Genomic DNA, 271,242 nt, shown 5'->3' on the forward strand with positions numbered 1-271,242 from the left:
CGACCGAGGCTCGCGCCGCGGCGGGCCAGCCACGACGGCAATGGGAAAACTTTGCGAAACTGTCTCGGCTGATGGCATGCGCCTGAGGCGACCGGGAGGGATCTGTGCATTCCGGAGACGGCCTAATGTCCGCCCCTCCACCCGCGCCCCGCCCCCTGCACTGGAGACATCTGGATCTGCATCTCTGCCCGTTCTCTCTTGCTGTCGTCACCTATACATAACCATCTTTTGACTCACGGGCAACATTACTTGGCATCCTCCCCCATCCCTCTCAGCCCCCTTCCTCAATCCCAATGCATCATCTAAAATCCCTAAGAAAATGAAATGCCTTTACGAAATCCGACAACCTCTGCTTTACTATAAACCTTTCGTTGCCGTCTGGCAGTTGCCTCTCATTTTCCGAACGGCCCTCCTGACCCTGGCTCAGACCCGGCAGACCCTCTCCTTACATCCCATTCAGTCACCCCCTCCCCCCCCCCCATGCCGCCGGCTCTGTCCAAAGACAGCGTCCAGCTCAAACCTAGTACGCTATGTCTGGGATTTACACCATTTCCGCCCAATGTATACTCACATATAGTGCGTCGGGCATGCCCGCATATACTGCACTTTGTATGCAGATCTGAAATAGGCATGAGCAACTGCAAACATCTGTGACGAATGGCCTCACATAGCACATAATGCATATTTTCTGTGTTGGCCGACGTCATTGATTGTAGCATGGCAGTGTTACAAATTATCCTTCAGATTGCAGACAAGTTTGCTGTGTGCTAATAAATGCAGCTCTATATATAACCATAATCGGGATAGAGCAGCATTCATAACGGTAGAGTCTAGGCAAGGAACAATGCTGTTTAAACAGATGTTGCACGGTTCAAAATAGATATTGAGCGCTTTGAAGCAGCGTCAATGACATGCCTATATAGAAGTCCCATGGTCATTCAATACTCACAACAATCCATTAGACACTTGTTCATATCAGCAAACACCCGTATATCCTTTACAAATACTGTAGACGGCTGATCTTATGTAGAACGCGCTTGGTCTAAAAACACATTTAAAACTCGTTATCTCTGACATAATATTCATATTTTTCGAAGCACTATGGGATCACAGTAAGCGTTCAGTGGCAGCATCAAAAGCAGTTGTTCTTTAATGTATCGAGCAAAAACATGATCTACTACTTATTCCATCAATTGATCAGAAATATGCACATATACATGAAAGATCCGTCAGACGTATCTAGATAATTGCACACTATCCGGAGCGACGGGTGTTTTTTTATAACATTCCATCCCAGATATATGAAAAGGGCTTCTGATGTTGTCTTCAATATCGATGCCAAAGGCAGGCATGGGCCGTATCGGCGTAAAAAAAAAAAAAATGAAGAAAAGTGCACTTGCCAGTTGCTTTGCGTAGCAACTACTAATAAAAAACTTGCGGATTTATTTTGATAGGATGCCTGTACATTCCCCATTTGCACTGTGATTACCAAAAGAGAAGCTGCCTAGTAATTTTGACCAGAACAGTAGCTTTAGGGCCTTGATTTAGACAGACTTAATGGAAGTGGATAAACTCAGAGGAATATATTGCTCAGTGAGCTCGTCATGTTTTATACTGGAAATATGTAGGATCGCGGCGCCATATTTCTTGCTCAATATATATATCATCTCATTGTCAGCTCCTTGTTACATCAGTCAACGTACGAGCATCATTACTTTGTTCCAGGTATGAACAGACCACCTCATAAATGCAGGGTATTATCTGTGCCCTGTGTCGCAATAGCCTAAATGACGATGTTTGAATGATGCTCCAGCGAACGGACCTGGGGAAGGTAATTAGTGTGTTTTGCGAATGTGTTAATTTACATTAAACCTCTCTCTCTCTCTCTCTCTCTCTCTCTCTCTCTCTCTCTCTCTCTCTCTCTCTCTCTCTCTCTCTCTCTCTCTCTCTCTCTCTCTCTCTCTCTCTCTCTCTCCATCTCTCTCTCCATCTCTCTCTCTCTCTCTCTCTCTCTCTCTCTCTCTCTCTCTCTCTCTCTCTCTCTCTCTCTCTCTCTCCATCTCTCTCTCCATCTCCCTCTCCATCTCTCTCTCTCTCTCTCTCTCTCTCCCTTTATCGGTCCCCTTCTTTCTCTTTACGGAGCGAGCGAAGCGAGCGGAGTCTTACGTAGAATAACGGAAATTTCTGAGTATAAGCGGCCGGCCGGCCGGCCGGCCGTGGTCACGATTCTGCGACGCTTATATCTCAGCAACCACTTGACCGATTTACACGCGGTAATTTTTGTAGGGTAGCTTCATTCCTTCTCCCAAGTATTGGACTATTCCCGATGCATGTGGGTGACCCCTTATGCACGTGCCACGTGCAAAACGAAGAGGTGTCACTTTTGTAATTGTTGCAATATCTCGGTAACTACTTGGCCGATTGCGCTGAAAGTTGGCATGTAGGTAGGCACCCACTAGGCAATGCACATCCATGTGCCAGAGTTGGGGTGTTGCTGCACGTGCGCACGTGCAGGGGTCGTTTCCAGATCTCGAGAACGGCTCGACCGATTGCGCTCAAATTTTGGTACACAGATAGGGACCGGTTAGTAGGGTGCCGTGCACAAGTCAGTTGGGACCCATTTTGCACGTGCGCACGTGCAGGGTGCCGCTTCCAGATCTCGAGAACGGCTGGGCCGATTGTGCTCAAATTTGGCACATCGCTAGAGACCGGTTAGTAGGGTGCCGTGCACAAGTCAGCTGGAGGTACCCCCTCGAAATGTCGCACGTGCAAGGGTCACCCTCTCGCTCGCTCCGTTAGTCGCCCCAAAAGGCGTTATACTGGTAGTATTGAGCTATCGTTCTACATATCTAGTATCTATCTAACCATTTGTGACTTATCTATGTCTTCCACCTCCTTCTTCCTCTTTTCTTCTGTCCCTCACCTCCCCCGTCCCCATCTCAAAGCAGGTCGCTGTGGGTAAAAGTCAATAGGCGCAGCGACACAAACAAACGCGCACACGATACTCCCGAGGGTCTCATCCAATCAATGCCCGCGCGCGACGCTCGCAACTCGCCAATAGAACACGACCGTCCTGATCCCGAATATCGCCGCCAAGGCGATAACAGGTCACTGTGATCCACACTGGGCGAGGATGCAATAGATAGAAGAAAATGTAAATAAAACGAGGAAAATAATCTTTGTTATTGTGTGACCGTTATCATTTATTACATTATTTTCATCTACCATCCTAACACCAGCAAGGTATTGTGAACACCGCGCTTTATAAGATTGAAGATATCATAAACCCGAGGTAACTATACTCTGATAAAACCCTAATGCCTTCTGCACTGGTTCAAGCAGCAGGGGCAGTGTAGTAACAGCAGTGTTACCTCTTTACCAGCGATGTTCTGCAAACATACGACAATGTTCAAACAGCTGTAACATATGGCCACACATGCACGAGGGTCTTTCATTATCTAAGTGACACTCCTGCCGGGCCGTGCGGGCTCACGTTGTGTGCAGTTTGTTGTGTCAAAGTTACATAGCGTGGAATGCATAGGGGTGGTGGGTTTGGGTGAAGGATGATGACTCTCCTCGGCAAGAGGTTATTTTCTGATCGGGATATTTGCTCCGCGATTATTTAGATTTAAGCATCCGGTGTATTGTGCAGTATGCATTGTAAATATAAAGCTATAAGATTTATCACGTCTGTTTGATCCAAGTCCGTGGTGATTTGTTTACTGTTTTTGCTTCATTTTTTGACCGGACAATTCCAAACTTGGCATTGAGCCTCTCAATTGAATGTCCTGAAAAGTTATTATTCTAGTGATTTTGTAGAAAGAAATGTCCTGCGTATAATTGGATGTGCTTTGTAAAGCCAATTCAACTAAAAAGAATGGAAAGAAGACAATGGACTTTGAAGCAGAGTCTGCAGTGTCGAGGTTCTCGGTCTTGTAAAGGAGTTTGTAGGTTTGTGATGCATTCCAAGAAAAGGTGAAACACGACGCTCGAACAATATCAACGCTGGTTCGTTCATGCAGAAGAAAACTCAGCTGCCTAGCATAACCATAAGCGTACATCATTCTTACGGTGTTCTCAAATGACAGCATTTCTAAGGCACATTTTTCCCTCATACCGGGCGAGCCTCTTTGACACTGTCAACAGCGCCCCATTTAGCACCCTTCATTCTATAAAATGCATGTTGACACGGCGCCTTGGCTTTGAAGAATAGCGTTGCATTTTGCAGCTGACTTATGCCAGGCACTTGGCGCCTCCACTGCACATTGGGTGTATCTATTTGTTTCGATTTGGCACGCGACAGAGATATTTTACGAGGCGCTCCCTCGGACGGATTGGCCCTTGGATCAGGCTCTGGTGCCAAAGCCGGGCTCGGTCGAGCTGCCCTGCTCTCTTGGGTCGGTGCTGAGTGCCCTCCACTCCTTCGGAGCGAGTGGCTTCCCGGCGCGAATATTCTGCCAGAGGATAACAGTCTGCTCACTACAAAGCGGTGACACGGGCGCGACTCTAGAGCCTTCCTCCGGGCTAGCTCAGGGCTCACTTCTCGGCGACACACTAAAAACGGCCGTCAACGTCGGTCGTCCGACTTGCCGTGTGGCCCCGCCTTTATTAGAAAATTTTAGTCGCGTAAAACCGAGAAAATCTACCCTGTTTATGAGCTAGATAAGAAAATTCAATTAAGTCCAAATGTGTTCACGATGGCACTAAAGGCAGCGGAGCCTTCAAACGCGCGTCGGCTCCTGACTCAAATTCAGTGGCAGTCCGACGCAGGACTTATGTCGACCCTGACTGCACACGCGGCGGGCTGCACAGCCATAAAACGAGTCTAATCAAGTCAGAGCGTCTCAATATTTCAGCCGCTAGGGACGGGACAGACCGCATAAATATTGCAGCAATAAGCAGAGTGCTTTTTGTACGATCAAACCACAAATGGAAGTGAGCATTAGCCGGCAGAGATTTCCCGATTTTTATGGCGCTATAAACGGTTGGAGCTGCAATGCTATACAGCAAAACAAAACATTTATGATGCACAAGTTTATATTTATAAGGATAATTATCTATCTGGCTTCACCTATCTAGAAGTTTTACCTACTATCATTATCAGCATGTTTCTTACCTTATACATTTACTTACAACAATGATGATGGGTATGCTGTGTGAGATAACAGCAATACAGTACTTACATATATGTGACGCATACTTAAAATGCATTTACAAGAATACTTGTCGACACCCAATCAAAGCTGCATAGAAACGATATCAACAAGCGAATTTCCCAAGACGATTCGAACGTCGTCAATATGACATCATGTGATGGAAGCGCTACTCTATAAATCTCATCATCGCCTATTGTCGATGGGCTCGCCACACCATTGAGGGGTTTTGCAGAAGGCGTTTGGACGGGATCACTGGACAGATTGGCTGGGGTGGCTGCGTGGACCCGTCTCTGACGCCGCCTGCCCGGCGGCAATTCCGTTCTCTGAGCCGCCGCCGGGCAAACGCTCAGAAAAACAAAGCAATTCGGCCCGTTTGGAATGCTTTATCGGGTTTGCGGGCCGCTGGCAAATCGCCCGATTACGACCCCAGACTGGGTCAGAGGCCGGCAGAAATTGACGAGACAAAAGGAGAGAGAAAGGGGGACAGGCAGACGGAGCCAGAGGTTGATGGAAGTGGGGCATACAGAATCGATGATAGTCGTCTAAAAATATCCTATTACGCAAAGAAGTGTAAGAAGTAAAAGAGTACGAAATGATAAAAGGAGAAAAGAGAGAATAAAAAGAAATGTGCATGTTTTGCTTTGCTAGGCTATCTAATATATTGTGCTTAAAGAGTGTCGCAGTTTCGGGATATTGGTAAGGATGAGCTAAACAAGGCAGAAAAGATATAGACGGTTTTCTGCAGTTAACTTCAAAGCATCGACCAACAGCGACCATGTACTTGCTAGGCAATACGACATATTGCATACGCACGCATCGTATGAACCGTTACAAAAATATTCAGAGCGAATACTAAGCAATGCTAACTATGCGACACACTCGGCTGCCAATTCCTGGCAAACTGTGACTCAAGACCATGGATAACATATGAGCTGAAAGCTAGCCTGATGGCTGATCACACACATGCATATACTGCATAGCATCGCCCACTTTCGATTGCTTCATGTACTTGTAGGCCGTCCTATTACGGCAGACTGGCAGTGTCAGTCTGAGAATCGTCGCCATTGTATAATAGAAAGGAGTTGCACGTAAAGTTTCGAGCTGTGGCTGCTGCGAAGTGCGAAGTTAAAAACACAACTGCTTACATAAGCTGGTGTATTGTACTTCCGGTGTTTTCCACGGGAAACACATAAAGGGTTTGGTCACAAGTTGGTTGATATATTATTTAATGGAAAACTTGCCAATCCCCAAGTATTAGCGAAACTACTACTCATATAATTTCCAATGTTGTTTATCAACACACAAGCATTTCTCACTCACACACATCACCAACGCCCGTTTCCCCGTTGACACTCAGCCCCGGCGCTCCTGACGAATGCCTCCCGCGGTGCGGCCCACCGGTCGTTGGCGCAGCGGAGGCTCAGACCGGCTGACCAATCCAGCTCGGGCTCTCGGTGGCCGCAAAAACCGGCGAGCTCCTTTGTGCTAGTCGTGTTGTCTTTCCGTGGCGACTGGGCTCGGAGCGACATCCAGTGTCCAGCTACTGGTCCGAGCAGAGAGCAGAGCCAGCAATATGTCCGGGCGGGACGAGACGGGCGAGCAAAAACATGACTGAAAGTGTAATTTGGCACAGGCAAAAGGAAGTGGTTTAGGATTACCTGAGGCTTATATAAAAATGGAGGGCTTTGGAAACCCTACCTTGGGCTGGGTCGGATGTCTCATTTAACATGTCCAGGGAGTTTGAGCCTTCTTTTAATAATAAACTTTAATTTTTGGTTTTAACTCCATGGTATTTGCGAGGAGAGAGACTGAACGCACTACGATTGCTGCTCCTTTCATTGGGAGAACCACACAAAGTCGCAGTGTTTGGCTACTCTGGGTGTTTTTTGGATGCCACACAATCACTGCCAGAGTCTGTGTTTGAGTTTGACCGGAGTTCGAAATCAATGGCCATCTGTCAGAGCCAATGAAAGGTTTCCTCAGAGTTTGTCCATTCTTTGTTTTTTATCTATGTGCCTGGTCGGTTGTCGCGTTTCGAAGTACAGTTGAAACGATTCTCGAGTTGCGAGCTGCTGCAGTGTTCACCAGGGCGCTCTTTTTGCTGTGTTTTCTGTCGCCACAGCGTATCGCTGGCTACCGCACAACAGCCATTGCGCGGACGGGCGCGGGCACATTTTCTAATTGGCCGTCGGTCCAGGGGCTGGTATAACCAGCGCGCGCCTCCATTATACGCTCACCGGGCGGCCGGCAATCAGCCCCGAGCCACCACCGGGCCTCCGCACTACACACCGTCGACTAATCTGTCTAATGTTCCGGCGGCCGCGGGCCACGGCCGGCCGCGGCCCACATTACACGCCAGTGGAATTGAAGGCGCGGCACCGGCTGTCGATACATGCCGAGCACGTCAGGCGGGTGCCGGGAGTGGGCCGGCCGGCCCGGCAGCCTGTCCCGACCAGACGGCCTCTCGAATCTAATTAGGCTGTCGTCCGGCTGCCGGTATCTGGCTGCCTGGCGCCGCGGAGCTGGGGAGCTGCAGCCCGCCCAGAGACAAAGGTCAGATAGGCACGGAGGTGGCGACCTTCGACAACAGCACGGCATCTCGCAGCTCTGTCTGACGGTGTTAGTGTGTGCACTCACGCTAACCTGAGGAAACGGACGGCCTTAAGTGATTGGCTCTTCGTGGATGGTGGCCATTTGTGAGGCGCAAGATGACCAATGCAATTGTTCGAGTGGCAGAATCTCATTTTACCCTTGACAGAGCACATGAGTCTCCGCTAGCTGATAGAGGAACTGGAGTGTCTCTGCAGACGACGCGAGTGAGCTAGAGAGTTGGGAACTTCCAGAGTGTCGTAGGTCAAGCGGTCACCAGAATAAGCGTAGGTAGTGCAATGAAAAAGACTATCATTATATTTTGTTAATTGGATTCGTCCTTTTTTATGTCATGGAGTGAGTATAAAAACAACGATTCCCATTTTTGTATTGGTCGAAAAGTAATAAAACAAATTATCACACACGACCACCATACAAAGCTTATTGATCATTCTTTTACCGCACCGTTATCCGTCCGCATGCATGCCAGTGGGCGAATTGGCGGTACGGATATGAGTATAAATGGCACGGAAAAAATACTCGAAGATAAGACAACGTTTAAACTTGCACGAATACTGTGCTTAGCACCTACCTACCTATATTTAAAAAAGAAATGTTATCTGAGTAAGGGCGACGATGCGCGAAACTAACAGGAAGTGATATGTACTAGAGGGCTTTTGATCTACGGATGAATGAGCGACGAGAATCCTTTCACATCAGAGAAGCTTGTGATAAAACGAGGCTCATTTCAAAGCGTCTTTTTGAAGTCGTACGTTGTTTGCGTGGTTGGTGGTTTCAAGCCTTACCTGATATTTGTGAATCGGTCTGTCCTCCAGTTCGTCTCTGTCACTGGGTGTAGAGCATATTTTTGTTGTTATCTGCCTTCCTTTTGATGTTAAGAAAACAGCAAACATTTTGAGGTTGGTATTGAGGCCACCCTAGTAACGCTTTGAAAGGAGCACAAGCCACAAGTCCCCTAAGAAACTCGGTGGTTAGCAGCTGTGAGTTCTTGTTTTTTAGATACCTACATATATTTTTAGATGCTGAACTATCTCCAGAGGAAAAGGAAATTTTATCCACGGGTAGCAAGCTCTAGGTCTATTCTATTACCAAGCTCAAACTCTATCCTATCTATCAAGCTCAAATACGGTTAACTAAAAATGGAAACAGTAGTCAGTGGAGAGCGCTTCGCTGGAAATACCAGCGTGTCAATGGACGGCGCACAGTCCCGTGCCCGCAGCCCCGTGTCAGACCTGTGTCTACCCGTGTCAGACCCGTGTTCCCGACACTCCCAGGGCCTTGTTCGCCGCTGCCCAGCGGCCAGCCCTCTCCAACCAACACGACCGACGGGCTGCCCGCTTAATTGAAGTGGCTCCGACGGCGGTCAATCCTTCCAGTCGTTCTAACCCACACTCGCGCGGTTGTGGATGATCGCTCACAGTAGGTGGTGGCTTCCGCCGCTCCCCCCCCCCCCCCCACCGCCGCCCCCGCTCACCGCTCGTCGCCGCTGGAAGCGACGTTTGTGTTTGTGTCAACTGATGGGATTATCTAGCGTCGCGACCCGGCCGCCGACTGCGAATCGAGAAGCGTCGCCGGCGCGTTGGCATTCCAGTTCCGTGCCACACAAGATGGAGCGGCGGCGAATAAACTGCGAGAGGACGCATCGCCGCCCCATATTGGACGAATGATAATGTCGGCGTCGCTCTTCCCGGCCAGACAGACTGGCGGAACAAAAACAAAGGTGCAGCCGCTCAGGGCACAAATTCCACCAGACCAGTTGTAGACAATTGTGGGTTATATACGGAAACATGACAATTTAGGGGTCATTATTCTTTTACTTATCGGACGCGCCAGCGCATCCGGGTCTGCCTTTGGCAAGGTCGGGGCACTGGTTCACTCTGTGGCCAAGAGTGGATATCTGCTTTCGCCTGAGGGGGTTCAGCGGCTGGCGTGTGAGATTAACGGCCGACGTCGGGCGGTTGAGAGGTCGCTCTGTAGAAATGCTCTCAGCAGGCAGTGAACGCACTCGAATGAACAGCAAACATACCTACACAGACTCGAGCACACTGGCATGCACTCATGCCATCTATTTGCTCTCTTCGTTCTCCTCTCTCTCTCTCTCTCTCTCTCTCTCTCTCTCTCTCTCTCTCTCTCTCTCTCTCTCTCTCTCTCTCTCTCTCTCTCTCTCTCTCTCTCTCTCTCTCTCTCCCTCCCCCGACCTCTGTAGGTATGCATCTCTAATAAGCTTATTTCTGTCTGCTTTTTTCTATCCGTTCGTATTCCCCAAAGTACTTAGCCTGCACGAAGCATTTACGTCGCCTGCAATATAGTCCAATTCTGTTCTAAAATACCGCAATAAAACTAATGTCAGATGCATTCATTACTGCCTTAAAAATTTCAACATACTCTCATTAAGCATTCAACTCATTTTCTCATATGCTTAGTAAATCAGCAGAGTTTCCAAAGAATCTTGCAAGTTTTAAACTTTAAATTTCGCTGATTGACTGAGGCGATCTCCTCTTGAACCGCGGACCGGATATTACCTCTCGGTCGGCACGCTACCGTGTGGTGTCGGTGGCAGCAGAGACCGCTGCTCTCCGCTCAACTGAACCGGTCTCCTCGACTCCGCTAGCCCACCGCCTTTGTGGCCGAACACAGCTCGGCGCATCGCCGTCCGCCAGCCGAGACATAGTTCTGAGGGACGGTGGTGGGCTGGGAAAATTGCCGTGTCGAGAAGACGCCCGGTCGGCTCCAGGCGACCACTCGACTGCAAAAAATAACGCCGCATCGCCACAGTGCTTAATCGTACTGAAAAATACACAGCAGTGGTGGCGTCCCTCACGGCCAGAGCCGGAAACCTGCGCAGTTCCGGGAACGCAAAGCAAAAACAGAAACAACACAAAAAAGGACAAAAGAAGAACAAAAGAGACTGTCGGACAAAGCTCGCTACGAGTGAGGCCGTTACCTGCACAGGAGTCGAGAGGGCGGTTCCTTGTGTCACAGTGTTGACGAGGTGGGTTATTGGTGAGAAGCAAGCTGTGCTGGGCTGTCCTTGGCGTTGAAGACTTGTATTTCCTGGTGTTGAGCTTCATTCTGCAATATCAGAGCCGCAGTGATAGTGGGAATAGCACTGCACAAATAAGATGTTCCAGTTAGTATTGAAAAATGAAGTCGCCCTTGTTCATATTAGTTAAAACGGGAGGCCTTGACCAGTTCTACTTGCCGGCTTGAGCCACCTTCTTTGGGAGTTAAAATTAAAAGCGGACACTCGATAAAGTGGCATCATTAGGCAATTGTTTGTCTAGACTTGTTAGCGATCGCGTGTGTTGTTGGGGATCCACTCAGTTTTCACATCACGCATATGCTATCGACGTATACCTACTTATCGGATCTGTGTCAGCTAATACCATTTGGTCACTTCTTCCAAAACTCAATTATTCCCCACAGTGTCCACAAATTTGATTCCCTAAAATAACGAAAATGGATATAGGTACGCTCTAATAAATGGGGCAATGCTGCTCATACCAACAATCTCCCCGTATTGGTGATACCTAGGGCTGTATTACGAGACTGGGTGACAAGACGCATCTTCTCCTTTGAAGCGTCGTGTCAAGCTATCAAGACGGAGAGCAGACATGCATCCCAAGCGTGTGTTGATGATATATAGATGGAAAGAGTCTGAGGTTGTGGTCGAGGCCAGAGTGAAGACACTGAGATTATAACTGAGTTTTTTTAACTGAGGAGACGAGAGATGAGTTTTTCTTGCTCTCTCTCTCTCTCTCTCTCTCTCTCTCTCTCTCTCTCTCTCTCTCTCTCTCTCTCTCTCTCTCTCTCTCTCTCTCTCTCTCTCTCTCTCTCTCTCTCTCTCTCTCTCTCTCTCTCTCTCTCTCTCTCTCTCTCTCTCTCTCTCTCTCTCTCTCTCTCTCTCTCTCTCTTTCTCTCTTTCCTCTCTCCCTCTCTCTCTCTCTGGCTCTCTCTCTCTCTCTATCTCTCTCTCCCTCTCTCTCTCTCTCCTCTCTCTCTCTCTCTCTCTCTCTCTCTCCTTATCTCTCTCTATCTCTCTTTCTCTCCCTCTCCTATGACTATAGTGGCCACCCCAGTCGCTTTCGCTCCACGTTAAAGGCAGAGGGGCTGCCAGCGGTCTCCTTATCTGAAAAGTCAGCTGTCAGAACCACGGTCAGGTAGCTGTCAGACCACCGGTTTTCTGACAGCAGTGAGCTGGGATGAGCGACGGACTCCATAAACAGACCACCGGGGGTTTTCTTAGCTTGTGTTTCTGTGGCTCATCTCGTTTGTACTAGTGAATTTTGAATGTTTAATTGCATTTGAGCAGTTTTAATTGCATGATTGTTACATGCCGGCCATGCGTAGAATAAGCTCTAAAACAGAAGCATAAGTCAATCACTTTTTAGTACAAAATTGTTCATTGTGCTAAATTGTTCATTCAAATTGTGCCTCGCTCTGCACTGCTTGAATGACACTGAAAGAGATTCATTTAGTTTTGTACGCAAACAAAAATTGAATATACAAATTGCAAAGCAAACGAATTAATTAACTATTATTACCATTGGTAACACTGCAGGCAGTGCAGCACCATGTCGCAGCGTCTACAGGGAGACATATCTACCCCACTCTCTCCGGCTGGCCAGCCCGACGACGACCATTGCCGCGGCGTCTGAGAAAACCACCCCTGACAGTCCTCCCCCCCCCTGAGGGGGGGGGGGGCTGTCCATCGCCAGGAGTGGTGCCCAGGCCACTCGGTTCGTTGCTGCTCCATTGACGCTGCGGGGAGGGGGGTTAGAGGGTGGACAGGGGGATGTGATGGTGGGGTACTCTCAATGACCGAGTAGGGGTCATTGAGTAGCAGCGGGAGGGAGAGAGAGTGAGAGAGAGAGAGGGGGGGAGAGAGGAGGTCTATCACATCTACATGCACATCTATATCAGTATCAACTTGCACAAAGCCCAGCATGCGCATGTGGACATCACCAAGAAGACACTGCCCACTACATACTCCGGTGCCCCCTATATACACACCAAAGATCACTCCTCCTTAACGCGGCGCGAACAATCATACCAAACTTCGAAAACATTTCCTACAAACGCAAGCTTAGTGCAATCCTATTCGGCCATGATCTTACTGAGAACCAGGTAATCAGCATAACACAACATCTCCATGCATACATTGTACATACTCAACGGTTCAACACACACACACAGCAATAACACACACACACACACACACACACTACACAACATCGTACCCGATTGCTGCTGCCCGGGGCCCGGACACCTGGTGACTATGTCCGGAGGGCTGCTCGGCGGGCTGTTGGCGGGGCCGTCGTGACCTGTGGCCAGGTGGTTTTACTTTGCACTTAATTTTCGTGTTAATATTTCCTTTTTTGTGTGTTTTTTTGTGCTTATGTTTTGTGGGAGAGGCGCTTTGATTTAAGCATTTTGCTTTTGCGCCGATCCGCGATTATTTTCGCCGATATTTTTTGTTCGTGGTTACCAAAATACACTGAATGAATGAATGAATGAAAAGGGGGAAGAGCAGCGGGAGGGAGAGAGAGTGAGAGAGAGAGAGAGGGGGGGGAGAGGAGAGAGAAAAGTGCTTATCAGAAGCACCTTGCTGGATGTCTAGAAAATGAAGCATTATCATTCAAATATTTTTTTTGTAAGGAAGACTTGGCGGGAAAGGCTAACAAATACTAAATGTTAACAAATAACGACACATGTCTAACGACACACGTCACATGTACATGTTAACAATAATTTGATTGAAAATGGTAGGACTCAGTAGGAAATGACAATGCGTTCATTATATTTTCTAAGCTTCAAGTGATTCTCATACCAGCAAAGTAACGCACATGCAGACGGATCTCATTTTGCCTCTGGGCAGATGAGTCGCCATCCCCACGGACGTGCCGGTGTACTCTGATATAGGGACGGCGCGGTCAGAGCCACCGCAGTCGGAGGGGTGGACTGCCGCCCCGCGCTATGCATATCACCGGGCACACTGAGTGATGGCTGACACGCCTGCACACGGCCCGCGGTGACGTAGAATAATGACGTCACTAGGGAGCCTGCGACCCGAGAAGATAATTGTCGGTACGGGAACGCAGCGCGGTAGATGGATCATACGGGAATAGGTAACGACCTTGGGTGCGGTCATGGGAATAGGCCAACTGGCCTCATGCAATAATGGGAAAAGAGATTCACTCGCCACTTGTTCCCTAGGGAACAGAGTGGGTTTATAATGCATAATATTCCACCTAGCCTAAATATTGAATCCAGAATGCTTGTCTAACAAGACGTAAGGATATTCCGCTGAATATGGCACATATAATAATGGCAGAACTATTAGCAAGAAGCAGGCACTGAGCTGAGTATAATTTAGCACATCCTGCCTGCCTGCCTGGAATTGTGTGACGCTCAGGTGCAATATGAATCCCGACCACACCCTTTGCCCCAGCCCCAGTCCCCACGACCTCTCAGTCAGGCGATTACCACGTCCAAAGCTGCATTCCCGGTTGGTGTTACGGATAAGTCGAGACGACGCTGCCGCTCTGTGCGCATGGTTGGCTTCAGTTTCTTGATTATGAGTTTTTCATTCTGGTTGTTTACACCACCTCCCCCAACCGAGCAAGAAAAAAAAATGAAACAACCTTCACAACTGAAGAGATAAACGCTCACCTTCGAGTCATCACATTTCTACCGCATCAATTATTTACAGTGCTTCAAAAACCTATCGAAATGGCGGCGAAACACAAGGATATTCAGGAAGCAGCTGCATTCTGTCATATTTGAACAAATATTCGAAGCAGATCTGCGGAGTATTTTAAACCGCCCCAGGGTTTACCTTGCATACTTTCCTAAAACGTTTTCCAGCTAAGCAAACATGGCTCGGAATTCTTCCCCGTCCCGTTGCCGAGATTATTGGTGCCTCCGCCGCTGCTGTGCTCCACCATTCTTTCTCTGTGTTTCTTCTCTGGCTCTCGAGGGCCTTATAAGCATTACTTTTCTCTCTCTCTCGGGCTGTGGCGGAGGCCGGTCGCCCGGCCGGCGCGCCGCCCCCAATGGATTCCTGTCGACTTTAATCATTGATTCGGTGACGGCGTACAAAAGGGGCGGCCAGGCGGTGAGAGCACAGGACGCTGGGCGAGGGAGCGGCCCGAGCTCCTCCAGGAAAACTCAGCGGCGAGAGGCTGAGACACGGTCCACCACCGCAGAATAGAGCAGATACAGACCGAAATAGTGTGATGTCTGGACAAGGAACAAAGAAATGAGCAGACACGGGCTCTTCTGGAGCAGCCTGTAATAAAGTAATGCTGCAAAATATGTGTTTTTATCTAGAATATGATTTATGCAGCGTTTTTCTCATGCTCGTACCAAAATGATGGTCGTTGGTTTTTTTATCTCGGTCATCATAGCTTCTAAGCAATATTTTGTTTTCCTAATTTTACTGTACATTATTGTTAACCTTTGGATGTTCTCTAACTTTCGTATAAATTTGAATGCCTTCCTCTTCAAGCAAAGACGCAAATACTGTTGAAGTATTTTATATCCGGTAGGATTTTTAGATAAAAACATTTGAACATGTTATATCAAAATCGACAGTGTCATGGCGTGCGCATTTTCCGCTAATTCCAACGTCATTAAGACATACTGGAATTGGCAAAGGAAGCACTAACTGCTACTAATTTCGCCCATTTACAGTGGGTCCGAGTGGCTTGACGGCGTAGCCATTTGTTTGCCGTAAGGAGCAATAACTGTCAGTGAGTAGCTCTTAAACAAATCACGCCCATGTTCAGAGTATCGAATTACTGCTAACAACGACTTTAGCGTCATGTAAGGCACTTCATGACGACAATCCATCGTCAGCAGCTATGAATCTAATAGCCGCGTGTGGAGCAACATTTTCGGGGCGATTTCGCTAGCAGTTGTTTGAGAGTTTTATTTATTTAATGTAATATGTTGTACTCACGCTGATCAGCTCCCACTTCTTGACTATTTCAGTCATACTGCGAACTCTCATTCCGTTCTTCCTTGCCGTCCCAAAAATGTCACAGCTCTCTGAAGACGTTCGATTTGCCTCTAGACCTAACAAACGGCCAGACTGCAGCGGGCGGCGGAGACAGTCACAATTCAGTCCCGCAGACTCATGAGTTACAAGGTCTTGTCATTCGCTTTTGATTCGCTTCTACATGATGTGCCTTGTGGGACGCATTGGGTCGTTCCGAGGCTCTCTAGTATTTCGACGCACTAAGAGATGCAGTATTGCTCCTTCTATATTCGTACACAGTAAGATAACAGCGCCAATTTACTCTTTAATCTGATCAGCCCAGCCCACCCAATCAGTCCAGCCAAAACTTCATAGGTTATGTATGCATTAGCTCGAATCCCAGGTGCTATATCTTAGCCAGGTGCTCTGTAAAGAAGCTACGACTATGCGTAACCAATGAAAAGGATATTCTCCGTTTACTTTGTTGAGTAAATTCACTGCCATAATGATTGTATGTGATGTAAATTTAGAAATGTATTGCAAGCATTCAACTGTTGTGTCCAATAACGGTTTGAAGATGGATCAAGTGAATGAAGAATGTATAATTGTAGAGTGCAATTAATTTTCCTGAAATCAATATGGGATAATGTGTTGTAGCGTGAAATATAAAATATTGAAAAGGATTCGAAACTGCCGTCAACAGTCGCCATGTGAAGCATGAATCGGCTCACAGCTGGAGCGAGGCTCCCTCACCTGCGGTGGTATGCTGTGCCGCAGCGTCGGCCTGCCGCGCGGCACAGCCTACCTTCCAGGCAGTCTGGGACCGAGCCATTCCAACACGGCAGTAGCCTGCGGGCTACGGCCGTAGAAATAAAGAAAGCTTCGCCAATCGCCTGTTGATGGAAGAAATTGGTTTATGTGCTGCAGATATGTAACTCGTGTTCACATATTGAAAATAAGCTTGCTAAAAACCCGCAACATGTGAAGATTTATCAGTGCGTTGCATTGTTGTATTTCTTCAAGCTAATAAATTAGACTTTAAATGCGAACATACGCTCTAAGGCGAGGGGTGATTGGTGGTATGCACTATCTGCCTCATATTTCAGAGTTTAGTCTATTTGGCTGTCATTCAGTTTATCAGGCCACACCATTACCGAATTATTAAGCCGCCTTGAAATATTTGTTCTACGTAAGTCCTGCCCTCTTCCCCTGACCAGCGCCCTTTATTTGTTATATTGGATATGTTTGAATTGTGTTGGACTATCTAACCATTTTTACTGAAAGTTATTGCTTGAAGCAAATAAATTTCATGTTGGTAGTGCATCTGGCCATCCATTCAAAACATCAGCACACGAGTTTTAATTTCGTTCGCAGTACCAAGTTCTCTGGCCAGAATTTGTCATTGTGTCAAAAGCTCAGGTGGCGAATCTACGTCTTGGACTCAAATCAACAAGCTGAACAATAGCACAAAGTTCCTCACTCTTTATTAGATCTCATAAACAATACCTAAATGGAATAGACTATGGACGATGACTTTTTGTTATTTAGTTCGTTTGCGTGAACATATTCTCTGGCTCCGTGCTCCGACTCTGTGCTCCAACTCCGTTCACCAGCTCTGTGCTCCAACTCCGTACCCCGGGTCGGCTCGCGGCGGGTGCTGCCGGCTCCGACGGCCGCTCCACCGACCCGGCAGTTACGGCCCCACCGAGTCGTCGTTAGCGACGTTCATGGCCCCGCGACCTGTCGCCAGCGACGATAAAGCCCACATTGACAGGAAGCGGAACGCTGTCCCGCGCAGTGCCGCGAATTCGGTCGCCGACGACAAAATTGACGCGGCACCGCGAAATTGACAGAAACAGACCACGGGGTCGCATTCTCTGGTGTCGGTCTGTAGGTGACATTGAGAGAAGGTCGCATGGGTTGCAGTTGTGACTGCGGAAGACTGCCGTGACTGTTGAGGTCATTTGTTGTGGTTTCAAAGCACCTACTAAACGTATCCGATGGAATACATGATAATTAATCTGACAATAGCTGATCCAACCTACCCCAAACAAACAAATACAACATTATTGAACAAGCGTATGTACTTTGTACAAGTAATCCCAAAGTCATAATCACAACCCTAAAATGCCATCGTAAACAGCACTTCTTTCAGTTCTAGCTAGCCCTAGTTTTATTGACATTTGGTTAATTGACCTGAATTCAACCGATAAACTAGGACCTTAAACTTGGGTGTCATCGGCTTCTCCTTGCTACGAGCAATGCACTGACGTTTTTTCCGCGAAGATCTGGCTCGATCAGGGGCCGAACGGCTAGGGTGGGGGCTCAAACGCCTTCGTTTTATACATTATATAAGCGGCTGTGAAAGCGCCATAGTCGGCGAGGGCTAATGCCGGATCTACGCGCGCCTTTAGTTACTATGGGCGCTTGTACTATAGCTGTTAATTGCTGTGATTGAGTGTTGCCGTCACATCCCTTGTTGCTGAGGCCACTGTGACCCCAGTTTTGTGTGCATTCATTGTGACTATTGACGGTGACTTCGGCCGTAAATCATTGTCGTAGATCTGTGAATGTCCATTCTTGCTGCGATCGCCTGCCTTTGTGACTGTAACGGACGCTCCAGCCGCGATCGGCTGCTGTTGCCGTGGCCACCGACGTCCGTTTTTTTCCGTTCCGGTGTCTGCTTTGTTGCCGCCTCTGTATTCGGTCCGTCGCCGTACCGGTATTCAGTTTGTTGTCCGGTTGTCCGTTCTTTTTTGCCGTCTCTGTATTTGGTCTGCTGCCGTCTCTCTGTATCCGTTTTTATGGCGTCTCTGTATCCGATTTGTCGCGGTATCTGTATCCGTTTTGTCACCATCTTTATATCCGGTTCGTTACCCTCTCGCTGCCCGGCTTATTACTGTCTCTGCATCCGGTTTGACACCGTCTCTGCATCCATTTTTTGTCGTCTCGGTACCCGATTCGTTGCCGTCTCTCTATCCGTTTCTTTGCCGTCTATGTATCCAGTCCGTCACCGTCTCGCTGCCCGTTTCGCCACCGTCTCTGCCCGGTTCGGTGTCTCGCTCTTGGTGACCGGGCGGAAGAGCCGAGTCTGGCTCGGCGACCCCCGATGATGGATTACCGCTAATCTGGCCAGGCGGTCGCCCAGCAAACGGCGGCCACGGCCACCGCCTCCTCGGGTTCCCCACGGTACATACGTCATGGGACGGTGATGGGGGCACTGGGGAGGGGGACGGTGGGCCACGTGAATTATCCATGGAGATGGTTGATCCACATGGAGACAGTGAGGAAGGATATGTGACAAACGCCAATGGTATGGTAACCACTCTATCTGCCAATTCAAAACTCTCAACTCATCGCTCGCTGCTAGTTAGTTACAACTTATAACCCACCGAACCATAAAAGAAGTAACGAAGCCAAGACTGCTCACAGCTCACAGCTTCGCACTGAAAATAAAGTTTCATGAAAAAGAAAACTAATTGCTCTCTCTCTCTCACGATTGACATAATAGAAATCTTCTTTATAGACTTGTCCTTCTCCCCAGTCACCTTTTGCAAAGCTTGCGTTTTCTAAATATCCCATCAAAAATTACCTATATATAACCCTCAGGCACTCCTCTTAATCAATTTAGTGCAGCAAGAAACATTCGTCTCTTAATTCTTATTATCGTTGGTAAATGATAATCGTTGCTTGTGTACCTCATCATGCAATTTACCACTGTTGAAATAACAGAAACTTTAAATTATCATTTGAACCGATCGCTCTTCGAGAATAGCTGACTGATGTTACTGCTGCTACGATAAATATGCAAGAATGCAAATCACGTCTCGCCAGGCCGATGTGCTGCAAACTCGATCGGCATTATTTATGCCTGCGTCATTGATGTACAACTTTTGACGTTTGAGCTGCGCATCTCAACGAAGGCAGAAAGGCTAATCCCGAGATTTCCTTGCAGATACTGCATTGCTGTTTGGTTTTTCTGGGAAGTTCATCTGCTCAGATAACGTCAGGTATCTGCACTGGCCGATCAAAATAAAATAACCTGATGGACATTATTCGAGATGGACGCTTATGTCGGTTAAAGAACAAATAAAAAATAGTCAAGCATGAGACTGTTGATCAAGTAAAGTCAGGTCAGTTCAGGTGAGTGTGGATGGTTGATCAGTCGCTGGTGGTTGTTAGGATGTGAGATGACGTCACCGGTGACGTCATATGATGACCTATGACGTCACCGGTGCGGGACGGACGGGGATTGGTCGCCTGCGGCTGTGCGGTGACCGGCCGAGATGGTCTGGGCCAAATACACTAGTTTGGATCGAGCCAGCGTGTGTGGCGGTTGTCACCTCACGTTATAACAGTGGCGACGAGACTGAACCCGCGCGGCGTGCGCCATGGCCAGTCTGAGTGGTTTGGTGAGGGAGTTTGATCCCAGTCAAGAGTCGTTTGGGACATATGCCAGATGGCTGGAACAGTACCTGGTGGCTACGGGTGTCTCTGGCCAAGCTAAGAGACGTGCGACTCTGCTCAGTGTGGTAGGGCCTAAGACATTTGCACTGCTGGAGGATCTGGTAGCGCCGCAGACGGTCAGCGACCTGGAGTACGAGCAGCTAGTCACTGTGCTGCAAGGTCACTTCGAGCCGAAGTCATCTGAGATCGTCGCTCGGTTCCGGTTCCATTCGTGCTGCAGAGACGAGAACGAATCGGTCACCGAGTACGCAGCCAGGCTACGCAGGTTGGCAAAGCCGTGTCAGTTTCCGTCCGAGACCCTGCCGGAGATGCTCCGAGACCGACTGGTGTGTGGCATTCGGGACACCAGACTGCAAGCCAGGCTCCTCAGCCAGACGAGCCTGACCCTGGAGTCAGCTCTGGCGCTGGCCTGCACCAGCGAGGCAGCAGAGGCTCAGGCGCAGGAGATTGGCCGCGCTGAGTCCGCCGCTGTGCCGGCCGCCCGGCCGCTGGCGGTGGTCGGCCGGCTGGAGCAGCGCAGCACGCAGCGCGCAGCGCCGCCTCGGGCAGGTGGTGGGCGTGGTCCAGCGCCCGGCGGTCAGGGCCGGCGCCCGGCCGCGATGGACTCGCCCAGTCGGAGGGGAGGTACCGTGACACGGGATCGGCGGGGACCGAGGGAGCAGCAGCAAGGCGCTCCTTGTCACCGCTGTCGGAGCCGCCGACATTCGCCGAGCAGGTGCTGGGCGAGAAATCGCCGCTGCTTCCAGTGCGGTGAGATGGGACACGTTCGAGATGCATGCCGCGCAGCGGGTCGCGGCTGGGTGGATCAAGTGGAGGACGATGAGTTCGGCGCTCCGGCATCACCAGCGGAGGGAGCGGACCCCGCAGACGACGCTGCTGAAGAGGTCTACACGCTGTTCTACCAGTCACCGCAGTCACCGCAGTCAAAAAAGAGCCGCCCGCCCCTGTACGTGGATATCAAACTAAACGGCCGTGCAGTGCGGGCGGAGGTGGATACAGGCGCCGCGGTCTCTGTGTGTTCGGAGGAACAGTTTAACAGGCTGTTCCCGAAGGGGAGTCCGGCGATAGCTCCTTCGCGGCGTAAATTGTGCACCTATGGTGGTCAGCGGTTGGCCCTACGGGGCGAGGCGATAGTGTGCGTGCAATATGGTTCTGTTTCGGTGAACCTACCGCTGATCGTGACGGAAGGCACCGGCCCGGTGCTCTTCGGACGTGACTGGTTGGCGTACTTCAAGTTGGACTGGAATGCTATCTGCCGCATGGCAGACGTGTCTCCACCCCAGCCGACGGGTAAGTCCGTGATAGCGGACCCTGCGTTAGCCCCGGTGTTGACCGAGTATGCAGAACTGTTTGATGACGAGTTGGGGTGTTTCAAGGGCGAGAAAGTGACCATCGCTGTTGACCCAGACGCGACACCTCGCTTTTGCAAAGCGCGCCCTGTTCCCCTGGCGTATCGGGCGCGAGTTGACGCTGAGCTGGATAGACAGTTAAAGCTAGGTTTGTGGGAAGAGGTCAAAGACAGTAAATGGGCGGCGCCAATGGTGGTGGTGCCCAAGGGGGACGGTACGTTGCGACTCTGCGGTGACTACAGGCTAACCATAAACCAGGCTGCTAAAGTGCATCAGTATCCACTGCCGCGTGTGGAAGAACTCCTCGTAAAATTAACGGGTTGTCAGATCTTCTCGAAGGTTGACTTAAAGAGTGCCTACAACCAGCTAGTGCTGGACGACAAATCGAGAGAGTATTTAACTCTGAATACTCCTCGCGGCCTGGTCAGACCCACTCGGTTGAGTTTTGGGTACGCGAGTGCCCCGTCTCTCTTTCAACGCACGCTTGACCAGGTGCTGAGCGGCTTACCTGGGGTGGCAGTGTTTCTCGATGATGTGATCATCGCGGCGCCGTCTCGGGAGGAGCATGAGTCTCGGTTACGGGAGGTTCTCGGCCGTCTGGCCGCGGCTGGATTTCGGGTAAATAAGGCAAAGTGTAGTTTCGGGGTAAGCTCCGTTACTTACCTGGGTTACACCGTGAGTGGAGACGGTGTTCACACGACGGAGCAGAAAGTCACCGCGATACGAGCGGCGCCTGAGCCGCGAAATGTACAGGAACTGCAGGCCTGGTTAGGGCTAATAAACTATTACAGTAAATTTCTTCGAAATTTATCGACTGTTCTGGCTCCCCTTTATCGTCTTTTACGTAAGGGCGAGTCGTGGGTGTGGGGAAATGCCGAGTCCGCGGCATTTGGGAGGGCCAAAGCGCTTCTGTTGAAGTCGCCGGTCCTGGCTCACTTTGACTCGCAGTTACCCGTGATACTGGCTTGTGACGCTAGCCCGTCAGGCATCGGTGTCGTGCTGAGTCAGCGCACGCCACAAGGAGAGCGCCCTGTAGCCTTTTATTCAAGGTCTCTGAATCCCACCGAGAGGAGATATAGTCAGACGGACAGGGAGGCATTGGCTGTCGTGAACGGCGTGAAAAAATTTAACTACTATTTGGCAGGGCGAGATTTTGTGATCCGATCTGATCATAAGCCTCTACTGGGTCTTTTGGGTGAGCGAAAACAGATTCCGGTGATGGCCTCGCCGAGAATGGTAAGGTGGGCATTAATGCTCAGTGGGTACTCGTACAGACTAGAATACACGCCTGCTTCGAAGCAGACCCACTGTGACGGATTGAGCCGTTTGCCGCTGCCGTGCAGTGCAGTGACATCACCGACGCCAGCAGAATTCGTTAATCTGTTGGAGTTTCTGGACGGGTGCCCCGTAAAGTCGGAGCAGATACGGGGCTGGACGGCCCGTGACCCGGTGCTGGCCCATGTACTGCAGTACACACAGCAGGGTTGGCCAGCCGGTGGGGAACTGCCGCATGACTTTCGCCCCTTCCAGCAGAGAGTCGGGGAACTTAGCTGTCAGGGCGGTTGTCTGATGTGGGGAAGCCGCATGGTGATTCCTACACAGGGCCGGGAGAAGGTACTGCGCATGCTGCATGCATGCCATCAGGGGGAGTCACGGACAAAAGCATTCGCGCGGTCCTATGTGTGGTGGCCTCACATGGACGAGGATATTTCCCAGATGGTGAGAAAGTGTCAGCATTGCAATGAGACTCGGAACCAGGTATCCAATACTCCGTTGCACCCGTGGGAATGGCCCAGGGGCCCTTACGATCGCGTGCACATCGATTACTGTGGTCCGATAGACGGTCACATGTTTTTTATCATTGTAGATGCATATTCAAAATGGGTGGATGTGTACCCAACCAAAGGGTCCACAACAGCAGTGACAATTGAGAAATTAAGAGCATCGTTCGCCACATGGGGCTTACCGCGGGTGCTGTGCTCGGATAATGCCAGTTCATTTGTCTGCCCAGCATTCCAGAGTTTTTGCGTGTCACTGGGAATTGAGCATGTGACGTCACCTCCGTTCTCCCCAAAGAGCAATGGTTTGGCCGAGCGTTATGTGCAGACTTTTAAAAATAGTTATCGCTCGTTACAGGGCCCGGTTGGATACAGGGTGGCACAGTTCCTGTACCAGTACAGGAACACGCCTCATTCGACCACTGGTCGATCACCGGCGGAGTTATTTATCGGCCGACCAGTGCGGACTCACATGGATCTGCTGAGGCCGGATCTGGCTAGTCAGGTAGAGACCCGTCAGAGAGCTCAGAAACAGTACGCGGACAGAGGTGCCAGGTCCATGTCGGTACAAAAAGGAGACGCCGTGTGGGTCACATCGGTAGACAGACTCCAGGGGGTAAATGGTAGGAACTGGCTTCCTGGTATTGTGCTAGAAGTGTGTAGTGTGAAAGTGACTGTCATGTTATCGGATGGTAGAGTGATTTGTCGGCATGTCGATCACGTCAGAAGGCGTGCAACGGAGACTCCTCCGGAGCGTGCCGCGCCACCTGATGATCGAGAGGGGCTGGTGTGTGAGGGTGCTGTACGTCCGGCGGAGCGGCCGGCGTTAGATAGGGGAGAGCGGTCTGGGAACGAGGGTAGAGGTCAGTTGGAGCGGTCCGCATCGGAGGGTGTGAGGCGTGCTGCGGAGAACGGTGCTGTACGTCCGGCGGAGCGGCCGGCGTTAGATAGGGGAGAGCGGTCTGGGAACGAGGGTAGAGGTCAGTTGGAGCGGTCCGCATCGGAGGGTGTGAGGCGTGCTGCGGAGAACCGTATTCTCAGGCCACGGCCGACGGCGAAGCCGGACCGTTTTGCTGCGGTATGGAGAAATACCGGTACCGTGACTTAAGTGTTACGTGTTGGTGTGTTGTGTTTGGAAGAGCGTTTGTGTTCGGGTGGTTTGTGACTGTGGTGGAGGTGTTAGGATGTGAGATGACGTCACCGGTGACGTCATATGATGACCTATGACGTCACCGGTGCGGGACGGACGGGGATTGGTCGCCTGCGGCTGTGCGGTGACCGGCCGAGATGGTCTGGGCCAAATACACTAGTTTGGATCGAGCCAGCGTGTGTGGCGGTTGTCACCTCACGTTATAACAGTGGTCACACTGGATTGGGTTTATTTGCCATTTAACCGTCGAATGAACGCGTCCTTAACAATTGCCGTCGCCAAGCTGACATGGGCGTGCCATATCGAAGTAGGACAGACTCCTTAGCAGGTGACTTCGGCGAATAGTTGTTAAATTAATCGTACCGCAAACGGGGCCAGTTTAACTGCACTTCTAGCACGGGCGCTGAAAGTTCTGATTGCACTTCTCTGGCAAGTAGCCAAGGAGGCGACATTATCGGCTAGCGCGGAAGTTTCCGATTAGACGGCGCTGAGGCGTTTAATGGCTGCCTCATGGCCTGTAGAGTGTACCTAGACGGGCACGGCAGTGTCCCTGGGGAAAAGGTAGGTAGCTGGCCAGAGGTAGCCACGGCGAGTTCATAGGGGTTGCGGAGGGATGGCGATACTCAGGATCGGCGTAAGTGGTCCACCTAAGATATTGCCATCAGCACAGCAGGCACCTCTGTAGACTGAATTCAGCCCACTTTTAGAATCGTAAAATGGAATAAGGACCAGCGCAGAAGGCGACGACTCAGACGAGCTATGTGTAGAATCGGTGCGACAAAAAATCAGCGTTCAATGGCTTAAGTCTTTTCGGTGGAAATCTTGAAAGCGTCGTAGTTACGAGGCAAGCAGAAAATGACGCCTTAGATGCGTTCAACAGCAAATGGAGTCGGTACGTTTTATCTCTTTACTCTGAAATGCTAAGTTGAGCTGCAAGTTTGGGATGTTATCCGAAGGCACGCCACTAAAGCGGATACTCCAAAGTTCACATCTGAAAGCAGTGGCGGATCCAGGGGGGGGGGGCAAAATGGGCATTTGCCCCCCCCCCCCCCAAACGGCAGAATTTTAACATTACGCCTATGGACGATGCATGGAAAGAATCGATAAATTGTTATGGTTTGCCCCCCCCAAAAAAAAACTCTGAACTGGACCCGCCTCTGTCTGAAAGGCCATTTCCCAAGATAGACATCTAGGTATTTGATATGCGTAGCAATTGTAATGTCTCATATAGTCAGCATGCGCTAACTTATGTAGTGAACCAATTGCGGCATGGAACTGGGGAACGGCTCATCGCTCAACTGTGTGGTACCTATAAAGCCCCCGGCGCAGCCCACTTTATAGTTATATGTATGTGCTTACGTGAGACTAAGATCAGGCATCTGTGATCTTGTCCATCAAGTGCTCGCGTTCATCTTGGCATCACACAAAATGATAAATCCACGAATGCGTCTCAGACTCTCAGGCCACCTTCCAAGAATGCTCGCGTTCTGATTGCATGCATTCTCAGGCTGCGTTTCAGCGCCGCCCACAGACCCAACCGCCCTGGTCGGATTCATGGTGCCTGACTCTGAGATATTTGAAGATATCACCTTCTGGTGCAGCTGTGCGGTCTGCCATTGGCGGTCAGGGCTGGAGGCGCCAACTTTCAACTCCCGCAGGCAGGATATTGGCGCCAAAGTTGGCTCCCGCTAACGATGAGTCGAACCGCGCGTTTTTAGCCGTGTTGCAAATGCGATAATCGGTCTGTTAACGCAGCAGTTCAGAAGAGGCTGCGAGGGATGGTGGGGGACGACATTTGCCGTTGAAGGAATGTAAAGGAGAAGAAGAAGATAGCACGGAAACAGGTTATGGTAGGAGTCTTTAGGCCTCAGGGAGTCATAAGCAGTAAATAATGGCTTCACGTGGGCTCAAGCTTAATCAGTTTTCGTTGATCAGTCGTATATCTGAGTACAGTTTAATTAGCTGAAAGCCCAGCGAGAAACATTGTCTGCAACTGACACCAATGCCCACCTATCTTCTTCTTCTTCTGCCCGGATAGCTCAAATTCAGTCCTTAGCCATCGTAATGACCTAAAAATGGGACTAAATAAAAGGTGAGGAAAGGAAGGCGAGAGAAAAGGAAGAATTGACAAAAGGAGAAAGTAGGATATGCATACAAGCATGGACTGCGGGACACAGACTACCCTGTTCCAGAACGAGTGGCATGGAGCTGGGCCGGGAACAATAAACACGCCCATGGGATCCCGGACCAATGCATGTCAATACATCAACGTCCAGAGTACCGCGCCGCCCCGTCCGCCCACTTACGGTCGTTACCAGCCCGGGACTGTTGGAAAAGGAGGTTGGGACGTAGCTGCTCAGCTGGTGGGACCTTGCATAGTTGCGGGCTGTTGGGCAAAAGCCGCTCAGGTATATGGAGGTGGATAGAAGCTGCCCTGATGCTGGCTGCCGAGTAAACAGCATGTTGCCCAGACGTTACAAACGGCGTCTATGTACTCTTGTAGAATTAGATCCTACTCGGCCGTTCCAACAGCATCTGTCTGTGACAGCAGCTGTCCTGCTGTTGTGCCTGCAGCTGTCCAGCTGCCACAGCTGTCGCCGGCAGTTGGGCACGCGCCGCCGGCGGGGCGAGCATCTGGTGCCGCTGCTCTGATGAGCGAACCGGCCTCATTAACGGCGACAGCCCTGGCACCGGGCCACAGCCATTCCAGACTCATTAGTGAGGCCGGATAGCGCCACCCTTATCACGGTTCCGCCCGGCGCTCGTCCGCCGTGCCGGTCAGGGGTTGACGAACAGGGATTGACAAACGGAGGATTGACAAACAGGGATTGACAAACGGAGGATTGACAAACAGGGAGGGATTGACAAACGGGGAGGGGATTGACGGACAGGGAGGTAAAACGGGGAGGGGTTGACAAACAGGGAGGAATTGACGAGCGGGGAGGGATTGACATACAGAGAGGGATTGACAAACAGGGAGGGACTGACAAACGGGGAAGGAGTGACAAACAGGAATTGAAATGATGGGTAAACAGGGAGGAGCTGACAAGGAGGAGCTGTGATCAGAGATTGACGAATAGGGAAGGGTTGACAAACAGGGAGCTAGGGATTGGTGAACGGGGAGGGAATGACGGACGAGGAGGAAATGACGACTGGGAACGGTGGCAAAGGATTGGGAAACAGGAAGTAAAGGTCAACAAGTCGGGAATCGACAAACAGGGAGGAATACAACGTTGATGCCAGCAGGGATAAAAGCAGTTACAAAAACGATCGGTTCAGAGGAGCACTGTCCATGCCAGGCTGCTGACGGCAGATGTTTGAGTGCCTTTAACCCTCCGTCTGTTGATCTCTAGTACCATTTAACCGCAGGCACACGCAAAAGCAAGCTTCAGTCGCGGCGGGTCCCTGGCTTCAATCTTTTTTATGGATGACTGTGAGTGGATGGCAAGCTGAAGTAGACCATATTTCATTATAGAATGTTGTGATACCTATTTCGAGGCCACAGACGCTAAAGGGTCGCCACTCGCCAGTTTCGCCTATTTTTGGCAAAATCTCCCGCTGTTGTACCGTGACCTGAATCCATCGCTGGCTATTCTTTCTCCTTTTGGATTATGCAGTGCTCTACTTGTTCACGTAGGGGAATTTTACTGATGAAAACGGCGTGGTTTCGTATCGACAAGTCCCAATCCGTCAGTGAAGGCCCACATAAGTTTTCGGCAGCTTTTGTTCGCTCCGAGTTTAGAGCTGGTGGCAATCATGGCTCGGCCTTCAGCGCAATGCGCGCATTGATTTCCAGTCGCCCACCGCAAACTGTTGGAATTAATTGCCACTGTTCGCTCGCCGGGGCCGTCCGCTTGGGAACAGCGTCTCTAAAACCGATAAAGGCACGCATTCGGTGTACCTGAAGTCACGAAGTCCTGATGACGGTGCCTCGCCAGCCTAAGTTCCACCCTCTTCATGCTCGCCTCTGGCCTCTACGCCAACCAAGATTCTAGTCCCGATAATGTCGAACGTCGCAGAACAATGAAGGCGTGTGTCTTGGTCGGTCGGAATTGGCTCGGTCGGAGCAAGTTGTCGACTTGGTAATTCGATTAAAGTTGAAAAGATTCAGTGTATGGGACGGCGGCTGGCGCGTGCCAGTGCGCCCCCACTCGCGATGAACAGCCGCCATGGGGTAAGGGACCATAGAAACTTCGACGAACTGCGTACAGCGTCGATCGACGTTCGACGGTGGTCGATGTCATTCCGCCGAACGATTTTAACCAGCGATTAGTTGGATACGTGCCCGGGGCGTGCGGTGAGCTAAAATAGGACCTTTGGGCTCCGGGCCTGATCATCCGTCTTATGCCGGTGCACTAAACAGATACAATACATTAATTTAAGACCTGACCTCCCAATTCCCATTCGACCTGGACACTCCCTAGGTATACGTAATCCACAAGGAAAGATATTTCACTTCGAATGTTTGTACATTCATTATCATCAAAGGTGGGTCCATAGAAGTGTCTTGAGACGCTGTTGGAGGCTCCCAGAAAAGTCGTTTGCAAATTTTGTTCTTGCCCGTTTTCACTAAGTTAATCACTTAGTCTCACAAGAGTGGAAAATTGGCCACCTAGCCTCTGGTTAAAGTCACCGGATCTTGTTGATAGGGAACATGGCTGATGACAGTGACACCATTCGAACAATTTCGTGACCTGAGTGACTTTGACCTGAGGCCGACATCAGAAGTTGCAGCCACCTGACCCAATGAAAAAGGTTTTACCAGTATAACGCCTTTTGTGGCGACTAACGGAGCGAGCGAGAGGGTGGGCCTTGCACGTGCGAAATTGCGAGGGGGTACCTCCAACTGACTTGTGCACGGCACCTTACTAACCGGTCTCTAGCGATGTGCCAAATTTGAGCACAATCGGCCCAGCCGTTCTCGAGATCTGGAAGCGGCACCCTGCACGTGCGCACGTGCAAAATGGGTCCCAACTGACTTGTGCACGGCACCCTACTAACTGCTCCGTAACCGTGTACCAAATTTGAGCGCAATCGGTCCAGCCGTTCTCGAGATCTGGAAACGACCCCTGCACGTGCGCACGTGCAGCAGCACCCATTTCTGGCACATGGATATGCATTTCCTAGTGGGTGCCTACCTACATGCCAACTCTCAGCGCAATCGGCCCAGTAGTTACCGAGATATTGCAACAATTACAAAAGTGACACCTCTTGGTTTTGCACGTGGCACGTGCATAAGGGGTCACCCACATGCATCGGGAATAGTGCAATACTTGGTAGAAGGAATGAAGCTACCCTACAAAAATTACCGCATGTAAATCGGTCAAGTGGTTGCTGAGATATAAGCCTCGCAAAAGCGTGACCACGGCCGGCCGGCCGGCCGGCCGGCCGGCCGCTCATACTCAGAAATTTCCGTTAATCTAAGGAAAGACTACGCTCGCTTCGCTCGCTCCGTAATCATTCGATTCGACACGCCCAAGGGTAACTAACTCGATGCCAAATTAAAATTCATTTCACAGCTTTCTGCCTACTTGGCGAGCGAGTTAGGTATTCACTGAAAACCAAGCCCGTAGGTACCTTGGGGTAGGTGTAAGGTAGGTACTTGACCTGACCTCAGAGGTCACCGGTTGACCTAAGTGACCCTAAAATCGAGTACCTATCTACATTTATTTATTTATTTATTTATTTATTTATTGCACTTCATCAGATCGTTCCGCTAAAATAGGGCTATTCTCCGATCATCGTCATGACAATATGCATAGGTATGAAAAAACACACATACACACGCCAGATCAATTGAGAGGTACAATGACGGCATAGCAGTGACAAAGTACACTATCACGGCATAGACCTACCCGACTGCGTTACTCTGGCGCAGTAAGTCCTTCATCTTGGCCTTAACCCGCGCCCTGCTGGGGGTCCTGGATTTCCACGCCCTGCTGGGGGGGGGGGTGTTTGAACACCCCCCCCCTTGTAACTCGGCTCCTGGGCCACGTAGCGATACGCGGAAGGCGGCGTTCGAAAGAGCGTCAAAAATAATGACGAAATCACTTCGGTCAATTTTTTGGTCAGGTCAAAGGTCAGGTCACCAGAGGTCATAGAAGGCAAAATTTCGCCAATTTCCAGGTCGAATGTCGAAAATTTCCAAGAAGCCAACGCATAACTCGGGAACCAATAGAGCTACAGCGCCGCGGAAAAGCGCATTCGATAGCCCTATTAACGCCCTTTCTGAGTAATTCTCTCAGATTTGACCTAACGTCAACGGTTTTGCCTGCAGGGGGCAAAAGCTGCAAAAATAGCAGATTTTTTCGAAAACAGTTTTTCTGCAATAACTTTTGACCCAAGCCTTGTACAAGCTTACTTTTACCGGCATCGTGTTCCTCTCGTCAAGACGCATCGAATGAACTATAACTTGACCTTGAAAGGTCAACTTGAAAATTTGACCTCAGGTCAAGGTCATGACCTGACCGGAAAGGGTCATGTTGCATATCAGTCGATCCGTATCGTCGAGCTGAACACATCTAAGGCGTTTTCATCGCTCTAGCATGCCTCTATCAAAAGTTATTTGCGAAAAACTGTTAAATACCATTCGTGACCTAAGATGACCTCAGGGCATAAACAAGGGTCACGGACACCATTTTCAAGTTCAGTGTGTCTAAACCACTTGTAATTCGGTGTTTGGGAGTGTTTATAATGTCTTTCATCCAAAAGAGGCGCATTTCAATTTTCTCCCATTGACTTATAATGGGGAGGTCGCAAAATTGACCTGACCTTAGGTCATCGATATCAAATTCTGAGATATACATTTTGTACATGCTATTGCTCTTAGCAATCGCTGAAAGTTTCAAAGCGATCGGTCACTCGGTGTAGCTATGACAGACATTGAAAGTTTTTATGAGGTGAGGTCACTTCAAGTGACCTGGTGACCTGACCTTGAATGACCTTGGTCTGAAATTTTCACAACATGTGTAGAATTGATGTATGATAAGGTGTACCAAAAACAGCGGCGCTCCGCGCCGCCGTTTTTGAGATATTCGCGAAAAACCACAAGGGGGGGTGTTCAAACACCCCCCCCCAGCAGGGCGCGGGTTAAACGTTGCTACACTCAGACCAGCCAAGCCGTTTTGCAGCGCCATTCGATTGTACAGGGAGGCGGCTCGGTGCACAAATCGACGTTTGCCATGGTTGTTTTTCGCACGACATACGGCTAAAAGGTGCGACTGTCTGGTGTCTCGACACATGTGCTCATGGTTATAGGACATATAAGAACGCAGTACAGTAGGTCTATTAAAAAAGTCCCCAGCACCAGTGGGCGCTGCCTTCGCTGAGCCGAACCCCCGTCTGCCTGTCCCATATCGCGCCGGGCTCAGGTCAGGTAGGGTCAGCGGGACCGCTCGGTCCGGCCCGCGGGCGGTGGACGGGCGGCCGGTAACGCTTTCCACCAGCCAGCTGTAGAATCCAACAAACGGGACGGCCACCGCTCAGCGCAGCGAAACCGGTGTTAAAGAATGGCAGTAGATGTTCATGGCCACAATGATTATGATATAGTCATTGTTAGCCCGTGCCCCATAGGAATGCCTAGACTCTCACGCCCTGTTGGAGGGGAAATGGGGATTGAGCATCATTCTTATAACTCAGCCTGGGGCATTTAAGTGATATTCGAAGTAGCGTCAAAAGTAGCAAAAAGAAGAAAAAAAAAATACTTCAGCCAATTTTGGATCGGGTCATAACCAGAGGTCATTTCAATAGAGGTCATCGATGGTAAAATTTTGCTTAGACAGGGTGCGTTGCGCGCACCGGTGCACTGGGTTTCCAATTTCCATGGAAACATCAACAGACTCGGAAGCTCGCAACAAGGGCGCGGGAACTACTTTCCGACTGGGGGCACACCATGATAGAGATCAACCTAGGGTCCCCCAAATCTAGTTTTCTCACCGGTTTTAGGCCACTTATTTTTCATTCCTCGGCTTTTTCAATAAAAAAGAAAACATTTGCAAAAAAGTGTGGTATTCCGTCTCAAAGCTGTAGGGGCACCGCCCCTACGGCCCCAGAGTTGGGGGGGGGGGGGCAAGCTACCCCCACTGCCCCCCCCCCCCGGCTCCCGCGCCTATGGCTCGCAACGCTAGCGTGGAGCCGAATTCATATCAACCGCCGCAACAATGCAGCAGCGCAGCGCAGCGTGCTGCAGCGCGGGGCCGTGAAACACCGCCCAGGGCTATCCATGTGTCAGGGTAATCCAACCCACGGGATGGGCTCGGCCCCAGCTGAGCATGAGGTCCAGGACTCCCGCCCAGGCCCCCTGTCTCCCCCTAATTCCTATCATCCTTCCCACTCTGAAATCGACCGAAAGAGCCTAACCTAACACAACAATTAGCTTGTTTACCGCTATGTCTGAAATCTGAATAATATTGTCAGATTTAATTAGGGTCAACGGCTTAGCATGTAAATTACAACTGCCACCATCGGTATTATGAGAAAACCAATTGCTTTTCCACAAACATTTAAAAGTTTTTAGCTTAAAACTTGCATGAAATTAATTTTACCAGCCTCGTGTTCCTCTTATCAAAACGCTTCGAATGAATCAAAAGTTGATCTTTAAAGGTCATTTGAAAAATCTGGCCTATGTTCAAAGACATGACCTGACCAGAAATGGTCATAATGCATAGCAGGATATTAGATCCGTATCGTGGAACTTCGCAAACACTTCAGATGATTTCATAACTTAAGCATGTCTATCAAAAATAATTATTACATGGCTCATATGTAAGCTGGATGTGTGAACATGCTTACGAGTATGTCGAACGCAACTGATAATGTTCTGTTGGCCACAATTTCTATATTTTATTTATCCTCCCGAATTTCATATTTTTGTTAATGACACCTTGACGATGTCGAGAAAAAAACGCTAAGGAGATTTAACAGCCTGAGATACATTCAGTATAAGGAAGGTTCAAGGGTGCTAGATTCCTTCCGTCCTAGCCATGGGTGGAGAACCTGCCCCGGCCACCCCGGCCGTGGCCGGGGTAACTTTCAGCCGACCCCGGCGCGGCCGGGGCAGCTTTTTCCACTTTTGTAAATCCTAAAAGCTGTCTCCATACAAAAAAAAAAACTGCCATCTATAAAAGCGTCTCTCATTATTCTTATCTACCTTGAAAAGTTCTTGAAAATTTACTTTATTTTCATTTTGGAGCTTCTATGTTTTTAAGCCTTTTCATCGCGGAGCCAGACATGTTTCATCAAACAGATTACAGAAGTAAATCATATTTAAGGGCCGTTATCGTAAGATGGCACTGTAATAACATCACAAGACAGGACGAGGGTAATATCAGTGAGATAGAAGGACGAGCTGCTGGGGCTCAAGGCTCCCCCAACTTAACCCGCGCCAGGGTGGTGGCCTAATCGTAACACGTTGAGTCGAGAGGTGGGCTTTTCGCACTCCTTCTAACTCGGCTATTGCGGATACGAGGCGAGAAGCGGAACGACGTTTGAAAGAGCGACAAACGTGATCAGAGAAATCTGGCCATGTTTTAGGCAAGCTCAATAATAAAATCACCATAGATCATCAAAAGCCAAATTTCTCTGATTTTAGCGTTCTCCGACAACTTTTCTCACAGTTCATGAACATAACGGAGCTTAAACACTGCAAACAAAACAGTCGACTACTCGTTTAAGGCTCGGTCGCGAATAATGTTTCATGTGCGAGCTCAAACCAATAAGAGGGTCAAAACGGTCAAATTTGACGTTTTGTTTTGTGTGAGAAGGTTGCAACTTCCACGGAATAAGCTTTGCAAAGGGCATGATGGCATTTTTAGCACGATCATCCAGCAAATTTGACCTGATGACCTGACCTAGCACTAGGTGACATGCGTCCGAAACTTTAAGGCGTGTTTCAAAATTGTTGTTACAATTACGAAATCTTCCGCACCTGCGTGCAGCAGTTTTCCCTAAAAACGCACAAACGGCAGACATCCATTATTCTATGCCACAGAATAGGGGTTTGTTGATAACCGTTAACAAATATTTGCCAGCATCATCGTCTTTCTGACTTTCGGTCGCCGGCCGGGGTAACTTTTTCAAACATTCTCCACCCGTGGTCCTAGCTATCCTCAGGAAAAACCAATCCGCATCGCCCCTAGTCTTCATGCTTCCCTCTCTGAACTGGAGGTCACCCCACCAGCCAACCTGTAGTTGATGTCGGATCCATTCCAGGACACATAATCCTCTTCGGGTGACCGTTTGGGAGACGGCTGGACCGTCCCGACAGTGCAATCGTCCCACTGGAACAGTCTCGCTTCCGCAGATCACTGTCGCTGGCTCGCACAACCCAATTACTACACCACAGCATAGTTATGTCATAGCTCCGCAAGGGCCTTTTCAGACCGAAAAAGATGGCCTCCAACAAAACAAACAATTTTCTCATTCAGTATTGTATCTCATTAAGCACCACATGTTTTCAGAGTGTTTATTATGCGTTCCGTCCAAAAAAGTGCAGTTCAATTTTCTCCCATTGACTTGAGTGGTTGAGCGATCTCAAAATTGACCCGGCCTTTCTGTCAACAACGTCAAACTTGCAAAGTAAACGTTTCAAATACATATACTGTTGTCCATTAAAATCGCTGAAAGTTCTGAAGCGATCGATTAGTCGGTATATTTAGATATGATGAGCACATGATCTTTCCTTGAGGTAAGGTCACTTGACATAACCTGATGTTATGAGTTATGACCTTGAATTGAAAGACTTGGGCGGGAAATATGGGCAATTTGAAAATCTTAAAATGCTAGATTTTAACAATAATTGCAAACACTATCCCGGCCGAATAGTGAGTGAGAAGAAAGCGACTCCCCGTTTAGCTCCTATAATTGAGCTAGCTACTAGAGCCTCGCGGAAAAAAAACGAGCGCTTGCGTCGTTACGTGACGCAGCGACTGGCACCCCATTTTAAAATATCAGTGACCTCTTAGGGCAGGTCGAGGGCCCCAAGGCATTTGATCGGTTCTTGGTAAATAACTAAACGCATTATTGTCATTTCGATACAATTGTGTTTTCTGTTCTCAGACGCGTCGATTTATATGCTTTTTTTTGTTTAGGTGAAGCAATTTAGGATGTTTACCTGACCTCAGGTCAATGTCATGTTAGGGCAACGCAGGTCACGAAGCTGTTGAAAGGAGGACATGCTGCATAACATTTGATTCGGCAAGTCTTGCAAAGTCCACTGATGGCTGTCCCGACTGGCTAGCTCATTTTGATCGGGAGTTATTGACGAAACACTCCTATGTCCCTAGTGACGTCATAAATGACGTCACGCAAGGTGAACAATGCAAAAGTGAAGCATTAGACCTTTCCAAGAATGTTTGAAGTCACGATTTCATGTCCTTGAGGTATAGTTTCATATCATTTCCGACGCCAAATTAACAGTTTCCACAATTCCCCATTATGCTTATACGACACTAAGTGCATTGCGGATTGCATCATTTTATAACCGACAACCGTGCAGAGGTTTACCTAGACGTCATAGTTCAGTGACCTGACCTGAAAACGTGGTTGATGTCAAGTGATCCGGCTTGAATGAAATGTAAGGCATGTGAAATGTCAGCCTTCTATCATCAGTGTGCTTTGAGCTACCGCAAAAAAATGCATGGTGGTGGCATCCACCCCTTCTTCTCGGCCGGCGAGGGTTAAACCTCGCTTCGAATTATTGCAGATAATGATGTGACCGAAAACAAAGCATTATTCTGTGTCTAGAACGGCCGCTGACTTGTTAGACAGGATCCCCAATCTTAATTCGCTAGATCTAGCGAATCACATACCGAGTATTTTATTCCCATAGATGGGAATATCCCATCTATGGGAATAAAATACTCGGTATGTGATACATATAGTTATGCCCCTCGATTTGCCCTCGCGCTAAGTCTATTCTAATCATCACTGTCGCTTTTTTATCCGAGACGATGTCGCCGCTAAACGTGTTGTTTTGTTTGCTTGCTTGCGCTGAATGGCCACTACAGATTATTGAAGGATTATGATAAAATAGGAATGGGGCAAGGGAGGATATGCACTGCAGGTGTTTAATTTAGATCACAAAGGCATCATTTCCGGCATCGTGCAGAGTCATTATCTTCCCCTCTGCACTGCGGCATCTCTGCGTCCCACACACGGCGTCCTCACTCCACGGCCGGCCGGCGCCAACTGACCCACTCGCCGTGCGCCGCGACCTGACCCGTGTCGCTGCCGCGGCCTGCGCAATAGAGTCGGGGCTGGAGTCCGGGGGTTCGGCCGGCCGGCCGCCTCTGGAGCGGGGGACTTTTTTAGTAGACCTACTGTACATCAGGCTTCCCCGACTTAACCTTCGCCCCAGTGGGGGGGGGGGGCATATGTTACCACCCTGTCGCGTTTTTCGCGTGTAAATAAAAAAGCGCGGCGCGTAGCGCCGCGCCGCTTGGGGTAGCTTTTTGTACATCAATTTTGGACAATGTGTGAAATTTTTGACCCCAGGTCATGTCAGGTCAGGTCACCAGGTCAAGTTAACTGACCAAGCCTAAAAAAAAGTTTGCAATCATGTCCAGCCTGCAGTGTTTGTCAGAAAGGTTTCAAACTTGGTGGATTGCATGCTGTAATGGGCGCCTACAATTTGTATATCTCGGATTTTTTATATCCGTGACCTAAGGTCAGGTCAGTGGCGTGACCTTACCATTATAAGGCAATGGAGAAAAATGAAAATGCCTCTAGATCCGTGTGTACGCATAGGAACAGTCCAAATATTTCAGAATCACAATGATTTAGTCCACTCGTGATGACCAAGGTGTCATTTTTGCTGATAGCCTCTACACAGGTCATCCGAGGTCACTTGAGGCTACAAACAGTTTTTTGCCAATAACTCGCGATTGGAAAGAGATAGAACGCTGGGGATGGTCTCATTGTGTTTGTCTTGTTGAGACGCATCGACTGATATGCAACATGACCTTTTCCGGTCAGGTCATGACCTTGACCTGAGGTCAAATTTTCAAGTTGACCTTTCAAGGTCAAATTATAGTTCATTCGACGCGTCTCGGCAAGGGGAACACGATTCTGGCAATAGAAATGCCGTGGCTTTTTGTAGTCAAAAGTTATTGTCGAAAAACACTTTTCGTAAAAACAGCTATTTTTGGAGTTTTTGCCATCTGGAGGCTAAACCGTTGACCTGAGGTCAATATTGATAATGACCTTTTCAAAAGAAGAGCTCAAAAGCTATCGTTTGCTGTTCCATGCGTTTTTCTAGCTACCATAGTTCCTGAGATAGCGGCATGTTTTCTGAAAAATATAATGACAATTGGCAAATTTTGACCTTTGATGACCTCTGGTGACCCCAATATTGCTCTAAGGTGAAAAATGACTGAAATACTTTCAAACGTACGCATTGAGAGCTATCGACTGCTTTTTACCGCGTCTTTCTATCCCTCTTAGTTTTTGAGTTAGAGGTGGGTGGTAACATATGCCCCCCCCCCCCCACTAGGGCGAAGTTGGCTGAGACCGCCACTGGGGCGCGGGTTAAGAATGCCATGCATCAGTGACATGTCCACATGCGCTAAAAACTCGGGTACACGCAGCCATGCAAGTTCGTCTAGCACATCAGAAACATGATCAAATTTTCGCCGCCCGGAGATAACTCTGGCTGAGAAGTTAAAAACTTTCTGTAATCTGGCTATGGTCGTGCGATTGGCGCTACCGTATACAGGAGCACAGTAGGGGAGAGCGGGGCCAGTTGAACCACTTTTTATATATTGACATGCACAACGAGATCTAGTTGTCATATCGAAAGATGCACAATGCCATGAAAAAATATGCTCTTTTGGCTTTATTTTAAGATATGTTAAATTATGTTTCAAACATATTTTGCTGCCAAACACATGCTTATAAAACAGCTCTACGCCCGTTTCAAATGACCCCGATGCGAGGGTCAATTGAACCAGCCCATGGGGTCAATTGCACCTATCCTTAACAATGGGATGTTTTCCTCTTTAAGGCCACTTTCTTAAAGAGATATTTTGTCCGGTTTACTTTTTCAAATGCTACATTCAATAGGTCATTGGAGAGCTAAAAGTGCAAAGTTCCTCATAATAGGTGACATAAAGTACATAGACTATGGTAAAATAGGCGGATGAGAAAAATGAGAAATTTATCAGGCTATAGTGTGCTTTCAAGCAAAAGGCTGGAGAAAAACGGTCAAAAATTGAGCTCTATTAAACTACTATTTCAGTTTAAAAGCTCATTTCAAAGGTGGACTATTTCCTTTAATGTTTACAGCCCCTGAACAATAACCATTGCAAAGGTCACCGGGGTCCATTGAAACGGCCTGTGGCCCTGTTTCAACTGACCCTCAGAGAAGTGTTTCAATTGACCCCATCCGCTCCCGCCATCTCGCACGCGCCGTAAAGCACATGTCAAACGAGCTGGAGGGACGGCATCATGCTGAATGAAGGGCCAAATAAGGTGTTATTCCGGAGCCAGGAGCTCTTCTTTGAGCAAACAAAGGTATATGAGATATCACAAAATATTCATAAAAACGATTTCTCTCAAACGCCCCTCAAAAACACAAAAGCAAGTGTCAAATCAAAATTACCGTCCGTTTGCCGCCCAAACGCCGTTGACAAAGGAAGTGGTCGAGCGCGGATGCGCAGTGGTGTCGGCAACGCCATATGTTGCATACTGTTGAAAATAAAGCCATGTTTCATCTGACCCCGTGTTTCAACTGGCCCCGCTCTCCCCTACCGCACATGGGACAAAACGAGAGTCGACAAGCCGAGGTAAAATAGAATGTGGAACAATGTGTCTGATGTGCATGAGACCGATAAGAATGCCGAAGCAGCGGTTGATGATGGTGTTGATGTGCGCTTCCCAGGTGAGCTCGGGGTCCATGACCACACCAAGGTTTTTGACAGTTCGCGATAGCACAAGGACCTGACCCATAAACTCGATCTGAGGAGGCTCGTCGATCCGAGCCAGCTGGCGACGGTCACCGCACATGAGGAGCTCTGTTTTGCTGGCATTGACCATCATACCGTGCTGGAGAAACCATGTGCACAGCGTGTCCAACACGTTCTCCAGAGCAAGCTTCAGTTCTGGAAGCCGGCTACGAGGGCCAGTTATCGCAACCTGGGTGTCGTCTGCATAGCGAACGGCCAAGATGCGGAAGCCGTTGACGCTGGATGGAATGTAACAGCCGATGCTGTTGCTCACGATGTTGAACAACAATGGGCCGAGGCATGAACCCTGGAAGGTGCCGATGTTAATGGGCAGGGGCTCAGAAAGTCTATCACCCACTCGTACCCGCTGTGTGTGTCCGGCCAGGTAGCTGCTGATCCAGCCCGTGGATATCTGGAGCTGTTCCAGGCTGGTCAGCAAGGTGGCGTGATCCACAACGTCAAAGCAACGGCTTAAGTCAATCAGAGTTAAAAGGGTGACTTCGGAATGGTCCATGCCAGAGAGTATGTGATCGGTCATAGCTAAAAGAGCCGTGGTAGTTGAGTGACGTGCCATAAAACCATGTTGATCGGGACTAAAGAGACAATAGTGTTCGAGGTAGTTGGAGATCTGCTGGTGTACTAACTTCTTTACGATTTTACAGATGACGGGTACATTAGTGATAGGTCGGAAGTTTGATGCCTGCGAGGGCTCGCCTCTCTTATGGAGAGGGATGACAACAGCGCACTTCCAGCTGGAAGGGACAGACTCAGTGACTATGCTACAGTTAATAATTTGCAGTAAAAGATGACCGATGTAGTTAAAGCATGATTTTAAAATTTTGACTGGCACGTCACCCGGTACACACGGGTCTTTGTTAGGCAGGCTAAAGAGCACGGTGTGAAGTTGATCAAGCGTCACTGGGATGATGTTCAGCCTTCCCGTGTGGACGCGTGGGAGCCGAACATCAAGAGGGTGTCGATCTGAGCGCTCAAACTCTGCCATCACTGTGTCGCGAGTAGTTCTACCGATAGAACAAAAATAATCATTCAGCTCTGAGGCAGTGAGATCAACAGGGGACACTGACGGGCCGCGCTTAGGAGCGATAACAGACTCCAGCTCCTTGAACAGACGCGACGGAGGAGCAGCACGCACACGCTCAGTAATATCGTCACGCCGGTCCTTCCTAATTGCACGCTTAGCTAACGCGTTCAGACGCTGATAGGTGTCAGCGTCAGCGCACCGCAAGGCCTCCCTGCGCTGCCGCATGACGTCCAGCGTATCCTCTGTGACCGCTGGAGGAGCGGGGTTACGGACCTTAAACCTACGGATGGGCGCATGTCTATCTAATAAGCGTGTCAATGCATGAGCAAAAGCATCCCACTGCTGCTCACAGGAAGCATCACGTCTGACCAGCGCGCGCCAGTCAACTCCTGCGACATCAGCCAAGAACGCACGCTCATCAAACACCCGCCAGTCAAACACAAGCCTATCGCTGCGTGACGCAGCGACTACGCCTAGGTCTCGCAACGGCGCACACCGGCTCATGTTTCGCGAGCTTTTAGCTCAACTAGTGGCGAAAAACGGCGAGAAGGGTGACGTTCCCCCTTGGCCAGGGGCTGATGTCGACAGCCGACAGGACCGGCAAGGGTCACATTTTCTTTCCTTACGAGGAAAACGGCGAATTGGATGCTGTATAGTCACCGTGGCTGAATGATTCAGTTTGAACTTTGAAAGCTTGATCAACCCGCGCCCCGTAGGGGGGGGGGGGCGAAACGGCCCCCCCTGTCCTTTTCGGTCGATATCTCCTAAACGGCTGGAGATATCGCCACCAAACTTTCAGGACCCCTCCGGGCATCAATTTTACACATTGTGACCAAAAATTTTTCCAGAGGCTGTGATAAGTTGGCCACAAATGACGTCAGAGTGACGTCATGTTCTGTCATTTTCGACCGAAAAAAGACCTTCGCGAGAAGACCTGTCAGGCCTACAGCTTTGAAGATACAGAAAAATGATCAAGACATAAAAGGTGTAGAATCGACAGAGCTACAAAACTGCTATCTCGGATTTTTGAAATTTTTGAGTTTTGATCCCCAAAATCAAAAAAGCATTTTTTTGGATATATAAGCCAAAAAATCCAAAAAGTTTTTTGAGTTTCGAAAAAACCGGAATATATGTGACAGTACCTACCATCTTCTATCTACATACCAAATTTCAGATCGATACCTCGTTTTTTGGCCAAGTTATAGCGAAAAAACTGTTCAAAAATGATGACGTCAAATTTTCAAACTCAATTTTTGGCAATTCTAGAACTCGTAGAGCAAAACAAAGACCACCATTAGACTCCCCGTGACGAGCTGCATCGACTGGATACCCATTTTATGCAAAAATATCAACTTTGAAATTTGACCTAATTTGACCTGACCTTGACCTGACCTTCACCAAAACGTGACCTAGGCTGGCCCCAAAGGCTGCCTAACCCACATAATCGCATTTGTCATGTAAAATGGACCATAAAACATGTATCACACGACACATTCATATTGTGACCCCCGGTGACCTGACCTCGCTGTGACCTGACCTGGTATCAGTGACCTCAGATAGCAAAGTATGTGTTTGGCGAACAATATACCATCGATGGTTTTCAATAAATTACCAATTTACTCGATTTCACAGCACATTTCTTGAATTGCCTGTGAACGGTGAAAATCTGACCTTTGACCTGACCTGTGACGTCATCGGTTTGACCTAGGTCAATGAAATTTGGTCACAAGGTAGTTCCCGGGTAGGGCTATCAAACGCCGTTTGAATTTTGAAAATCGGCCGGTAACTTTCCGAGATCTTAGGGGGGGCCGAAACGCCCCCCCCCCCCTACGGGTGGTAGGGTCCGCCGGTAGCCCTACGGGGCGCGGGTTAAGAGATGGCTGTTGACACTACAGCATTTTAGGCGCAATTTCAAAAAGTTAGACCAAATTCAAAACGTTCACGTGCATTCTAAATGTAAACTTTTTGAATTTGGTCTTTAACCCGCGCCGTGCTGGGGGGGGGCGTTTTTACGCCCCCCCCCTCAGGTTTTTCGCAAATATCTCAAAAACGGCGGCGCGCAGCGCCGCCGTTTTTGGTACACGTGTTCCTACATCATTTCCGCACATGTTGTGAAAATTTCAGACCTAGGCCGTTCAAGGTCAGGTCACCAGGTCACGTCAAGTGACCTTACCTCAGAAAAAGTTCAAAGGCTCGCTATAGCTACACCGACTGAACGATCACTTTGAAACTTTCAGCGATTGATATGAGTAACAGTATGTATAAAATGTATATCTCGGATTTTTGATATCTGTGACCTAAGGTCAGGTCAATTTTGCGACCTCTCCATTATAAGTCAATGGGAGAAAATTGAAATGCGCCTCTTTTGGACGAATATCGTTCAAAACGCTCTCAAACATCGGTTCATAGGTAAACATGACACACTGAATAGGAAAAATGCACCTGTGACCCCTCTGTGTGCCCCTGAGGTCATCTCAGGTCATGAACGGTCGCCAGCAGTTTTTTGGCTATAACTTTTGATAGAGACGTGCTAGAGCGGTGAAAACACGTCAGATGTGTTCAGCTCGACGATACGGATCGACTGATATGCAACATGACCCTTTTCGGTCAGGTCATGACCTTGACCTGAGGTCAAATTTTCAAAATGACCTTTCAAGGTCAACGAATAGTTCATTCGACGCGTCTCGACGAGAGAAACACGATGCTGGCAAAAGTAATGTCATGGCGCTTATGAGTCAAAAGTTATTGACGAAAAAACGTTTTTCGTAAAAACGGCTATTTTTGGAGTTTTTGCCCTCTGGAGGCTAAACCGTTGACCTGAGGTCAAATCTGAGGACATTACTCAGAAAGGTCTGTAAAAGGGCTATCGAATGCGCTTTTCCGCGGCGCTGTAGCTCTATCGGTTCCCGAGATAGCCGTTGGCAGTTTCCAAAATGTTGAAATAGTCAACATTTTACCTTTGGTGACCTCTGGTGACCTGACCTTTGACCTGACCCAAAAAATGATCGAAGTGTTTTCGTCCTTATTTTTGACGCTCTTTCGATTGCCGCTTACCGCGTGTCGCTACGTGGCCCAGGAGCCGAGTTAGACGGGGGGGGGCGTGAAAACGCCCCCCCCCCCCCCCCCCAGCACTCGGCGGAAAGTTCAGGCCACCAGCACGGCGCGGGTTAAATTTTTGAAATTGCGCCTAAAAAGGTGTAAAAATGTGACCAACAAGCGTCAGTTCTTATGACGTCATTATACCAACAAATACGCTGAAATTCTTCACAAGCTTTTGATAAACAAGTAATTGACAGACCTTGAAAGATTTTGTGTACATGGGCTGACACGTATGCGCCGGTGACTATCATTATTTATTATTTGTTGATTTCACTTGATTATATAGAATTACCGATTTTTCATCCCATTTAACCAAAATACTGCCTTGTGCCTTTTAAATTGACAATAATGTTGAGCTAGGGCCCCTATCTCTTTGCGCATCAAATGCCGCGGTTGCGTCATAAATGAAAAGTGTATGTATTTAAGGTTTTGTAAAGACATATCGGATGACCTTTAGAGTTATCCAGCTTATTTTTTGGGGTTATTAATGGACGACGGTGAAAGCAGGGCGCCTGGGGCGATTTGATCAAGCTTCGTGAAATCCACACATGACATTTAGTATGTAGAAGGCCCACGGAGGGGAGAAGTTCCAAATGGCAGGTAAATGTCACGTGACTAATATGCCCTCCGGCGCCCTGTTTTCACCGGCGTCCTTATTAATGTACTATTGTAAAAATTGATTTAACCTTACTGTAATTAGGTACCTACCTTGACGACTACCAAACCCAAACCCCTTTTTAGGACATCCGAGCCCCGGAGCATGTTCTTAAATCCTAATTCTACTAGCAAGTGTAAATTGTGATGCATTATTGTGATATGAAGCAAGTTTTAAGGAGATGGGAAAGTGATCCATCTTCAATGCCTCCCAGCCAGTGGCTGTGATAAACAAGTACCTATTTGTGAGAACTGATGAGATGCATATGAAAAAGAGACTTTTGATTAAAGATACGTTTTTGGATGGTCCTCTACATTAGGCTTGGAACTCATGGAAACCCATTTATTAATAATGCAGGAAAAAAATGTTCAAGAACAGAGCCCTGGAGAACACTATTGCTGAAAGGAACCATTCAGATAATGACCCATGCTGTATCAGTAGACGGAACGACCCATTTTTGGGAACACACTTTCATTCCCAAATTTGGAAAACAATTTTTTAAATTCTCAAATTTCCTACATTTGGGTACTCATGACCATAATTCCACCTACTGGTATGATGCACTGTTTTCTATGAGAAGCTAGAGATCCATCTTTGCAGGTTCTTCAGCTTGTCAATGCTGTAAGCTGTGAGTGTGTTGATAAGTGACAGTTTAGACCTGCTGTGCCAAATGCCTTGGAAAGTCAAGATAAGTTGCATTCACTGTTCAACCATACTCAAGTCCTCAAGACTTGCCAACAGCCAAGTTGTTGCATGTGATTTTATTATTTTTTTTATTTTTGGTTACTATTCTGAGTGTTGTAGGGTTGGTCAGTCAAGATAAGGTACCTAGCTCATCATGAGGTCCTATATTATAGTCTCCAGAGTCCAGACCCATGCATGGAGCAGCAGTCAGGGTGACGGGCCTGTACTTTTGTCGGCAGCTGTTTGTTCCTCTTCTTGTTTATCAGGATGACTTCACCCACCTTCCAGTTGATGGAAATCTGAGACACCTGCCTCAGCCTGTGTGTACCATGTTTTACAGTGCTATTGATGAATAGATGCTGCTGGGTGCTGACTGCTGACCCTTGTTATTATTATTATTATTATTGTTTATTCAGCATCGTCATGCGACAAAAAGATACATACCCCCCCCCCCCCCACCCCACCCACCCACACACACAGTTAATCAGCACTCAGGAGGTTAGTAGTCTTAACAGGCGCCGCGAGGCCTGACAGTTGCTTGCCAAAACCATCTTCAAACTGTCTATAAGACCGCTTTCTTGGAGTGGTGCCCGGACTATGTCGTGATCGACGTACCCAGCAGCGATGTGCATGATAGCGCCGAAATTCCCACCACACAGATTATATACGTGGCCAATAAACGACCCATCCAACTGCTCGGGGTACGTAGCAAGTCTGGCCAGTCCAGTGACGTAGGCTTGGCGAAGACGGTGGTCAGCGCGGAAAGCATTACGGAATGCGCGGAGGGCATCACCTCGCAGCACCTCACCGATGCGAGGCACCCCAGCAGCAATCAAAAGAGCCGTATGGTGCGCAGAACGCGGCAGACCCAGCGCTGCCTTGATCAGCGAAGCCTGTCGCGAGTCTAGACGCTCAATGTCGGCGGAGCTGAGGGGAGCCGTCTCACAGCCGAAGATCAGTGCCGGCAGCACTACTGTCTTCCAGAGGAAGATTTTGTCAGCAGCAGTCAGGCGGTTGGTGAAATTGCCCAGGGGTGTGAGGCCATAGAATGATGCACAAGCACGCCTGATGCGCTGAGCCACGTGGCTGTCTGTGCTGAGGTTGTCATCAAGCACCGTACCGAGGTGCTCGGTCGTCTGCCGGATCTGCAGCTGCTGTCCTGACAGTGTCCACCTCGGTGTGCTCGTGAATAGTTCCTGTCCAAATATGATACAATGGCTCTTGGTTTTTCCCGGTTCAGGGTGAACGAAGTCGAGGCGCCAAGTAGCCGCGAATTCTCCCACCATCTGCAGCATTGCACCGAGGTCACGCGCGTTCGCAGATATAAGGAGAATATCGTCAGCGTAGCAGATAGCGGGTACGTGCTGGCTGTGTAGATATGCTCCACGACCGCTGCGATCTAGGACCTCAATAAGAGGTAAGAGGAAGATGTTTGCAAGGGTTGGCGATAAGATGGCCCCTTGTCTGGTGCCCCTGCAGACCAGGAACGCTTCAGATGTGGCGCCACCAAAAGTCACCCTTGCAGAGAGGTGGCGGTACCAGGTGACCATGAGGCACCAGCAGTAGTCGCTAAGATAGTCTTCCAGACGGAAGAACAGACCGTCATGCCATATTCGGTCAAAGCATTTCCTCGCGTCAAGGTTTGCGACAAAAACAGGAAGACCCCTGGCTCGATTCTGCTGTATGGTCTCTCCAGCCAACAGAGACGCTTGCATGGTGCCCCGATTGGAGATAAAACCAAACTGCAGATGATGAGGTTCAAATGAGGCGTTCAGTTCGTCTAGCACTAGCAGCTCGAGCAGCTTAGATGCGCAGGTTGTGATTGAAATCGGTCGATAGTTGTCCAAGCAGTTAGGGTCCGATTGAGATTTCTTCAACACGGGTACAATAACGCTGTCAGCGAAGGTAGCTGGCACGCTACACGTGGACAGGCAGACAGAGAGAAGGTGCGCCAGAGCTGACAGGAGACAAGGCGACTGACCATAGAGAAGGTGCTCCGCCGTGATGCCGTCTATACCAGGTGCCTTCCCACGCTGTAACCGGTGAATGAGGCCTGCTACTTGTCCAGCTGAAACCGTTCTTTCGGATGCATCGTTACGGATTCTCCTTAGTCGAGAATCTACATGTTCAGCAATTTGGAGCTGGTCCAGAGTCAGTTGCCTGTGACTATCTTGGTGCACAGTCTGGAAGTGGGTGCGGAAGTCGGCGGCGGATAGATCAGAGGCCGACTTGAGTCCATTACGCCGTATCTGTTGCACACGTCGCCAGAAGGCTGTCAGATTTTTGTCACGGCGGAGCAGTCGGAGAGTGTGGGCCTCGCTCTCGATCCGCGTCACTGCTGCACGTCTGCGGGCGTGACGGTAAGCAGATCTTGCAGCCTGATAGCACTGTGCCACTGCTGAGAGGGTAGGACGGCCACAGTTTACCCATATCTGATGCCAGAAACGAGTGCGATCCCGCGCCACTGCCACATCAGGCGACCACCAGGGCTTCGGGGGACGTCGCGACTTGGAGCATCCGGCGATTCGCGCAGCGGTATGTATGCATCGTGTAATTGCTTCGTCAATCTCATCCGGGGTGGCACCGTTGGTGAGCTGACAAGCACCAATAAGCTCGTCCAGAGAAGACAAATATATCTGCAGTTTTTCTGGACAACTCCAATCTAGTACTTCTGAATGGATGGAACCCATATTTAGTGGAGGGCTGGAGACATCGAGACTGGTGCCAGCTGAGGCAGACGGCAGCACCACGCTGCAAAGGACCGGAAGATGTGGGCTCAGGTTGTCCACACAGGGGGCTACGATGCGACAATCATGAACTTGAGGCACCAGACATTGCGGTACAGCGATGTGATCGATGTGCGATTGGCCGTCAGCTCGAGCATAGGTGTACGCCACTGGTTGCGAGAACCGGAACTCGGCGACTGTCAGTCCGTGGTCGTCCAATAAGTCTTGCATTAGAAGACTCAGCGGAGAGAAACCCCGAAGACGGTGCCAGCCCGGTGGGCGCAGTTCTGGTGACAGTGGTGGCAGAGCACAGTTAAAATCGCCTACAAGCACCACTGGAGCTGAGGGTCTTAGCGAAGAGAATAATGCATCAAGCTTCCCCGTCAGGATTGTGTACTCTTCAAAATTTACGGCAGATGAATTCCAGTACGGCATGTAGCAGCCAATTATCGTTATAAGAGGACGGCTCAGCTCCACAATCGTAACTCCACAGATACGAGAATCATTACACTCTACAGCGCGAAATGTGCGCCCCGCTTGACGGCGGCAAACAAAAGCCACGCCACCGTGGGGTCTGCCATCTCCAGTCCCTGGTGGTAGTTCCATGGCGAATTCTTGAAATACCTGAAATTCTTCGGAACTTAGAGAGGAGAGTGCATGCTCCAGATAAGCACCCTGGGCACGGGCTAGCCAGGTTTCGCATAAAAATAAGATATCACATTCAGGTATTAGACAGTCGGCGATATACTGCGCTCCTGCGAGAAATCCTTCGCAGTTATAAGTGCCCAGAGTGAGGTTCATGTTCAGAGTTACTTTTGCGTCCACAGAATTACGGCACTCCGCTCTGTCATGCTTCACAGCGGTGGCAGCAGGACAGGGATGGCCCCCAGGAGTAGCCATCTGGGCGCTATTCCCAGGAGGTGGCCTCTCGTGCGCGCTGATAGGGCCACCCACGGTATCCGGATCCGTCACATTGCGAAGCAGTCGCCCTCCAGCCGTTGCCACCGTGTGTGGCGCCTCCTCTGACGTGACGGGAGGCAGCTGGAACCCAGGGAGCGCCGGCGTCCTGTTCGCTGCCTCGACTAGGGGCGCCTGGGCGGTGAGAGGCGGCTGTTGCCCAGTGTCCGTCTCCATCACGGCGCTGATAGGTTGACACCCATTCATTGTCATCTTGGTGTCCATGGTATCTAGCTGGCACGAATGGTCCATAACGGCGCGGCCTTTCCTCTTCCCAGCCACCGTCACCATGTGTGGCGTTACTTCCGTCGCCGCCGACAGCGTCGACCGCGCTAGATGTACCGACGCCGTGAGTGCAGTCTCTGTTCGGGGCTCTGGAGCGCTGTGAGGTGACTGCTTCCCGGCGGGTCTCATCTTCGTCCCGGCGTTGGGCGGCCGCCGTCCAGGCAGTGTCACAGTGTTCAATGCCTCTGACCACATCACTGTAACGGCGCGGGGCCGTCGCCTGCCAGTTAGCATTGCCATGTTCAGTTCTTTTTGCAGCACTCCGGGTCGTCTGTGATCTTCCAGATGATCTTCCAGATGTCTTTTTCAGGTTTTAGTTTTATTTTGGTTCGTCTAATACAACAGTGAAAAAAAATGATGCAGCTTAGGTCAACAACATCCATCTTTAAGCTGGTTTTGGGATTATCTGTTGGAGTAGTTATTTTTATCATTATCCAGATGTCATACCTTCCTGGAGCTGAAAAGGTATGTGATGAATATATATGTTGTGATGGCTTAATGGTTTATCATGTGTGCAGTTAATCTTGTTCACCAACTCTTAAATTGCTGAGACCAAATTGTGTAAATACTGTGGTATAGACTTTGTTTCCATGGTGCAAGTTAATCTTACTTACAAAATAGGTACCTATTCATTACCGTATCATTTAGACATTGTTAAAAACTATAAATATAGGATTAAGTGGTAAGTCTGCTTAAGCCATAAATTTCCTTATTTTTGCATTAGGTGAATAGTGTCTTGGAAAATCACACATGAAACTTTGTTTAATCGATTTCAACGTGCCATGGAAACGTAGTGGTAGTCTCCAAGAGCATCAATAATGGATCAAGAGCTTTTATGGGGACATATGCCCCAGCCCAGCCAACTGTTGTAGGTACTCTGAGCTAACACAGCCTTGTCCTGTCCCTTCCAGGGCTCGCAGGAGATGCTGGAGCAGCGGCTGCTGCACCTGGAGGGAGACCTCTCCCGCAGTCGACAGGTGGCCGGCGAGCTGCACGACGCCATCGAGCGGCTGATGACCCTGCCGGCCGCCCCCGCCCCCGCCGCCGCCCCCGCCCAGGGAGGGGGCGGCGAGCCGCCGCCCACCGCCGTCGCCGAGAGCAGGGAGCCGGCGGACGCTGCGTCTCTGTGCGAGTTTGGCAGCCAGCCGCCGGGCAAGACAGACGTGCAGGTCAGTTGTGAGTTGTGAAGCTGAATCGAGGCCAGCTGGGGTTGCACTCTCCTTGAATGTTCTTTATGTATTACAACATTCCGTTAAGAAGATGTTGAACGTTTACCGTGACATTCCATTCACATGTGCCATTTCATTCATCCTCCACATTCCGTTAACATTCCGTTCACATACTCCGCATTCCGTTCACAGGTGATAGATGGGTACTCCAGCATGCCATTTCTTGGCATGCCGTCATGTGCCATTCCACCCACAGATGCTGGACATTTACCGCGACATTCCATTTACCCATGCCATTCCATTTCCAGATGCTGGACGTCTATCGCGACATTCCATTCGACAACCCCGACGGCGGCGCGTGGAAACAGGGCTGGGATGTGACGTACGACGCCAACGAGTGGTCCCCGCAGCGAAAACTGAAGGTGTTCGTCGTGCCGCACTCTCACAATGATCCTGGTGAGTTGATAGTGGTGGTGAGAGCTCACTGTCGGTGAGTGATGTGGGTTAATTACGGGTGAGTCCGGTGAGCTCGGTTATGGTGAGTCGGCCGGTCATGGTGGTGCTGTGAGTTTAATGAGAGTGTGATTACTCTTTTATTGGTGATCATGTTCGATGGCTGTGGTGAGTCAGGCGTGTCAGTACCTAGCTGGTGAGTTTATTAGAAAGTCTGGAAAAATTGTAATGCCATCGCTGTTTCAGTGTTTTATTTTCTATTTGTGGTCTATGATGCGACCCGCAATGGTGCAACATTCACGGAAACGATAGATGACACGAAATGATTTATAATTTGATTGTATATAACTGGATTAGTCCGAAAGCACGAGCGTCGAAAGCATTCTCAGTCCGTATAGGTGACTTTCCAAGTGGCTTAGCAAAACAAAGGCACTTGCGGCGGCGTATTGTACTCTGATGCCAAAGGCACAAGGACAAACGTTTATCTTAAAATTTTGTCATTCGTGCATGGGCCTGCATTGGCTGGCACACGTCTGCCACGTCAGTTGGCATATGTCTGTCTAGCTGACAGCTGCTGATCTCTCTGTCGCAGGCTGGATCAAGACGTTCGAAAAGTATTACGCGGATCAAACGCGACACATTTTCAACTCCATGGTCAATATGCTGGAGAAATACCCGCGAATGAGGTTTATCTGGGCGGAGATTTCTTACCTCGACCTTTGGTGGCGGGAGATCAGCCCAGAGGTCAAGGACAGGGTCAGAAGGTCAGTAAACTGGGGCTCTATTTGATGGGTGACGTCTGTTCGGCCGATTTATTCTTGCGTTATCCTGTTGTCTTGCACTATATGCAGGATAGTGAACAAGTCATGTTCACTGAGTACAAATTGATTTCAATATGAGCTTCTGAAGTGGGTCCCTTTGTGTCTTTTCATAATTCCCATTTTAAGCATTGAATGCATATGTTTCCTCTCTTAGGTTGGCAACGTTTTGCCAGTTGAACTAGCGACCTTAGGTGGGGTATATATGTAGGTATGTTTTAATCCATCCCTCGGTGTATGTATCTGTATCTCACAGGCTAGTATCCCGTGGCCAGCTGGAACTGGTCACCGCCGGCTGGGTAATGCACGACGAGGCCAACTCTCACTACTTGTCCATACTGGAGCAGCTGACGACGGGACACGAATGGCTGAGGCTCAACCTCAACGCCACAGTCAGGTCAGTACTGGGGTGTTTGCTTGGCGGCTGGGAGGTGAGGATAGGATGTGTGGGAGATTGGGAAGGTCAGGACAGATGTTTGGTGGGTTGGTGGCGTCAGGACAGTCACTGCAGGTGGTAGGTTCCTGTCCATGGTTACCCAATAAGGTTGACTGGAGTTGAGACTGCTGTAATGGTTGCGATGCTCATAGCTGACTTTACATGAGCCACATTGACTGTGGTCTGACATGGAAAAGTCCCCTGTGCCTTTTATTGAAATTACCGCTGATTTCCTGTGACTCGACATGCTATTAGCGATAGAGATAGCCATTGTGGCGGTTCGAAACTTTGACGTGTTCAGCCTTTGTCTCTTCTGCCTTGATCCTCTTTTTGTTTTTACCTCGCCCTCTTCTATCCTGTCCTGCAACAATCTGACTTCACGCGCACTGCCACAGTGGAACTGTCACCGTCTGAGTCTGTCTTGCAATGAGCTTCATTGATGGCATCCTACATTAGACTGTCCTGTCTTGATACCCATCTTCCTCTGTTAGAAGGTTGAACAGTTCCGCCCTATTCTGCCCTCTGCTGACCTGTTTTGTGCCGCGTTTGACTTACTCTGACCCATAATCTCCGCCAGTAACGGCTGGGCGATCGACCCGTTCGGCATGTCTCCGACCACGGCCTACTTCCTGCGCCGATCAGGCCTGGATCACATGGTCATCCAGAGGGTGCACTACGTCATCAAACGCTACCTGTCGCGCCACAAACAGCTCGAGTTCTGGTGGAGACAGACCTGGGGTGAGTGCTGCCGCGGAGAGGAGGGGCTTCTGACGAGGGTCGTGGGGAATACAGCTCAATTTTGGGCGAGGTTCAACGTATAACGATGGTATAACGTGACAGCACGTCTGTCCAGTGACTAACACTATGCGGCCCCTGAGGTGGCGACCTCTTCAGACTGGTCGCCTTTTTGACCGTAATTGGAGGTAATGGTATGGTCATGTCAGTGTATGATCATTGATCACCTATCATGTAACAGAGAATAGCGATTATCGCAGTCTACCTTTCCGACAATGGATGTCGTCATGACAACAGCGTATAACCGATGTTCACGTGCACCACGGAGTGCGGTCTTTCCATTACCCACTCTCTTCTCTTCCGTTAACTAATGTGGCTCTCTCTTCCCGTGCTGCAGACAGCGGCGATTCCACGGATATGTTCTGCCTTCTGATGCCTTTCTACAGCTACGATGCGCCGCACAGCTGCGGCCCCGATCCCAAGGTGAGAGACTAGCGCACTTGGGCTGCGGCCCCGACCCCAATATGAGCACAGACTAGCGCAGGCTGGAGGCAGCCCTTCCGACTCACGATCTTTCTAACGTCTCGCTGTGCTGGAACAATTAAATAGTGACAGCTGGTGGGTAGAACATATTAATTCGATTGTTTCAAGGGCTTTGAATGCTCACCCTAGCCCCATAAAGTCTCAGTTCACTTGCATCGAAATGGTTTGTTGGTGTTAATTTGGGGATGCCTTGCAGCTTGTGAGATCGCACTGAACTCATGCATTTTGTATTCCATGATAAGGATCTTTCTAGAGAAGTTTGCTGAAGTTGTGCCGTGTGATTTCTCCAGGTGTGTTGCCAGTTTGACTTTGCCCGGTTGCCGGGCGGCCGGTATAGCTGTCCTTGGAAGGTGCCGCCCGTACAAATCAAAGAGTCGAACGTGGCCAAAAGGTGAGTCATCTTGTTTTATTTAGTTGGGTCTGTTTAAGCATGCTAAGCTTTGTCGTTTGATCGTTGAAGTCCGTATGTGCAGAGGAATGGAGAGTACTTGGTGCCTAATTTTATGGATTCTTTGTTATCTGCCCACTCCTTGTTATATGAATGGGTGCTCTTAAGGGCTAAAATTCGTCTGGAGCTTCTGTTCACCATGTTCCACAAAAATGATAATATGATGTCAAAGCAAGTTGATTCGTCAAGGTATTTGCAGTCTGATTCATTGAACGCCTTACTGAAAAGTACAGGGTGAGCCATAAAGATTAACCCATCGAAAATTTAACTTTGTTTCAAGGCGCGCTGACATAGCTATGTCATCTTTTACATACATATAACAACGTCATCTCATAACTAATAAATTTAGTCTGTTTTCTGTATGCTTGCATTCTTCTTATGTTACGCGCCCGAGACGCAAGAGCACTATGGCACGCGGCCGCCGCACTGTCTTTTCACTTATTTTCCTCGATCACCCATGCTATAACAATGCTGCGCCGTATGTCATTTGCGGTGTTTCAGGGACTCGGTAGAGTCGGGTTTTCAGGATATTTCAGTTTGCAAAGCCCGTGGGACTGAAGTCGGGGATAAATTGTGCCCAGCATTCTTTAGACCAAGGAGTGTTCAGCAGCCAACACCCAGTGGTGATTCCTGAATTTCAGGAGCGGCGGATGTGCGTTAAGACGACCTCGCATTTCAGGAGCGTAGCAGAGACAGTGGACGAGCATATACAAAATGAGCTACACTGTCAGGATTGGAGACAAATTTGCGACATATATGCAAAATATGGCATACCTACGCCAACCCGTTTGGAAATAAAGTGAATTTATCGATGGGTAAATCTTTATGGCTCACCCTGTACACATTGAAACCTAAATGCATTTAGTACTGGCCAGCTGAAAATAGTTATAATCTTGCTCTTGATTTCACTTTTTGGCTCTCTGTTCCTTCTTCAGTTCATTCCTATTGCTGGTCTTGTGTTGTGACTTGTGTGTGTGTCGTGTTTTTTTTTTGTGCACTTTAAGCGATCCAACGGGCTTGAAAAATCGACTTAAATGACCGTCCTGGCTGCCGCTCCCCACTCGTGGCTAGAGTCCTTCTTACCGGTTTGTTTGTTTGTTTGTTTGTTTGTTTGTTTGTTTGTTTGTTTGTTTGTTTGTTTGTTTGTTTTTTGCTGGGTTAGACCCTTTCGGTCCATTGAGACCATTGCAGAGCCGGGAGGATGATAGGAATTAGGGGGAGACATTGGTCTGGGCAGGCACCCTAGTGAGTCACCGGGGCTGAGCCCGTCCAAAGGATAAGCCACTAGAGGTGTCCTTTTTGGGGATCCAGGTAACCCGCCCCGCCCCACAACCCTTTTCCAGATACCCACAACCCGCATGGGGAACTTCATTGGTAGCAGCCCGCAACAACCCGCATAGCAGCCAAAAAGCTTTTCCACTTTCTAGTCATTTTTTCCCAGGACATCTTACTGCACATGTGAAGTATTCTAGGCCATGCTGCAGCATATTTATTTTCCATTTTCAAGGGGAAATCTTGTTTTGTTTTAGCTAAGAAGATATTTTTATGCCCGCATACAACCCGCACCAGGGTATTTCCTGGTGATGCAACCCATGCGTGTTTTGTCTACCCACTCATTGCGGGCTGGTGGGTCGAAAAAGGGCACTTCTATAGGCCACCCAGCCCCTCAAGCACTCTCTGCACCCGGCTACGGGTGGGCTCCCTTAGGAGCTGCGAAGCGCTCCAATGGGAGCCGCCCGCATTGGATAAATTTGCCTGTGCAGCCCGGACTAGGGGTTGTGGCGTGGAGGAGAAGGATTTGAATGTCCTGAGGATAGAAATGACGGAACGGGTGCTTCTTACCGGGCCAGTAAATACTATCAGAAGGCTGACCACCCTCCTTTATCTCTTCCAGGGCGCTCATGCTACTAGACCAGTACCGCAAGAAGTCTCAGCTTTACGCTTCGAACGTACTAATGGTACCCCTGGGCGATGATTTTCGGTACGACTCTGAGGCAGAATGGGAGGCGCAATACACCAACTACCAGAGGCTGTTCGACTACATGAACAGTCGCACAGATTGGCATGTCGAGGTAGGTCACATGAGGTCAGGAGAGGTCACAAAAGGTCGTGTGAGGCCACTTGAGGTTGTGCTAGGGCTTGTGTGATAAGGGGAGGCTATGGATCATGTAAGGTTACGTAAGATCATGTGCTATTACTTACCGGTCATGTCAAATTGCCTACTTCAGTTCTTCAGTTCTTTAGAGATAACAGAATGCCACGCCAGGTTAAGGTGATATCGACACGTGAAGCTACATGAGATTGATTGTCGTGTCTAGTTACAGTGAAAATATGCTGAAGTTTTCTACCTCCTCTCACAGGCGCAGTTCGGCACCCTGTCCGAGTATTTCGCCGCACTGGAGGCCGAGTCGAAACATACCGGCGCCACCACCAGTCTGTCCACGTTCCCGCGACTCTCGGGCGACTTTTTCACGTACGCCGATAAGAACGATGAGTACTGGAGCGGCTACTATACGTCACGGCCGTTCCACAAGCAGATGGATCGGGTGCTCATGGGGGAGCTCAGGTGAGCGCGGGGCGGGGGATGGTAAAGGCTGTGACTGGCTGCTCGTAATTGCTTGCCGTTGTGGAGGACGACGTGTCTGGATTTGAAGTATTAGTTGAATTCCTTCTAGCCCCGCGCTTCGAAGTCGGCCTTAGAGATGATGATATCTTTCCACGTTGCCATTGTTTGTATACCCTTTATGGTAAGTCTACCAACAAATATGGTAGTCCATGTATTTGATATCCTGTCCATTACTCCTGCGTCTGTGCCTCTCTATAACAACTCATTCCCTTTCTCAGAGCTGCCGAGATCCTGTACTCGCTGTCACTCTCGGTGATCGGCGGGAAGCCGTCAGCGGTCGCCCGGGACCACCTTTCACAGCTAATGGCTGATCTGGTGACGGCCCGGCGAGCGTTCTCGCTGTTCCAACACCACGATGGGATTACCGGTACCGCCAAAGATCGTGTGGTCATCGACTATGGAAACAAGTGAGAGAGAAGGACGGCGTGGGTTGGAGAGTCGGATGGTGGCCTGTAGGTCCGTAACGATCATGAGGAGGAAGCAGAGTTAGGAATATGTAGGCTGTAAGATAAGTAGCTATGTTATGCCATTTTGCTTAGTTATGATTACATAAATGTAATAGCTGCTGTATATGTGGTCATGCTGCTCTAGATACAACTTGCCACGTCAGAAAACGTGCGTCGTCAGATCGCTCTATGTCTTTTGTCAATTTGATAATATGCAGAACTCTCGTAACCGTCGTAACCGTCATATTAGTTTTCACCGTCCATGAGTCGTGTAAGGCTCCGCCTCAGTCTGGACGGGAGCTGCTGATTTATTTCAAGATTGTGCGAATCAATTTATCATTTTATTTGTGTCTCGGCCTTTTGTGATAACGTTTTCCTCATACACAGACTTATGGCCGTAGTCACTCTTCACCCTCTGCGCTCAGGCTCAAAATAGTTGGCTGCCTCCCCTCTTTCAACTTTTGACTGCTGCCCTCCCCTCTCCCCAGGATGATGACTGCCCTCCAGCGGTGCAGTCGCGTGCAGCAGCAGTCCGTTCAGCTCCTCCTTCTCCCCTCGCTGGCCGGCTGGCGGCCGGATGTGAACGCCAACTACTGGGTACCGTCCTCCCGCCGACCCCACGCCGATCGCCTCCCTGAGCCGTCGGTCCTTCAGCTCAGCACCAGCGCCGCGCGACAGGTGGCGCTGTTTAACAGCCTGGCGCACCGCCGCGCCGAGATGGTCTCGCTACACGTGTCGGCGGCCCATGTGGAGGTTACAGACGCTGACGGCCGACCGTTGAGGTCCCAGTGTGCGCCGGTGTTCGCTGGGGGAAGGCGACTGCCCGGCGCACATCGGGTAACGTTCCTGGCAGAGCTGGCGCCGCTCTCCCTGGCTGTTTTCTCCGTACGGGAGACGGGCGTGGGGGAAAACTCACTCCACTCTCTAGCGGAGGTGACGCTCATGTCTCCCCCTGGAGTCGCTGGGGTTCAGGCAGATCCCTCCGACCGCAGTGGACCCTACGCGGTGACGGTGGCTGCAGAACCAACCCCAGTGACCCTGGAGTCCTCCACCGCCCGGCTCCAGTTTGCCCCGGACGGTATGCTGCGACTAGTGAAGCTGACCAACCACGACGCCGCGCCTCTGACCGTTGAGTTTGTAGCGTACGGCGTGGCGCGGGGATCTGATATGTCCGGGGCGTATATATTCCGTCCGGACGGGCCGGCGAGGCCGTACCGCCAGCAGGGAGCGGTCAGGGTCACCCGAGGACCGCTGGTGGATGAGGTGACCGTCCTGCTGCCCGAGGTGGAACATACTGTGCGGCTCAGCCACGGTGAGTGACGGTGGGGAACTCTGCTGGCTATCTGCAGAAGGGCGGTGCTGTGAGAACTATGTTTGGAACTATGCATAGATGTGAATGCTTCTGGGTTTGGATGTGGATGCTGTCAATTACCGTAAGATGCTTTAATTTACCTAGGCACTCAAAGATAATCTTTTTGTACTGGTCTAATCCAACAGAATTGTGTCAAGTAAATTGGAATATTCCATGCATTTAAGTCATTTAGCATGACTTTTTGGATCTAACTTACTATTTGGCATGACCTTTGACCGGACCTTTTTGATCCCGCAGAGGGCGACAACGCCGGCTGGGTGGAGATAGAGAACCGCGCGGATGTGTCTCAGCAGCGTAACTTTGAGCTGGCTATGCGGCTCAGCTCAGCTATTGAGAGCGGCGACCGTCTGGTGACCGACCTCAACGGCTTCCAGGTCGGTGCCGGACGGGATAAGGGGTGGGGTCGGGGGAGATGTGTATGGGGGGGGGGGGGGCTGGAAAGATTGCAGGGTGGACTTTCTGCCCAATCCGTCATCATACTCACGCCTACCGATTACAGCTGCTTTGTAAGTGACAAAAAAAGATTTTTGATGATAAGAGGTTTGCTAAACTGATTATTTCGTTGTGGGCCTTTTTCATGCAGTGTTACGTGACTATGCTTTGAGCCCGTTGTTGAATGTTAGCTGTCTATTCGTATCACCAGCCGTCGCTTTGTTCCTTTCCCAACCGTCCCATGGTGAGCGCCTTCTCTGTGCTCATTAATCCTTCCCTTCCCTCTGCTGACTCTGTCTTATAGCCTCAAACCAGCATACACTGGCGTACAGTTAGCACATCCCCTCTAATGCTGATCTGATGTGTCCCCTGCACAGACATGTGACCCTACCGTCCCGTTCCAGACAATTGAGCGTCGTACCCTGCAGAAGCTACCGATCCAGGGTAACTACTACCCGGTACCCAGTATGATGTACATTGAGGACGCCAACGTGAGACTCACGCTGACCCTCGGACAACCTCTGGGAGGAGCCAGCCAGGCGTCAGGGCAGCTGGAGGTACGGCAGGGAGTGGGAGTGGAGGGACAGCCGGTAGGAGGGGAGGGTGGGGTCAGTCAGGCGTCAGGGCAGCTGGAGGTACGACACGGGATAGCATGGGAGGAACGGGAAGGGAGGGCAGGGACAATCAGGCGTCAGGGCTGCTGGAGGTACGACACGGGGTAGCATAGGAGGGAGAGAGGGGGACAACCCCCAGGCCGCAAGCCAACCATGAGACGTCCATTGTCTGGTATGCAAGGAGATTGAATGGGAACGAATGGTCATGTGTGAATTCGGAGCAAAACGTTACGAGAACGGGCAAACGTGTCATGCCATAGAACGTATGCACGAATTACATGGATGGAAACCGAGATCTAATATTGTTTTTTGTCTAGTGTGGAAACAGAACTGAATGACTGATATTATATGCCAGGTTAAATCGACCCAGTATTTGATGTGTCTTGCGGACCACTTAACTGATGTCCGATCAGATGGCGATGGACCGGTGGTTAATGTGATTGTCACATAAAATAATGATTTACGGACGACTGACCTACTGACGTCTCTCCAGGTGATGTTGGACCGGCGGCTGATGTGACTCTGTGACGTCAGTTAATGTCTTACGGACGGCTGACGTGCTGATATTTCGCCAGGTGATGCTGGACCGTCGTCTGATGCAGGACGATAACCGCGGCGCCGGCCAGGGCGTCACCGACACCCGGCGAACGCTCAGCACGTTCCGGCTGCTGCTCGAGTACCCCGACTCGCAGGTGAGGGAAACAGAGCGCTGAGCGAGCACTAAGGGAAACAGTGCTGAGCGGGCACTGAGGGAAACAGGGCTGAGCAAGCATTAACCCTATTCCTGGCGGGCTCCGCCGGGACAAGAAACTGGCGGGGGGGCCGATTCGGCCCCCCCCCCGATTCGGCCCCCCCCCCCTTCAGATCTCAAAAACTACACATCGCAGCGACAAACGGTAAACGGCATCGGATACGCACGGTCAAGATCTACAATTTTTACTAAGGTCATTTTCAGGTCAGGTCAAAGATGACGTCACAGGGGTCGAAAAAGTCAAAATGGCGGCGCTAGATATGGAGAGTTTTTCTCGAATAACTTTCGAATTAGTCAAGATAGGAACAAACTAAGGGCATCATCGTGATCCTCTCGTCAATCCGCATCGAATGATATATATGTTGACCTCGAAAGGTCAAGGTCAAAGGTTGACCTCAGGTCACGTGACCTCGAGGTCATCATGTATATCATTCGATGTGTCTTGACGAGCTGAACACAATGAGACCATCCACGCGTCTGTATCTTGTTCCTGTACGGAGTTATTGGCCAAAAACCTTTGGTGACCTTTGATGACGTCACATGACCTCACAGCTGCCCAACAGCAAAACAGACCTCAAGGTAGTGAAGGTTGATCGTATATGAAGTCATGTATGGTATATGGGGCCATTCCGACCCGTTTTAGTGGTAAAAACAGGGAGTTGATTTTTCCCCCATTGACTTATAATGGGGAGGTCGCGAAACTGACCTGACCTTAGGTCACCGATATCAAAATTCCGAGATATACAAATTGCACATACTGGTACCCTAACTAAAGCCTGAAGAGAAGAAATTGATCGGTCAAAAACTCTAGCTCTGGCGTGATTGCAAACTTTTCTGAGGTAGGGTCACCAAACCGCCTCTGGTGACCTGACCTGAGGTCAGATCAACTCAAAATTTTCAGACATGTTGCGTAGAAGCCTTTTAGGAAAAGTCAGAAAATTTGAGCTTCCTAGCTCAACGCGTTTGGGAGAAATAACCAAAAAACCTCAGGGGGGGGGCTCCTGAGGCCCCCCCCCCCGCCAGGAATAGGGTTAAGGGAAACAAAGTGCTGAGCGAGCACAAGGAAAACAGAGCGCTGAGCGAGTACCATGTCTCGTAGGTAGGATACACCCCATAGTCAGAACTCACTACTGAGAACTTAGACACGCAGTAGTGAGGATAAGAAAAATATGTTGCGTCAATGACAGTTCAATATGATATCACTGATTAGCGCCGTGTTTTGTTACGTTTCAGCCTGATTGCTTGTCTTTTGCTGGCTACCTTGTTTCTGTGTTTTGTGATTGTGTTATGTCAAACGTTGCGCGAGTCCTTGGAGTATTGACGGCTCCTTGACGTTTAACGCTGGCGCACTGTGATTCAACAGGTCGTGACAAGTGATTACTAGCGTTAAATGTGTTTTATTTGTCATGTTTTATAGGATGTTGCGCGGCAGCAACTGGGTTCTGGCAGCCATACTGATGTTCGTTGTAGCTCTAAGCTCACTGGCGCTGTGTATTTGTGTGGATTGAGACTGGTCGGCTGGTATGCATAAACCGTGCTTATCTGTCGAATTGCTGCAATCTATTATTCTTTACCCCTCACACCGTCTCCCCCGCTCTGCCCACAGACGCCGCCGGTGAAACCCCTCCCCTCCCTCCTGGCCCACTCGGCCCTCCGCTCTCTCCTGCAACCCATCACCGTTCTGGTGGAGGGGCCGGACCTGCCTGTGGCCGCTCAGCCCCGCGGCGCGGCGCCGCCCGCCCGCCGCCAGCGCTGGTCGGCGGCGGTCAGCCCGGCCGCTTGTGACCTGGAGCTGGCTACTCTGAGGGCCAGTGTGGCCGGAGGGGACGGCGGGGACCGGTTCTGGCCGGGAGAGAATGTGACGCTCACTGTGCGTCGGGTGGCGGCCGACTGTCGGTTCCCCGGCCCGCCCGGGGAGGTTTGCACCGCGGCGGGGAAGGTGAGAAAGGGAGGGAGGGCGGGGGATGGAAAGGGATAGTGATAGTTTGAGGGAAATAGAATGATAATGAATGAAATAATGATGATGATGAGGATAATGAATGATTATCAACAGATGTGCTAGGGCGTAAAAGGAGAATAGCAGGGATGGTTGGGGATGAAGATAATGGTCACTGAATAACATAATGGAAATTGGAAAGAGGTGGATGCTGGTTGAATGATAGATAAACACGAGCTCAGTGAAAAGTATGAATTCAGCCGTACCTCAGCTGTAGGTCTACTGAAAAGTAGTCTGAGCAGAAATGTAGCTCTGCCATTGCCGCGACAGTTTTATGTATTACCGCTTATACAACACCGTCTGCCCTTCGTACACGCGAAGCTCAACGCTTGATATCAGGTGGCCGTCTCTGTACCGTTTCTACGCCACCCTATCTAACTGCCCCTCCGTCTGTGTTCCCACAGTTCAGCGTGTCGCAGCTGTTGCCGAAGGGCTTCCAGACCTCAGTACAGCAGGTCTCCCTGACCGGCGTGCACCCGGGCAGCACTCTGACGCTCTCCACACCACTTGGGCTCGACCCCATGGAGCTGTATACGTTCCGCCTCAAACTGCGGTGAGCTGCCGCGGGCAGTGCTGAGACTTATACTGAGAGAAACCTAGAATCTTCAGTCAGGATGAGGCTGGTGTATACTGAGAGAAGCAGTGAATATTTATCAGAGAGACCAAGTTGAGAGGATTGAAGAATTTCCAGCCAGAATGAAGCTGGGCTGTAGTGAAAGAAACTAAAAATATTGAGTCGTAACGTGGCTGGCCTATCCTGAGAGGTAGTACAAACATTCAGCTAGAGTCAGGCTTGGCTACCCTGAGGATATTAGAGCCAGAATGAAGCTGGACTATATGAGAGAAACTGAGAATCTGCAGCCAAACTGAGGCTGGCTCAATGAGGTTTTAGGGTTGTGGGGTCATTTTGTGCTGTTTTGTTTCATCGTGTGACGGGTGCTGCGCTGGGCTGGATACCTCGCGGTTCGGTTCATCATTTTACAGTGTGTGGCTGTGTGTTACGTGCACGCGTCGTCGTTCTGCCATCTTCACTTAAACATAAAATCTGTACTAACTTACGTTACTTATCCACATATGTTATTATTTACTCATTGAAACCAGTATATTAGAAATTACGGGCACCGTATTATTTTATCACTGCTGCGCGGGTTAATCTCAACCATCATATCGACACGGACGGGACGACTTTATTTCTGGTGCTGGGTGTAGCACGATCTCATCTCACTCGTGTCACTGCTCTGCGCGGCGGCGGCGCGGTCGGCGAGGTTTTTCATCTGTGATCACAGCACTCATGGTAGTGTGGCGGGCGGGACTCGGACTGGCGACTCAGCCGGCTAACCGCCACAAGTTTGTGTTGTTGGCGAATTTTATGTCGCGGGTGCGGTCAGTTGAATGAACCGCTCGTTTGGGTTAGTTTTGTGTGGACGGCCAGCACACTGCATCCTCTGGTATTGAGGGAGGACAAAGAGGTGCAGTTTTGGTGGAAGGGGGGGGGGGGCACCTGTACATAAAGTGAGGTGTTTGGTGCACCATGAATAGGTATTCGAGACGATTAGTATTCTTTCAATACAGTGAATACCGATGCTATCTCTGGATAGCGAATGTTAGTTCGCTCTTTGCGAGGGCTGACCGTCATTGGCCCCTGCATTAGCTGTATATATGAAAATACATCGTCACCAAAGCTTCGTGTCTTTAAAATTAAGTTGTTATTCTGTAGCGCAGTTAATTCTGATGCGTATGTTTCTCATTTATGAACATTGGCTCGACGCCAGTCATTTTTTTTTAATTCGCCCATAATGTGCAATTAAGCGGTTTCCGTGTCTATAATTGTCACTGGATGTGGGACCGATTCCCTTCTTCCATATCATGATAAAGAGAGCACACGCAGCTCAAAGCCTCAGAAGATCCTTCTCGCAGTTGCGAACCTGACGGTGGTTCCGTAGGCCAGGCCACTCAGCGCAGTAATACTGATGCACACCCGCTCATTACACTGCCGGTCACGCCAGGGATTTCTGCAGGACCCCGCTCTGCTGAAGAAGCAGATCTTGCGGCACCAGAAGTGCCTGAATACAATTTAGCTTTATTAGAGGAACTATGGCAAGTTCCCGCGGCCCCTGCGGTAGACCCAGGTCCCCGACAGGACGAGCCGGCCTACAATCTGAGGCCGCGCCATCATATACGGCCGCCAGATAGATTCCGCCAGTGAGCGGACATGAAAAGGCATGCTAGATTAAGGAACGCGTTCCCTTGTATATATCCCCGTTAGGATAAGATGATGATTCGTCACTGACGACAATGATTACAATTGCCAATGTTCACGATATATCATATATATCTGTTGAATAATTTTTGAAATGATTTGTACGCCGTACGTTCAACCGATAACATTAAAAGACCCGTTCTTTTTCAGGTGCTTGGAGAAAACCGTGGTACAATCATGCAGCACCCACTTCCAAAATTATTCATTGTACTTCAGTATATCTCGTTCTCTTTAGGCCTATACCATATATGTTACTATCATCGTACCACCGATTGGTGCGCAATCGGAGATTTCGACCCTCCCGTGCTGGAACTGCCCGACAACATTTGTGCCGTGGAACAATGCCCAGAACACCAAACTTGTTTAATGTGCTCCGACTGCCCCGTCGTTAATTGGGTAACTTTCGCTCAACATAAAGGCACGCTGTATGCCCCGACACATTTTCTTTCTCAACCGCATTTCGAAACCAATGGGACCCATGCTGCCTATGATTGTACCAGACGGTTAGACGACGACCGCCGACGCCAGGCAGAGGTCTGCAATTGTCCTGAGACGCAGCCCTGCCACGGCGACGAAGCATTTTGTAATAAGCTTCCCTGTGATAATCAGTCTTCATGCTCTTGTGTTACCCGCTTTGCTAGTTTCCATTCTTATCTGCAAATTTCCCATGATTTTGGATTCGAAGACCCTCTTCTAGTGTCATTCAAAGCCCAATCAACTTGGCACCCGCTAGAAAACTTCTCAGCGTAGACACTGCCAACTTTCAAAACGATTTCGCCGAAATTATTTTTCATGATCCTGTTTTTACTTTCAATACTTCAGGAACTTTCATCGCCAGGAAAGATGGCCTCGAAATTATCCATACTGTTTCAGATACCGATCGCCAATTTGTTCTTCCAACTGAACTACGTTACACAGAAGGCACGTTATCGTTTACGTTTGTTTCCCCCGATGGTAACGTTTTGTCTGGCTCAGTTTTGATCCCCAGTTCTACTCGATGCTCTAGAATCTCCTGTACTTTTTGCAAAGAAATGTTGTTGAATCTTTCATGCCTACCCCACACCATTCAGTACTTAGTTTATGGATTTATCATCATTGTTTCTGGTCTAGTTATTATCTACGTTCGATCTGCCTGTAACGCTATTTTCAGTATACTTCGTACTATTTGCTACATTATCTTTGGCATTTACCGTCTTGTCCGTTCTTGCTTCCGCCTTTCTCTACGAACGGGCGCTGTAGCTGGCCATACATCCCGCCGCCAGATTTCTACAGCCTTCTCTAAAATCTCCCAATTTGCCGATTCACCCAATCAGGTACAGACACCACCCGCTCCTAAATCTATGCAGCTTAAGTATAGTGTGGTTATTCTTATTTGTTTTTTACCGCTCATTCTGGCTTCTTCTATTCACGATGACTGCAATGAACTCAAAATAATATCTTCTCGTATATCGCAGTGTCAAACACTGCCCACAGGTAAGCAATCCTGTGTTATCTCAGGACAGGCACAGCTTAGTCTGAGTAACATAGGTTCTACGACTTGCATGTTCTTTTCGGACGACAGTGGCGCCAATGTTTATTACATTCGGATTAAATTTGAAGACGTCTATTGCCAATGGACCACAATTCACCAATATTATACTTTTCCGGTTTCCGTTGAAATTTCTTCCAAGTTGATATGCCCTAACTTTGAGTATTGCAGCTGGGGAGCCAAATGTGTTCCTCGGCGAGAATACTTTCCGGAAATCACCAAAGAATCACTTTCATGGCCCGGCATCACGTCATGCATTTCTATTCCAGCAAAAACTAGATTTTGTGGCGTCATTCATTATGATCCCTGCCTTCATTTCCGCTGGTACCTACTCCCACAGTACAATGCCACCTATCGTGTTGATAAGATTACAGGGCATACTTGTCAACCGATCATTACAATTTCGGAAGCTATCGACAATCGTTTAGTCAATACCACGACATCCGATCAAGTTATTACAAATTCCGGCATTGAACTGAATGTCTTAGGTACCTATGACCAGCCCCTATCCCTGCCATCCCCATACCTCGTCCAAAACGTCCATGACTTTTCTGACTCACATCTGGAATCCGCTTCTTCTCCATCTCAGCCTACCCCAGGTCAATTGGGTGACATTCAGGCCCCCAAACCGCTGTCTACCGATTTTATTTTTAGCCCCCTCATGGTTGACTGCACTAACTACGAAACAACCCTTCGATGCCATATCCCTCAAAGTTACATTTCGGTTATCCAAAATCAGCGTCCTAATATCCTTCCTCGCGCCGTTCATAACCACCACCTTTACATTAATTCGGACGGTGTTTTGCAAGGTCCCACATGGATCTGTGGTACTCGCTCACCTAATTACCGTAGCGAATGTTTAATGACGTGACCGGCCCATGGGGTGGTCACGTGACATTCACTGATTGGAGCGACTCGGTCACGTACGTATCACGTGGGAAGGGTCTATATATAGTGCATTTCGTTCCGTGATCAGTTACCCTAGGTACGGCCCTCCAGCAAAAGAGTGGTTGGTTAGCCTATGTGCTTTTGGTGTAATAAATTCAAATGACAGAGACACTCCTGTAAAATGTCTCAATAGAAATGAGAAGAGGGTTCGTGCACACACTTCGGCAATGGTTTTCAACAGCCATTAGACGTATTCATCAATGCAGATCGCTTATTGTTATGTTGGCATTGGCAACCAACCACTAAATACCTGGAGGGCCGTACCTGAGGACTATCCTGTACGTATTATAATGCAGAACGCGGACCGCTGTTCATGAAAACATTATTCATCAATAAAAATAGCGTTTATTGTTTTGTGCGTGCTTAGCATTTCGAATGTAGGTTCAATGGCATGCATCACTACGTGGGCTGACATATAACACTTCTAAGCGCGACAAGGCTCAGAACTCTATTGAGAGACCAGTCGGCTGGCTGGTCAGCGGCGAGCGTTTAGATCAACATAACTTCACTGCTACTCTAGGCCACCCTGTAGAGCCTGCACTGCTTGAATCCGGTATAGATATACCCAGTCCTCCACAGACCAACCACGCCGTACACTAGATCCTGTGGCGTGCCGGTGTTCCAGCTGCCGCCCCATGCCGTGGTGCTTCCGCCGATCGTGCTCGGGTCCGTGAACATGCAGTCGTCGTAGTTGACCCTCCAGTTGGCCAGCAGAAGGGCGCACTTCATCCAGTCGACGTTGCCGAAGTAGGAGTTGTCGTCTGAGAGGGCGGTGACGACGTGGTTCGGTGGACACTCCTGTGCCGGCTGGTCGGGCGTGATTTCCACGGGGAGCTTTGTGGCGAGCTGTTCCGAGACGCGGAGTTCAGTTCCGTACCTGCGGGGGAGGGAAAGTCAGCTCCTGCTCTTTTCTGTCAGTAACAGTGGCGCTGGAAGCGGCCAGCTTTTCGAGACGTTCGCAGGTCTGTGCAGTCGAGACTGTATATACCAATAAGCAGGGCTGCGGAGTCGGAGTCGGAGTCGGAGTCGGAGTCGGTCGGAGTCGACAGTTGTGACCGGAGTCGGAGTCGGAGTCGGAGTCGATTTTAGAAACCCGAGCCGGAGTCGGAGTCGGAGTTACCGAAAATCTGTCGACTCCGCAGCCCATACTAGGTCTGCGGAGTCGGAGTCGGGAGTTGGAGTCGGTCGGAGTCGACAATTCTGCCCGGAGTCGGAGTCGGAGTCGGAGCTGGTTTTTGAAAGCCGGAGTCGGAGTCGGAGTCGGAGTCGCCGAAAATCCATCGACTCCGCAGCCCTGCCAATAAGAATATTCGTGGCCTATCCATCACACAAGATAGGTGCTCGGAATCTTTACTTTACCCCGTCCCTGTGGCCCAGCCGCCTGCCTGTCTGGTTAGACTGTACCGCAGTACCACTGTGTCCTGCGGCACAGCATCACAGACTGAGACGGCCGTCGTTCAGTTTCACGGAACTGTTCGCCCGCTGCGGTTTAGTAAGTTTTTTTTTTGGGGGGGGGGGCGGGGGGCACACCGTGATCGAGAAAGCAAGTGTGCTGCTACAGCGACAGTGACTAGCAGGCTGACGGCCGCTTCAAACGTCTGCTTCAGCCTTCAAAATTAAAACTTTTTTAGTAAACTGTGCCACAGCGTTCCTCACAATCCGGCCAAACTAAAAACCTTCCCTTAGTTAAAGCCCTCTTTCAAACAGATCCGGAGCTGCGGTACGTCGGCATACTCACGTGAAGCAGCGCGCATAGTCGAGGTCGTCGAAGCGGTAATCGCCGTCATCGATGCCGGTCAGGATGTATCTGCTGCACTCTCTATCAGGACTTTGCGTGGCCGGCCGGTTACAGTCAACCCCCCAGCGCCGGTGGGGGTCGTCCGTGGCCAGCAGAGCCGGGTAGCTGGACCAATCGGAGACGTAGGTATTGATAGTGTAGCCGTCTGTACGGGCTGTGACCGCCTCGTTTTGACCTGACCTCCCGGTTAGGTAGTAGTCCCAGCCGGTTCGTTGCTCCAGGTTAACACTATGACAGCCTGGGACGGTGTTGGTGGGTTGGCAGGAACGCTGGCCGCTGGCATCTGCCGTCCGCTGGAGGTTAAACCCGAGGCTGTTGTAGAGGAGCGCACGAGAGGCGCATTCACCCGACGATCTGACCAGGACGGTCTCCAGAACCGGCCCTGAAGCTACAGAGTCCGGTACGCCGAATGGCTGGTAGCCTCGGGCGATGACCATCTGGGCCAGGCAGTTTGTTTGGAGAAGCAACATCGCCAGCAGTGTGCGGAAAACAAGCGAGACGGATGGGAGGGTTGAACTCATGACGGGCACTGGTGAACGGACGGATAAGTCTCAGGAGCTGTATAAGAAGTGACGGGGTACTCACAGAAGCTCACGGAAGTCAAAACAACCTCAGTTGCTCGGAAAGGATCGAACAAGTTTGTGAGATCGCACAGGAAGTGATGCGTAGTCCGGCGCACTGCGCAGAATAGCTTGGAGATAGCTCAGCTGATGTTGACTGAACGCGACCGGAGCCCCGAATGTGGCCGTCGCTTCGTCACAGTCTGTGACCAGTGTGACCTTGGGGACGCAGTGGGGACCCCTCCCTGGCGACAACGCAGTACCCGACGGATTTAGGCACAACTACACGCATTAATTCTGCATCGCAGACGGGGAGGGGACGCATCACGTGCCGATCACGACGCTGCCAGGCGTCGATCACGACGTCATTAAACGCCGATCACGCCGAAAACAAACGTTGGTCACGACAATCACAAAAAATGACACCGTGTTTACCTTTACAAATGATCAGCGATTAATCATGAGTGGCACAGATGGTAGTTTCTCTTGAGAAATGAATGCTATTTGTAGTAGATATTCATCAGTCATATTCACATAAATCACAGTAAATCAGTTGGTGGAACTATGGTCATGAGTACCCAAATATAGGAACGTTCCCATTTTTGGGAACGGAGTTCCCAAATATGGGAACGGGCGTTCCCATTTATGGGAACGGAAGGTAATTTTTCGGCCGTTCGCCCACTAAAACTCATTAGTGCATCACGTTTCAAAAAAGTGCACGCTAATTTAAGTATCTACCAAGTCTCTATAAAATTATCTTTAATCTGACCGTTGCACAAGGAAATTGACCGTCGAATGATATCTTTAATGATTTTTTGAAGTGACGGAATGGTGAAAACATGGGTTGTAGGGGAGAGCGGGGCCAGTTGAACCACTTTTTATAGATTGACATGCACAGCGAGATCTAGTTGTCATATCGAAAAATGCACAATGCCATGAAAAAATATGCTCTTTTGGCTTTATTTTAAGATATGTAAAATTATGTTTCAAACATATTTTGCTGCCAAACGCATGCTTATAAAACAGCTCTACGCCCGTTTCAAATGACCCCGATGCGAGGGTCAATTGAACCAGCCCATGGGGTCAATGGCACCTATCCTTAACAATGGGATGTTTTCCTCTTTAAGGCCACTTTCTTAAGGAGATATTTTGTCCGGTTTACTTTTCCCAATGCTACATTCAATAGGTCGTTGGAAAGCTAAAAGTGCAAAGTTCCTCATAATAGGTGACATAATGTACATAGACTATGGTAAAATGGGCGGATGAGAAAAATGAGAAATATATCAGGCTATAGTGTGCTTTCAAGCAAAAGGCTGGAGAAAAAGGGGTCAAAAATTGAGCTCTATTAATTTATTAAACTACTATTTCAGTTTAAAAGCTCATTTCAAAGGTGGACTATTTCCTTTCATGTTTACAGCCCCTGAACGATAACCATTGCAAAGGTCACCGGGGTCCATTGAAACGGCCTGTGGCCCTGTTTCAACTGACCCTCAGAGAAGCGTTTCAATTGACCCCATCCGCTCCCGCCATCTCGCACGCGCTGTAAAGCACATGTCAAACGAGCTGGAGGGACGGTATCATGCTGAATGAAGGGCCAAATAAGGTGTTATTCCGGAGCCAGGAGTTCTTCTTTCAGCAAACAAAGGTATGTGAGATATCACAAAATATTCATAAAAACGATTTCTCCCAAACGCCCCTCAAAAACACAAAAACAAGTTTCAAATCAAAATTACCGTCCGTTTGCCGCCCAAACGCCGTTGACAAAGGAAGTGGTCGAGCGCGGATGCGCAGTGGTGTCGGCAACGCCATATGTTGCTACCGTTGAAAATAAAGCCATGTTTCATCTGACCCCGTGTTTCAACTGGCCCCGCTCTCCCCTACTACATTTAACTTGCAACTTTAAGGAAAATGAAGCGTCTTTTACATTTTGAGGTCAAGTATAATAATTTTCGCCTGGTTATGAAGTTTCATACAAGCGACACCAGATGCTGACATATGCAAGCGAACACGCGGACAGTCCGGGGGTAATATTGGTGACATTTGGTGTCGGGGCGCACGACCGCATGGAACGTCAGTGATTTTACCGAACTACTGTTGTAAACTCAGTTTCAGTGGTTTAAAGGGAGATAATGAGCTTTCTTTTTTCTTTAATAAAAATTACTCGACATCTATACTATTTCTACTGTAGTTTCTATAAAATATGAAAATTTCCTAGCACATTTTCGTATGTGAAAAAGGTTTTTATTTTTGCAAAAAAGAAGCAGTACTTGTAGTACTTGTAACACCCACCGAAATGCGTTGTCCTTCTTGTCCTTCTCTATAAAAAAGTCGCAGTATATGGCGCTTTTGTTTCAAACAGCGACGCTTGGGTTTTTGTTTATGTTATCGCCTTGTCGTTGCTTGGTTGTAAGGATTCTAATTTGAATTAGAGTTAATTCGGTTTAGAATTAATTAGATTCGTACATAGTGCCTACTCTTCTTTGTTTCCAAGTATTATTTTGCGCCACAAATGAACGGCATGCGCCAGAAACGCAGCCAAATCTTGCGATTGCGACTACGAAATTCATTATTTTGGCCTCAGAGCCTGAAGCGAAAAATACAAGCATATTTATTTAAAAAAGACTTCAGGTTTGTCGAACGGTGTTATGAGAATTTTGATAACAGTACTGCATAAGTTTTTCAGTGATGCCGCAAAAGTGTTGTATCTATCTTCTTTTATTGTGCAGTCGGCGGGACCGATTCAAAATTGAGTCGTTGCTACTAAAATAGCAGCATATGGCCTCAGATGATGAACAGGAAAAATAGTTGCGTAAATTTAGACATAAACCACCCCCAAACCATGAATATCTTTTGAAGGCACTATAGACGACCATTAACTAACTAGATGTGATGAAGATCAAATGTAAGGAATACGCTCATTTTACAAAATTACATGCAAGTACCAAAAAGTGATGTAAGTACTTATTCAACGGTCATTTTCAGCGCTCCCCGCTAACGTGACTTCAAGTTGAGATATTTGCGGCAAGGTACCGCATTGAGCAAAATGGTTTTAATTTACATTATAACTTGTTGTGTTTTGTCAGAAAATGATCCTAACTCAGATTTTGTGGAAAAAGGTCATTATCTCCCTTTAAAATTATTCAGCTGTATTTTATCATCCCAGAAAGACATATTTTATTTGGATGCTAGCTGTTTAGAGTTGTTTTATAAGGAGCGTCATGAGCGTGGTTTTTGTCTTCCGTGTTTCTAAGCGTGATCGTTTTGGGGGAATTTCTCTTATATAGGTCGCTCTGTGTGGCTTATTTATAATTTTTATGCTGATTTCGATCATTCCTCGTGCCCATCCTACCAGGCCTTTTGCCACTTACACTCATCAAGAAAGGAAAAAACTAGATTTTCATTGGGACTAGGTGTTTTGAGGGTGGAACATATTCAGCGTTCCCATTTTTGGATACTTCCTTGTGCTCGTCAACTATCGGTGATAAACAGACAGGTGCTTGACATGTCTCCACCCTCGGCGCGGACGGTGGATATAGGTATGGAAGACCTTGTTGAACATCGCTGAGCGTTGTGAATTACGTAATCCTGCAGAGGGGGGCGTGCCCGCTGCGAGATCGACGGGAATAAAAGCGCAGAAGACCGGGCGAAACATGCGGCGGTCTTGCCGGAAAGGTCATCTGATGATTGTTGCGTTAACAATAATTTGCGGCGTTGGACGTGATGCTTGTTAATGAAAAGAGCCCCTGAAAGGCGTCGGTGAAATCGTTCCCAATTTTGGGTACGCCGTTCCCATAATAAGGAACGCTTGCAGCGCCAGTGTACGAGAGCGTTCCCAAATTTGGGCTCGCGGCCCGGATGATGGACTGCTTTAGAAATAGGGGAACGATTTGAAACTACGATGGGCCTTACAATATCAAACTCTTTCCCAACAATATTGAGACAAATATCAGGCGGTTCACGATCGTTTTATATTTTTTGGACGTCATTTAACGGTTCTTTTTCTTGTTTTAAATAATGCCTACATGGCGTTCCCATATTTGGGTTTATCGTTCCCAAACATGGGAACGAAAATGCGTTCCCGAAAATGGGTACGCTTGACCATAGTTCCGCCTACTGAAATACTAATAGAGGATAAGTATAGCACGATGTGTAGGTAAATAACCTATGACTGCTAGCTCGCGTTCATCGAAGCAATTACCCCGGAAACGTTACCATAGTAAATCCAAACACGAAAAATCAAAGCCTTGCAATCCTCGGCCAAGGGGCTAGGTAGCCACATCCGCTGATCTCGTACACTTATAAAAACGTGAAAGAATAGGTAATAAATAGCAAGCTATGAGATCTGTCAAATTTATTGATGTCAGTTTTCGATCAGGTCCTCAACGAGGTCACTGGATGTCACCAGAGTTAATATAATCACGAACAATTTTCCCATTTTGACATCTTTTCACAACTTGGCTCGTAGCTCAGTAGGTCGTCTACAGCGCTGCAGAAAAAGCTGAATAGCTCTTTCAAAGCCTCAAAGGTCTTTCTGCATAATGTCCGCAGATTTAACCCAGGGTCAACGATTTAGCATGCAGAGGAGAAAATTGATACATTTTTTAATGCAATTACTTTTGACTACACGCTTATGTTCATTCAAACAGCATGACGTTTCATTCGTTGAGACACGTCGAATTAACTGTATGTAATTTGACCTGAAAAGGTCAACTTAACCCTCGCCCGTATTGGTGTTTTTTCCAGCCGTTAACGTATAGGGGGGGGGGTCCGTTGGACCCCCTTGCCGTTTCGCCCCTGATCGAGCTAAAACGAGCTAAAACGAGCGGAAAAACGAGCCTGCTGCCCGTGACGAGAGGAAGCCGATGATACCCAATTTTAAGGTCCTAGGTCATCGGTTGACCTTCCAGGTCAGGTCAATGACCCAAAAGTCGGGAAAATAGGGACTTGTTAGAAAGTCGTAAAGCGTGGCTGCTTAGGGTTTTTTCGGGGTGCTGATCACGAATATCATGTTAGTTTTGATCACATATGATGTCTTCATGCATTTTGGCCAGGTCGGGTCAGGTCAGGTCAGGCCAACTAGTACCTAAGGGTATTCGTAGTAGGTGGCAACCGCCTCTGACAGCTTCGTAACATGTTACGAAGGTACCAAAACAGCTTCGTAAATGTTCATATGGTTGCTAAATTCGACTTCAGCTCCAAAAACTGGCCTAGAAACATGTAAAACTCGAAAAAGTGAACCGAGGTCATCAAAGGTCAATGACCTGACCTGACCTGGTGACCTTGACACCCACTCTAATGCATGGGAGCAGCATCATATCCCATGTTTGAACGCTTAAAACCACGAAAAGACTGCAAACGCGCGGCTAATACGAGCCGACATACGCCGAATCGCGATTCCGGCCAGACATGGTCTCGTAAAGTAGGTCACAGGTCAAACGTCATTAGGGTCAGGGTCATGAAATTTTCAGGGTAGGTGTAAAATTGATTAACGCGAGGGTACTGAAAGTTTCGTCGCGATCGGCCGCTTTTTACGCGAGCTATTCGCGAAAAACCGAGGGAGGTCCGTTCGACTCTCCCCCCCCCTTTACGGGCGAGGTTTAATACTTTGACCTCAGGTCAATGTCCAGTACCGTTGAGCTGAACACATTCAAGGTGTTTTCATCGCGCTAACGTATCTCTATCTAGTCATTGCCAAAAACTGCTGGAGAAGTTGATGACCTGAGATGACCTCAGAAGTCAGAGCCAAAAAGAAGGGTCATGGCTAGGTAGCTTAGGTAATACGCGGAGTTATTGAACATTTTCACATAATTGAAGTAACGTGTCTAGGACAATCCAGCCCTGTCCTTTCTAGGTACTCCAAGTCACCCTTCTGGCTGACTGCGTCCTGACCTTCGGCGCCTTCCCGATCACTGGAGAGCCCAGAGCCCTTCAAGCTACTTACGAGTGCGGGATCTCATGCCCCTTGTGTCAATCTGTGGATTGCCCAGCCTATGTTAGGGAGCAAGTGGGTACCTAAATTTGCATGGGTGTCGTTTTGTATAGGCTTGGTAAGGCCCGAGCCCTACCAATAATTTCATAATTTTAACATTAACTCTATGGCGGCGGCGGTGCATGGTTAGAATGGCTTTGGTATACCGAAATTAACCGTTAGAGCCCTACCCATAAATTTCAAAGAGTGACGCCGGTGTAAAATTGTCAACACGACGCTCAACAGAAACACATTCAGTGTATTGTCGCGACAAGCAGCCCAAAGGGACGCTACGTCTGGTGTAGGTGTGTACAATGTACATGCATACCTACACAAACATACACAAACATTACGGTAACTTTTCATGGGACCGACTCCATGATTAACGAACAATTCATATGTGGACAGACAATGGCGTCTGGAATGGAAACGCCGTCCTGACGTCAGTTGACGTCACACAAACTGGTGACGTCACAAAATCACCATGACTGTAACGTTTTGATATCACGCGGAAAACGTAACCAATCTCATGACGCAGACGCATTAACCAACATTTCCAATAAACACCTTGTATTGGAAGTCAGCACAAATTTAGCAAAGGTTCAACACGCCACAGATTCACGCTACACCTATATGGAAATCAAGACTTAAAATGCCCTTTCCTACATAAAAACAAAAGAGAGGCAAAATTGATTGTAAATGAAGGCTCTCGCTAAACCACACACAGCCGTCTCTATGTTTCTTTTCACGTTTTTATGGACAACAGGTTGAGATTTTCCTTACATATGGTCTCGCGAAGCTGTGCTGTGCTGAGCTTGTGCTGAATCTGTGCCAACTTCCGCTATAGATAAGCACCGTCGTTGTTGTTATGCCACCATAACTTGCCAGCAGTTGCAACGCCATCCGGACATCATTGTCGGATTTTGAATGAGGACCGTTCCGAATCACCAGTAGCGCCACCTATAACGATCAGCGCGACACCTATCGACAACGGAGTGCAACACAGGACGCACGCGCCCCTGCGCCAGCACATGGACGTGATAAGAGCCGCCGCTGGCCGCGGCACCGGGCCTGGACTTTGCGCTACGAGGTACTCACCAGATAGGCGAACAACATTTTCCTCGACCAGCCATCGAGGTTAGTCGGCACCTCACGATCTAACAATTCACACATTAACACACAGAGAGATCACATGGAGGATGGGTTCACGGCCCGTCCTTTCTCCCCTTCCCACACAGAGAATGTCGGAAAGATATGGGGAGAGCACCAACTGCACTCAGTCAGTTCACTAGTCCACGGCCGCTGACGCATCAGCTTCTGATTGGTTGCTGCCGTCTGCCGCTTTGTCCGCGCCGGCTCCTGATTGGCTGCTGCAGCCGGTCAGGAAGTAGGTCAGCAGCTGACCTTTACCCTTGATCAGGATGATCCCCCGCTGCTCGAATGTGTAGCCGAACAGTTCAAGGATGGCCTTGGTCTCCCCAGTCACCTGAGGATAATACGCAAAAAGTGCAATTCGTTATCGACCATCAGCTCAAGCGAGCACGTAACTAAACTCGTCGAGTAGACCGTCATCGGACTCGTGCAAAGAAAGCCGACCTGCCACTTGCCAAAGAGCACTGACAGATATCCTGTTACATGCAAGAGCTCTTCAATCAACCTACAACCTCACGACTTTCTTCCTCTGTCTCACAGAGAGGCTTCGCTTCTGTCTCCTGCCAAAGCTGCCTAAAAACGTAACAATTGTCATTTACTTCCAATATTTCCAACTGCCTCACTCAGAAAACACTTTGAGAACATTTTTGAATAAGGGCTCATATGAGTGCCAAAACAGGGCTCAAATCTGTATGATTTTAAAATCGGGATCAGTTAGGCGCCCTTTTCGGGCTCAAAGTACATTAGCCCCGAAAGCGGCATCAGTTCGTCTTCCTTTTCGGGCTCAATTCGAGCTGCGTTTTAGGGCTCCATACGACATTCCGCCATTCCGTCTTTTGCTGTTTTCAGTGCCATGTGTTGGTGTACCTACCGCCGTGATTTCAAAATGAATGGTAAGTTATTAGTTATCAGTTATCGCTATCTTTTAGAAAAAATCAAAATGTTGATGCTCATGCCATTTTAATCCCTTATCAATTAAAATTGTGGTGGCATTTGTTCAGAAAAGGTCTGATCTACAATTGTGGCGCCATTGATACGAATACGCACGGGTTTGATTATTCGTTTTTCTTGTATTTGCGCCACATGAAAGCATCATATCTGGATTCAGGATGTCAAATAGTGTAAGAATGTGCAAAAATTTTGTCTGGTTCTTCGTGATGATGTGATTGAAGCAATGCTTTCAAGGGTAGGTAAGGATTTTGTTACTTGTTCGTAATGGTTATCTTGATGCTCAACTAAAATTAATCCTAACCTTGCCTACTAACCTATTAAGTTAAACTTAGTACCAATACCTACCAACCTACAACCTATTTGGATCTTTCATATACTTATAACATGCTGCTGCTTCTGCTAACATGCTGCGGAATGCTGGTTGACATGATGGAATGCTGGTATGACAGTGTTCCATGTTTCAGAATTTTAGGTGAATAACCACACATGATGGGGAAAATGTTTTCATCCTAAAAATATGACAAGTGGCTTTATTTCATCTTTGCTAAAAAAATATGTCAAAAGTTTGATTCAACAGCCAGCTGCCAGGTTACGCATGACTTGACAGTTGATGCATCTACTCTACATCATTTCATTTCAGATCCTGTGAAGGTTCTGACAAAATCTGAGGTAAAAATGGCATTATGCAGTTTTGCGGAAAGACTAAATCTATCTCATTTTGTCTTCAGATTTTTTTTTTTATTGGGACACCCAATTGAAATCCAATTTTAGAACACTGTGACACCATGCCTGTGTGCCAAGTAAGAGGAAGGGTCTACAAGTATACATCAAGATAACCAATTATGGACAAGTTGAGACTTGAGTCATGAGCTCTTATTTGTGGTTACAATACCTTCAACTGCATGATTTTGCACAACTTCCATACAGGCATCCAGACTGGAAAAGGTTCAAGTCCATACTTATTCTGGTGCTTGAATATGGCAGTTCAAAGATGGAAGGCATATGATGCTACAAAATGAAAAAATAATTCAACTTACAAAAAATAGGTATTCATATCTATCCTAAACTAAACTAACCTAAACTTACCTAACCTAATCCAACCCAACCCAACCACCCCAACCAGCCCAGCCCAGCCCAACCCAGCCCAGCCCAGCCCAGCCCAGCCCAGCCCAGCCCAGCCCAACCCAACCCAAAACCTACAGTCTAAAACCTAGAGCTAAAACCTGCAGCCCAAACTGGAAAACATCCATATGGTACGCCGGACGCCCGTGAAGCCGTCATGCGCCGAAGTTCGGCGCAAGCTACTTTGCAATTTGCGCTGAAATTTCTGCATTATTTGCGCCGAAGGTTAGTGCCCTTTTGCGTCAAAATTAAGCCACTTATACAAAAAGCACGTTTACATCTGCTGGCCAAGGTTTTATAAACCAGACAGAACGCTCTGGGCCTTAACCACTCCTGACTCCCATGTTTGAGCGTCCAAATTAGTTGATGTTTCCATGGAAGCTGAATACCACAATACGTGTAGCGCACTGTAGCATCGTGCCGTGAAATAAGGCTCGGGACGGAAGTTCCGGGGTCACAAAAATTGGTGTGGCGGTGTTGTCGCGGCTGGCGGGCTCCAGCAAGGGGTTTAAGTTTACGACACCACTCTTGTTTCAGGAGAGGTGTCAGCGATTCGAGACTACTTGGGCATGCGGGCAGCGGGGTCGGCGTGGCTGCCTGCGGCTGCGGCCACACATCTTGGCGTCCTGGAGGCGGAGATGCTGATGGTGGCATGAGTCATCACTGGCTGCCCGATTTCCATGCTCCAAGACTCGCCGTGAGGGCCGAGGCGGGCGTCGTGCCGATGGAGAGATGAGGAGGGATGCGCTGGCATCGCGCCTACTGGCGAAGGCGCTCTCCCTCCCGTCGGAGGACCCGCCGCGTCGTGGCGGAAGCCCCCCCCCAACCGTGACTGAAGTCAGTGACCGGCTGGAGAGAGCGCGGGGGAGCGGTGTGGGACCACTGGAGTGGCGCTGCCCGCCGAGGCGCGCTTATCCACGAGACTGCCCCCGTAGACGCCAACAGACGGCGTCACGGTCCACCTGGACCTGCTGCCGATCGGGGCGTCCGCGACAGCGAGGAGGAGTGCTGCGGAGGCGTGACTGGGAGCGCTCCCCCAGCGTGCGACGTGGGCCTGGGTCGACGGGTCTGCGACCGGGGGAGTAATAGGAAGGCGGCGCTGGGGTCCTCACCGAGCACCCAGACAGTACAACATTGGTACTGCGGGAGGCGGCGGGGAGGATTTGCTCCATTTACCGATCTGAGATGGTGGCGCCCAAAACGGCAAAGCAACATCTCCTGAAGCACCCGTCCTTCGAGGAAGACCCCATAATCATTTGCTCCGACTCGCAGGCGTCGCTGGCGACGCCACGAGGTGGACAAGTGGCCCACACCCCCCCCCCTCATCCCCTAGGTGCCGCCATCTGGGAGTATATGATGGCCCTAGTGGCTGTAGGGGGCCGAAGAATCCACCATAGAAGGAGGGCGGTGATAGCCCGATTAAGCTGGGCGTCCAGTGGAGCCTCGGCTCTATCATGGGCATTGGGCAAGGACTCTGCGAGCACCCCCGTCTCCTCCATCTTCGACGGCACTCCAGTCAGAAAGCTGTCCCCACCCGAGTTTCCCAGCAGCATGGGCCACATGAAACCGAACAGCGCCGAGCCGCTCGACGCTGAGGACCAGGCGAGAGTAACAGTGAAAAGGTGAAACGCTCGAAACGGCGCGCGCCGCCGGCCGAGGGCGCCGAGCCGGCCCAGGCCGGCTGCGGGTCAAACAGAAGCCGTCTCCGCGGCGGCCGCCCAGTAACAGCGACTCGGACTGACGTCGAGGCACCGCTGCCGCCTCCGCCGACCAACCCGCCGCCCAGCAAGGGCAGTTTGAAGGCGGCTGCGCCGGTGAAGGTGGCGCGGCCTGGCAGGGGCCGCGGCCGGCCCACTCCCAGCTACCCGTCCCGCGAGGTGCTCAGTACCACCGACTCGTCCGATTCTGAGGCAGCGCCGTCGGCGGGCCGCCGCCAGCAGTGACGACGACCGGCTGGCGGCGTTCGCGCGGGACTTGTCCGACTCCTGGTACTCGGACTTGCCGCCCAAACTGGACGCCGGCGGCGTGAGCACCAGCAACGCCAATAAAAAGTCCACCTTCATCCGGCTCTTCTCGCACCGTGTCAAAAGGACTACGCCGCGCGGCCGGCCGGCCAACTCGAATGAGCGCAGCGAAGGGCACACGTCCCCGACGGCGGCACTGGCGCCTCCCGCCGCGCCGCTGCCGGCGTTGCTGGCAACGCCGATCCAGGCCCATCGATTTCTACTGTTTTGTTGCCTACGTGCCGCTGCCGCCGCTCAGCCAGCACAATGGCGTGCCGGTGTTGCGCTGTCGGATCGAAAAGCGGCTCGTGCAGCGGACGGACGGGTGCGGCCCGCGCGATGAGCCGCCGCCGCACACCGAGCTGCGCCGCGCGGACGTGAAGGTGGAGCTGGCAGCGGCCTGCTCAGTCCCCTCAACGGCGTCGACCGGCTCTCCGGCGATTTGCGGTCAGAAACGCCGCCGCTTCTGGGACCAAGGTGTCAGAGCGCGGCGCTGCCCGTGAGACGTTAAGTTAGCACAGGCAATGTCGTCTGCACTCCTTGCAGTTCATGTTGAATACACAACCATGTTGCGAAGTAATAGGCGCCGGGTTTTTCAGTTCATAGAACTTTTTCCCTGGCTATTACACCCCACAACCGAACACTGACACCTTGCACAAGTATGACTGTGTGTATGAATGTTAATAAATACATGAACCAATGTTGTGTTTTCGGTTCCAGTACCTTCTTTGGGCACCTCGGCAACAAGTAAGTAATCCGTTAGCTTTGCCACACCTTAGATAGGCTCCCACGTTGTTATTTGCTCCCGGGTTAACATAAACCGGTTTAACGTAACTTTTGCATCCCGGCCAAAATTGCCGGTTAACTGTCCCACCGCTCGAGACTGGCGCTAGGCTGGCCGAGCAAAAAAAAAAAGTTTGTCCGCGGCTTCGTCTTATTCGCAGCTGCTGGACACGGGGGAAGGGGGAGGAGGGGCTGCATCGGACGAAAAGCGGGCTCTGGTATTAACTGGATTTTTTGCCAGCTGGCGCCGTATGGTGGCGCTAGCAGAGCTTCTTACATATCAATGCTAGATATAAAAGAATGAATATTTACCAATCAATTTTTCATTTAAAGCCATTTGAAATATTTACGTCCATCCTACTACCGCGCTTAGGTATATCTAAAATTAAATACCTTTCGTGCGTCGCCAGCTGGCCAGCCAGCTGACGCAATCCAGCTTTTACCAAAGCCCCGAAAAGCGATGACGTGAGCCCTAATATTGGCTTCACCACACAATTTGAGCCCTCAAACTGGAATCAGGTGAGCTCGAAAATGGGGATCAGGCTGAAAACTGGTATCATAGTGAGACTAGTTTTAGAGCTTGACACCGATAATGGGTACTGACTGAGCTCTGTTTCTGCGATCAATGATACCGATTTAAGGGATCGTATGAGCCCATGTGGCGCTAGCTCAGAAAGTATTCTCCAAATGTGCTGTCTGTTTTGAATATGGTACATTAGCCCGAAAACTGGTCTCTGATCCCGAAAATCGGGACACTGTTTTCTCAGTGCTGACTTGCATTGATATTTCATTTGAACGGCAAATTTGTCAGTGAATTTGACCGCGTTGGCCCACTCAGCATTGCATGTGAGCTTAGTCTATCCTGTTCCCATCTGAACCAAATTAGCCTTACTGGTCTCTCAACCTAGCCCTGACCTAAGCTTACCGTCGTTTTCCCGATTCTCAAACCCGACCTCCCCGCCCGCACCGCACCTGAATCTGGCCGGCCTGTCCGGTGCTCTCCATCCGGCTGGCCACATTGACCGTGTTGCCCCAGATGTCGTAGTGCGGCTTCCTGGCGCCGATCACCCCGGCTGTCACCGGGCCGTGGTTGATGCCTGTCACAGGTGAAACTGTGGTTAGGGAAGTAGGTGGAAAACCGCAGTCAGAGACAGTGGCAATCGGCAGGAATAGACGGTGGAAAAGTTATCAGAAGCGGTCAGCGAGAGTCAGCGAAAGAACAAGGGTTAGAAACGGTCAGCCGGGTGGTCACGGTTAGAAGTCCACTGACTGTCAAAAACAGATACATATGCTTGATCGTCAGCGGCACGAACAGTTGGCAGAAACGTTCAGGAGGTAGTATGGGCGTTCCGGTTCGACAATTGTAGCAGGACATTTTTCATAATCACAACGGACGCTGTCATTTTCAAGCCAATAGCATGGTAACTTATTGAGATTGAACTCTGAGGTACCGCTAACAAATCGCAACGACCGTGATCTTTTTTAAGTAGGGGGTAGAAAACAAGTTTCTCTCCACCGTACACTACAAAATATAAATCCCCGTCTTGTATCCAAGACAAAACAACTGTGGAGCGAGTAGCGACACCCTGGAGAGTGCCGACGGCCCTTTGTAGCGACATACTGCTCCACCCAGCAAACACACTGCTCCACCCAGCAAACATACTGCTTCACCCAGCAAACACACTGTTCCACCCCGCAAACAACTCTCTCAGTGCCGTCTCATTAGTTGCGCTCAGCGTTGTGTGTGGGTCGCCGCCCCGGTCGTTTCTGCCCGGGGGTCCGTCTTTACGGCGCTCCGACTGTTGTCCGGATCTTTATCTGACCCGCGATGGGGTGTTTCCGACGACGGCAGACCCTTCACATGTGACGCCACGAGCTTATATGTAGTGAAGGCGAAGGGTTCGCGGACATCCATTGCGACTAAGTGACTAAGACGGAGTGTGAAAGGAATAACGGATCATCTACGACGGGGCCGGATGAGACCGACGCACAGTCTGCGGTGCTAAAAAATACAAATACTGCTACTATATTGAGTGCTATGTGCATAAATAACATAAAAGAAAGTAAATACGGACAACTATACTCTAAGTGTATTGAACATAGGTAAGCCGAAATATGCAGGCCAGACTACGTTTTTTCCTTTGATGCATTAGCTAATATGATCGTTGGATCAATCATATCGCTTAATAATATGCATAGCCTTCAATGAAGGACGGCGTAAGATGGAACCGAAGGATCGCCGGGGACAGCTTTGGACGGCGGAACCGATGGCATGGGCTGATATAGGTACCGTCCACAGTTACGGTGGTTATTAATTTATCGGTAGGTATTCGACATTAGGGCTGATTAAACGTCTAATGCGATGTAGTTATGAGCCTGATTGACTGCCGGTGTGTGGAGCAGCCAGCCGTCTCAGTGCCAGGGGACCAATAGCCCCCGTCAGTCACGTTTCACTGAAATGACGCCGCCGGCGCCGCGCCCCAGTGCACCGCTCATAGCCAGCCGCCAGTTCCCCGAACGAGCCGCGAGCCTGCCGGGGGGCCCGCCATCAACCATTTCCGGCCAGCCGGCCTCATATTACTGAATGAAGGCGCTCAATAGTCGTTCCCACGATGCTTATGGTTTGGAACCGTTCGGTGGTAGAAGACCGTATAAAAGCGTGAGAAATAAGCCATTTAGCGCGTTGAAATATGCATCCAATTCTCAGAAATGTTGGGTGAAGTGAAATAGGGATAAGGCTTTTTAGCATCTACCAGCTTTGCTGCTGTTTTGAAAGTATATTTACCGGCTACCGCCTTGGTCCCTGCGTTCCTTTTAGCCACAAAAAAGGAATTTCAAACAGCAATGTGCAAAATTTTGTTGCATTTATACAAGATACTCACAGATTCTCATGCGTTTTCTAACTTAATCCAGGGACCTGGCCGGGCGCGGCCTCCTGGCGGGGCGTGCGGGGGCGGTGGCTGCGGGCGGTGGCCGGCGACGGGGCGGCGGTCGGGCGAACTTCTGACTGAGCGTATGTTCGAAGTATGAGAGATGATGAATGTGTTCAGGCGTGTACGTATGTATGTATGTATGTATGAATGTACGTATGTATGTAAGCATGTTTGTATGTATGTGTATGTATGCAAGTATGCATGTATGTGTGTCTGCGCTAGTATTATGCATATTTCCGGTGCACTGCATCACGAGAGTTGGCACCGAGATTAAGCCCTTTGGCTTTTGTGCCTCCTCTTATTTTACTATATATTATGCGTTTAAGTTGTATTACCAATAAACAGTTGGAATGGAATGGAATGGAATGCCATGGAGCTGTTGAAAAATGGACTATATTACATTAAACGCTACACTCTAGATGCTTACACCTAGGCAAAAGAAGTTGCCTTACCCATTTGCAGGATGAAATGATTGAAGCTTTCTGCGTTGATGTTGTTGAGAGTGGCCCGAAGCTGCATAGCGAATTCCACCAGGACAGAGAGATGGCGCCACCGCACCTCGTCTGGTTCCCCCTGAAAACGGACGGGTCATATGGTGTGACTCCAGAAACACAGCTATACAGACGTGACCACAGCGCCGATAATTATCACTACAAAACAGGCCAGTCATTACGCTTCGCCCAGTCTTATCAGTAGTATTTTTTCATAGTCAATCGTACAGATTATAGTGTTTGGCTGGCATTTACCTAGGTATTGATCGCACGTGAACATTCAAAGAAGCGACTTCAATGCCACCTTGTTATTAGAAGCCGGGAATAAATGCTTATCAAGGTAGCATTAGAGTCAGATTATCTTCACATAAAAAGTCGCATCCCATAATTTCCTGGGATAAAACATGGATCTGCGGCATTGACGAGACATATCGGATACCTAATACTTCTTTTGGTATAATATGTGCTACTAAAAACAAGGACCGTTATTACTATATCCAACTCAGCCGATTTTCCAGCGCTTGCACCTGATAACTTTTCTAACCGGTGCTTGTATAACCCTATTCCTGGCGGGGGGGGCCTCAGGAGCCCCCCCCCCCTGAGGTTTTTTGGTTATTTCTCCCAAACGCGTTGAGCTAGGAAGCTCAAATTTTCTGACTTTTCCTAAAAGGCTTCTACGCAACATGTCTGAAAATTTTGAGTTGATCTGACCTCAGGTCAGGTCACCAGAGGCGGTTTGGTGACCCTAACTCAGAAAAGTTTGCAATCACGCCAGAGCTAGAGTTTTTGACCGATCAATTTCTTCTCTTCAGGGTTTAGTTAGGGTACCAGTATGTGCAATTTGTATATCTCGGAATTTTGATATCGGTGACCTAAGGTCAGGTCAATTTCGCGACCTCCCCATTATAAGTCAATGGGGGAAAAATCAACTCCCTGTTTTTACCACTAAAACGGGTCGGAATGGCCCCATATACCATACATGACTTCATATACGATCAACCTTCACTACCTTGAGGTCTGTTTTGCTGTTGGGCAGCTGTGAGGTCATGTGACGTCATCAAAGGTCACCAAAGGTTTTTGGCCAATAACTCCGTACAGGAACAAGATACAGACGCGTGGATGGTCTCATTGTGTTCAGCTCGTCAAGACGCATCGAATGATATACATGATGACCTCGAGGTCACGTGACCTGAGGTCAACCTTTGACCTTGACCTTTCGAGGTCAACATATATATCAATCGATGCGGATTGACGAGAGGATCACGATGATGCCCTTAGTTTGTTCCTATCTTGACTAATTCGAAAGGTATTCGAGAAAAACTCTCTCCATATCTAGCGCCGCCATTTTGACTTTTTCGACCCCTGTGACGTCATCTTTGACCTGACCTGAAAATGACCTTTGTAAAAATTGTAGATCTTGGCCGTGCGTATCCGATGCCGTTTACCGCTTGTCGCTATCTTGCTTCGTTCTCGAGATCTCAGGGGGGGGGGCCGAATCGGCCCCCCCCGCCAGTTTCTTGTCCCGGCGGAGCCCGCCAGGAATAGGGATAAAACGTACGAGAAATTCTGCAGCTTCTCATATTATGATAGTCGAATAAGGCAGCGATGTGCTGCGCAAAATGTCCATCTCGTTTCAAGGAACTGCCGCCGACCAGACTCGCCCTGTTGCATAATAAGTTAACCCGCGCCCTGCTGGGGGGGTGTTTGAACACCCCCCTTGTGGTTTTTCGCGAATATCTCCGCCGCCGTTTTTGGTACACCTTATCATACCTACATCAATTCTACACATGTTGTGAAAATTTCAGACCAAGGTCATTCAAGGTCAGGTCACCAGGTCACTTGAAGTGACCTCACCTCATAAAAAGTTTCAATGTCTGTCATAGCTACACCGAGTGACCGATCACTTTGAAACTTTCAGCGATTGCTAAGAGCAATAGCATGTACAAAATGTATATCTCAGAATTTTGATATCGATGACCTAAAGTCAGGTCAATTTTGCGACCTCCCCATTAGTGTCATGCGGGGCAGCTGATGTAGATAGCGCAGGTGTAGTTACCTACCACCTAACTTGGTTGTTTTCTCTTTTGGCGGAAACACGGTCTCAACTTCCCCTCCTCGCTCGCCCAGGTGTCTTAGTCTGCCGATTCCTTCTTGCGTAGCTGAAAGACGCCCCGAGCGGAGGGGAAGGAGACTTGGGAAGGAATGGGGTGACGGTGGGGCGGTGGGCGGGTCTGTTAGGATCCTAGTTTTACTCTCGCTGATGCCAGTTGGTGTGGAACCCGTTCGGCGTAGGAGGGAAGACTATGGTGGTGATGTTTGCCAGCGTTGCCTTTCTTTCACGGATTTTGTTTTCTTGTTGGATTTTGCTGCTCACATATCGATTCACACATACATCACTCGCACTCAAGACTGAACAGTGAACATTCAACTCGACTAATGTGCCCCGCGCCCTTGCCGACGGCTCGCCGGCGGGCACCCGACTCCGTCTCCCGGCCGCGTATTTACAAATTGCAACCGAGCTCCGCCGTGGGGTAAGGTGGGCAGGGGTTTTCGCACTACGGCTGCGGTTGAACTACCGTCTGTGGTAGAAACTTCAGGACGATGGCGCGTTTCATACGAAATCTGGCGCAATGATTGTTTGCTTCTGAACTTGTACTTTTATTGCTGTGAATTCTTGAAGCGGGAGTGTTTCAATAACAATTTGTGGATTATTTGAGTTTCTTTGTATAAACATAGAATAGTATTATGAAACATTGTGTGGAAACTGCAAATACTGATATGATCAATTACTTAGTTTGGGAATTGATACACATTTTGTAGAGATTTGTCTGGCAAATGGTGTAACAAACCTCAAGCCTATCATGATCTGAAGCTGTTGTAACAAATCAAAATTGCTTTGATGTTACATAGTACCTTGTTGGAAAGACTGGAGCATGGTTCAAGATGATGTGTAAAAATTCAAGATTTGTGCGAAAGCTTGTGACTGAAGAACGAAAGCAGTTCGATATGATGGCTCTATCAAACGTGGAAATGGACGACAAAAGTAAAGTTTCAACGTTCCAGCATGTGAGAATAACTTCAGAAATTCATAGTTCTTGTAGTATTGCATTCTTTTTATGTACAGTTATAGGTTTTGTTAGGGTATTTCAAATTCATTGTGTCAGTTGAGATATAGATGGATTGCGGAAAATTTTAGAATCATTGCATGGTAGCTAGGTACTTGTTCGGTAAAAAGATATGTGATGAATGCCATGAGAAGGTTTTTTATGATTCAATGTATGGTCGTTGTTGACTGTTGTACCTACAAAAATGCAAGCTTACTAGCAACTAGTTTCTGAATCAAATCGAATGTATATTTTGCCATGAATGTAAATATGTAGGGGAAGTTGGGGGAACGCCGAATACTTTTTTCTGACGCCCGTAGCACGCAAGGTAGACAACATGAGCTATTCTTGTTGGCGTCATTCGAGAGGCCAGTCTTTTGCCTTTCAAACATACCAGGCGCATTTGATGAATTCGCATACCGTTAAGCGCACAAACTAAAAATATTAAAGAAGTGACTTTTTCGGCGCTGCCCCGGACTGCGGGGAAAGCCGAAATTGGGAGAAATGATCTACGGGGAATGCCGACATTGATGTTTTGCCACTTTATCTCAAACTTTATCCAGAATTTATCAAAGCTGACACGCGTTTTAACCCTATTAGTGGCAGGCTCCTGGCTACCCCATATTAGTGGCAGGGGGGGGGGGCTGTTTACGACCCCCCCTTGATATCTCGAGATCTAACCGGCCGATTTTCAAAATTCAAACGGCATTCGATTTGGCTCAACGAGATCTACATTTCTAAAAAAAATAAAATTAAAAAATGTCAATAGGGGGGTAGAGGGGGGTAAAAATGGGCAAATTGCAGATACATTTTAGACTGTTTATCACGGCCAGGTTTCTGAACCAATCTTAACGCAACTTTTGCCGAGCGATAGAGAATGAACCAGGAATTCACATGGATCCTAAAAATATGCATTTTCAAAAATCATAGGCGGATACAGATCATTGAGATTGGGGGTACACAAAAAGTATAGTAAATAAGGTTTTTGTTGGTACTGTTTCTAAAAAGGGTGGCAATGGTCTTGTTATGTTACAATTTTCTTATGAGAGAACGACTAAAATTGTATTGGTCATGCATAGGCGGTGTCAGGGCACCTATGTTGGGAGGTAAAAAATAGCCCCCCTTTTTGGACGCCTGGATCCGCCTATTATAGCAAAAACGTGTCAAAAGAGGATGCACAATAACTTTGTATATGTCATCACATGATACCTTTCATTCACTGTTCGTAAAACTGGTGCAGCATCGTGATCTTCGCCCAAATGACTCGCTTCACGAATAGGACCCCCAATTCCCAGTGCTCTGGAGCCGCCCCTGGTAAAGTTATGAACTTGAAATTTTCAGGGAATGTGCCCAATTTAGTTTTAGGAAAAGTCAGAAAATTTCAGCATCGTAGCTTCAGCGGTTTCGGAGATATTCCCGAAAAACCTGAGGGGTGGATAAAAACAACCCCCCCTGCCACTAATAGGGTTAAGAGCTTGAGGACGCTTGGTGCACACTGGAAGTCATAATTGTGTGATATGATAAGAAAATGCCAGGTAGATAATTCCTTATAGGTAACAGGCCGTTGTGTCGGTTGAAAGTGTAATTTGTGTGACTAAAAATTCGCGTTGCTATTCTACAGCAGTTAAGTCCACGTAGCGTGCTTTAACGCACGCGTAATTGCACGTTTTCGGCATTACCCCAGCCAGCCATACTTTCATTTGCAGGCCCATAACTTTTCAACGTGCCGTATAAATTTCAAATAGGCAGCACACTTATGCAAAGACATGCTGAAGATTACTTGACCGAATTGGCCAGACAAACGGTAGCATAATGAGTAAGAAATGCAGCTTCAAAGGCGCATGTAGTACAAGGAACGCGTACCTTGAAAACGCTCTTGGCGCCCTCACAGCCGAACTATTCCGAATGACGACTCGTAACAAACATGCGATAATTGTAGTCACTTAAAGGGACCCTCCCACCTTAACATTAGTTTTGAGTTGAGATAGCCAAGTTTGCGGCCAGGCTCAGAAACCACCATTTATCCTGGTCGCAACCCCCGCAGCTTTATGGTGTTCAAGAAATTTCTTCCCTTTACTTGCAGGGTGGGACCAGCGTGGTCCCTATCTCTTAACCATTACGGGAATCTGATGACGTCATCAGGCTTTCGAACGTCCGTTAAATGTTTGACTAAAACGTTTTGTAGCACGCGGTGGTATATGCTGCTTTGCGCGCAACAAATGCCGCACTTTCAAATAAAGTCGCTAGGAACAGCGGAGATCCCAAAAAGTAAACAAAAGTATAAGTCTAATATCTTGAAAACCGGTGAATATTTTTCGATGAAATTTGGTAGATATGCGTTTTTGCTCTTTCTGAACCGAGCGACATCACTTTCATGCCAATTCATTAACTTTTTTGAAGGTGGGAGGGTCCCTTTAAGCTTCAGAGCATCACTGACAGGTGGCATCCATGTCTTACGGTTTTCGAAATATCTCGAATTTCGGCTTTGCCCCAACTCCGGCATTGCCCCAACTTCCCCTACCTGCAAAGTATGTCAATAAATTTGTGTGATGTTGACCAGAGAGTTTTATCATCTAGGCATTTATGTCGCTTCTTACATTAGGTGTTAAGCATAGTAATTTGAATTACGGATGAACTTTGTGCCAATATCTTCAATGCACAATGTATGTAGCATGTCTACAACCCTCACTGATCCTGCTATAGCTATAGGCATTTGGCACCAGCTTGACCAAGGGCATGAACTTCACAGTTGCACAACCTTTTGTCATGTACCACCAGTCACTTTTTTACTTAACCCGCGCGGGGCTGGGGGGGGTAAATTTTACCCCCCTCGCGAATTTTTGCGATATCTCAAAAACGGCGGCGCGCAGCGCCGCCAAACTTTCAGTACCTTTTCTTACATCAATTTGACACGTTCCCTGAAAAATTTGAGCGAAATCCGTCGGAAAATTTTTGAGAAATTGACGTTTTAGTGACGTCATGTTCGTCATTTTCGCCTCAAAAACGGCAAAAGTTCAAACGCCGCTAACATCTTCATTTTTAAAGGAATCAAGACGTAACAAAAAAAGGTTATACGTAATTTTACTTTGTCTATCAAATGGCTATCTCGGTTTTTTGAAAATTTTGGATTTTGGCCTAAATTTTTTCAAAAAACTGACTTTTTTTGGGAAAATCATTATAAAATCCAAAATTTTGAGTCTATCGAAAAAAGCGGAATATATGTCAGAGAAGTGGTCTATGTGCACCTACATACCAAATTTTAGAAGAATCGGTTCAAAAATGTGGGAGTTATTAAAAATTATATGACGTCACGACACACAAAATTTTTGAAAAATGACTTTTTTGGAAGTTGTAGACCTCGTACGAAAACAAAAATAGCACCATTCGATTCGCCGTGAAAAACTGCATCAGATAGACACCTTTTTAGGCCTTAACAACCAACTTCAAAATTTGACCTCACTTGACCTGACCTTGACCTGACCTCGACCTGAAATTCATCCAGAGGTGGTCCATATCACTTATTGAGTGTGCCTATTGAATGCTATGAGTAAAATGACCTATAAAACATGTGTCGCACATGCCCTTTTCTATATTTTGTTTTTTGGTGACCTGACCTGACCTGACCTTGACCTTGACCTCTGAATGATATTGTATGCAACGAATATTGTCTTGGTAGCCTAAGAACACGTTTTGGGCGATCAGTCTCAGTCCATGACTCCATTCTTCGGCAACTACGGTGCAAGGCCGATACTTTAGAAACTTGCAATTTTTACCCTTGACCTGACCTTGACCTTGACCTCAAACTTTAAATTAAGTACATGTTTTTAGTAGTTCGTGATGAGAGCTTTCAATTGGCGTTTGAATTTTCCAAATCGGACCGTTAGTTCGGGAGATAACAGGGGGGTAAAATTTACCCCCCCCCAGCCCCGCGCGTTCGGCTGGAGACCCCAGCCCCGCGCGGGTTAAGGTGCACATAGCACTGCAGTGCACACAACAATGTGCAGAGGGCCTACACAAAAACAACATGATTAGTGTGCACTATGCACAGCATTTTACCCTGATTATTTGAATATTTTGATCACTCAACAGTCAGCAGTCAGGAGCTAATTATTGAATATCACATTTATCATACATCACTTGTCAAACAAGAGCATGATGACACACATTTTGACAAGCAATCATGGTAGTATTCCAATAAGTTGGACAGTCACCTCCCTGGGCGTCATTTTTCCAGGAAGATACCTACCTCGTCAGGTGTTGTGGTAGGCTAGGTTGAATTGGGTTAAGTTAGGCGAAGTAAGGTGGTTAGGACCAGGTCAGGCCGTAAGGCCTGGTCAGGTTGATTTTAATCTTTCATTCTAATTTGACCTAGATACCTATTACCTATGTTTTGCTCAAGCCTGAATTTCATTAGGTAATGAGTTAATTTTGCTTTGTCTTTATCTGTCTTGTTTTGTGTTTTTCTCCCTTATATTTTGCCCCATAGGCATGGGGTGGAGCTTTTCCAGGGAAGGTGGTGGAGCATGATTGGAGGCGCTCAAACAGACGGCATAGGAGGGCACGGTTTCTGAACGCGCACTGATGCCTGATTCAAGCCACGCTGTCTTCATGCGGGGCGGCGCGCTACTTAATAGTCCCTAAAAGAACGGGAAGTGATGCCGATAGAACCTTCAACCATTCTGGGCTAACGCTTATGACTTGGAAAAAGTCGCGATCCCAATTCAATCGAAAACCTGTGGGCTCTTGTTCAGCAGGAGGTGTATGAAGAGCCACCCGCCATAAGCATTGCTCAACCGCAGGCACAGGTTTAGACGGCGTTGGTCCGCATCCAAGCCAGTGTGCTGGAGAATCCATTGGCTGAAATGCTCCAGAACATTCATCACTGTGTTTTTATGAAAGGTGGCTACAAGCTCAGTTAAAAGAAAAAGTACCAGATTGTTTTGCTTTTTAATTACAGCGGGAAGAAAGGTGTCCGGATAATTTCGTTACACCCCCTGTAATATTCAAATGGTTGCTAAATTCGAAATCAGCTCCAAAAACTAGCCTAGAAACATGTAAAACTCGAAAAAGGAACCGAGGTCATCAAAGGTCATTGAGCTGACCTGACCTTCAGGTGACCTTGACACCCACCCTAATGCATGGGACCAGCATCATATCACATGTTTCAACGCTTGAAACCACGTGAAAACTGCAACCGCGCGGCTAATGCGAGCCGACATACGCCGAATCGCGATTCGGGCCAAACATGGTCTCGAGAAATAGGTCACAGGTCAAAGGTCATTTGGGTCAGGGTCATGAAATTTTCAGGGTAGGTGTAAAATTGATAAAATCGGGGGCATTGAAAGTTTCGTCGCGATCAGACGGTTTTTACGCGAGTTACTCACGAAAAACCGATAAAGCGCACCCAAAAAGGCAGAAATATGCACATGCGATATCCTATACTGCGAAAAAAGGTTCATCATTTTTTAAGGTCGCCGACAAATTGTAATTACCCTAAGCTCAGGCAGATGTATGGTAGAGAATCCCCCAAGTGAAATACACTACGGCGGAAATAAAATACCCTACGGCGGAGTTCGGTTGCAATTTGTAAATACGCCTCCCGGCCGGCCCGAGCGCGGCGCGCGTATTTACAAATTGCAACCGAGCTCCGCCGTAGGGTATTTTATTTCCGCCGTAGTGTATTTCACTTGGGGGATTCTCTACCATACATCTGCCTGAGCTTAGGGTAATTACAATTTGTCGGCGACCTTAAAAAATGATGGACCTTTTTTCGCAGTATAGGATATCGCATGTGCATATTTCTGCCTTTTTGGGTGCGCTTTATCGGTTTTTCGTGAGTAACTCGCGTAAAAACCGTCTGATCGCGACGAAACTTTCAATGCCCCCGATTTTATCAATTTTACACCTACCCTGAAAATTTCATGACCCTGACCCAAATGACCTTTGACCTGTGACCTATTTCTCGAGACCATGTTTGGCCCGAATCGCGATTCGGCGTATGTCGGCTCGCATTAGCCGCGCGGTTGCAGTTTTCACGTGGTTTCAAGCGTTGAAACATGTGATATGATGCTGGTCCCATGCATTAGGGTGGGTGTCAAGGTCACCTGAAGGTCAGGTCAGCTCAATGACCTTTGATGACCTCGGTTCCTTTTTCGAGTTTTACATGTTTCTAGGCTAGTTTTTGGAGCTGATTTCGAATTTAGCAACCATTTGAATATTACAGGGGGTGTAACGAAATTATCCGGACACCTTTCTTCCCGCTGTAATTAAAAAGCAAAACAATCTGGTACTTTTTCTTTTAACTGAGCTTGTAGCCACCTTTCATAAAAACACAGTGATGAATGTTCTGGAGCATTTCAGCCAATGGATTCTCCAGCACACTGGCTTGGATGCGGACCAACGCCGTCTAAACCTGTGCCTGCGGTTGAGCAATGCTTATGGCGGGTGGCTCTTCATACACCTCCTGCTGAACAAGAGCCCACAGGTTTTCGATTGAATTGGGATCGCGACTTTTTCCAAGTCATAAGCGTTAGCCCAGAATGGTTGAAGGTTCTATCGGCATCACTTCCCGTTCTTTTAGGGACTATTAAGTAGCGCGCCGCCCCGCATGAAGACAGCGTGGCTTGAATCAGGCATCAGTGCGCGTTCAGAAACCGTGCCCTCCTATGCCGTCTGTTTGAGCGCCTCCAATCATGCTCCACCACCTTCCCTGGAAAAGCTCCACCCCATGCCTATGGGGCAAAATATAAGGGAGAAAAACACAAAACAAGACAGATAAAGACAAAGCAAAATTAACTCATTACCTAATGAAATTCAGGCTTGAGCAAAACATAGGTAATAGGTATCTAGGTCAAATTAGAATGAAAGATTAAAATCAACCTGACCAGGCCTTACGGCCTGACCTGGTCCTAACCACCTTACTTCGCCTAACTTAACCCAATTCAACCTAGCCTACCACAACACCTGACGAGGTAGGTATCTTCCTGGAAAAATGACGCCCAGGGAGGTGACTGTCCAACTTATTGGAATACTACCATGATTGCTTGTCAAAATGTGTGTCATCATGCTCTTGTTTGACAAGTGATGTATGATAAATGTGATATTCAATAATTAGCTCCTGACTGCTGACTGTTGAGTGATCAAAATATTCAAATAATCAGGGTAAAATGCTGTGCATAGTGCACACTAATCATGTTGTTTTTGTGTAGGCCCTCTGCACATTGTTGTGTGCACTGCAGTGCTATGTGCACCTTAACCCGCGCGGGGCTGGGGTCTCCAGCCGAACGCGCGGGGCTGGGGGGGGGGTAAATTTTACCCCCCTGTTATCTCCCGAACTAACGGTCCGATTTGGAAAATTCAAACGCCAATTGAAAGCTCTCATCACGAACTACTAAAAACATGTACTTAATTTAAAGTTTGAGGTCAAGGTCAAGGTCAGGTCAAGGGTACAAATTGCAAGTTTCTAAAGTATCGGCCTTGCACCGTAGTTGCCGAAGAATGGAGTCATGGACTGAGACTGATCGCCCAAAACGTGTTCTTAGGCTACCAAGACAATATTCGTTGCATACAATATCATTCAGAGGTCAAGGTCAAGGTCAGGTCAGGTCAGGTCAGGTCACCAAAAAACAAAATATAGAAAAGGGCATGTGCGACACATGTTTTATAGGTCATTTTACTCATAGCATTCAATAGGCACACTCAATAAGTGATATGGACCACCTCTGGATGAATTTCAGGTCGAGGTCAGGTCAAGGTCAGGTCAAGTGAGGTCAAATTTTGAAGTTGGTTGTTAAGGCCTAAAAAGGTGTCTATCTGATGCAGTTTTTCACGGCGAATCGAATGGTGCTATTTTTGTTTTCGTACGAGGTCTACAACTTCCAAAAAAGTCATTTTTCAAAAATTTTGTGTGTCGTGACGTCATATAATTTTGAATAACTCCCACATTTTTGAACCGATTCTTCTAAAATTTGGTATGTAGGTGCACATAGACCACTTCTCTGACATATATTCCGCTTTTTTCGATAGACTCAAAATTTTGGATTTTATAATGATTTTCCCAAAAAAGTCAGTTTTTTGAAAAAATTTAGGCCAAAATCCAAAATTTTCAAAAAACCGAGATAGCCATTTGATAGACAAAGTAAAATTACGTATAACCTTTTTTTTGTTACGTCTTGATTCCTTTAAAAATGAAGATGTTAGCGGCGTTTGAACTTTTGCCGTTTTTGAGTCGAAAATGACGAACATGACGTCACTAAAACGTCAATTTCTCAAAAATTTTCCGACGGATTTCGCTCAAATTTTTCAGGGAACGTGTCAAATTGATGTAAGAAAAGGTACTGAAAGTTTGGCGGCGCTGCGCGCCGCCGTTTTTGAGATATCGCAAAAATTCGCGAGGGGGGTAAAATTTACCCCCCCCCCAGCCCCGCGCGGGTTAAGTAAAAAAGTGACTGGTGGTACATGACAAAAGGTTGTGCAACTGTGAAGTTCATGCCCTTGGTCAAGCTGGTGCCAAATGCCTATAGCTATAGCAGGATCAGTGAGGGTTGTAGACATGCTACATACATTGTGCATTGAAGATATTGGCACAAAGTTCATCCGTAATTCAAATTACTATGCTTAACACCTAATGTAAGAAGCGACATAAATGCCTAGATGATAAAACTCTCTGGTCAACATCACACAAATTTATTGACATACTTTGCAGGTAGGGGAAGTTGGGGCAATGCCGGAGTTGGGGCAAAGCCGAAATTCGAGATATTTCGAAAACCGTAAGACATGGATGCCACCTGTCAGTGATGCTCTGAAGCTTAAGTGACTACAATTATCGCATGTTTGTTACGAGTCGTCATTCGGAATAGTTCGGCTGTGAGGGCGCCAAGAGCGTTTTCAAGGTACGCGTTCCTTGTACTACATGCGCCTTTGAAGCTGCATTTCTTACTCATTATGCTACCGTTTGTCTGGCCAATTCGGTCAAGTAATCTTCAGCATGTCTTTGCATAAGTGTGCTGCCTATTTGAAATTTATACGGCACGTTGAAAAGTTATGGGCCTGCAAATGAAAGTATGGCTGGCTGGGGTAATGCCGAAAACGTGCAATTACGCGTGCGTTAAAGCACGCTACGTGGACTTAACTGCTGTAGAATAGCAACGCGAATTTTTAGTCACACAAATTACACTTTCAACCGACACAACGGCCTGTTACCTATAAGGAATTATCTACCTGGCATTTTCTTATCATATCACACAATTATGACTTCCAGTGTGCACCAAGCGTCCTCAAGCTCTTAACCCTATTAGTGGCAGGGGGGGGTTGTTTTTATCCACCCCTCAGGTTTTTCGGGAATATCTCCGAAACCGCTGAAGCTACGATGCTGAAATTTTCTGACTTTTCCTAAAACTAAATTGGGCACATTCCCTGAAAATTTCAAGTTCATAACTTTACCAGGGGCGGCTCCAGAGCACTGGGAATTGGGGGTCCTATTCGTGAAGCGAGTCATTTGGGCGAAGATCACGATGCTGCACCAGTTTTACGAACAGTGAATGAAAGGTATCATGTGATGACATATACAAAGTTATTGTGCATCCTCTTTTGACACGTTTTTGCTATAATAGGCGGATCCAGGCGTCCAAAAAGGGGGGCTATTTTTTACCTCCCAACATAGGTGCCCTGACACCGCCTATGCATGACCAATACAATTTTAGTCGTTCTCTCATAAGAAAATTGTAACATAACAAGACCATTGCCACCCTTTTTAGAAACAGTACCAACAAAAACCTTATTTACTATACTTTTTGTGTACCCCCAATCTCAATGATCTGTATCCGCCTATGATTTTTGAAAATGCATATTTTTAGGATCCATGTGAATTCCTGGTTCATTCTCTATCGCTCGGCAAAAGTTGCGTTAAGATTGGTTCAGAAACCTGGCCGTGATAAACAGTCTAAAATGTATCTGCAATTTGCCCATTTTTACCCCCCTCTACCCCCCTATTGACATTTTTTAATTTTATTTTTTTTAGAAATGTAGATCTCGTTGAGCCAAATCGAATGCCGTTTGAATTTTGAAAATCGGCCGGTTAGATCTCGAGATATCAAGGGGGGTCGTAAACAGCCCCCCCCCCCTGCCACTAATATGGGGTAGCCAGGAGCCTGCCACTAATAGGGTTAAAACGCGTGTCAGCTTTGATAAATTCTGGATAAAGTTTGAGATAAAGTGGCAAAACATCAATGTCGGCATTCCCCGTAGATCATTTCTCCCAATTTCGGCTTTCCCCGCAGTCCGGGGCAGCGCCGAAAAAGTCACTTCTTTAATATTTTTAGTTTGTGCGCTTAACGGTATGCGAATTCATCAAATGCGCCTGGTATGTTTGAAAGGCAAAAGACTGGCCTCTCGAATGACGCCAACAAGAATAGCTCATGTTGTCTACCTTGCGTGCTACGGGCGTCAGAAAAAAAAGTATTCGGCGTTCCCCCAACTTCCCCTACATATTTACATTCATGGCAAAATATACATTCGATTTGATTCAGAAACTAGTTGCTAGTAAGCTTGCATTTTTGTAGGTACAACAGTCAACAACGACCATACATTGAATCATAAAAAACCTTCTCATGGCATTCATCACATATCTTTTTACCGAACAAGTACCTAGCTACCATGCAATGATTCTAAAATTTTCCGCAATCCATCTATATCTCAACTGACACAATGAATTTGAAATACCCTAACAAAACCTATAACTGTACATAAAAAGAATGCAATACTACAAGAACTATGAATTTCTGAAGTTATTCTCACATGCTGGAACGTTGAAACTTTACTTTTGTCGTCCATTTCCACGTTTGATAGAGCCATCATATCGAACTGCTTTCGTTCTTCAGTCACAAGCTTTCGCACAAATCTTGAATTTTTACACATCATCTTGAACCATGCTCCAGTCTTTCCAACAAGGTACTATGTAACATCAAAGCAATTTTGATTTGTTACAACAGCTTCAGATCATGATAGGCTTGAGGTTTGTTACACCATTTGCCAGACAAATCTCTACAAAATGTGTATCAATTCCCAAACTAAGTAATTGATCATATCAGTATTTGCAGTTTCCACACAATGTTTCATAATACTATTCTATGTTTATACAAAGAAACTCAAATAATCCACAAATTGTTATTGAAACACTCCCGCTTCAAGAATTCACAGCAATAAAAGTACAAGTTCAGAAGCAAACAATCATTGCGCCAGATTTCGTATGAAACGCGCCATCGTCCTGAAGTTTCTACCACAGACGGTAGTTCAACCGCAGCCGTAGTGCGAAAACCCCTGCCCACCTTACCCCACGGCGGAGCTCGGTTGCAATTTGTAAATACGCGCGCGGCGCCGCGGCGCGGCCGTCCCGGTTACCTGACCCGGCCGGCTAAAGGTCGGACCGGCTCCGGCCGCCGCTGCCAGCCCGCGGCGGGCCCGGGGAGGGGTATTACACTACATTCTTCCATTGTCGTGGTAACATGCTTGGTGAGGGCAAACATTGGCATTATTTCTTTCCCATTAATAATAAAGTATTGCCTGATTATCTCGTCTAGTGCTGCCATCTGTCGAATGTTGTTCTCCCTAGTTGTTCTTCCTAGGGGTCGCCGCAGTCTGCCCCGCCGCAGTCTGCCCCGACACTAATGTTCCGTGATAATCGCCGGCTCTAATACGGTCCCATTATAAGTCAATGGGAGAAAATTGAAATGCGCCTCTTTTGGACGAAAGACATTATAAACACTCCCAAACACCGAATTACAAGTGTTTTAGACACACAGAACATGAAAATGGTGTCCGTGACCCTTGTTTATGCCCTGAGGTCATCTTAGGTCACGAATGGTATCTAACAGTTTTTCGCAAATAGCTTGTGATAGAGGCATACTAGAGCGATGAAAACGCCTTAGATGTGTTCAGCTCGACGATACGGATCGACTGATATGCAACATGACCCTTTCCGGTCAGGTCATGACCTTGACCTGAGGTCAAATTTTCAAGTTGACCTTTCAAGGTCAAGTTATAGTTCATTCGATGCGTCTTGACGAGAGGAACACGATGCCGGTAAAAGTAAGCTCGTACAAGGCTTGGGTCAAAAGTTATTGCGAAAAACTGTTTCCGAAAAAATCGGCTATTTTTGCGGTTTTTGCCCCCTGCAGGCAAAACCGTTGACGTTAGGTCAAATCTGAGAGAATTATTCAGAAAGGGCGTTAATAGGGCTATCGAATGCGCTTTTCCGCGGCGCTGTAGCTCTATTGGTTCCCGAGTTATGCGTTGGCTTCTTGCAAATTTTCGACATTCGACCTGGAAATCGGCGAAATTTTGCCTTCAATGACCTCTGGTGACCTGACCTTTGACCTGACCAAAAAATTGACCGAAGTGATTTCCTCATTATTTTTGACGTTCTTTCGAACGCCGCCTTCCGCGTATCGCTACGTGGCCCAGGAGCACCCCCCTCCAGCAGGGCGTGGAAATCCAGGACCCCCAGCCGGGCGCGGGTTAAAATGAAAAGAATAATTTCTTTATTTACAACAAAGGGGGATGATATGACGAGCGTCTTCCTTACTTTGAGCTCTTGCGAGGCCACTAGACCACTAGCTGCCATGTAGGATGATGCAATAGTCTTGATTTTCGAGATGCCTCGAAACCTTGGCGAGTCGAGCAACTGTAGGGAAAAGATCTTGTCAAGTCAAACGGTGGACATCAGCGAGAACATTATGTTATGTCAAATGTGTCATAATTATTATTATTATTATTATTGTTTATTCAGCATCGTCATGCGACAAAAAGATACATACCCCACCCCCCCCCCCACCCCCACCCCACCCACACACACACACAGTTAATCAGTACTCAGGAGGTTAGTAGTCTTAACAGGCGCCGCGAGGCCTGACAGTTGCTTGCCAAAACCATCTTCAAACTGTCTATAAGACCGCTTTCTTGGATAATATCATACCCTATATCCTTGAACGACAGCAGAATCAAACCACACAAAAATGCCACAATGCGAGGGCCATGATTCTTCACATGACTTACCGCGTCGTAATCTGAGATAACTTCGTTCAGAAAACGGAGACACTCCAGACCCTGATTGTTCACCGATTCTTCAGTATAGAAATCTGCCGACATGAAATTTGACGATTAACTAATACAATAGCATAGCAAATAATATGTTTTGCAAGTCAATCTCGATTGTTGAAAGCCATACAAACCACTCTATACAATTAGGTACAGTCCACAGCAGAAGTAATGTGAGGTTTCAGTCATGGGTATGTTCTGCTTCTGAAGCTTAGGAACGATTAGCCAGACTACAATGAAACTTTGACTGTATGTATCGTCACCCTTGCAGCTGCAACTTTAGCTATTGACATCTTCTTTTCGATCACTCCGCATTAAACAATCGCCAGTCAAAGCCAACCGTTGAGATTGGTAAAACCCTGCATTACTTTAGCGGTGGGCTGTACATAATATTGGTGGCAAAGTTGCACTGCCCTGAAGCTACCATGCATCCATTTCTTACCAACTGACCACGCGTTATGCTTCTACGCAGAGAACAACAAAACTGCTCAACTGATTTGAATAGCAAATATTATGCTGAGACCACTGTTTTTATCCAAAGCGAAGCTCACCAGCAAAGTTGGGCATGGACGCGAAGAGGACGCCGACCTCGTCGAACGACTGAGCGTACAGCTCCTCGTGCTGGCTGGTGGTGACATCCACCTTGAGAAAGTGCTGCGTCACGTGCTGCGGCAGCAAGTTCTCCACCTGGGGCACCATCAAGAGAAACGTCAGCCGACTCGAGACTGATGTGGGCATTTAGGGTCTATTCAAGATGGCGGCAGAGTCCACTGATCGGTTAGGTTAGGACTGGATGGCTATGTCAGCGTCCTGGCTTTGTGGGAGTTTAGTTAGTAGTTACATCTTTTTTGGTGTCGGGTGCCTCCTAAATGCTGAGGATGGTCCGTGGTTTATGGCGTCATCTGACTTACAAGCCAGTTCGAGGTAAGCCGGGTCTACCAATGCAGATTAGTCAGAAGCTCGGCTTTAGTTAGCAGACGTCAATATTTGTGCATTGTGCACTCTTTCAGCCGATAGCATGGCTTTTAAGAATTCTAGCCTCATAAATTTGCCAGTAAAATCATATCGTCTAAACTTTTTGCAAAAACATAAGCAAGCAATAGCAACATTTTGCATATAAGCACATATGCTGTATTATTCATGTTGCCAACCTAAGCCAAGCTTTTCAGTGCAGCCCATTTTGAACTTTGATCCCCTGCCACCCTTTCGGTTAACGCGCGATCTCGCGTCAGGTTGTGTATCAGCCGTATTGGTTTGGAGTGACAGCCCACACAGGCCCCAGTGACATCTGTTTGCCCTGCGGCGCACAGACCGACGCGAGGGCGTCCCGGCCCAATCAGAGCCGTGGCACTGTGGTCCCACTCTGGTTCCCGATACCCCGCGGAGCTGGACGCTCTGTCGCCGACACCGGCCTTTGAGGTGTCAAGGGCAGACGTCAACCGAGTGGGACGACCAGTGGGCGCCCAGGGGAGAAACTGTGCCGTGGGTTGGAGTCGGTGTCAGAAACAGCTAACGTCGAGGGAAGTGGATGGAATGGCCGCATTGGAAATGTGCAGCACAGGGAAAGGTGACTGCTAAGCATACTGTATGCATAAGGTCACGGGCACCACACCGATGAAGCATAAAGTTACACAAGTGAAAATATTTTTCTTTAACCTGAGAGCTGCAGTGAATACGGATGCAAATATTTTCTTATATCTGCCGCATACTAAAGTAGTCCTGGAGTCAATCCTTACCGGTTTTCCGACATTGACCCATAAACGCGCCCCTGAGAGTCCAGTAGAGTTCTGCACGGCTGCAATTTTCCACAGCCTAGCCGCCCCGCAGCCGTGGCTCCACAGCCACAGCCGCCCACAGCCGTGGCAAACTGTGGGCAGCCAGCCGTCAGCCGGCCGTGATGAAATGCAACCAAATAGTATATAATAAGTTGTTTTTAGTTGAAACATATAGCCAAAAGCACATTGCAATGGGCTATAGATTCTCAAGCTCATGAAGCATCATAGGCTAAGTGGTTGTGTATCTGGCTTTAGGCCGAAGGCCTGAAGCCTGATGCGCATCGCATGCCTACACAAGCCCTTGCAAGGGGTTAAGAAAGATGGGTAGGTTAGGTAAGGTAGGTACCTACATCAACAGAAAACATAAACAACGAACCAGAATAGAAGCACTAGCAGTGTAGAATAGACATCTAATGCCAAATCCTGAAGCATGGTTGTGGGACAGAACAACAGACCCTGATGCTTTTCATTATCAATGTTAGGTATGGAAAATGAAACTGAAGTTGATGGACAAACAGTGATTGTCTAGTCAAAACTCTTGCTTCTTTCTTACCCTGCATATTTTCTGGGGTGTGATATGCCAGGCTTGAAGCAACCTTCTGAGCAAGTCTCCAACTAATTTGATATGCAAGGCATCAAAACACTAGTGAGCATCCAAGAAAGAAAAACATTCATCTATTTTGATTTTTCCAAATAATGATCTTCGCTCAAATCCCCAAGGACGTGCGATTGCTCTTTCAATCAAAAATTTTACTTGAGTCAAATGACGTAAAAAGCAAAGAAGTGGCAATAAATTGTTTTGTGTCACCATAAACAGCCATAGAAATCATAATTAATCAATAATAATGCTATACAGTTAAAAATTTGCTCTCAAACAAATATCAATTATCAAATTTTTACATTTTTAGAGGAAGACGTCATTATATTAGTAAAATCAACAGCTCGCGTAAGAAATATTGTGTTCAGGGTTTTCACCGTCATGTGAATTACGTGTTCAGGGTTTCCACCATCATGTGAATTAACCGTAAATAAGGTTCATACTCACTTATAATCTAATTCCATTGGCTTCGTTGATCAGCATTTTCTGTTAGCGGTCACTCACACGCCAGTTAGAACATAAAGCGCCAGTTTTATATTATGTAATTGGACTTGCCGAAAATCCAGAAGTACATCTAAGAGTTATTTTAGATAATATTTTATGAAGCCTTTACCTGCCTTTACCTAGGCGTGATTTCTTTTTCTATTACCTGAAAGAATTATTGAACGCTCATCTTCAATAGCTGTAAGGTGCTCTCCTAATGACCAGGTAAGATTGAGATTGATTTGAGGGGGATGTGACAGCAACATGTTGCATTTTCTGAAACTGTCAAGCTATTGATGATGAAGGAACAATTGGTGCCTATAATTAGTATTCTGTACCAGAGTGCAAACTCTTCTACAGCAAATGGTAAAACCATTACAGGTTTTCAAAGGCTTCACCACTTTCAATATTGCTGGGCATCCTTTGCATGATTTTTACAGGCTAGGCTGCTTATCAGAATGTAAGATTAAGGATTTAAAATTTTATATTTGAGTACTTAAGATTGAGCTTGAAATCTCACAGCCGTGGCCACAGCCGTAGCCGTGTTCTTGGAGATATTTGCAGCCGCCCCGGCCCACAGCCGTGGGGCTGCAGCCAGCCGCGGCTGCAGCCGGCCGGTGCAGACCTCTAGAGTCCAGTCCCGACTCACCAGTGACTCGTTTTTCTCCTGAAGGCAGGCGGCCTCTCGCTGCTGCTGTGCCATCTCCCGTTTCCAGAGGAAGGCTGCCCGTGATGTGAGCTCCGTGTGCACGTTAAGAACAATGACGACGGCACAGGTGATGGCCAGGACCAGACAGAGCTCGTACTTTTCCGGCAGGAGGCTGCGGGAGGCAGGGGGGGGGGTGATGATTGTGAATGAGCTATAACGGGATGCTAAAGGGAGGAATGTTAACATCAGCTACGGAATGAGAATTACCGTTAGCAAGAGTACGGTTATCGGCAAGAGCGCTATGGAAATTATGTATCAACAAGAGCAGGTTTAAAATGATATCGTCAATAAAATGAGCATGAAATGTCGTCATCACGATAAGAAGACAGAAGGCTGTCATAGCCTGCCGGTTCACAAAATGATGTAAATCTTACCAACTTAGAAAATGAATCATATTCCTTTATACAATGTAAAATATAACATGGAACGATAGCCATCGCTGTCGCACATCTGCCAGCGCCGCACCCACCCCTGATAATGGTAGACACTGGAGCCCACACAGTCCAGCACGTCTCCCAGCCAGAAGACGTTAATCCAGGCGTGCAGGCCAGCCGTGATCAGTAGCAGCGGCAGCTTGAGAACATGCCGCAGCTCCACCTGCACCGGGTACGTGCTCAGGATCAGCACGGTGAAGTAGGTGAAGTAGGCTGGGTAGGCGCAGCTGGAGTGCGGCTGGAGCACCACGCTGGGAGGCGGCGGAGTGCAGACGGGCGGACGGACGGCACTGGCGTTACGGCCGGGCGCGGCCGCAGCAGAGCGGCTGACCATCCGGTCGTGCAGCGGGCACATCACCTGAGGGTGAGGGGAGGGGAGGGTTACGGCTACTGGGTCCGCGGACTAGGCGATGGCAGTGCCACTTATAGAGCGATAGTTACTGCGATAGCGATCACTGTTATTAATTCAGTCACAAGGTAGGTAAGGAAGAGTCTTAGGGTCTCGATGTCAAAAGAGGAAGCCTGTCGAGAGCATCACAGTTTGAGACAACAAGAATGAAAGGAGAAAGAAAGGAATAGGGGAGAGAAGGGAGAAAAGGAAAATAAGAGGAAAGCAAATGAAGAGGCAAAGAAGAAAGAAAGAAACAGAAGAAAAAAGAAAAGAATGAGAATGAGAGGTATAAAAGAAAAAAATGAGAACAAGAATTGTAAGCGAGGTTATTGATAGAGGTTGAATGAAAGAGGAAAGAAAAAAGGGTAACAGCGATAACTACCCACTGAATCACACTGGCGAGGCCTGGGAACGGCGGCCGTCTCGGTTTGTGATACTGTGCCGCAGGACACGGCTGTGTTGCGGTACAGTCTAACCAGACAGGACGGCGGCTGTGCCACAGGGACGGGACACGAGGCGCAGTGGTGACGAGGAAGAGAACGGTGGTAACCGAAGGGAGAGAGGGAGAAAGAGAGAGAGAGAGAGAGAGAGAGAGAGAGAGAGAGAGAGAGAGAGAGAGAGAGAGAGAGAGAGGAGAGAGAGAGACAGAGATAGAGACAGAGACAGAGACAAAGACAGAGACAGAGAGAGCGAGAGCGAGAGCGAGAGCGAGAGAGAGCGCGATCAATCTGTGCAAACAATTTCAGATAGGTAATGATATGAGAGAACATCTCCTCAGGTGAATCTACCGACATAATTCTCGCTCACTTATGTCTGATATCTGAGTACATACCTGCAGTAAATAACAGTAAATAATACAAATATACCTAGTGCAAGTACAAAAGAAAAACAGTTCATCTCCACACACAATACGTTTCCATCCAGCACTGCAAACCCGGTCAACCTCGCCTTGTTGGACAACTGACGGACACTGACGATAATTGATCAGACGATTAGCAGCCTGAGAGATACTGATTGTCAGAAATGACTGAGTGTCAGTGACAGCCGGCTGAATGTCGTCGGACCGATGAGCTGGGTATTGCCCATGAGCTCGGCGACACTCACCATGTCGATGAGGTTGCAGAGCGACAGCAGGATGTTCATGCTGACCAGCCAGCACATGGTGCGAGTGTTGGAGCCCTGGATCACAGAGCCGACTGAAGACAGCCAACCGGGCATCCTCTGGAACGCGGGCAGACAGACGAGACTGCATCAGCACATGACCGCAGCGTGCTGCTACGATCCACAAATACTGTCCGTTTGAGCTGTGTTTCCCTTTAAGAGGTTCAAAGGCTAACAAAAAATCATCATAAAAATACACCTGTGTATAAAGATGGTGTCGTTGGTGAAAATTACGTACCTATAAAATAAACATAATAAAGAGTTTTTCAATTTGGAACTCCCAGTAGACAATGGGAATATTTCCAAGGTGGGACCAACCAGAAGCTGAAATACGGAACAAGCTTCGGAAAGATCCTGCTCATGGCGGGCCAAACACTACAATCAAATTATCCACCAAAGGCAGCAGGCACTACTCCTTCGAACCGAGATCAGTCATTCATAGTTACGAATACCCGGAATGCCTAACTAGGTTTGCATCGCCTAACTTAATTGTAACATGGCGTGACCTTTGTACGACACTAAAGCCTGTCGAATACCAAATGGAACTGATGTGAAATTGGCGACCGACCGCATATTACCGTCCACTGAGTTACACAGGCTAGGGTCAGGTGGCTTTGCAGCACGACATACTTCGTGGCAGAGAGCTCTCAACCTATATCAACTGAGCAACGAGGCACACATTCCCTAAGTACTCCCCTAGAAACAAGTCTTTTGAGTAGCAACCGTTTCACAAGAGTCGATATCTACACGGTACAACTGTGTCTATGTAAATAAATAAATAAATAAATAAATAAATAAATAAATAAATAAAATAACTAGAGCACTAATGTAGTAACTGGACGTCACACTGCAAGATGCTCGACAAAACCACATGTCCTTGATACAAAAATATGTCAGCAGGAGTGAGCAAAAAAAAAAAAATGTTACGTTGGCCTCCGGCATTCATAGTTGCAGCTTCCCAGTGACATTAGCGCAGTTCTGGCTACCAGTGGGCTTGTCCTCTGAGCCACAGCCGTAAGCATCCCACTTGTATTTACGAGTACGCACGTCTGTACCGTCGGCAAATAGTGGTGAGCACACACCACACGTCCGGAGCTAATCGGATAAGGGCGGCTAAACAGCGCTAGTGCCATTAACTGACCTTCATCCACTGTATGGGCAGCATGAAGAGGCTCATGATCAGCAGCAGCATCAGTCCCGAGAATAGAGTGCTGACGGTGTGAATCGAGCTGAAACGAGCAGATTCAGTCAGTCAGTGGAGGTGGCTATCATTCTGAAATGGCACTGAATATGTAAATAAATCTGGGGCAAAACAATTTACATGATCAGAGGCATTTGTTAGATAAACCACGTTGTGAACGCTTAGGACTATAAGGTGTTGATGTGCATGTCACTATAAGGTGTTGGTAGTCCCGGGACAATAAAAATAATTGTTTGGTTAGCAGAAGCGCTGGTCGTCGTGTCGGCGCTGAGCAGTTATCGGCCATAATGAAACACCATTAAATGTAAAAATAACCCCGAACACATTTCTACTGGCAACTTGTAGAGACGACAGTATCGCGAAGAGCTGACTGACCGTGTGGACCGACCATGGAACTGAACTGACAGTATTCGCACAATCACCAAAGGCGCTTCTGTTCTCGGAACGAGGCGGCGGACCGTGTGCAGCGGATCTGACGCGACAGAATCCAACTGATCAGCACACGTATCGCCAGCCATCCGGACAGGGAACTGACTGTGAAAATTGATAGACTACATACAGAGAGACAATAATATCTACTTTGTTGGTCAGGCAGATACACCAATCACCAGAACGAATACGGGCCGTGCGCACTGAGCTGGAGCAATATCAGCTGCTTTCTACGAGCTGTAGTGTTGACAGCGTGGTCGTCCGTTTCTATTGATTTCAATGCCTACTCACGTGGTTAACTTTAGTAAAGCGTTTTTGTTTGAGCTGCTTCTAGCCTCTCCAATGATGTACGAAAACTTATGGTGCGTCGCCTCAATCACTTTCGGCCGGCTAGGGTAGGGAGAGACCTAAACCATAAAAGCCTGGAGTCTTTCCATGAAAGTCCAGATGAAGTAAAATTAACAATTTAACAATTGGGAATAACGCGCCATTTTGTTGCTATGTTGGACGTTGGTGTAGCCCGCGTATGCCTCCCTGCGCTGGTTCTGGGAAAACTGAGGAAAGCACCACTTCATTGATGCAAAAAACGAGCAGGGGTAATTTGTTGGACGAGATGCAATAATTACCTTCATTGCTATTAGTAGGCAGAGTTATGAAAAACATGTCCATAATTGCGACTCGGGCTGCCGTTTTTTGCTTTTCATTAGTCGCTGCACGATATCGCGCTGTCATGTCCGTGCCGTTTTTCATTAGGACTGGCACGATCGGGCCGCTGCTGCCGTGGCCGGGTCGTCATCATTGGGGTCCTGTTGCTCCCCTGGCCTCCCGACGACCCCGTTAATGTTGCCGACGACTGATACTTATACCATTTCTGTTATCGGCGTCATTACTGGTGCCAAACTTGGACCGCCTGTGGGCTGCTTCCACTTAGCGAGGTGCCTGTTGCTCCCTTCCACCCCCGCCGACCTCTGCAGCATGCTGCAACTTCTGCTGTTAACACGCAGCGGCATCCTGTTGATGGTCTAGTGATTTATGGTGTTCCAGCCGAATAAAAATGAGGGTAGAGCTGCTACTGGGATAATATTCACATTAGATAACGGTATCAGCGTGATTTTTGTGAGTTAAAGCACGCTGTTTGGGAAAAAAACTAGCTGTAATTCGGACCTCTCCAGCTGCCGTTGCTTAGTCTGACTCAGTCCTGTAAAATATTACCTTTGCATCTGCCTTGAACTCAGTTTGCCTCATATACGAGTATGGTAGCTTGCTCACTGCTGGCTTTTTCAACTCACACCGCCAACCTAAATTCATTCCGCACCAAACCAATCCGGCCCATTCAGCCCGTTTCCATCGAATTTTGAGTTACTCGCCCACTTCCTATGTCCGTCCATCCCCTCTGTCTCTGTTTCTGTCTCATCCATCTGATCCATCCCAAGCACCACCAGCGTCCTCCGCCCCCCTCCCCCTTCTACGTCACCACAGAGCGTCTCCCTTCTACGTCCCTCCTTCTCTGTCACCCTCTCCTCGAAGGCATGTGAAGAGCCCTCTCGACCATTACCGACGGCCTGCGATCGGCCATTTCCAGCGCCTCTGGGATCGATCCATTATGGGAGGTCGCTCCCACTGGGGTTTATATTCCGAACCGGTTACCACCGGCACGAGAACAGAGATGAGGCCCCGAGGGCATCGCGAGAACGCTGCAGTCAAAGGTTTTTGTTTGACACATGTGTTTGCGGTGTGCCTGCTATTGAGTTCTGGGGGCTTAATTTGGACAAGTGCTTTGATTTTATTTTGTGGACTTCCCGCGCTTGTCTTCTTGTTTTTTGCACATAAAATAGAAAAGGTGGTGGGAAGATGAGCCCAATTTAGGTGCAAGAGGGCTGACCTGAGGCAACTGAGGCACATAAGCCCTCTGCTGTTCGTCACTCAGTCTCCAGTTTCACTGATAATGTGGGCCATTGATTTCTCCCATCCTCAGTCCTCTCGAGCCACTCCTCGGGTGGCTTGGAGGCAGGCCATTATTTTTAACCCGCGCCCTGTTGGGCTCTGCCGAGCAACGCGCCCTGTTGGGGGGGGCAATTTGCCCCCCCCCCCTAAGATCTCGAGAACCACGCAACCTAGCGACAAGCGGCAAACGGTGTTGGATAGCCCTATCAGGGAACTACCTTGTGACCCAATTTTATTGACCTAGGTCAAACCGATGACGTCACAGGTCAGGTCAAAGGTCGAATGTTCATCGTTTACAGGCATTTCAAGAAATGCGTTGTAAAATCGAGTAAAATGCATTTCATTGAAAATCATCGATGGGGAAATGTTCTTCAAACACATATTTTGCTATTTGAGGTCACTGATACCAGGTCAGGTCACAGAGGTCAGGTCACTGGGGGGTCACAATATGAAAGTGTCGTGTAATACATGTTTTATGGTCCATTTTACATGACAAATGCGATTATGTGGGTCAGGCAGCCTTTGGGGCCAGCTTAGGTCACGTTTTGGTCAAGGTCAGGTCAAGGTCAGGTCAAGGTCAGGTCAAATTAGGTCAAATTTCAAAGTTGATATTTTTGCATAAAATGGGTATTGATTCGATGCAGATCGTCACGGGGAGTTCAATGGTGGTCTTTGTTTTGCCCTACGTGGTCTAGAATCGCTAAAAATTGAGTTCAAAAATTTGACGTCATCATTTTTGAACAGTTTTTTCACTATAACTTGGCCAAAAAACGAGATATCGATCTGAAATTTGGTATGCACATAGAAGAGCGCAGGGACTATCACACATATTCCGGTTTTTTCAAAATTCGGATTTTTTTTGGATTTTTTGAGTTTTTCTAAAAATTTTTTTTTTTGAATTTTGGGGGTCAAAAACCCCAAACTTTGAAAATCCGAGATAGCAGTTTTGTAGCGCCGCTTTTTGTCTACTAGACCATATAAAGAACTTTGAAATTGCTTGGTAACTGTAGATTTGGTGAGCGTTTCAAGATCGCATGTTTTTTTGCTCATTTTTGCTCGAACATGACCTCAGTTTGACCTCAATAACTCCTGACCTAAGGTGACCTAAGACTTGAAATTTGTGTGAATGTGTCAAATTGATGCCCGGGAAGGTACTGAAAATTTGGCGGCGCTGCGCGCCGCCTTTTTCTTGCTATTCAGGAAAAACCACAGGGGGGCCCCCAACGGGGCGAGGGTTAAAAGATGTATGATGTGTGTATCGAAGAATGGCACCATGTCTCGTCTATATGAGCTACATGACCTGTCAACAGATTACCAGCTAAAAACGAAAAATAATGCCTAAAAAGGCATTAACATGGCGTTACTCATGCAAGCGGTCATTTCGCCACCCATCCCGTTCTCCACAATTACATTGTTTTGCTTTTCAAAAATATTTGTCATGCTGGCGTCTGACTTACAAGGACGTTTCACCCATCAGTCCAATAGATAACGAACCTTTATTGTTTTACATCACGTGTCGAGCTCGCCAAAATGTTTCAGACCGTGTAATGATGGTCTATTATACGCCACTCTACACTGTGCCGTCTGCGTCGTTCTCTGATGTCCTGTGACATGCAGTGCCTCATGACCTAGTACCATTTATCATCGTGTCACGCGGCACGCCATAGGTATTCCGCACCGTTCTGCGTGGTGTCGTGCTTTGTCGTTCTATACTTGTGCCGTTTTACGTCGCGTCGTTCTACTGTTATCGTGTCGTTTGGTGCGTGTCGTTTTGTAACGCGTTGTGCCGTTTCGTACGGTGTCCTGCCATCTTGTGCTGTGTAGTTTCGTTTTGTGCTTTCCGTGTTTTACCGTGTCGTGTCGTGTCGTGGCGTATCGTGTCGTTTTGTGCCGTGTATTGGCTTGCCGTCACGCCGTGTCCTGCCGTTTAGTACCGCCGTTCCCTGTCGTGCCGTTTTATACCACGTCGTGCCGCCGTCACCTGTCGTGCCGTTGTGTGCCGTACTATGCCGCTTTGTCGTGACGTTTTGTACCTACCGTGTCGCACTGCCGTCCCCTGTCGTGCCATTTAGTACCGCCGTTCCCTGTCGTGCCGTTGTGTGCCGTACCACGCCGCTTTGTCGTGCCGTTTTATACCCTGTCACGGCGCCGTTCCCCGTCGTGCCGTTGTGTGCCAGTCGGCGGCCCGGGCGGCCCGGGCTAGCTCGCTCAGTGTAACGGAGATCGATACAGTCCAGGCCGGCGCCGGCGGCGGCGGGCCCGCAGGCTCCCTCGGCCGGCCGGCCGGCATCCAACGCGCTCCGTTCCGCACAGAAAACAGACGCCAATCACGACCAGCACAGCACGCCGGAACAGCACCGGCAGGCACAATTACACCGGGAAAATCAGCTGTCTGCTGCGAGGGACTGACGGAACATGAGAGACGATTGTATATCACAGGCGCAGGAACATGGCTTGGCGAGGAATGGGAACAGAGGAAATCACAGCATAACAGCACCGATGAGACAGGTGAATGAAGGCAGGAAAATAATAAACAAGCCTTTTTCATATACGTTGTGAAAGAAGGAGTTGGAGTGATGAACTTGATGTGGGTTCATATCGCAACCGGCCGGCACAGGCAACCGGTACAGGCATAGGACTGTTGCGGTTAGTGATAAGAAACCTGGATACTTTTTTATTTACTCTTATTTTTGCCTTTTTGTGACGCAAGCAATAGACACCTGATGCAGCAGACGCCTGATTTTCCCGATGTAATTGTGCGCTGGTTCCGTTCTGGCGCGCTGTCTGGCCGTGATTGGCGTCTACTTTCCGTGCGGAGCCGCGGGGCAGACAAGGGCCACAAATCATTCGTACTTCTCATAGCAGCTATTATTCCTTTCTTTTATTTCCATTGCATCCTTTATATGCGCCCAATACCTACCTCAAATACTCATCCGTGGTATGAACAAGTAAATAAGCCTAGTAAGCCTAGTTCAAACGAGCATCAGCAAAACAATGGTATTTATAAAAGAAATGAATTCAATGTACGGTTCTCCAGGGTATTAGTCGTTGGTCGCTCGGCGAGCGGGAGGGCAACCAGTTCCGCCCCTGTATCGCGTGCCCCCTTGCTCCGCCCAGTTACGCACGAGCGTACTCCACGCCGCGTAGTAGCGTGGGGAGGGGAGCGTTAGAATGGTGGCATGTGTAGAGGCTAGAACCGGTTTCCACCGCCATGCCACCGCCCAGCGACATGGAGCGGGGTCAGTGACCAGGGCGCAGGGAAAGGTCAGAGGTCAGCTATAACGTAGAGCTTTGTGTCTCCCTCCCCTCCGCGTGTAACGGCCGCACGACAGCGGCCGGCGGCCGATCAGGCTTGACATGTCAAGGTCACCCGCAGTCAACGGGCTCGGAGGGTTGGTCGAGTGCGCGTCCGTGGCTGACGACAGTCTCGACCATGTGCTATGGTGCCGATTAGTGATGCCAATTTGAATTACGGAAAATCGGAATACCGATACCAAACCAAATACCAACCAAAACCGTGGAGAAATACCGAAACCAAACCAACTTGGGAACATGAGGAAAATACCAACTTTTTACCGATTTCTTAGCCTCCTAAACATTAGCAAGGGTTCATGATACCAACAAAATACCAAACACATTAGCATTGAAATACCAAATACCGAGTTGGTATCGGTTTGGCATCGGTATACCAAAAAGTTTGTATCCGATTGACATCTCTAGTGCCGATAGACTAGGGTGGGTAATAAGCTTTTGTTCAGTGCATATGGCTGCTCGGGTGCGTCATCTGATATGATGCTTTTTAATGTGTATGATACATTTAACCCGGCAGTTGCTGGGGTATTTCGCCACCCACCGTTTGCTGGGGGGGGGGGGGGCGTTAAACGCCCCCAGCCGATAACTCGAGAACCAATAGGCGCAGCGAAACGCACGAGGCGGCAAACAAAAGAGCGCGACGAGACGCTTCAGATGAGTACTTTAAAGTTGAATTTTGAGGTCACAGGTCGGGTCAAGGTCAGGTCAAACACCTGAAATCGGGCTTTCAGTAGCATGGACTTCAGGACTTCGCAATGGGCGCCTCTCGCCGTAAACTCTGTCAAAACGGTGCACAAACCATCTTATAAGGCCTACAAGAGTGTCAGCTCCATATAGGGGTCAGTCAAGCATAGGTCAGGGTCAAGGTCAGGTCAACCGGGTAGGCACATATCCCCGAAAATCAAAACTGATATTCGCAGCCTGTGACACATGTTTTATAGGTAATTTGGGGCGTAGAACACGATGGCGACATTCATTTTATCATATATGTACGTGTTTGACTCAAAAAGTTCAATTTAAGAAATTCATGTATCATGATCGTGAAGTAGTCACGAAAAATTGCCAAGATTCAGTTCAAGATTTTGGAAAATGCGGAACAATAATCAATAATCGAAGAAAGCCATTTGATTGATCATGGTATTGGCAGTCTAATGGCGTTTACGGCATGTCTGTATGTCTATTCTGTGATTTTATATGATTTTTTGAACATATGCCGTTTTTGGTCGAAAAGTCAGAAATCATGACGTCACTAAAACCTCGATATCTCAAAAAATTTCTGACCGATTTTTTTCAAACTTTGTCACAATAAACTTCAATCAATTCCCTACAGGTACCCAAAATTTGGCGCGCCTGCGGCGCGCCGTTTTCATGCTATGGCCCGGCGAAAAAAGTGGGGGCGTTTAACGCCCCCCCCCCCAGCAACTCGCGGGTTAAAACCTCGCTGGCAGTGGCCGAGAGGAGAAGAGGGGGCGCGGAGACGGGTGCCGCCTCCACATGTCTATTTGCTGCGAGAGCTGAAATTTTGCAAACCTGACCTTTGATTCCAGCCGAATTTGTATGACAGCAGCTGTATTCTAACCCTCGCTCATATTGGTGTTTTGCCAGCGTCTAGCATAAAGGGGAGGGGGTCCTTTGGACCCCTTTGCCGTTCAGACCCTGATCGAGCTAGAGCTTCGCGGAAAAAGAGCGTGTTGCCCGTGACGAGAGGAGGCCGTTGATACACAATTTTAACCCGCGCGGGGCTGGGGGGAGGGGTAAATTTTACCCCCCTCGCGAATTTTTGCAATATCTCAAAAACGGCGGCGCGCAGCGCCGCCAAACTTTCAGTACCTTTTCTTACATCAATTTGACACGTTCCCTGAAAATTTGAGCGAAATCCGTCGGAAATTTTTTTGAGAAATTGACGTTTTAGTGACGTCATGTTCGCCATTTTCGCCTCAAAAACGGAAAAAGTTCAACATCCCGCTACACGCCGCTAACATCTTCATTTTTAAAGGAATCAAGACGTAACAAAAAAGGTTATACGTAATTCTTCTTTGTCTATCAAATGGCTATCTCGGTTTTTTGAAAATTTTGGATTTTGGCCCAATTTTTTTTCTAAAAAAACTGACTTTTTTGGTAAAATAATTATAAAATCCAAAATTTTGGGTGTATCGAAAAAACCGAAATATATGTCAGAGACGTGGTCTATGTGCACCTACATACCAAGTTTTAGAAGAATCGGTTCAAAAATGTGGGAGTTATTCAAAATGTTATGTCGTCACGACACACAAAATTTTTGAAAAATGACTTTTTTGGAAGTTCTAGACCTCGTACGGAAACAAAAGTAGCACCATTCGATTCGCCGTGAAAAAACTGCATCAGATAGACACCTTTTTAGGCCTTAACAACCAACTTCAAAATTTGACCTCACTTGACCTGACCTTGACCTAACCTCGACCTGAAATTCATCCAGAGGTGGTCCATATCACTTATTGAGTGTGCCTATTGAATTCTATGAGTAAAATGACCCAAAAACATGTGTCGCACATGCCCTTTTCTATATTTTGTTTTTGGTGACCTGACCTGACCTGACCTTGACCTTGACCTCTGAATGATATTGTATGCAACGAATATTGTCTTGGTAGCCTAAGAACACGTTTTGGGCGATCAGTCTCAGTCCATGACTCCATTCTTCGGCAACTACGGTGCAAGGCCGATACTGTAGGAACTTGCAATTTGTACCCTCGACCTGACCTTGACCTTGACCTCAAACTTAAAATTAAGTACATGTTTTTAGTTGTTCGTGATGAGATCTTTCGATTGGCGTTTGAATTTTCAAAATCGGACCATTAGTTCGGGAGATAACAGGGGGGGGGGGGGGGGTAAAATTTACCCCCCCCCCCCAGCCCCGCGCGTTCGGCTGGAGACCCCAGCCCCGCGTTAGGCGGCACGGGCGGACATCGATAGCAGCGCCTCTATCGGTCACTAGGGAAAGCTGGGCTGTAGGCGACGAAATACCGGCTGAGTTGTCACACGTTGAATAGGTTTATAGCCATCCGTCTTGTGAAAAAGTTAAACTTTTGCCTTTAATATTTCTACAGGCAATTTTAGAAGTGTCTTCACATGGATTACGAAACCGTTTAGATTATTGTATTCACTTCAAGCCTTCCCTATTGTTCTTGATGATGCGGGAACTATTTCTAATTAGTGTTTTTAGCTTAGTAAAAGAACATACTGTGCAAGCGATGAAAAAAAGCATAACATGGAAGATTTTAAATGCAATTTTCTCTAACAATTAATGGTAAATTCTCTACATATCAAGGAAAAGGTGCATGCTAACTGATAATTTAAAGTTCTTGGGGCCAGTTGTTTTCTTCTTTTCTTACGTCGCCCCAATGGCCGCGAATACACTTGTGCTAACGCCTATCGGCGCGGGTTAAGGTCCTAGGTCATTTGTTGATAAGTCAATATATACTCAAAAGTCGGGAAAATCGGGACCTGTTAGAGCTTCTTAAAGTGAGGCTTTGCGAGGGTGCTGATCACGAATTTCAAGTTAACTTTTATCACAGATGATGTTTTCGTGCATCTAGTCCGGGTCGGGTCAGGTTAGGTCAGGTCACATGTTACGAGGGAACCAAAACTACTTCGTAAATGCTCAAACGGTTTCTAAATGCGAAATCAACTCCAAAATCTACCCTAGAAACATGTAGAACTCGAAGCAGTGAACTAAGGTCATCAAAGGTCAGTGACCTGACTGACCTTCACGTGACCTTGATACCCACTAGAATCCATGGGATCAACATCCTTTCACCTGTTTGATCGCTTAAAGCCACAAAAAGACAATAAACGCGCTCATAATGTGAGCCGAAATACGCTAAATCGCGACTCCGGCCAAGCATCGTCTCGGAAAACAGGTCACAAGTCAAAGGTCTTTTGAGTCAGGGTCATAAGAATTTTAAGGGTAGGCGTAATATTGATTAACTTGAGGGTACTGAAAGTTTCGTCGCGAACAGCCGCTTTTTGCGCGAGTTATTTGCGAAAAACTGAGAGTGGGGCGTCTGTTCGACACCCTCTTACAAGTGGGGCGTTCCACGACAAATCGACAAGTGCCCTGCACCCTCATATTTTATTTTTTGCTTAAAATTGGTCTAATGGGTTGTGATGGGCGGGGAAGCCAGCTGTGGCAAGGATTTTTTTCTTCGAACAACGGTTTCCGAGATATAGCCTCGGGCAATTCCTGGATGTCGCGCTGCAGCCCTATGTTTGGCGGCCTATAACTCAAAAACTATTAGTTTTCTACAATAAAACTTTATATGGTTCAACTCACAATCAACCAACAAACATTTTGGCTATCTCGGATTTTCAATTTTTGAAAATTTTGATCACGTGGCCTTTTGACCTATTTTCGAAGAGTGACCTTGATATTTTCCCCACTGAAAGTTGCAATTTTGTCTGATGACGATTAAAGCCTTATAAATTGTCATTCATATGCGAAAATAAAAAAGTGGATATCGCCCTGCGTTGATCTCAGGTCAGGTCATTTTTATGACCTGTCCATTATTACGAGCGGGGGCGACAGCGAGATCTCGAGAATAAAGCAAGATAGCGACAAGCGGTAAACGGTGCAGGCTACACACGGATAAGGTCTATAATTTTTACTAAGGTCATTTTCAGGTCAGGTCAAAGATGACGTCACAGGAGCAAGAAGAAAGTCAAAATTGCGGCACTACATATATATGAAGTTTTTCTCGAATAACTTTCAAGGTATCCCAGCTAGGAGCAAACTAATATCACCATCGTGATCCTCTCGTCGATCCGCATCGAAACATATGTTTGTTGACCTCGAAAGGTCGAAAGGTCAAAAGTTGACCTTAGGTCACGTGACCTAAGGTCAACTTTTGACCTTTCGACCTTTCGAGGTCAACATACATATGTTTCGATGCGGATCGACGAGAGGATCACGATGGTGCTATTAGTTTGTTCCTAGCTGGGATACCTTCAAAGTTATTCGAGAAAAACTTCATATATATGTAGTGCCGCAATTTTGACTTCCTTTTTGCTCCTGTGACGTCATCTTTGACCTGAACTGAAAATGACCTCAATAAAAATTATAGACCTTATCCGTGTGTACCCTACACCGTTTACCGCTTGTCGCTATCTTGCTTTATTCTCGAGATCTCGCTGTCGCTCCCGCTCGTAATAATGGACAGGTCATAAAAATGACCTGACCTGAGGTCAACGCAGGGCGATATCCACTTTTTTATTTTCGCATATGAATGGAAATTGATAAGGCTTTAATCGTCATCAGACAAAACTGCAACTTTCAGTGGGGAAAATATCAAGGTCACTCTTCGAAAAATAGGTCAAAAGGTCACGTGATCAAAATTTTCAAAAATTGAAAATCCGAGATAGCCAAAATGTTTGTTGGCTGATTGTGAGTTGAACCATATAAAGTTTTTATCGTAGAAAACCAATAGTTTCTGAGTTATAGGCCGCCAAACATAGGGCTGCAGCGCGACCTGCTGGAATTGCCCGAGGCTATATCTCGGAAACCGTTGTTTGAAGAAAAAAATCCTTGCCACAGCTGGCTTCCCCGCCCATCACAACCCCTTACACCAGTTTTCAACGAAAAATAAAATATGAGGGTGCAAATTAATTTTTTTTTTTGTCGATTTGTCGTGGAACGCCCCAAGTGCGAAGGTTAAGGTCAGGCCGTTGACCAATGACGTCAAAAGTGAACCTCTGTAAGGTCCCAAAATGTTGCGACGTCGCAACACCCTTCGTGCCAGGGGACCTTTCACTGGGTAATGAAGCTTATATGATCTACATAATACTATCTCCTAGAGGCCTCACAACTTGAATGTAGTTATCTCGTATTTTTCTTAAGAATCACCTGAAGTCAGGTGGGTCACGCAACTTCACGATTATTAATCAATGGGGAAATATGAAAACTGTTATTTTGGCGCCGGGAGCCGTCTAAAGCTATCTCAAGCGCATTAATTCGTGATATTATACAATCTTTACGAGCCCCAGCATTTACTTTTGCATTCGTGATCTTAGGCGACTTCATGTATGACGTCACTAAGGTCACAGGAGTTTTCACCAAAAAAGTCCGGATCAAATTGAGCTAGCGAGTCGGGAAGCCACCAAAGGACTTGTGAGGACCTACCGAATCAAATAAGCGATACGACCTCCTTGGGCCAGCTTCGTGGACTGAGTGGCTCTGCCCTGATCATGACCTGAGGTGAACACCTTAAATTGACCTCAACAAAAACAAAGCGTATACTATTCGACGCGCTTGATCATGCAAAACTCGATGGTGCCATTACCTTGGCTCTGTATCCACTATGGTGAAGTTGTTTACCAAAAACCGATCCCGCAACTTGGAGCACTTATTCTGACCTCAGAGTTTGTCGTTTGACCTGAGACATTCAACTCGGGCACCAGCTGCTGCAGCTCATAGGACACACGCGCTCATTTTTATCCGGAAGGCGCTAGCTCAATTAGGGGCGAAAAGACGGAGAGGGGTCGTAATCGCCCCCCCCCCCCCTCGGCCTGGGTATATGCAGAAAACCCAAAAGTCTGTTGAGGGTTAAGCACTGAAGTGATATATTATGATATGAGAATATATAGGTCAAAACAAGTATGCACACGGTGTGAATCTATCTTACTATTTGAACAGGATCCGTCTGTTTGTTTGTTTGTCTGTCCGCCACGCCGTGTAGTGGGTTCAATTTAGCCGGCCTACAGGGCAGACGGTATATCGTAGGGGGTTGAAATTTGCACACCTTATAGGTGACAGAGCGGGTCAGCGCCTTTTCTAGGTTCCGGCTCGCTGGGGTGCACGGTTCGCGCGTGGGGCGCGCTGGAAGAACGCCAATGAAATTTTGATCGGTTCGTAGATCTTCATTGAGAGCCGGGGTCGACAAACTTTGTGGACTAAATGCATGCCGATCGGCGGCGAGTGCCTCGCATTGGCGGATCGGCAAGTTATTAATTTGAATGAAAAGTGGCGAAAAAATGTGTTGATTTTCGTTCAATGGAAACAGTTTGTGATACGAGTATACAAATGCACCGTGTTTGCCGCAATGCGCCACTTTGATGACAAGGCGCCATTTTTGCCGCAAATCGCATAGTTTTGTCAAATATGACCCGATAAGGGTACAATTTGGTGCAAGGGTGCATGCTCAAACAACAGGTACAGATGCGCCGCATTTGCCGCAATGCGCCACATTTGCCACAAAGCGCCATTTCCGACAAAATCGAGTAAAAGCAATGGAATGGCACGAATTATTCTGTGACCTGACATGACCCAGCGGTGTTGGTAGGGGTAGGGGTAGGGGTAGGGGTAGGGGTAGGGGTAGGGGTAGGGGTAGGGGTAGTGTAGTGGTAGGGGTAGGGGTAGTGGTAGGAGTAGTAGTAGGGGTAGGGGTAGTGGTAGGGGTAGTAGTAGGGGTAGTGGTAGGGGTAGTGGTAGGGGTAGTGGTAGGGGTAGGAGTATGGGTAGTAGTAGTGGTAGGGGTAGGGGTAGATGTAGTGGTAGGGGTAGGGGTAGTGGTAGGGGTAGTGGTAGGGGTAGGGGTAGTGGTAGGGGTAGTGGTAGGGGTAGTGGTAGGGGTAGGGGTAGTGGTAGGGTAGTGGTGGAGGCAAAAGCAGAACAGTGGCCCGGGCTGATCCCAGCGGACGAGAGGTGACCATGTGACCTGGCTTGACCCAAAGCGACCGGGGCTGACCCCTTTGACCCGTCTTGACCCCGTATCACCCAAATTTCATCCAACAACGCCCTCAGAACAGTTCTTTTTTTAAAGTCTCTTCACATTTCCGTCCATATCTATGCTTCTAGACGACACATCGACATGAATCAAACACCATTCGAAAGCAAATTGGCTGGTGCCGCAATTTTTTCTACCACGCAGCAAAGCAAGTGGCGCAGCCGCTTGTCTATACTACTATTTGAACAGGATCCATCTGTTTGTTTGTTTGTCTGTCCGCCACGCCGTGTAGTGGGTTCAATTTAGCCGGCCTACAGGGCAGACGGTATATCGTAGGGGGTTGAAATTTGCACACCTTATAGGTGACAGAGCGGGTCAGCGCCTTTTCTAGGTTCCGACTCGCTGGGGTGCACGGTTCGCGCGTGGCGCGCGCTGGAAGAACGCCAATGAAATTTTGATTGGTTCGTAGATCTTCATTGAGAGCCGGGGTCGACAAACTTTGTGGACTAAATGCATGCCGATCGGTGGCGGGTGCCTCGCATTGAAGGATGGTGAAATTATTGATTTTGATAAATGGTGGCGAAAAAATGTGTTGATTTTCGTTCGATGGAAACAGTTTGTGATGCGAGTATACAAATGAACCGCGTTTGCCGCAATGCGTCACATTGGTCACAGGGCGTCATTTTTGCAGCAAATCGCACAATTTTGTCAAATATGGTCCGATACGGGTGCAATTTGGTGCAAAGATGCATGCTCAATCACCGGGTGAAAATGCGCCGCGTTTGTCGCAATGCGCCACATTTGCCACAAAGCGCCATTTCCGACAAAATCGAGTAAGCGTAATGGGTTGGCACGAATAGGGGCAGGGCTGGGAACACTTTAAGTCTGATATTTTAGTACTGATTGGATCCAATTATTCTGTGACCTGACATGACCCGGCGGTGTTGGTAGGGGTAGGGGTAGTGGTAGGGGTAGTGGTAGTGGTAGGGGTAGTGGTAGTGGTAGGGGTAGGAGTAGTAGTAGGGGTAGGGGTAGTGGTAGGGGTAGTGGTAGGGGTAGTGGTAGGGATAATAGTATGGGTAGTAGTAGTGGTAGGGGTAGGGGTAGTGGTAGTGGTAGATGCAGTGGTAGGGGTAGGGGTAGGGGTAGTGGTAGGGGTAGGGGTAGTGGTAGGGGTAGTGGTAGGGGTAGGGGTAGTGTTAGGGGTAGTGGTGGAGGCAAAAGTTGAACAGTGGCCCGGGCTGATCCCATCGGACGAGAGGTGACCTTTGTGACCTGGCCTCACCCAAAGTGACCGGGGCTGACCCCTTTGACCCGTCTTGACCCCGTATCAGCCAAATTTCATCCAAAGGCCTCAGAATAGTTCTTTTTTAAATTTTCTTCACATTTCCGTCCATATCTATGCTTCTAGACGACACATCGATTTGAATCGAACACCATTCGAAAGCAAATTGGCTGGTGCCGCAATTTTTTCCTACCACGCAGCAAAGCAAGTGGCGCAGCCGCTTGTCTATATTACTATTTGAGGTGACGTAGTTTCTGTCTGTAACCGAGGTCGCGACATGGTGCTACGTAGCGCGGGTTACAGGTCACACCGTCACACCTACCGCGCTGAAATTTGCGCAACTTATAGCTCAAGGATGGACAACGTGCCTTTGGGGGGTCTCAGCTCGATCGGGTCGATAGCGAGCGCGTGGCGCGGGCCCAAAAAGTGCAAATTCGCGTCATAGACTTTACATGTATAAATCGGCTTGCAAAAACGGGCGAAAATGGCTAAATTTGCCCGACACGGGTCCGGTACCCGTGCAATATCTCGGTAACCGTGCGCCCGATCGTCACGGGGAAAACAGCATCGTGTAGAGAATCGAACGGGCTATCGAATGGTGTGCGATGTGGAAGATGGCACGCGCCACGTGCACCCATGAGGGCACTTTTGTTTGAAAAATTGACGTTTCGGACGGATTTTGGATTTTATTTTATTTTCACGTGACCGGCAGACTTAGAGAGTTAAAACAATGCCTATTGGCAAGGGAAATGTACCGCCTCTCATGGAAAAATTGTGAAAAGCTAATTGATCAAAAACAAGGTGGAACAAATCGCTGGAGAAAATGGTATTTGTCCATTATGTGCCACTTAATAATTATACGGGATTTGCTGTTTAACCTGATGCGTTTGACAATTAAAAATGCTATCATTAGAAAGAGAATTCTATTCTCTCGAAGATCCAACCATCACGTTTGCATGATAAGCAACGGTAGGGTAAGGTGCCTAATTAGCGACCCTTTCCGATTTGCGACCTACCTCCCTACAGAAAAGCTGGCAGGAGAAAACGGGGTAAAAACATCGTCAAAAGGTCAGCCATACTTTGGTTATCGCATTAAATTATTTTCCGGTTGTCGATGTTTCTGATGGGACGTTTCAGGTGAGTTTAAATAAAAATGACGAATTTCTTATCCAAAATGTGTGTGTTTGGGCCCTCTCAGATGAAAAGCGATGCACATTAGGATGATGCACCTTTTTTATTCTGAATCGACATTCCTCTTTTAATTGATTGCCGTTTTCCCATAGTGAATCGCTCAACTGTGCACAGCATGGCGATTAAAAATGTGTCGCAACTCATATTTCCTATTTGCGCCTGACATGGTCGCAAATAGCTCAAGAAGGGAAAGAAAGGGGAAAAGAGAGAAATAAAAATGAGGTGTTGCTGAAGCTTGCAATGTGTGGCAGGGGATGCCAAATGTCGTCACCGACTGCAGGGGTACCGAATTCAGCGCGGACCTCGAAAATCATACAAGATAGCCCGCAAAATTAGGGTTTCCGCCTTCTTTTCGCCTTCGGTGCATCACGTGATCAGTTTTTACTTACGTAAATATGTTGAATAAACGTTCCTGTTCGAGCGATTGAGTGCTTTGCGTATAGGGTACCATTTTGAGATCATATTTCATCTTTTCAGGCGTCGCATTTTTTTTGCCATTTTTAATATGGGGAAACCCATAGACCTATTAGCGACCCTCCCCGGTCGCTAATCGGGAAGAGCTCCCTATTAGCGTTTTTTGCAATGGTTTGCCAAAATGCTCACTTCAAATAAGTCAGTGAATATTGGGGCAGAAAATGACTAGATTTTAATAGAAAAATGAACGATCTCTCCGAAAATCAAGCCAGTAACACAGTGGCACCCACAGAGCGTGAGCAATGACTGTTCAAATTAAGTGGGTCGCTAATTAGGCACCTTACCCTATTCTTAAAAATATAAATGTTTCAAACCTCTGCAAATCCATTTTTAGGGAAAATTATCTACGCCTTTCATTTGTCATTAAACTACGCACCTGAATTATAAAACACATTTGACAGGTTCACTGAACTATTGACAGGTTCTGAAGTAGAAAGCATGCTTATCAGACACGGGCACCTCGATCCGATGGATATTTTTTTCCAAACCAAAACGTTTAGCCATCAAAAAGCAATCGACCGAAATGGATAGATAACCCAACCGACACAAGAACAACCAAACACCCGCCGATCGTAAATACCCCCTTTTCGCGTTGCGGAGCACGCGGGCCACCCTAGTAAAATTGTATTTGAGGTGCCTGCCTTTTTAATTATACGTTCGATTTGCTTTAGTTATTGGTAAGAACAGAGGCAACCAGGAAGAGCGCCCCTGAAGAAAAGGTGGCGCACTTGACGGGTGCGATTTTAAGGTCTAAGGTCAGTCGGGGACCTCTAAGTTCGGGTCAAGCGCTCCATGTTAGGGGTAAAGGAATGGGGGCAAAAAAGCATCCCGATTTTGGCAGCATCGTCTTCGTCATGCTGTGTCACGGCACCTATCCCTCGCCCGAAATATAGTTCCCTTTTTGTATCAGTTCTGGCATAATCCCGCACATTATGCTGCATGTTGTTTGTCATGAAAAACAATGCATGTTCAGCTACGTTCTACGCAGTACGCACTAACCTAACCACCATCTCACCATCCATCACTAACCACCATCCCGTTCTGTGCTCCCTTCCACCCCACACGAATCAGCCGAGATACTAGTCAGTCGGGCTAGCGCTATCCTCCCCTCCCTTCCTGACTGCACAGCGCTGAAACCTAGAGCCGAGACTTCCCGACTCCCGAGCGCGACCTCTGACCCCACGCGGTCCGAAGGGTCAGCCGTTGCCTAAGGGCGCGCCGCCCGCCGGCCACCCGGATAGCCTCTGCTGAGTCTCCCTTTCATACACCGTTTACTACGCGCTCGATTCATTCATGATTCTGTGTTTCCGCGTTCCTCTCGTTAGATGGCTCTACTGATGTCATAGGCGATCCCAGGCAGGTTGCGGCCAGAATACCCCAAACGGCAGAAAATGAGGTTTTTGGTGAATATCTCGGAAAGTATTTGGCATACAAGGATGCAATTTTACAGTCTAGTGGTAAATGTGCATATACACAATTCGGGTTCATACTTATGCATTTGAACATAATATAGGACCAGATATATCCAAAAAAGCAAAACCAACAAGACTTTTACTGGAGAACCGTACATGCCTACCCTAACTTGTTATTAAACCTTTCATAGAACCTGCAGCAATATGTTTCGTTTCATTTTTATTCATGAGCGGATTCAAGTATCCAAGTTTTAACATCAATGTTTTGTCTTATTTTATAATCAAGAGAATACAAGTTTCTTTGAAGATACATTGATCCTGATCACGCGTTAAAGAGCTGATATTTATTGAATAACTAATGAGTAGGCAAATTTGACATGGCGCAGCATTCTTGCTTGTATCTAAATTCTAGCTCAATCTTCTATCAGCTTGACGATTTACCAAGCAGGCATTAGCATGTATAGCACGAAACACGTTTGACTATTATATGGATAATCCCGTTTGTTACGAGCTTTATGATAGTCTCGATTCCTTTTTACGGACGCCAGAGGCGTCATCATGGTCCGTGATATATTGAGCGTTGTAGCAGTGTGGCATGACAAGCATGCCCGAGAAAGATGATCGATCTCAGGGGCGGGGCCGTAAGTCCCACATATGAGGAAATTCCACAGAGCCGACTCGGTCTATGTCGGCGGCCGCGGCACGTTGACGACAAATCAGCCGCGGCAGCGGCGTACAATGACGAGATGATTGCCGCCGGCGTTCGGTAATGAGCCGGCGTCGACAAACGAGCCGCAGGAGACAAATGGTGACGCAAGCCGCGGACGACGGTGGTAGGTATCACATGGGAGCGGCTATCCCGGCGGATAGACGAGGCCACAGCTGGTGGACCCGTTAGTGGAGATATATCATACTGCCCGACCGATATAAAACTGGATTTTACTGGAAGGAAAAAGTCGGAAAGCTCCCAACAAACCAGAAGTTTCGAAAAGCAAAGTCAGGAAACTCATTTCGAAAAGCAAGTGATTGCCGGAAAAATCAGTGCTTGCATAATGCTTGTTCCTTTGTACAGGCGATGAATGAAAAAAAGATTAGTTACCGTAATGGAGAGGACGTTATCGATGCTAGGTCACTTTTGTTACCATGCGACCCCATGCCGTCAGAAGCCCAACAACGGTATTAAATGACATTACAAAGTCACAGACCGTCACAAAAAGCGGGGCCAGACCGAAAATGGTAAGGCAACAGCCTGGTCTTACTGTATCACGTCTCGGAAACAGAACCACAGCGATCACTAAGCCAGTAACAACTCTGGACGCTGGGCGCCTATCCCTTGATCCACCGTCTTCAGATCCAGCCACCCCACAACAGTCATCCACATCCCATTCCCTACCGGCGCGGCGGGCCCTTATACTCCGTCCCGTGGATCACCTACCCCGGGCGGTAACTCCAGCGGTAGCCCGAGGGTGGCCGAGCGTGGCCGGTCCCCGTCGGAGCCGTGCTAATGGCCCGTATCACATCAGTAGACAGGCGTGGCGAGACAGAGACGAGCACCGACTCGGCGCCCACCGGACCGTGAAGACGACCCCAGGACACGACGACTCGTGCGCTGTTTATCGTACTAGCCGGGGGCAAGCTATGATGGGAGGCGTTTATATTAAATGAATAAATAGCCGCGTTTACATAGAGTTAGTTGCCAGATAGTGGAATTCCGATACCGAGACATTTATTCCACTAACGAGACATTTCAGGCACATTCCGCTGGTTCTGACGACTTATGCGGCCTTCTGGCCGGATAGGTCGTCAGAACTAGCGGAATGTGCCTGAAATGTCTCGTTATTGGAATAAATGTCTTGGTATCGGAATTCCACTATCTGGCAACTAACCCTATGTAAACGCGGCTAATACCTCGCATTTTCCGCCTTTTTGAATGGTTTATATTTTTTCAGAGACAACGTTGGCCGAAGTGCCAAAATTAAAATAATTAGCGATATTGTGCGCAGCATTGTTCAATCGTTTTTTTTTTTTTTGCAAACGATAAAATTTTATTCGCCAAAGCTGACTGGTGGTAGCCAGGCTCACCAGTCCTTTTTAGTCGGGTGCTGCGTTTCTACCTTTCCGAAGGGTAAAAAAAAAAATAGCAATAAGCTACCACTGTCTCAATAGGCTTCAATCCGCTGTCAATCAGTGTCGCGATCAGCCAGTATTAATACCATAAATATTGCCATTTGAGGTTCTCGAAACTAAAACACTGCAGTCAATTTATCACAATCAAATCGACCAATCAGAGCCGTAATGACGAGTCACATGCTACAGTTCGATGTGACACGTCGTTAAACTTTTAATCACGTTACATACAGCTTACCGTGTAAATCCATTTGTCAATTAGTGCTGGTAGCGCTCAATGGCCAGTGACTTTGAAGTTGGAGAGCATCGGCTTTTACTTTGCGAACCCAGTTCAGAACGTGTTCCAAACTCCCGTGCTGGAGCTAACTATAACCATGCAGTCCGGTCTGTGCCCACTGACCTGGGTGTGATGATCCCCTGGCTGATGGCGTTGAAGGAGAGCACGATGGGCAGACAGATGACGCTCAGTCCGAACGTGGGCTCTCTGTTAGCCCGATACTCCTGCTCCACGGCAGTGTCCGTGAAACTGAGACTCAGCCACCGCACGTGAGGGCGGAGGTGTCTGAAAGAGGTCGGCGTCGGGTTACTAAACAGATGATGATGATGATTTGGGGTTTTAGGGCGCACCAGCAACGAGGCTATATGGCGCCCATATCTAGCCATTCTTCCTCAAAGTCGGGGGTTAAAAATCACCTGAAGCCCGGAGGCCGTGATGAACGAAAAGAGGCGAAAGGAATCGAGAAAAGGAGAGTCGTCGCGGAGAAGTGTTCTCAAAGAGAGCTGGGGGCCACGCAATCCAAAAAACCGCAATCGCTCAGCGTCCAGTCTCGGGCACTCGACCAAGACGTGTCGGACCGAAAGTCGGTCACCACATCTGGTACAAATAGGCCTGGAGCCAACGCCGATAAGGAACCCATGGGTGCCATAAGTGTGCCCGGTACGAAGCCGGCAGAGGACCACCTCCTCGCGTCGCGATCTGCGTGAGGCCGACAACCAGGTAGCTAAACCTGGCTTGATACGTAAAAGTTTGTTACCGTGGGATTGGCTCCAGGCCTCCTGCCACTTTCCGAGGAGGAAAGAGCCCACCGCCGGTACAAAGTCCCTGGCGGGTAGAGGGAATCGGCGGGAGCACGGATACTGCGCAGCATGGTTCGCAGCTCGGTCCGCCCGTTCGTTGCCGTGAATACCGACGTGGCTAGGGATCCAGCAAAAAGACACCGACGTACCCTCTCGGTCGAGGGCTGTCACACGAAGAAGAATCTCCTGTGCGAGGGGGTCAGAAGGATAGAATTGTGACAAGGACTGGAGACCACTCAATGAGTCAGAAAGAATAACATATGACCGAGCGGGATTAATCTCGATAAAACACAGGAGTTTGAGGATAGCGACCAATTCGCAGAAAAAAAACGGATGCATGTTTAGGTAAGGTAAAACACCGCACAGCGTCGCCGCAGACGAAAGCACACCCGGCACCGTCATCAGTCTTTGAGCCGTCAGTATAACAGGCTATGTAGTCAGAGTACCTTGAAATATGTTCCAGCGCACGAGCCTTTAAAACAGCTGGAGGGATGTCGCCTTTTCTCACATCGGTGAGGGGAAAGGTCCACCTTTGGCGGGACTTGTCTCCACGGTGGGACAGATGGCCACTCCTTACGCATGACCCCCCGAAGTTTAATTTGAGCTTCCGAGAGCAGCGATTGCATACGAGAGCAGAAAGGGGGGGTAGCGGACAGTACGTGCACCTTCTCCGGTTCTGAAAAGCGCCAGGTTGGCACGTGAGAAAACTGCATCATAGGCAGGGTGGGAAGGCAACTGGCGGAGTTTTATGGTATATCTCATGCCCAGTAGCTGGCGACGCAAGGCAAGAGGTGGCTCGTGGGCCTCTACAAGGAGGCTGGCTACTGGGGTGGTCCGGAACGCACCAGTGGCAATACGAAGAGCAGTATGGTGCACAGAGTCCAGAATACGTTTCGAGGTCTCCGTGGCGTTATCGTATATAAAACAGCCGTAGTCAAGTCTAGAACGGACAAGAGCACGATAAAGCAAGAGCAGTGTCTTACGATCCGCCCCATAGCAGGTACGCGCAACACATTTCAAAACATTCATAGCTCGAAAACATCGGTCGCGGAGCTCTTTCAGGTGAGTGCGGTAGGTAAGACGGCTGTCTATTACCATCCCAAGAAACTTCACCTCCGACTTCACAGGGATCACTGCACCCCTTAGCCTGACAGAGAAGTCAGGGCAATTACGGCAAAAACGGCAAAAGTGGACACCTACAGTTTTGGCTGTCGAGAATCGTAGTCCGTTAACAGCACTCCAGTTTTCTAATATTTTAATTGCCAACTGGAGCTGTCTCTCTACTATACGTGTGGTTGCACCACTGGCCCAGATAGAGAAGTCATCCACAAAAAGGGCACGGCCGATGGAAGGGGGCAGGTGATCGGCAATATCGTTAATCATTACCCCGAACAGCACAACACTTAGGACTCCTCCTTGGGGGACACCGTTGACCTGGGGGAACTGCTCTGAGAGGTTGCCACCGACACGGACTCTGAAAGACCGGTTAGATAAAAAGCTGGCGAGGAAATGGCCCATTGTACCGCGTATACCGTACTTGAAAAGCTTTTGTAAAATACCGAAACGCCAAGTGGTATCATACGCAGCCTCAATGTCGAAAAACAATGCACCAATGTGTCGCTTCCGCCTAAATGCGCAACGAACCTCGGTATCAAGGGCTAAAATGTGGTCTACTGTGCTCCGATACTTTCTGAAACCGCACTGCGAGTTAGATAAAACACCTTGTTCCTCCAGAAACCAGACGAGACGCGCGTTTACAACTCGCTCAAGCAGCTTGCCCAGGGCAGATGTCAACGCAATAGGGCGGTAGTGAAGCGGATCAAGCCCGCTTTTACCAGCCTTCAGCACCGGGATAATGATGGCCGTCCGCCATGTTTCGGGATACAGCCCTCTTTCCCAGAGCGCATTGAAAAGATGGAGCAATGCTTCAAGTCCCGGTGACGGGAGACGCCGAAGCATCTCATTGTGTACAAGATCAGGGCCTTCTGCGACACACTTCAGGCCACCTATAGCGGACTTTAACTCTTCCATAGTAAAGGGATCATTGTAGCTAAAATGTTGTGATGTGTTAAAATTGACGCCAGTCGATTCGCACCGAGCACGATGGCGGGCGAAGTCGGGGTCAGAACAGTCACCGACACAGCGGTCATGTAACGCACGGCCTATTTCGTACGCTACATCAGCTGGGTTCGACACATTTCTGCCAAACACACTCAAAACAGGAAGAGGGGATGAGGAGAAACGACCTGATATACGTTTTATACGGGACCAAACCTCGGAGATTGGCGTGAATCTGTTAAGCTGGCTGATGTATTCCACCCAGGATTCGTGTTTAGCTTTCTTGACCGTCCACCTAGCGAACGCTCTGGCTTTTCTAAACGCGATCATGTTTGCGGTGGTGCAGTTATGCCTGAAAGCGCGCAGCGCTCGTTTCCGCGCTCTGATGGCGTCTCGACACGCATCGGACCACCATGGGACCGGCCGGCGAGAAGGCGCCCCCGATGTACGAGGAATGGATGCCTTGGCTGCTTCAATGAGTAAGGAGGTGAAATCGGTTACTGACAGATCATCTGTAGGGTCAGATGAGAGAGCATCCTCCAAGCACGTTTGAAATTTCTCCCAGTCTGCCCTCCGCAGGTTCCATCTCGGTGGCCGGCAGCCAACCGAGGGCCGCTCACGCAGTTCAAGCCATATGGGGAAATGGTCACTACCAAAAGAGTCCGCGTCCACTCGCCACGTAAAAAGCGGCACAAGGTGTGGACTGACAAGGCTGAGATCTAGAACTGATGAATGTCCCGACGGCATGGTGAAATGGGTAGCAGCACCAGTGTTTAAAACACAAAGGCCCTCCTCGTCTATCAAGGACGCTAAAAGTCGACCGCGTGTACACACAGAATCACATCCCCATGCAGAGTGGTGAGAGTTAAAATCACCCAGAAGCATCACAGGTGGAGGGAGCTCGGCAATTAGCCGGCGTAGTTCCAGAAGAGGAAGAGCTGCGCCAGGGGGACAGTAAAGTGAGCACACAGTGATGTCACGCTGGCCTAGATGAATGCGGACCGCTACCGCCTGAAGGGGCGAGCTTAAATCAATACATCTCGCAGGCACGGCGTTATGGACCAGAACCATAACACCTCCGTGCGCGACGGTTTCAGTAGCAAGGTCCCTGCGAAAAACCGAAAATCCTTTCATGGGGAACCTGGACTCAGATCTGAGTTTGGTTTCTTGGATGCAAGCAACCAAAGGTCGCTGAGAGCGGATTAGTGCTTGCAGTTCTGGAGTGCTAGAACGCAAGCCTCTGCAGTTCCACTGCAGGATAAAACGTGTTATTGCTGTAGTTTTGAGCGCTTGGGGTAAGCGAAAGGTGTCTAAAACTGGCGACTTTGACTTGAGTTAAAAAAAGGCGGGGACTTAAAAATGCTCCTCGCCACCGGGGCCCGGGCCACCGCCAAAGGCTACCTTTGGATGGCCCTCGCGGAGCCGTCCATCGGCCGACCTAGGCCGGCCCGTAGCTCCCGGTTGAAACTTCATCTCGGGTTATCGTCCTTTGAATGCCAGTGGCTAACCTCTGTCCCACTTCTAGACATGTTGACTCTCTCTCGTCTCTCTCTCTCTCTCTCTCTCTCTCTCTCTCTCTCTCTCTCTCTCTCTCTCTCTCTCTCTCTCTCTCTCTCTCTCTCTCTCTCTCTCTCTCTCTCTCCTCTCCTCTCTCTCTCTCCTCTCCTCTCTCTCTCCTCTCTCTCTCTCTCTCTCTCTCGCTCTCTCCTCTCTCTCTCTCTCTTCCTCTCCCTCTCCCTCAGTGACCATCCATCTCGCCGCGGGACCGATCCTGTCAGCGCCCGTTGCCTCTGGCTCTGGTGTCGTTGAGCGCTCCCCAGGAACGCCACTCGCCGGAAGAACGACCGGCTCCCACGGCCTCTGTGCCTCCAAAGGGTCGCTGTTTGTAGGCAGCCATCCAAGGAAACGCGGCGATGGGAGACGCGAGTTCTCAGTGAACCTTGACTGCCGCAGTCAGGTGCAGGTAATTAATTCCAGTTTGTATCCAGGCGTTCGAATAGGTGGCTGGTAACCATCAATGGTGCGTGTTGAACGTGAATCAAGTGATTGCGCGAGGGAAGTCCCAATATCAAAGCGTTGAAAGGTAGCTAGGGAGATGCAGGACTTCCTCGAGTGTAAAGCCGGCATATCAAGCATATCCCTTGCGGCAGCTGCAGTTCAGTTGACCCCTTGTCGTGTCAAGGCCCGCAGAAATAATACAAAACCTGTTCTAGGAGACGATCGACTGATGCTTCACGATCTGGACTTTTGAGTGGAGACTTCCATTTCGCGTCTAGCTAGACGCGTCTAAGTCTTGATTCCAGGACAAAAAGTCAAAAGACAAAATGTCAAAAGACAAAAAGTCAAATGCAAAAAGTCAAAATGGATAAAAGTGAAATGGAAAAAAGTCAAATGGATAAAAGTCAAAACGGCTAAAAGTCAAAAGACAAAAAGTCAAATGGCAAAAAGTCAAAACGTCCAAAAGTCAAAAATGCAAAAAATCAAATGGCAAAAAGTCAAAATGGCGAAAAGTCAAAAACACAAAAAGTCAAAAGCAAAAAGTCAAATGGCGAAAAGTCAAAATGGCAAAAAAGTCAAAAACGCAAAAAGTCAAAAGCAAAAAGTCAAATGGCAAAAAGTCAAAATGGCGAAAAGTCAAAAACGAAAAAAGTCAAAAGCAAAAAAAGTCAAATGGCAAAAAGTCAAAATGACGAAAAGTCAAAAACGCAAAAAGTCAAAAGCAAAAAGTCAAATGGCAAAAAGTCAAAAAACGCGAAAAGTCAAAAGACAAAAAGTGAAAAAACGGCAAAAAAGTCAAAATGATAAAAATCAAATGGAAAAAGTGAAATAAGAAAAAGTCAAAAGTAAAAAGTCACATAGGTATCTAAAAAACCATAAGACACCGCTCGCTCGTAATTAACCCTATGGCGTTGCATGGAAAGAAATGAGTTCAAACTGCCTCGAGCCCGGCTCCAACATTGAAAAGTTCCAGCGCCAGTGCTCCCACATGTAATAATAACCTGTGAATCATTTTCATTTTATTACTTAATGGATTCGTTCATTAAAATATGTTCATTTCTTTTAACCAAATTTCTATAAACCCAGCGCGTTGGATGCTGGACCAGTCAGCGATGACCGTACAGAGACCAGAGAGCGTGAGTGGACGGAGGGGACCGCGTCCAGTCTATCGGGCACGTTTAAACTTTCAGATAAAACTTTGCCATAGCACTGGAATTGCACGATGGGGCAGTGGTGACCCGGGAACGTTTGAAAAGTTGATGGGGTAGGTTGAAAGTTGAGGGGACAAAAATTGTAACTCAAAATTTTGAAATTATCTCTCAGCAGCCGCTTGGGCGGTTGACTTGCGGTAATTTTTATAGGGTAGCTGCATCCTTTCTACCAAAAATAGGATACTCTCGAGGCAGGTGGGTCACCCCCAGTGCACGTGCAAAATACAACAATAAGAGGTGTCAAATTTGTTCCCATTTTAATAACTCGGTAATTACTGGGGTGATTTCGCTGAAACTTGGCATACAAGTAGGCACCCACCAGGCAATGCATTCCCATGTGTTGCGGTTAACCCGCGCACCGACGGGGGTCTGCGCCAACTTAGTACCGACGGGGGGGGGGGCGGATGACCGCCCCCCCCCCTGAGATCTCGAGAACGAAGCAAGATAGCGACAAGCGGTAAACGGCATCGGATACGCACGGTCAAGATCTACAATTTTTACTAAGGTCATTTTCAGGTCAGGTCAAAGATGACGTCACAGGGGTCGAAAAAGTCAAAATGGCGGCGCTAAATATGGAGAGAGTTTTTTCTCGAATAACTTTCGAATTAGTCAAGATAGTAACAAACTAAGGGCATCATCGTGATCCTCTCGTCAATCCGCATCGAATGATATATATGTTGACCTCGAAAGGTCAAGGTCAAAGGTTGACCTCAGGTCACGTGACCTCGAGGTCATCATGTATATCATTCGATGCGTCTTGACGAGCTTAACACAATGAGACCATCCACGCGTCTGTATCTTGTTCCTGTACGGAGTTATTGGCCAAAAACCTTTGGTGACCTTTGATGACGTCACATGACCTCACAGCTGCCCAACAGCAAAACAGACCTCAAGGTAGTGAAGGTTGATCGTATATGAAGTCATGTATGGTATATGGGGCCATTCCGACCCGTTTTAGTGGTAAAAACAGGGAGTTGATTTTTCCCCCATTGACTTATAATGGGGAGGTCACGAAATTGACCTGACCTTAGGTCACCGATATCAAAATTCCGAGATATACAAATTGTAGCTACTAATGACCTAATAACAACCTGCGACTTTCAAAGGCCTCCGACATCTACTGTAGCTCTGGCACGGTGACAAAGTTGCAAAAAAGTGACTTGAGGTTGGGTAATTCAAAGTGACCTGGTGACCTGACCTTGAAAGGTAGGAGGTTCAAACTTGCACACCATGTGTAAAATTGATAAGGGAATAGTCATACCAAATTTCGCGGCGCTACGCGCCGCGGTTTTCCCGCTATTCGCGATAAACCTCAGGGGGGCGGATATCCGCCCCCCCCGTCGGTGCGCGGGTTAAGGTGCTACTGCACGTGCGCACGCGCAGGGGGCGCTTCCAGATCTCGAGAACGGCTGGGCCGATTGCGCTCAAATTTGGTACACGGTTGGAGACCGGTTAGTAGGGTGCCGTGCAAAAGTCAGTTTGGACCCCGTTTGCACGTGCGCACGTGCAGAATGCCGCTTCCAGATCTCAGGAACGGCTGGGCCGATTGCGTTCAAATTTGCAACACCGCTAGCGACCGGTTAGAAGGGTGCTTTGCGCAAGCCCGTTGGAAGTACCCTCTCGCCCTTCCGCACGTGCAGGGCTCACTCCCCCGCTCGCTCGTTCTTCGCCCAAAAGGCGTTTTACTGGTGTTAAATTTCCAAAATTATTGGTAGGGCTCGGGCCCTACCATGCCTATACAAAACGACACCCATGCCTCCTCTAACATGTTAACTGCGGGAGCTGCAGCCCCCGCAGTCATCCTCCAAACTGGTCACTGAGGGGTACCTTAGTCATTTTTTTTAGTCTTAGACGTTTTTGGTAGGGGTTACCTTAGTCATTGCCCGTGATCGGGCCCCCCAGTCAAAACTGCTTAGAGGAGGCACTGCTTTTCACTCGCTCCCATGGGGGAGGGGCTGCCGCCGCCCGACGTGCTCCGCGCACCACGGACGCCACGCGAGCGCTGCTGGCGCGGCGGCACGCACTGCTCGGCCCGCGCGCCGAGTATACGGTGGTGAACCGGCAGTGTCGAGCGGCCATCAGACGTGACCACGCGGCATACTATGCTGACCAGCTGCGTGAGGCAGGACCGGCGAGGATGTGGACAGTGCTGCGGCCGGTGATCGGGGCGGGGAAGAGTGCCACTGCTGCTGCGCCAGCGTGCACGCCGGAAGCGCTCAACGCGTATTATGTGAGCGTGGGCCCCACCACCGCAGCCAGCGTCCCTGCCCCGCTGCTGCGGACCCCGGTACCTGTCAGAATCCCTCGCGTACTCACATGTTCCTTACAACTTCAGTGGGTAGGGTACGTTGCGCTGTATAATATTTTTCAAAAGATGAAAAGATCGAGGCTTCGACTTTTATCCTTTTGACTTCTTATTTCAGACTTTGACTTCGACTTTTCTATTTTATACTTTTTTCATTTTTGACTGTTTGTCTTTTGACTTTTACCCGTTTTGACTTTTTGCTTTTGACTTTTTGTCTTTTGACTTTTTTTCCATTTGACTTTTTGTCTTTTGACTTTTACACGTTTTGACTTTTTGTCTTTTGACTTTTTTCCGTTTTGACTTTTATCCTTTTGACTTTTTGCATTTTTGACTTTTTGTCTTTTGACTTTTTTCCGTTTTGACTTTTATCCTTTTGACTTTTTGCATTTTTGACTTTTTGTCTTTTGACTTTTACACGTTTTGACTTTTTGCTTTTGACTTTTTGCATTTTTGACTTTTTGTCATTTGACTTTTTGCGTTTTTGACTTTTGCACATTTTGACTTTTTTCTTTTGACTTTTTGTCTTTTGACTTTTATCCGTTTTGACTTTTATCTTTTTGACTTTTATCCCGTTTGACTTTTTGCATTTGACTTTTTGTCTTTTGACTATTTGTCTTTTGACTTTATTCCTTTTGACTTTTTGTCCGGTTACCCTAATTGATTAATCCAGCAGTTTCTAGCAGAAACGATGCGACCTTAGTGATTCCCTCGCCACAGTGCCGCACTTGGGCGTCTTCCAAAATTATTTATTTCAGTTATAAAAGGAAGTATTCCATTAAAACTCACAGCCTGTTCCTGTTCTGGCTCAGTGGAAGCCGCGTGCAGGTACAGCTATTCATTAGCATTTAGATTGCGCCCAAACCGGTCGCATTTAGTACGTGAGTCCCACAATAAGTAAGCGGCGCCGTCGGTTCCAACGGCTGCCCTTTGGCTGCACCTGACTGGAGCAATAAGCAGGCCGTTGCCAGCCGATATTGGTCCGCGAATTCCATTCACCTGTTTCCGGGGACTCGAGCCGAGCCTGGCTGTGCCCGTTTCCACCGTAAGGCATAACTCTAGCATAAGCTCGGGGAGCGCAGCGCAGGATGCAGAACGCCATACGCATTTCGCGTAACGTGCCGCGCTAGACACACAGGTGCGGGCTTCCACTCCGAGTTGCCGGTGGGACGCGCCCAGGCTCCTCCATCGATTGGTAAAGAGCGGTTCCATGTCCGGTGGCCGGCGCGCCGGGCGTCCGCCGCAGGAGTGCTCACGGAGCGGCGATGGATGGTACGTGACGCACTCAGCGGTACTCCAGTGGCCCCCGCCGGCTCCCCAGGCACCGACAGGCACGGCGGTCGTCGAGCGCGCAGCGGGGCTTCGACGGTAGATCAGTCGGAACGTTATTAGTGCCAAAACAGCAGCGTCGTATGTTCGTGAGAGGGGAAGGAGAGCGCCGTAGCACCAGCAGGCAATGAGTGTTTCAGAGTACGGTGTTGTCATGACAGTGGCATGTTGCCGGGTTATTTGTGATAGCCAGCAGATGTCATAGAGTGTAGCTGTGATGGTAGAAGCGTTGTTCATTTTGTCAACCATGCCACTGTTGAGAGAAATGTTGAATTGTTCATATTATTACAGCAGTGCGCGGCACAGCAACTCTCATCTCAGTGATGTTGAGTTCGTCCTGCTCCACCGCCAAGACCATTATGCACCCTGAGGCAGCATCATGCGGGGACATCGCTGGCTATGCCCGTCTGGGTCCGTCCTGGGAGTGGGCCATCGCTGGTTGTGTCTAAAATCTGCCCTATGTGTGGGACATCGCAGGCTGTCGCTATCCAGTACCTTCCCTATGAAGTATAGGTCATCTCCGTCTGCCCCTGCCCTGTGATGACGAGTTTGGACGCGGCACCAGGCGTCGGCAATATTTTCCGCCGGCACGTGTGTGCTGACGTCAGCGGCCCCGTCAGCGTGGACGTGACGGCTGTGCCTGGCGCCGAGGGCTGTCGGACGCACCGGGCGGCCCCAGGGGAGCAGCGGCATTCAGCCGGGAGCTGACGCGGGGGGGGGGCAGAAATATGACGCAGAGGGGGAGGGGGCAGTGAGGACTCGGCATGCCTCAGAAGGCCGTGTAAGGATCTGACATATTGCAAGTGGAGGGGACCAACAAGGACCTGGGGGAGATGCTCTTCTGAGTTGAATAGTTTCCAGGCATTATCATTTCCAACGCCTTAGGAATGAAGCTGATTGCTGTAAACTTTCACCAACCTTCGACTTATGCTATGTTCTCAAGAAGACGTCGTCACATCATGTCAGATCACCTGTTGATCGTTTTTGTTCAAAGAAAAACACCACATTTGACCAATGGCCGTTAAATAGGCTATCGATCATATCTTTTTGCTCCTTCCCCTCTGAACTGACCTAGTTCTTGAGATAGGCATCTGGGGGACTCAACAGAGCATCAACAATTCTAGCTGCTCTCAGTCTTGGGAGGCACACAGCGCTGCAATCGGATTGACACACTTTTCCGGTACTTACCCCGGCTTCCCCGAGCTCTCCATTTTGTTGGCGAGCTCCACGTCTTTGCTGTAGACGTCGAACTGCCACTGTTTCTGTCCCATCACACCGGCCAGAACGGCGCCCGTGTGGATCCCCACCCGCATGTCCACAGTGGAGCGGGTGGACTCCCGCACCGACCTGTGGATCGGGTGGAAAGGGGGTGATACAACGATATACAACGCAATAACGCAATACAGCGATATACAACGCAATAACCACAGGCTGTTCGAAAAATCAGACAAACACTATTCGTCAGAATTGTGTTCTAATGATTCTTTTCTATTGAAAAACATTTTCTATTGAAAAACAGCCGGAGCAGTCCTCAATTGGGGGTGTTTCCCATAGTTGTAACTGATGAGGTTAGTCGGGTGTAGGCATAGGGACACCTGCGGAGTCACAACTGCCTAATATGTAGTGGTCATAATGTCTACGCCTCACCCAGCGCTTACCACCACATTGCGGATGGTTCATGTCGCTTTATGAGCGTTTTTACAGCGTAATTACCACATAAAGGGACACAGGGCTCACTAGCTGTCGCATCGAATTCCCTCATCTCCTCACCCTAATTAAACCCTGCTACACAACAGCTCTGTGATCAATTGACAAGATTAACGCTTAATTTTACACTAAAGTGCTCTGAATGAATGTCATTTGAATCGCTTTGATACGGGGCCGCTTCTTAGATATTAGCAATCAATACCAAATAGATTGGATCAGCGGTGCTTAAAATGGATAGGTCGTCAGCGCGAGCCATAATTCCTTGATAATGAGTTCCCCCGGAAGATTCACAGCTAGGCAGATCCGTCCGCGGAATTGGACAATATGTGCTTCTCAAAGCCTAATTATATTTCAGCGCACGATCAAAAGTGGTTGGCAAAATTCAAGTCACTTTATTGCATACAGTCCAGGCAAACGCTATGGCAACTGTTGCTATGAGATAATCCCCTGATAACCAAACGTTCAAAGTAAAATTACTTCTAATATTGATCGCAATATTCTAAGCCGCATAAGGAAGAATTCATTTTAAACAGCGCACCTACCCATTAATCATAATGATGTGATAATGCAATAAAAGGGTTAAAAAGTAATGTATGTAACAGCTTTAACATATCCACTTTGACTCATAAAGGTAGATTGAAGACGAGAATAACGCATATTGAAATTCAATGCATATGTGATATTATTCTTTAGGCGTTTGTGAGCGTATATCATAGAACGTTGATTCTTTTGAATGACGTAATGCCTTTCCAGGGCTATTTGATGCTTATCTTCGAAAGATATACGGACGTTGAAATGCAGCAGCTACCACTCCGTATTCTGCGTTGTGTTCCTGAACGAATGAATGTTTAATGGTCCGGGATCTCCCAAAATATACGTGGGTGTTATTACGGTTGAGAAACATGGCAACGTGTGCCATTAGTGTCACTGCTTCTATGCTAAGGGCCAATTTGTGTCAGTTTACCTAAATTATGGATGGGAAGCGTATAATGAGACTTATATCTCATATCAGCTTCCAATGTTCAGCTATGGTAGCGCATTTCTTTGTGCGCCCAACCACGTTGCCTGAAATGTGACTCGGAGAAGGCGACTATTGACGCAAGTTTACACAACCCGTCAGCTCCTGGCAGCTCGCGCAAATCAAACTTGCAAAAGCTGACTATGACGTGCCCTACATCCCTACATAAATGATATGCATGTGAGCTTCAGTACTCATTTTATGGCAGTGATTATGTAAGACTTTGCATTATGTAAGTATTACGTAACTATGAAATTGTGTAAGTATTGCATTTCGCAATACCAATGACTTGATAACAATCACTAGAAAGAACCAAGTATTTAATTCAGTTGATTGTATACTGCACATTGAATACGGATGGAGCCATTACAACCAAAACTCGCTAGATTGCATAAAGTAAAACTCACTGGATTGTGTAAACCAAAAACTGACTTGGTTGTGTAAATCAAAGGTCACTTTATCAAGCCAAACCAAAACCCCTGTGATTGTATAAACCAAAACTTACTTGATGGCCGTGACCATGGAGAGCCCCATGTAGACGGACTGGATGGCGTGATCGGTTCTCTCCTCCGGACAGCCCGAGATGCAGTAGTAGCAGTCGCCCAGGATCTTGATCCGCAACTGCTTGTATTTCTGGAAGGCGAGTTGGATTTCATCAGTCAGCCGGAGACAGGACAACATTTAAAACTAAAAAAAAAAAAATATGTGTAATGCTGTTGTGGATACGAATATTGAATGAAGTGTGATAGAACTTTGGGCTTATCTGTTTTCGTAACAGTTTACTCTTTGATTTTGATCGGGTTGATGATGCTTCCACGAAATAACAAGAAGTCGGTCAGCTTTTGGCTAAATCACAGAAAAATTGCATGTTTGCATCAACGCACTACTCTGCCTTACGATGCAAAGCAGCATTAACTACTGCATTTCTTTTGCTCGGGAAAAGAAACGGAAAGTATCGCTCAGAAACTTGTGACTTTGGGTTCTCATCTCAGCAAGAAGAAAAATGTACCGGTTATTTAGTATAAGGCATAAGGCATACTGCTTTATCCGCAGTGCTGTAACTTGCTAAGCCCCTGAGATGGAAGTGTATGTTGCAGGCTCGTATTTGATTTACAGCCGCCTAGGTTAACAAAGTGACGAAGGCAGCCAGCGATAAATCAACCGCTGATCTTTCAAATACTGGTTCATTTGGTAGTAAATCATGCTGTGTGCGCAATATCGCTGGATGAGGATCACTTTAACTGAGCAAACGGATCGCCGGAGATGATTTTATTGAGACAAACGGCTTTGGGTAAGCTCTGTAAATGACACAATACATGCCTCGCTGAGTGTGAGCTGCATTTAGAGTATCAGTTTGCTCTGACAGCTGACTGAAAGAATATTGGTCTGCCGCGTTAATGGATGTCGCTGGGACTTGAAATAAATGGGAATTATCCACTTACTTACACGACCAATGGACGGATGTACAAGATAAAAATGTGGCTCTGTGAAATGTGACTTTTAGCCGTCTGATGCATTATTTTGATGGCATCAGTCTCCTAACGGGAACGGTGAAGTTATAGGTATATTATATGTATTTGAGAGATGATTCCCTTTTGTGTTATCAGCTCATGAAACTCCTGAACAAGGGCAACCCGCGTTCGCTATAGGGAGCTGGGCAGTTGCAGTTGGAGTCAATGAGACGGACGGGCCGCATAATGTTACACTGAAGGGAAGCTTCCAACTGCCCATCCCAAACGCGATCGGACAAAAAAAAAAAAAAAAACATAGGTATACTTGTTGAGTGCAGCTCAGATTTCGAAACCCATTCGTCGCCGCGGTTTTATCATTTGTCAGTAGTAAAATGGCACTGGGCACATAAATAAATAAATACATTTACATCTCCATAAAACATTATGCAGGAATAGTTTTACTGGAAAACAGTAAAATCGGGCTTTTTATTTTTATATCGATTTTTACTGGAAAAGCTTTATGAGAAAGGCTACAAATGAACAGTTCTGCGTTATTATGGGTTCACGGTATAAAGAAGGTATAAGCGTTTACGCGAGACTTCAAAAGCGCGATGGCTAACTTCTGAATACCTAGTCTCTGAAATGCCTTGTGCTTTTTCGGCTTTTTAGATAGACTCACAAGATTTATTTAAAAGGAGAAAAAATCGCTCCAATATAGAGTTTTAACACAATTATCGATTAAATAAAGCCAGCGTGGCGGGATAAACTTGGGCCCGTGGAACGGCTTTCGCGTCCCACAGCTTGATGTTTAGCATATGGCGAGGTGAACTCGCTCCCTTGCCGCACATTGTAGCAACTTTGTAGGTAAGCACCCTGCTAAAGAACACTGTCCGCCAGTCTATGTATATTCATACTCACGTCTGCCAGGCGGTCGAAGGAGGCAAACAGCTCGTTCAGCATGTGCACCAGGTCGTAAGCCGAGTAGGTGGACGATATAGCCGTAAATCCCACGATGTCGGCGAAGAGGATGCTGCCAAAGACAGAAAACACTCATTTGAGCTAGCACATAAAAAATTGACATTGTAATACAAATGGGTCCTAATGTTAAACACATGGTTAAACAAACCATGATCTAGGTATCCAAAAGTCGCTCTAGCCGAAAAGTCTCGCAGTATTCCTATCTTCCCGGCTAAATTTTCATATTGATCTATGACATCAAATCCCAACTACTACCAGCGCGGACGTTTTTACAATCGAGAAAACGGACCGGAAACACGTCCCAGAAGCTTGATAGCATTCTTTTTCAGTCCAGACACGGCTCAAAAGAATGAGATGATTCGAGATAGACTCGGTCAGATTTAGAAAGAGGCAGGATGGGCGGGAAAGAGAAAGAGAGTGGGGAGTATGATGGACTGAGAGGAGGCAGAGAACAGGAGTCGCAAGGCTTGAAACATCGACCCATTCCGCTCGAAGCACCGCTGAGGAAAAACAACCCGGCCGGGCCGTGGCTGAAGACGAGACACACAAGAACTGTGAAACCAAACACGAAGTAGGCAGTTCAGCCTCTCGGGTAGCGCACAAACAGGGTCATATCTGCCATTGGCGCTCGGGTTAGCGCAAGAGGAGCCACACATCAGCCGTGTTCACGACGGGTTATCTAGCGAAGGCACCAAACTTGACCAAAACTAATTTGACCAAATCTGCACCAAATCTGCACCAAATGTGAACCAAACGTGTCCAGATAGCCGTCGTCATAGATAACATTATTCATGTTATCTATGCCGTCGTGAAACGGCCATTATTATCAGCTAAGAAAAAATTATGTAACTGTTACGTCCCCATCCCCAAACCTTCCAGAGACGTTTTCTAATGCCTACTTATTTCATAACTAGGGAGATAAAAGGCGTGCAGTTTGTTTGTTTATAAAAGCCCACGTTCTGTTTTACCCACGAGCCGCGGGGCCGAAGGGCTTTTGTTGCCCCCTGTACGTTTTCTGTGATATCTCCGAAACCTGAAAAGATATGAACTTGAAACTTGATATAGTTTGAAATGAATAGCCAGGCAATGTTTGAGGGAAGTTTTACTACATATAGTACAGGTCTGACGTGCACAGGGTTGCTTCTCTTTGTAGCAATTCCAAAGAATATTAACCCGCGCCGGGCCGGTGCTCCGAGACTCATGTAGGCGCGGGAACCGGGGGACGGGGGCAGTGGGGGCAGCTTGCCCCCTCCCCAACTCTAGGGCCGTGGGGGCGGTGCCCCCATAACTTTGAGACGGAATACCGCACTTTTTATGAAAATGTTTTCTTTTTTGTTGAAGTCAAGGGATAAAAAAATAAGTGGCTAAAGCCAGTGAGAAAACTAGATTTGGGGGTACCCTAGGTTGATCTCTATTATGGTGTGCCCCACAGTCTGAAAGTAGTTCCCGCACCCCTAGTCACCAGCGTTCATGGCCATGAGGATCTTATCTATGATGACGGTGAGCGCGGTCTCAGTGGAAAAATTCGTTCGATAGCCATGCTGTGCATGCGAGAATAAATCGTGATGGCTAAAATATGAACTAAGTTGAGAGTGGACAATTCTTTCAGCTATCTTTGCAATTGCAGGCACCACAGAGATGGATCTAAATTTGGAAGGATCGTTCCGGTCTTTGGCAGAGCCGTGACAAGAGCACGTTTCCAGGCGTTAGGTACTGTCCCATTCATGAGGCCACTAATGATAACGTCAAGTATCTAATGGGCAGCAATTGCCTTCATAAGTTCTGCGCAATAACCAAATACTGACGTCTGACATCATCTACATAATCCACTGGACGTCGTCGGATTCATGGGTACCATGACTGCCATTGAGTTCATCCAACGACAAAGGATGCACCTTGAAAAAACATGTCACGACTCTGAGCAATCTCGTTGGAAGAGAGGTACTGTGATTCGGCACGCTGGCTACAGTCAATGGCCCTAGTAGTCGGATCGAGCTTTCGAGTACCGTCATTTGAAAATTAGGCAATTTAGAGACCAGATTATGTAGAGCCTCAGTTATCTTCTTCTAGGTCCGTTTCATTGAAACACTTCGAAATTTTTGGGAAAACAGATAATACCTTTAAAAACGAGATGCAGAACATAGCGATTGCCATTTGATCGTGCTTCAGTATTCAGGAAGGCTTCAGCACTTTCCCTTACTTGGTCAGTGTTCACGGGCTCTGATGTTCACACGGGTCACAAAATGTCGAAATTCTGAAGCTGACATGTGGTGGCAGCGCTTGTGACCTGGACCCTACAATCACACGGGTCACAAAATGTCGAAATTCTGAAGCTGACATGTGGTGGCAGCGCTTGTGACCTGGACCCTACAAAAAGTACCATACTTTTTGTGGTGACCTTAGTGCATTTCTGCGACCTGAAAATCAATGTGCTGCGGTAGCGTGGCCAGACACACAGCCGCAGGACTGTTGAAGGGCTGCTGCCGAGGAAGGGCTGCTAAACTTGAGCCACTGAGCCAGTTGACCTCAGGGATGGATGTGGATGTCAATTGAATCAGTGACTCTCAAAATAAGCAGCCCTTCCTCGGTTGGGCTTGATGGATCCACCGTTATACCGATGTGCGGTACTTTCAAGAATGACTACAAAAACACGTTCCAAGGCATGCCATGTGTATTTCATTCAGGCTTATTCCGTTTCGGTTAAACAAGGGCGACCATTAGAAACCAAAACGCGGACTTACAAGTAGGTCAAAGCGACACAAAAGCAACTGCTGTACGATCTAGCTTAGTGAATCAAGCCGATGACAAAGCTGGCGAGTACACAGTACACACTACACAGGCTTCTTGTACCAAAATACCTAACTAGAGTGAATGGGAAAACTATTTTCAGGTAATTTACCGAACAAATCTCGTGCTGTGTTCAAAGAGACGTTTACAATGAGGAACAAACATAAAAAGGACAACAGAAAGGTAGGTATCTTTGTGCAGGAGGCTTCAGAGCAATAGTTTACACCTTTTGCTTGCAGTCTCCGAGGCGCTTAGGGCTTCACTGTCGGTCTGATTTTCATAGTGGTGGCTTGCAAGCTGTATATACCCCTCCAGGCATACCAGAAGACGGCTGTGTCTTCCGTGGAGCGGGGATCGTATTTGCCGTTGAGGTTGGCGTCGGCGCAGTGCCTGTACCACCAAGCACCCTCACGGGTAGACGAGCAGTTACCACTCCAAACGTCGTTATCTCGGTCAACTGTGGAGAATTTCATCCCGACGTGGTAGCTCAGACTGTCCCCGGCGTCTCCGGCGTAGTCGGTGAAGCCAATTCCGAAGCCGTCAGCCTCTGAGGCGATGGTGAAGTCCTGGTAGGTGGCGTACGCCGTCTGCTCATCCCAATCCTTGAGGTCGACCCGCAGCTCGTATGTTCGGTCCGACTGGGAGGTCAGCTGCCACAGCGGATGCAGTCCCCACCAGAACTCTCCATCGAAACTTCCCAGGCCCCACTTGTAGGCCTCCCAGTCCTGGTAGAAGTTCTGCCTGGGTAGCATGTCGGCTCTTCTTTGGAAGACGGTCCATCCCTCGCCATCGTCCAGGTCACAGTAGGCCGAGGTCAAAGTGAGATCCTGCATGATCGGGTACACTCCGCTGGCAGAGCCCGCGGGCAGGTCACTGCAGTCGCGTACGATGGGATCCTGCAGTGACGTACCGTCGGTGTCGGAGGTCAGTTCAGCGGCAGAACCCGCGGCGCACATCAGTAGGACGCAGACCGCCATCCGGAGACTCGGCGACACCTCCATGGCGATGTAGAAGGAAGCCTGTGTTGTCTTTAGAGGAGCAGTTGGCTCCACTGAAGGTATTTTTCCGATCCTGCCCGTTTTATACCAAGATGGCTGGCTCACACACATACTCCCCTGATAACGTGTGTGACTAAACTGTTGCAGCATTATCTGTCCGCAATGAGGGGAGCTGAAGGGCAGGGCCGGGAATGTAACAGGTGTAAGGCGCTATCGGCACCGCGCTGGCCTCAATTCGTTGAAGCTAAACGCTAGTTATCTTATGTCAGCGGGAGCGTCTTGGGAAGTTGGCATCTGCTTTGTTTCAAACATCGATGCCGCTTTTATTCATGCATTCATTTATTTATCCCACAAGCCAAACAATGCCCACTTTGGCGAGAAATTCTTCTCTTTTCCGATTCTGGGAGTCTGATTTGTTTATGATACACTATTGATTGTACTGTCGCGTCTCCTTATACAATCTTACTCTTCAACATTGCGCTACAGACGTATCTAAACGCTCGCGTGCCGTCTCCATTCGACTCTCCTTTAACACCTACGCGATTGTCTACATTTAATGACGACTTGCACAAGGGCACAGCGACGACAAAAACTAACGCCTGTTGGATTCCACAACGATGTGCAATACAAATAGTAAATCACGCATCATATGCAATGAGATGAACCATCGAGATGAAATCTTACACATATTATTCGATCGAAATAACTCACCTGACATTTTCGTGCCTCTTCATGTAGATTTTCTTGAACTGTCCAACATCCATCCGACCCCAGTCTTGCCTCATTGTCTCAGCGACGTGTCGAGGCAGTACCGACAGCAGAAGGCGCTCCTGTAAATGAGAGAAAGAACACAATCAGTTGAAAAGGCCTCTGAGTTGACAGCCTGTGGACAGACGCACCGGGAAAAATAGTTTATATGTTTAGGTATTCTGTGAGGAAAAAGTTCAAAATTTCAAAACGGCAAAACGATAACGGATGAAAAACATTTCGTTTGAATTGTTTCTAAAGCAGGAATCGATAAGTCACGCAAACAAACATCAACAGTCTTTCCGAAAAACACTAAACAAATTCGAAAAGGGCCTGTTTAAAAACCTTCTAATGCAGAGGACTGCAGACTAGCATGTACCTAAGCTGATTGCTGAAGCGCGACACCACACGGTGAGTAAAGCACCATGCTGTTTATCCGAGTGGCATTTTGAGGACCCTGATGTATAGGCACTAGACTGACGCTGGTCGAGTGATGAGAACCACTCCATTGCTCACTGGTGCCCGTACATTCCTCATCGTTGAGCAGAAGCACAGAGCGCATCCTAGCGATACTCCAAGCGGATCTCTCCACTCGCAGGCGCTACGGCTGACTGGCTACACGGTGTAACCAGTGGTGACACGGTCTGAATTCTGAACATTGCCTTACAATGACTGCAACGGCACTCCAGTCTAAAGATAAACCCTGCACTAACAAAAAACCAGTTCAATAGGAGCACCTCGGATCATTAGGTCAGAACAGGAGATGCCCTGACCGGCTCAGAGCCCTTCACGAGCTCCGGCCGGACCTGTTGACCTTTGAGGTGACGAACCGGACCCAGCCCACTGGAGACCTCGACTGTCTATTCCTGGGAGGTACGGGCCAGCCAGCGGCACGTACGGTGCCCTCTTGACCCCTCCTCGTGCAGATGAGGCTGACGTGTCATTTGTCAAATAAGCTCATCGCCTAGTTCCACCAGCATAACATCTAGCCACATCATTACAACACTTAGTCACATCTTAGTCACATCATCAGATCACCTAGCCAGTAGCAACATCATCACATCACTTAGTCTCATTACATCACTCATCATCCTAATAACTAAGTGCACTAAGTGTACTAGAGAAAACCAGCATGATCGTTCATTCTACCAATATCCTTCTACGCTCCTTTTGACACTACAAAAAGAGTAATGTCCGGTGAGTCTCCATCCGTCTTCTGTAGGAAGATGGTCTGTTGTGGGCTATGATAGTTCGGCTGGGGTTAACCCTATTAGTGGCAGGCTCCTGGCTACCCCCTATTAGTGGCAGGGGGGGGGGCTGTTTACGACCCCCCTTGATATCTCGAGATCTAACGGGCCGATTTTCAAAATTCAAACGGCATTCGATTTCGCTCAACATGATCTACATTTCTAAAAAATAAAAATTAAAAAATGTCAATAGGGGGGGGGGGTAGAGGGGGGTAAAAACGGGCAAATTGCAGATACATTTTAGACTGTTTATCACGGCCAGGTTTCTGAACCAATCTTAACGCAACTTTTGCCGATCGATAGAGAATGAACCAGGAATTCACATGGATCCTAAAAATATGCATTTTCAAAAATCATAGGCGGATACAGATCATTGAGATTGGGGGTACACAAAAAGTATAGTAAATAAGGTTTTTGTTGGTACTGTTTCTAAAAAGGGTGGTAATGGTCTTGTTATGTTATAATTTTCTTATGAGAGAACGCCTAGAATTGTATTGGTAATGCATAGGCGGTGTCAGGGCACCTATGTTGGGAGGTAAAACATAACCCCCCTTTTTGGACGCCTGGATCCGCCTATTATAGCAAAAACGTGTCAAAAGAGGATGCACAATAACTGAATATGTTATCACATGATACCTTTTATTCACTGTTCGTAAAACTGGTGCAGCATCGTGATCTTCGCCCAAATGACTCGCTTCACGAATAGGACCCCCCAATTCCCAGTGCTCTGGAGCCGCCCCTGGTAAAGTTATGAACTTGAAATTTTCAGGGAATGTGCCCAATTTAGTTTTAGGAAAAGTCAGAAAATTTCAGCATCGTAGCTTCAGCGGTTTCGGAGATATTCCCGAAAAACCTGAGGGGTGGATAAAAACAACCCCCCCTGCCACTAATAGGGTTAAAGGGAGCACAGCTGGGCTCAAGAGGTAAACAGCCGATGCTCTGTCGTCGATCGGTAGAGGTCACAGAAAACCCAGCTTGGGCCAGAGGAAAGACACGATTTTGACAACTTTCTGACAGGGTCCGGAAACATCGAAAACTTTCGCGGCTGGACCTGATAGCTGTTCAGCGGCAGCTGTCAACTACGCTGAGTGACATGTGATGCAATAGGAAGTCCGGCTGTTCCAGAGCAGTGAGGGCTTCGAAATAAGCGTAGCCTCTGAAACTAGCGTTTTTTCTGAAGTCAGTGAATTTTTGGAGCGAAAACGGAGTTCATTGTTCTTACGAAGAAAAGACCCTGAGGACCCAGGTAAGCACACAATAGTTAGACATTCTATCAGACCTAAGTACCTCAAAACCGGCACCCTTGCGTTGTCCCTGAGAAAGTCCCGGGGACCCACTCCATACTCAAGTCATCTTTCCAATCCCAGAACTGCACGTTGGACCAGTGCTGTAGTCCAGGACCGTCCACTGTCAAGGACCTAGCCACTAGACTAGACCAGTTTCAAACTCCAGTCAGTACGAGTATAGGTATATATGATCATATAGGTCAGTCCCGATTCAATGGGCACACCGATCTACCAGCTCGGGTCCAGACCCATCTGTCACTATTTTAATCACAGACCCAGCCACCATTTGAGCCATAAACCCAGCCACCAGTTCAGCCAAGGTCCATCTGCCGCACAAGCCAAGGCATCAGTTTGGACCCAGAACCAGCCGCCAGTTGAAACACAGGCCAAACCAAGCCACCAGGTCAGCCCAGGCCCTGCCACCTGACCTGCCGTTAGCGCCTGCAGCCGCCGCGCCGTCCGGTTGCAGGGGGCGGCGCTCCCACCGGAGCTCACCCCCCCCCCCCCGAGATCCGCCCCCCCCTGAGCTCCGGCCGTCCAACTATCGATTGGCGGCTGGAAACCTCTCAGCCACCAGTCTGGCAACTTCAGAGCGCTGGGGCAATTTTGTGCCGCTTCTCAACTAGGCTGTATAGCCGGCTAAGACGGACAGAATGCGCGTAATTGCCGGGTGGTCCCTGATGTAGGTATTTATGTAGGTCTTGGCGACCAGGGCCTCGATTCATAAAGTGAGTCCGTAACTTAGGTAGGTACGGCGGTTTTTGATCTTGTATTGCAAGTGCATGTGAAGTGATGACGTTAGTTTGAATCGTTGAATTTATTTATCTTGCAAGCAAGAACATTAGGGAGAAGGCGAAATAAATGTATCTCTTTACATGCACTTGCAATACAAGACCAAAAACCGGCGTAAGTTACGGACTCGCTTTATGAAACGAGGCCCAGGTTAGCGGAAAAGAACGAGCAGCGCTATTGCTAGTACCTACATAAAAAACACGCTGGTCTATACCTACATTACCTAGCGTTTGCTCCCAAAATGCTCCTCTGAATCACTCCTCGAAATAAAACTAAGATAAAAAGTTGATTTTTAGACTTCACAAACAATTGAATTCAATTCATTTTCCGTATCACAACGCAGCCACATTTTTTCTCAGAGTTTCGGCTATTAAAGCAATGCTTTTTTACACGGAAAATGGCACATTTCGACCAGTACATAGGTATTAGGTATGCATGTGAATAGTAACGATGTACCTAATCAAATTGCATTGATCTTGGGCAAAAAAAGAGAGGTAGGTAATTCATATCCGCTGCAGCCATTAGTTACAAATAGTTTAATCTAACTACCCACTTATGTAATATGTACCACTGGGTAACTTTGGAATTTCTTGTCAACATCGGTGATAAGACTATATTTCCATCGTGTTTCTGAGTTCTGGCAACATAGGTAATGTTTAAAAATGCCCACCCTATAGATAGGTGTAATACACATTTTTTGGGGGGAGGGAGGTTTACCTGAAAACAAACATGCAGATACTTTTATTCATTCGTTCATTCAAGGTCTAAAGTTTTTTTTACGGAGCGAGCGAAGCGAGCGGAGTCTCTACTGAATTAACCCGCGCCCTGCTGGGGGGGGGGTTTGAACACCCCCCTTGTGGTTTTTTCGCGAATATCTCAAAAACGGCGGCGCTCCGCGCCGCCGTTTTTGGTACACCTTACCATACATCAATTCTACACATGTTGTGAAAATTTCAGACCAAGGTCATTGAAGGTCAGGTCACCAGGTCACTTGAAGTGACCTCACCTCATAAAAAGTTTCATGTCTGTCATAGCTACACCGAGTGACCGATCGCTTTGAAACTTTCAGCGATTGCTAAGAGCAATAGCATGTACAAAATGTATATCTTAGAATTTTGATATCGATGACCTAAGGTCAGGTCAATTTTGCGACCTCCCCATTATAAGTCAATGGGAGAAAAATGAAATGCGCCTCTTTTGGATGAAAGACATTATAAACACTCCCAAACACCGAATTACAAGTGGTTTAGACACACTGAACTTGAAAATGGTGTCCGTGACCCTTGTTTATGCCCTGAGGTCATCTTAGGTCACGAATGGTATCTAACAGTTTTTCGCAAATAACTTTTGATAGAGGCATGTTAGAGCGATGAAAACGTCTTAGATGTGTTCAGCTCGACGATACGGATCGACTGATATGCAACATGACCCTTTCCGGTCAGGTCATGACCTTGACCTGAGGTCAAATTTTCAAGTTGACCTTTCAAGGTCAAGTCATAGTTCATTCGATGCGTCTTGACGAGAGGAACACGATGCCGGTAAAAGTAAGCTCGTACAAGGCTTGGGTCAAAAGTTATTGCAGAAAAACTGTTTTCGAAAAAATCGGCTATTTTTGCAGTTTTTGCCCCCTGGAGGCAAAACCGTTGACGTTAGGTCAAATCTGAGAGAATTACCCAGAAAGGGCGTTAATAGGGCTATCGAATGCGCTTTTCCGCGGCGCTGTAGCTCTATTGGTTCCCGAGTTATGCGTTGGCTTCTTGGAAATTTTCGACATTCGACCTGGAAATCGGCGAAATTTTGCCTTCAATGACCTCTGGTGACCTGACCTTTGACCTGACCAAAAAATTGACCGAAGTGATTTCGTCATTATTTTTTTACGCTCTTTCGAACGCCGCCTTCCGCGTATCGCTACGTGGCCCAGGAGCCGAGTTACAAGGGGGGGGGGGTGTTCAAACACCCCCCCCCCCAGCAGGGCGTGGAAATCCAGGACCCCCAGCAGGGCGCGGGTTAAGGGAAAATCCTGAGTATGAGCGGCCGGCCGGCCGGCCGGCCGTGGGGACGCTCTTCAAAAGCTAATATCTTAGGAACGGGACATCCGATTGACAAGCGGTCTTCTTTACTGAATGTCACTTGGACGTAAAAGTTCTGTGGTGTGATGGCCACCATGCGTTCTTGCCAACCACCGCACGTGGCGCGTGGTAAAGTTGGACATTTTTTAAGAACCCCAAAATTGCAACCTCAATAACGGCACAACGGTTGGGCCGATTGAATTGAAACTCGGTACACAGTTAGGTCTCAATCAGATAATTCATCTGCATGTGTTCAGGTTGGGATGCTACAGCACGTGCGCACGTGCAGGGGGCGCTCCCAGATCTCGAGAACGGCTGGGCCGATTGCGCTCAAATTTGGTACACGGTAGGGGCCCAGTTAGTAGGGTTCCGTGCAAAAGTCAGTTTGCACTCAGAAAACACTTTGAGAACATTTTTGAATAAGGGCTCATATGAGTGCCAAAACAGGGCTCAAATCTGTATGATTTTAAAATCGGTATCAGTTAGGCGCCGTTTTCGGGCATAAAGTACATTAGCCCCGAAAGCGGCTTCAGTTCGTCTTCCTATTCGGGCTCAGTTCGTCTTCCTTTTCGGGCTCAATTCGAGCTGCGTTTTAGGGCTCCATACCTACGACATTCCGCCATTCCGTCTTTTGCTGTTTTCAGTGCCATGTGTTGGTGTACCTACCGCCGTGATTTCAAAATGAATGGTAAGTTATTAGTCATCAGTTATCGCTATCTTTTAGAAAAATCAAGATGTTGATGCTCATGCCATTTTAATCCCTTATCAATTATAATTGTTGTGGCATTTGTTCAGAAAAGGTCTGATCTACAATTGTGGCGCCGTTGATACGAATACGCACGGGGCCCTGTTTCACGGCGGAGCGCTGCAGTGCGCTGCGCGCGTCGGCGCGTTGGGTTTCCATGGCAATATCAACAAACTTCCCTCTGACGCTACGCTATGACGTCATCGCAAAACGCTAGCACCCAAGCGCCAGCACCATCAGCACGCTAGCATGATTCACACTCAAACCTCTGTTCTCTCTGTACTTGGTTCTTTAGGACCTCTGTTCCAAACGCGATTCATCATAAGCTAACGGATCGCACGCAACGTCATTCGAGTGACGTCAGGGGTACGCCTCAGCTCCCAGCGCGCTGCAGCGCGCGCAGCGTCGGGCGGTGAAACAGGGCCCGGGTTTGATTATTCGTTTTTCTTGTATTTGCGCCACATGAAAGCATAATATCTGGATTCAGGATGTCAAATAGTGTAAGAATGTGCAAAATTTTTGTCTGGTTCTTCGTGATGATGTGATTGAAGCATTGCTTTCAAGGGTAGGTAAGGATTTTGTTACTTGTTCGTAATTGGTTATCTTGATGCTCAACTAAAATTAATCCTAACCTTGCCTACTAACCTATTAAGTTAAACTTAGTACCAATACCTACCAACCTACAACCTATTTGGATCTTTCATATAGGGTAGCCTGGGGCAAGACGCCCCAGATAATTTATTTTGCTACATAAATTTTGTCCCACATCACCTGGAAGGCCAAATTTGTGCTCAATGCGTTCTTTGGACATTTTACTTTAAATTGCACCCCTCAAATTCATTCACTTATGATCGGACTCCAAGCTAGGAAGTGATTTGTGAGGCAACTGCAAATGGGGCATTTTGCCCCAACCCCAGGGCAAAACGCCCCACGGCCTGGGGCAAGTAGCCCCATACCTTAGATTAAAGATTTAACATGGTAGTTGGTTAAATCTTATGTGAGAGGTCCGTTAGACCTCTGGAGGCACGGCACCGAAGTTAGCACATTCCATCCTGTCAGGTGTTCAGCTATGACACTATTGTATGAGCAGGTTTTTCACCTGCCTCATTAGACCAAATAATAAATTATTGCAATGCAAATGTTTACAAAATACTTCCTTTGCCATCCAGTTGCTGAGAAAAATACACATAAAGGCATAGAAACTTACTGTTCGCCAGCTACCGAACATTAGAAAGTGGGTAGCCCGAACAACACATGCGGTAAAACGCCCCATGGGGCTTTTTGCCCCGCGACCTACTGGGGCGTTTTACCCCATCACGTAGTTCGGTCAGAGAAGAACGCCTTGCACTCCAGCAAGACATAATTTAACACGAACCAACCCGGCATAAGCGTTAGACAATAGTTGTTCAAAATACATAAAAGTCGTTAACCTGATGTGGACCATAAAAGAACGCCATGATGCATAATCTGACAACAAACCATAAAAATCACTCAAAAAACACATTTTTGGCTATATCTCCCGAAAGAGTCATCACAATTTCTTTCCAGTTTGCTCATATAATGATCATATAGTGCACGTTTTATAGAAGAGAGGATGTTTCCCCAGAACTCTGCCAGTTCCGAGAAACATCGGTGAGGCGTTTTACCTCGGCGGGGCGACTTGCCCCGGTCTACCCTACTTATAACATGCTGCTGCTTCTGCTAACATGCTGCGGAATGCTGGTATCACAGTGTTCCATGTTTCAGAATTTTAGGTGAATAACCACACATGATGCGGAAAATATTTTCATCCTAAAAATATGACAAGTGGCTTTATTTCATCTTTGCTAAAAAAAAATATGTCAAAAGTTTGATTCAACAACCAGCTGCCAGGTTACGCATGACTTGACAGTTGATGCATCTACTCTACATCATTTCATTTCAGATCCTGTGAAGGTTCTGACAAAATCTGAGGTAAAAAATGGCATTATGCAGTTTTGCGGAAAGACTAAATCTATCTCATTTTGTCTTCAGTTTTTTTGTTGTTGGGACACCCAATTGAAATCCAATTTTAGAACACTGTGACACCATGCCTGTGTGCCAAGTAAGAGGAAGGGTCTACAAGTATACATCAAGATAACCAATTATGGACAAGTTGAGACTTGAGTCATCAGCTCTTATTTGTGGTTACAATACCTTCAACTGCATGATTTTGCACAACTTCCATACAGGCATCCAGACTGGAAAAGGTTCAAGTCCATACTTATTCTGGTGCTTGAATATGGCAGTTCAAAGATGGAAGGCATATGATGCTACAAAATGAAAAAAGTAATTCAACTTACAAAAAATAGGTATTCATATCTATCCTAAACTAAACTAACCTAAACTTACCTAACCTAATCCAACCCAACCCAACCACCCCAACCAGCCCAGCCCAGCCCAACCCAGCCCAGCCCAACCCAACCCAAAACCTACAGTCTAAAACCTAGAGCTAAAACCTGCAGCCCAAACTGGAAAACATCCATATGGTACGCCGGACGCCCGTGAAGCCGTCATGCGCCGAAGTTCGGCGCAAGCTATTTTGCAATTTGCGCTGAAATTTCTGCATTATTTGCGTCGAAGGTTAGTGCCCTTTTGCGTCAAAATTAAGCCACTTAATTTTGTAATACAAAAATACAAAAAGCACGTTTACATCTGCTGGCCAAGGTTTTATAAACCAGACAGAACGCTCTGGGCCTTAACCACTCCTGACTCCCATGTTTGAGCGTCCAAATTAGTTGATGTTTCCATGGAAGCTGAATACCACAATACGTGTAGCGCACTGTAGCATCGTGCCGTGAAATAAGGCTCGGGACGGAAGTTCCGGGGTCACAAAAATTGGTGTGGCGGTGTTGTCGCGGCTGGCGGGCGCCAGCAAGGGGTTTAAGTTTACGACAACACTCTTGTTTCAGGAGAGGTGTCAGCGATTCGAGACTACTTGGGCATGCGGGCAACGGGGTCGGCGTGGCTGCCTGCGGCTGCGGCCACACATCTTGGCGTCCTGGAGGTGGAGATGCTGATGGTGGCATGAGTCATCACTGGCTGCCCGATTTCCATGCTCCAAGACTCGCCGTGAGGGCAGAGGCGGGCGTCGTGCCGATGGAGAGATGAGGAGGGATGCGCTGGCATCGCGCCTACTGGCGAAGGCGCTCTCCCTCCCGTCGGAGGACCCGCCGCGTCGTGGCGGAAGCCCCCCCCCCCCAACCGTGACTGAAGTCAGTGACCGGCTGGAGAGAGCGCGGGGGAGCGGTGTGGGACCACTGGAGTGGCGCTGCCCGCCGAGGCGCGCTTATCCACGAGACTGCCCCCGTAGACGCCAACAGACGGCGTCACGGTCCACCTGGACCGGCTGCCGATCGGGGCGTCCGCGTCAGCGAGGAGGAGTGCAGCTGCGGAGGTGTGCCTGGGAGCGCTCCCCCAGCGTGCGACGTGGGCCTGGGTCGACGGGTCTGCGACCGGGGGAGTAATAGGAAGGCGGCGCTGGGGTCCTCACCGAGCACCCAGACAGTACAACATTGGTACTGCGGGAGGCGGCGGGGAGGATCTGCTCCAGTTACCGATCTGAGATGGTGGCGCTCAAGACGGCAAAGCAACATCTGGAGCACCCGTCCTTCGAGGAAGACCCCATAATCATTTGCTCCGACTCGCAGGCGTCGCTGGCGACGCCACGAGGTGGACAAGTGGCCCAGACACCCCCCCCCCTCATCCCCTAGGTGCCGCCATCTGGGAGTATATGATGGCCCTAGTGGCTGTAGGGGGCCGAAGAATCCACCATAGAAGGAGGGCGGCGATAGCCCGATTAAGCTGGGCGTCCAGTGGAGCCTCGGCTCTATCATGGGCATTGGGCAAGGACTCTGCGAGCACCCCCGTCTCCTCCACCTTCGACGGCACTCCAGTCAGAAAGCTGTCCCCACCCGAGTTTCCCAGCAGCATGGGCCACATGAAACCGAACAGCGCCGAGCCGCTCGACGCTGAGGACCAGGCGAGAGGAACAGTGAAAAGGTGAAACGCTCGAAACGGCGCGCGCCGCCGGCCGAGGGCGCCGAGCCGGCCCAGGCCGGCTGCGGGTCAAACAGAAGCCGTCTCCGCGGCGGCCGCCCAGTGACAGCGACTCGGACTGACGTCGAGGCACCGCTGCCGCCTCCGCCGACCAACCCGCCGCCCAGCAAGGGCAGTTTGAAGGCGGCTGCGCCGGTGAAGGTGGCGCGGCCTGGCAGGGGCCGCGGCCGGCCCACTCCCAGCTACCCGTCCCGCGAGGTGCTCAGTACCACCGACTCGTCCGATTCTGAGGCAGCGCCGTCGGCGGGCCGCCGCCAGCAGTGACGACGACCGGCTGGCGGCGTTCGCGCGGGACTTGTCCGACTCCTGGTACTCGGACTTGCCGCCCAAACTGGACGCCGGCGGCGTGAGCACCAGCAACGCCAATAAAAAGTCCACCTTCATCCGGCTCTTCTCGCACCGTGTCAAAAGGACTACGCCGCGCGGCCGGCCGGCCAACTCGAATGAGCGCAGCGAAGGGCACACGTCCCCGACGGCGGCACTGGCGCCTCCCGCCGCGCCGCTGCCGGCGTTGCTGGCAACGCCGATCCAGGCCCATCGATTTCTACTGTTTTGTTGCCTACGTGCCGCTGCCGCCGCTCAGCCAGCACAATGGCGTGCCGGTGTTGCGCTGTCGGATCGAAAAGCGGCTCGTGCAGCGGACGGACAGGTGCGGCCCGCGCGATGAGCCGCCGCCGCACACCGAGCTGCGCTGCGCGGACGTGAAGGTGCAGCTGGCAGCGGCCTGCCCAGTCCCCTCGACGGCGTCGACCGGCTCTCCGGCGATTTGCGGTCAGAAACGCCGCCGCTTCTGGGACCAAGGTGTCAGAGCGCGGCGCTGCCCGTGAGACGTTAAGTTAGCACAGGCAATGTCGTCTGCACTCCTTGCAGTTCATGTTGAATACACAACCATGTTGCGAAGTAATAGGCGCCGGGTTTTTCAGTTCATAGAACTTTTTCCCTGGCTATTACACCCCACAACCGAACACTGACACCTTGCACAAGTATGACTGTGTGTATGAATTAGAGATGTCAATCGGATACCAACATTTTGGTATACCGATACCAAACCGATACCAACTTGGTATTTGGTATTTCAATCCTAATGTACTTGGTATTTTGTTGGTAGTATGAGCCCTCACTAATGTATAAGAAGGCTGAGAAATTGGTAAAAAGTCGGTATTTCCCTGATGTTATGATGTTGGTTCGGTATCGGTATTTCCTTACGATTTATGTTGGAATTTGGTTTGGTATCGGTATTCAGATGTTCTGTAATTGACATCACTAGTATGAATGTTAATAAATACATGAACCAATGTTGTGTTTTCGGTTCCAGTACCTTCTTTGGGCACTTCGGCAACAAGTAAGTAATCCGTTAGCTTTGCCACACCTAAGATAGGCTCCCACGTTGTTATTTGCTCCCGGGTTAACATAAACCGGTTTAACGTAACTTTTGCATCCCGGCCAAAATTGCCGGGTTAACTGTCCCACCGCTCGAGACTGGCGCTAGGCTGGCCGAGCAAAAAAAAAAGTTTGTCCGCGGCTTCGTCTTATTCGCAGCTGCTGGACACGGGGGAGGTGGGAGGAGGGGCTGCATCGGACGAAAAGCGGGCTCTGGTATTAACTGGATTTTTTGCCAGCTGGCGCCGTATGGTGGCGCTAGCAGAGCTTCTTACATATCAATGCTAGATATAAAAGAACAAATATTTACCAATCAATTTTTCATTTAAAGCCATTTGAAATATTTATGCCCATCCTACTACCGCGCTTATATCTAAAATTAAATACCTTTCGTGCGTCGCCAGCTGGCCAGCCAGCTGACGCAATCCAGTTTTTACCAAAGCCCCGAAAAGCGATGAGGTGAGCCCTAATATTGGCTTCACCACACAATTTGAGCCCTCAAACTGGATTCAGGTGAGCTCGAAAATGGGGATCGGGCTGAAAACTGGTTTCATAGTGAGACTAGTTTTGAAGCTTGACACCGATAATGGGTACTGACTGAGCTCTGTTTCTGCGATCAATGATACCGATTTAAGGGATCGTATGAGCCCATGTGGCGTTGCTCAGAAAGTATTCTCGAAATGTGCTGTCTGTTTTGAATATGGTACATTAGCCCGAAAACTGGTCTCTGAGACCGAAAATGGGGATACTGTTTTCTCAGTGTGGACCCCGCTTGCACGTGCGCACGTGCAGTGTGCCGCTTCCAGATCTCGAGAACGGCTAGGCCGATTGCGCTGAAATTTGGCACATCGCTAAAGACCGGTTAGTAGGGTGCAGTGCACAAGTTAGTTGGAGGTACCCCCTCGCAATTTCGCACGTGCAAGGCCCGTCCTCTCGCTCGCTCCGTTGGTCGCCCAAAAGGCGTTTTACTGGTTTTATTTGTTCGGACCTCTCTCCAACGGGCATATATACATACATATCAGTTGGGGAAACTACGAGGAGCCAAACAAAAATTGGATTAGCCAATCAACGGCTGGAGTGGGCGGGGCGATGACCATATATGGTCATAAAATCAGACAACTTCATCTTTTCAATGCATCCTAGCATTCAAATGAAAAAATAAGGCATAAGAATGTTTTTTAACCACACAAGGCCCACACTCACTCGGTGCACAATTAACTGGCGGCTCTAAATCGTCGAGTTACAACACAAGGTCAATCAGTGATTGGCAAATATGGCGGATTGAAACAGACGCGCCAAAAAAATGTAAGCAGTATCGTGGTTTTAAAATGTCATTATTTTTATTATTTTGTTTATGGTTTTTCTAATTGTGGTTAAGTTATTATTTTAAAGTTAGATATCTTTGTTTATTGTATTTAAATTAAATCTTTTAGCAATTTTCTTTCAAAACACCAATCCATTTATTGAATGGCCAGCTGATTGTGACGCCCAGAACCTGCAGAAAAGCTGTTTTCCTATCGCCATTTTCGAGTCAATTCGCCGAGTTTAATCAAATCACGCTAATTCCTAGTGGAAAATGGAAGCCTTTTCTCTCCGATAAGTGGATGCGATACCGCAAGTACCGGCTTGTTATACCGTTTTTCACCCTTAGTAGTGGGGGCTGCATTTATGCCCATATATGGTCATCAAAAGTCCATTTATTGACCAATCCATTTTTTGACTTTCGCCTCGTAGTTTCCCCAACTGATATATCCCAATTACAGAAGAGAGCTCCTCCTCCTCCTCCTCGTCCCGGCCCCGCCCGCACCGTGGGTCTACGCCTTAACCAACTGCGCCACCATGGCCGCTTGTATAATAGTTTTTTTTCTTCAGTTAACTGTTAACGCCACAAAGGGATTTCAGGTCCTACATTTAATTCAACAGCCTTGTTTATCATGCTGTCTGTTTACCGGCTTTCTTGTTCCGCGCACTTCTCCCGCTGGTCTCTGAAGTTGTATGCCCTCCGCTACTCTGAGAGGAATGGAAAGTTTTACAGGCGGCTCTCAGTAGAGCCCAGAGTCTCAGGAAAGATCAGGCTAAGGCAGCGCATTTGCCTGCCCGTTGTGGTCGCCTTCAAGCCGCCAAGACCGAGATAAACGAAGCGGATTTTGTGACATGTTTGAGTGGCTTGCTTCTGATAAACTCTCGGAACAAAAACAGACGGGATTCCCGATGAGAGTCTCTAAAGGGCACTCAGCGCAGCAATATGGTACATATGATGTTCAAAGATGAAAGAAGGATGCACTTTGACTACCTCATACGGCCCCTTATATCTAATGCAGGTTCTCCGATGACATACCTAGAAATGTAGGTAGGTACTGGGTAATGGGTATACTGGGTATTGGGTAGGTACTGGGCATACAGATAATGTCATGTGCATCATATAACCTTTTATGTACTTCTATCACTGCTGATTATATCTACATATGTATCCTCGTACATGTGTACATATGAGCCACGAGGAAAGCGTCAATGTAACGTCAACCTTACTTGCATAATGCATATAGTTTCAGTCAGTCAAAACCGTGCGAGAGGTTGCAGGAGCGCCTCGCCGGACAACAACACACAACATATGTATAATGCTATAACGGGTGATGGTTATACCTCTTGCACCCCCCCCCCCCCGTCCTCGCTGTCCGCTGATCATACGCCGCGCTGGGCGTCGCCCCCAGAGACCCCCTGTTCTCTGACGATAGCGGGCTGTATGGGGTCGGCCGCACCACGGAGCCCCGCCGGCCACAATCACTTAGCTGCGGCGGCGCGGCGATACGTCGGTCCGGCCGGCGCCGCTGAGACTTTGCCGACACTCGGGGGAATGGACGAGCCGATCGGACGGGCCAGAGCGAGCCGATCGGGCCAGCGCGGACCGATCGTATCGGCCCCGACCGCCCGCCCACATACCAGAGGAACAGGGCGCCGCCCCCGCCGGCCGTAAAAGCACCGACGGAAAATTGGCAGCGGCGATACGAGGACGACGCCAGAGCCGTGGATGAAATGGTATAGGGAATTCGGGGAGATGGGATGCTGGTTCGGAAAGTTCAAATACCTTGAGCTGGTTTGAAAATCAGGCGCATGCCAATAATGTCACCACTCATCTTTTTGACAACTATTAATTGATGAGCTTCAGCTTGTGATCATGTCTGAAAAGGGCCAAAAAACAAGATCCAAAATTAATGGGCTTCGTTTTTTATTTTTTATTTTTAGGCATGAGCAAAAGGTTATCATTTATACTTGCCATAATCATAATCATAATAATGCTGAGAATAATGTTTGAAGCCGTCAAAATTTATGTGTTTATGCTACTGTTATCAACAATAATGCCTTCCGTGGCATATCTAATGGTCTTACTTTTTTTCTAAGCCACATTATGTGGGCATTCCCAGTATACATAAAGACCACGACATATTTATCAAAGATCATGCGTTACAGAGCTCTTATATCTCAACTGGTCGAGCGGCCAATGTTTTATTTGGGCCACCTCATGTTTCCTGTAAGCGTAGCCTGCAGGTCGGCCGGGTGACCTTCCACATGAGTCATTTATAACCCAACGAAGAAATCATAAGCGTCAGATTTCCACACCGATTGACATGATCGATTCTCACTCTCGGATAATGGCATGGAAACACCTGTTCTCAGCTTTCATCTTCTCTATATAGTAGGTATCCAACATCATCGCTGGGGAGCGAACGTGGCTTTAATGAAGCCCTAGCCTTTCGTTGACCATCTGCACGCTTCATTCACCGTATCCGGTTAGCTTGTCATTAACGCTTAGCTTGGTAGGTATATTGGACGTTTGTGACAATGCAGCGGTTGGTAAGTGAGTCAATTTCATGGCCTGTTCTGGTAGAGTACTGAGAGCTCGCGTCGTTTGATCCATCGTGATGAAGGGGACCAATCAAATTGTGCGCGTTGGAAGTGGGTAACTACCTGCAATGTTCCATCTTAACCCGCGCCCTGCTGGGGGGGGGGGGGGTGTTTGAACACCCCCCCTTGTGGTTTTTTGCGAATATCTCAAAAACGGCGGCGCGGAGCGCCGCTGTTTTTGGTACACCTTATCATACATCAATTCTACACATGTTGTGAAAATTTCAGACCAAGGTCATTCAAGGTCAGGTCACCAGGTCACTTGAAGTGACCTCACCTCATAAAAAGTTTCAATGTCTGCCATAGCTACACCGAGTGACCGATCGCTTTGAAACTTTCAGCGATTGCTAAGAGCAATAGCATGTACAAAATGCATATCTCAGAATTTTGATATCGGTGACCTAAGGTCAGGTCAATTTTGCGACCTCCCCATTATAAGTCAATGGGAGAAAATTGAAATGCGCCTCTTTTCGACGAAAGACATTATAAACACTCCCAAACACTGAATTACAAGTGGTTTAGACACACTGAACATGAAAATGGTGTCCGTGACCCCTATTTATGCCCCTGAGGTCATCTCAGGTCACGAATAGTGGCTAACAGTTTTTCGCAAATAATTTTTGATAGAGGCATGCTAGAGCGGTGAAAACGCCTTAGATGTGCTCAGCTCGACGATACGGATCGACTGATATGCAACATGACCCTTTCCGGTCAGGTCATGACCTTGACCTGAGGTCAAATTTTCAAGTTGACCTTTCAAGGTCAAATTATAGTTAATTCGATGCGTCTTGACGAGAGGAACACGATGCCGGTAAAAGTAAGTTCGTACACGGCTTGGGTCAAAAGTTATTGCAGAAAAACTATTTCCGAAAAAATCGGCTATTTTTGCAGTTTTTGCCCCCTGCAGGCAAAACCGTTGACGTTAGGTCAAATCTGAGGGAATTACTCAGAAAGGGCGTTAATAGGGCTATCGAATGCGCTTTTCCGCGGCGCTGTAGCTTTATTGGTTCCCGAGTTATGCGTTGGCTTCCTGGAAATTGTCGACATTCGACCTGAAAATCGGCGAAATTTTGCCTTCAATGACTTCTGGTGACCTGACCTTTGACCTGACCAAAAAAGTGACCGAAGTGATTTCGTCATTATTTTTGGCGTTCTTTCGAACGCCGCCTTCCGCGTATCGCTACGTGGCCCAGGAGCCGAGTTAGATGGGGGGGGGGGTGTTTGAACACCCCCCCCCCCCCAGCAGGGCGTGGAAATCCATGACCCCCAGCCGGGCGCGGGTTAAGAAGCACTGTGACGTTATCAAAGTTGGGAATAGGCAGCCATTGCGTAAAAGTCAGTAGCTGTGAGTTACATTGTACCTTGTAGTGTAGTGTACTTACACTGTACATTGTACTTACCTTGCTCTGCGGGTCAGCTCGAAAGATCATGTCGAAGCACTACGGGTCGATAGAAATGCTATTCCTGAACGTTTTATCTCTAAACGCCCATATCAATGCTCTTGGAAGTCTCTCAAAGTCCCGAATAGGAAATCGCAATCCAAGTAAGAATAATGGCAATTGACATGACAGAAATTGCATCCCAGCTCGCGAGCCACATAGAGCACTATCGCAACTTCGTATGGAGCAGACATCATCTATCTCCATGGTGTCAGCAGACAGCGCAAAGAAATACTGAGATTTGTAAATCAGGTGATCTCGTTCAAGGCTGTATTGTGCAAGTCAAGAGACCTCCCCAACTAGTCCACCTCCATCAACAAACAACACGTTCCAAACGGCACCCGAACTTGACCGCTCGCTTTCCAGTTTCCGGACTATAAAAGACTGCCCAGCTATATCAGTTGAGAAATACGTTCCCCAATGAATGTTTCGATCTATGACTTTAGACTATCCCCGCACAGCGACTTCCTTACCCGTGTTCTGGACTGCTCCTCGATGGACGTTTTGACCTCGATGACCTTGCGGGTCTCCAGGTAGGTCCTCCGCTGCCGGAGGTCGGTGAATAGGTAGGCGGTGGTGCCCAGCGCGGTGGCACCCAGCAGCAGGACACAGCCGGCCGTCACCTGGAAGTGCACAGCAGCGTATCAGCCAACTGGGCGTCAGCCACAGTGGTCAATGACCATGTACCGGGTTACTCAATATTCATGCAACGAAATACGCACATGCGGTTCTATCTGTTCAGTGTTCAAGGTTTTTAGAATCTTCAACTGGCATCAAATAAAATGGTTTGCAGTTCCAGTGCCCCCTCCAGATCTATTATCCTACGGACTACAATGTATCGTAGGTAGTGCCTAAGTACAGAAATCTATCTCTCATCTATTCTTGTTTTTTTTTTTTGTACCCCACTGACAGCACATCTCCCAAGCGTCCGTAAATTTCCCTCCTCATTCATAACGCACTTCTCCATCATTAGAGTTCGCTCTGCGCTATTTCACGAGCGGGAGCGAGTGTGTAGCTGTGCCACTGCCGTCCCTCATCTACCCTGTTTTAGGTAAGCTGTGCGACATAGTCCTATGTCTCACGCGGAGTAGTCTGTAGCCAAGGTCTCGCCCACCCAAGGCCAAGAGTAGACCTCCTTAGGCTGGGCAGAGGGCCTTGGGCTGGGCTGGGGATCTCCCAGCCTCGTCCCAGTCGATCTTGGTAGCCACATTCCGCTGGGAAATCGCGGTGGTCGTCCACCGACGCAGATGCCGTGACGTTACCATGGCGACCGTCTAAATTGCGAGAGCACTCAAAAGCCCACGCGCATTGTTGGATGGATGGCAAAAAGCTGTTGCAACTGGTTGCAACTCAGCAACTTAGCGTTTGACTGTTTTGCCGGCCCTCGGCGGCATACACAGTCCCCCACGTAATCGATGGCGAAGATGACTGAATTGCTCCAATGCTTATCGTGCATTGGAGCAGCATATAAGATTCATATGAACGTGCACTACGTGTCCTGCCTATACCTACGTGGCACTGTGGTGTCACTGAAGTCAATTTAGGCCGTCAAAGCGTTTCTTCAGTATCTTCAGACCTTCGTCGGAGTAAAACACCAAGAACTCGGCTGCAAATCGAGTGTTTGGCGGCATTCGCTCATTCGATTAAAATCCTGATCCTACCCTGCACCTGTCTTTGACCTGTCGTTGACCTAAGGTCAATATAAAACTGATCCTTCCTGAGGAAAGATTTCATCGGACGTCGGTGTCTATGACAAACAAAACGGAACAAAATTGTTGCTCAGAAACGATACCTTCTCCCCAAATTCAGTTTAATCATTGGTGTTGTTCATCTCACCTCAGAGGTCACCGGTTTAGGTAGGTACTCGAGATCTTAGAATTGCATTCAGCCCTTCTTATTTCGCTGGGGCTCGTGATGACCAACAAGCGCCTCTTTTCGCGAGGCTCTATGCGAGAATAAGGAGCTAAACTGAGGGTACAGGGGAGGTCGTAATCGTACCCGCCGAGCCCTTTCAGCTGCTACTCGTGCAAACGCAATCATGCCGGCGATGGCTTATTAATGTCATACCTAGAGCCAAAAGGTGCATTCAGGATTGCACACAATATCGAATAGAAAACCTTCCAGTGCCAAATGCAGGAATGCGATTTATTGCAGATGTCAGCAATGAGCCGAAAATCGGCATTGCCATGTCAGTAATGCTCGAGCAAATTTGAGCCTCCGCTCTCAGATGCGGATGGTAGCAAAAATCCAACTCTGATCTCGGCACGTCTCATCGACCGGCAAAACTCGCCCGGGATGAGTGGCAGTTTGCCGTGCAAATTATGTTCGGATGACGTAAGTCGGCATGTCGAGGCAACATGTAAAAGTTAGGTCGTTGGGCGAGGAATCCTTTGGTTGAATCAACTGAATCCGATCCACCATGTAGCTGGCAAAACACAAAACAAAACCTATTAACCCGCGAGTTGCTGGGGGGGGGGGCGTTAAACGCCCCCACTTTTTTCGCCGGGCCATAGCATAAAAACGGCGCGCCGCAGGCGCGCCAAATTTTGGGTACCTGTAAGGAATTGATTGAAGTTTATTGTGACAAAGTTTCAAAAAAAATCGGTCGGAAAATTTTTGAGATATCGAGGTTTTAGTGACGACATGATTTAGTGACGACATGAGTAGAACACCATCGTGTTCTACGCCCCAAATTACCCATAAAACATGCGTCACAGGCTGCGAATATCAGTTTTGATTTTCGGGGATATGTGCCTACCCGGTCACTGGCGGATCCAGGCTTGCGTTTTTTTTTGGGGGGGGGGGCCAACTCATGCAGGAGCCAAACCTAGGGTACCCCCAAATCCTGTTTTCTCATCGGATTTAGGCCACTTATTTTTCGTCACAGCCCTGACACTATGAATTTTTTTTTTAACTAAAAAGAAAAATATATAAATGGTAGCCCACCCGACCCATGCCTTTATATTACTTTGTAAACACTTACCATTGTTTTTATCGACCAGTTAAAGGGACCCTCCCACCTTAACATTAGATTTGAGCTGAGATAGCCAAAATGGGGTCCCTGGCTCACAATTACCGGTTTCGGCACGCACTCACAACATCGAGAAATGCCTTAAATCGGAAATATTGAATTTCAAAATTGCAGCATTTTGATTCAGAGGGGCTAATGCTTTTGGATACCCCTCTGAATGTGTGACGTCAGCGGAGATCTAATGATTTTTTAATATTTTACTAAAACGTTTGGTAGCATGCGGTGGTATAGGCTGCTTTGCGCGCAACAAACGCCGCACTTTCAAATAAAGTCGCTAGGAACAGCAGCGGATATCCCAAAAAGTAAACAAAAATAAAAGTCTAATCTCTTGAAAACCGGTGAATATTTTTCGATAAAATTTGGTAGATATTCGTTTTCGCCCTTTCTGAACCTAGCGACATCACTTTCATGCCAATTCATTAACTTTTTTGAAGGTGGGAGGGTCTCTTTAACCCGCTTCGAGTCAGTGCTTGGGTCCCTTTGCGGGCCGGGAGGTGGTAAAACAGCCCTGTCTAACTCGGCTCCTGGGCCACGCCCTGATTGAAGTATGTTTCATTATCGTTTGGGGGAGGGGGAAAACGGGCCACTTTAGGCCTCTGGGAAGGGGGCATGGCCCTAAATGCCCCCTCCCTGGATCCGCCAGTGTAAGAAGAGACCATTGGAGCTGCAGTTGGGTACCTCAGACATCAGGGTACGCCCTCAGATGTATGTATAGGACTCGCATGGAGACCTCTTATGCTATAGTGTACTGAAAGGACCCAAAGGAGCCTGTCTATATGGGCTCCCGGAGATAGACGTGGGCCCTCAGGAGCCCGCCAGAGCCCCAATGAGGGATAAGTGAGGGATACCAAGTGCCTGCAATTGCATATTGCATAAGCCATAACGCCTTTACAAATCAATATATTATGCATCAGTGGCAGATCCAAGGGGGGCCACATGGGTCATGACCCCCTTGGTGCCCGGGGGCACCACAGGCCTGTCAGGGGCACCACCGGCCTAGTAGGGGCACCACCAGCCCGCCAGGGGCACCACAGGCCTAGCAAGGGCACCACGGGCCTGTGAGGGGCCCCACAGGCTTGTCAGGGGCACCCCAGGTCTGTCAGGGACACCAGAGACCTGCCAGGGGCGCCGCCGGCCTCGCAGGGGCACCATGGGCCTGTCAGGGACACCAGAGACCTAGCAGGGGTACCACAGGCCTTACAGGGGCACCACCGGCCTTGCAGGGACACCTTGGGCCTGTCAGGGGCACCACAGTCCTGTCAGGGCCCAGGGGCACCAGCGGCCTAGCAGGGGCACCCTAGGCCCGCCAGAGGTACAGCCCACCGCTAAAGTAATGTAGGGTTTTACCAAACTCAACGGTTGGCTTTGACTGGCGATTGTTTAATGCGAAGTGATTGAAAAGAAGATGTCAATAGCTAAAGTTGCAGCTGCAAGGGTGACGATACATATAAGATACATTCAAAGTTTCATTGTAGTCTGGCTAATCGTTCCTAAGCTTCAGAAGCAGAACAAACCCATGACTGAAACCCCACATTACTTCTGCTGTGGACTGTACCACAGGCCTGCCAGGGTCCAGGGGCACCACAGGCCTAGCAAGGGCACCACGGGCCTGTCAGGGGCACCTCAGGCTCCCGTGCCCCCCCCCCCCCCTCCCCCCCCCAGATCCGCCAGTGATGCCACACCACGCGAAACACCGCCAACTACCAGCTGCCGCGCCATAAACACGTGCGAACAACAGTCTTTTTTTAAGGTCGACTCCGCTCGCGCAACTTTTGACTGACCCTCACTGCTACTATATTGCTTCCATATTATGCTGTGGAAAGCTTTACTTCACCAAGTGGCTAAAAACCTCCATCAAGGTAGGGGAAAGTGGGGTAAGACGGTCAGGGTAGGTAAGACGGGCACCCCTTCTGCAGACCAAACCAATAGCGCTACGAGCAAGAAAAGTTAGGACCAGAATTGCCTTTCCCACTACACACCACCATTCAAGTCTGGTGAATTTGTGTTCAGTCGATAATCTTTTATTTTGATTTCTTTAAAACACTCATTTCATTGAAAACATCCATAATGTATTGTGCAAGCTTTTGTGTACAGCACTATAGAGTTAAAAACTCGCAATCACTTGTGGTACACTCATATGCCAACAGTGTTCATTTACGGCGGATTTGCTTTGTCTGCATCAAATTGTCCACAGCGAAAAATCGTGCTGAACTTCTGACATTGAGTTTGGGGTAAGACGGGCAACTATGAACCCAATGGGTCTGTAATGGTGAAAATATTTTTGTTGCTGTAGGAAAAAAGAAGCATTTCTAATAAGAATATGTTCGATTCCGATACTCACAGACATGTTAGCAATATTCCTTCGGCACAGTTTATTCTCGAATAATGAATGTGAAAAACGGTTCTACATGGCTTCTGAACTAGGGCCTATATAGGAGCATACGCCTTCTGCACGAATCTCGTATACTGCCATTTCCGAAGCACTTGAGACCAACGAGCGACTGTATAAATGCGGCTAATCTCGGGCATTTGTTGCGAGCTGCGCTGATCGGTGAAAGAAGCTGGCCGTCTTGCCCTACCCATGTGACCGTCTTACCCCATGGGGTGGGGTAAGACGGGTTTTTGCAAGGTTTTGCAAAAATAGCTGCAGTTTATTTGTTGAATCAGGTCTAAGTCTCATCTTCTGGCAAATGAAAGTAAAATGTCTGAAAAAGGTTTTCACCCAGTTTCCCGTTTCTATGATGTTTCTAACCGGCCGAAAAATGGCTCCAAAGTTAAGGTGCCCGTCTTACCCCACTTTCCCCTATATTTTCTTAGCAATTTTTCTGGCGTTTTGGGGGGGGGGCCAAACAGGCCACTTTAGGCCTTTGGGGGGGGGGGGGGCCATGGCCCCCGTGGCCCCCCCCTGGATCCGCCAGTGTACCCGGTTGACCTGACCTTGACCCTGACCTATGCTTGACTGACCCCTACATGGAGCTGACACTCTTGTAGGCCTTATATGATGGATTGTGCACCGTTTTGACAGAGTTTATGACGAGAGGCGCCCATTGCGAAGTCCTGAAGTCCATGCTACTGAGAGCCCGATTTCAGGTGTTTGACCTGACCTTGACCCGACCTGTGACCTCAAAATTCAACTTAAAAGTACTCATCTGAAGCGTCTCGTCGCGTTCTTTCGTTTGCCGCCTCGTGCGTTTCGCTGCGCCTATTGGTTCTCGAGTTATCGGCTGGGGGCGTTTAACGCCCCCCCCCCCCCCCCCAGCAAACGGTGGGTGGCGAAATACCCCAGCAACTGCCGGGTTAACACACTAAAATCTGATGAAATGAGTAAACAATCATGCAAAATATCGAGCAAAAGGTCTCTCTGTCTCTGTCTCTGTCTGTCTGTCTCGCTCCCCCCCCCCTCTCTCTCTCTCTCTCTCTCTCTCTCTCTCTCTCTCTCTCTCTCTCTCTCTCTCTCTCTCTCTCTCTCTCTCTCTCTCTCTGTCTCTCTCTCTCTGTCTCTGTCTCTCTCTCTCTGTCTCTCTCTCTCTCTCTCTCTCTCTCTCTCTCTCTCTCTCTCTCTCTCTCTCTCTCTCTCTCTCTCTCTCTGTCTCTGTCTCTGTCTCTGTCTCTGTCTCTGTCTCTGTCTGTCTGTCTCTGTCTCTCTCTCTCTCTCTCTCTCTCTCTCTCTCTCTCTCTCTCTCTCTCTCTCTCTCTCTCTCTCTCTCTCCCTCTCTCTCTCTCTCTCTCTCTCTCTCTCTCTCTCTCTCTCTCTCTCCCTCCCTGCCTCCCTCCCTGTACCCACCGCCCCCGTTTGCATCACTCACCCTCTCTCGCAGGTGAACCCGATCAGCAGCGAAGGCCAGCGTCGATCCCACGTAGAGCGCCACTGTAAGCGCAGACATCAGCAGACACCAGCGCAGTCGCACCGGCAGACACACACAAACCAGCACCACCAGCAGCAGGTACCACTCGAGGCCGTCCGTGGGCCCGGAGCGGTGCGCCAGACGCACGTGTGCTCCAATAGTGGCGGCGAACAACACCCAGGCGGCGAACGGTACGAGGCGCCAGCCGATGGAGCCCAGCCAGCGGAGAGACGTGACGGCTAGTAGGAGCGCGTGGAGGGCGGTGAGCGTCCCTACGGTGATGAGGTGGGCCAGGCGGTGACCTGTGTCCACCTCGTGTCCGAGACTGAGAGCTCCACATACCAGCGCACAGGCTAGGAGGTACTGCACATCACTGCGGCGTGCTGTCTCGTGAAACTGACGGTACAAGTGTTCCACCTCTGGGTCGCCAAAGGTACGCAGCAGCAGCTGCCCCCAGCCGGAGCGCCGGGGATCGGAGGGCACCGGTGCTTCGTCGATCGACATCGTGGAGAAGGTGTGGCGCCCGTCGCGTGGTCAAGCTGATCAGGTGACCACTGACCACACAGCACCGCTGGGCCGGCTGGTTTGTTTCACGTGGGTAACACTAGCACTCAGTTTTATCAGGATCAGCAAGGTAGGTAGATGTGCCTCCACTTTGCGATCTTCTATGGAATGCTAACCAGTTCGCAAGACAGTGAATATAACGTAACACCGCGTCACCTCATGATGAGTCTGTGATTCCGTCCGCTCCTTTACACCGTTCGCTCGCACCTGGAAACACTGAATTGCCCGAACCCTCCTCTAGAACGTTCACGGTCGCTCGGATGCACTATCGACGCGCCGACGTTCGCGCAAGTCCGGCCGACGCCACCGATCCGCAACGACTGAGCAACATGAGCCCACCGACGGAGGCCGATTCCAGACGACCGCGCAGCCGGGGGCAGGACGCCGCGAGCAACACGCAGATTCGACGGAGACGGTCGGAACGCCGAGCAAATAATGATGCAAACAGACGGTTAGGGCAGCACGCAGAGTATTGGAAGGAGGTGGTAAACACAGAAAGCAGGTTCTGATGGAGAGTTTCTGAGAAAGCGACTGAACACAAATATACACGGAGCCGGTCTCAGGGCATATTTTAACAAATTTTTACTGCGTCCCAAAGTTGAGCAGAGGGCACGTGCTACGACTAAGGGCACAGGGCAAGGAAAAGAGTAGGGCACTGAGGAGGGCAGAAAGTAGGGCACGGCAGGTTGCAGGGCATGGCACAGGACATTTTAGAGGGAAGGCCGGGTGCAGGTCAGGGCAGACAGCAGGGCACAGGTCAGGGAACCGGACAGGGCAGGGACGCAGTAGGTCAAATCAGCAGGGGCTACGTCCCAAGGCGAGGGAACTGCGTCCCAAAATGGGACGCAGTAAGTGCCTTAAAATATGCCCTGGCCGGTCTCGATAACAGCACAGCAGTTTATAGTTACAGTAGTCACCAGTTATTACTAGTAGCTAGCTCACAGCTCGTCAGTACCGTGGTCAGTACGTTTTAGTGTGCTTGGAAGGCAGCAAAAGGAGTGCAAAGTGAAATCACGTGGTTAGAGAACCGGGACGTGACTGAGCATCTTTCGTCTTTGGCAAACGTGTCTGTTCATACATGATAGGTTTTCAATCCGTACGAGTCCATCCTGTCGTGGCAAAGAGGTTCCATCGTATCAATTTCGGCAGAACATAATATTCGAACTTAAATAAACGTTCACTTCGCGGACAATAGCTTCACTGCGAATTTTGCGAATTGTCTTTTCAGAGAAGTCATCTAAAAGCTTCTTTTTCAATAACTATAGCATAAATTAATTTTAATTTTATTGCAAAACTTTAAAACATATAACAAATGCATCCAGAACTTTAAATTGTAAGCCGCACTCGACTTCTGCTCGATAGGAAAATCACGTGTGTATGTATATATTCGGAAAGTTTGTGTACCGACCCCACATAATCAACGCTGACGGTAAAATGCTACAGCCATTATTGCCAATAAGGTAGCAGACCAGACACCGAGAGCCATTAAGTCACAAAGTAAGCTCTCTCACCAGTTAGATATTCTGTCAGCTTGAACTAAGCTACCGCCTAGTTAGCTTAGACGATGGCGATTGGCGATGTATGCTCCTATTCCCATTTGGTAAATTCACTCTGATTAGGGGTGCTTGAGACACTCTCATTCCCAGCAGCTGCTCTTATTTTCAACTAATTAGCCAGAAAACTGCCCAACGCCAGATGAGCCAATTAGGCTGGAGAGTTTGTCTCAACCAGGTTCTCCGGAAGTGAATGAGAAACTAGAATCCGCCACCGCAGTACGCGGAAGAGAATCCAATATGAAAAATAATGCAACGAAAGCTAAAATAAAATATGCAGCGGCACCAGAAAATGCAAAAAAAAAAGAAAAATGTCGGTGCCGTTTGAGTACAGTTACCACTTCCCCGTAGACAAACAGGCATATGCCACCGATCAATTACACATCGACCGGGGACAAAGCTCCCAGCTCTTACATAAACGCACAAACAACTAAACTAAGCGCCATCAAATGATTGCATTTAATGTACTCAGGTTCATGCAAGTCCGACTTCCATCTACGAGCCCTTCATTACCTCAGTTCACCGTATTTTACGTTGTCGCAATGTTTTCAACAATCAACATTTCTTCGCACTATGGTCCAGGAAATATGACAGAATTTATGATTGTATGATTATGTGATAATCACCAACAGGTAAAAATCCAATCACCGGCGATGTCAATCGGTAGGTTTCATATGAATTATCTGTTGTGTAATGTGTATGTTGTTATTATCACAGCTTTTATTGTGTTTTATAACGGAAATTTAAGTAAAAACAACACATGGTTATAGTAACTTATAACACACCAACAACAAACATCCACATCATGATAAACACATAAATACAAACATGAATAACAATTGCGGCGACCGCAGTGTTAGGGGCAGGCGTGCCGGCATCCCTCGCCACAACACAGAAGGACAAGTTGCGGTCATTTGAGGACGCGTTACCCCCAAGGACAAATGACGGTCCTCTGACGGTACGTTTCGGTCCTTAGAGGACACGTTGCGGTTCTCTGAAGACAGCCAGGTGAAGCTGATATAGGATACAGGGCAAGAAGCTCATGTGAGCCCAGTTTTCGTATGATCAAATCAGCCCTCGCAAGGACAAGCGATGTTTGCGTGATAAGGGGTGGTGTTCCACCATATCCATCCGCGAAGCTAAGGCTCAGTTTCGAATCTGGTTGGTCCCGGTCGACACTCATTGGTCGGTGCAAGTGCGTTCCATCTGTAGAATTTTCAGCAGCGGCCGGCCATCGGCCCGCATCTGGTACTTTATCCAAATCTACGGACACACACGAACGGGCTGCACTCAACAATGTGCACAAACAAACAAACTCACACGATTGACGATATCAATGCGCACTCAAAAACTCACAAACGCCCTTACAAACGTAGGCGATATAGCTAAAAACACATCCAGTGACCCGCGACATAAAAACTAGGAAAGTATGCCAAGAGAGGCATACACACTAGGGGTACATATATGTGTGCCCTGTGCGCTTGCAGTGTGTGACTGTTTGTGTGAGTGCGTGTGGGGGGGGGGGAGGGGGGGGGGGCTGCCCACTGCACAGCACCTATGTGAGCCGATACCGTTTCATAGACTGACGGCAGATACGTACCCGAGCGTGCTCCATCAGCCAGCTGTGCTTCAGGTCCAGTCGCTCCGCCTCGGACATAGCCTCGAACCGGCTCAGCTGACGACACAGACAGAAACACAGACAGTTGACACCATCGAAACGTCTTCCAACAGAATATAAAACTCAATAAAACGTAGCGAGCGGACACAAAAGCTAAAACATGTATTATTAGAAAAGATTATCAAGCAAAATAAGCTTCCAAGCGAAATGAGTGAGGTATGCCTATGGATCATGACCCCTCCTCTTACTGAGTCACCACAAAGAGAGCACAAAGTCGGGAGCTGGATTCCAAGGAGCTGTTTCAGATCGCGACGCCCCCAGCCCATTGGCCGACCACGGTGACTAAGTTGTTGGCGATTTTTTTTTTCTCACGTATGAATTCACCACCTTTGGAATGAGAAGATCCACTGAGACAAAAACGTTAGAGTAGGCGGTGTATCTGGCCATGAGCCGAGGCCTCACCTGGGTCCGCTGGATACTTTACCGGAGGGAGAGCAAGAGACGTAAAAATTCTTACTGCTCTGCATCACCGATTCCAAAATATGTCATCAGCAGCATATGTCTGTCTCACTGCCTCGTTTGTGAGCCCTCGAACTTTGTGACTTGGTGTTAAAAAGGACGTCCTAGTATCAACACACAGCAGTGAGCTTTCAATACTGTATCCCTCTATTTCGGGAAGTTGCGTCCCGCTGGCGCAGACAAAGTTACCACCTAAGTGGTAATGACTAATGAGACCAAGAAGTTGAGACCTTACCAAAAAACCCACAAACAAGTCTGCAGGCAGCTGTCCTCGCTGGCTTTCGCATTTTAAATTTTAAAACCGAGGCCCGTGCGACAGCCTGCAAACAAACTTTGAGACTCTGGACGCCCGTCAGAGTCACAATACGGGCCGGCAACTTTGGCGAATTGACGTCATACACTGCTTTAGGTCGGCGACGCAAAGATTTCTCAAACGCGCACGCATTCTGGTAGTTCACTGGATATTGATTAGATGACGTCATAGCATAAGTAGCGCCTGGAGAAAACCCAACTTTACAGCCAGGTTGCTTGGCAACTGAATGCGTCAGCATCCGCTCACAACTCCGTTCAAAGCAGGCCCAGAACGAGAGCTTGAGGCGATGCCTGAAAGCACACAGGGCAGCCTGGCGGGCGGCGGGCCACCACTCTTCTGAACTTTACATATGTGGTGTGTGGGTCATAAGCCTGGGCCAGCTTTATTACTGGACTGGTCGTAATGTTGGACATTCGTGTCAGGTTGATCTAGACGAGTAGATACCACACATCCATGGAGTGGTATTCACTATTCAGACCTTTTTGATGAGAAGACTCAGGGAGGGAGCAATACCAACACTAGACGAAAACACTCATTACTCCTATATACAGACTGGGGGGCCCGGGGCAGAACCACCGTATCACGTATCCTCGGCATAAGACAGGCCTAATGCGGTAATCAATCCCTACGAATGTGTTTTTATAGGCACAATCTCTCTTTTCACAGTGACGGACTAGAAGAGCGTGGGCCGCAAGTAATGGATAACCACTGCTTCGGTCAGCTGGGCCTATGATGTGGGTTGCGGCTGGGAGCTCCACCTTTCCAACAAACGGTCCGCTTGCTGATTCTGATTGACAGGCTCGTTATTGAGCTATTTAGCAGTGTTGGATCACTGAACACAGTGCTCGACTAGACCAGCCACAGACTGTCGTATTGACCACTGATTGCAGTATTGGACCAACGGTGAAAATCGGACCAATGACTGATCTGTTGGACTGGACCACTGAATGATATTTTGGACCGCTGACTGGTAAATTCTGGATCATAGACCTGTGTGCGTACAGAGCGTGCTCAGTGTACGTACAGAGTTCTATTTTATGGTTGGACTAATGACCGATATGTTGGACCATTAGCTGATCTGTTGCACCACCCGCTGATCTGTTGGACCACCTACCGTGGTACCGAGTGCCGTCTCGGCGTGGCGACCCTCCAGCAGCAGTTTCTCCATTCCGGCCTGGTGGTCGGCGATACCGACACGGAGCGAAAACACCTGCTGCAGCTGACCGCCGGCCCCTGACGGACACACATAGTATACAGTCTACACTGACTCATGGAGCGATACCGACGCGGAGCGAAAACACCTGCTGCAGCTGTCCGCCGGCCCCTGACGGTCACAAACCCTGAGACTCAGGGAGGGAGCGATACAGACACGGAGCGACTAAAACAACAGCCGCCACTGACCGCCGGCCCCTGACGGACGCAAGATATACATTGAGACTTAGGGAGGGAGCGATATCGACACGGAGCGAAAACACCTGACCACGTCCGGTCCCTGACGGACACGTACATTGCCTTTGGGGAGGAGCGATATTGATCGGGACCATCATGCAATTCCTCGATATCCATGATACGTATTTCGAGTTCGGTGATAGCTTGTAATAAATCACGCTACCTACCCGGTCAAAGATTGTCTGAAACCCTAAACCACCCTTCTCGGCTCGTCTTCATCTGCCCATCAATCATTTCAAGAGTATAATTGTCAGAAAACGGCTGGAACTCACCTGCCACGCAGTCGGGGTTGCGGCACTGTCCCTCCGTCTCTGGGACGTAGCGTGAACAGCGGCCGCTGAGAAACAACACACACACGGTCAGTATAGGTAGCATATGCTCTACATTACACACAACATTCATGGCACCTTGTATTTACTGCTTCCAAGGAGGCCATGTTTGTCGGAAAGAAAACGTATTAACCCGCGCCCGGCTGGGGGTCCTGGATTTCCACGCCTTGCTGGGGGGGGGGGGGGGTTGAACACCGTCTAACTCGGCTCCTGGGCCACGTAGCGATACGCGGAAGGCGGCGTTCGAAAGAGCGTAAAAAATAATGAGGAAATCACTTCGGTCAATTTTTTGGTCAGGTCAAAGGTCAGGTCACCAGAGGTCATTGAAGGCAAAATTTCGCCGATTTCCATGTCGAATGTCGACAATTTCCAAGAAGCCAACGCATAACTCGGGAACCAATAGAGCTACAGCGCCGCGGAAAAGCGCATTCGATAGCCCTATTAACGCCCTTTCTGAATAATTTTCTCAGATTTGACCTAACGTCACCGGTTTTGCCTGCAGGGGGTAAAAACTGCAAAAATAGCCGATTTTTTCGGAAACAGTTTTTCTGCAATAACTTTTGACCCAAGCCTTGTACGAGCTTACTTTTACCGGCATCGTGTTCCTCTCGTCAAGACGCATCGAATGAGCTATAACTTGACCTTGAAAGGTCAACTTGAAAAATTTGACCTCAGGTCAAGGTCATGACCTGACCGGAAAGGGTCATGTTGCATGTCAGTCGATCCGTATCGTCGAGCTGAACACATCTAAGGCGTTTTCATCGCTCTAGCATGCCTCTATCAAAAGTTATTTGCGAAAAACTGTTGGATACCATTCGTGACCTAAGATGACCTCAGGGCATAAACAGGGGTCACGGACACCATTTTCATGTTCATTGTGTCTAAACCACTTGTAATTCAGTGTTTGGGAGTGTTTATAATGTCTTTCGTCCAAAAGAGGCGCATTTTCTCCCATTGACTTATGATGGGGAGGTCGCAAAATTGACCTGACCTTAGGTCATCGATATCAAAATTCTGAGATATACATTTTGTACATGCTATTGCTCTTAGCAATCGCTGAAAGTGTCAAAGCGATCGGTCACTCGGTGTAGCTATGACAGACATTGAAACTTTTTATGAGGTGAGGTCACTTCAAGTGACCTGGTGACCTGACCTTGAATGACCTTGGTCTGAAATTTTCACAACATGTGTAGAATTGATGTATGATAAAGTGTACCAAAAACGGCGGCGCTCCGCCGCCGTTTTTGAGATATTCGCGAAAAACCAAAAGGGGGAGTGTTCAAACACCCCCCCCCCCCCCAGCAGGGCGCGGGTTAACCCATTATACCAGCGACAGTCTTGCCGCATGAACATTGAACAGCCCTATACAGTATACACATATTCCGGGACGTTGTATGTAGCCACTGGATGCTCATACACGCTTTCATTATGCTCTCTGCCTGGCATACTGAACCTTTGCATGTGCTAGCTTGTGGGAAGCTGACTATTGGCTCTCTGGTTACATAATATTGTGGATAAAACCCGCACACTCAGCTTCTTCAATCGTTTAAAGCAGCATTAATCCATACACCGTTCGTCATGGCGCTATAGCTGGCAGGGACAGACGACTACAGCGCCACCTCTGCCGCCTGCTCACCATCTGGTGATTTTGTAGCGGTCCGAATCGAGTGGCAGCCAGGTAACGAAGGCCGGTACGATCACCACATGACTGGCAGTGACGTCCTCTAGCTGCTGCAGACGCTTCTCCAGCTCCAGGATCGGGCAGCTGTCGCGCACCGACGACACTGGAGAATGGGGGCATCGTGAGAACGAAACAGGTCAGAGCAGGAGGGAGGACGAAGGAAGGTAGACAAGGGCGGGGATATGAGACCAGAGGAGGACGAGATGAGAGCGAGACTCATGGAGTGAGGGAATGCCGGGGTGGATGGAATGAAAAGGAGATGTACGACGAGGGGGAAAGAAAATGTGACATAGGCGGCATTCGAGGTGAGATGTGCGGTCGTGGGGAAGGGAAAATAGGTGCCACTCTCTTTAAGCTCTGCGCAGCGCCAGACCACGCTTATAAGGTACGGCCTCGGTTTGAATCAAACTTTATATCATAAGGCGAAAACCCTAATTAGTCAAGCCCAAGCCCTAAGCCTAAAGTCAAAAATTTAGCCGAAGTATCATCGGGCTTAGCGACACTATGATATTAACCAATTCTCCCCGTCCCCCTAATAGCCGTTTTCACGACGGGCTATCCGGCGAATACACCTGATTTGACCAATTCTGCACCTAATATCTTTTACAGCAAATATCTTCATTCTATAAATTTAACTATTTCAGTGTTGTAATCGATGATGCTCTCTGATAATATGACAAAGCAGGCATATAAGCAATTAGTGCAACCCTAGCTGATAGCTAAGAGACACACTGAACCTGATTTGACCAAATCTGCACCTAATCTGCAGTACCAGATGTGCACCAAATGTGTACCAGATGGCTGTCGTGAAAACGGCTAATATCTCACGATTGATATCCTCGTCGCCAGCACTGTTGAGTTCGGCGGCCGAGCGCTCGGCGCGGCACCTCCGGCCGAACTGGGCCAGCGTCTGGGCAGCTCTGAGACGCGGCTCGGGCGTGACCACGGTCTGGGACCCGGCCACCGCCACGGCGGTCTGGCGGTACGCGTCGTACTTGATCCGGCAGTCGGTGACCAGCAGCACTGTCGGGTGAAGGGACGTAATTAGGATGGGTTAAGCTATCTGAAGAAGGGTAGGTTACGGCCAAGTGTACAGATATACGGACAAGGTGAACCAGATCAGGGTGCTCAGTGCTCAGTGCTCAGTGCTCACGCACCCCATCGGCCATCGCTACAGCGTAAGTTAACAGAATGCACGATACAAGTCAGACTAAGCTAAGATACTTCACCGATGAACAGAAACGGAACATTGAACGGTCAAAAAGACAAATAAGACGAAAAGGAACGATACCATACAGTCGAACGAAAAAAAAAACGGGACGAATAATAGGCAATAGCAGAAACGAAACTAAACCAAGCTAGGCGAAACTACACAAAACGAAACGACCTAGTCGTATGGGATAGAACAACTAAGCCTACAGACCAAATCAGCCGAGCCGCAAAACCACCGCCAACTTATTCATTCATCATACCAGTCTCCCAGGGTGTCCACTGCTGGGCCAGCCGGATGAGCTCGGCGTCCCACAGCTGCAGCCCGAAGCTGTTACAGCTCGGGTCGGTCAGGCGGACCTCACAGTTCTGCAGCTGCCGGCCCTGACGCGTGTTCACGTCACGCGGCTTTCCCACCTGGCAGACGCCGGATAAACGACACATATACAGATACGTCAGAGACAAAGACATCTCAACGACCTTTTTACTAAACGTGAGTTCTGATAATTATACCGTCTGACGAAAATAAGCCGCACACGTAATTAAATCAGGTCTATCGTACGCCCTAAACAACATCAAAGGATCCATTCAAATACAAAGTCTGCCATTCACTCATTACAAACGAGGAACAATTATTAGAGGCTGCCTCCTCCCCCCCCCCCTCCGTTCCAGCTTTCGACCCGCTCCCCGTTCCAGCACTTGCCCGTTTCCCGTTCCAGCATTTCCCGTTCTCCGTTCGAATACCTACTCGTTCCGTACCCCGTTCCAGAATGTACCTTTTCAACCCGTTCTAAGCCCCACCGAACCAAAAGCAACCACTGCACCTGTGTGCACGCATTGATTGTGCATATGAGCCCGCATTTCGCAACTGTACTCAACACAATACAATGTACTTGCATATGTATTGTCCCAACAATTACTGATGCAGTATCGACATGCCCACTTGTTAGAGGGATATCACTATTTGATTAGCCCTTCCCGCCACTCCTCACACCACCCTTCCCGCTCACCCACTCTCCCGTATCGTCTGCTCCCTCACTAACCCGTCTGACGAGCGCCAGAATAGAGCGGGTGACCGGCTGGACGCTGGGCGACGCAGAGAGCTCCGAGAGGGGAGGAGGCGGTGGTGTCGACACCGGGGGCGGCGGGACGCTCCACAGATCACGGAACGCACACGCGTCGCCCGTGAACAGAGACACGACAGAGCTGGACTCGTTGAGCTTCAGGTGAAACGGACTGCGAGAAGGGAGGAGAAGGGATAGAAGGGAGAGGGGAGGGAGCGAGGGAAAGAGGGAAAGAGGGAGTCAGATAACGGTGTAAGCTGACCGGGAGATATAATATTTGAGGAGACAGTTCAGTTGCACATAAATGAACTGACGGAAAAGGCAAAAACACCAGTTGATTGGAAGCCTGGATAGTGTCAGATTTGTCAGATCAGTACGACAGACATCAAGATTCGGCAGTGCCATGATCAGAGTGCAAGGAGGAGAGAGACAATTACGGGAGGGCGAGAGGGAGAAAGAAATAGGGAGAGGGCAGCAATTACTCGCCTGGAGGCGTGTGGTCGGTAGTTTTCATCCACATCGGTGGGCTGACGAGGCACCACCTGCGGGCCCTGCACCAGGACTGAAACACCACAGTGCGGGACTTGGCGGCACGGATAATCGAAGCATCGATGCGCAGCCGTGATAGCGGCATTGCATCATAACACTCACAAGTCACAATATAAGCCACGAGAAAACAGGCAGAACCACAGTAAAATATTTGCACCGAGACAAAAATTGGGCATTAGGCTAGATAAAATTGACGTCAAGGTTAGTGTTTGTATTCGTTACGCGTTACATTATTACCTACCTACATATTACACGGAAATCCCAAGAAACGCGTCGTTATGAAACCGAATTACCGATGATTCTCTACGCGTCGCGATGCACAGCACAGCTACCACGTGCCACGTACTGGTATCGCCGACGTGGAACAGGCCGGCCTGAACCGCCACATGCCGCTGGCTGCCCCAGCTGGCCACATTTATCGTGTCGTCCACAGAGTCTCGGAGCGTGAAGGCCAGCACTGAGACCTGGGTTAGCGGGTCTGGAATCGGGAGAACGCAGGTCAGGGACGGGAGGTTATAGCTCAGGGACGGGAGGTTATAGGTCAGGGAGGTCATAGGTCAGGGACGGGAGGTCATATAGGTCAGGGACGGAAGGTTATAGGTCAGGGGCGGGAGGCTAGAGGTCAGGGACGGGAGGCTTAAGGTCAGTGAGGGGAGACTAGAGGTCAGGGACGGGAGAATGCAAGTCAGGGACGGGAAAATAAAGGTCAGGGACGGGAGCTTAGAGGCTAGGGACGGGACGTTCAGGGACGGGACATTACAGGTCAAGGACAGGATACCATAGGTCAGGGACGGGAAAATGCAGATAAGGAACGTGAGAGTAAAGATCAGAAACGGGATGCAATAGACCGGGGACTTGAGGTCAAGTGCATACCGTCACGATCAAGAGATTCCGGGATTACCCAGGATTAGGCGAATGATGGGCAAATTAGGTGAATGTATGATCACCCGATTGTGACTACATATCGGCATTCGGTAACATCAATCACAATAACAATATGAGAGTAAAAAGCCACAGGGTGTCACGCGTGGAAACTACCGGTCAACCGTATAGCTTCGACAGCCGACGGGGGAATAAAGTGCTGGAGGATTTTGCGGCGTAAGTACGGCACCGGCAGCTGACCGGCACATCGGTAACACATGGCACGGCTACCAGGTCCTAGCCGACCACCTGGGTCACATCAGGGACACGTATGGGGCAAGCACGACGTCATGGCCCATTCGCAAGGACTACCGACACGACAAACTCAGAACGAGCACATTCAAATAGCGCCGGTGGCACTCTACGGCAATATTATTGTAGGATAAATGATCGAAAACGGTACCTCCGGAAGAGCCGGATGAAAGTACGTGCCGTCCCAAGCACAGCACAGCACACTGCACAGGATGGCACAGCAGGACGATGACTTACCGCGCTTGCTGGTCACCGCCCTGGGGTCCTGTTTGGCGATGACGAGCCCGACCAGACTGCAGGCGCCGCTCAGTGACGGCGCTAGGCCAGAGATGGTGGTGCTGCCCGCGGCGTGCATGGTGACGCCGGCTTATTGTGACGCCTTGTGACGCCGACTCAGTCTGTGGAGGCTGGAGCGCTTCCTACTAAGAGAACATGAAGTCCGTGTACGGTGATTTTGTGACACATGCACGCCTAAGAATCGGGTTGTAGGCCAGTTGTGAATTGATGCTACCTTTCATATCCCCCTTCTCCGAATAGTCACAACTGACGAGCGAAGGAGGGTCAAAGAAGTGAAATATTGGGAAGACGGCAGTCGTCGGCTTATTTGAACTATAAAGGTCCAGTGAAACTTTGGAAACAAGGAAGAAAACAAAACCAAAGGCGGTAAAGCTGAGAGAAAATAGCTTCAAAAGCAGGGATGCGGAGCCGGAGCCGGAGTCGGAGCCGGAGCCGCCGGAGCCGGCATATTTTGCCCGGAGCCGGAGCCGGAGCCGGAGCCGTGAAACAATATAGACCGGAGCCGGAGCCGGAGCCGGAGCCGCCAAAAAAGGGGGTGACTCCGGCTCCTTTTTATTTTTTGAAGAGGAAAAAAATAATTGATGTAGTTCGGTTTGACAGTACAATGCAGTGAAACATATGGTATGTACTTACGTCATGGGCCATCAAGTGAATGAAAAAAGCCGAATATCCCCAGTATCCCACAGTGCGCCATCAACTTCCTGTCTGCTCCTCCCCCCCCCCCCACGTCTACTGCATCCCCAGAACATGAGGACCGGTCATCAGGTGACGGCCATTGTTTTCAAGCCAGTGCAGTGGACTGCGACTCCCAGCACCGTCTCTGCCGAGACGGGTGTCAGCTTACGATGGTTCAGTGAACTCCGATTCGCGGCGACTGCGTTTCCAATGCCATCGCTTCCTAGTCCTTTGTTCTGCCAGTTCTCTCCGAGGTGCGTTTGCGCGGGGACGCGGTCATGAGCCGGTCATGGCAAAGAGTAACGCGTATAACCAATCCAATTTTTATTCCACCCATATTTAATTGATTGCATAGGGGATGTACTGAGTCGGAGCCGGAGCCGCCGGAGCTGGAGCCGCCGGAGCCGGACCATTTTACTCGGAGCCGGAGCCGGAGCCGGAGCCGCCATAACATTTCACCCGGAGCCGGAGCCGGAGCCGGAGCCGATTTTTTTCTCCGGAGCCGGAGCCGGAGCCGGAGCCGTCTGAAATTTCCACGGCTCCGCATCCCTGTTCAAAAGGATTTATTTCATAGACTCGTAGCAAATGCACACTCAAAACCTAGATCAAGATGCGCCAGGCTGATTAGCTGCGCCTGTCTGTGGCCAGTTGCCAGTTCCTAAGTGATAAACTATCAGACGTGTTACAGTTACTCATTCACTTGCCAATCTTCTAAAAAGTATATTTTCACTGTTGCACCTTATCTTCCTGACCAAAAATGAAGCAATTTCAGCCTAGCAACCCCCAGCCGCCTGTTTCCACCCATTCAAATTTCATGTTTGTTTTGAAATGATTTGCGACCTGATTGCTTGGCCTTGAGACTGCTTCACGAGCCGGCGCAAACAAGAACTTTATTAATGTTTTTCTTTTCCACGGAGCCTCCTGGTCGAAGGATAAACACAAGATTACCGTTTACAGGCGAGATATGACGATAAAGGAAATATAGGCAGAGCAAAGGGAGTGTCTAAAAAGCAGACGAGATTAGCAGACGAGCCCATGCTCAGTAACTATATATGGCCTTGCAGTAACTACTGGACCGATTTTGATAATTCTTTCACCATTCAATAGCAGGGAACTTATATAGGTGCCGTTTTTCGTTTTTTGGCGATTGGTTCACTCTGACTGGACCAATCGGACCAAAATGGTCCAGAACCATACACCCCCTTAAAAGCAGACGAGCCCATGCTCCGAAACTACTGAACCGATGTCGATGAAACCTTCACCATTAGATGCGCCGTGGTCTGAAACGGTGCCGTTTTTGATAATTTTTTGATTGGTCCACCCTAAGTGGTCCAAATCGGTCCAAAACCCCTAAAATCTGTTGCAGACGAGCCCATGCTCCGAAACTACTCGACCAATTTCGATGAAACCTTCACCATTAGACGCGCCGTGGTCTGAAACGGTGCCGTTTTTGATGATTTTTTGATTGGTCCACCCTAAGTGGTCCAAATCGGTCCAAAATGCCTAAAATCCGTTTGTACTTTGTCAGAGTCCGGATAGATTTCTGCAGCACAGAGGTGCCCCAAACCCATTGTCATGCATTTTGCTTTGCAAACTAGAGCAAAAATGCATGCTAATTGGGCCTGGGGCACCTCCGCGCTGCGGAAACCAGCTGATCGGTTGACTACATGAAAACGTATTTTTGGGCTGTACTTGAACCGATTTGGACCACTTAGGGTGGACCGATCAAAAAAAAAAAAAATCCAAAAGCGGCACCGTTACAGACCACAGCGCGTCGAATGGTGAAGGTTTCGTCCAAATCGGTCCAGTAGTTTCGGAGCATGGGCTCGTCTGTAACAGATTTTAGCGGTTTTGGACCGATTTGGACCACTTAGGGTGGACCAATCAAAAAATTATCATAAACGGCACCGTTTCAGACCACAGCACGTCTAATGGTGAAGGTTTCATCGAAATCGGTCCAGTAGTTTCGGAGCATGGGCTCGTCTGCAACAGATTTTAGGGGTTTTGGACCGATTTGGACCACTTAGGGTGGACCAATCAAAAAATTATCATAAACGGCACCGTTTCAGACCACGGCGCGTCTAATGGTGAAGGTTTCATCGAAATCGGTCCAGTAGTTTCGGAGCATGGGCTCGTCTGCAACATATTTTAGGGATTTTGGACCGATTTGGACCACTTAGGGTGGACCAATCAAAAAATTATCAAAAACGGCACCGTTTCAGACCACGCCGCGTCTAATGGTGAAGGTTTCATCGAAATCGGTCCAGTAGTTTCGGAGCATGGGCTCGTCTGCAACAGATTTTAGGGGTTTTGGACCGATTTGGACCACTTAGGGTGGACCAATCAAAAAATTATCAAAAATCAGACCAAGGCTCATCTAATGGTGAAGGTTTCATCGAAATCGGTTCAGTAGTTTCGGAGCATGGGCTCGTCTGCAACAGATTTTAGGGTTTTTGGACCGATTTGGACCACTTAGGGTGGACCAATCAAAAAATTATCGAAAACGGCACCGTTTCAGACCACGGCGCATCTAATGGTGAAAGTTTCATCGAAATCGGTTGAGTAGTTTCGGAGCATGGGCTCGTCTGCTTTTAAGGGGGTGTAAGGCTCTGGACCATTTTGGTCAGATTGGTCCAGTCAGAGTGAACCAATCGCCAAAAAACGAAAAACAGCACCTATATAAGTTCCCTGCTATTGAATGGTGAAAGAATTATCAAAATCGGTCCAGTAGTTACTGAGCATGGGCTCGTCTGCTAATCTCGTCTGCTTTTTAGACACTCCCCAGAGCAAATGAATAAAAAACGATGCATTGCAAAGCCAGGGACGTAGCCCAGGGGGGGGGGGAGGGAACGGGGGCCATGGCCCCCTGAAGGCGAAAAATAAAATAAAATTTAATAAAAAATAAAAATAAATAACAACAGCTGCACCCCACCCCCAAACAATAGTGGGCAAAATCCGAGGAGTTTTCCTTTTTGCAGGAGGTACGACCAAGGTACGACACTAGCCCGCTACCTGTGGGCCCCTTCCTGAGCAAAATCCTGGCTACGTCTCTAGCTAGGTGTATTTCCCGGCATTGGTATTTCCCCATGATTCTACAAGCCTGTTCGTGTGCCTGTCTCTGTGTCCTTCCATCCAGAGCCACAGCCAGCCTCCGCCTCGTGCTCCAAAAGCCGTCGCTAGCTGTAGACTTCATGGTATATTTCGGCACATGACATGAACAACACAATGTGATAGAAGCTCCCGCCAAGCTACGATTTTCATCTCTTACCGCCCCGTCCTCTCCCGCCGCCGCCTCCCCGTCCCTTTCCACCTCCTCGGCCGGACTTGCCCGCCCTGCCACCTTTTCCAGGTTTACCCCCACCAGCATTTTTCATCGCTCTCAAGTCCTTCTTCATCCTAGGGTCGACCACCTTGTAGCGTCCCTTGACGCCGGCAGGCCGGATTGCCCGCTTCCCAGACTGTGTCGACTTCTTTGCTACCACGTACTTCACCTCTTCCTGTTTCTTGCTACGCGCCCGTGCGTAGATCTTTTTCAGCTCACGCGCCTTCTCCATGGTGGTGGTATCTTCCTTTTGCATCACGCCTTCGGCGCGCTTCTTGGCCTTCTCCAGCCTCTTCTGAAGGCGACGCTTCTTTCGTGCCTTGGCCTCGGCCACTTTCTTGATGGGTCGTGCATCCACCTCCTTGAGGCGCTGTTTGTACTCTGCCACCAGCGCCGGGTCCAGCTCCGGCTTCCAGCGCATGTGCCGCTTCTCGTCATCCACGAACCACGCGGGCAGGTTCGCGTCGTCAAACGCGTACCTGTTGTAGCTGGCGTCGACGATGTCACGGCGAGACTTCTTGGAGTGGATGAGCATGGAGCCCAGAGCCAGGCCCTCGGCGTCCAGCTTCACCTGCCGCTTCTTCTTGGGAGCGGGCGTGCCGGAGACGGCCTCCGCCGCTGCCATTGCGCGTTTCCGTCCCTTGGCTCGTGGTGCGTCGTCGTCTGACTCGTCGGAACTGCTGTCCGACTTCGCGTCACCTTCGCTGGCGCTGTCCGCATCATCTTCGCCTTCGCTATCACTATCAAATTTGGACTTGCCCTGCTTGCTTGTTGACTTTTCTACCTCTGTATCCTCCTGTTCTTCGCCGTTTTCTTTTGTTTCACCGGGCTCTTTCTTAGCGTTACTGAATAAGGTACCACCTTTTGCCTCATGTGACTTCAGCGCTTGCTCCAATTCGAAATCCTCGTCAGCTTCATCTTCAATTGACTCAAAAACGTCTTTGTCGAACCACAGTTCGGCTTTACGTGCCCGGCGCTCTATATTTGAGGCCTTCCTTCCTTTGGTGAGCTCAATGTCATCCACCAGCAGCTGCGGTTCTTCTTCGTCGTCCTCTTCATCCACATCTGAGCCACCGTCACCCTTTGCATCCAGTCCAAGTCCGTCTGGGCCTTCCTCATCGTCGTCAACCCACTGCAGGTCATCCTCATCTAGCCTCTCTGGTAAGTTCGGATCGAAGTTACCCATGGCGTCTCGGGCTTTGTCTTCACGGTCGAACGCCCTTATCCGAGGAACGTCATCATCCTCCACAGGCTCTTCATCCATGGGGATGTCATTCACGTCAGCATCGAGTGCCTTACTGGGATCCTTTATGTCACGAAGTGCAAACAGGTCTTGTTCTGACTGCTCTACTCTGCCCTCAGTTGAATAACCAGACACTCGGAGCTTCTCTAGAATCGATCTCCGCTCTCGAAGCAGCTTCTTTCGTTTCTTTTTAGCTTCTGCATGCTGTTGTGCCTTCAGTTCAGCTATCTGCTTATCAATCTTTGTGAGCTCATCTTCCTCCGCATCCTCCGGCTCTTTTTCTTCAGTGACATCTTCCTCTTTCTTCTCCAGCTCGTCTTTCAGCTTCTTTCTCCACTTGATAAGCGACTTGATCTCGGCTTTGCCAAGAACTTTGATGTCTTCACAGCTGGAACGGATTTCATCGGTGGTAGCAGGATGGTTCGCGATAACATCGGTGTCCAGGACGATCTTTGTCGCAGCCTGCAGCATCCCAAGATGATTTGCCTTGCTGATGAAGTCCGATGCCTTTAGAACATTGTAGACGGTGGCATCACCCTCTGCGTATCCTAAGGCCTTCTCCTTCTTCATCGGACGTCCGAGCACCAGCTGGGTGGGCTTCTCTTCGGTCAGCTCGCCGAACACGTACTTCGAGTTCAGGAACTTGGGATCGATTTTGTCGGGGGCTTTATAGCCCTGACAAACGACGAAGATTTCGGCGGACTCGTTTCGCGAAGCCTGAGGCTTGGTGGCATGGACTTTGTTGAAGAACATCTTGAAGACCCAGATAAGCGCATGGTAGTCTTTGGAGCGGAACACTTTCGTGACAAACCATCCGCCCTTGCGCAGGAAGTCAGTGGCAAGTGCAAGTGCCGATAGCGTTAGCTCAGCCTGCTTGAAAGCATCGTGCAGCCACGACTTGCCGACGTTCGGAGCGCCGTCGTTCATCACCACATCTGCTTTCCACGTCTTCAGTTCGCGCTTCAACGCCTGGCGACACTTGTCGGTCGTGATGTCCTCACGAAGTGCGATGCAGTTGGGGATTGGCTTGATGGGTGCGATATCGACACCCACACAAATGCCTGCCTGAGGCATGTTTTGGCGCGCCACCTGCATCCATGATCCTGGCGCAGCACACAAATCTAGCACCACACGCGACTTCTGCAGAAATTCAAACTTGCGGTTTAGCTGAATAAGCTTGAATGCAGACCGAGCACGAAAGCCGGTCTCTTTAGCAAGGTGATAGAATTTGTCCTTTCTTTGCTTTCCAGTTTGATGTTTCACACCCATGGCTGGCGTCTAGTGGTCACCCTGAAACAGAGGGGGAGAAAGAGATTAGCACAAATGTTATTGTGTGGTAGCACACAAAGCTCCATCCGGTTCCTTTAGAAGCAGGCAATAAAAATCCAGCATTTGGACATGATTATAATTTGTGGTGTGGAATGACTGACAACATGAGGTAGTAGCGACTAGGAAGATACGGTGATTTGCCATACTCATGAAGCCAAGGGATGTTTTAACTCAGAAGTTTTTTTTGTGGACCAAATCAAATATGTGATTTGTCCTGTCTCCAGCAATTGACATGAGGACTGAGCTGAATTAGAATCGAATCAGGGGATAAACTGAATAAGCATGATGTATTTATAAAATATCTATGCAATAACCATTGTCTATGTAAGCATCTATCCAATGACTAATGAGTACCTATTGTAGGAAAGACATAAAATATAACAATATCTTTTTTTTTGCCTTAGAGATGTTATTTAATTAAGTATCACAAAGCCCTACAATTTGCAAATCAAAAGGCACATAAAATGATATCACTGCTATGACATAGTTGATTTTCTTTTAAAAATGGGTCTCCGTGACAATGCTAGGCATGATACCAATATTACTATTTGTGGACTGTGGTAAGTGGTCTAGCCAAGAATATATGCATTTGTTACCTATAGAGTTAAAACAAAAAACTCAAGGCTGCAAAAGAAAAACAATGTGGCAAACTTTATAATCAAATTAAACATACTATGGGTAAATTTTGTACTGATTCAACAATGTGGCCTAAAATGTTTTCCCAAGCAAGAAAAAGAACATTGTGTGTCTTTGACTGCGTCTGCAGGTGACATGCTAAGTGGTGCCTATGACAGATGACACCTTGGAGTTGGACTCAGGACTGCAGATCCATTATCCAACGGTCCAACCTTCAGCCCAGGTTCACTTCACCAGTGATAACTGTATTCAATAGTTTGAAGCATCACAGCTCATCCTACTTATGACTTAGTCTATCTCTATTTTCTCGCCACCTCAACCTGCCACGTACCTATTTGAATATGATATGGAAGTGTGGGGACTTAGGTTATGGTAGCTTTAATGCATATAAAAATATGCAGGTAATTGCTAAGAGATCAAGTGACTTATTTATTAAAAAAGAGGATAATCTTTAAGTGTTCTAACACTGAACTATGACAAAATTCACATCACAAGGGCCGTACATTTGAGTCAAATCCTGTTTCTGATTAACAAAGAAACTTGGATGAAAATGAATGAAAATACAAATTAATTGTAAACCAATGGTTTATTTAACGAATATATGAATAAACTAATAACCCACTGGAGAAACCAACATAAAATTAACAGAAATTAAATAACTAGTACCTATCAAACTTAACAATAACTCAACTAAGCTCGACATTTTACTTACCAGCGCACTAAAACGAAGATTGACGTCTCGAAATAACATGTAATGATATACCAGTTAAAACACAAACAAGCTACCAGCTTAGGTTGCCATCCGTATATGAATTAAACCATAAAAAAGGAATGAAAAATCCCTAACTTTGAGCAATGAACCAGCCAAGGCTATTGGCCTGTTCCAGCGCCTCCAGAAGAAATTCTTGACTGGAGGCTCTACCAGAGGTTTTACTGGAGGCGCTGGAACGCAATCTGGAGATTTCTGGAGATTGGCGTCATAGATACCAAAAGAATGACGATTGTTCTCTCTTGAAACGCAAAATTTGTTTTCAATTTTAGTTAAAAAGATAAATAAAATTATAGCAATGTAATTTTCTTTTCATTCAAGTTGTAAAATAATCAGTCAAATGTCCTTTGTTTACATTCGTGATTGTCACATGTGCACCATAATTGTAGACCAGAGCCTCCAGAGAAATTTGGACCTCTCAACTCTCTGGAGGCTACTGGAGGTTTCTGGAGCTTTGGCGAGAGCTTTCTGGAGCTTTCTGGAGGCGCTGGAACGCTCTCTGGAGGATTCTAGAGCTTTCTGGAGCTTTCTGGAGGTTTCTGGAGGCGCTGGAACAGGCCCATAATAAACCAGGTAGAACGCTCCGGGAAAAAAGTTGGAAACAATAAATTAGTTGCGGCATTCCCTGATGACGCGAATGTGGGTCAGCGGCCGGCGGCCGGCGGCCGCTAACACTGTATGAGGATGCATGCACGGAACTTTTGCTTGTTGGAGATTGCGCTAGGCAGATAAATGTTAATGTTAGGATATGTTTCGAAAGTAAATTGAACGACGCTTCGAACGCCGTCAATGAATTTGCGATACGACGACTATTTGTTTAGTTAAAGCCGGCGAACTTTTACCTTCCGACCGCGCGGGGAAGCGATACGGTGCCACACTGACGGTTTTTACGATAACTCAAAATTCTTTTGAGCTAAAGAGCTGAAATTTGACGTGTACAATCTTTTGATCAAGCTGGATCTTCTGGTACAAGTCGCATATTTAAGGTACGTCAGGTTGTTGACCTATGTTATCGCTCGTGAGCCTCTACACAGTCCAAAAGCAACGCAATTTCTGGACACTCAGTGCCAAGAAATCCTTCACAGAAAGATGACACTTGGCAGAAAGAAGAGCTGTCGGTTTCTTACCGTTCGTATGTGTTGTGTTTTCACAAGAGTTTAGTAAGGTCAGGTCCCTCACGTGACCTCCCCTCATAACTCAATAGGTTTACTATCATAGAAGCGTTTATCAATCGCCGGAAATCTTAGCCAATCCCACTGGACACTGGATCTATAGGTACCCACATGGGGCCCTCCTGACTGGCCACTCCCTCTGAAATCCACAATAACATTGGGCTGCGGCCACGGTTATGTATTAATGCTTTTCACTAACAAAAATACAACAACTTCAACCAGCACAATGCACGCCGCCACAACAGTCCGACCAACGTCCCTGATATCGACTAGCACCCGGCCGGATGCACATACGCGGAGCCAATCATTCCGAATGTGACCTGCAGCTTACAATTGCTGTGTCGCATGGCGCATGGCACAGGATGATTCCTAGCAGCTGTCGGGTGGAGTGGAGAAACAGCACGTTGCGACACACCGCGCCGGCGACAGAGCTCAGCAGGCCTGGTTGGAGGCTGGAGCCGGAGGTAAGGGCGGACACAGGCACATACATTGCAGGACAAATAACAGGATGTCAGTTAGGGATATAATTCAAGACGAATGATTCAAGACGGCCTGAAATAATGCAAATTTTGTTCACTTGGATACCAACTTCAAACTTGACGTTTATAGCACCACGGAAACAATGGGCGCACAGGAAAGAAACAAAAGATGGGGTGTTTCTAACGCAAGGAAGTAAATAGAGGTTGCATATGATGGAACAGCCCGAAGTGCAGACAAGCACATATTTTTGGTAAAAGCTATCAGCCTATCAGCTGTCCTACTACTCTTCTCCCTTCACTAACTACTGGACACATCTGAAGCATCATATATAGGTAGCACCAATGTCCATAACAAATGCTTGGAACTTGGAAGTAGTTTTATGAAGCCAAGGGAAATACATGCTAACATGCCTACATCATGCATGTAAACTAAAAATTACACAGGCATGACAAAGGAAGCTCATGTAAAGAGAGTAGTTAGCAAAAGCATTTCATAGTTAAAATAATTCAAAACTGCACAGTGCACACAGGGCAAACATAAAAAGCAGTAAGTGTGTACTTTGCTGTTCAGTTATGCTAAGAAATAGTTCAAAACAAAATACATCTTTTCATGTTTACTGGTTGTTCTTCTATGCCACTTCACCCATATCTTGATTACAGATGGGCTGTTACTGTAGGCTGATGAAGTGACACTTGGTTGCCTTTGTGCGAGTTTCAGTTGCAGCCTCCTAGGTACTGCACTGGAAAGCAGATGAATGCCTCTGAAAGATAGGAATATAGGCAAAGTTAGCTGTAGTAGTGTCAATGATAATATACATGACATTTTTGTCCTTTGACATACATTTGTTGAAGTAAAAAAGGGTACAAAATAAATTGGTTTGTTTCAAGACACGCTCACTGCACAAAGCCGCACAGACATTACACAGGCATATGAAATTGGTACACATAAAACTTGATGATTAAAAAGGTCAAAACTAGCAATTATAATAATTGAAGTAAAAGTTACAATCACAATCATTTCATTTAAAATGACTTGACATAGGTAAGTCACAAGACGCAACGCTCCTATTCACTAAAGAAAAGTGTTTATGCTTTCAGTATCCTCCACATATCAACCAGCTTGATACCAGGCTGTGCAATAGTGGGTACATAACCCCATGTTGCCATTTTATTAGAGCAAGTGGGGTTTCAATAACAATGCTAATGTCAAACCCACATCTGCAACCCGTACTGCAGTTTCAATCACCTTACAAGCACACCTTCTGGCAGTTTGATAGGCAGAATGGTCATTACTACCTTCTCCTCATATTCAACACATATTCCCTTTATACAGATACAGTTAAGACCTGGTTATGGCAAGCATTTTCGAGAAAAGATAGGATAAGAGTCCAAGACAAAGGTCGAGAGAAACAACACCAACATAAAACACCGACTATGTAGCACTAATACTGTCAAATTCAAAAAAAATATATACATGAGTCGATCAGAAATTCACTGTAGATTTCGAAAATGGTGTCAAATGCCACTCAAATACCCCCATTCGCATGTACGAAGCAATAAAACACTGACCTTCAGTTCCGCGTGCCATTCTCCATGGACACGCCCATTGACCTAAAAAAGACTAGACGCGCGACTCCCATTGGCCCGGCGCCCGGCCGGCCGTTCCTGTCTTGCGACACTAGCGCCACCACACGACTGGGGGCGTGAGTTAGCATCGTAATGCTAAGGCTATGGCGAAATATCAAACTTTGGATGCGGATGCTGATAAACCTGTTTGGGTTAGAACATTTTAACCTTCACAGATGCATTAAGTAGTCAATTATGTATGCTAGGGAACAACAAAACTTGATCGGCAACGTTACAGCCCCATGGAACAGGGCCGATCTCGAAGCCTTATTCCACGGTTTGGGAGGTGAACGACGGGCTTCAGGCGGTGCAGTATTTATTCTAAGTACGTTCTTTGGCAACCTGGGAACGTGCATCGCTGTCTGCTGTTGGGAGACCAGAACGAGACCAGAAAGCAGGAGATTCTGAAAGAAAGCCAGCCAGCTGACCGGCCACAGCGCTCAACTCCGCTCAACTCAAACAGCCATACATCGATACATACATCTACGCCGCGCTCCGTCGAGATACTAAGGTGTCCGGCAAATTCAAGTTAGATTAAAGAGGCGTTTCTCAGTAAGATCCAGTCACTTACACTGTCACACAGTGTCTGTAAACTAGTAAGCACATGCCAGGAACGAATCAGGCCAAGGCGATTCCCTTGACTTCACAATGAATTACATTTGTTAGTGTCAAAGACCGTCATCTAACAGAAAGCAGCTACCCGGCTATCACCCACTTTTTCCCGGAATATTTCATGTCCTCAAAAAAAGAATAAAAGTACACGACACTGAAAATTGACACTAAATAAATTTTGGATGGCGGACATTTCACATTACTGCTACATCTCACGTACAATTTTTTCCAGACGAAAACTCACAAATTGGTGGATAAAGCGAAACAGCGAGTGAAATCACGTAAATATCAAAGATAGCGAAAACGACAAAACACCAACTATGCATACAAAAAAAATTAAATACCACCTACACTATTGAATGCACATACTCATATGGCACATATACTTACTGCCGCGCAAACAGCACCTGCTTGTGCAGATGATGCCTCACATGGGCACTGGCCATCCCGCTCAGAGTGATATAGTGGCCGTAGGCATGCAGCCGGACGCGCAGGTACCGGGCCACCACCTGCTTCAGCAGACTCACTGCGTGGCATCCACCTGCGCGAGGTTCAAACATGTGCTCCTGCACGCCAGGGAATAGCTCATGACTGCGCTCAGTCATAAACTGAGCGAGTACGGAGCACTGAATCCTCAGAGACAGGTTCTCCTGTCCCATTTCACCGCACCTTCTCAGCGCAGTCAGGTGCCGCTCTGATGACGCAATGATTGCGTACGTCGACGCCGATGGGACGAGAAGGCCCCCGTTGTCTCGAATTTCGACCAGCCTCATCACTTCGCGTGATGGCGGATCTTCCTCGTTACTGAGAAGTGCACCTATACACTCTCCACACTTCACCACGCTGCCCTCTATCAGCTTACGGCACACATAGCCAGCTATGTAGCCGACAGAGTCGTCCACAAACGCAGACCGGTTGCCGGGCGTCATGAGGACATGCTGCACTACCGCCGGCATCGGATCACCTGCACCGAGTGCCGAGCGCTGCCGTTGTGGGCGACGGATCTGCAGCAGACCGACCTCGTCGTCGTTGCCGTTGTCCTCGTCAGCTGGTGCCGTGCTGTTGCCGGTCGCAGATGGCGAGATGAAGTTGTGGAGAGCCAGTCTCCGCAGAGCGTGCTGCAGCTGCACCGCGTTTGGGTTATTGTTAAACCCACCCATGCGCCGGATACGGCTGAACAGCAGCTCCACGTGATCCTGGCTCATCTTGTAGGGCAGGACGTACGCGAAGCCCTCCTGCTCCAGGAGAGCCTCGCTGACGTCCAGGACGGACTGCGCGGCGAGGCAGAGGCCCAACACAGGAGTGGAGCGGCGCGTCTTCAGCACCGGCTCTCCGGATGCCGTCTGCAGCCGGAACAGTGTGGAGCTGAACTCCGCCAGGAACTGACGCCGGATCCTGAAAAGGGTTGAATAAGTCAGGAACCCGAAAAAAACGGGAGCTGGTTTAAACGACTCTAATTCCAGGCTGGAGTCAGAGTCGGTGATTTTTTCGATTCCGACTCCGGACAAATTAACTAACGACCACGACCCCGACGCCGCAGCCTTGATTTAAAGTACTAGCAGCTGATTTCGGACACCTTTGATGCAAAACAAATGTGAAAGACTGACAAATAAGCAAGACAAGCAATTGGCACGATATGAATATTTCAGGGCATCGTGGCAAACAGGTTACTTCAAAGCTATATTCAGGCAAAAATGAGTCAATGCAAATGGTCTGATTATTGCTGGTTAATGTTGAAGCACAATGATAGCAACAAAAAAAATGTATCCATCGCTTTGAATCCATCGCTACTCACGGTAGGTTATTGGCGGTTACAGGAGCCTTGAAGCCCTTGCCATAGATGCTACTGCCGTTCAGGTAATCGAACGCCTGGTCGATCATCAGGATGAATCGGGCCGTAGCTTCAGCTCCAACGAACTGGTGATGGCCAGATTCTGCCATGTACAGCAGGGCATTGCCCACCGAGCTGCTGAACAGCTGAGCCGCGAGTTTTACCTTCATTTTGTTTTTCTTGTACTCGATGTGGAGGCGAGATAGCTTATTTGCAGCTCGGATGCCCTCCCTCTGTTGAAGAGCGTACAGCGCCTGTGAAAAAACAAACCAAAATTATTTTGATGAAGAACGTCGGCAGCCGACCTGGCAGTCAGATTACTTCAATGCTACTGCCTACTGCTATATTAATGCAAAGCTGAGTGAAAGGTCTGGTCATTGCTGGTTAATGCTTAAGCACAATAAAAGCAAAAAAATGTAAATGACACTGTTGACAGCATCCTGATGGGTGGTTACTGGTTGTGTTATTGCTGATTATTGTTTCAGTACAACAACTACAAAATATACAAAAAAAAATATTCACTACAACATTATGCACAGTATACAAAAAAGCTGGGTAGTGGTTAAAATCAAATAAACCCATTACAGCAAGTCCGCTGATTAGCGTTAATGCTCACCTGTACATACTTCCAGGATATCTCTTCGCCATCCAGAAGCAGCATTTTCTGTTCACCGAACAGGTTCCGCAACAACTTCAACATGTGGACGACATCAAGGAGTATGTGTACCTTTTCTCCTGTAGCAGGGTGCAGGAAGAAGTTGTTCCTGATGGGAAGCTGGAGTTGTCCCGGCTGCATATTCTGAACGCCCAGGTGAGCGAACATCGTCATGTTGGCCTGGAGACCATCTGCCACAAGCGTCCTAGCCATCAGACCTGCTGAGTTCAGGGCACGTAGGACGGTCTTGGTCAGCTCAGCCTGCGTCTCTCCCGTCAGGTGATCAGTTAAAAAGTACGCGACTGGGTGGCGCCACACCCCCTTCAACCCAACGGCCATGAACACCATGGCATTTGTGGCCAGTCTAGAGTCTTCCACATCACCTGCTCCCAGGTCGACATGGCCAACAAACTTGTCCTTGGGCTGGGAGTACACTTTTGCCTTTCGGATAGCCATCTCATCTACCATGAGGCAGCAGTTTGGGTCGATTTTCTTCGAGGCTACTTGAGAGGCCAGGGTCTGTAAGACCTCGTCGAGGACACCGACTTCGCATCCGACGCTCCTTGTCCACTCTTGCAGCGAGGTTACACCAGGAAGGGAGAAGTTCTTAGCGAGGAACTTGTACGCTCTGGGAGAGTAGTAATGTAGCGTGAGGCAGAGCTTTTTTATCTCCTCGGAATATCTTCGCCCACCACGCTTTTTGCGACCACCGTTCACTACTTCGTTGGCAAATAGCTCTGACACAATTGGATTTTCAAAGCGCGCACGGATGCTGTCCAACAGGTTAGCATCCATCACCTGGCTCTCCTTGAGTGCATCCAACGTGCTTTTCAGGCACTTCAGCCGCCTATCGCGTCTCTTCAGTTTTTGACGCAGCTTCTTTTTCTCATAGTTTAGCTGGCGAACCTTGGCCACCATCTTCTTCATTGGACTGTGGATGTGGCGCTCTGCCGCACTAGAGGAGTAGCTGTGGTCCAGCAGAGTCGGCTGGAGCTCTTGTACAGTGGGCTGCTGAGGCTCTTTGGAGGCAGTGGACTGTTCGACCTCCTCCGAGACAGTGGGCTGCGGGAGCTCCTCCACAACAGTGAACTGCACAGGCTCCTCTGAAACTGTGAGCAGCTGGACCTCCTCTGGGACCTCTTCTGAGGCAGCCTGCTGCTGTTGCGACTCTGATGGCCCGGACAGGCCGGACATATCTGTATTCCTAAGCAGTACCCGTCTCACTCGCTTGGCCTTGGGTGAAGACAAGCTGGCACCAGCTCGCTTCAGGGGACTTCTGCGTTCAGCTTGACCGCTTTTCCCTGGGAACACAAACCAAGATGGGATGGTTCCCTCACGAAGAACTCTGCGCTTATGGCTGGGACGAAAGTCATCTTCAGAGAAGTGATCACTGCAGAGCATGGCAGTCAGTGATGGCTTCCATGGCCTTCCGTGATCTCCTCGTCGCCGCACTGCAGCCATCCACTTTCTTAGCAGCTTTGGATCTTCATGAGGAAACCTGAAAGAAAAGAAAACTGTTTTAAGCCTGATATCTGAAGTCTGTAGACATTACCTATCAAACAAAACTGACAACATGTCAGTAAAAATATATAATGGACATTATAGACACCAGGATATACAGCAACAATCAATACTTAGAACGTATTTTCTTTTATATTATTTATTCTCTTGATACTATAATTTGTCTCTCTGTATCAGATTAATATACTGGTGATGTTAATACGAAACACGTTTGTGTTAACAATACAGAGTAGGTAGATTGTAATGTTGTTTGTTATACTTTATATGCTATATTACAATTGCTCTTTTTAGTCAATCATTCCATTCAAGCTTAAGAAGCTTAATAAGAAACCAGAACAGATGGCAGCTGTAGGATAGGACAGATGGGTTTACTGTTGTAATACTGACACTGCCCAAGCTTTGATTTCCGTGATCAGGCTACAGCAGTTGAGCTTAGCCCATCTATGATGTTAGCCCATCTATGATGTAATGTCCTCAATATAAGTCCTTTTCAGCCTCCTTATAGACAAAGCAGATAATGCAAACAAATAAAAGTTAGTAGGTAATCAATTTAGTTTTCACATTTTTATCCATAATAAATCATCAAAATATCACCTTGGACAGCAAGAAGCTAAAAAAACAGTCTGAAAAACATGGCAGGGTTTGACATGATCTAACTGGGGCGGCTCTGAAAAAATTGGGCATCATTCAGGGATTTCAGGCCAGTACCTACTCGAGATAGGGCAGAACACATGGAAAGCAGGGCAAGTGTGACATAGATCGGGTGACAAAGGTACAATTTTGGGTAGGCTAACAGATAACTGAGGGTAAACTGTCCTTTTGACAGGATCTGGGCTGCCCAGAGATAACTATCTCGTCAAGCCCACTGCCCAGGGCCACGGTTTTATGAGAGGCTACGCAGTAAGCACGCGTAGTTACATTTCCATGAATGATAAGAAAAAAATTAGATTTGCTTTTACTTCATATGACTATTCTTACCAAAACACACATTTCAATTCCCTGTAAAAAGCTCAAATCTTTCTGATGACGGATCACTGTGCTTGTAGGATCTTGTGATTTTTACGTGGTATTACTTTGCTGGTTAGGTATCACTTATCATTAACCACATCACTGCTTTTGCCTTTTCCTAACACAATATTGAATTTTGAAATAATGTGGATTCTCAACTGATGGCTATGAGTCTTTCAGGTTAGGTTTTTATGTGATTTGGGTTAATTGGATTTAGTTATCTCAAACTGTTTCCAGTGTAGAAAATTCCTCCTGATGGCAGCAATCAACAAGGTAAAAATAGCATTATTGTTCAGAAATACATGAAATTATACTTAACGCATCTTAATCTATCATTCTCTTTCTCAACTCAACCGAATTAATAATTAGAAATATGTGTTTCAATTTATGCCGAAACGCAGCACGCCTGACGACAATAACGGCGCAGACCTATCTTTAAAAAGAAGATCCTTAAAAAGCTAATTCAGGCACATAAACTTACTTGTGGAACGACAAAACGGTGCCATGCCTGGGTTGACCTCCTTGCCTCTTCGTGCACCCGATCGCAGAACAACTTTTCGTCATTTCCGAGTTTTAGCAAGACCGCTCACCAACGGGAATACGACCAACAACGGTGAACGTTTGCCGCAGGCCGACGAATGCCCCCCTGTCAGAATGACCTTGAGTTTTACAGCGTTGCCGGGCGGCACGTTATGAAAAGTCTAAAAGTGTGTCTAGACTTCTAGAGGTCAATGGACACGCCTAAGAGCTGGACTTTTTGATGACGTCTTCGGGTGACGTCATGTCGTGTGTGACGTTTCGTGAGCAGGTAAGGAAAAGTGACCACCGCTGGCGAACATTGGTGCAGTAAATGGCAAACACAAATGCTGCGCAGAAAAGACAAATGTGTAACTTCAGACAACATTCGTTCGGACCAGAGTATAGGGTATATAGAAGATTGTTATCAGTCGGTGACACACCAGGGAAATAAGCTAAAATTAGAGCGCTCTATTTATTGCTCCCGCTACTTCACCGTCTCCCATAGGGTCCTGTGTTGAGCTGGTGTCGAGGCTCTAAAAATGACGCCGATTTTTGCACCCTTCTCACGAAAACCGCTCGGACCGCCTGGAAACTAATTGTTCCGCTCTAAAAATTTCATGATCGACGGGAAAATGAATGAGGAAAAGATTGGTCCTGAAATAATTCTGAACTCCCTGTAGAACATATCGAAATATGGCTGCAAACTAGGAGCATGTCAAAATCGACAAAACAATACGAATAAACTTACCGGGATTTTTTTATTATCCATGCATCTGTGTATGAAATCAGTCGGTTTTTCGGAAAGATCATCTTCTGTTTAATAAATAATTCCACAATTGCAATCGAGAAAAAAAACATTTCTGCTGTGACAGCAGTTTTGGCATTGTGCCAGTAGTGTGGCGTGCGCGGTGCTTCGTGGTCGTCGGGACGGAGTTGTGAGTATTTTCGGTGTTTTAAATGGTTGATGGCCATTTGAACCAGCTTTATATTATTTCCTACACATTTTTGCATCAAATTATTGCTTTGAAAGACCATTGAAACCCCTTATCTCTTCATGAAACACGATCATATTCATCGTCGACGAAAATGGCGCGGAACTCCATGTGCGTTCCGATCGAAATAAATCGTAAATTAAATAATATTCGATGATAAGTATCATATTCTAGTGACACATTTTCATAAAATAAGGCATAAACTTTGCAAGGAAGTCAACATTGGATAATTGGATTCTTATTTTGCTCACATATCCTTGTGTAGTCAAATGGCTCAATTGTTAGATAAATGTAAGCATATGTTTTGGCTTGATGTTTGCTGTGAAACCACCCAGCCACTTGCTGGTTGAGTGGTTTTGATAATTACCTGATAATCATTTCTCCTTTTCCTTAAAAGAAACTAAAATTCTTTTCAAAGTAATCCATTTTTAGGAAAGGCGGCTTGCTCATTGACATTTCATGTTCTTGTTTTGTTATTGCTGGCAGTGTTTTGATACAATAATGCAATATGAATTTTTTGCAATAATAAAACCTAAGACAAACTTAGTTAATGCGTCAATCAAACACCCAACAGAAAGATTGTGAGTCTTTGTGACGTGAAGTAGAATATTCTATGAATGTGTTATATAGAATATGCCAAATTTTAAATTAATTTATAATTTGATACTGATAGCTGAGCATGTGAATTATGCCACAATATAATTTCATTTTCTGGTTTTGAAATAGCCGGCAGTATTTTACTTCAACAAATGTAATATACATGGAATACGTGTTGTTATGTTAAAAGTTTATATAATAGCAAACAGAAGGGGCTGTTTCAGCAGATAATGTTTGTACCTTATGCATTACCTTTCTTTTCTGCAGGACCATGCTTCCGCTGGGTTGTCGACATTTGCCTCCTGAAGAAGTTGAGCAACATGAAGACCACCAGATGAGGTGTCTGCAGTTCATGTGGAACTCTGCAGACTACAAGTGTTATGCCAACCACAACCAAAGTGCTGTGATCATGGAGGCATGAACCTCATGACAACACTTCAGATTTGCAGTTGTACCAAAGTGTGATTCAAACCACCTGTGGCATCTCACTCAATGTGTGAACAGTGTGATCATTGTGCAGTGTTCAGCTGCAACTAAGACATTTATTAGTGACTTGTTTTGCAATTAGCCACCAAAAGCATTTTTTGGGCTGGCTGCTGTAATTTGTTGTGCACTGCGCAATAGTGGTAGTGTTTTGTCACTTGTCAAGCTGTCAGTTGTGCATGTTGCATGTTTCTCTTCCCTCGGCCCTCATTATCAGTTAAGTGGTGAATTGGCATCACTCAGTCTCAGTCTCCCCAGATCTCCATTGACTGTCAACCACCTAACTTGAGATGGTATTTGCTAATAGTGTCAGAAAAGAAGTGATTGTAGACATTTTTAGGAATATGAGCTCCGTTTCATGCGTGTTGCAGTGGTCATTTTGTCACTTGTCCCATAGTGTAATAAATGGAAACTGTTGTTCCCTTTTCAAGGTACTCGCGGATGCAGAAAGCGTTGGGCCTAATTATTAAACGCACCCTTCTATCAGCGACGCACGAAATCGACAAATATCATCCTTTTTAGAGCAGGAGGAAACGAAAACTTGTGAACATAGCTGTACCTACAACAGTGCATAAGGAATTGAAATTCTGGGAGTTTTTGAAATTCGGAGAAACTCAAGTTGTCGACAGGTATGCCCCCTTCACCCTTGTACGTCAAAGACCGCCTAAAAAACAAACGTCTACAAATGAAGGCAGTATTCGTATGTTCGTTGTAATTGCAGCAGCCTAGCAACATGCATTGCGGTCCGATGGCGAATTACACTCGTGCTAAAAAACTATGCCGGTAACTGCCAACGTACTTAAGTCATATAGGTGAGGAGAGGAAGGGTTATGTCAAATGTCAACATCAAAGAAATGGCTTCATCTGAGCTGTGCCTATTGTACATAATTCAACCAATCTATGCATTTCGTTTCTTGCAATCTACTCATGCTTTCACTCCAGCTTCAGAGTAATCATCCCATATTGTACGTCTTAAGATATTGATTTCTATGGCAGTTTGCAATTGCTAGCCACGTCTCACCTCAGTTTGGTGGCCCCGCATCGGCCCACTCGGCCGCTCTAAAATTGACTTACGGAGGAGGATGGTGGCTTTTATTTTAGCTTCTCCGCTGACTGCGGGGAGCGCCGTCGCCGAGGTAGGAGCAATAATTAGCTTATGTTTGGGACTCATTTCCACGCTTAATTAACATTTGAATGTTATTTTAATTAATTCATGTTAATCTTTGACGCATTCTCTTTCTATTGATACCATCCACCGGTCTGAGAATTACTGCCTTGCTGCGTAAGGGCCGATAAAAGATCACGCTTTTAGGGGTATCTCTTCAACATGGGGCAGGAGCAATAAATAGAGCGCTCTAATTTTAGCTTATTTCCCTGGTATGTCACCAACTGTTATTCGCAGTTGATTTGTGAAATGTATTATCAAAATCAATGTTTATTGAACGCAGATTCAGTTTATTTTCAGATGTACCTAGGTACCCTTACACTTCACTCATCTCAAGCTGTTCAACGTTGAAACGTTGGGTATAATTTATACTGTGTTTTCTCTGCATTATTAACATATTCATCATATATACGATATAAGGGCCACATGTTTTTTACAGGGAGACATGTCAGACAGCCCAGTAGGATGAGGCTTCGTCAAGCGTCATTTTTAGCAAAGCTTTTCTTGCTTAAAATCCAGTCTGCAAAACATGGCAGGGAGCTCGACAAGATTTTCGGGGCAGACAAAATCCTGCCCCGAATCAGAATGCTGAGTCCAGGGGCATCCCAATTCCTGTCCCTAATGATGCAAATAATGTAATGATATAATGATGTAGGAAGCAGTGAGAAGCTGAGAAAATCACTTCTGTGTCAATTTTTTAACTTCTGCACCAGATTTTCCTGTTTCTGTCCCTTGCTTACACTTGCTTACACTTGACTCCCAGCTGTTGTGTCTTTGCTATGCGATGTTAAACATATAAAACATCTTACTATTCATGTATGCGCCATGACTCATGTAATCTTTTCACAGCCAAGATGCTCCTAAGGTGCTGGGAATGTGGGGAGTGCAGCAGCATCAGTGCAGCACCGATGGTTGGATGCGACGGCTGCGATAAATGGTACCACTTCCATTGTGCGGGACTGACTAAGGAGCCAGGTAAGCAGCACAAATGTTTTCTGTCTCAGTATTTTTGTTGCAGCTATAGTGATCAATGAAATATTTTCCGCACTGTTCAGCCAAACATGTATTTCAAACAATCTGTTTCCCAACCAAGGGCGTTGCCACAGGGGGGGGATGGAGGGGATCTCGTCCCCTCCACTTTTTAAAATTTTAACATTACGCCTATGGCGTTGCTTGGAAAGAATCGACTTGAAATGGTCCTCGTCCCCTCCAAAATGGTCAATGTCCCCTCCCGTCGCCCCTGTTCCCAACTACACAAATTTAGTCAAACAATGTGCCAATATGGAATTTTCAGGTTCAGTTGAATGAAATAGGAACAATGATAATTGTAGATTACGTATACCTGCAAGAGAGGAAAACAGAATACATTGTATTGCTTGTCCTTCACTGATACTGTTATTTTTCCATTTCTAGAAACACCGACATGGCGATGCAGGTGGTGCTGCCTGGTGAGGCCGCGGTCTCCGGAATCGCCTGCAGACGAAGTCACCTGGCGTCCATCTGCACATCACTTGCAGCAGTGAGGCCTGCTGACAGCGTCTGGCAGTGTCGGCAACGTGCCAGACAGCTATCTGGAGTCCTGCTCAGTGCTCACCGCAGGTCGCCGACAGGAGGGGCGACGCATCGTCTCCGAGGTCGCCTCAGCAGCAGTGAGACCCCACTGGCCGTCTTCTTAGGCTTCAACTAGATTGCAAACAACCTATGGTGAGACAACGCCCATGTCGTGTGATCCGGTACCGCTACCGCACTGCGTGCCTGTGCCCGCCGTGAGCCGCTAGTGCATGGGTTCGACCATGAGAATATGTGTTTATGTTGCTTTTTATACTATTGTTTATACGTTGAAGTGACGAATTGTTTATTTTTCGCAAGCCTCCGCTGTCCGGTTGCCTGCAGCTCCATGCAACGCCAGCTGTACTGTTGTTTTAATGTTGTCTCTCCGCTCAGCTGTACTGTTGCCTCTCCGCTCATAACAACCTATGCTGAGACAACGCCCATGACGTGTGATCCGGTACCGCTACCGCACTGCGTGCCTGTGCCCGCCGTGAGCCGCTAGTGCATGGGTTCGACCATGAGAATATGTGTTTATGTTGCTTTTACTATTGTTTATACGTTGAAGTGACGAATTGTTTATTTTTCGCAAGCCTCTGCTGTCCGGCTGCCTGCAGCTCCATGCAACGCCAGTTGTACTGTTGTTTTAATGTTGTCTCTCCGCTCAGCTGTACTGTTGCCTCTCCGCTCATATATGACACCCTCTATATGAATGGCACTACTGATTGTCACACCCACTGTCCGTATTGTCCGTAGTGGTGTCATGGATACAAATACAAAATACAAATACGCCCATGTTCATACAGCGTGCAGAATCCAGATTCTCTTGAGGAGAGTTGAGCCAAGTCACCATAGGCTCGGGAAGAGAGCAACGTGGAGGCCCACTGCCCCTTCCCCGGCCCCCACTGGGGGCGCCAGCCACTCCAACTTTTGACTGGATGTCAAGAGCGTCGCCACGAGGGGAACGAGTCGCCGGCCAGCCAAGGTAGCCAACGGCGTGTGAAGGTTGCCTGACCTCGAGGAAACTGAGATGGCACCAACGGAGGTTTTGTTAAGTAGGCGACCAAAATTCGAGCGGCAGCAACCTGGGCACCTTCACAGATAGCAGTGCCGCGTATCAGGGCGCCTTCGACGTTGAGCTGGGCGCCGATCATCAGGACGCCGCGGGGGAATATGACCCAATATCCCCCGTAAATATGTGCCTCGGAAGGGAGACCCAACCATAAAACTGAAAGCTCGCCGTATTTTATCCACTATTTTTCGAGCAGGTCCATAGGTTTCCGTCATCGAAAGTGCGGGGATATTCCCCAGTGTTTGAGTTGGATGGGACTATAGTGGCGTTTACACCGACATGAGATTCCCATTGCCGGCTGTGGGAAACTACTGTCGGTGTAAGCGCCATTTATATTTCCTGCGTCACCCCTGTGGGGACGCCCTTACTCCATGGTGCCGAGCTTATCAATTTGGATATCAATTGAATCAAAATCTCTTATCGATCGATGAAGAACTAAAGTACCCCGACCCGGAGAGCGTCTTTGGAATCAAAGCAGTAGCACATGACGCAAGACTTCAGGCAAATAAATCCTTCTTGTCTGAAATGAAACATTTGTGTATTGATAAGCACGTTTTATAAGCAATGGTAGCAAGATTCTCCATGTATTTGGTTTTAGTGATAATTTAGTAGCAGATACTTACCGTCGCATTTCGTTTTTTTAAATTAATAATTTATATAGTCAGAACTAGCAACATGTCTCTTCACTCAACAATAATTACAAAAGTGAAAAAGAAATGATAAATTGCTTATATTTTGGTGAAACTAAAAATTAATTCAGCACATATTTTTTTTACAGCGTTGAAGTCCAGCTCCAAAGGACAGCTGACGATCGTAGCCGAGCAGGCTGTTTGGTACTTCTTCACTACTTCTTAGAAGTACCCGTTAGTACCGATCATGTCTCACATTATAAGCTATTGGAACAAAAATATGCATGTTCTTCTAATTATTCTCCTTTCACACTTAAAATAAATACTTTTTAAATGCATTTACTAATTAATTTCACAAAAACGGCTTGAAATTTTACAACGTCAAAATACTTATTCCAATTTCCACCATGAAACCACCACTATATTACTTGCTTACAGAACCGTGCGCACAGTGCGCGCAGTTTTATCGTGACGTCAGAGGGTGCTTCCTCAGTGGCGCCCCCTGGCGGGGAACGCGTGCAAAAAGTCCAGCTCTTAGGCATGTCCTTCTCCATAGGCCACTGTGTATTAAATAACGCGTTCACTGATCGCAAAAAATGAGACCCACATATGACGCGTTTGCTACCAGCCAATCAGCGCTCGAGATGCCGAGCGCTGATTGGTGGAGAGGGCCGTCGTTAACAGTCCATTACATGTCGTTTTCCTTGAACATGTGCGTGAGCGCTGATGCTGCTCACGGGCTGTTGCCATTTTTCGTAATGCTGAAGGCACGGGAGACCGTTTTGGGGAAAGTTTCTCGGCTGGTGGTGGGGCACCTGTGTGCCGATTTTGAACGAAATCGGGGGGGACCCCCCATTGACCCAAAATTTTGATTTTCCCGTACAAACTTTCCTATGGGGAAAAAGTGAAATTTTCCTGCAGGACTGTGTCTGGGTAAACGAGAGCTTTCGATTGATACACATTTTTACCATAGCACCACTTTTTTGTCCGTACAAAGGCGATTTTACGGATATTTTACGAGTCTAGGGGGCTTTACGGGCCTTAAACGTCAATGCAACGGGGACCGTTTTGGGGAAAGTTTCTCGGCTGGTGGTGGGGCACCTGTGTGCCGATTTTGAACGAAATCGGGGGGGACCCCCCATTGACCCAAAATTTTGATTTTCCCGTAAAATCTTTCCTATGGGGAAAAAGTGAAATTTTCCTGCAGGACTGTGTCTGGGTAAACGAGAGCTTTCGATTGATACCCATTTTTACCACAGCACCACTTTTTCACTGGCGGATCCAGGGGGGGCCACGGGGGCCATGGCCCCCCCCAAAGGCCTAAAGTGGCCTGTTTGGCCCCCCCCAAAACGCCAGAAAAATTGCTAAGAAAATATACCTTGATGGAGGTTTTTAGCCACTTGGTGAAGTAAAGCTTTCCACAGCATAATATGGAAGCAATATAGTAGCAGTGAGGGTCAGTCAAAAGTTGCGCGAGCGGAGTCGACCTTAAAAAAAAGACTGTTGTTGGCACGTGTTTATGGCGCGGCAGCTGGTAGTTGGCGGTGTTTCGCGTGGTGTGGCATCACTGGCGGATCTGGGGGGGGGGGGGAGGGGGGGGGGGGCACGGGAGCCTGAGGTGCCCCTGACAGGCCCGTGGTGCCCTTGCTAGGCCTGTGGTGCCCCTGGACCCTGGCAGGCCTGTGGTACAGTCCACAGCAGAAGTAATGTGGGGTTTCAGTCATGGGTATGTTCTGCTTCTGAAGCTTAGGAACGATTAGCCAGACTACAATGAAACTTTGAATGTAGCTTATATGTATCGTCACCCTTGCAGTTGCAACTTAAGCTATTGACATCTTCTTTTCAATCACTTCGCATTAAACAATCGCCAGTCAAAGCCAACCGTTGAGTTTGGTAAAACCCTACATTACTTTAGCGGTGGGCTGTACCTCTGGCGGGCCTAGGGTGCCCCTGCTAGGCTGCTGATGCCCCTGGGACCTGACAGGACTGTGGTGCCCCTGACAAGCCTAAAGTGCCCCCAACAGGCCCGTGATGCCCCCGACAGGCCCAAGGTGCCCCTGCGTGATGCCGTGATGCCTGCGAGGCCGGTGGTGCCCCCTGCGAGGCCGGTGGGGCCCCTGACAGGTTTATGGTGCCCCTGCTAGACCGGTGGTGCCCCTGGCAGGCCTGTGGTGCCCCTGCTAGGCCGCTGGTGCCCCTGGGCCCTGACAGGACTGTGGTGCCCCTGACAGGCCCAAGGTGCCCCTGCAAGGCCGGTGGTGCCCCTGTAAGGCCTGTGGTACCCCTGCTAGGCCTCTGGTGTCCCTGACAGGCCCATGGTGCCCCTGCGAGGCCGGCGGCGCCCCTGGCAGGTCTCTGGTGTCCCTGACAGACCTGGGGTGCCCCTGACAAGCCTGTGGGCCCCTCACAGGCCCGTGGTGCCCTTGCTAGGCCTGTGGTGACCCTGGCGGGCTGGTGGTGCCCCTACTAGGCCGGTGGTGCCCCTGACAGGCCTGTGGTGCCCCCGGGCACCAAGGGGGTCATGACCCATGTGGCCCCCCTTGGATCTGCCACTGATGCATAATATATTGATTTGTAAAGGCGTTATGGCTTATGCAATATGCAATTGCAGGCACTTGGTATCCCTCACTTATCCCTCATTGGGGCTCTGGCGGGCTCCTGAGGGCCCACGTCTATCTCCGGGAGCCCATATAGACAGGCTCCTTTGGGTCCTTTCAGTACACTATAGCATAAGAGGTCTCCATGCGAGTCCTATACATACATCTGAGGGCGTACCCTGATGTCTGAGGTACCCAACTGCAGCTCCAATGGTCTCTTCTTACACTGGCGGATCCAGGGAGGGGGCATTTAGGGCCATGCCCCCTTCCCAGAGGCCTAAAGTGGCCCGTTTTCCCCCTCCCCAAACGATAATGAAACATAGTTCAATCAGGGCGTGGCCCAGGAGCCGAGTTAGACAGGGCTGTTTTACCACCTCCCGGCCCGCAAAGGGACCCAAGCACTGACTCGAAGCGGGTTAAAGAGACCCTCCCACCTTCAAAAAAGTTAATGAATTGGCATGAAAGTGATGCCGCTAGGTTCAGAAAGGGCGAAAACGAATATCTACCAAATTTTATCGAAAAATATTCACCGGTTTTCAAGAGATTAGACTTTTATTTTTGTTTACTTTTTGGGATATCAGCTGCTGTTCCTAGCGACTTTATTTGAAAGTGCGGCATTTGTTGCGCGCAAAGCAGCCTACATATACCACCGCATGCTACCAAACGTTTTAGTTAAATATTAAAAAATCATTAGATCTCCGCTGACGTCACACATTCAGAGGGGTATCCAAAAGCATTAGCCCCTCTGAATCAAAATGCTGCAATTTTGAAATTCAATATTTCCGATTTAAGGCATTTCTCGATGTTGTGAGTGCGTGCCGAAACCGGTAATTGTGAGCCAGGGACCCCATTTTGGCTATCTCAGCTCAAATCTAATGTTAAGGTGGGAGGGTCCCTTTAACTGGTCGATAAAAACAATGGTAAGTGTTAACAAAGTAATATAAAGGCATGGGTCGGGTGGGCTACCATTTATATATTTTTCTTTTTAGTTAAAAAAAATTCATAGTGTCAGGGCTGTGACGAAAAATAAGTGGCCTAAATCCGATGAGAAAACAGGATTTGGGGGTACCCTAGGTTTGGCTCCTGCATGAGTTGGCCCCCCCCAAAACGCAAGCCTGGATCCGCCAGTGCACTTTTTTGTCCGTACAAAGGCGATTTTACGGATATTTTACGAGTCTAGGGGGCTTTACGGGCCTTAAACGTCAATGCAATGGGGACCGTTTTGGGGAAAGTTTCTCGGCTGGTGGTGGGGCACCTGTGTGCCGATTTTGAACGAAATCGGGGGGGGGACCCCCCATTGACCCAAAATTTTGATTTTCCCGTACAAACTTTCCTATGGGGAAAAAGTGAAATTTTCCTGCAGGACTGTGTCTGGGTAAACGAGAGCTTTCGATTGATACCCATTTTTACCATAGCACCACTTTTTTGTCCGTACAAAGGCGATTTTACGGATATTTTACGAGTCTAGGGGGCTTTACGGGCCTTAAACGTCAATGCAACGGGGACCGTTTTGGGGAAAGTTTCTCGGCTGGTGGTGGGGCACCTGTGTGCCGATTTTGAACGAAATCGGGGGGGGACCCCCCCATTGACCCAAAATTTTGATTTTCCCGTAAAATCTTTCCTATGGGGAAAAAGTGAAATTTTCCTGCAGGACTGTGTCTGGGTAAACGAGAGCTTTCGATTGATACCCATTTTTACCATAGCACCACTTTTTTGTCCGTACAAAGGCGATTTTACGGATATTTTACGAGTCTAGGGGGCTTTACGGGCCTTAAACGTCAATGCAACGGGGACCGTTTTGGGGAAAGTTTCTCGGCTGGTGGTGGGGCACCTGTGTGCCGATTTTGAACGAAATCGGGGGGACCCCCCATTGAACCAAAATTTTGATTTTCCCGTACAAACTTTCCTATGGGGAAAAAGTGAAATTTTCCTGCAGGACTGTGTCTGGGTAAACGAGAGCTTTCGATTGATACCCATTTTTACCATAGCACCACTTTTTTGTCCGTACAAAGGCGATTTTACGGATATTTTACGAGTCTAGGGGGCTTTACGGGCCTTAAACGTCAATGCAACGGGGACCGTTTTGGGGAAAGTTTCTCGGCTGGTGGTGGGGCACCTGTGTGCCGATTTTGAACGAAATCGGGGGGGACCCCCCATTGACCCAAAATTTTGATTTTCCCGTAAAATCTTTCCTATGGGGAAAAAGTGAAATTTTCCTGCAGGACTGTGTCTGGGTAAACGAGAGCTTTCGATTGATACCCATTTTTACCATAGCACCACTTTTTTGTCCGTACAAAGGCGATTTTACGGATATTTTACGAGTCTAGGGGGCTTTACGGGCCTTAAACGTCAATGCAACGGGGACCGTTTTGGGGAAAGTTTCTCGGCTGGTGGTGGGGCACCTGTGTGCCGATTTTGAACGAAATCGGGGGGACCCCCCATTGACCCAAAATTTTGATTTTCCCGTACAAACTTTCCTATGGGGAAAAAGTGAAATTTTCCTGCAGGACTGTGTCTGGGTAAACGAGAACTTTCGATTGATACCCATTTTTACCTCTTTGTGACGTCATTTCTAGGGGAAAACGGGTCATAAAGGTTTCCCTCTACCGGGGCCTTTTTTCCCCCTACCGAATCTGTGCTGTGCTGAATCTGTGCTGAATCTGTGCCAACTTCCGTTACATCCTGGAACCAGCTATATCAATATCAGCACCTGAGCACGCGCAATTTCCATGCTTATGGTTGTCACAGCTGCGCAGTTTACGTATGCACAAATTGATACCATATTAGATTGAGCCCTCACTATTTCAATGCAATTAATTTTTTATCACTTTTATCTTCTAATTAAGTTTATGATTAAATTATGTTCCTATCATTAGTCTTGTATGTATATATAAAACAGGTTTTGTATGTATCAAGAAATGAATTGATCCTATTTAACTATCTCAAACGATGTTTTATTATAAACCATTTCGATTTGGAAGCACTTATTTTTAGCATTACTTTAGTTCGTGCAGACGACAGTAGGCAACATTCCAAAATAACAAACCGGCGCGTGTTTCTGTGTTTTGTATCGTCTTGAAGTTGAATTATTATTTTCTTGTTATTTTTATAGTTGACGTACGTTGAAGACGGATTTCTTGCATTCAGTCCATTCAGTATAGTTCCCTTATTGATACAGTAGATATTTGTGCAAAAGTTAACGCTGGCATTGCCTGTGCAGCGCCTTGTAACTTATGGTGAAGGCCAAGGGCAAGATGCTGCAGCTGTGGGAGATCAAGATGCTTCGCTCAGTCCTATAACACATCAGCATTGATCTGATCTTTTGCAATGAAATGCGGGCAAAATCGCCTCTGCCCATTGCATGATTCATTGCAGCATCAGTACTCCAACTAATTAGGTAGGTATTATTAAACTTGTTGCATTTAAACTTGTTTGTGCCATGAACAACTATCAGCTATGAAATCAGGAGGTCAAATTATGTCATGTGATATGCTTTTTACTATCACTTGAGGTTTTCAATAAAAGTAAAGGCTGCCGGTCCTAAAGTAAATAAATACCCCTACTACCTAGCTTTCATCGATCTGCCTAGTGTCTTAAATTGCTGGCTGCAACTGCAATTTGATTTAAAATTGGACTAGCTTTGTTATTTATTGGTTGGATGTGACAGTTGTTGTGTTTGACAGGTAAAGATGTCGGTGTACTTTGACCGCTACATCGACGATCAGCAGTTGGGAGTGCTCAAGGTGGGCCTGGAGTGGCACCGAGTAGCACCACTGGTGGCTGTCAGCTGGTACTCGGAACAGCAGGGTGGCGGGGTCAGCATCTACAATGATGAGGTGAGGTCAGACAAGGACTGGCCAGTGTCCATACTAGATAGTGTCACAGGAGATTCAATCAGCAGAGCAGTTAGCAGGCCACTAGGAAAAATCCACTTGCAATGAAAGCATTAAATTGATTTCAAACCTGTAAGGCCTCTCTGTCAAGTCCTAATAGGTACTCAAGTGTCTTGATCATTGTCACACCAGATATGTAGCTCACCAGAGCCACTTCAGTCTTTTTAATACCATCTGTTCTGCCTTTGTTTATTGTCACACATCTGTCCTGCCCCAAACTGACGTCTACTGTATTCTTCCAGGGTGACCAGGTTCCGGGCCTGACTGTGCCGCCCTCCAACACCCAGGTCACGTCTATCGTGTGGCACCCCATCAAGAAAGTGCTGCTTCTGGGATGGGAGACAGGAGGTGGGTGGAATGCACACATCCTGACCTAGGAAACAAGGTTTAGGATTCCAGACATGCTCAGAACGGTTATTCAGAGATCAGGTAACCATGTTGGGATTGGGAATTTTGGACGTGCATATATACTGAGTCACTGACCTCTCCTACACTGCTGACAGTCTGATAGCTTTTACTGTGCTCAAACGTGTCTTATGTCCGTGGACCGTGTATTGTGTAAATGCTTGGCATCGCCATTCAGTCTACGTGGTTTTCGCTTAGACAAAAGACATCTTATACCGTCGTCCTTATGATGCATTTCGCACTCCCCCGGTCGTTCGCCGTTCGTCCACCCGAACCCGCGTCGTTGTCTTTATGACACTATAATACTGTGACCAGTGACACTATGAAATCCACTCTGACACAATGTCACTGAAACTGAGGAGTGACCCTGTCAACATCAACACTGATATTGACGTGTCGCCCAAACTGACAACTCGCCCAAACTGAAACTGACAACTCTTATCGTTTTTATGATACTAATACCGGCACTCTGCCTCGCAGTGTTACAAACCTGGAACGAGCAGGATAAGTCTCTGACGGACATTCAGAGCCTGCACAAGAGTCCGGTGACGATCGCAGTCTGGAGCGCCGCCGGCGGACGCCTCATCACCGCCGACACGGTGGGTCCCGGGTTCGAATCCCGTCATGGGCACGGACTTTGAGTGATTGGCACGCGCTCTCTCTCTCTCTCTCTCTCTCTCTCTCTCTCTCTCTCTCTCTCTCTCTCTCTCTCTCTCTCTCTCTCTCTCTCCTCGCCTTCCTCCCTCCTCCCTCTTCTCTCCCTCCCTCCATGCTTTTGATCGATGTTGGCATTCATCATGTCAGCTTCTCTACTGAAATGTCGAAGAAGTGACCTCTTATACCTCCTCTTAAATGTATTTACACAATCACATTTCATAGCATTATGATGGCACGCCTGTACAACACCAGCATATATTGGATTCCTCTGGCATAATTAGATACCTAAATTAGTATTTGCCATTTGATACGAACAATATTGGCAGTTAATTGGCTGACAAGCATCCGCCTATATTAGCTGTTACAACATTTTACTCATAATGCGAAGATAAATAGCATTGAAGCATGACTCTGTCAGAAGAATCTGCTGATAAAAGTTGACACTATTCCACGTAAAGTAAGAGTAGCCCCCTCAAATATTATGCATAAATATGCGCTACATCTAGGTTCTAATTAAGGAAAGATACCGGAGTTTCTTCCACCTAAGAACAACCTCACGCTGCCCGAGCATCTACATGCCACAGAACATAATACAACAGTTTGTCTGCACCTGAAACGCCGTAGGTCTGGGCCGGTGAATGACAGATTCCCCATATCTCAAGGCTGCAATGGGTTTGTTTGTTTTGTTTTGTTGTGTTGAGTTAGGCCCTTTCGGTCTGACGAGACCATTTCAGAGCCGGAAGGATGATAGGAATTAGGGGGAGACAATGGTCTGGGCAGGCACCCTAGTGAGTCACCGGAGCTGAGTACGTCCCGAAAGACAGGCCGACCAGCCCCAAGGTACTCACTGCACCCGGCTACGGGGTGCGCTCCCTCGGGAGCAGCGGTGCCGCTCCATGGGAGCAGCCCGCACGAGATAAAGTTGCCTGTCCAGCCCGGAGGGGGTTGCGGCGTGGAGGAGAAGGATTTCAGTATCCTAAGGATAGAAGCACGGAACGGTGGCTGCAATGGGGAAGGGACCAGCCGCGTCTAAAGGGTGGAAGGCGGACGGTCATGGCCCGTCCTCATCTTTCAGGAGATAGAGTAAGAGAAGGGCAGAGGTTGACCGCCACTGAGCTGGTCTGCCTTATCGTCCACTCAGCCCTCAGTCGTTCTGGTGAAAACAGCCGAGACCATGGGTCTGCAGCATGCGCCATATTAGCGGCAAGTGCTTTTGTTTCTTGACGGGTGTACTGGTAGTGACCTCTGTCGACGCGGCTCGCGGCTTGGGTTCGCCGCTCTGCCGCTTGGCGTCGCCACGGTAGGAGCGCATGTAGAAGTTGAGGAAGAGTCCGGTGAGCACCAGGAGGTAGACAAAGGTCATGGCTCCGGCCCAGAGGGGCGCGCCGCACCGCAGGCCCGGCAGCTGAGGAGCGGAGCAGGCACACACACGAGTCAGAGAATGTTGGGAGGACTTGCGGTGTAGTGTTCCATATGGTTCATTTTAAAATGTGCAATATGCGTATTATAAATAAACAAAACACTTCCATGACAAAAAGAAGGTTTCCGAAGCGGAAGAAATGTTGGGTTTTTATCCCAATATCAACGGAAAACTTGAATCCCTGGTTAACGGCATCTCTCTATTTTGCTAGAACTGAGAGTTTGTCGCCTTTACTAGGTTGTAGATCACTCGTACGGTGCCTGGACTAACACAACGGATAGATTGCCTTCATTACCCTGCTCGACCAGCAACTCACCCTCATGCTGATGATGTGCAGCAGGATGATGCTGAACTGGATCATCTGCAGCTGGGTGAGGTAGCGCTTCCACCAGAGGTGGCGGCGCACTGCCGGTCCCAGCGCCGCCAGAAAGTAGTAGCCGTACATAACACAGTGGACGAAACAGTTGAGCGCGCAGCCCAGCCAGGAGGCGCCGCCTGAGGGAGGGAGGGGGCAGGGGAACGTCAGAAATGGAAAGGGGAACTGTGACATTCCATCTTGATAACTGCCTTTCTGCTCAGCATCTTCGTCATCCGTTCCACTTAGTCCCAGCTGATTCCACTGCCTCGCTCGCTCTCGCTCCCTCTTACTGTTCCCTTCATTACTCTCATATATCATTTTCCCTCCCACATATTACATTACATAAGTTAGCAATTAGCATGTCTACGGAAACCTGACCATCTGTCCCTTTCTTTTCCTTCCGTCGCATACTATTTGTTCCTGTTGCTGTCTCATCTTGTTCCTTTCTCACGTCTCATCCGTCCCACCCCTTTCATCACAGATGCGTCGCCCCCTACCTCTGCGCCGTCCTCCATCCTTTACCAGGCATCACGTACCATTCCATACCGTACCATCCCATCCCATCCCATCCCATCCCATCCCATCCCATCCCATCCCATCCCATTGTAGCGCGGGGGACTGAACAGGGGTGCGGTGGAGTGGGGGTGGAGTTGTTTTCGGGGGGGGGGGGGGGGGTTTCTTGTTGGTCTGTTAGGAGTGGTTAGTTCGGGGTCACTGTGAAGCGCTGGGATTGTGCTGTTGGAGACTGGAAGTGCGTGCGTAAGTAAAGTTGATTTCTGGAAGCCCACCCGGCATACAAATGCATCTGATGGGAGATGCTTTCATTTTGAGGCTTGATCATCATCGCATTGTATAGACGTCGACTCGGTAACTTCACTGCTCGGGCAGGATGGACAGGTTCCAACCCGTGGGTAATCGACACAGTGAGAGAAAGGCCGGATAAGGCAGTTGGGGTCTTAATGATCACTGCCAAGCCATTTGTTGGCGTTTAACTTGACTAACTGGATGGTCATTTGTCCACTCACCAATTCATCATCACTGGTCTACTCTACCCTTTTCAAATTTGCCCACTTATATCGTATTAGCGTAGCTGAATTTAAGTGCCCTCGAGAATCATTGTCGTGACTGTCCTAACCGAGCTGCACTTAACTCCTATCGGCCTTAATCTAAGATTCATTCTTTTATCATACGCACTCACATTCTCACATACAAGCGCTCTTCATTTATTCACCAAAATTTATTTAGTGCCCCTCGAAATCCCTCCGATAGTGTTAGGTGTCTGGCAACAATAACCTCCCCGGCGAGATAAATGTCTCTCTTATGAATCCATGTGTGCTCCCGCTAACCGGTGGCCAAGCCACAGGGCCGTCCAGTATTGCATGCAGATAATTATTCACCTTTGTAATTTAGTCGGATCCACAACACGTCCAATAGACTTATGATGCGAATTCGCGAATTACACCCGGCTGGTTTCCCTTTTGAGAGAGCGCTAGGCCTCGCGCTCCCTCCGGTCCACGTCCTGGAATTTACCGTTCACGTCCTGGGACCATAGTTCACGTATCCATGTCCTGGAACTATCTGCCTGGAACTCATCTGGTTCCGTGGGTCTTACGTTACCAGGACTCACGAACTCCGAGGGGGGACTCTCCCGGTCCCCCAGAGGCTGTCCATCACCGGATGTGGCCGGAAACTCCTGGCTCATGCCGATGATCAAGATGCAGATAAGTATGATGACTTCCTGGGACATACGGCTTCCTGCACCACCTGTGGATGACTTACCAGTGACCCAGCACTTCACCATTCCTGATGGATCCTTGACTTCCGCTGGGATCCGCCGTTTCATGCCTCTGAGCCTGCCTACCTTTGCCCACTAATTAATCCTGCGGGAAGCCAACGACAACCGCGGTATCACCACGGTGGGTAACGTGAATAGCTCTGCTAAAGACGATGTGCTCCTTACCTTACATTACCGGTCTGGACTAATTTCTCAGGAAGTTCTGTGTCTAAGTCATGCTAGTCAACATTCCGACATAAGAGCCGGGCAAACAAACCCTCTCCTCATTTAGACTCCGGCTTATTGATCTAAGATAGTCAGCTTGCAATATACCTTGTAGCCACTCGAATATGACAGATAGAAAGGTCAAATGTATCATCTTGAGCCCTTAAATTTTCGTCAATCTTTGTCGGGTGAAATGATTGTCACCAGCAACCACAAAACCACGAGTATTCAGGTTCGCTAAAATATAAGCCCCAACAATTTCACTGATATTGTTTACCTGGTCTGAAATAATCTGCGTCAATAAATCTCCCATAAATTACGACCGAGAGCCGACGGACCGTCCTGTCCGCCGCCAGCTCTGTCCCACGACTAGTGATGCAAACAGTACGCCCGGACTGCCCATGATAAACGTCATTTGATGGCTATGCGCTCGATAATACCACGACATTACGACGACCTAGTGACATTATGATGACCCAACATCTTTGAACAATTTACCACGTTAGTTCCAAAATTGCATGCCTCGAGTAATTGAATTCCTTAACAGCTGAATTCTGACCTGAATTTGCAGTCCTGAGCCCATAAACCTGGGCGGCCCACCGCCGCGCCGCTTCACCCGTCGGAATTAACAGCTGGACCAAGGTCGTCGATCAGACACCGTGTGCTTCTTCTATATGTGCTCTTCTTATTCGGTGTGTGTGTGTGTATCTAATGTAAACCCCTATACTGTAGTGCGAACTCCACGAAACACCAGAGTGGAAAAGCGTTGATGACGTCTCGACGGATGATCTTATTGACCTTGTGGCCAATCACCCGTTTCCAAATTTGTAAGAGCTCGATCCTTCCCACTATGCCCACAACAGAACGTTTCATAGCTTTAGTGTGTATTCTAAATTAAACACGTTGAATTTAGATACAGTCTAATTCATGTTCCAAGTCAAAACGCTAATTCAACAGAATACCAATAATAAATGACTTACGCCTAACCGGTTAAATTGTTAACTTTGTCTTTGACAGGTTCGTACAGAAACTAACAGCTTCATTATTAACCCGCTATGTGGCGCAGCAATACCAGCTCACATCACTGTAAAAGAGACTGAAACCACGCCCTGAACTCCTCTCACAAACCCAACTGAACATCACTGTTGAACATAAACACACTAGGAATCCCATTGTAATCCTAGTCTGCAAATGGTAAGCTGGGGATCCTAACAATGACATAAATATACGCACTCGTGAATTTTTAGCTAAACCTCGATCACCTATAACGCAGCCTATCCGGTAGTAAGACCCCAAGAACAAAACCGCAATACAGCTTTGCACCAATAATTTCTGGCGATCGCGGAGAGTGGAGACCACAACTAGAATTGTCTGGACCGACCGTATAAATCAAAGCAATTTGCTATTAGCTTGGCAACGACCATTGGAGAGATCGGGCAAGGCGTAAACCAGGGGGGGGGGGGGAGATAGGATCAGGGAGAGCAGACTTTCGAACATTCAGATTGAACACTCACATTAGCAGCTGGAGTGTGACGTCAACCTCGGCAGTTGCACTTGCGTCCTTTCTCGTCGACGGCTGCTGTCCTGCGTCTCCATCACTCGAGGCACTAGCAGAGAACTGGAGCAGGACGATTGCAGCGATGCGGCTGAACTGGCCCGTCTCCCGGCGGCATGGCTTCTCGGGCGCGGTGATCCCGACGCGACTGCGGCGGTCCCACTGACTCGGTCCTCCCGTCCCGGTCTCACTGTCTCGGTCTGACTGCTCCGGTCTAACTGATCCCGAAGTAAAGCGGTCCCTTTTTTATAGTTGGGTCGGGGTGGCGTCGCCCTCTCCTGACCTGGTTCCGGGTGCTGGCTCCGATTCAGGTGCACTTCTTTGTCTTCTTACTGCGGTGGCTTGAGGGCGTGCTCGGTTTTCCATTTGCAACGGCCTCTCCAAAATACGGTTGCACTGAATGTGAAAGCATTTGAATAGGCATTAGATGGCACAATTCTTCGGTTCCAGTCTTCATCGGCGAACGATGCCCGTTATTGTTGATCTGCGCTTGTTTCTGATAAAGCGGCTTGAAATCGAAATGCTTGTTTATAGTAGGCAGCCCGCAACCATTTATCCTTTGTAATGTTGCCTCTAGTTTCCGTTACACTTGCTCACTCACTCGTACTCTAGGTGCTGTACCTCTTGTTCAGATGCTCCTCCGCCACAAGGACTTGCTTTCCGAGCTCATGAGCTGCTAGCGCAATGACTTCCTCTGGATATCATTTAGACAGTCTATATTCCAAAAACGTCCTTGTTGCACTGGTCGTTGCTGGAATGCTATATGGTGGGGTCAGGCGATAAAACTATTGCGACTTTCGGATTGCTTGGTGATCAAGTTAATCTGAATTGCAGGTTTGTGCAACGTCCAGTATTGAGTCGATTTTTTTTTATGCATAACTGCATTCTTGCATGGCTTTATCATCTTCCATTGCGGTTGGTGCTGCCCTCAAGTGACGACGTCCGTAACGAACGGTGACCCGCTAGGTCACCGCGTCTCTTTCTTCCGCGTTACCTCGCTCTGTGCTGCTGTCCTTTCTAAATTATGGGCGGCCGGTGTCGATAGGGACGTGGGACACGGGAAAACAAAGGAGAGGGTCTCTACGGAACGCGGCCAGCGTGTCCGGATCGGGCAGTAGTCGGTCGTGCCAGGATTTAAAGTTTACAGCTAATAGTAAACTAATAGAAAAGATGTAGCCCGCTACACCATCCCATCCCATCCCATCCCATCCAATCCCGTCCACCACATCTCGTCCCATCCCATCCACCACCTCTCCCGTCATGCTCACCCGGCGAGAACAGCGTGGCGATATAGTAGCTGAAGAACATGGACGCATGGTGGAAGACGTGCAGGTACGTCAGCCGCTTGTTGTCCTTCTTCAACACCAGAAACACCGTGTCCAGAAAGTCCACGGCCTTGCTGATGTGGAACAGCCAGCAGGCGTCGGCCAGTCTCTTGGAGACAGGGTTCTCGCTGACATCAACCACGGCGCAGATGACCCGCTGGGGCCGGCTGACTATGAACTCGCGCATCATGTAGGCGCTAAGAGTCACCTGTGCACGGGGAAGAGGGCAGAGGTTAGAGCTGTGTTTTTCATACCTGAACCTGAAAGCTCAGAGGTCGAAGAGTGATGGTAGAGGTGGTGTTAAAAGAATATCATGACGATTTTATTGGCGCGGCTTTTCAACATATCTTGGGAGATACGGCCTTGACGATCCGCAACCTTAGATTGCCAGGGGCTATAACTTTCACGCCGTTTGCAGGACGCCGCTGTTTTTGCGCTCTGAGTGAAAACGCTGGTCTGGCTGTTGTCGCAGCATGGTGTGGTCAAACTCGTCTGGTTTTCACTTTTTACCGGTTTGCGGTGCCGGTAGCCGGTGTGGCAGCAGTCTGGGCGGGGATGGAGGGGAGACAGGTTGCCGGAAGAACTCTGGTTGACAGCCAGACGAGTCTTATTGTTACAAGTTGTGGGTACTATAGTCATGTGTTGCTTTTGGTGCTCCTTTTTCCTTGGGGTTATGGACGAAGATGACGCAAATTGTGTCGCATCGATGTAACCTTAGGTACTCATTCCCTTAACAATGCTACCTTCATTATCATCGCCATAATTGGAACGCTGCCAGTAGGCGGAGGCTTACTTAGTACTCACGGCTAAGGTAACACAGTTTTAGGCGTTAATTTTTTGTTGGTCTCGCAAGCCAATTAGTAGGTAAGACAGTTACACATCTCCTGGTCTCGCTAATGTGCGCACTGCTAAGGGTGGATGGGATTTAGACTACCGCTCAATGGGTCTGCAAAGTGATAACGGATGGCAGACTGCATTTCCATTCACGTGTGCTGCTTTTTCCATGCACGTGATGACAGTCGCGCATATGTCGGCATTCTTGCACGTTACGGCTTTCATGTAAGTTACGTTAGTTACGTCATTAACGCACGTTGCGTCATTCAGACGCGTTGGCTCGCGACTGTCAACCGGTTATGTGTCGCACGGGTAACCCACTTCCTGCAGTACCTACGCTGTGGGACGGGATAGGTGTTGTTTAACCGGTGTGGATCACATTCACTAGGAAACCTTTAGAAAGTTATGTTTGGGATGGATGTGTTTTAGCGCTTTTCAATGCAGCGTGGGCAACCAGTGTTGAAAACGCAATGGCTTTAATGTAGCCTATGAAGCAGTTTGATGGGTTTGAGGGATGGTTCTAACCAGACATGTGCATGGATCCGAGTGATAGATCTATGATCTCAGTGGATCTCGAAGTAAACTGCAGGCTAGGATATATGATCCCACCGGATCCGGTGTGAAAAATTTATCCTGGACCTATTATCTCGATAGGATCTGACGATAAACGGAGAACATGGATCTATGATCTGAGTGGATCCCACCATACATAACATTTTAAACCAGGTTTCCAAGTGTTCCTTTGTCAATAAGAACCACAAAACTATGGATTGGGACGTGCAATCACATACAATCACTAAAACAGAACGCTTTTGAGTTGTAACAAGTGATTTCGGGGATTTCTGTGTTGACTAAAACTAAAAAGTAAAGGAGGATCTATGATCTCCCTGGATATCAAGCAAGAAATTAGACTCGGATCCATGATCCCTACGGATCTCTCGATAATTTAAAGAGCTGGATCTAGGATCCCGTCCGATCCGAGATCAGGATCCGTGGGATCAGATCCCAGACATATTTTCTCGGATCCAGGCACATGTCTGGCTGGCATCATGGGCGGCCATAAGTGTGGTCCCATGTGATAGTTTAGACATTCAGACAAACTGACCATCAAAACAGGTAATTTAGGAGCAGGCTGTGACGGTCCGGGTATAGTAACCGACCTGCCCCGCCCTCGCGATCAACTCACCTGTAGCACGTTGTAGGCGGCCATGGCCAGGGTGAGGTTGGGCGTCTGCCGGTTCTTCATCAGGCGCGGTCCGTAGCGCACCAGCAGCAGGTAGGCGGCCAGCACGGCCAGGACCAGGCTGGGCGAGGCCTGTAGCAGCTGGTGACGCACGCGCGGGTCACGCCGCTGCCACAGGCCCGCAGTGATGTCGCGCACCGTCTCCAGCGCCATGGCTGTGCTCGGCGTGCTCCGGGTGCTCCGATGTGCTCAGATGGCTGGTGTGCTCTGTGCTGTATGGTCCGTGTTGGACTCCGCGAGATGAAGCGGCTGTAGCGACGACTCCGGGACCGACTGACACTGGGTTGGAGACTGTTGGAGACAAGTCCTGATAACCTGAGAAGACCCTCTGGTGTAGGGCCCGCAGTCGTACAGAAGAGAGAAGAGAGCGGAAGAGCCGGACGTGCGGCCGCGGCGCCGGTCGGCGGAGCAGTGACACCTGTCCCCCGGACCGGTGCCACGGCCGACCCGACCCGACGTGGCTCCGCCCACCCGGTCACACGGCCTCGTGTGGTGAGCTGAGGAACCGGCGACCGGTCAGCTCCTCCGCTGGTCAGCTAGCCGGTATTTCCGGTACAACTACTCCGATTTGTGTCACCGTGAACCCTGTCACTGAGAGATGTGAAAGTTATGGTTCCGAGAGTGATATTTGTTCCATGGCTGAAGGTTTTGTGCCAAGTTTAATCCATAGGTATTCCATGGATGATAGAAAGTGCAGGTGGTGGCACACTCGTCTGAGCAGTGCCTGTTTCTTGTGTGCGCACTGCGCTCTAATATTGGTTGCTTGCTGTAGGTAGGTACGCATTTTATCGTTACATGTTTATAGTTGTGTCCTGTTTTAGAAATAGTTTGCTGCTCATTCAGACCATGGGTCATATGGGTACTCAGCGGCATACCCGCCAGTCTCAATAGGTGCCCATCTGTCGACAATTCCAGTACAACACATCTCCCGTTTTATCGAAGCATCTTGTGAACATCACGTGGCAAGGGTAACATTGAATTTGCAAGCAGTCTTCGAAAAGGACGACTCCTGCTCGCCATATAGGACCTCATCTGCTACTGCCACACTAACCCACCAGTAAAGCGCCTTTTGGGCGAAGAACGAGCGAGCGAGATAGTGAGCCCTGCACGTGCGCAAGGGCAAGAGGGTACTTCCAACGGGCTTGTGCAAAGCACCCTTCTAACCGGTCGCTAGCGGTGTGCCAAATTTGAACGCAATCGGCCCAGCCGTTCCTGAGATCTGGAAACGGCATTCTGCACGTGCGCACGTGCAAATTGGGTCCAAACTGACTTTTGCACGGGATGACGGCACCCTACTAACTGGTCCCCAGCCGTGTACCAAATTTGAGCGCAATCGGCCCAGCCGTTCTCGAGATCTGGGAGCGCCCCCTGCACGTGCGCACGTGCAGTGGCACCCTAACCGCAACACATGGGAATGCATTGCCTGGTGGGTGCCTACCTGTATGTCAAGTTTTAGCGAAATCGCCCCAGTAATTACCGAGTTATTGAAATGGGAACAAATTTGGCACCTCTTCTTTTTGCATTTTGCACGTGCAGTGGGGGTCACTCACATAGATCAAGAATATCCGACCTTTGGTGGAAGTGATGCAGCTACCCTACAACAATTACCGCAAGACAATCGCCCAAGCGGCTGCTGAGATATGGGCCTCTCAAAATCAATACTTTTGCAAAACAGCTTGAACACCCTTGACTTTTCACCTGGCACGTGCCACGACGGTCACTGAGATGTATCAAAAGTAGTCAATTACGGGGTAGAAGGAATGGGGCTACCCAGCAAAAAAGACCGCAGGCCAATCGGTCCAGCGGTTGCTGAGATATAAGCCTCTCAAAGCGTTACAGGCCGGGCCGGGCCGCTCATACTGAGATTTTTTCGTTATATTGAAAAGACTCACTTCGCTCGCTGCGCTCGCTCGCTCGTAATAATTGTCGGTGGTGAACTCTCCCATGAATTGACGATTCTTGAGAAATGAGACTGGATCCCTACCGGGATTGTCAAAGATCCGAGCATGAAATATGAGAAGGTGTCTCGGATATGAATATGGGTGCGTCAGAGCGTGCTTGAACCGCACAAGTTGCAGCGGATTTTAACTTGTTTGGTATTTGTCATGTCATAAGCTCATATCCTACCTGTATTATAGTTAATAAATTTTTGTTTGTGTCAAACCTGAGGTGCTGACACTGCTTTGCTTTTTTAACATTCGTTTGTTTGAAGTGATGCCGACAATCGTGAAGAGATGCGGTTTTCTCTGACAACCGGGTGCCGGGGCTTTGCTTTCGAGAAGAACCGGGATCTGAAACGAGTTTGATTTCCATTTCGCCGAGACCGTTCTCAGCGGTTGCTTTGTAGTTTGGGAATGCACGTACCGGATGGCTAAACTTTCCCTGGCAGCTTACATCCACGACGGGCTCGGAAAACTGCAGTTGACATGACCGTTACATAAGAAGATTGTCAACATACATCTTCGTGTCGCCCGACTGTGCTGTTCGAAATTCTCGAGATGAAAAAGAGCAAACTCAGTACAGGAGAGGAGAAACTGCGCCACTGCGAAACTGGCTTTGGCGTGGATGTTTATCGTATGCTGTGTTTCTTGCTCGGAAAAAAATCTTTATAGCGCTATTGCTGACCCGTGCGGTTGGTTACGTCATTTATCTTAACATGCGCTTCTGCAAACCCCGTTGCGAGCTAACCTCATTAGTGACATTTGCTGTGCAAGAGAAATCACAACTATCTGCGATTACGACGATTGACGCAACGATGTCCAAACCTCACTAATATCCATCGTACACGAGCCTTTTAGGCTGTGCGGTGCGTTTTCACAGCGGCCGACATTACCTGCTCGCTTTCCGGTTTGATCACCAAAAGTGCCGATGTGGCACCGATAAATCGGCCGCCTTTCCAGGGCATCCGGTCCCTGTGAAAGCTGTCCGGCTGCCGGCGGGGCGTGGGGTGTGGAGTGTGCTCGGCACAGCAAAAACTGACCGACTGGGAGACTGGACCTGTGGCTGGTCCCTTCTCATTCCGGGTGGCCTGTCCCCTTCCGTACACAAAGTCTGGAAGGCCGGTCACCCATTTCATACACACCACAGGTTCTGGCCGGTCGGCCCTTCTCCATGCATTCCTACTGGTCGGCCGATCCGATTGGACCTATGACCGGTGCGCAGAGAGCAGCATCAGTTCAGACACTTCCCCTCATTCACCTAAGCACTTGTAAAATGTAAACTACCTGATCCACTAACCAGCCCTTTTAAACACCAGCCTAACTGCGGCCTCAACACTCAACACAGGAAACGGAACAACTCGATTACAAGCACACGAACTCCACAATCACACACAAAACGTTGTCATCTGGCTGCCGTATTTTCAGTATCTGTTCAAGTTATCTCCTGTATCTATCAATATCCTCGTATGTGACCGTTGTCCGCCAGTGTCTGACCGCCGTCCCTTCGTCTCCTTCTTCCGCAGTCGGGTACGCTGGTCGGATGGAAGGGCGACGGTCAGTGCAACGTCACAGTGGTGTTCCAGCACGACCTGAAGGACCCGCTGACCCAGCTGGTGTTCAGGGCCGTGGAGGAGCACCGGCAGCAGCCCAGCGTTGACCTCGGGTCAGTAACTTACTCCACTCCTCCCCTTACCCCTACCTCCATCCATTACAGCACCGGCAGCAGCCCAGCGTTGACCTCGGGTCAGTAACTTATATGCCAGTTAATGGTAACGCCGCATCCTTGCTCAAACGCGTATCCGCGGTTGGCCTCTAGAGCCGCGCCGGCCGGCACTGTCGAGCGGTGTTCCGACATGACCTGGCCGGAGGGTTCGTGACGTCACCAGCGGGCCGCCGTGAGCGGGACGGCTGGGGTCCACTCAACGCGGCCCGGGCGAGTGAAGCGGACCAGCAGCGGTCGCTGCCGAGCACGTTTTCTTGCAGTGCAGTGATTATCAACGTCGGAGGTGACGGGACGATGGATAGAATCTGCTGCCGTCACAGGTATCGTGCGTGCTTCACCTATCGCACCGCTACGGGTGTCTGGAGCGAGGAAACGGCTGATGGACTCTGCTGCCATAAAGGTACCGTCCCCGGCTGGCCGATCCGCCGGCCCGACCGTTAGTGTTGCTATGCTGTGAGTCAACCTGGCGACCCGGTTGACTGCAGCGTGTTGAACAGCTGCAGATGCTACGATCGAGCATGAGGTACTCATATGTATCGTGGGATGCCCCTTAACGCACCGACTTGCGAACCGTACGAACGCTGCTACACGATGACTACACGATCAGGATGGTACCGCCTTTAGGCAGCGCCAAGGGTCCAGCGCACCGCGGTGGCAAGCGTCATCCTTTATTACGAGCGAGCGCGAAACGAGTCTTTCAACATGACGAAAATCTCAGTATGAGTGATCCGGCTGGCCCGGCCCGGCCTGTAACGATTCTGAGAGGCCTATCTCGGCAGCCGCTGGGGCGATTGACATGCGGTAATTCTGTCAGGAAGTTGCGTGTGGGTCCCCCACTGCACGTGCAAATGCAAAGAACAAGTGTCAGATTTGTTCCCATTACAATAACTCAGAATCACCGGCGCGGTCTCGCTTAAACTTGGCATGTAGGTAGGCAGTAGGCACCCACCAGGCAATGTTTTCCCATGGGTTCCGGACCGGTCGGTAGGGTGCCGCTTCCAGATCTCTGGAACACGGCTGAGCTGATTGCCAACAAATTTGGCACACTGCTAGTGACTGGTTAGTAGGGTGCAGTGCACAAGCCAGTTGGAAGTACCCGCTCGCCATTCCGCACGTGCAGGGCTCACTCTCTCATACGCTCGTTATTCGCCCAAAAAGGCGTTTTGGTGATAATGGGCTAAGTTGTACCTATCTCGGCCGGCACTTCGTCTGCCGTATCACTAATGATCACACGGTATTCACAGCAGCAATCGTCTATCTCGATAGTTCGGTTGCTGAATCGGTGCGTGTTTCAGTAAGTGACGGTGGTTCCTTACTCGTCGGTAATGCCGCTCGGGAGACCTTTAGTCCGTAAATGATCCCATGTGCATAATCCTGCTTTCGGGCAGCTTTTGGACGGCGAACGCGATCGCGACTACCCGGACAGCAGAGGCGATGCTGGAAGTTGGATCCATTTTCCAGTTCGGCGTCTTAGATGGCTAGGCCAACGCGTCTTAGCTGCTTGAACGCTTAGGCCGAGTGTCGCCCGCACGGGTCAGTCGGATGTCTCGCATCGTACTTTCGCGCGTGTAGGTCTTAATGTACGTTCGCTCGTTGTCATTCAAATCGGCTGTTTACTGGCTTGGTATCTTGCGCTTCTAAGAGTACATGAAAGGAATGCCGTAATGATGTCAAGTCTCATTCTCGTCAACGCGGATAGCCGGCTGAATGCGGCCTGGCCACCCAACCGCTGCCGTTCCAAATCGCCGTCCGTATTGTGACTGCTATACTAACGTTTCCATCACCGTCCGGGCGTACTTAATCGTTTCCCACAGTCTGGCTCCCGACCCATGCCGTTTAGCGACAAGACTATGATCGTTTCACCGTCTGGGTGAGCTCAATCGTTGTCGTCTCATCAGGCTATGCCACGGGGCGCATGGTCTTGCGACGCGGCCGCTTACGTTTCCGATCGACCGCTTCGACGTGTTTAATGTAGTCTAGTTTAGTTTATTGATAAAACATCTACGGGCATGGTCACACAATGACGGACACAGTCTTAATTAAAGATGGTAGGCATGGTACGGATGAAATCATGGGCTAAGGCAAACCAAGGTTTATAAGTACAATAAAGGTGACACAGATATGGTTATATGTGTTGTGACACAGGTATAAAAAAGGAAGATTTAATTATACGACGGACCAGGTGACGTTCGAGTGGATACGCAGCTACCCGGTTTCGTCAATCTGCACAGCAACTGAGGCGGTCTGCTAGCCCCAATGCTAAGTTTCTAGCGCCCGCAAAAACGCTTATCGTTTAGTCAGTCTGGCTGTTCGACTGGTAAGCTCTGTCCATCCGATTGTTAGCGTTTTCGACCACCGCCTCTGGCGGCGTCTCGTTGTCCTCGGTAGTCCAGCTATGCCACGGGATGGCCGAACCAGCGCGGGCTGGCGGCTCGGCGGCGCTGCCGGAAGCGGGTTTTGTCTGAGTGCGTGGACGGAGGTGACAACAATGGATTCAGCAGCAATCCCCATGCTGCCATAACAGGTGCCGTTTCCGTCAGGGTATTCCGGACGTACCGTGAGTATCAGACTGGCTACTCCGCTTCGCAGTCCTGGCGAACCGGCTGTCGACGTTTTCTAACCGACCAGAATGTATATCCGACCGACAGCACTGCGCCCCAATTGTGAGTCTTGTCAGACCGGCTACTCAGCATTGCAGTCCTAGCGAACCGGCTGCCGACGTTTCTTACAGACCACACTGTTTATCCGACAGACAGAACTGTCTCAATCGTGAGACTATCAGACTGGCTACCCAGCATTGCAGTCCTGGCGAACTTGCTGCCGACGTTTCTTACCGACCACATTGTATATCCGACCGACAGCATTGCGCCTCAATCGCGATTATCAGACCGGCTACTCAGCATTGCAGTCCTAGCGAACCGGCTGCCGACGTTTCTTACAGACCACACTGGTTCCGACCGACAGAACTGCGCCTCAATCATGAGTATCAGACTGGCTACCCAGCATTGCAGTCCTGGCGAACCGGCTGCCGACGTTTCTTACCGACCACATTGTATATCCGACCGACAGAACTGTGCCTCAATCATGAGTATCAGACTGGCTAAACAGCATTGCAGTCCTGGCGACCCGGCTGCCGACGTTTCTTACCGACCACATTGTATATCCGACCGACAGAACTGCGCCTCAATCGTGAGTATCAGACTGGCTACTCAGTATTGCAGTCCTGGCGACCCGGCTGCCGACGTTTTACCGACCACACTGTTTTTCCGACCGACAGAACTGCGCCTCAATCATGAGCATCAGACTGGCTACCCAGCATTGCAGTCTTGGCGAACCGGCTGCCGACGTTTCTTACCGACCACATTGTATATCCGACCGACAGAACTGCGCCTCGATCGTGAGTCGATCAGACTGGCTACTCAGTATTGCAGTCCTGGCGAACCGGCTGCCGACGTTTTCTTACCGACCACATGTGTATCCGACCGACAGAACTGCGCCTCAGTCGTGAGTCTATCAGAATGGCTACCCAGCATTGCAGTCCTGGCGAACCGGCTGCTGATGTTTCCGATCGAACCCATTGCGTACGACCGGCCGCACTGTGTGTCAACTAGTACGGTCAGCCGTTGGGGTGGTGGCTGTCTTGTAAGCCGTTATGACCGATCGTAGACGGTCACGTGCTCGTTCCTGTAACCGCATTTGGCTCAGACCTCCATCGTTCATCTTCCCGATGGACCGGCAGCACCAGACTGCCATTTCCATGATGCTGGTCGAACAGAGTGGTCCAGTCAGCTGCGCTGCAGTGACTGGCGATAGATCGTGGCCCGTCCCTACAGGCGTTTATCAGTAGAGCCGGTAGTGGCGACATCTCGTTCTCTACGATGCGTTCCGACCGCCTGCCCTTCACATAGGGGCATTCCACGTCAAATCGAACAAAAATCGGCTGTTTTGCACCTTACCATCAGCGATTTCATTATAAATTTGTGAGCGAGTTCCTGTGCCGCCCCGGACATTACATTGATGTTTTTTGCACATTCTGACCACAGGTCTTCTAAATATAGGGCATCAAATTTTTACAAAATGTTGCATCTTTATATTTTTGAACGACCATAACTTTGGTTGTACTTGTTTGATTTGAATGAAATAAACCTTACTGTTTAGGTAATTTCTTAAGCATTTGTTTAGAATTGCATCGACTTAAATATATGACCTTGAAATTTGCTGAACTCTGTTCTTAAGCACAAAAATTGAAATAGCAAAAAACACGCCACCTTCGATTTGGCTCATTTTCATATATTTTATTGCCTACCATATTCTTAACAACCTGTGAAAAAATTAGAGTGGGCCATTCATAAGTTTTGAAGAAAATGGCACATATGCAAACGTATGTTAGCACACGCAGTGGAGGGGAAGAGTGAATTTCGCCCCACCCCTCCTGTTTTTCGCCAATATCTCATAATATTGATGCGAAATTACTTATGGCTACCTGTCCAGAATTGAATTGCACATCTCATCGTGCAAGCAATAAGACAATCGGTTCACAACTGTTCTAGTAATAGCGGTGTAAAGTGAACATCCTGTCGCCGCGGCGACGCGGCGACTCGGCAGCCGGCGCCGACCGCTACGCGCCGCCTGAATTGTAGACTGTGCCGGGACGGGACGGAACGGTTCCGTATTTACATCGCGCTCCTTACCGCGGATTACGTTCGATTCGCATCAAATTTTGTGAGAAGACTAAGAAATGTACAGGCAATCTTATGGTGAAAGAATTCTGAAAATAGGTTGGTAAACAATTGAAATATGAACGTGTAAACACAAAATTGTGACTGCTGCATTTCCCACGTCGGCCGGCGGCGCGGCGACATGTTACTCTTAGCAGGACCCTAACTGCCATATTTATTATCGGATTAACTAGAAATTCCCCATACATACTCAAAAATGTATGTTCTTTCATATAGTGAAGATCAAAAGACGTGAAGATATCGTTGCGTGATCATGTTTTCGTTGAATTTATTTCATGATGCATTTCCACACGGCTCAAAATTCACCGCAAAATACCGTTTGCCTGAGACACTTTTACAATGGAACGTGAATGCTTGACTACGATGACTATGCATTTCCATTCTCGCAGAGTTTGGGATATCACTAATCAGCAATCATTCATTTCAGAAAGTGTACACAAGCAAGCATGTCTTGACTCTGTCTTTCAAGGTCACGCGCGGTTGCGTGATGTTGATGCATGAAAACGGCGTTTGCCGCGAAAGTTATGAATGGCCCACGCCAATTTTTTCACAGATGGTTAGGAACATTGTGACGGACATAATATGTAAAAATTACTCAAATCGAAGGTGGCGTGTTTTTTGCTATTTAAATTTTTCTGTTTTAATTCAAGGTCAAATGCATTTCAAGGTCACTTCAATTTAATTTTATAATTAAAAATCAAAGCCTTATCAATTGCCTACAAGACCCTGTTAATATCATTTTGATACCAGAAAAGGAACCAGAGTTATAAGCATTTAAAAAAATGATGTGTGGCATTTTTGGCTATATTCGATGAGCTATATCTCGGCGATACGTTATCAAATTTCGAAAATATTACACGTAACTCAGTTTTGAACCATGCCCAGTCTGCCTACAAATTTTCAGAAAAATCGAAGGGGATGACGGATTTCGGTGTTTGATTTGACGTGGAATACCCCCATACTTAATCGCTCCGTTAGTCTGGCTATGTGGCTGATTACGCTCTCGGATGGCCTGACTGCACGTTCCCGGAGCGTACATGCATGTTTTCTGGGTGTTCACAATGTATGTGCAGGTGTCCCGACGCATACGCAACAATGTGATCCAGCTGCCGCGTCCACAAACGCGTGGCTGCTGTTTTGATAGTGCCTAATAGTTTTACCACCCAAATACTAGCATTTTGTCTCGACCGCCCGTGCTGGTAGTTGGATGCTCCGACGACTAATATTATGGACCGACCGCCGAGTCCGACCGATAATCCGCCACTACCTAGCGTTATATACAGCTTACGATACCTGTGTGCAACTGCGCGGGGGATGTTTAACCATCCAATGCAGTCCAGATCTCTTACTGACTACCGTTTCTTTAGTCGCTGTTGTCAGTCCGGCTCCAACTAGCCCAGTCCGGCACCGAGACCTGGCTACTCTTCCGACCAATCCCATGGAGTGTTTCACAGACTGTTTCATCGGTCTCGACAGGCGGAATCTTCGACTCAACAGTTTGGCTATTTGACTGCTAATGTTGGCCTGACCGACGTGTTTACTCGCTCAGTATTTTAGCCTTCCGGCTGCTATACGATCCCCGCCGACCGCTGAGTGCGTCAAACTGTCCCCCCTGGCTCTCCGTGTGGTCGCAGCCTGGTTTGCCCACTTCTGTTCTGTTTCCAACAGACCAGAACGAATATGCATTAATCGTTCATGCAGTCTGGCTCTGCTATACTATCACGTGTAGGCCGCCCACATTGTGCGTTTCATTGGTTTCAGACGTTTGAGAACAACGACTGACGACGCCGTCGATCGACTACGGTGTGATCAACTGTATCATTGTCCGGCTCGCAGCGGCTTGTGCTTCCCCCTATGATTATTTTACGATCGATCGTGGTGGATTCACAGTTGCCGGCACCCTGCATCCATCTCACTGCAGTCTGGCTCATCATCGACCACTGATGCCGGTGTACCTTAACCGGTCTTCAACGCCTGAACCTCTGACTGCCCACAGTTTTGCATTTGTCTGCTCGTGCCTGACACCTGCACGGCTTCGAATCGTCGGCTCGTCTGTCTGCAATCTAGTAACCCACTGCACCGTTATTGACCGATCGTTGTGTGTTGCACTGTTCTCGGCAAGCTGGCTTCGACCGATCGCAGTGTAGCCAGCCGACTTCTAGGCCGGCCGACCGTAACTGGTGTTAATTCAGCCTATGCAGTTGTGTACTCTTGACTGACGAACAGTCTGCTCTCCGACTGCTAACGTTCCCGACTAACCACAATGGGTGGTGACCGTTCCCGGCCGCCCAGCTCTTCAACTTAAAACAGTCTGACCATTCCACAGCCACCGCAGCGGAGTAACACAAATCGACGCGCCACTACGACGCCATCTGCTTGTACCCGCGCGGCAATGTGACATGCGTATCTATGACAGAAATGTTCCCGACTCTCGTCACGCGGCGACTCGCGTTGGTTCCACCTCCTGCAACTGAGCACTCAGGTTTGATGGCCAATATCCGGCGTGGTTTCTTCTACCATGTTTCGTCGTGAAACAGGCGGCCCCAATCGGGTCCGAAGAAGAATGTGAAACGGACGAAATGGCTTATACGGTACGTACCATTGGCTTATAACATACGCGTTTATATGCCTACATATATACCCGCGCACAGTCTCGCAAACATTCTGTCCTGTCGGGTGTCATTGGCGCCTGGAAGGTGAATAGGATATAAGGGAGAGAGAGACGGCCGGCCGATAAACAGCCAACACATCAGTATGCTATGGAGCATACGATGCCGAAGCGTTACGGGATTAACTAAAGATAACGCCAGTTATATGCCAGTTAATGGTAACGCCGCATCCTTGCTCAAACGCGTATCCGCGGTTGGCCTCTAGAGCCGCGCCGGCCGGCACTGTCGAGCGGTGTTCCGACATGACCTGGCCGGAGGGTTCGTGACGTCACCAGCGGGCCGCCGTGAGCGGGACGGCTGGGGTCCACTCAACGCGGCCCGGGCGAGTGAAGCGGACCAGCAGCGGTCGCTGCCGAGCACGTTTCCTCCACCCACCCCTCCAACCATCTGCGTTGGTTTTACTTACCTTCATTTCCTTACCTCGTCGACCGTCTCCTCTCTCTCTTAACGATCGCCTGGAAGGTGAATAGGATATAAGGGAGAGAGAGACGGCCGGCCGATAAACAGCCAACACATGAGTATGCTATGGAGCATACGATGCCGAAGCGTTACGGGATTAACTAAAGATAACGCCAGTTATCTACCCTTAACCCTACCCTTCGGGCCAGTTCCTAATCTACCCCGCCCCACCCCCTACGCCTCACAGCACCAACAGCAGCCCAGCGTCGACCTAGGGTTAGTAACTCTGACTCCTCACAACACGCCAGCAGCTCAGCGTTGACCTCGAAACATCACTGTTTTTGTCACCAATACACTATCACTAAAAGGCAGTTTCGCTAGTTGAAAGACTGCCGCCCAAGCGATGTAAAAAAGGAACGGCCGATGCCATCACATGCACTTCTTGTCTCACCCTATTATGCACGCCTAGCTGAAGGATGAATCATGTGAATTGTTTCTAGTATTACTTTTGCCATCGCGCTAAGCTGATTGGCCATTCTTTCTCCCAGTTTTGGGAAGTCTGTGGTTTTCCCGACTCTGCCTTTGCTGGTCGGTGGCACCGACATCCTTACTCTCATCTCATCCCGCCTTGTCTCATCCCGTCCCGTCCTGTGCTTTCCAGCTGTCCTGTCTTGTCCCGCCATGTCCCGTTCCGTTCTCTCGCAGTCCCGTCGTCTCGTCATGTTCCGTCCCGTAACGGCTAAGTGGTCCGCTCTCGGCTTAGAGCTGTGATGCTTTGGGTCTTGACGGCTGCAGGCATTCTTCAAACGGACGCGGTAGAGGCACTAGGTGACCTTTCCTTCTGACTCAGTCGTATTTTCCAGAAGGCTTCCAGTTTTTTGTTTTGTTTTTTAGGGTTTAGGGGCGCGCTGTCACAAATCCCTCCCCGGATTCGTCTGATGAGTGCCTGCTTGTTCAATTTATGGTGCATTATAATTGTGGTAAGAGTGTATTTTCTGCTCAAGTCAGCGTCCATTTAACCCTCTATTCGTTTCACCAGTGGCCTGGCGCGCGCGGCCGTTAGCGGCGATGAGGTCGCGCTGGACATGTTCAGCTCGTGGCGGCCCAAGACTTCGTCCACCCGGTTCCTGGTCGCCAGACAGGAGAACCTCAATGTCTTCGTCGGCTCGGCTTCCGGTTAGTTGAGGAAGGAGAGGAGAGGGGGATAGAGGCAGAGACAGACAGGTAAATACAGACATACATATAACAGACACACACATAATTATGTACAGATGGAAAAACACCGACAGGAAGTAAGAGGAAGCTGAATATGCAGTTTTGCTTTTGATTTATGGAAATTCTATGTGTGTTTTGTCTGTCATGTAATTATTCATTAGTCCTAGTATCATAAGGTCATAGATCACAAAAGAAAATGAAAAAAAGTTCTTAAATAACGATTGATTATCATGTTATTGCCATAAGGGAATGCAATAATTTATCCATCGAATGTTTCCGTACCTATGTGAAGCGATTTATGCTGTAATACACATCCCTAACTACGCTGTACGGCAGGCGTCATCTACTACATCACCGAGTCGGGCAGCTGCATGGAGGTGCTGCAGGCGGACGGCTCCATCCGCTTCCTGCTCTACTACGACGCCAAGGAGGAGCTGGTCGTGGTGACGGATACCATGGTACTCGGAGAGTTCCAGGTCGAGTACGACGGAACACTCTCCGAAATAACGAAGGTGAGATGATGCGTAATGCAGTGGTCTCGTATGCTGGACAGTTTGCGCTTTTTGACTTTGCCGGCGGCCCTCGGCACAAATCATCAACTTGTGCTGTCAGCTACCATTGTGGCTTTCCTGAAACAATAATGATTATCGTATGTTGCCCCAGCATGCAAATGCCGTGTACCGCTCAAACTGATGTTAAGTTCACCCTTTTGAGCTCACCCTGGGCTGAGGTGTTAACGGAATGACAAAAATAAATTCCCCTTTCTCTTCTTGTCCTGTCATGTCTTGTCTCGTGTTTTCTTGTCTTGTTTCGTCCTCTCTGGTGTTTTTTTTTTTCGCCTAGCCTTGCCTTTCCTTGCAGTGTCTTGTCTTGCATTGTCATGTTGATTGATTCACCTTTCCCATTTACGTTCGACCAGGTGAAACTGTCGGGCCGCAGTCAGGACATGCAGCTCAGCTGGGCTGGTAAAGGTATCCTGGCAGTGGCCACTGGCGAGCCCCACATCCGTCTCTGGGACCTGGACAGGGGGGACAACTACGCGGTCCGGCTGGACGGACACTACTTCAGCGACAAGGATGCAGTCACATCGCTGGCCTATTGCCCGGGGAAAGGTGCGTGGGGACTAGCCGCATACTACCCAGGGAAAGGTTGGTGGGACAGGCATACTGTCCAATGTCCACTGTTAAGGGAAAGTTCGGTAAGGCTGGGCTACTGCCCGGGAAAAGGTGCATGGCACTGGCGTGCTGTCCACAGGGAAAGGTCGGTGGGACCACTGTCCCATTACTGTGACCGACCTTTTCACTGTGTGGAAAAGGTCGGTGGAACATCGGTTTGGTCAGACTGTTGCGGCTGCCGCTGCTACCGTTGCCGCTGCAACTGCTGGGCTATGTACGGGAAGTGACCGTGAGATGGGATTGTAAGCCGATTGGGATTGAAGGATATTTATCCTCAACACTGGTGTTTTGAACGGCTACACGATGCCTGTGACGCCGGATACATGATGATGATATGTATGAGGTGAAGCAACTCGCTGTGTTTGGTGACATCCCTTTGTCAGTCTTGTTTTCCACTCCACCCTTTGTGTTTTCGTATCTGCATATGTCCGGTTCTGACGTCTGTCCTGACTGTGCTATGCGTTCGTGCCTCTTTCTCACATGTCCCCCCGCACCCACAGCGGTGCTGGCCGCCGGCACCAGTCTGGGCAAGGTGGCCTTCTACAAGTACTTTCGCGTGGAGAAGGACGAGGAGCACAACTGGCACGTGCAGTATGTGGCGACCGTCAGCGGACCGGCCAAAATGTGCAAGTCAGTACGGGCGTCAGGTTCTTCGTTACTTTATTAGGAACCGGACAGCTTTTGTCAGATTTGGTTTTCATGTCCGTTTTTTACAGCTTTTGGTTATGGTCATGAAAAGATGGTTTCACTGCCTACCTGCGTTTTCTGCTGTACGAATGCATTTTTATTTTTGGGACGGATCATTAATTCATGTTATGAGTCATGACCGTATTTACTTGGCTTAAATCATAAATGGATGATCAAATGTAATCACGCTGATTAGTCAATGCACATGACACTAATTGAATCGTTTGATGCAAGTCAGCACGGGCGTGGGTTGGTGGCTACTTTACACGACGCCGATGTATTGCATTGATACGATATCGGTTTGATCATTCGACGCATCGGTCCCGATACTGGCTAAACCCTTGAAACGACACCGACCACATCTTTTGACGCGATGCCACGTCATATTCAATCCTCTATAAATGCGGCGTTAGGCATCTCAGCTGCCGTTTGGTTGCACCTGCTGAGCCCCCTGATCCACCCAGTGACTCAATCCGCTGGGGCTTATCCGTGACGCCCTTCTATCCACCCTCAGATGGGGCAGCACCAAGAACCTGCTAGCCGTGAACACGGTGAAGGACGTGGTGATCCTGCGGGAGCACCAGATGTGCACCCACTTCAACGACATGGTCAGTAGACGGGGGACGGCCAGTCCTCCCCGGCTCAGCTCCGGGTCTTACGGCTTACCTGGTCCTGTGTATCGGATAGTCGTGTGAAAGCTGGTAGCTGCATTGATGGCAACGAGGAATGACTCGAGTTACAGTTTGATTAAATGTTCAATAGCGGTGAGACGCGTTTTGGGGCGACAAACGAGCGAGCGAGAGTCAAGCCCTGCTGTCTATTTTATATAGCATTTGTGTCAGTATCGCTAGCACATTTACCTATCCCCTCACAGATCCCAGCCGTCCATGTGTCATATGTCCGTATACCTTCAACTCTCCCTCCCTATCTCCTTCACAGGTCTCGGCTGTGCAGGTCTCCCCCACACAGGTCTCGATTGACATATTCACCAACAAGCAGCACATGGAACTGAAGTCGGACATCCAGATTCAGGGCACGTTTGTGACCGTGGACCAGGTGGTCATTTGGAGCGGCCGACGGGTGGTGGTGTACGAATTCTCGCCCGATGCCCAGCATGCCAGAGTGGTTGGTAAGGACCGATGGGGACGGGGAGGGGGCGGGGTGATGGTGGGTGGGAGGGAATGACGTTAGGAAGGGCTGATTCTGTTGACGTGTTCTCTCTCCAGCCTAGGGTGTAGCTGGTCGGCTCTGTGGGGAGGTGAAGGCAGTCTCAGAGGGCTGATTCTTTTCTGTCCACCATCGGGCGACGGGCGTTTATCGGCTCATTGCCCCCCCCCCCCACACACACACCCACCCACCCCCTCTCGCCTATGCGGCCCTGAATGAAATGTGTTGGGTCTTGATTTATCCGTCCTTAACTAGCAGTGTCTTTTGTTTGTCTCACCCGTCCGTCGTTTCCATCCTCAGGAAGCTGAAATCCTTCTCCTCCACGCCGCAACCCCCACTCCGGGCTGGACAGGCACCTTTATCTCATGCGGGCTGCTCCCTTGGAGCGGCTCCACTGCTCCCGCTCCCAAGGGAGCACACCCGTAGCCGGGTGCAAGGAGTGCTTGGGGGCTGGTCGGCCTGTCCTTTCGGACGGGCTCAGCCCCGGCGACTCACTAGGGTGCCTGCCCAGACCAATGTCTTTCCCTAATTCTTATCGTCCTTCCGGCTCTGAAATGGTCTTGTCAATGTCTTTCCCTAATTCTTATCGTCCTTCCGGCTCTGAAATGGTCTTGTCAGACCGAAAAGGCCTAACCCAACAAAACAAAACAAACTGTTTGTCTGATGCGCCTCTCCCATTGCTTCTCCGCTGTCCACCGCCGACCGTCTGGCCCTTTCCCCGGTGACCTTCCCCCCTCACCGGCAATCCGTTTTGGCAGGCTCGTTCGAGTCTACCTGTGAGATGGCAGCTCTGTACGAGAACAACCTGTACCTGGCCGACAAGGGCGACCTGGTCGTCGCCAATTTCCAGGTAGGCAACGCTCGGCGGCCGTATCATACGAGCTGTACCCGAAATACCAACGCAATGACCATCCTCTGGCACGATTTATGCCAATTGCCACCTGAGACCTAAAAGACCAGCAACATGTGCACAAGTCACAACAAAGACACTTGACCAGACCCACGTCGTATAGCCCAGTCAGATGGGATACAATATGATTAACCGCGTAGTTTGATATAATTACGGAGCGAGCGAAGCGAGCGTAGTCTTTCCTTAGATTAACGGAAATTTCTGAGTATGAGCGGCCGGCCGGCCGGCCGGCCGGCCGGCCGGCCGTGGTCACGCTTTTGCGAGGCTTATATCTCAGCAACCACTTGACCGATTTACACGCGGTAATTTTTGTAGGGTAGCTTCATTCCTTCTACCAAGTATTGGACTATTCCTGATGCATGTGGGTGACCCCTTATGCACGTGCCACGTGCAAAACGAAGAGGTGTCCGTTTTGTAATTGTTGCAATATCTCGGTAACTACTTGGCCGATTGCGCTGAAAGTTGGCATGTAGGTAGGCACCCACTAGGCACTGCATATCCATGTGCCAGAGTTGGGGCGCTGCTGCACGTGCGCACGTGCAGGGGTCGTTTCCAGATCTCGAGAACGGCTCGACCGATTGCGCTCAAATTTGGTACACGGTTGGGGACCAGTTAGTAGGGTGCCGTGCACAAGTCAGTTGGGACCCATTTTGCACGTGCGCACGTGCAGGGTGCCGCTTCCAGATCTCGAGAACGGCTGGGCCAATTGTGCCCAAATTTGGCACATCGCTAGAGACCGGTTAGTAGGGTGCCGTGCACAAGTCAGTTGGAGGTACCCCCTCACAATTTCGCACGTGCAAGGCCCACCCTCTCGCTCGCTCCGTTAGTCGCCCCAAAAGGCGTTATACTGGTGTTAGGATATTATGTATCAAAATAAAGCACATTATGATTTCCACGATTTTCCTAATTCTGATTTTCCTATAGCGAGTGATCAACTTTTGTCACAACGTAGATTGCGTGGTGAAGGGGTCGAGAGATATGCGCTACTTTCCTATCTGTCGCTCACGTTGATATTGTATCCCTCACCCTCGCTCCCCCGCCTTCAGGGAGCGGTGAAGCAGAAGGTGGACTTTACGGACCGCGAGGGCGAGGCCATGTACATTGACATCAACGGCAGCTTCATGGTGGTCGGCTCGGTCAACGGCGCCCTCAAGCTGTTCGACCTCTCCAGACGGTGAGAGGCTCGGGTGGTCAGTTTATGTTTTTATTTGTCGGTGTCAATGCCTGCCTATCAATGTTTTTGTTCCTTGGACAATGTGCCGAAGCATCACTTCAGGCTTTAAAAGCACATATTGTTTAGCTTTTCGGCGCTCAACTTTTAGATTATTGCAATTTACAAGTCATGCTTTTTACGGCATTGTTTTATTTTCATTATACAGGGTGACACAAAAAAAAACGGTCATCATCAAATTTCGAATAACTTCGGAAGTTTTATTCAGATCATCACCAAACTTCGGCCACTTAAGGTCACACCTATGTAGCATACATCCACCAAGTTTCAAGTCTTCACTACGAATACTTTTAGTACAGTGTGTGTTTTACTGACGCTCCACAATGTGCTCCAGGTGAGCGCCACGGCGCTGCAGGGCGTAGGCACACTTGCATCCGGCGGGCAAAGTTGTCGATAACCCGATGCCTGTGCACTTTACAGAGTGCAATGGCCTCTGGAGACAGTGCTCAGGGGGTGTGCTACCCCTGAAACGTTATTCTTATCGGGTTATCGACAACTTTGCCCGCCGGATGCAGGTGTGCCTACGCCCTGCAGCGCCGGGACGCTCACCTGGAGCACATTGTGGAGCATCCGTAAAACACACACTTTACTAAAAGTATTCGTAGTGAAGACTTGAAACTTGGTGGATGTCTGCTACATAGGTGTGACCTAAAGTGGCCGAAGTTTGGTGATGATCTGAATAAAACTTCCGAAGTTATTCGAATTTTGGTGATGACCGTTTTTTTGTGTCACCCTGTATTATTTATTATTCGATTCTTATGATAGTATATAAGACATCGTCGTCGCTAGCTTCATTCTGTGATTTTATTTCATGTGACCGACGGGATCTAACTTTGGTTCACATTTTCCCTGCCGTGATTTTAATCGCTATCCCCTTCTCGTGTCCCCACCTCCACCTGTGACCTGTTCTTTGCCGACAGGGAGCTGCGGAGCGCGGCAAACCCAAAGTTTATCACGGACAGCGCCACCGACTTCGGTGAGCTGATCCAGTGCCGGGTCAACTGTAAGGGCACCAAAGTCAGCTGCCTGGTGGCCCAGGTGAGTCTGGCATGTTGCCGGGGGGGGGGGGGGGGGAGGACGGTGCTGCTTAGTCGGGCTGTTTCAGTGAATGTCGCGGAGGGAAATCGGCGTTACATGGTGTCTACAAAAATAGAAACAGGACAACCGCTATTTTACTAACCCACGGCTTACTTGATTCATTGTGTTGAGACTCGGTCCATGTAGCTTATCTGCAACAACTCAGATGAAGCGAGCTTTACGGCTCGCTGACTTAGAATTACGACGCGAGTCGGACTATTTTTTTCCGTGTCGTAACTAGCATACCAACGACATTGAAAAGAAAAAATAACGATAAACATACTGTTTGCACATCGGCATCTCTATTGCGTCTCCCTTCTCTGTATGTGATATGATATGCGTATCCATCCAACACTTCCACCCCCCCCCCCCCCGTCCCGACACGTTCCAGTCGTCGCTGCTGCCGGACCCGAAGGTGTACATCTGGGACGTGGACACCGACTCGGTCAGCTACTTCAACTTCAGCTCGGGCCGAGAGGACGAGGATGACCAGAGGGTGCCTCCCAACTCGGCCACTAGCAACGACTCGCGCGAACTTACCGTCATGGAGAGGTGGGTGGAGGGACGGAGAGGGGTCAGGGAGCTCACGGGAGAGGTAATGGGGGTCACGGGATATGTCATGGGGGTCATGTGAGAGGTCAGCGGGGTCAGGCGTCATTGGAAAGGTAGAGGGTTTATTAAGGTCGCCTGTGAGATTGTCTGTGTCATGCTGTATGTTAACTTGTATGCAATGGGTCACAAAATTCATACGGGTCACATTAGGCATCACTTTTAAGGATGGTCCAAAGGGTTATCATGGGGATCACTTCGATGATCAACTTTCTCAGGTTCCTCGTCGGTGTTAGACGGCGTCAGAGCGATCAGGAAGCCTGAGTGGCGACCCTTCATAATAACCAAAGCGGAGTTCTGCAAGTGCTTATGGTATGTGAGAGTATTTGTGAGCGCCCTCTGCGTTCCAAACTCACTTTGCTGTTCTGTACACCCGCACAGGACCAAGCTGGAGTCGTCGCGCAGCGTGTGCGGTCGGTTCGTGGTGAACCACTTCTGGGAGCCGAGCGATCCGCGCCTGTTCGTCTGTGAGGCCAAACTGCTGCCAGACACCACCAAGCCGCCCATCTCGTCCACGCTACTGCTGAATAAAACCTCCAGCAGCCAGGTCCGCATGCAGGTGCGTGAACTCGGCGTCTGTCCAGCGTCTTGATGTGGTCCAGTTTACCTCTTTCTTTATTTGTTGCTGACTAGCTGGGTAGTTAAGAGTTTTACTGACGTCAATAAGGTTGTTTCGTTTTAACAAAGGTAAGATTGTTGAATGCTTTGACGACTGAGTCTGCAGAATGTATCCCCTGCTGCAACTGTCTTCTGGTCCTCTACAGTGATCTCGCAGCTTCATCTATTCCCCGTCTCCACACAATCGTAAGCTGGCTGCAGGTGATGTATTTCCCTCTGTCATCTCCTCAACATTCTCCTCAAGGTAAATTAACATCTCTTCTTGTCCCCCAGAGCGAGCTGATAATCGTCTCGATGTTCAGCACTGCCGAGAGCGGGGTGGTGGTCCAGGACTGGCTGCCGCTCTCCGAACAGCACAGTCACGTGGTCGGTGTCGCCGTACCCTACTTCTACCTGCTGCTGAAGCTGGATTCGCTCATCCTCGACGCTGACAAGGTATGAGGGACGGTCGTAAGGGATTGGTAGGCGAAATGGTTGGAAACAAGGGATAGATGGCTTTCTTAGGAGACAGGTTAGGTAAAATATTTCCTTCGAGGATACTGTAGGTAACTGGACTGGTTAGAGGCCGATTGGTCCGGCATCTCTCAAGTGCGTAAGATTGACAGGTAAAAATGGGAAACTCTGGACCTTTGATGTAGCCTTGGCGTAAGCCGGTGTGCTATGCTCTCCCTGGGTTCGCTGTAATGGGAGTCATTTATCGTTTGATACTTGCTTACGGTAATAAAGTTATAGCCGCTCTACCGTGTTGGTGATAGACAAGCTGTGTTTCTGACGTCATATCTCTTCTCTTTTCTCTGCGCTGCCGGACTCGTCTCGCCCTCTTTGTCAAACGCCGTGATTTGCAATTTAATGAACCAATATTTGTTTTCCTTTTTGCGGACTCATTCTACGACGCCTTGTGTTTTTCTGTTGTCTTTCCTTTTCACTTCGTTCTCTTGACATGTCGCTCTTCCCTATTTTCCTTGTCCCTTCCTCCCGCCCGTCGTTCGGTGGTAACTCGTCTACCACCACTGGTGAGTTGCTTGGTTGGTGCCCGGAGAGATTCACGGGCCGACTTTGCCTGACGATTGCTTCTTGCCTGCTGTTTGTGATGCATCGTGTATTTGATTGGGTTGGGGTCACAGAGACTGAGCGTACACAGGAGTAGCGCGACTCGCAGCAGTGTTTCCGTGAATCGCGGTAGCATTGTGGCGTCACTGCACCGCCTGAGCTCGCCCCGCCCACATCTGGCCATTCACAAACCGACACGGCCGTCTACTGCACTCACTATTTACACACCTCCTATCGCACTACACTATCTCGTCCCTAATCCAGATTTCCTTCATTTAGTCAATATCATGACATACTGAAATCGACTCTTCCATCGCTCGTCCATCACATTTTTGCTTCAATCGCTGAACCACCATCATCCACCAAGCACAATGTTCCACCCACTCATCCAACTTTGTCTATCCTATCTCCCCTTATCTTACACCTGGCATTGGCGATGCTTGCGGCCTGCTTTCACTGGCACTCCTTTCCTTTCACCTCTCACTCATTACTTTACCATTCCGCCCCTCCCCCGGTCACCTTCTCCATCTTGTGGCACTGAGACAAAGGCTGAGTTTGGACTCATGACGTCACTTGGGTGTGGAGAATGTTCGATAGGTATAGAGTAGACTCCCCGTGGAGTACAATCTCTCTTGAAAGTACCACGCATCGGTACGGTGGATCGATCAAGCCCGACCGAGGAAGGGCTGCTAAATTTGAGAGTCACCGAACCAATTGTCATCCTCATCCATCCCCAGACCATAGTTCGGTGACTCTCAAATTTAGCAGCCCTTCCTCGGTCGGGCTTGATGGATCCACCGTACTGATGCACGGTACTTTCAAGAGAGACTGTACACTGTACATAACATGCACGCAGCCAACTCTCTATGTGTTTCTTGATGTGGTTTTGTTGGGTGTTCTTTCAACATTTTTTTTTAAACAATGATGCAATACGTCGAGTGATAAGCTTTGGATGAATGAACATTGCACAATGCACAGTGATGCATGAAATACATTAAAACAGTCGTTCTCGTGGGCTACCGCACAGTGTATTGTAGAAGAAGTGGCTTATATCTTCTTCCAGCTCGTAATTCATTTTTGTGAAAATGATGCTTAAAAAACTTGGGTTACTTACTAATAAATTGCTTAGATAATACACCACTTCGTGCATCCATGCTATTCATCTCGGTCTCTTGGTTCCCACCAAGAAATCGGTGCGTTCTTCTCGGCGTGCGAACATGTTCAAGGATTAAAAAGTTGCACCCCTGCTTTGTCGCATCTACCACAGAGCAGAAACCTTATTCAGTGCGTCTACTAATGATTTCGTCGTCACTTTACAGCCGACGCCATGTCCTGTCGTATTATGACACAGCGCTCCCCTGCTCAGCTCAACTCTCTAACTCCTCCCTCCCTCTACCCCCTTTTCTCCCGTCAGGAAACCGGCTCGTCGCTCTACCTGACCGCCAAACGGCCGTCGCAGATCTCCACCCACGTCATGCGAGACTTCCAGGGCCTCGAGTCGGCAGATAAGACCACCAAACAGGCGATGATGGAGTTCAGCTACCACCTGAGCGTGGGGAATATGGATGAGGCGTTCAAAGCCATCAAAACCATCAAAAGGTACGACGGGCCGAAATTTAGCAGACCATCGCCTTTACCGTGATGAGTGAGAGATGTTAGGTTGAGCTTTTTAGAAACTGTAACTCGCAGTGTGTTTTCTATGGCACATGCCAGGAAAGCAGTTGCTTCCCCTCCCCCCAAAAAAAAGATTAAAAAGCCGTTCCTTAATTTTCTCCCGAGTTTGCTTGTGCTATCGAATGGATTTTACCAACTTTTGAGACTCCCGCTGTCGACTCTAAGGCCACCCAACGAATACTTTTAGTGTCCGGTTCACTCAATGCGGGGCTTTCAATACCTACCCACTCAGACATCACCATTAGGAATTTTGCCTGCTGGATGACGCGGTTGATTACGCAGCCAACAGGTGTGGGAGAACATGGCCCGCATGTGCGTCAAGTCCAAGCGGCTGGACGTAGCCTCCGTGTGCCTGGGCAACATGGGCTTCGCGCGCGGCTCGCGCATGCTGAAGATGGCCCTGTCGGAGCCGGAGCTGGACGCCCGGGTGGCCATGCTGGCCATCGTGCTGGACATGAAGGTACGGAGACGAGGGATGGGCAGCGGGAGTGGAATGGGTGCGTTACTTGAACGGAAAGAGCCACCTGTGGTATCCCTTACTACGGACTAATCCCTTACTACGGACTGTATGTTGCAAGGGGGTAGCCAGCCGGAGTGACTCACCAATTGTGAGACAGTGATGTATTACTGTGTGTGGCCGGTTATAGATGACGGTGGCGACCGGTTACTAGTGCAGAAACGTTCCTAGATTATTGGGGAGATATTAAATATCTGTGACAGATTCTGTTCGTCTTCCTGGTGCAAAGTCTGAAAGTACCTTGCTGTGCTGCGTAAGCTTCGTATCCCGCTAAAGTCATTGATGTAATATAATAGTTAGCTGTTGCACCATGAAAGAAAACGCAGAATTAGCGACTACCTCTGGTAAGTACCCTAGCTTAATGCCTGTGTTTGCGAACCCCCCGCAGGACGAGGCGGCGCACCTGTACCAGCGCTGCGGTCGCTGGGACCTGCTGAACCGTCTGTACCAGGACACGGGGGAGATGGAGAAGGCCATCGAACTGGCGCGCACCAAGGACCGCATACACCTCAGACACACCTTCTACCGCTGCGCCAAGACGCTCGAGGCGCGCGGTGAGACAGGGGACGAGGGAGGGAGACGCGTGAGGTGTGGGGTGTAAAGCGACGGGTAGTGGACGTGGAGGGGCAGATGGCTGGAGTGTATAAGGGAGGTTTGGACCAAGTTTGGACTGGCTAGGCATGATTAGGGAGGGAGGCTTGTTCAAAACTGGTGTTTTTATGTATGCATCAGAGGTTGTGTGGGTGATGGAAGGGGTTGTCGGTAAAATTGCGGAAAACCATCGGGCGAGTGAGTTTTTTTTAGGGGATACCGCGTTGAGGGATACCGTGAGATGGGCGAAGGGCACTGTAACCCTTCTCCTATCTACCTCAGAACCATCGGACCTCACCGCCCCCGTCCATCCCCAGGCGAGCTGCAGGACGCTGTGCCGTTCTACGAGCAGTCGGAGACACACCGGTTCGAGGTGCCCCGGATGCTGTTTGACGACACCCTGGCCCTGGAGCAGTACGCCACGCAGACCAAGGACAAGTAAGACACGGCTGGTCCGGCACCAGGGCCGCGGTCGGATATAAAAGGAGTGGTACATTTGGTTATCTCTGTCATTACTGGTTTTGACCTCTCATTGCAATACTCTTACAACAGCAGCCGATCTACATCGAACTTTGATCCCTGTGAGATTGGAACAGTGTGAGGGTTTGCTTGTTATTTGATGTTGGACCGGCGTAATTGTGATCTGCTCTTTTTTCTGTATCTTTCCACCCCGGTCATGCACATTTACTAGGTTTCCATGGCACAAGTTAAACCGATTTTGCAAAATGTTTTTTTTCTCTATCATTTCATTAAAAATTATTTAAAATTGTAAATATAGGATTAGGTGCTAGCTAAAGCCATACACTCACTCATTTTTTTGCATAAGGTGAATAGCATCCGAGAAAAACGCACTTGAAATTTTGTTAAGTTGATTTAGCCGTGTCATGGAGTTGGAAACGTAGTGATTCTCTATGTAACGACTGACGTCCGTGTCTCGCTCACAGAGGCGTGAAGCGCTGGTGGGCGCAGTACATGGAATCCACCGGTGACATGGAGACTGCGCTCGAGTACTACGAGGCTGCAGAGGACTACCTGTCTCTGGCGCGGGTCTACTGCTACCTCAACGATCTGGAGAAGGCCGCCAAACTGGCCAACGATACCGGAGATAAGTGAGTTGTCGGTGTGGGTGGGGCGTGGGGGGGGGGGGGGGAGCAGACACGGCCGGTCACGGGAAACATTGGAGATGTGGGGTGCATGGTTCATATGAGTATGAGGCGAGCTGCACAGTATGAGAGCTGTAGAGGATTTAGATGGTAGTTTTTTAATCAAGAGGATGAGCGCTATTGGGAGAGGATGGGGTACCTCGGAAATGATATTCTGGGAAGTGTGAGCTTGGAATGTGGAAAAGGAAGATGTCTCAATGAATGGCGAACGGCTGTAGAGCTGGGATAGGGAGATGATACCCTCATAGCGTGTTGTGAGCGGACCTGACTCCCCTGTATGTCGGTTCACTGGTACCTGACGTGTCCCAGGGCCGCGTGCTACCACCTGGCGCGGCAATACGAGAACTCGGACAACATCAAAGAGGCCATCCACTTCTTCTCCCGCGCGCAGGCGTACGGCAACGCCATTCGTCTCTGCAAGGTATGTGCTGGGCATCTGAGTGTGGCATGAGGAAGGGGATGATGGAGACGCTGTCAACGTTGTGACTTGTGCGAGTATAGTTTGGTGAGCTGGACTGAGTACGTTCCCGATTATTTCGCACGGAATATTGTGTCACGGTAGTCACTGTGTTTCACGTAGGTATAATCAAGCGAACATGATTATGCATATATTTTATCCGTCACAGAGACACCACTCCGGTAGCCTTTCGTGGAGTTGGCCCCTTCACTGTTGTTTTTTTTTTTTTTTAAAGAAAAGCTCTGGTAACTCCGTAACTGTTCGTCCTTCACTCTAGTATTCCCATCCCAGGCGCCTGAGATCTACCCCACGCCCGTCTGACGTCCTTTCTTTCACCCCTCTACGCCACAGGAGAACCAGTTCGAGGACCAGATGCTGAACCTGGCTCTGATGGCCGGGCCTCGCGAGCAGCTCGATGCGGCCCGCTACTTCGAGTCGCTCGGCAAGGGAGGCATCGAGCGCGCCATCATGCTCTACCACAAGGCCGGACTGCTCACCAAGGCCACTGACCTCGCCTTCAAGTGGGTGGATTTGGTGGTTGGGCGTTGAGACTGGAGGGGGAGTAGATAATAGGGTAGGACCGTTTGGGAAGGCATTGAGGCTGGGATGTAAGACTGATGGGTCCGTGACTGTCTCAGATTAAGAGGGAGATTGAATGTCTCTCGGTCACTGCAGCGGTCTCAGTTGTAGGTTTGCACTAATCTGGAGTGAGTTTGAATAGCGTACTACTAAGCATGCTACTTGTTCTTCATTCTTACCCTGAAAGTGCATGTAGTATTCGCCACCTTATTACATTGAAGTGGTTTTGACTAACTGGCGTTAAAAACTAGGTACGCAAGTTTACGCTAGGCTGGGGGTAATTCAGTTTTAACAACCACCTTTGGCATGATGTGTGAGATTGACGACCACCTATAATTTTCGCGTTTTTTGAATTTGTCACCCGTCTGATCGCCACCTCTCTACCTCGCCGCAGGCACCAGCAGTTTAACGCGCTGCAGATGATCGCGCTGGACCTGACCTCCGAGTGCGACCCGGCGCTGCTCTCAAAGTGCGCTGCCTTCTTCATCGACAACGGGCAGTTCGACAAGGCCGTCGACATGTTCGCCATCTCCAAAAAGGTGATACTCGAAAACACGGACGGGCTAAAGTACATGTCTTCTGTTGGCTCTAAATATGTACCGCGCAGTGACCTTTTGCTGTCACAAGTTGACATTTTTTACCTTTTGAGTTATGGGTTAGCTTTTTGCTGGGTATATGAATATCAAACAGCTGCTGTAGCTTCAAAATGTGGAAAAGTACGTTTAATTTTTAAGTTGGGGATACTCGCCAAGTGCGGTAGCTCCCCTGACCCGTGTACGTATCGTGTTGTTTGTACAGTATGTGGAGGCTCTGGACCTGTGCGTTCAACACAACATCCCCATCACTGAGGAGGTGGCCGAGCGACTCACCATACCCAAAGGTAACGTCCACCCACACGAGCAGGTGCTCTCTCGGAATATGTCAGAATATACGGTAAACAGTCAGGAACACGTCTGTTGGACAGCTGCTGGTTATAATCCGGCCTCGCTGATTTACCAGGCATTTACAAAACATTAAATTCGACGGAGAGCAAGCTGAGTCTGCAGTTCTGCACATTATTAGTATCGTGTCGCATTTTAGTACATCTACGTCCCGCTTTATAAGATCGCGAGATGTCGACCTGTCTTGCCTAATTGTTCTTATATTCCCTTTGCCCATACCGTAACTCTCAGTGTCAGCCATTGCAATGGCTGACACTGAGAGTTACGGTATGCAAACAATGCATTGTTTGCATCACCTGACAGTCTCTTCCTGTCCCCGCTCCCCCGTCCCCGCCGTCCACAGACGAGGGCACCGCCGAGGAGCGTCGCAAGGTGTTACTGAAGGTGGCAGAGTGCGCCTACGCCCAGAACAACTATCACCTGGCCACCAAAAAGTACACCGAGGCAGGCGACAAGGTGAGAGTGAATTACTCTGGGTGTCGTGATATTAAACCAGACACGTTGGTAACGTTTGTGGCTAAGCGAGGTCACTAAAGGCCGCCGTCCACTGCGACGGAATTCCGTCCGGAGTCCGTCCGGAATATCGCCGCATCCGGTCCGGATGCGGTCCGGATGCGGAGAGCTGATAAATGTTTCCTATCACTTATTACCAAATAAAATATTGCAAGTAACCAGCAGCGAATACTCTTGCCATTCTAAGGAAATAATTTCTACTTACTTCATGATGATCGAGTTCCAATTCTTCGTACAATTCACAATGTTTGCCTCCGATACGGCCCCAAACCACGTCTGTTCCGGACGTTCCGGATGCGTTTTCCGCAGGAAAGTTCAACGCGTCGGACATCACTCTTCCGTCTCCGTAGCAACCGCATCCGAAACGCATGCGGAGAGCTGACGGAAAATCAACAGCTGATTGACGTTCGGATGCGGTCCGGACGGAGCGCACACGATTTCCGTACGGACCGGATGCGCCCATAGGGTTCTGTGTTAAATTCCGTACGGACCGCACGCGTTCCGCACAGTGGACGGCGGCCTTTACACTTTTGTTTAATTGGTGCGATATTTTATCCAAATACATACTTCTGTTTCAGAGCGGAAGATGAATGTTGTATGATAGTGAATATGTTATTGAATTTTTCTTCTTCTTCTTTTTTTTTACTCAACATGACCTTCATGTTCACAGTGCTTCTGGAGTGTGCTTCCAGGGTGTATGTAAGGACTTGTTTGCGTTTTTGTTCTCTCACTTCTCACTCCCACTCACCCTTCGCTCTTCCTTCAACAGGTGAACGCCATGAAGTCGCTGATGAAGTCTGGAGACACCAAGCGGATCATGTACTTTGCGCAGACCTCCCGTGAACGGGACATTTACATCATGGCCGCCAACTACCTGCAGGTGGGTCCGATAGATGGCAGCACTGCTTGATCGTGACTGGATGACTTTGTCCATAAAGTTAGGAGGACGTGGAGTGTACTTCATACAGTGACTGGAAATTGGAGGATTGGAGGGAGCCATCATGCACTGTTTGAGACCAGTTTGTTTCCGAATAATATTTTCTTTCGGTTTTTATGTGATGTCATTGCTGATTCATAAATATGGTTTTAAAATAAAGAACAGGTAATTTTTAGGTTGAAACCTATGAGCGGAGCAGGGCAAATCCATCGTCATTTCTCCTGTCGCAAATATGTACTTTCACTCGACTTACTAACATGTCTTTTGTGTCCGTCTGTATGTGTGTCTGCGCGGCTAACAGTCGACCGAGTGGCAGAAGAGTCCCGAGATCATGAAATCTATCACCACCTTCTACACAAAAGCCAAGGCGCACGACCTGCTGGCAGGGTTCTACGACGCATGCGCTCAGGTGAGAGCGTGAGAAAGGTGAGACACGCGAATGTGAGCAGGTGAGGACTTAAGGACGGGGACTTCAAGTGAAACCTCTGAGAGTGTGTAATATGTATTAAATGTGACTGCGATGGTCCTGATGATACTGAAATTTAGTTCTAGCCTTTTTTAGTTCGTCAGTTCTCTGTTGACATACCCGTTTTACCAGTACAGCGTTATGGGCGCAAAATGTCCACCGCAGCCGACGCGCCCTAAAGTCCTAATAGACAACAAATGAGAAACATCATCTGCTGTTTAAACTCTCAGTGGCACCAATCTACTCTGAGGTAATATGGTGTTGACAACGTTGGTGACACTCAGGACTCCATCCCCCGGACTCAGCCATCATGCGTGTCTGTGTCACCAGTTTGTTGCAAATGCTACTCTTTATGTGTTACTGCCTCCCTGTATCACCCAGCACTGCTGCTGCTGGTATTAACCTCCCACCCCTCCCACCGCCCACAGGCCGAAATAGACGAATACAAGGACTACGATAAGGCGCTAAGCGCGCTCTCAGAGGCGTACCGCAGTTTCAGTAAGGCGCAGCAGGGCAACACTGCAGAACTGGACGGTCGCGTCTCCAATCTCCGGGAGAAAATCGAGCTCGTGAAGAAGTTTGTGCAGATACGCAGGTGGGCGCGTGGTTCGGTCGGTCGGGGGTGCGGGGGTGGTAGAGGGGGATGTTCACTCTTGGAAGGGCTGATCGCGGATATGTAGTGCAGGTTGGGTTATCCCATTAATCAGATGAAGTTTGTGATTGCTGTGAATGCTTGCGTAGATGAGTGCTAGTCTGGACGCCAATTAACTGTAAATGATCGCGTGTCTTCACGCATGTATACGCCATGGATCATGTACCTGCATCCGATATTGTCCTTTTGGGCACCCCTCACCTCTCTTTCAGTCATTATAGAATACCTCTGACTCCTGACCCTCCACCTTTACGCCTCACACAGTTCTAGGTCTCTCCTGACCCCCCCCCCCCGCTCTCCCCCTGCAGCCAGTTCCAGGTCAGCCCCGACGAGGCAATGCTGGCGGCGCGCGACTTTGCCAACGAGCTGCGTAATGACGAGGCGGTGCGGCGTGCCGATCTTTACGCTCTTATTGTGGAGTACCTAGCCCGGTCGCAGAAGTACGAGATGGCCTACAAGGCCATAGAACAGATGAAACAGAGATGCCCCGGCGCTCAGGTTAGTGGGTGTTTGGTGGGCGGTGACAACGACTGACATGTGCAGCTGTGTAACTTGTCCTGTGGGCTGGTGTCTGTGTTGGAATGGGGCAAATTTGTAGTCGTTAATTGTGTAGACTGTTGTCCTGTGGCTGGTGTCTGTGTTGGAATGGGGCAAACTTGTAGCCGTTGATTTTGTCAAGGTAGGTCAAGTGTGTCTGCGTGGGCTTAGTATTGAGCGCAAGGTACGAACCTGTATCTAAAACAACCGATTGACGTATGCGTAACAAGCTGATCACCCGTGCTCTTTATTTGTTCCAGCACCCCCAAACACTGCCCTCGCATCCATTTTTGTTTTCTGAGCTTCGTCTCTCCTCCGTTCCTTTGACCTTTCCTGGTTGATTCCAACTGTGTGAAAGCATACCCTTCTATTTGATCTCCCTCTAGAATCAATAGAATCTTCTTACAGTCTCTTCATACCCCACCTTTTGTACATTATCCCCCCCCCCTTCACATCTGGCTGACTGTCTTCTGTCTCTCCCTCTCAGATCGGTCACCACATCAGCGAGCCAGTGCTCCTGGCCATCAGTCAGGCCGTCGGTGTACAGATCAACCGCCAGTCCCGCGGCAACCTGCGAGGGGGATTCGACGCCAACATGGAGCTATCGGATAACGAGTAGAGCTACCGCCGTCCGGCTGGTCAGTAAAGATGGGAGTCGGTTTGGCTTGTAACTGATTGCATTGATCTCAAGACGACAATAGTCTCTTGATATATTTAGCGCAACAGAGCGTTCAGATTAACCATCACTAACGATTCCGTCCATCGTTCCGTCCCCGACGTATTTTTGATCTCGCTGGTGATCTTTGTGTGGTTACTCAGTGGTGCCGCGGTTACTGGTGATTGCACACGCGTCCAACGATCTCAATTTATTCGGTCTACGAAGTGCGACAGACCGGCCTTTGAAGCTGTGTTCACGGCGTTCTGTCACGTGTCACGTGAGACGGAAGAAGTGTCGCCGTGTATTTGCAGCGCCCGGTCGATGTGAAGAGTCCCGGTCGCCTGCCTTCATATTGCACAACCGTCCCATTGGCTGTTTACCAACACAGGTGTCGTTGTTATATCGTTAATCTAGTCACAATGTTTAATTGACGCTCTCTATAGCTGTGTTCTGATCTCATTTCCGTTATCACTGAATATGTGCACTCTTGTGATATTCAGTCATAGCTGGGCTAGTCACGTGTGAAGTTATGTTTCTCGTTCACTATCGTTGTGATTTAACTCTAGTCACAAACCGCGCCGCCAGTGGGCTCTGACGGCGATCACCGTTCGCCCTCTGGCGCCGGCTTGGTTCTCTTGGAGGCGCTTATGGCGAGAGCACGTCGGCTATCATTGTGGAACCGTCCGTCCTTTGGCAGTGATACAGCAGCTTCGCTCTCAACGGAAGCAATACACACGGCTGGAGTGGCACAGCGTATGGTGTGGACACAGATAACAGTAGTACTACTGTACTACTGTACTACTGTTATCTGTGACAGTATCTGTGTGATTATAAGAGGAACGGTGATGAGGTACTGAGCTGGTGTCGTGTGTACAGTGGATCTAGTAAGGATCTCCAGACGTAACTAGATGGCGTTGAGCCTTAGTCGAGTCCATGTCAAATTCAAGGGGAGGTCAGTACCGAGCTGAGTCCGATGGGGAGGTGGGGAGGGGCGAGGTCACGGTGCCGGTGACCTGTCAAATAGCCCCGGCGCAGCTGGGCGCTGCCGCAGGCAAATGGCGCATTCCAGCCGGCCCGTTGTTCCATATCGCGGTGGCGGGCCTGACGGCCGGTAGCCTGGCGGCCGGTAGCCTGGCTGCTTTGAAGGAAAGGATAAAGGTATGGGTTTGCGGTGGCCGGCTCATCTATTGTCACCTATGACGCACTCAAAGTATTGCATATGTGATGTTGATAATGCACGATGCTGTGGTAGGTATTATTGTTGGTAATGATCGTGATGTTGGCAATGCAGCTGGCAGTGGAATGCTAGCGAATGCTCCGAGCGCCCAGTAGCTCAAGGGATTAAGATTATTAATATATCCTGAAATTTTCATTGACAAAATTCCAGCACCAGAAAGATCATTCGCCAGTTTTGGACTGGCTGGTGTTTCTTGGGTAGAGCGCCTCTGGGCGAATAATTGTCATGGCCGGCGATTTTTTTTTTGTATAAGACGAGTCACATCGGACCAAGGTCAAATTTAGTCGCTAAAAGAGGATGAGGAAAAGTGGACGAGTATCGCATTTTTGTGTATAAGGTTTCGAATTAGGAAAAAAAACTATAAGCTAAAATTAGTTAAAAACAATAAAAAAGTTCATAAAAATATATGACCCGAAACTAACTTCTGTTTTGTATGACCATAATTAGGTGTAAGACCCCGGTCCAGCCTGGTTCAACCCGGTTCAACCTGGTTCGGCTCCCTCATTTACCTTCGGGCTTAGCCTCGTGACATTGACAGACGTCAGACATCCAAACAACAACTTTGGCCGAAACACTGTCCAGCAAGCTGCACAGAGGCGCAGGGTGACAGGCGCTCGTATTGTTGGGGCTGGGTGATCTGTGTGCCGAGTGCGATGTCGTGGGTTCGAGCCCCAACCGGCTCTCGCTTTATCTAGACACTAACCAAAACCTGTCTTTCTAGTTTCTACTGCAACACTGACAAGCACGCTGATTTATCTTTCCCAAATATCCTCCTAACAAAGTCAAAATTGTCGCACCTCTATACCTATTTATATAAATGTTTTGCTGAGTTTCATAAAATTCTTTGGTCGTTTCTCTGGACCCATTTCAACTCGTGATTCTTTTCGACCCGATAAAAACCCATCAAGGCTGAGCGTGCCAAGGAATGAAAGAAATTATGCTTTTGAATAACAATTTATGAAAAGCCGAAGACATCATGCAAATATCAGCTGAAATAATAGGCCCAAGATTTCAATTATAATTGGTTAAAAGTTTTGCTGCAAGTTTAAGGCGTTGCCTCTCGCTTGCCCGTTTGTTTGAGATAACTATTCCCTTCAGTCGCATTCTTGCTGGCTTCACATGAACAGGATACCTTCGTGAGCTTCATGAGCATACCTGAGTGAGCGCACCCGCAACCAGCATCCCCTCCCCTCAGCCGCGGCGCAGTGGCGGGCGGCCCACTCCCGGCACTACGCACACTCCACGCCGCGATAGCAGCGCGTCACTCCCCCTCCCTCCTTCCCCCACAGTGACCGGTGACCTCGCTCCCCTCGGGATTTGGACCCGCCCTACCCCGACCGTAGCGCCACGTGGTGGCTCTGGAGATCTTAAATAGACCCACTGTACAGCCCTCTGCAAACTGCGTGGTAGGTATTCTTTCTTTTTTTCGACAAAACCGAGAATAACGTGGATACTATGCTATCGATCATTCGGAAATCGTAACAGCAAGACGCGCAAGACTCCGCACCTTAGATTGGCATTACCATCGTATTCATTTTCCATCCAGTTTGGCAACAAAATCCAAAAGTTTATATTTGCCCCAGAACAAACTTTTGCATTTTGTTGCCACACAAGGCATATACTTTGTTTAGTAATAGGCCCAATCGAAGGAGTGCATGGCGCCTCTATTTACAGTGAGTTCCGATCGACTGATAACATAGTTTTTGAGTTATTACCGGTGTTGTCGAAAAAAAGAATACTTACCACGCAGTTTGCTGAGGGCTGTACCTGCCTGGGGACTTAAAGCAAGTTGGAAACATCAGTTAAAAAGGAGACAGCTATGGATGGTTCCTCGTCAGAAAAAACAGCGTTTCAATGTACACTCAGATGCTGGATCCACGCACTACCCTAGAACTGACACTAAAGCAAGCCAGAACTAGAATGTAGCTGAGTGTTGTTCGTCTGTAGGGCTGCTTAGTCTGTTGCCTATGAACGGTGAACACCGAAAAGTCTAAAAAAACAATCATATATTCCGGGCCGTTCCATGCAGAAGTAAATGCCAAATGGCACGTACTACGGTGAAAATGTACAAAAACAGTCATCAAAACTATCACAAGCCCTGACCTAGACACTGTAGACTCAATACTGCAAAAACGAGCATTTGTACTTGAACCAAGAGTGCGTTTAGCCACAACACTTTCCTTGGTGCTTGGCGCTGTAACAATGAAAACATATACAAATCCTGGAATTATTCAAAATACAAGTGATGGCACTCATGTATCTTTGCCTGGAAACGTACCATAACTAGGTCGACTGACCAAAAACCATGACTCCAATGAGGCAGGATTGAGCTCCTGCGGTCCATGCTCTATGTAAATGAGGCAGCACTGAGGAATGCAGCGAACAAATGACTCACATTAACTACAAAGGCCAGCAGACGTCAGGGATCTGGGCCCTGTTTCACCGGTGATAGCAGCACGCTACTATCAAATTGCGCGAGCTGACGTAATGTGATGACGTCACACTAATGACGTTTCGTGTAATCCGTGAGCTGCGTTTGGAACAGAGTTGCTGACTTGTTGAATGCGTTTGATAGCATTTGTTTGATCGCACGGCCGTGAAGATGTTAGTAGCCATATTTGATGACATCACACAGAGTGACGGCGTCATGGTGACGATGTTTCCATGGAAACCCAATTTGACACGTGTGATAGCTGATAGCAGCGGCCAGCGTGCTGCTATCACCGGTGAAACAGGGGTCATAGCGGCTTCATAAACACGATATCTTTCCCTCACAGCGATCACAACTGACGTCACACCCGCCTATTGATGACGTAACAGGCTCAGTCCCCATCGTAACATTACCTGCGCCGCGGCTTCTTCTTGGTCGGGGAGGGTGCGGCGGCGGACGGACACAAGTTGCGGTTCAGACAGTCGCCACAGCGCGGCGCCACCGGCGTACAGAGCTGCTGCCCCAGACCCACCAGGAGCAGGTTGATCTGCCGGAGAAAAGAACGATCTGTCATAACGCTGCAACCATGGTAACCAGAACAGCAATGCCGATAGCGTACCACTTAGTGTGTAATATTGGAATAAGTAGCACAACTCATGCCTCATTTCCAACGCTGGCTCAATCGTCTTTGCCAGCAGCCTCTACCTTTCAAGAGCCAGCGTCGCCGATCGAGCGCTCTATGCTCTGGCGCTCGCCTCTCTATCTCTAAGCGTTCTCACCTCTGTCCAGTGTTGTCGCGGCAGCCACGCCTCCAGCGCCTGTCGCGTCAGCTCCGGGGTGCCGGTGGGTTTCTGCACCCAGCCCAGCCGGTTGGCGATACGGTGTACGTGGGTGTCCACGCCTGGGGAAACGACGGAATGGCAGTCTCAGGATGAGCGCAGTTCGAGGTCGTACACGATGAACGCAGCGAAAGACGTCAAGTCAACGGACAGGGATCGCCCGCACAATAACAGACATAGGGTGAAACCACGTTTAACGAGACTCAAGCCTATTTCGCCCAGCGGTGTTGCTTTGTTTATTTACATGCTACATGAAAAGAGCTATTGTATCGTCAAAACTTAATCTCCTGTCCTCGAGTTACCACAGCCTGGTGAACGCCCGACAAAGCAAGAGGAAGAAAGAACGCCTGCGATTGCCATCCACCTGCCCATCACTGTCAACGCTAGAATCTACAGAGCCAGCTACCCCAACTGCTACAACCACCTCAGCCATCTGAGTCACCACTTCACACACCACCTACAATACCACAGCATCATCTCCACATCCACCGCTACCCACCGATGCCGGAGACCTGTCTCCAGGCGATGTTCATGGTCAGGTGGGCCATCTTGGGTCCGACGCCGGGCAGTCGGCATAGGTCGCCCACCGAGCCGGGGATGTCGCCACCGAACTCAGTCTCCAGCAGGGCGGCCGCCGCCTTCAGGTACTGCGCCTTCCGCTGTGGTTGGAACGGTGAGAATTGGAGTCAGCGAAAGAGTGGTACCACAGGACTGACCGAGATGGCAAGTCAGTAACATAAGGCGAAAACACGATAAAATAGCGTTAGCGGTGACACCAGTAGGTCGATCTTAAAGTCATCGGCGTTAAATTCACTTAAATTAACGGCATTAAATTCACACACATATTCGCTTTGCAACAAAATACTCCATAGACAGTCACTTCACTCACTTTCCCCTACTTAGTTTCCAGAAGCTGTCAAACCCCGACCCTCTCCGATGGTGACGTCTCATGCTTACCCTCCAGAACCCGACCGGTTTGATCAGCTCAGCCAGTTCCGATTCCGGTACCGTCCGCAGCCACTGCACGCTCAGACCCGCCTGTCGGAGCCGCGTCATGGCGGCGTGGTTCACCTCGTCCCGAGTCTGACTAGACAGCATCAACGAGACCAGCACGTGCAGACGACCTGCCTGAGGGGAGGGGGACAATGCGTTAGGGAGGAGTGCAGACTAAGGCCGGATTCGATGTCTCCCGGATGACGAAGAGCTATGACCGGATCGTAGAGTCTACGTCGTCCGGTCAATGCCGTTCGAGGTCGGCGGGGACTGGGCGGCGGCTCTCAAACGGGACTGGCCGGACAACGTAAAATCCTAGTCATCCGCTATGCAACAATGAACAAACACACCCTAAATCGAGAGGAATGCTTAAAAGCTCATTGGGGGGGGGGGGCGGACTACAGTGGTCATCGCCCATCGGCGTTAAAAGCTCAGGCATAGGTATGGCAGGTGGAGGCATATGCATGCCACTACAACAACGACTCATGCTCAGATGAAAATACTGAATCATAGAGCAAGAATACAGCATTTTGCAGACTGAATGGGCACACAGCATGGGCTTCTAGCAGTTGGGCATCATGGCATAGCTAGAGAGCTGTGTCCCTGCCTGGCCTGAGGCCTCCCCTATCTCAGAGTGAGACCTGAGACAGCTCTGCCCTACCTTGGAGTCAGTGGCACCAGGGTCGTTCATGAACACCTCAGCTCCCATGCTGTCCACCGGAGCATCACGGGCAGCTCTCATGGAGCGGATGTTCTCCAGCACTCCTTCCCACTGTGGTGGACTCCAGCAGTCTTCAATGTCCACCACTTTGGAATCTGTGAAGGAAAGGGATGCGGAGCCGTGGAAATTTCAAACGGCTCCGGCTCCGGCTCCGGCTCCGGAGAAAAAAATCGGCTCCGGCTCCGGCTCCGGCTCCGGGTGAAATGTTATGGCGGCTCCGGCTCCGGCTCCGGCTCCGAGTAAAATGGTCCGGCTCCGGCGGCTCCGGCTCCGGCGGCTCCGGCTCCGACTCAGTACATCCCCTATGCAATCAATTAAATACGGGTACGGTGGAAGAAAAATTGGATTGGTTATACGCGTTGCCTACTCTTGCCATGACCGGCTCACCGCGTCCCCGCGCAAACGCACCTCGGAGAGAACTGGCAGAACAAAGGACTAGGAAGCGATGGCATTGGAAACGCAGTCGCCGCGAATCGGAGTTCACTGAACCATCGTAAGCTGACACCCATCTCGGCTGCATTGGGGGGGGGGGGGTGGGGTGGGGGGGGGAAAGAGATGGTGCTGGGAGTCGCAGTCCACTGCACTGGCTTCAAAACAATGGCCGTCACCTGATGACCGGTCCTCATGTTCTGGGGATGCAGTAGACGTGAGGGGGGGAGGAGCAGACAGGAAGTTGATTGCGTACTGTGGGATACTGGGGATATTCGGCTTTTTCATTCACTTGATGGCCCATGACGTACTATTGGTCTCAAGATAAGGGCCCAGGCGACCTGTAGTTTTGATGCGGTGAATACCCTTACCCTCGCCACAACTCGGGCCGAGTGCACCCCTCCTCCCAGCCAGCGCCACCCCCACTCGCATTGTGGCGAGGGTGAGGGTATTCACCGCATCAAAACTACAGGTCGCCTGGGCACTTATATTGAGACCAATAGTACGATATGTTTTACTGCCTTGTACTGTCAAACCGAACTAGGTCAATTATTTTTTTCCTCTTCAAAAAATAAAAAGGAGCCGGAGTCGCCCCCTTTTTTGGCGGCTCCGGCTCCGGCTCCGGCTCCGGGCTATATTGTTTCATGGCTCCGGCTCCGGCTCCGGCTCCGGGCAAAATATGCCGGCTCCGGCGGCTCCGGCTCCGACTCCGGCTCCGGCTCCGCATCCCTGGAAGGAACGGATGTTCATTGCTTCGGTATGTTATTGCAATAGGCATGGTTTCCCCATTTGATTTCAATCTACTCTGCCCTGCAGCAATCATAACATTGCCTTTGGTAACCCATCGTGAGATTGGTAGCACAGCTCAATTTCAAATGGCATGCCTGCTTGACACTTCAGACACTAAATTGATAGGATGCAGGACATGATGTAAAAGATACCTACCATCTACCAGCTTTCTCAGTTTTGAAGCAGTCGATGCATGCTTCTCTGGATTTTCTGCTTGAGTTGCAATAGAACCATCAGCTGTTTTTGCAGCTTGCCTTTTGGATGACATTGCTGACGACAGGCTGCTGGGTAACAAAATATTCCCCACAATATGTTTCTTGTGTGACAATATAGCTCTGGAATAGAGGGCATTGGTTAAACTCGCCAGAAAACTGCAAAAATAAATAGAATGCCAAAAATTATCATTTTAACAACCTTGACATGCCTGAAATTTATGAATGGATTACACATGGTATACACATTGCAGATAGGCATCAGTGGGTCTAAATGGAATGTATCAGTATCCTCAAATGCAACCTCATTGTAACGCTGAGCAGAGAGCACATATCAATATCTTGTACATTTACATGTCATACAAGAGATTAGCACAAGCTAGCTTGATTCCACAACACACCAGGCACAAAACGGACACGCCTAAGAGCTGGACTTTTTGATGACGTCTTCGGGTGACGTCATGTCGTGTGTGACGTTTCGTGAGCAGGTAAGGAAAAGTCACCACCGCTGGCGAACATTGGTGCGGTAAATGGCAAACACAAATGCTGCGCAGAAAAGACAAAGGTGTAACTTCAGACAACATTCGTTCGGACGACAATGTCAAGGCGAATCAAGAAGTTCTTCATGCGATTGTTAGTTATCTGTCGTGCTATTTTAGTATGATTGTTATTAGCAGTTGATTTGTGAAATGTATTATCAAAATCAATGTTTATTGAACGCAGATTCAGTTTATTTTCAGATGTACCTGTAACCTAGGTACCCTTACACTACACTCATCTCAAGCTGTTCAAACACCCTTGACAAAGTCGATTAAGATGAAAGGTTGGGTATAATTTATACTGTGTTTTCTCTGCATTATTAACATATTCATCATATATACAATATAAGGACCACATGCTTTTTACATGTGTCCACATGTTTCGGTCAAGACGCGTGATGGTCGTGTCGTGTAGCTACAAAGTGATGGATTTTTTTAATTTTAATATAGTCCGAATGGTTGATTGGGCGGCTTGTTGCACATAATGACCCGAAGTTTGTGGTAAAACTAGTTTGCGGGGTATTCGATGAACAAGTGATTTATTGCAATTCTTATTGCCTGGCTATATTGATGAAAACAATAATTATTATTGCCATTTGTTACATGTCATATTACACTCTACAATAGTGGTGTCAGCACCCGTTGGCCGTCGTCAACGGGTGCTGATTCAGGGCTGCAACTCGGAGTGGGCACCTGTCTCCAGCGGTATCCCCCAAGGTTCAGTATTGGGGCCGACGCTGTTCACAATATACGTCAACGACATGCCACTAGAGGTCTCAAGCAATATGAAGATGTTCGCGGATGACACGAAGCTATACAAGCCACTGACAAATCCATCCGATCGTGGTGCTGGCCTGCAGGGTGATCTGGACGCTCTGGCACGATGGTCCTCAAGGTGGCTGCTGCCGTTCAACGCAGGAAAGTGTAAGGTGATGCACATGGGCTCAAGAAACCCTGCACACGAATATAGGCTGAACGGGACGCCCATCGCTGTGGTAGACGAAGAAAGGGATCTGGGGATCATAATCGACTCTGAGCTGAAGTTTCATACGCAAACGGCCGCGGCCGTTTCAAAAGCCTCACAGCTGCTCGCGGTCATCAAGCGATCCTTCGCTCACATCGATGAGACGACCCTACCCTTGCTCTACAAGGCTCTCGTCCGCCCCTTTCTGGAGTTTGGGAACGCCGTCTGGGGACCGTTCAGCAAAGGAGACCAGAAACGCTTAGAAAAGGTCCAGAGACGCGCCACGCGTATGGTGGAATCCATCAAGCACCTTCCCTACCCCGAGCGTCTGGAGCGTCTCCGACTGCCGTCGTTGTTCTACCGCCGCCGCAGGGGTGACATGCTGACGGTCTACCAGCTGTTCCACGGTGGAATCGATGTGCCGGCAACGACCTTCTTCACCAAAAACGAGACCGAGCTGACGAGAGGACACGGGTGGAAGCTGCTCAAACCCCGAGCTGTGACTCTCGCCCGACGAAGCAGCTTTAGCGTCCGCATCATCAACGACTGGAACGCTCTACCTGCTGAGGTCGTATCAGCCGAAACACTCTCGACATTCAAGGCACGACTCGACCATCACTGGACCCACCTAATGTATGTCATGCCACAACCTTACGAGTCCTGAATGTCTCTGCAAGTAACTCGGTGAGAACGGGACCTATAGGCCAAGTGGCCTTTTCTATCCCGATGACCTTCAAGGTAAGGTAAGGTAAGGTAAGGTCAATCGGTTACCAAAATTTCGGTATACCGATACCGAACCAATACCGATTCGGTATTCGGTATTATATACCAAAAGCATTTGGTATTTTGTCGGTATCATGAAAATCAACTACTGTCATAAAATATTTGAAAGCATTTTTGATAAACCTTCTGAACTCAAATTTGATTTTGCTAAATGACACTGGATGAAGAAAAATGGCAATCATGACACATTTCTCCCAAATGCATGATATCCTAACAAATGGGCAAACACATCAACTGACAACTGTAATATCAAATAGGTACATCAGTCTACCAATGTTAAATGGCAACTAATCAGTGTTAGCAAATTCCAATACCATGAGGATAATTATCCTACAAAGAAAGCCAATGTGCAAGACATAAACATGAATTAATGTTTAACTCACTGTATGCTGGAAAACATACTTAAACTACCTTTCTCAAAATTTCCAAAGCATTTATTAGCAACAAATTTGACTTTGTTTTGAGGAGTCTGTGATTGATCTTGACCTTGTCTTCCTCTCCATTTTACTGCAATGCAATTACATTATCCAAAACCCTGTTTAATACAGCACTAGCTTCACCATTATCATCTAATATTTAAGGCAGCATTTGTCACTTCATCATCACCCCCATCAGGGCGTTTCACCGGTGATAGCAGCAAGCTGCTATCACGTTTCGCGAGCTGACGTCATGTCGTGACGCCATACTGTTGTCGTAATGGGTAGTTCCGGCGCACGATTGCCGCGACCTTGGCGGCGGCATTAAGTGACGTATGAGCCTAAAAGTAAGAGTTTACGCAGTCATGATAGTATATATATTTTTGATATATATTTTTTCAATATGATGTATTTAAAAGAAGTTGGGTTTAGGAAAAATTTTGACATTAACTTCGAACATTTAGCTGATGACGTAAAACAATATTGCGGCAATCGTGCGCCAGAATTGCCCCTTACGTCAGCAGTATGACGTCATCACATTACGTCAGCTCGCGCAATTTGATAGTAGCTTGCTGCTATCACCGGTGAAACAGGGCCCAGCCCACAAATCTTCAACTTCGCTCAACTTCAAAAAGCCTTGTAGTGAGCGATGCTGTCATGATCCTGTGGATAATTTATTTTCTTCAATTAGTGTTCTCTTTCCTGCTCTCTCAACAGATACAGATCGCTAGCAATTTTATCATTAACACTTATGAAATATAATTGGCTTTTGGCTTGACTCGCACACAGCAGTTTCAAAACTGAACACATCTAAAAACATTTCAATGTCGCAGCTGCGCCAGGTTGAGGAACCGATATAGCTCAATTATTAATTGAAAATAATTGAACAACTATGCTTTTCTGGTACTTCATTTTTCAGCAAAAGTGGCCTACAACTTTCTTGAATTAATTTTAAGATGTCAAAATCTATACAAGGAATTTTGATTTAAGTGGACTTAAGCAAAAAAGAAAAGAAAAACTTTATTTTATACAGTTTAATCAAATGCAAATGGCCGCCGCCTGTAAGGCCGCCATTATGGAAGAGATGACACGTGACGTGTGTCAATGCTTCCGTAAAATTATGGACATTTTACTTAGATTTCATCGCGATATCATTACAGTGGTGTCTGCTATCTATCAGTGTGCCTCGTAAGTAATTATTTATCAAGTTTTGTTGTGTTACACATTTGTTTATGAAGAAAAATTGGTTGCGTCAGTATCGTCACCAATCACCATGCTACTTGGGTTTAACTGTAGGACTAGGTATCATGGGCTTTGTTTACATTAATGGTGTAGCAAGCCCAAGGTGTAGCCCATCATTGTCAATTGGGTTACCACTTTTGGATCATGATAACACACTAAACCCTGTCTTGACCGGACTCGAAATGAATGACTTGAATTGAAAGAAGGTTTGATGGTTCAGGCACGGACAAGATTCAGGGTTCAAGTTATTTTCCTAACACCTCATGCAGTTGACTTGAATCCACATTCCAGTAAAATAACTGACCTGAATATTTGTTAATAGTTACAAAATAAGTTATAAATGTTTTTTTTTTGCAATGCAAATAATTAACAGATTGCCTGATTTGTTTTTGTTACCTTATTTCAAAGTATTAGGTACCTTTCAAGGCTTATCATATGTCTTGAGAAAGTTTGAAGCATTTGTTTGATAATTCCCTGATTTCGGTATCTAGTCGGTATTTCCCCCTATTTCTGAAAATCGGTTCGGTTTTGGTATAATCTCAGTGGTTTTGGTCGGTATTGGTTTGGTATTGGTTTCCAAAATTTCTGAAATTGACATCACTACTCTACAACACGCATCATGGTCATTAATAAGACAATTTGACGTTTAACAAGAGAATTTGAGAGACAAAATAACGATGTTAACTTCTTGCGTTTTGAGCAATAATGGAATGATGTTAAGTTTTGATACAGTCTTGCTTACACTTGACTCCCAGCTGTTGTGTCTTTGCTATGCGATGTTAAACATATAAAACATCTTACTATTCATGTATGCGCCATGACTCATGTAATCTTTTCACAGCCAAGACGCTCCTAAGGTACTGGGAATGTGGGGAGTGCAGCAGCACCGATGGTCGGCTGCGACGGCTGCGATTAATGGTACCACTTCCGTTGTGCGGGACTGACTAAGGAGCCAGGTAAGCGCAATTGTTTTCTGTCTCAGTATTTTTGTTGCAGCTGTAGTGATCAATGAAATATTTTCCGCACTGTTCAGCCAAACATGTATTTCAAACAATCTGCTTCCCAACCAAGGGTGTCGCCACAGGGGGGGGGGGGACGGAGGGGATCTCGTCCCCTCCACTTTTTAAAATTTTAACATTACGCCTATGGCGTTGCATGGAAAGAATCGACTTGAAATGGTCCTCGTCCCCTCCAAAATGGTCAATGTCCCCTCCAGTCGTCGCATCGTGGCGTCGCCCCTGTTCCCAACTACACAAATTTAGTCAAACAATGTGCCAATATGGAATTTTCAGGTTCAGTTGAATGAAATAGGAACAATGATAATTGTAGATTACGTATACCTGCAAGAGAGGAAAACAGAATACATTGTATTGCTTGTCCTTCACCGATACTGTTATTTTTCCATTTCTAGAAACACCGACATGGCGATGCAGGTGGTGCTGCCTGGTGAGGCCGCGGTCTCCGGAATCGCCTGCAGACGAAGTCACCTGGCGTCCATCTGCACATCACTTGCAGCAGTGAGGCCTGCTGACAGCGTCTGGCAGTGTCGGCAACGTGCCAGACAGCTATCTGGAGTCCTGCTCACCGCAGGTTGCCGACAGGAGGGGCGACGCATCGTCTCCGAGGTCGCCTCAGCAGCAGTGAGACCCCACTGGCCGTCTTCTTAGGCTTCAACTAGATTGCGAACAACCTATGCTGAGACAACGCCCATGACGTGTGATCCGGTACCGCTACCGCACTGCGTGCCTGTGCCCGCCGTGAGCCGCTAGTGCATGGGTTCGACCATGAGAATATGTGTTTATGTTGCTTTTACTATTGTTTATACGTTGAAGTGACGAATTGTTTATTTTTCGCAAGCCTCCGCTGTCCGGTTGCCTGCAGCTCCATGCAACGCCAGCTGTACTGTTGTTTTAATGTTGTCTCTCCGCTCAGCTGTACTGTTGCCTCTCCGCTCATATATGACACCCTCTATATGAATGGCACTACTGATTGTCAAACCCACTGTCCGTATTGTCCGTAGTGGTGTCTACGCCCATGTGCATACAGCGTGCAGAATCCAGATTCTATTGACTGTATCAATACTGTATCAGCGTATGGGGTGCCTGCTGCATCGCTCAGAGGAAACGCATCCAAAAGGTGCTGGATTTCGGCGCACGTGTCGTGTCTGGCCTCAGCCGAAGAGATCACGTGACTCCTGTGCTTAACGAGCTGGGTTGGAAGTGTGTGGACGATTTGATTCGTGACAGTGACGTAGCTGTGGTTAGTCGCCTACTAATTCGGACAGTGCACCACAAATCCTGCGGAGCAAGTTGGTGCTCAGCTCCGACGAGTCAGCTCGCACCACGCGTGCGACCGAGCGGGGACAGCTGCGTCTGCCCCGGGTCCAAACCGAGTTCGGCCGTCGTGGATTTTTGTTTCGCGCCAGCCAGCACTGGAACGAGTCCTCAGGAGCGCGTCAACAGTAGGTGTGGTCGACTGGTTAGTGTACCGGAAGATGTCTTAGATGTGTACTTTTTACTCTGTGGTTTCACTTCTATCCGGTTTTACTGCAGTGTTTTATCCAGATGTGTTTTCGCATGTATACGACGTGGTCACCACAAAACCCATGTAATGGAGGGACCTAATAAAATTGTATTGTATTGTATTGTATTGAGGAGAGTTGAGCCAAGTCACCATAGGCTCGGGAAGAGAGCAACGTGGAGGCCCACTGCCCCTTCCTTGGCCCCCACTGGGGGCGCCAGCCACTCCAACTTTTGACTGGATGTCAAGAGCGTCGCCACGAGGGGAACGAGTCGCCGGCCAGCCAAGGTAGCCAACGGCGTGTGAAGGTTGCCTGACCTCGAGGAAACTGAGATGGCACCAACGGAGGTTTTGTTAAGTAGGCGACCAAAATTCGAGCGGCAGCAACCTGGGCACCTTCACTGATAGCAGTGCCGCGTATCAGGGCGCCTTCGACGCTGAGCTGGGCGCCGGCCGCCGATCATCAGGACGCCGGGGGAATATGACCCAATATCCCCCGTAAATATGTGCCTCGGAAGGGAGACCCAACCATAAAACTGAAAGCTCGCCGTATTTGATCCACTATTTTTCGAGCAGGTCCATAGATTTCCGTCCTCAAAAGTGCGGGGATATTCCCCAGTGTTTGAGTTGGATGGGACTATAGTGGCGTTTACACCGACAGGAGATTCCCATTGCCGGCTGTGGGAAACTACTGTCGGTGTAAACGCCATTCATATTTCCTGCATCACCCCTGTGGGGACGCCCTTACTCCATGGTGCCGAGCTTATCAATTGGGATATCAATGGAATCAAAATCTCTTATCGATCGATGAAGAACTAAATTACCCCGACCCGGAGAGCGTCTTTGAAATCAAAGCAGTAGCACATGACGCAAGACTTCAGGCAAATAAATCCTTCTTGTCTGAAATAAAACATTTGTGTATTGATAAGCACGTTTTATAAGCAATAGTAGCAAGATTCTCGATGTATTTGTCCTTGGTGATAATTTAGTAGCAGATACTTACCGTCGCATTTCGTTTTTTCTAATTAATAATTTATATTGTCAGAACTAGCAACATGTCTCTTCGCTCAACAAAAATTACAAAAGTGAAAAGGAAATGATAAATTGCTTATATTTTGGTGAAACTGAAAATTAATTCAGCACATATTTTTTTTACAGCGTTGAAGTCCAGCTCCAAAGGACAGCTGACGATCGTAGCCGAGCAGGCAGTTTGGTACTTCTTCACTACTTCTTAGAAGTACCCGTTAGTACCGATCATGTCTCACATAATAAGCTATTGGAACAAAAATATGCATGTTTTTCTAATAATTCTCCTTTCACACTTAAAATAAATACTTTTGAAATGCATTTACTAATTAATTCAACAAAAACGGCTTGAAATTTTACAACGTCAAAATACTTATTCCAATTTCCACCATGAAACCACCACGATATTACTTGCTTACAGAACCGTGCGCACAGTGCGCGCAGTTTTATCGTGACGTCAGAGGGTGCTTCCTCAGTGGCGCCCCCTGGCGGGGAACGCGTGCAAAAAGTCCAGCTCTTAGGCATGTCCCACAAAACTGCTCACTACTAGCGCCACCTAGCTGACTATACGTTACATTAGCACAGTACCATGGATGAAAGAACCTGGATAGGAAACTCCTATTCCTTCAACATTACGGGCAGCGTTCCGGGCGATCGACCTGCCACCTAGCGTTCGGTAAGTATCGGGACTGGAAACTCCCGCCGTTAAGCATTACGGCCTATGGGGGACGCGGGGCGTCATGTTTTGAAACGGGTATTAGACCGCAATGCGGATGTATTTTTAGGTTTAGAAGCTATTCACGACAGACAAAATTGATCAGGCTATCGAATGAGACCAAAACTATAATTTTCCGTACCGCACAAAAGTCGTACACGAGGGCCGAATACAGGCGACCTTGAAAAAGAGGGCCATTTCTAGTGTTATTCTCTTACGCGGCGCCAGTGAACGCTTACGCGGCGCCAATGAATGCGCGGCAGACGCGGCTCCCGCTGCCGCCGCGCGTGCCCTCGGGCACTTACCGAAGGGAACGCAATCAGCTGTTAGTTTCCAATCCAGGTTCTCCTTCATCCATGACAGTACCATGCTCCAATTCAGCTCAATTCAGCCGTTATGTGTTAGCACCAATGCGCTATATACCGTCAGCACTTGATGGCGCAACCAAGTTGAAGTTACGTTAGTTACTAGCACTATTGTTGCTATACTGCTAGCTAGCACAGCCATACTGCTAGCTACTATTATTGCTACGGTCGCTACTTGCTATGTCCTTCTCGTCAGTCAGCAAATATCACTACTCAGGCCATCCCAGGCAAAAAAAGGCTGAAACTATTCCCTTTCTGAAAAATGTCCAACAGCATAAGCCGCACGCAGTAGTGAACGACTACCTATGTTGATGGTGCCCGGTGACGCTGGGCTGAGATGGCGCAGCTGCGCGACAGTAGCGCGCGGGCGTCGGCCCGCGGCGACCGCCATCGGGGAGGCAGGTGGACCCCGTTTGGTTTTCCTCGGCGTTCGCCACGCCGCGGTGAGGCCGAAGCCCCAACACCGTCCACCACTTGAAGGCGGGGTCCATCGGGGCCGGTCACTGGGGAATGGCCCGCCAGTATCTCCTGGCGGGGCTGCTAGCCGGGACGCCCCCGCCGCGATTCGCCGCCAGACCGCCGAGAACTACCTCGCCACCTTCCCAGAAGCCGCTACCTGGATCTGGAGCGATGGCTCGTCGGAGGGCGGCACGACGAATGGCGGCGGCGGCGCCCTCCTCATACTCAGGAATGGGGAGGCCAGGGAGATCAGGGTCGCCGCAGGACGCCTGTGCTCCAGCACCCGCGCCGAATTGTGCGCTATCAAAGCGGCGCTGGAGGAGGTCAGCAACCTATCAGGTGCCGAGGCAGAGGGACCCGTGGTCCTGTGTACCGACTCCCAGGCGGCGCTGTCCATGCTGGCCGGAGGGGCGGGATCGCAGACCACCCCGATGGCGCGGCGATCTGGGCCCTGCTGCTCAGCATCTCCGCCAGAGGCCAAGAGGTGATGCTGCAGTGGGTACCAGCGCATTGCGGTATCCCCGGCAATGAAAAGGCGGACGAGCTGGCGAGAGAAGCAGCCGGCCTCCAGCAGGAGGCGCCAGCGGATGTCCGCACCATCACGGGCGCCGTGGCCAGGACGGCTGCAGAGGCATGGCGCAAGTCGTGGCCGGATTCTTTCTTCCGGCGAATTTGG

The 271,242-nt window shown here is 48.6% G+C and overlaps 9 protein-coding genes across 15 annotated transcripts; 2 read left to right on the plus strand and 7 right to left on the minus strand.

Moving 5' to 3' along the window:
* Nucleotides 1–43,763: 43,763 nt before the first annotated feature.
* LOC122387303 (alpha-mannosidase 2-like) lies at nt 43,764–63,399 on the plus strand. Of its 4 annotated transcripts, none has more exons than XM_043377403.1 (18): nt 43,764–43,785; nt 49,189–49,343; nt 49,790–50,047; nt 50,356–50,503; nt 51,093–51,264; nt 51,575–51,715; nt 52,332–52,492; nt 52,887–52,972; nt 53,323–53,423; nt 55,375–55,552; nt 55,841–56,046; nt 56,325–56,513; nt 57,041–57,864; nt 58,162–58,298; nt 58,761–58,913; nt 59,546–59,662; nt 61,328–61,660; nt 62,122–63,399. In XM_043377403.1, exons 2-18 carry the CDS (start codon nt 49,233–49,235, stop codon nt 62,272–62,274), a joined length of 3,468 nt encoding a protein of 1,155 aa, XP_043233338.1. In that variant the 5' UTR covers nt 43,764–43,785; nt 49,189–49,232; the 3' UTR covers nt 62,275–63,399. The 4 variants fall into 4 exon arrangements, with proteins under 4 accessions (XP_043233338.1, XP_043233337.1, XP_043233335.1 ...); XM_043377402.1 differs by having other exon boundaries at nt 43,767–43,811; XM_043377400.1 differs by lacking the exon at nt 43,764–43,785 and adding an exon at nt 43,915–43,984.
* A 3,382-nt stretch (nt 63,400–66,781) lies between these two features.
* On the minus strand, nt 66,782–69,311 carry LOC122387305. Its single transcript, XM_043377405.1, has 2 exons — nt 68,192–69,311; nt 66,782–67,330 (listed from the first exon to the last, which is right to left on the minus strand). Exons 1-2 carry the CDS (start codon nt 68,770–68,772, stop codon nt 66,970–66,972), a joined length of 942 nt encoding a protein of 313 aa, XP_043233340.1. The 5' UTR covers nt 68,773–69,311; the 3' UTR covers nt 66,782–66,969.
* A 5,709-nt stretch (nt 69,312–75,020) lies between these two features.
* LOC122387301 (adenylate cyclase type 3-like) lies at nt 75,021–128,178 on the minus strand. The gene is made up of 12 exons (XM_043377397.1): nt 128,117–128,178; nt 127,431–127,592; nt 107,103–107,190; nt 105,905–106,021; nt 104,445–104,767; nt 103,916–104,087; nt 100,962–101,097; nt 100,369–100,451; nt 99,899–99,997; nt 84,176–84,296; nt 81,763–81,887; nt 75,021–76,265 (listed from the first exon to the last, which is right to left on the minus strand). Exons 1-12 carry the CDS (start codon nt 128,176–128,178, stop codon nt 76,068–76,070), a joined length of 1,686 nt encoding a protein of 561 aa, XP_043233332.1. The 3' UTR covers nt 75,021–76,067.
* Nucleotides 128,179–138,189: 10,011 nt separating this feature from the next.
* On the minus strand, nt 138,190–171,608 carry LOC122387304 (adenylate cyclase type 3-like). Its single transcript, XM_043377404.1, has 6 exons — nt 170,467–171,608; nt 164,103–164,252; nt 146,656–146,774; nt 142,100–142,211; nt 140,236–140,363; nt 138,190–138,352 (listed from the first exon to the last, which is right to left on the minus strand). The coding sequence occupies exons 1-6, from the start codon at nt 171,007–171,009 to the stop codon at nt 138,190–138,192; spliced, it is 1,215 nt and encodes a 404-aa protein (XP_043233339.1). The 5' UTR covers nt 171,010–171,608.
* A 1,725-nt stretch (nt 171,609–173,333) lies between these two features.
* On the minus strand, nt 173,334–184,327 carry LOC122387309 (meiosis-specific with OB domain-containing protein-like). 4 transcript variants are annotated; one of them, XM_043377409.1, is made up of 12 exons: nt 184,251–184,327; nt 182,764–182,948; nt 181,700–181,831; nt 181,291–181,366; nt 180,784–180,976; nt 180,004–180,157; nt 179,360–179,554; nt 178,487–178,634; nt 176,794–176,858; nt 176,187–176,305; nt 174,223–174,297; nt 173,334–173,885 (listed from the first exon to the last, which is right to left on the minus strand). In XM_043377409.1, the coding sequence occupies exons 2-12, from the start codon at nt 182,879–182,881 to the stop codon at nt 173,802–173,804; spliced, it is 1,359 nt and encodes a 452-aa protein (XP_043233344.1). In that variant the 5' UTR covers nt 182,882–182,948; nt 184,251–184,327; the 3' UTR covers nt 173,334–173,801. The 4 variants fall into 4 exon arrangements, with proteins under 4 accessions (XP_043233344.1, XP_043233346.1, XP_043233345.1 ...); XM_043377411.1 differs by having other exon boundaries at nt 184,280–184,326; XM_043377410.1 differs by having other exon boundaries at nt 182,764–182,945; nt 184,251–184,314.
* A 2,348-nt stretch (nt 184,328–186,675) lies between these two features.
* Nucleotides 186,676–190,956, minus strand: LOC122387314 (pre-rRNA 2'-O-ribose RNA methyltransferase FTSJ3-like). The gene is made up of 2 exons (XM_043377419.1): nt 190,741–190,956; nt 186,676–189,353 (listed from the first exon to the last, which is right to left on the minus strand). The coding sequence occupies exon 2, from the start codon at nt 189,330–189,332 to the stop codon at nt 186,756–186,758; it is 2,577 nt and encodes an 858-aa protein (XP_043233354.1). The 5' UTR covers nt 189,333–189,353; nt 190,741–190,956; the 3' UTR covers nt 186,676–186,755.
* Nucleotides 190,957–212,306: 21,350 nt separating this feature from the next.
* On the plus strand, nt 212,307–254,640 carry LOC122387316 (intraflagellar transport protein 140 homolog). The gene is made up of 32 exons (XM_043377421.1): nt 212,307–212,700; nt 212,987–213,139; nt 213,439–213,544; nt 214,082–214,200; nt 226,456–226,595; nt 235,502–235,638; nt 236,014–236,189; nt 236,597–236,789; nt 237,353–237,482; nt 238,054–238,147; nt 238,479–238,668; nt 239,465–239,556; nt 240,663–240,790; nt 241,768–241,885; nt 242,316–242,476; nt 242,915–243,092; nt 243,425–243,586; nt 245,616–245,800; nt 246,158–246,335; nt 246,781–246,946; nt 247,301–247,421; nt 247,928–248,092; nt 248,456–248,567; nt 248,955–249,124; nt 249,577–249,721; nt 249,981–250,062; nt 250,467–250,579; nt 251,406–251,516; nt 251,875–251,982; nt 252,468–252,634; nt 253,000–253,189; nt 253,716–254,640. The coding sequence occupies exons 2-32, from the start codon at nt 212,993–212,995 to the stop codon at nt 253,845–253,847; spliced, it is 4,416 nt and encodes a 1,471-aa protein (XP_043233356.1). The 5' UTR covers nt 212,307–212,700; nt 212,987–212,992; the 3' UTR covers nt 253,848–254,640.
* On the minus strand, nt 214,427–223,529 carry LOC122387317 (elongation of very long chain fatty acids protein 7-like). Its single transcript, XM_043377422.1, has 4 exons — nt 222,936–223,529; nt 220,859–221,123; nt 215,995–216,173; nt 214,427–215,663 (listed from the first exon to the last, which is right to left on the minus strand). Exons 1-4 carry the CDS (start codon nt 223,143–223,145, stop codon nt 215,403–215,405), a joined length of 915 nt encoding a protein of 304 aa, XP_043233357.1. The 5' UTR covers nt 223,146–223,529; the 3' UTR covers nt 214,427–215,402.
* Nucleotides 254,641–257,116: 2,476 nt separating the features above from the next.
* LOC122387318 (endonuclease III-like protein 1) lies at nt 257,117–264,435 on the minus strand. Its single transcript, XM_043377423.1, has 8 exons — nt 264,419–264,435; nt 261,482–261,660; nt 260,048–260,202; nt 259,351–259,521; nt 258,893–259,052; nt 258,334–258,455; nt 257,968–258,101; nt 257,117–257,489 (listed from the first exon to the last, which is right to left on the minus strand). The coding sequence occupies exons 1-8, from the start codon at nt 264,433–264,435 to the stop codon at nt 257,471–257,473; spliced, it is 957 nt and encodes a 318-aa protein (XP_043233358.1). The 3' UTR covers nt 257,117–257,470.
* Nucleotides 264,436–271,242: the final 6,807 nt, after the last annotated feature.

This window comes from Amphibalanus amphitrite, unplaced genomic scaffold (genome assembly GCF_019059575.1).
Source record: "Amphibalanus amphitrite isolate SeventyFive unplaced genomic scaffold, NRLGWU_Aamphi_draft 000281F_arrow, whole genome shotgun sequence".
Classification (NCBI taxonomy): Eukaryota; Metazoa; Arthropoda; class Thecostraca; order Balanomorpha; family Balanidae; genus Amphibalanus; species Amphibalanus amphitrite.

Excerpts from the sequence above, each read along its gene's own strand:
- LOC122387317 (XM_043377422.1), bottom strand. The coding sequence starts at position 223,145 with ATGGCGCTGGAGACGGTGCGCGACATCACTGCGGGCCTGTGGCAGCGG. Across the intron at positions 216,174-220,858 it reads CGCCACGCTGTTCTCGCCGG|GCGGCGCCTCCTGGCTGGGC; the intron begins GTGAGCATGACG and ends TCCCTCCCTCAG. Across the intron at positions 215,664-215,994 it reads TGCACATCATCAGCATGAGG|CTGCCGGGCCTGCGGTGCGG; the intron begins GTGAGTTGCTGG and ends TCCGCTCCTCAG.
- LOC122387304 (XM_043377404.1), bottom strand. The coding sequence starts at position 171,009 with ATGTCGATCGACGAAGCACCGGTGCCCTCCGATCCCCGGCGCTCCGGC. Across the intron at positions 164,253-170,466 it reads GGGTTCACCTGCGAGAGAGG|GTGACGGCCGGCTGTGTCCT; the intron begins GTGAGTGATGCA and ends GTGCACTTCCAG. Across the intron at positions 142,212-146,655 it reads AAGAGGCACGAAAATGTCAG|CATCCTCTTCGCCGACATCG; the intron begins GTGAGTTATTTC and ends TGTCTTTGGCAG.
- LOC122387309 (XM_043377409.1), bottom strand. The coding sequence starts at position 182,881 with ATGCACGCCGCGGGCAGCACCACCATCTCTGGCCTAGCGCCGTCACTG. Across the intron at positions 178,635-179,359 it reads TGGCGACGAGGATATCAATC|TGTCGTCGGTGCGCGACAGC; the intron begins GTGAGATATTAG and ends CCCATTCTCCAG. Across the intron at positions 174,298-176,186 it reads AGACGGCACTCGGTACCACG|CTGAGCCGGTTCGAGGCTAT; the intron begins GTAGGTGGTCCA and ends CTGTGTCGTCAG.
- LOC122387314 (XM_043377419.1), bottom strand. The coding sequence starts at position 189,332 with ATGGGTGTGAAACATCAAACTGGAAAGCAAAGAAAGGACAAATTCTAT.
- LOC122387301 (XM_043377397.1), bottom strand. The coding sequence starts at position 128,178 with ATGCTGCGCAGTATCCGTGCTCCCGCCGATTCCCTCTACCCGCCAGGG. Across the intron at positions 104,768-105,904 it reads TCTGCAACCTCATCGACATG|GTGATGTGCCCGCTGCACGA; the intron begins GTGAGTGTCGCC and ends CCTCACCCTCAG. Across the intron at positions 104,088-104,444 it reads AGTGTCTACCATTATCAGGG|CCTCCTGCCGGAAAAGTACG; the intron begins GTGGGTGCGGCG and ends TGCCTCCCGCAG.
- LOC122387305 (XM_043377405.1), bottom strand. The coding sequence starts at position 68,772 with ATGAGTTCAACCCTCCCATCCGTCTCGCTTGTTTTCCGCACACTGCTG. Across the intron at positions 67,331-68,191 it reads GACTATGCGCGCTGCTTCAC|GTACGGAACTGAACTCCGCG; the intron begins GTGAGTATGCCG and ends CCTCCCCCGCAG.
- LOC122387318 (XM_043377423.1), bottom strand. Across the intron at positions 259,522-260,047 it reads CTGGTGCCACTGACTCCAAG|GCAGGTCGTCTGCACGTGCT; the intron begins GTAGGGCAGAGC and ends CCCTCCCCTCAG. Across the intron at positions 258,456-258,892 it reads GAGACAGGTCTCCGGCATCG|GCGTGGACACCCACGTACAC; the intron begins GTGGGTAGCGGT and ends TCGTTTCCCCAG.
- LOC122387316 (XM_043377421.1), top strand. The coding sequence starts at position 212,993 with ATGTCGGTGTACTTTGACCGCTACATCGACGATCAGCAGTTGGGAGTG. Across the intron at positions 226,596-235,501 it reads CAGCCCAGCGTTGACCTCGG|TGGCCTGGCGCGCGCGGCCG; the intron begins GTCAGTAACTTA and ends TCGTTTCACCAG. Across the intron at positions 238,148-238,478 it reads GCACCCACTTCAACGACATG|GTCTCGGCTGTGCAGGTCTC; the intron begins GTCAGTAGACGG and ends TCTCCTTCACAG.
- LOC122387303 (XM_043377403.1), top strand. The coding sequence starts at position 49,233 with ATGATGCAGCTTAGGTCAACAACATCCATCTTTAAGCTGGTTTTGGGA. Across the intron at positions 56,047-56,324 it reads GTGCTCATGGGGGAGCTCAG|AGCTGCCGAGATCCTGTACT; the intron begins GTGAGCGCGGGG and ends TCCCTTTCTCAG. Across the intron at positions 61,661-62,121 it reads TTTGCACCGCGGCGGGGAAG|TTCAGCGTGTCGCAGCTGTT; the intron begins GTGAGAAAGGGA and ends GTGTTCCCACAG.